We start from the raw sequence: 236,156 nt of genomic DNA, 5'->3' as shown, positions 1-236,156 counted from the left end.
ATCGGTTCCAGCAACCATCGCCAGCGTCTGATTTACATGGTGCAGGAATACCTAGGGGCAAGGTTAGACTTGGACACCTTTCCCACCGAAAATCCTCTGGCTTACTGGGTCTTGAGGATGGATCACTGGCCAGAGCTTGCACAGTATGCAATTGAGCTACTGGCCTGTCCTGCATCCAGCGTTCTTTCGGAACGCACCTTCAGTGCTGCTGGTGGCTTTGTTACCGATCACAGGGTGCGCCTGTCCACCGAATCAGTTGATCGACTGACCTTCATCAAGATGAATCAGTCTTGGATAACCCACAGCTACCAAGCACCTGAAGCTGATGTAACCGAATAATTTTTTTTGAAATATCACATCCCTTCAAGACTGCCTATGCTGATGCTGAGTGACTGTCCTGTTATGTTGATTGTCTATCCTCTTCCTCCTCCGCTGATATGTTGGAAGAACATTTCTGGTTCTGGGTGATGCCATCAGCCCAATTTTTCTGCCCCTGTTTAACAGGGGCGTTTAATTACAATTTTTGATGCAATGCTTTGCAGCAGGGCTAATTCCTGCAATAAAACTAGAGTATATGGGAGAGGTTGCAGTGTCGTGGCACCAGCACCAGTGCCTAAGGCCCAATTTTTCTGCCCCTGTTTAACAGGGGCGTTTAATTACAATTTTTGATGCAATGCTTTGCAGCAGGGCTAATTGCTGCAATAAAACTAGAGTATATGGGAGAGGTTGCAGTGTCGTGGCACCAGCACCAGTGCCTAAGGCCCAATTTTTCTGCCCCTGTTTAACAGGGGCGTTTAATTACAATTTTTGATGCAATGCTTTGCAGCAGGGCTAATTCCTGCAATAAAACTAGAGTATATGGGAGAGGTTGCAGTGTCGTGGCACCAGCACCAGTGCCTAAGGCCCAATTTTTCTGCCCCTGTTTAACAGGGGCGTTTAATTACAATTTTTGATGCAATGCTTTGCAGCAGGGCTAATTCCTGCAATAAAACTAGAGTATATGGGAGAGGTTGCAGTGTGGTGGCACCAGCACCAGTGCCTAAGGCCCAATTTTTCTGCCCCTGTTTAACAGGGGCGTTTAATTAAAATTTTTGATGCAATGCTTTGCAGCAGGGCTAATTCCTGCAATAAAACTAGAGTATATGGGAGAGGTTGCAGTGTCGTGGCACCAGCACCAGTGCCTAAGGCCCAATTTTTCTGCCCCTGTTTAACAGGGGTGTTTAATTACAATTTTTGATGCAATGCTTTGCAGCAGGGCTAATTGCTGCAATAAAACTAGAGTATATGGGAGAGGTTGCAGTGTCGTGGCACCAGCACCAGTGCCTAAGGCCCAATTTTTCTGCCCCTGTTTAACAGGGGCGTTTAATTACAATTTTTGATGCAATGCTTTGCAGCAGGGCTAATTCCTGCAATAAAACTAGAGTATATGGGAGAGGTTGCAGTGTGGTGGCACCAGCACCAGTGCCTAAGGCCCAATTTTTCTGCCCCTGTTTAACAGGGGCGTTTAATTACAATTTTTGATGCAATGCTTTGCAGCAGGGCTAATTCCTGCAATAAAACTAGAGTATATGGGAGAGGTTGCAGTGTGGTGGCACCAGCACCAGTGCCTAAGGCCCAATTTTTCTGCCCCTGTTTAACAGGGGCATTTAATTACAATTTTTGATGCAATGCTTTGCAGCAGGGCTAATTCCTGCAATAAAACTAGAGTATATGGGAGAGGTTGCAGTGTGGTGGCACCAGCACCAGTGCCTAAGGCCCAATTTTTCTGCCCCTGTTTAACAGGGGCGTTTAATTACAATTTTTGATGCAATGCTTTGCAGCAGGGCTAATTCCTGCAATAAAACTAGAGTATATGGGAGAGGTTGCAGTGTCGCGGCACCAGCACCAGTGCCTAAAGCACAATTTTTCTGCCCCTGTTTAACAGGGACATGTAATTACAATTCTTGATATAATATTTCACAGGAGGGCTCCTTCCTGTGCCCACCCAGAGTAACTGTGAGGACTTATAGTCTTGTGGCACCAGCACCACAAGCACCAAAGGTCAATTTTTCTACCACTGTTCAACAATGGCATGTAATTACAATTCTTGATATACCGTAATCGTTCACAGCAGGGCGCTCCAGCGCCCACCAAGAGTCACTTTGAGGGCTTACAATATTGTGGCAAAACCAACACCTTGTTCCGCCATTTCTGCAGAGCATATAGGGCAGGCCCCTACTTTCAAACATCCAACTTACAAACATCTCCTACTTGCAAACAGAAGGAGACAACAGCAAGTGAGATGAAAAAAGATGGACGACAAAACAAATTATACAGGGGTGATAACCCTTCCCTATGTTTTCCAAAAAGCTTAAAAATAGTTTTTTTGACTGGAGCTACACTTTAACCACTTGCTTACTGGGCACCAATTTTCAGCTTTTGGTGCTCTCACATTTTGAATGACAATTACTCAGTCATGCAACACTGTACCCAAATTAATTTTGTGTCCTTTTTTCCCACAAATAGAGCTTTCTTTTGGTGGTATTTGATCATCTCTGGGGTTTTTATTTTTTGCGCTAAAAAAGAAAAAAGACCGAAAATTTTGAAAAAAAACCCATATTTCTTTGTTTCTGTGATAAAATTTTGCAAATTATAAATTTTTTTTCATACATTTTGGCCACAATTTATACTGCTACATATCTTTGGTAAAAATAACCCAAATTAGTGGATATTATTTGGTCTTTGTGAAAGTTAGAGAGTCTACAAGCGGTGATGCGAATCGCACAAAATTGATCACACCTGATGTACTGGTGGCCTATCTAATTTCTTGCGACCCGAACAAGTCAGGAAAGTACAAATACCCCCCAAATGATCCCTTTTTTGAAAGTAGACATTCCAAGGTATTTACTAAGATGCATGGTGAGGTTTTTGATGTTGTCATCTTTTTCCCACAATTCTTTGCAAAATGAAGATTTTTATTTATTTATTTTTTTCTCACAAAATTTTCAATGTAATAGGTTATTTCTCTCACATGGCATGTGTATACCACATATGACACCCCAAAATGCGTTCTGCTACTCCTTCTGAGTATTACGATACCAAATGTGTGAGACTTTTACACACCCTGGCCACATACAGAGGCCCAATATTGAAATAGCACCATCAGGCGTTCTAGGAGCATAAATTACACATTTAATTTCTCAACCACCTATTACATTTTTGAAGGCCCTGGAGCACCAGGACAACGGAAATGCCCACAAAGTGACCCCATTTTGGAAAGCTAACACCCCAACGTATAATCTATGAGGCATAATGAGTCGTTTGAATGGTTCATTTTTTTTCCAGAAGTTTTGGGAAAATGTGGAAAAAAAATGAAACCGCCTTTTTTTTACGCAAAGTTGTCCATTTATAAGATATTTCCAACACATAGCATGTACATAGCAAAAATGACACCCCAAAATACGTTCTACTACTCCTCCTGAGTATAACGATACCAAATGTGTGAGACTTTTACACAGCCTGGCCACATACAGAGGCCCAATATTGAAATAGCACCATCAGGCGTTCTAGGAGCATAAATTACACATCTTATTTCTCAACCACCTATTACAGTTTTGAAGGCCCTGGAGCACCAGGACAATGGAAATGCCCACAAAGTGACCCCACGTGGCACTGACAACACGTGGCACTGACGACACGTGGCACTGACAGATGGCACTGGAGGCAGATGGCACTGGAGGCAGATGGGGCTGACAGATGGGGCTGACAGATGGGGCTGACAGATGTCGCTGACAGATGGCACTGGCACTGGCAGATGGTGCTGGCTATTTGCTCTGGCTAATTGCTCTGGCAAATGGGGCTGGCAGATGGCACTGCGGCTGGCAGATGGCACTGGCAGGTGGCACTGGCGCTGGCAGGTGGCACTGGCAGGTGGCACTGGCAGGTGGCACTGGCAGGTGGCACTGGGGCTGACGGCACTGGGGCTGACGGATGGCACTGGCGCTGGCAGGTGGCACTGGCGCTGGCAGGTGGCACTGGCAGGTGGCACTGGGGCTGGCGGCACTGGGGCTGACGGCACTGGGGCTGACGGATGGCACTGGCGCTGGCAGGTGGCACTGGTGCTGGCAGGTGGCACTGGCAGGTGGCACTGGGGCTGACGGCACTGGCGGCACTGGGGCTGACGGCACTGGGGCTGACAGATGGCACTGGCACTGGCAGGTGGCACTGGCGCTGGCAGGTGGCATTGGCACTGGCGGCACTGGCACTGGCGGCACTGGGGCTGACGGCAGGTACTGGCGCTGGCAGGTGGCACTGGCGCTGGCAGGTGGCACTGGCGGAACTGGCACTACTGGCAGATGGCACTGGGCTGACAGATGGCACTGGCACTGGGGCTGACAGATGGCACTGGCACTGGGGCTGACAGATGGCACTGGGGCTGACAGATGACACTGGGGCTGACAGTTGGCACTGGGGCTGACTTACAGATCCTCTCTCTCCTCACACGCTGTCTCTGTGTGAGGAGGGAGAGACACGGCAATGGGAGATGATCTCATATGTTTACATTTGAGATCATCTCCCATTGGCAGCTGCGATCGTGCTGTGAACGGCCGCTTTGATTGGCTGTTCACGGCGATCTGTGTTTGCCTGTCTCCGGGAGACACGGCGAATACAAAACTTCCGCGATGCGCGCCCCCGGCGGCGCGCATTGCGGAAGTAAACACAAGGCCGTCCAGGGACGGCCAGGCGAAGGAACCCGCCTGCTCTACGGCTGTCATTCGGCTATAGGGCGGGCGGGAGGTGGTTAAAAATGTACCAGTTGAAAATTACAAACAGATTCAACTTAACACAACAAACCTACACAGTCCCTGTCTTGTTTGCACCGCCTGTATACTGCTGTTCTGAATATATAGGGCCTGGGGGCCACACGCATTTCCTTTTTTTAATATGGGTACGGGGTTCCCCTTAATATGCGTACAAGACCCAAAGGGGCTGGTAATGGGCAGGGAGGGCTACCCATGCCATTTTTCTCAATGATTTTCAACCATATTGCAGGAACCAGATATAACATTAAAACCGCAAGCAGTTTTAAATGATGTTATTTCCGTTTAATGTCATTTTTGTGCAGGGACTGTTCTAAACACGAGAAACATGAGGCACTTCACAGGCATAATACAGACACACCCCACCCCCCAGGCATGATATTCAAAGGAATATTTCACTTTTTTTTTCACTTCAGTGCTCCCGCCAAAACGACCATTTTTAAAAACATTTTAGGCATTGACCCATGTCCCCTGGGGCAGGAGCCAGGTCCCCAAACCCTTTTTAGGGCAGCATCTTGCATATTAGCCGTTAAAATTAGCACTTTTAATTTCGAACATTCGAGTCCCATAGACTTCAATGGGGTTCTAAAGTTCGTACGAATTTGGGGTCCGTTCGAAAGTTCTGGTGCGAACCGAACCGGGGGGTGTTCGGCTCACCCCTACACAAGAAGTTCTTTCCCTTTGATCTAAGAAGAGTTAGTAACAATGTTTCAAGTTCTACACTTGGAAGATTGCTTGGGATGCTTTTTTTTTTACAGCTGAGTGAGCAGATAATCTCTCCACTTGTTTATATGAAAGAATCGCCTACTTTCAGCGGAAGGGGGGGTGAATCGAGATCGTGTTTTTTGAAAGATTAATCGTGCAGCTCTACATCAAAGGCAGCACACTCAAAACAGCGACCCCCTAAATTTTGCACCATAGCCCGGCTGTCCCCTCCCCCATGCTATGCCACTGCCCAGAGATAGTAGGTGCACACTGATTAAAAAAGCCTGGCCATGAGGCGGCTGATTAGAAGATTGCTGTCACATAAGAGGAAAAAAAGAACATAATTACCATTATCAAATTTCCCATTCACAGGGTGCTGGCCACTCAGCCTGAGACTGAGCATGGCAGCCAGAGCGCAGCGGCGACACAGCACGTTTTGGGTGGAGGAACTTGGCTGGCTTGCACAGAGCCCTGTCCTCAACCCAATAGAACACCTTTGGGATGAATTAGAGCAGAGACTGTGAGCCAGGCCTTCTCGTTCACATCTCACCTCACAAATGCGTTTCTGGAAGAGTGGTCAAACATTCCCATAGACACACGCCTAAACCTTGTGGACAGCCTTCCCAGAACAGTTGAAGCTGTTATAGCTGCAAAGGGTGGGCCAACTCAATATTGAACCCTACGGATGAAGACTGGGGAGCCATTAAAGTTCATGTGCGTGTAAAGACAGGCAATCCAATACTTCGGTAATAAAGTGTATATGCTGGCCATGCACTGATCTAATTTTGGCCAGTTACAGATGAACCAGAAGAAGAAATTCTCTTTGTAGGTGTCCCAAACAACACCCACCTGCCCAACGTGACAGATCAAAGGAGCTGGATGTAAAACTGTTGACCAAGTAGCACCTAGATTCATTCAGATGTAGCTGCTGTCTGGATACAAAACTAACACTGCAGATTCATCCATTCGTGCTGTATATCATGGATGAAGGAATTGTCCAGCCTGCAGGCTGAATGAAAAACAAAACCAAAAAAATCAATCAGTGTACAGCCAGCTTTACACTGTGCCAAGCTGCACCAATATAAGAATGCAATACAGATAATTCCTGGAGTTCATTAAAGGATAAGATCACCTTTGGGAAAATGTTACATGTTCCACCAGTAGCGGCTGGTGCTAAAAAAAATTGGGGGGGGGGGCGCAAACAAACTGAAAAAAAACCCATCAATTGCAGCCTCACTGTGACCATCAAATGCAGCCACTGTGCCCATTAAATGCAGCCCTTGTGCCCATCAAATGCAGCCACTGTTCCCCCCTCCCCCCGATCACCTGCTTGCCATCTGCCCGACACTTACCCTGTCTCGGCGGCGAGTGGTGTTCTCCATGCGTCTCCTCCTCCTGATAGGCATCCAATCACAGTGCCTGTCATTTCAGCCAATCTGGTGACAGGTAACAGATCCGAACACCTGATTGGCAGAGAGGGGGTTCAGTATTAGGAAAGTGAATATTCATTCACTGTTCTAACACACCTGGGTGAACCTTTTTTGATGCCTATGGCTCTAATCAGGTGCTTCAAAAACACACCCCCTATGCATGAATCTATCCATTGGTCCCCACCCACCCTGTGACCGCAATACGGGGAGAAGTTCCCCGTACTAGCTGAGAGTTTTTGAAATAAGCACACCTGTGTGGGGTTCCACCCACATGGCCGCGTCATTCATACACACAGTTCTGTGGGTTAATGAACTACAAGCCAAGACATCCTTTACGACTGTGGGCTGGAAGTCCTCAATAAACTAGCACGGCGCTATGGAGCGCCATGGTAGATAGTTGATTCTTCCTGTCAGTGTATCTGCTTGCCTGTACGGAATGTACAGGCACACAGATACACTAATGCCGCGTACACACGAGCGGACTGTATGGCATACTTAGTCCGTCATACAATCCGACGGACAGTCCGTCATACTTTCCACTGAACGGACTTGACCACACACGGATGCACAAACAGTCTGCCGAAAGCTTGCGCGATGACGTGTACAGCACGTACGACGGGACTAGAAATAGGAAGTCCAAGACACAGCAAAGCACCCTTCCGCCGTGTAAATCCTTTCTGGGCATGCGCCATTCTTAGTCCGTCCAACTAGCATACTGACGAGCGGATTGTCCGCTGAAACCAAAGTATGACAGACATAATTTCGAAAAATCCGAAATACTTAGTACGCCAGACTGCACGCTGAAAAAGTCCGCTGAAGCCCACACACGAGCGGATTGTCCGCTGAAATGTGTTTCGACGGACTAAGTACGCCATACAGTCCGCCCGTATGTACGCGGCATAACAGATCTGCAGGAGACCTGCATGGCACCAGCAATTTGCTGAGTGCCGGTGCAATGCTTTACAGGCTCCAAAAATGATATAAACACATTACATATACATATATACACTTTATATATATATATATATATATATATATATATATATATAAAATTTACCTGCAAAAAGTCAACCCAAAATTTGGGATTTTCTTTCACTTTCACCAATAAAAGTAAAAAGAACAAATAGAGAGGGTGAATCTCAAAGGCACAAACAGCAATACAAATCTGACAGGTGTTCAAGTCCCTCTCTACAAAAAAAAAAAACTAAAAATAAAGTTTTGTCTTTATTAAAGTGTTACCAAACCCACAAAAGTAAAATCAGTCTGTATATACAGTAAAGCATGCTTGTTCTACTCACTGTGGAACCTAAGGGGTTAACCCTCAGCTTTGTGTAAAAGTCTTTTTAATCCTTCCTTCTTTGATCCTCGCCTTATTCCATTGTCCCCAATCCATCTCCTGATAGAACAGAGCCTTGGGGCAAGCTGCACATGCTCAGTTTGTTGTGCATTGCTAGAGTTTTTTTTTTCTTGGGAGAGTGCATATGATCAGCACAGGGCCAATCAGCACTGTGCAGATAGAGGGTCAGGGGTCCTGGAGCTTCATTGGACAATCAGAGGAGAATGAAAAGTTCACCTACATGCTTAAGTTAGGTTCACACTATTGCAAATTGGATGTGGATTTCTCCGCATTCAATTCGCATGTCAGGAGATTGGGACTGGCTCTCAATAGAGCCGGTTCACACATCTCCAGAGCTGCTCTGGTGCGAATTGCACAGGAGTCCTGTGTGTCTTCTAGTCCGTTTCAGGTCTGAATTCAGCCAAAAATTTGGACTGAAATCAGACCTGAAATGGTGACGCATCGGACCTCTGCTGTGAGCCGCTCCGTACTGTGGTGTGAACCCAGCCTTAAAAGTAGAAGTTCACCCTAACGCTAACATTTGTAAATCTACAGGCATCCACGATCTAAGACTAACCTATCTAGTCCTGTAAAGAAGAAATTGCTATACATACCTTTTTTAAAGCCGCACCCATCCGGTCCCTTGTTGAGCAGTTAATTATGGCTTTGTTGTAGAGTGTGTACAGAGGAGGCAGCCGAAAACTGAAGCTCCATAGAAACTCTATAGGCGACGTCATTTCTCATTCAATTCCCAGTCATTGTCGGCTGTCTCTTCTGCAGAGCTTCCGCCGCTGTAGACTGGACCGGAGTGGCTTCAAAAAAGATATGTATAGCAAATTCTTCTTTACAGGGCTAGATAGGTTAGTGTTAGATCGCGGATGCCTACAGGTTTTAGAGATTTTCGTGTTAGGGTGAACTTCTAATTTAAGTTAACCACTTAACAACCAGCCCATAGCCAGGGGTGGACTGACAACTCATGGGGCCCCCGGGCAATAGGAGATTGTGGGGCCCCCAGGCAATCAGACATTATGGGGCCACACAGTATACACACACACAGTATACAATCACACAGTATACACATACATGTACACACAGTATACACATACATGTTTCTATTGGCTGAGAAGGTACTGGAGAGGTGGGGCAGCTATAATCTCTGGATTTTTAGACCAAAATGATGTCGGTAAGGGACATTTCAGAGACAAATGTAAAAAACAAAACAAAAAAACACAGTTTTTTTACATACTTTCCCTGGTTTTACAGAGGCTGGCAACCCTGATGGGGCCCCCTAGTGGCACGGGGCCCTCAGGCAGTGCCCGAGTGGCCCCAATGGTCAGTCCGCCCCTGCCCATAGCTGAATGACGGCTACAGGGCGATTCGATAACTCTGGGAGGGCGTACTATGACTTTCTCCCAGAATCACGCTCCCGCGCACCCCCTGGGGCGCACACATGGTAGCATCTGTGACCGTCGGCTGACAGCGGCTGTTTACCACGTGATCACGCTGTCAAATGACATCGCGATCACATGTAAACAAACTGGCATGATATCCGGTTCCTCTCTCCCTCTCTGTACAGTGTGAGCGGAAAGGGGAGAGATTGGATGCAGGAGTGCTGTGGGCTAGATGTATAGTGTCCACAGCACTGCTCAGTGACAAATCCAGCCATCCATCCCTCTGTATAAGACATCCACACTCAGCCATCCCGCCGTCCACACTCAGCCATCCCGCAATCCACGCTCAGCAATCCCGCAATCCACGCTCAGCCATCCCACCATCCACGCTCAGCCATCCCACCATCCACGCTCAGCCATCCCACCATCCACACTCAGCCATCCAGCCATTCGTACTCATCCATCCATGCTCATCCATCCCTCTGTCATAGTTATCCACCCATCCATGCTCAGCCATCCCATCCACCCCCAGCCATGCTCAGCGATACCCAGGCATGCTCGGCCTCCGTATGTGGCCAGGCTGTGGAAGTCTCCCACATGTGGTATTGCTGTACTCGGGAGGAGTAGGAGAATCTATTTTGGGGTGTCATTTTTGGTATGTACATGCTATGTGTTAGAAATATTGTATAAATGGACAACTTTGTGTTAAAAAAAAAAATGCGTTTTTATTTTCTTTCCACGTTTTCCAAATATTTGTAGAAAAAGAAATGACATGTTCAAAAGACACATTATGCCTCATAGATTATACGTTGGGGTGTTTACTTTCCAAAATGGGGTAATTTTTGGGGCGTTTCCATTGTCCTGGTGCTCCAGGGCCTTGTAATGTGTAAATGTAAGAGGTAATCAGCAAATTAGGTGTATAATTTATGCTCCAGAACACCTGATGGTGCTCCCTGCATGTTAGGGCTCTGTATGTGGTCAGGCTGTGTAAAAGTCTCACACATGTGGTATCGTCATACTTGGGAGGAATAGCAGAATGTGTTTTGTGGTATGTATATGCAGTGTGTGTGTGTGAGAAATAACCTGCAAATTTCCTGGCATGTTGGGGTCTCAAGAAATGAGATAGGCCATCAGTACTTCAGGTGTGATCAATTTTCAGAGACTGGCTTGTGGACTCTACAACAGTGATCATCAACCCTGTCCTCAGGGCCCACTAACAGGGCAGGTTTGCAAGATAACGGAAATACATCATAGGTGATATAATTTGCTGCTCAGTGATTGCAGCATTCTAGTCTGCATCTCCCCAAAATAATACATAAAACCTGGCCTGTTAGTGGGCCCTGAGGACAGGGTTGATAACCACTGCTCTATAGCTTTCACAAAGACCAAATAATATACACCAATTTTTGTTATTTTTTTTATCAAAGATATGTAGTATAAATGGCCAAAATTTATGAAGAAAAACTTACTCAATTGCAAAATTTTATTACGAAGAAAAATGCATTTTTTATTTTTTTACAGAATTTTCAGTCTTTTTTCTTTTATAGCGCAAGAAACAAAAAAACCCAGCAGTGATTAAATATCACCAAAAGAAAGAGATTTGTGGGGAAAAAAGGACAAAAATTTCATATGGGTACAGTGTTGCATGATTGAGTGACTGGCATTCAAAATGTGAGCACCAAAAGCTGAAAATTGGTCTGGTTAGGAAGGGGGTTTATGTGCCCAGTGGGTAAGTGGTTAATCAGACACAGATAGGGCCCTTTCACACGGGCTGTCCGATCAGGTCTGCCTGTCAGCTTTTCAGACGGACCCGATTGGGCCCTCCATTCACCTCCTATGGAGCGGCAGGTGTCAGCTGTGACACGCCTGTTGACATCTGCTGCTATCTGATGATTCAATAAAACCAGATTGATGGTGGTTCAATTTTCCATCCGTCTGGCGGATTGATTGGATAGAAAACTGACAGGCGGTCCGTTTTCACCCAATCTCCCCATAGAGGAGAGCGGGACTGGGTCTGTCTCCGCTCTGCTCAATAAGCGGAGATGGACATGTCATCCGATGGCTCAGTGGGGGATCAGCGCAGTGATCCCCGCTGAGCAAGCAGAGTCTGTCAAACTGAGGCGCCTGTGTGAAAGGGGCCATAGAAGTCAAGAGATTGCTCTAACTGCTGATGAGAAAAAAGGTATTTAGCAGTTTATATCATTATACAGGATTTCTATAGCGCCAACAGTTTGCTCTGCTCTCTACAACATGAGGGCAGACAGTACAGTACAGTACAGTAGGAATCAGAGGGCCCTGATCGTTAGAGCTTACTAAAATAATTGCATTTCTGTGCATTGTGGGAGGCCAGATATAGTGAATGCAGGGTCCTGGGTTTAGTAACATTTTAATTATTTGCTATAAAATCCCACCGTTAAAAATAAAATAAAATAATAATAAAATAATATTATATAGAAAATATACAAGATTAAAAATGTTTTAAAGTATTAAAAATATATAGAAAATATACATAGCATGATGATTTTTTTTTTTAAATATTAAAATATATAGAAAATAGACATATCATAATAACTATAGATATAATATAAAAAAAATACTCTTAAAAAGCAAACTTTACAGTGCAAAATAATGCAAAGCTCTTGGGGGGGGGGGGGGGGCAAAGGTTAAGCAGCAGCCCCATGCACAGCAAGCTTCACTCCTATATACAGCAGCAGCACAGAGAGCCTGAGTCAGCTCTGCAATGAAAAGACACACAGGCATCACATTTCACCAGCCCACTTGATTTGAACCTCAGCCAAGGTAGGTGAAAGACCTCATAAATATGCAAAGCAGGAAGTTTTCAGAGAGCAGATTCATGTAAATCCTCCATGACTGGCAGCTGATCAGATCTCCAGAACAATAGAAAAGTTACAGACTGACAAAGCTTGCTGTCACCGGTGCACCAATCAAGGCAGCAGACCCCTTTTTAGCAACTAGATTTTATTTTTTTACTTTTTCTCGTGGATGGGGGCCTATCACATTGTTAGTTCTGCCCCCCCCCACCCAGACAGAGAAGGGAGGGTTTAGTAGGCTGTCCCTTGCAACTCCCAGCAGCGGCCATTTTAACTGTGGGCAGCATGCTATAATGTTGCCAGTAAGTGAAAACTGATCCTTTTTTTTTTTTTTGTCTTCAACAATAGCTTTATTTTTAAATAGCCGAGCCCTGGGTTTTATGGCAGATAGGCGATCAGTGTGCTTCTCCCAGCAGCAACCAGTGACACCTTCAATCTCCTGGCTAATTCATCAGCTAATAATGCATTGTAATAACTTGCCTCTCCCCCCCCTCTTCCCCCATGACATCATTCCAGCCTTGATTGAATTGTGGAGGTGTGATTAAAGAGCTGCATGTCAACAGATCAAGCCTGCAGTGAACAAAGGTAGTATGCACATGAAGGGGTGGCACAGTTTGCTAAAGGAAAAAAAAAAAAGAAATCAGGTTTGTGTTTGTATGGTAGGAGTTTAAAATGGCACACAGCCTTTTTTTTTTCCAGGCTGCAGAAGGGGGGAGCTGGGGGATAGTGCAGTCTGAGGGACACTGCCCTCCCATCCAATCACAATCCGCCTATTTGCCATTGCAAAGTTGTTAACCCCAGAGTCTTGTGGCTGCCTCCGCTTCTAATCTTCTTTGGGCTTTTTTTTTTTATTCCTCCTCTCTTCTTTTTACAAAGCTTGGAAGATTTGGGTTGAAGAAAGCTCTGCTCTCATCAGAGAACCATGGAACTAAGTAGGACTCCTGATCTGCTCTGCCATCTCAAGATGTTTGGAAAGCCATCTGCTGCTTGGATATTGTTTGATAGACCCCGGCACAGCTCTCTGCCTTTATATTGTTTTAAGAATTCCTCCCTGGGGCTTGACACCCTCATCACCTCCTTGCCTAAGAGGTAAGTTCACCATCGACCCCCTCATTCTTAAGTTGCCCCCCCTGTCTGATCTTAGAAAAAAAGTGGGTGTCTTTCTCTTGAAAAATTTCAGATCTTCACTATTGCTACTTTTCTTTTCTTTAGAAACAACGTTGATTATTGATACATTTTTATTTATTTATTTATTTTGATAATTGTCTTTGTTGTTTTTAGTTTTTGGCAGGGAAGGTGTTTTCAGCACCGCTGCAGTGCGTTATACACTGTCCATGTGTTTTTATTTAATTGTATTTATTTACTAAATAGTGTCTCAGTAGTGTAATCCTTTATTCAAAGATCTCTTCCTGTATCGTGCTGTTTAAAATAGTTACAATTGATGTGTCATTTTTTTTTTGTAGCTTGTGACAGTAAAAAAAAAAAAAAAAAAAAAAATGCAAAGATATATTTAAAAAAAAAAATATTATTTTTTTTTTAAATTTTAATTTGCAAAGGATCAGTGAAATAAAATAGAAAGCAACAGATTAATGGATGTAGGTCGTGGTGTGATCTGAATCGTTTGTTTAATGCACAGTGGAGAGAAGGAGGAGACTTGTACAAGAGGGTTTTATTCTGATCTAAGTTATGGCTGGTACTAAATGGTGGTTCTTCACATTGGAGAAGATCAGCTCCCTCTATAGAGATTGCTGCCTGTCGTAGGCTACTGGTGGGATGAGCCATTGGCCATACATGGGCTTCTCAGTGGCTTGTATTTCAGAAGAAAACAATTGCAGATGCATTTTTGCATTTTTATGCTTCTTTTTTTGTGTGTGAAATATATATAAATTTTTTTTTTTTTTTTTTTTTTTTTTTTTTTTTGCACACGGTGGGAGTTTGTCTTTTATACATTGATCTGTGTTGGTGGCGCTGTGGTGCTCTTAACCAATTTTATATGTCAGTTACACTAAGAGAAAGGGGAGAGAGGTGGGGCAAGGTTTGATCTGATCTGTGTACATTCAATGCCAACGATCTGAAATTTGTCTCCCTGTACAGCCATGCAGGTGCTGATGGGGGGGGTCATAACAATTAGGAAGGTGGTTTTTATTGCTTAGCTCATTTTGTTTTATGTTTCTATTTTTAGAAATAGGAAGCTGAAAAGATCTCCATTAAAATCAGACAATGGCAATCAGAAAAAATATGTGATCTAGTTTCTAGGCTGCTGAGCAATGCATGGGGGATTAAATTGGAGGGGAGGGGTGCCATTATTGTTCTTTAGGAACATTGTATGAGTATTTTTAATTTTTATTTTAGCAATTTAAATGTGAATAAAGCAAAACTATTTGGAGCTATCTGAATATTTTGCTCTTTTAAATTGTCTGCACAGCCTGTGTTTTTTTACTATAAATAATAATATAGTATTTTATATACTTTTTTTTTTTTTTATATAAATGTAGTAATTTTAGAATATTATTAAGATGGAGTGTACTTTTTGAATTTTTTTTCTTTTTGATTCCAGAAACACAATACTTATTACTACTTCTTCTTCCTTTTTTTTTTTTTTTTATCAGCATTTATTACTTTTTATATACACATTTACTTAAATACTGTATCAGAGTTAATTACTATATATACTTTATTAGTATTACTTTATATAGTATATATGTTTTATTTACTTTATCAGCATTATTACCTTGATATATTACATAATTGTTATACAGGATTTATATAACGCCAACAGTTTGTGCAACGCTTTACAACATTAAGGTTACAATTCAATACAGGAGGAATCGGAGGGCCTTGCTCGTTATTATATATGTTACTTTATGTACAGTAGTATATATATTTTATTTATTTTATCAGCATTATTATCTTTTTATATATTATATACCTTCACTTTATTTGCTTTTTTTTTTTTTTTTTATTTATATATTTTATCAGCATAGCTACACTGTGTGTGTTTAAAAAAAATTGTATACTTAGTAATAACTTTACAGGGTTATTACTTTATCATCGTTTAGAGTTTTCTGCATTGTACATATTTTGAAAATCAACCAAACTAATATTTAAAATGCAGGCTTATGACGTAGAAGCTCCATGTTTTATAATAGGAAACTCTCCCCCCCAAGTTATATAGTATTAGCAAGTATTAAAGGAAAGTGAGTGTTTAAAAAGTTGCACTTTAGTCCATTTTGAGGGCGTGTATTTTGCTACAGTCAAAATGGCTGTTCTGTCAGAACATTCCTATGTGATCCTCAGATCTGTTTGAAGCATGTGAAATAATGGAAAGATGGGGGGGTCTAATTTTAAGGTGATTTAAATGGCATGATTTCTGAATTTTAGTTACTTAATAGAAACTTAACTACTGGCTCAGAATGTTTGGATATTTGTTTTATATAACTTTGTTTATGTAACTACAAGCATGACCCACTATAGGGGCATATTTTATAAAACAGGAAATGGCGGGTTCAGCAGGAACTGGCTGAGATTCGAACCATTATTGGGTGGGCTGAATGTACCAAGTTGATCGATCAATAAACTTGGGTCCCCGCCCACCAGCAGAAGACAAGTGCTTGGCAGGAGAGATTCCCCCTGTCAACACGATCAGGAAAATTTTATTTTCTTCCATGGTTGCTGGAAAGAAATTTGCACCACCTATGGCCTGCCTGACATTTACCAAACAATTACTGCAGGTGAATCTTCAAGGTGTGTTTTTTAAATGGCAGTGATTGGTTCACCAGTATATGTCTTGGGAAAATCACATTCAAGGTTTTATAAATCTGGTGTCCGTTTTATCGTGGCTGCTAATGAGTTTTGATGTCAAGTTTGCTTTCTAGGCGACCGCCATGAAAATGAAAACTTCTCCCTTGCCGTGGACCTGCACTGCAAAGGTTAACGGCTTGTTAAGAACTAGGGGATTTGGAAAAGTAATTTTTTACTTGCCTGATCCTCTGCTCCTGCAGGCTTTTCCGTGCTGCTAGATCAGTTCCTGCAGGCTTTTCCGCGCTGCTAGATCAGTTCCTGCAGGCTTTTCCGCGCTGCTAGATCAGTTCCTGCAGGCTTTTCTGCGCTGCTAGATCAGTTCCTGCAGGCTTTTCTGCGCTGCTAGATCAGTTCCTGCAGGCTTTTCCGCGCTGCTAGATCAGTTCCTGCAGGCTTTTCCGCGCTGCTAGATCAGTTCCTGCAGGCTTTTCCGCGCTGCTAGATCAGTTCCTGCAGGCTTTTCCGCGCTGCTAGATCAGTTCCTGCAGGCTTTTCCGCGCTGCTAGATCAGTTCCTGCAGGCTTTTCCGCGCTGCTAGATCAGTTCCTGCAGGCTTTTCCGCGCTGCTAGATCAGTTCCTGCAGGCTTTTCCGCGCTGCTAGATCAGTTCCTGCAGGCTTTTCCGCGCTGCTAGATCAGTTCCTGCAGGCTTTTCCACGCTGCTAGATCAGTTCCTGCAGGCTTTTCCGCGCTGCTAGATCAGTTCCTGCAGGCTTTTCCGCGCTGCTAGATCAGTTCCTGCAGGCTTTTCCGCGCTGCTAGATCAGTTCCTGCAGGCTTTTCCGCGCTGCTAGGTCTGTTCCTGCAGGCTTTTCCGCGCTGCTAGGTCTGTTCCTGCAGGCTTTTCCGCGCTGCTAGGTCTGTTCCTGCAGGCTTCTTCCCCATACGCTCCAGTGGTCTAAGGTTTTCTGTCATCAAAATTGTATGCAATGATTATAGCCCTGCTCTGAATGTGAGGATGGCGAGGGACAGTTCACCGCTTACACATGGGGGTGCACAGTCTTCCAGGGGTGCGGAGGATCAGTTAAGTAAAAGTGCTTTTACCATCCTCTACACAGAAACAAGCAGTAAGACCTCACAGTACGGGCCCAGCCATATTGCAAGGGAGGAGTTTTAGTATTACTGGCGTTGGGCTCAAAAATAGGACATGCAGTCAGTATCATGTAAAGTGAACCTGTTACAATCAGCTGTTAACATCAAAATTAAAAACAGGAATTTAACTTGTGTTTCTGCCATTTACAGAAAGAGCAACTAGATTCCACAAATGCTTACCAAGGTCAATCTGTTCCTTTGCGTTACATAGCGCCATGGCAAAAATCTGGAAATGTATTACAGCTTACCAATCGTTTAGATGTACTAACTGTATTGATTTTTACTTTTCTTGGGCTTGCAAATCGGTCCATGTGTCTTCAAAGTGGCACCAATGAACTTCCTTCACACTGTTCACAGGGCATTAGGTTTTAGTAATGCACTGACATGCCATTACACTGAAAAAAAAATCTTCATAAGGCAAAACAACGTGTTTAATTCAAACATAAAAACTATGCCTTTACCCCGACCAGTTTCGTCACAATAGGACTTCTTCCACGCCCAGAAGAAGTCCTATTGCAACAAAACTGGTCGGGGTAAAGGCATTGTTTTTATGTTTGGATTGAGCACGTTGTTTTGGCTTATGAAGTTTTTTATTTCAATGTAATGGCATGTCAGTGCATTACTTGATTAAAACCTAATTTTAAGGATTTGCACTATGTGGCGTTTTATCTCTTTGTTGATACATTCCACTGGATACTACGATCTGAGACCAGAGGAGTATCGTTTTCCATGCGACAGTTGGATGATCCTTCCTGCTCTTTGTATGCTAAGGAACAACCGTGGATGGAGCATATGAGATTTATGAGCCCCCTTTGACCACCCATAGTAGGTGGTCAACACTCTCTCTGGTAAGAGTACATCCTAACTAATGGTGGTGGTCTATTCACGTGGGGGAGGAGCTGAGTGAATTAGAACTTTTTTGCATTCCATTGGTGCAACTTTGAAGACACATGGACTGATTAGCATTTTTTTTTTTTTTATTGTCTTGTTTATGTGATTATATCTATTATATGTCTAGTTACCCACCAGCGCAGTTTTATCTTGTTTTTTTCATTATTTTAAATACCCCTATCAGTGGTAAATGGTCTGCCTCATCCCCATAACTGCAAGAGAGCTTTTCAATTGAAAAAAAAAAGGCTTACTGGCTGGATCACCAAATGATAATAGAAGGAAGAAAGCCTAAAAAGGAAATGAATGCAGCCATCACATTTAAGAATTTGTAAGCTCTAATATATGAAAAATTTACTTGTGGGTTTAATACTGCTTTTAGGTAGCACATACAGATCTTGTTCCACCCCAGACTTTGGGTGGACAATGAAAGGAGAAGCAGAAGACTGATAAGCTTATCTTTGTGACTCTGCTCTCTTTATATCAGCATGTCCCTTGCTAATACATTTGCATTTCAGCACAACCGATTGGCTCCCAGCACAACCGATTGGCTCCCAGTCTCCTTCCTTAAGCTGGCTACGCATTGTACAATTTTCCTTTTTAGATTTCCGAAAACCATGGAATATGAGGTCAAACCTTCAAGTTGTATGCAATCAGGCAGGCCCTTGCACTACATAGTTGAAGGTGAATCTAAAGAACAATAAAAATGTGCATAATGTGTAGCTAGCTTTACTCTACTAGAGCTGAGCACTGGTGTGCAAGTGGTTGATAGCAAGCCAAAGCAGTTCCAGCCGAAATAGGACTTAAGATAAAAATACCCATAGAATACTCATGCCTCGTGCAATGTAACAAAGGTATGCTTTAAATTATGCCCAGTTTTCTATTTGTGCAGCATCAATTTCTTACTTTGGAGATGGCCGTGCTGTGTAGGAACTTCACAATGTGGCCATCTGAAGCCACAGTGTCCTTCCTGGCTACCCAGCATGCACCTGCCAATCTTGTGCACGTGCAGTGCGATCTTGATCAGCTTGCCATGCCAAGCTGACCAAGATTTTCCATAGACGCCAATGTTAAATGTTACGGGAACAGTGTCATGCTAAGCTGACTAAGATTTCCCAGGAGCCAATGCAAAACCGGAAATGATGTGCAGTGGCTGAAAGAGGAAGTGAATTTAAATATAGGCATAAATCGGGTAAGTAAACAGAAATATATATATATATATATATATATATATATATAGTATTAAACCGCAGTTGAAGCGAAAAATAAAATTCCCCTGCAAGGCAATGTCATAATATTCTAGTATGCATCTCATACTAGCACATTATGAGGGACTTGCCTTTAAAACGAAGCCCTTCAGTGCCCCCGCTGTCACCACTGAGAGGGCTTCCATCTTCTCAGTACGCGCCCTCCGTCTACATGAATGGCAGGGGCACAATGACGTCACTCCCTGCTTATGCATGTGGGAACCACAGTTTTATGGCACAGGCTCTGAAGGTGCGGCACGGTATGCCGGACCTTCAGAGCGCATGCACTGGTGATGTTACTGGCAGCATCCAGGGTGAATATCTCCTCCTAAATAGTGCAAGTTTAGAAGATATTCACAGTACCTACTAGTAAGCCTTACCTGTAGGTATAAGTGGTAAAAAAAAAGTGTTTACTACCACTTTAATTGCCTCTACATTTGATTGTTATTGGTTTTAGTAATGACTTAAGAATTTGATTGTGTCTTTTTTTTTTTTTTTTTTCTATCAAAATAAACATTATACTTGCCTACTCTGTGCAGTGGCTTTGCACAGAGCAGACCAGATCCTCCTCTTCTTGGGTCCCTGGCTGGAGCTCCTGGCCCTCCCTGCTTCGTGCCCCCACAGCAAGCAGCTTGCTATGGGGGCACCCAAGCTGAGCTGTATCTCTGTGTATCCATTCAGATACAAAGCCATGGTTCGGCCCGCCCCCCTCTCGCCTGATTGGCTAATTGAGTTTGTCAGCAGTGGGAGCCAATGGTGCTGCTGCTGTGTCTCAGACAATCAGAAGGCAGAGTCCCAGACGGCTGAGGGGCTTTTGGCCATTGCTGAATAGAGCTGAAGCTCGTAAGTATTAGGGGGGCTGCTGCACACAGAAGGCTTTTTATCTTGGTTACATAGTAGGTGAGGTTGAAAAAAGACACAAGTCCATCATGCCCAAGCTATGTATGTGATTATATTGTATATTCCTTTATGCTGCGGTTGTTCAGGTGCTTATCTAATAGTTTTTTGAAACTATCGATGCTCCCTGCTGAGACCACCGCCTGTGGAAGGGAATTCCACATCCTTGCCACTCTTGCAGTAAAGAACACTCGTAGTTTAAGGTTAAACCTCCTCTTCTAAATTTAATGGTGGCCATGTGTCTTGTTAAACTCCCTTCCGCAAAAAGGTTTTATCTCTATTGTGGGGTCACCAGTACAGTATTTATAAATTGAAATCTTATCCCCTCTCAAGTGTCCCTTCTCCAGAGAGAATAAGTTCAGTGCTCGTAACCTTAACTCATAACTAATATCTTCCAGACCCTTTATTACCCTTCTTTGTACTCGCTCCATTTCCAGTACATCCTTCCTGAGGACTTGTGCCCAAAACTGGACAGCATACTTTAGGTGATGGCCGGACCAGAGTCTTGTAGAGCAGGAGAATTATCATTTTATCTCTGGAGTTGATCCCCTTTTTTTAATGCATGCCAATATTCTGTTTGCTTTTGTTAGCAGCAGCTTGGCATTGCACACCATTGCTGAGCCCATCAACTAGGGTCTTCCCCCAGTGTATAGATTGCATTCATATTTTTGCCACCCAAATGCATTATTTTACATTTTTCTATATTAAATTTCATTTGCCATGTAGTTGCCCACCCCATTAATTTGTTCAGATCTTTTTGCAAGGTTTCCACATCCTGCGGAGAAGTTATTGCCCTGCTTAACTTGGTATCGTCCACAAATACAGAGATTGAACTGTTTACCCCATCCTCCAGGTCGTTTCTGAACAAAATAAATAGGATCGGTCCCAGCACAGAACCCTGGGGGACCCCACTACCCACCCCTGGCCATTCTGCGTACTCCCTATTTATAACCACCCTCTGAACTCGCCCTTGTAGCCAGTTTTCAATTCGTGCACTCATGAATCCATGCTGATTACTGCTAATGATACTGTTCTTTTTACTAAAATCTTGTATATAGTCCCTTATCATCCCCTCCAAGAGCTTGCATACTTTTGATGTTGGGCTAACTAGTCTGTAATTCCCAGGGATGTATTTTGGGCCCTTTTATTAATATTGGTGCTACATTGGCTTTTCTCCAATCACCTGGTACCCTTCCAGTCAGTAGACTGTCAGTAAAGTAATTGCCAGACCATTGTTTCAAATTTTTACTGAGTTTCCCAAGTACCCTCGGATGCAAGCCACCTGGTCCCAGTGATTTATTAATGTTAAGTTTCCCAAATCTAATTTTAATTCTGTCCTCTGTTAACCACGGAGGTGCTTCCTGTGTTGTCATAAGGATAAACACTGCAGTTTTGGCTACTAAAGCCCCCTGATTCCCTCGAGAAGAATAAATTCAATACCTTCGCCATCTCCCCATCCTTTTGTAACCAGATGTCTTTCCTCATTCTTTATGGGGCCAATATGGCCTGTCCTCCCATTTATTTTTTTACGGTTTCCATACTTAAAGAATTTATTGGGATTTTTGTTTTTGCTCTCCTCAGCGTTCTTTCATGTTCTATCTTGGCTGCCCTAATTGCGCCCTTACCTGCTGATGATGATGATCCCTCAACCCTTTTATTATTATTATTTTTTTTTTTTTTTTTTATATATGCATTTTTACATTGGCCTTAAGCCATCCAGGACTTTTGTTTGCTCTTTTAAATTTATTACCCAATGGGATGCATTGGCTAATGCCCTTATTTAATATGCTCTTAAAGCAAACCCATCTCTCCTCCGTGTTCTTTGTTCCTAAGATTTTATCCCAATTCAAACCTTCTAACAAGGTTCATAGTTTAGGGAAGTTGGCTTTTTGAAATTCATTGTCTTTTATACTGAAGCAAATTGACCTGTGATCGCGGTTTCCTAAATTGCCCATAGTTCCACACCCGTGATCAGGTCTGTAAGGTTGGTAATCAGTAGATCCAGTAACGCTTCATTTCTATCTTGATGCATAGAATGATGGAAGATAAAAAAAACTTCTGCCTTTACAACCACTTTAAAGGTGGTGCAGGATCTGTGGGAGGAGTTCTGTCTTCCTCTATGATGCCAACTGCTGAGACAAGGAGGGGGCAAAGACAAGCCTCTGCCTGTCCTGCACAGGGAAGTGGAGGGTCTGGCAGAGGAGTTCTGTCCTCCTCTCTGCTGCTGAGACAAGGTAGGGGGTGGAGATGAAGGGGATGCAGAAGCTGCAAGAGAGGTGCGAGGACCACATGAAATGGCCTAGTAGGCCGGCTTTGGCCTGTGGGCCTTGCATTTGACCCATGTGCCATATATGGATCACAATTTGGCTGCATTAGCAGGGACTAGCCACATTGTGACTCCTGACTACTGTCGCTGTACAGAAATCAATCTACTGATTGACTTCTGTACAACTGCCTGCTGAAAAATGTCTGCTTCATCAGTGCTGCAGGCTATAGCGTGCAGTGCTCATTTGTGTATTCTGATGGCGGAGTATTCTCCCAGCAGTCAAAATACAAAAACAGTGGGAAGGATTCCTCCATCCACCTCAAATGTGTGATTGGGGGAATGGTGTCTGTTTTTTGCATTCAACCCGCTGGTTGAACAAAACCTGACTCGTCTATGGGCTGCCTTACACTGCTTGCATTTGAAGAAATACATTTTAGACTGGGTTCACACCTAATATGGATGAGGCTCACAGCAGGGGTTTGGTGTGTCCCTGTTCTCCATTTTCAGGGACAAATCAAGCCTGAATTTTTTTCCTGAATTCAGGCCTGAAACTAAGCCAAAGACACACGGGACCCCTGTGTAATTTGCTCCGCAGCTGCCTCAGATATGTGTGAACCGGCTCTATTGAGAGACAGGCACACTCTCCTGTCATATGAATGCGGGGAAACCTGCATCCAATTTGCACTAGTGTGAACCCAGCTTTCATCTGTATTGAATACAGAGCTACATTGATTTGTACAGTTGTGCTCATAGGTTTACATACCCTGCCAGAATTTGATTTCTTGGCCGTTTTTCTGAGAATATAAATGATTGATACAAAAACTTTTCTTTCACTCATAGTTTAGTGTTTGGCTGAAGCCATTTATTATCCATTAATTGTGTTTTTTATTTTTTATTTATCATAATGGCTACAGAAACTACCCAAATGGCCCTGATCAAGAGTTTACATACCCCAGTTCTTAATACTGTGTATTGCCCCCTTTAAGATCAAGGACAGCTTGAAGTCTTTTTTTGTGGATGAGGCTCTTTATCATCTCAGATGGTAAAGCTGCCCATTCCTCTTGGCAAAAAGCTTCCAGTGCCTATAAATTCTTAGGCTGTCTTGCATGATCTGCAGGTTTTGAGATCTCCCCAGAGTGGTTCAATGATATTGAGGTAAGGAAACTGAAAAGGCCACTCCAGAACTTTCACTTTATACTGCTGTAGCCAATGACCGGTCGACTTGGCTTTGTGTTTTGGATCATTGTCATATTGGAATGTCCAAGCACGTCCCATGCGCAGCTCCCTGGCTGATGAATGTAAATGTTCCTCCAGTATTTTTTTATAACATACTGCATTCATCTTGCCATCAAGTTTGACCAAATTTCCTGTGCCTTTTGTAGCTCACAAATCCCCAAAACATCAGTCATCCACCTCCGTACCTTTCATCATAGGCCTTATTGACTCCTCTCCAAATGTAGCATTTATGGTTGTGCCCAAAAAGCTCAATTTTGGTCTCATCACTCCAAATGACTTTGTGCCAGAAGGTTTGAGGCTTGTCTCTGTGCTGTTTGGCGTATTTGTAAGCGGGATACTTTGTGGCATTTGTGTAGTAATGACTTTCTTCTGGTGACTCGACCATGCAGGCCATCTTTCTTCAAGTGCCCCCTTATTGTGCATCTTGAAATGGCCACGCCAGTCCTGTATTTCACCTTAAGTTATTTTATTTTTTCTTTGCATCTCAAACTATTTTTTCCTGTCAGTTGTGGCTGAAATTTTAGTTGGTCTACCTAACCGTTGTTTGGTTTCAACAGAACCCCTCATTTTCTACTTCTTGATTAGAGTTTGAACACTGCTGATTGGCATTCTCAGTTCCTTGGATATCTTTTATATCCCTTTTTCCTGTTTTTATACTGTTCAACTACCTTTTCCCGCAGATCCTTTGACAATTCTTTTGCTTTCCCCTTGACTCAGAATCCAGAAACTTCAGTGCAGCACTGGAGGAAAGATGAAGGGTCTGTCAGGAATCCAGAAACGCATTGACCTTTTACACACTAATTACATGCAGACAGATCACAGGTGAGGATGGTTACCTTTTTTAATAACCATTCAACCCCCTTTTGTGCATGTTATCAGGTCAAAATCACCAGGGTATGTAAACTTTTGATCAGGGTCATATGGGTAGCTTCAGTTGCCATTACGATTTAAAAAGTAAACACAATTGATTGATCATAAATGGCTTCAGTCAAACACTAACCATGAGTGAAAAATGTTTGTGTTTATTATTCATATTCTCTGAAAAATGGCCAAGAAATCATAAATTCTGCCAGGGTATGTAAACTTATGAGCACAACTGTATATGTTGGAATCTGCCATTATATGACTTGCATGCTACATGCAAAAGACTTTGGTAATTGTAAATAAAAAGGTTGTATAAATGAAGCTTTGTTGTTCAGTAAAAGTTACTCCTGTTACGCAATATAGATGTAAAGGGAAGGGATTCTGACTAACTGTTAACCACTTGCCGCCCGCCATATAGCAAAATGACGGTGGCAAAGTGGTTTTAATATCCTGACCGGACGCGCGCATCGCGGCGATCGTTGTTGCGGCGTGTCAGTCTGACACCCCGCAACTATGATCTCTGACGGAGACTCTTTACCATGTGATCAGCCGTGTCCAATCACGGCTGATCACAATGTAAATAGGAAGAGCCGGTTATCGGCTTTTCCTCACTCGCGTCTGTCAGACGCGAGTAGAGGAGAGCCAATCGGCTGCTCTTCTGACAGGGGGGTCTGTGCTGATCGATTATCAGCACAGCCCCCCCAAGGATGCCCTCACTGGACCACCAGGGACGTCACCAGACTACCAGGGATGCCCAGCACCAGGTATACCCCCCCTAGACCACCAGGGATGCCAGTCAGTGCCCACAATGGGCACTGATTGGCATCCATTCCTACAATGTTCATCTGTGTCGCACATCAGTGCCACTTCATTAATGCCACATCATTGGTGCCCATCAGTGCCGCCTTATCAGTGAAGGAGAAAACTTACTTATTTACAAAGTTTTGTAACTGAAACAAAAAAAATGTTTTTCTTTTCAAAATTTTCGGCCTTTTTTTATTTGTTTAGCAGAAAAAAAAATCCCAGAGGTGATCAAATACCACCAAAAGAAAGCTCTATTTGTGTGGGGGAAAAAAAAATCATAAAAATTTTGTTTGAGTACGGTGTAGCATGCCCGTGCAATTGTCATTCAAAGTGCGACAGCGTTGAAAGCTCAAAATTCGTCTGGGCAGGAAGGTGTATAAGTGCCCGGTATTGAAGTGGTTAACAAAAATAATTGGAAATGGCAATGCTGTGCATGACCATGTCAGTCCTGGTGCAAGCGTGCTCACATAAGGTGGCAACACCACTGCTGTATTTCAGTGGTGTTGTTGCCTTACTAAAGAAGGTTCCATTGATTTGTATACAAACTGGTAGGGTGACCCCCCCCCCTCAAAAAATGCAGTAGAAAACAAAAGGCATATAGGCACAAGCTATGCAGGGAAAAGATTTGCTTTAAATATTTTCTGGGTTTACATACAATTTTTTTATTTTATTTTTATTTTTTAAACCTTGAACCTTTACAACCCTTTTTTTTAAGGTCTGGTTCACACCTATGCATTTTTTTATGTGTTTGAAGTTTTGGAGAAACACATTACAGTCCATTTAACATGATTACCTATGAGTCACGTTCACATCTGTGCATTTTATGGAAAGGGCCAGGGACATTTTCTGGTTTTTGGTTCCATAGACTTCGGTGTGTATTGAAACATGCAACCTGCATAGGTTTGAACCAGGCCTCAGTGCTCAGTTAAACAGGTTTGCATTAAGGGCTTGCTGCTCACACTGCATTAAAAAGGAGCCACTCAATACTCTTAAAATATTTTACTAGAGCAATACAGCTGCTGGTGGAACACTACCCAAAAACACATAGCATTGCTCTTTTGCACCTACATTGTGAACATAACGGAATGATTCCATCCAATGGATGAAAAAGGATTCTAAATGAACATATTTACACTAAAAAATAACTTTGTTAGACTGGAGCAAGCTGGCATGCTGACATTTATATAACTTCACTTCGCTGTAGTTGGCCATTAAAACATTTTGATCTTACCCATTATAGAAATGACATAATTTCCATTTTTCATAATTTAAAATGTATATTTCCGTGCTTGCTCATGTGATGCCAGTGGTGTCTTAACTTTCTCTCTCAAATGTTCTGCAGTGAAATTAGATCCAGAATGACAGCTGCGTTTTTACAAATTGCCTGAAGAGGGCAGAAGAAACAATAGCAAATATATAATGTAATACTTCAAAACTGGGCTTGATGATTATACATATATATATATATATATATATATATATATATATATATATATATATATATATACACACTTTTTTTTTGCCATCTAAAAGCCCAATTTTTCTATCGTTCATAAAATATTTTAACATTTAATAAAGTTTTCTTAAAATTGCTTGCAAAAACAGTCGACGTGTCTAATTTCTGTTACTGCACAAATAAAGCAGTGTATCTAAAGTAAGGTGACCAGATTTTTTTTTTTTTTTTTTTTTTTTAATGAAATCTGGGGACATTATTTTTTTTTATTTTTATTGGCAAATGGTAAACTATTTTATAAGCTTATTTTCCTCAAATGATATATGCAGTGTATGTTTTATGTAATTTATTGTATAATTATAGATGTAATTTCTCACATTTCATCCATGAGATAAATAAAAGATACTTCTTAGAATTTTTTGGGATATGACTACCAAATGATAGAGAAAAAATGTTTCAATGGATATCTATTATATACTCTATTTCCCACTCTCTGTACTGTATCTTCCATCTCTCTTGCTCTGTGTATATTGTATCTCTCTCCCTCTCTCTCCTATACCTTAACAATGTTCTGGCTTCCCGCCAGTCAGGTGTTGTGTTGTCTTTTTTGGTCAGTCGTGGTGTGGTCCCTGAAAGCTCTCCCACCCCCCCCCCCAGTGTCTGTTTGGGCACCACATGCTCCTTTATTCTATTCACAGAGTGGCCAGCACAGCTGAGTGTGTGTGATGATAACCTGTGTGCTGTTCGGGGGGGAGGGAGAGAGAATCGGGGCTGGATCAGCACTGACTGCAGGGGGAGAAAAGCAGTGACCACGGCCCGGAGTGGGACCCACAGGGAAAATGCCTGCAATCCAGGTGTCAGAAACCATGAAGTCAGGCTGAGACAGAAGTACAGTTAAATCACACTTGTTTAATAATAAAACTAAAAAGAACAAAAGTAGTCAAAACATAGCCAAAGTTCTGTAACCGGAATGGATAGTCAGCCAAGCCAGTAGTCAGGAATCAATGTAGTGGAACAGCAAGCAGGCTCTGGAGCCAGAAGGGGTGTCAGCAAAGCAAGTCTTGAACAGGATTGCAGGAGATAGTTTCTGTGATGTTGACCAAGGCAAAAGCAGAGATACTCTGGACTGGACAGCTTAAGTAGGCAGGACTGACGAGCGGGATATCGCCAGCTGAGTAACTGGAGAGATAGGACCCGGCTATTAGCCGACAGCTTTGAGGCCAGCTCAGAGAAGGAAGGGCAGAGCCCAGCCCTGACACCAGGGATCATATACTCAGACTGGGGACGTCTGGTCACTGTAGCCTAAAGCTAAGGGGAAATATTTCCAGAGTGGGGACACAGCAGAAACAAAAAATATGAGAGGTTCAAACACTTCACCACCCTGTGGCGCTTTGGTACTTGTGCCCCCTGGACCCCACCATTTATGTAGTGGCAGCATTTAGGCTTAATGTACACAGGACGTTTTAAATTCAACATGTACTGATAAGATCACACTGAGGAGAGTTCAGGGGCAGCTGAAAAAAAATGTTTACTAGCAGCAGTGTACATGAATCCTAAAAGATGTCTATGCTCTCTCTACTTTGGACATATCTAAAACAAAAGTTTTGCCATTTTATTATAATTTAATTTGTAACGGTGGTAATCTCCATTCAAATATACAGCATGTATTAGGTCTTTGACCATCATGTACAAAATCTATAATAGTAGTTTTGTAGCATTGCAAACACTGGACATTTATGTGATGCCCTTTGGTGACATCAGATGAGGACTCCTATACCTCTTAAGTTGGTAATCACCGATCCTACCCTTCTACATTCTATTTTTGTATAGTGTTGGACTTGCAGTAAATGGAGAGAAATAAGGGCTGCTATGCCTGTCTTCCCTCAGAAAATGCTACTTCCCTGGGTTTCATGCTGGCACTCATCCTCTGGCCTCCAATACTTTGATTAACCAACCTGGAACAAGTACTCGGATCAGAAAAATGTCAGAAATCAATATATGCATATTTGCTGTGGGTTAGTGTCTCAAATACTGAGGCAAGGGGGTCTGCTTGAAAGCCAGGCAACTAGAATTTGCAGAAAAACAAGTAGGTAATGGAAGCTCCAAGTTTCTTTTTGTTTAGTTTTTTTATCTATCCAAAGAGGTTGTGTGTGTGTGTGTGTGTGTGTGTGTGTGTGTGTGTGTGTGTGTGTGTGTGTGTGTGACTACAGACATTTTTATTTCTACGGTACTGAATGGCTAGAAACGGTTAGGTTTTTATTCTTCATCTCTCTTGCATGGGGGTGATGAATGGTTTACAGAAGAAAATGTATTTTTGCTTTCAATTCATCACACAGAAAGTGACAAGGACACTTCATTTCTGGCAGGATCAATATATTTTTCTTAATCAAAGTACAGGACAGAGGATAATCTGCCACTACCTTCAGGTGATTGGACACTAGCAAATGAAGAAAGCTGCAGGGACATCCCCTAGAGAACCCCTTCCAGCAATCCTCAGTTTTTTGCTAGTTTCCTTGGGTGATGAACATCTTTACGGGAAGATACCTCTTTTGTGTGAAGGCTTTTTCCTCTTCTATCAAGCTTCATGACTGCGTCACAGCAACTCTGGCTTCCTTCTACAGCTTTGAGATCATTTGACTCCTCAGCTGAGCCTTGGGAAACTATACTCTGCCTTGAGAAAATGCAAGACTGGCCTGTAATGTTTTAGGGACTGGATTCTGCATGAGTATTTACCTTGGCATGTGGAGCATTGAGTTGTTAGCTGCAAGGTGCTATACAGGTTAAAAGCTGTTTGCCAGCAGCAATGATCTTTATGGGGTTGTGCCCATCATGGAGGGTGAAGCCAGGATGGGGCTGGACCCTATACATCTGCCCAAAGTAAGAAGGCATCTGGCGCTGTAAGTTACAGGGCTCTGACCCAGTGTGCTGGTGCTCCAATAACGGTAGTGGAGCATGGGCTGTGACACTTGTGTAGGCAAGACGGCTTGAGAGGAATTCCGTCAGGAAAACCATCAGACCTTTTTCCGACCATAATTCGGATTGTGTGTACGTGGCATTAGGCATCCAGCTCTTGGTCTAAGTCTGGAACACACTTTCGTTGGAAGATGTGGACCTTCAAGCCCCCTTCTCAATAAAGAGGCACTCCCAACTGACAGAGTGGGGGGCCGTGTGTCAGCCGCCTTGTTCTAAAACCTCTGACGTTTGGGCCAGAATGCTGTTTACAGGGGCTACAAAATTGAGGTTTTGCCTCTGCCTTCTCCCTGCTTCATGCTCTCAAATTTTGCTTCCTTCACTGCAAAGATGGGTGAATCTTCTTGCTGCCCCTAAGGGGATTACTATCCGAGTCCCAAACAAGGTGCGCTTTCAAGGCTTCTACTGAAACCTGTTCCGTTTCCAAGGCAAATGGAGACATTCGGCCCATTCTGGATCTGAAAACTTGTTCTTGCGGGGGGGTTTTTTTGTGTGAATCTGACAGGTCAGTCATTGCTTCCCTCCTTCCAGGAGGGGGTGCATACTTGCACATTCCCATATTTTCCTCCTCACCAACACTATCAGCATGTTCTGTAGATGCTAAGCACAATTTATTTGTTGCCCTTCCCTTTGTCCTGTCCACAGCTCCCTGGGTCTTCATCAAGATATATTTGTTCCAGTCCTAGCTATGCTTTGTTTTCAGGGGACACGTATATTGGGATACCTGGATTACCCCCTGTTAAACAACCAGTCCTCCCTAACCCTGTCTGCCAATGTATATGCTGCAGGCTATTCAGAGATTCAGTTGAATCTTCAGCTCTTAGGGGTCTTTGCTGGAACAGACTAATTTATTTACAGCATCTGGGCCTGTCTTTGGACACACCTAACCTGGGACAAACTTCTGTCCCTCCACTCAAGTGCCTGAGTCCACCAGTCCAATTTTCTACACCACATTTAGTGCCTGCATGAGGTCTTGGGCCTGATGGTAATCTGCTTAGAGAGCGTGCCACATGCTCAGTTTCAATTGAGATCGTTGCAACTCCACATTCTAGCAATGTGGACAAATGAGCTTGGACCATCCCATGCATATGACCTACAAGGCCAGATTCTTCCTTTTACTTAGTGGAGTTTTAATCTGACACTGGAGGTGGAAAATCCTCACGAGAGAGGGGGCTGGGGAGGAGTGCTGGATGCACTTTTGCTGCAGGGGACTTGTTGTTTGGAGGAAGCTCATCTTCCCATCAATACCTGGAACTCGGGACAATTTGCTTTTGATATTAGCTGCAAGGCCGCTTGATCAGAATCCTATCAGAGAATGCCATGGTAGTGGCCTACATCAACTGTCAAGGAGGCATCAGAAGCTGACTGGATTATAACTTGGGCAGAGCTGCATGTTCCAGCTTTGTCCACATCAAAGGTGTGGGAAATTGGCAGGTGGACTTTCTTAGCCATTGACATCTGGATTGGGGTGGTGGTTGTTTGCACCTCCCAGAAATGTTCAAAACTCCTTGCCAAATCTGGGGGACCCCATCTGTGAATATTGCGGTGTTCAGATTCAACAATAACTGGAACAGATCCAGGAACTTTCGAGCTTTCCCAGGAGAGGCTCTGGTGACTCCATGGGATGAGCTCAATGTCATCTATCCTTTTCCTTCTCTAAAACTTCTCCTCCTTCTGCTTTGCAGAATTGAGATGAAGGCTCTTCCAGTGTCTCGCACTGCGCCAAACTGGGGGAGGGGGGTATATGGTTTTCGGGCATACTCGGACTCTTGCAGACTCTCCATAGGCCCTCTCGGACCCAGATCTTCTATCCAAAAGCCTGTCTACCATCATACTTCTCGGTCAGTGGTTTATTGGCATAGCTGTTGAAGCCCAGGTCTTGAGGAACCAGGGCCTATCGAATCCAGTCATCTGTACCCTTCTGAAGGCTAGGGAGTTAACTTCTCATAAAGCCTACCGTTGCACCTGGAGGCCATACTTTGTGGAGATTCTATCTCCAGTCTGGTCCCAACCAACATCTGATCTTTCTTGTCATGGAGGAGAAAATCTCCGCCATGGCCATTCTGTTTTAATGACTGTTCACCTCTCAATCCTTAGCTAAGGCCTTTTGTGGCCCTGCACACATTTCCCCACCTGTAGGTTTCCCTGTGGGGCTTGAAGGATAAGTTCACCTTTTCTGAAAAAAATTAAAAGGTGAACTAACTTCAAATATTCTTGCCAGATTTGCAAGGCCACCACCTGGTCTGTTCACATGTTGTGTGTTTTTTTTTTTTTATTATTTATTTATTTATTTATTTTTTATATTTTACTAAGTGAATGTTCAGTCTTCCTCTGATGCCAGCTTTGGGTGTGAGGTGCTGCATGCTGCGCTCAGTTCTTCTCGTCCTCGTCCTCTTCCTCCTCCCCTTTTTTGGGCCTTTTTCAAAGGATTGTTACATGCACCTGTTGGCTTTGTTAGCTGTGTTGCCCACCCCTCAGTTCCTGACTGCTTTTAGATGCCCCTGGTTTATGACTAAGAGCCTGTGTCCCATACTGTACAACTAAGAAAAACAGAATTTTTGACTTGCCTTTAAAATAATTTTTCACAGGTCCCTCCTTCCCATAATTTATATTTTTATTTTTGTCCAGTGTTCTCTCCTGAAGGTAGCTACTGTACAAAACAACCCATGCTTATGACTAAGTTCCTTATTTTAATGGTACATCAAAGTCCTATATTGGGTTTTTAACCTAAAGCGAAAACGAATACAACTACCACATCTAATCTACACTACACCAAACTGCCATAAATTTAAGACCACTGACAAGTTAAGTGAATAACATTGATTATCTCGTTACAATGACAGTTGAAAATCATTGGGACATATTGGGCAGCAGGTAAACATGTTGTTGTGGTTTTTTTTTTAAAGTTGATGTGTTAAAAGGGGGGGGGGGGGCAGTTGTGCAGGGTGCCCATGCTGACCCATGTCCACAGCCTAAAAGTGCTTATGGTGGGCTTGTGAGCATCAGAACTGGACCACAGAGAAGGTGGCCTAATCTGATGAATTGCATTTTCTTTTACATCATGTGGATGGCTGGGTGTGTGTCCATCACTTACCTAGAGAAGAGATGGCACCAGGCTGCAGTATGGGAAGAAGGCAAGCCAGTAGAGGCAGTGTGATGATCTGCTGGGAAACCTCGGTCCTTCAATTTGTTACTTAACATGTACCACCTACCTAAAATATTGTTGCTGACCAAGTACACACCTTCTTGGAAATTCCCTGATGCCAGTGATAATGCACCCTGCCACACTGTAAAAAAAAATGTTTCAAAAATGGTTTGAGGAACCCAACAATGAGTTCAGAGTGATGCCCTTGGCCTTCAAATTCTGCATATCACAATCCCATTGAGCATCGGTGAGATGTGCTGGAAAAAACAATGACAAATCTTTTTCTCTTTTTCTCTTTCTCTGTCCTCGTCTAACTGGCTGTGATTGACAGCTGCTGGAGCCAATGGGGATGGACAAAACCCCCACTCCATCCTGCCAAAATGACAGGGCATTACAAACACACCCCCTTGTTCAAAGCATGCCCATGCACAGTGCATGATCTCTTGCTTTGTAACAGCAAGTGACTTCATGGAGGGAAAGATTGCACACTGTGCATGCGTAGTCTTTGAAGGAGCCTGTGCCTTTCAGCTTTAAAAAATAGTGTGGGCTATAATGTGCTTGAGATTCAGCGTTGACCTGCAGACTCTCTTCTGTCCAGCAATGTCAGAGTCCCTCGGCCATCTGGGACTCTCCCTTCTGATTGGTTGAGACACAGCAGCAGCACCATTGACTCCCGTGCCTATCAATTGGTCAGCTAGCCAATCAGGAGGGAGAGGGGGCGGGTGTGTTTTTGTTTAAAAAAACAAAACAAAAAAACACGACTTTACAATCATTTTTAACTCTTTGATCGCCTATGGAAGCAGCCGGCCGCACGGTCGGATTGTTTGGGGCGAACAGACTGAAACAGTAGCCTGAGAAACACTGGCTGGAAGTGGGGGGCCCCTTCGGAAACCGTTCCAGTGGCTCATGAGCCACTGGAACTGGTTTCATGAGGAAGTTGACCGCCGGCTGCATAAAAATATACCGGGGGGTTATGGCTGATATATCTTCGGCCATAATCCCGGTAAACCACTTGCAAACCGCAATGTATGCAGTGCCTTGAAAAAATATTCATAACCCCTTTTAAATTTTTCTACATTTTGTCACGTTAAAAACGTAAATTTATTTTATTGGGATTTTATGTGATGGACCAACACAAAGTGGCACATAATTGTGAACTGGAAGGAAAATGATAAATGAGTTTCAAAATATTTTACAAATATGTGAAAAGTGTGGCGTGCGTTTGTATTCAGCCCCCGAGTCAATACTTTGTAGAACCACCTTTTCACTGCAATTACCCTAATTAATTTTGGGGATGTCTCTACCAGCTTTGCACATCTAAAGAGTGACATTTTTGCCCATTCTTTGCAAAATAGCTCAAGCTCTGCGTCTGTGAACAGCAATTTTCAAGTTTTCCACAGATTCTCAATTGGATTTAGATCTGGACTTTGGGCCATTCTAACACATGAATATGCTTTGATCTAAAGTTTTAAACCATTCCATTTTAGCTCTGGCTATATGTTTAGGGTCATTGTCCTGCTGGAAGGTGAACCTTCACCCCAGTCTCAAGTCTTTTGCAGACTCTAAAAGGTTTTCTTCTAAAATTGCCTTTGGCTCCATCCATCTTCCCATCAACTCTGACAACCTTCCCTGTCCCTGCTTAAAGCGGGAGTCCGCCGGGAATGCGCGTTTTTTTAAATTTTTTTAAAGCCAGCAGCTACAAATACTGCAGCTGCTGAACTTTAAAATAGTGACACTTACCTGTCCAGCGCGCCTGCGATGTCGGCACCCGAAGCCGATCTCTCGATCGTCTCTCGGGTGCTGCTGCCACCATCTTGGGTATGGTAATCAGGAAGTGGAGCCTTTCGGCTTCATTTCCCGGTTCCCTACTGCGCATGCGCGAGTCGCGCTGCGCAATGAGGATGGACCCGCTGCCTCTGGGATCTGTGTGTTTCCCAGCAGGCAGCGGGGGACTTTCGGAAAGGGGCGCAATCTATGCCCCTTTCCGCAGAGAGCTATCCAGGAAGTGGGTGCAGATACCTGTACTGTACAGGTACCTGCACCCCCCCTCCCCCCTGAAAGGTGCCAGTTGTGGCGCCGGAGGGGGGGAGGATTCCAATGAGCAGAAGGTCCACTTTAGGGTGGACCTCTGCTTTAAGAAAAGCATCCACACAACATGATGCTGCCACCACCATGTTTCACGGTTTTCCACCACACATGGCGTTTTTCTTTTAGGCCAAAAAGTTTAATTTTGGTCTCATCTGCCCAGAGAATCTTCTTCCATATGTTTGCTGTGTCCCCCACATGGCTTCTCGCAAACTGCAAACAGGACTTCTTATGGCTTTCTTTCAACAATGTCTTTCTTCTTGCCACTCTTCTATAAAGGTCAGATTTGTGGAGTGCACGACTAATAGTTGTCCTGTGGACAGATTCTCCCACCTGAGCTGTGGATCTCTGCAGCTCCTCCAGACTTACCATGGGCCTCTTGGCTGCTTCTCTGATTAATTCTCTCCTTGCCCGGCCTGTCAGTTTAGGTGGGCGGCCATGGCTTGGTAAGTTTGCAGTTGCGCCACACTCTTTCCATTTTCGGATGATAAATTGAACAGTGCTCTGTGAGATATTCAAAGCTTGGGATTTTTTTATAACCTAACCCTGCTTTAACCACTTAAGCCCTGGACTATTTGGCTGAACAAAGACCAGAGCCTTTTTTTGCGATTAAGCACTGAGTCGCTTTAACTGACAATTGCGCGGTCGTGCGACGTAGCTCCCGAACAAAATTTACGTCCTTTATTTTTCCCTCACAAATAGAGCTTTCTTTTGGTGGTATTTGATCACCTTTTGCAGTTTTTTTTATTTTTTTATTTTTTGTGCTGTAAACGAAAAAATAGCGACAATTTTGATTTTTTTTTTTTTTTTTTTTACTTTTTGCTATAATATCCCCAAAAAATATATAAACATTCTTTCTTTTTTCCTGAGTTTAGGCCGATTATGTATTCTTCTACATATTTTTGGTAAAAAAAAAAAATCGTAATAAGCGTTTATTGATATGGTTTGCACAAAAGTTATAAGGTTTACAAAATGGGGGATAGTTTTATGGCTTTTTTTTTTAGTAATGGCGGCAATCGGCGTTTGTTTTTTTGTGACTGCGACATTATGGTGGACAGATCACGATTTTGGGACCATTCACGTTTTATACGGTGATCAGTGCAATAAAAAATACATTGATTACTGTGTAAATGTGACTGGCAGTAAAGGGGTTAACCACTAGGTGGCGCTTTAGGGGTTAAGTGTGTCCTAGGGAGTGATTCTAACTGTGGGGGGGGGGGGGAGGAGGAGCTGTGTGACACAACACTGATCACCGCTCCCGGTTACAGGGTGTGGTGATCAGTGACGGTGTCACTAGGCAGAATGGGAAAAATGCTTGAGACGATCGATCACAAAGTTCCCGGCGGGTGCACGCCCACAACCCACCTCTTAAAGGGCAACGTATAGGTATGCAATTCTGCCTGTATGTGCCCTTCTGCCATAGTATATCTGCGTGAGGTGGTCGGGAAGCTGCACATGTCAGTTTACATGCTTTAGAAAACCGCAAGCATATGCAGTTCCCGTGATCCCACCCACCCCCTTCTTCTTTTTCTTTTTTTTTTTTTTTCCTCTCTCATCTCCGTTGATGACATATGTTTTTTTTTATTTTGATTTTTATTTTTTATTTTTTTAAATGCTCTTTGCCACATCCCATACAGAAAAAAAATAGAGCATGATCTACTTTTGTTGACTGCACTGGAACACATTGCAATGGTCGGAAATAGGGCCATTGGAATTTAATGGTAAACACTGTCCATGTGTTTTTGATGCAGAATAAATATGTAATGGACTAAATATGCATTCAGAGAGAGAATGGTGGCCTGCCTATGTAAACAAGGCAGATCACCATTCTGACAGAAGGCAAACCATGGATCCTGTGTCTCTGCAAAGCAAGGACATGGATCTATGACTTTCTCTAGTAAAAGCACCTCCCACCCTGTAGTAAAACACTGGCTAGGCAAACATTTAACCCCTTTGATTGCCCTAGAGGTTATCCCCTTCCCAGCCAGTGTCATTAGTTCAGTGACGGTGCATATTTTTAGTTTAACTTTTAGATAATTGTCAAGGTTCTGTGTGTGTCAATAGCACAGGTCTGCTGCTGTGTCTATAAGCCTATTCACCCTCTTTCGCTTTTCTGAGTGAGGCCCAAATCTCCCTATGGTTAGGCCCACCTATATGCAGGTATGTGTGTAAATTATATGCATACCTGCAAGCAAAATGCGGTGCTATTTAGCAGACTCGTGGGGGTGCAATTCAATCTTAATGGCTCCCACATGCATCTGAAAAGGCAGTGTGTTTTTGGGTGTATGAAATCACACAGTGCAAAAGCATCATGTGATTTCCCTGGGGCTGTGATTTCAAAAAGGTGCAGGCACCTATGTCCTGTGTTTGCCAAAGATACAGAAACCCCTTGAAATGAATGGGTCGCTGTGCCTGCGCAACCATGGCAGCTGCAAACACATACGCTTGTAGCGGCCATAACCCTCGTTGGGGCGGCCTTGACTTTTTTGGGCTTACCGGTTACCTCCGCTTGGCTTGTTCTTCCAGGTCTAGGGGTTCCTAGGGTTAGTACCCAACGACTTTGTACACTGACACCATAAAAGTCCTTTAACCACCTCAATACAGTGCACTTGCACCCCCTTCCTGACCAGACCAATTTTCAGCTTTCAGCGCTCACAGTTTGAATGACAATTACTCAGTCATGCAACACTGTACCGATATGAAACTTGCGTCCTTTTTTCCACACAAATAGAGCTTTCTTTTAGTGGAGTTAATCACTAGTGGGTTTTTTATTTTTTGTGCTATAAATAAAACATAAATTTTGTGAAAAAAATGCCTTTTTTCTTTGTCATAAATTTTTGCTAATTAGTAATTTTTCTTCATACATTTTGGCCAAAATTTATACTGCTACATATCTTTGGTAAAAATAACCCACATTAGTGTATATTATTTGGTCTTTGTGAAAGTTATAGAGTCTACAAACTATGGTGCCAATCGCTGAAAATTGATCACATCTGATCAGGCCTTCAGTACATCAGGTGTATCTCATTTCTTGAGACACTAACAAGTCAGGAAAGTACAAATACCCCCCAAATGACCCCCTTTTACAAAGTAGACATCCCAAGGTATTAAGTAAGTAGCATGGTGAGTTTTTTTTAATTTTGTCATTTTTTCCCACAGTTCTTTGCAAAATGAAGATTTTTTTTTTTTTTATTATTATTTATTTTACAAAATTGTCATTATCAGGTTATTTCTCACACACAGCATATGCATACACCAAATTACACCCCAAAATACATTCTGCTACTCTTCCCGAGTACGGCGATACCACATGTGTGAGACTTTTACACAGCCTGGCCACATACAGAGCACCAACATTGATGTAGTACCTTCAGACGTTCTACGAGCAAAAATGACGCATCTCATTTCTCAACCACCTATTACACTTTTGAAGGCACTGGAGTACCAGGACAATGGAATTGCCCATAAAATTACCCCATTTTGGAGAGCAAGCACCCCAACGTATAATCTGTGAGGCATAATGAGTCTTTTGAACGGTTCATTTTTTTTTTTCAGAAGTTTTAGGAATATGTGGAAAAAAATAAAACTCATTTTATTTTAAATTTTTTATTTTTTTTTTTATTTTTTTTTTTTTACACAAAGTTGTCAATTTTATAAGATATTTCTAACATAGCATGTATATAGCAATCATTACACCCCAAAACACATTCTGCTACTCCTCCCAAGTATGGCGATACCACATGTGTAGGACTTTTACACAGCCTGGTCACATAGAGAGGCCGAACATTGAAGTAGTACGTTCAGGCGTTCTAGGAGCATAAATGACGCATCTCATTTCATTCCTACCTATCACACTTTTGAAGGTCCTGGACCACCAGGACAGTGAAATTACCCACAAAATGACCCCATTTTGGAAAGCAAACACCCCAACGTATATTCTATGAGGCATGGGCTGCAAATAGGTACCCGGGTACTCTGACGGCCTGGGGACAGGTACCCGGGTACTCTGACGGCCTGGGGACAGGTACCCGGGTACTCTGACGGCCTGGGGACAGGTACCCGGGTACTCTGACGGCCTGGGGACAGGTACCCGGGTACTCTGACGGCCTGGGGACAGGTACCCGGGTACTCTGACGGCCTGGGGACAGGTACCCGGGTACCCTGATGGGCTGTGAGTGATAGGTACTATGATGGGTGGTGACAGGTCCTCTTTATTTGGGGGACAATCAGTGTGATTGGTGTTTACTGTAGACGGTAACGAGATGTTACCGCAATCTCCTCCTCACACACAATCGGTTTACATTTTAGTGATCGGCTGTGAAAGGATCACAGCCGATCATGTGGGTAAACAGCTGGCCAATGGCTGTTTACCAGCATCGGTGACGAGCAGTGTTCCCGGGGAACACGCCGCCACCAACGAGCAGCGTGCTCGTGATTGCGCGCATGCGCCGTGCACAGTGGGGGGGTGTGACCATCTGTGTCACGGCCGATCACGTGGTAAACAGCCATAACCAATGGCTGTGACACACCACCACCGAAGAAACAGGGATGCGCCCGCACGATTGCGCGCATTCCCGGTTTAAACAGGAGGCCGTCATATGATGGCCTCCCGCCACAATAGGTGCGTCGCCTGGCCGTCCTTTGACTGCCGGCGGTCAGAAAGTAGTTAAAAAGTTTTTTTTATTTGCAGGGGTAACATCCAACAAACAGTCTCATATGGGAACAGAGGGCAAGGGTAAAGAAACTCGGGCACCTTGAACTGCTAATCAATAGAAAGTCTCTAATACAACACAGAGAGTAGCCACTCGCAGCTGGGAACTTCAAAGCTGAACAAATCTCTAGCCAGAGATTATGGCAATCAGCACTTTAATCTGGAACTTGCAAAGTCTCTGACCTTGAATAAATTTGTAACCGAAAATGAACAGGTGCCTTTCCGCAGTACTGGAAAAGCGTGGATTCGTTCGTGTCCTCGACAACCCAGCAACCAGGCACTTCTTGGGATGCCAGCTTGTTGGCCCTCCTCTGAAGAGTCCTCCCCCAGTCGCTTACATGAGCTGCAGTGCCCGTCCAAGCCAAGAGCGCACCCGGGCGCCTTGAATCCTCCCTCGGTTACAGCGCCTCGGACCAGCCGGTTTCCGAGACTCGAGAACAGATGGATCCTTACCCCAGACCATGCGGGTCTAATCAAACTGACCATGTTGCGAAGCGGCATACGCTTCCGTGACCCCTTGTGGGGCTACCCCGGTCGACTTCAGGAACAGGCCGCTCTGGCCTCACGAACCCACCCCCCGAACACGTGACTTCCGCATCTTAAGTACCCTGCCCCAGACGCACCCACTGATTGGCTCTGGGGAATGCTGATACCCAAAGTGCCCAACCAGGCCTGGTTCTGGGCCTGTCATTTGCACCTAACTGTACACATGACCAGGCAGAGCCCTAACACAGCCCAGCCAGATTGATGCCAAAGTTAAACCTGCACAATCAACCCTCAGAACCCCTTTACTGTTCTGAGGAAAAACAAAATTTGTCAAAAGTGTCAATGCTACACGCTATATTGTGAAAAGTATTGGGACGCCTGCCTTTACGCGCACATGAACTTTAATGGCATCCTAGTCTTGGTTCGTAGGGTTCAATATTGAGTTGGCCCACCCTTTGCAACTATAACAGCTTCAACTCTTCTGGGAAGGCTGTCCACAAGGTTTAGGTGTGTGTCTATGGGAATGTTTGACCATTTTTCCAGAAGCGCATTTGTGAGGTCAGGCACTGATGTTGGATGAGAAGGCCTGGCTCTCAGTCTCTGCTCTAATTCACCTCAAAGGTGTTCTGTTGGGTTAAAGAGGGATTCCACCAAAAAAAAAAAAATATTAAAAGCCAGCAGCTATAAATACTACAGCTGCTGACTTTTAATAAATGGACACTCACCTGTCCCGGGTTCCAGCGATGCCGAGGCCGATCGATTGCTCGGCTCTCGGCTGCTGCCGCCACCATTCTAGGTGAGGGAATCAGGAAGTGAAGCGAATCTGCTTCACTTCCCGGTTCCCTACTGCGCATGCGCGAGCCGCGCCGCACAATAGGAAATCTCTGCGCTGTCACTGGGACCCGTGTGTGTCCCAGCAGACAGCGCGGCAGGGCAGTAAATGGCGTAGACTCCCACGGGAGTCTATGCCCGGAAGTGGGTGAAAATACCTGTCTTTGACAGGTATCTCCACCCCCCTCCCCCCTGAAAGGTGTCAATTGTGACACCGGAGGGGGGGAGGGATCCGATCAGCGGAGGTTCCACTTTAGGGTGGAATCCCGCTTTAAGGTCAAGACTCTGTGCAAGCCAGTCAAGTTTATCCACCCCAAAATGCACTCATCCATTTCTTTATGGACCTTGCTTTCTATACGGTTGTTTTTCAGGGGTTTTAGCTCCAGTGAAGGGAACTCCTTAAGGCGTCAGCAAACCAAGACACTTTGGACAATTTCATGCTCCCAACTTTGTGGGAAGAGTTTGAGGATGGCCCCTTCCTGTTGCAACATGACTGCACACCAGTGCACAAAGCAAAGTCCATAAAGACATGGATGAGAGCGTTTTGGGTGGAGGAGCTTGACTGGCCTGCAGAGAGTCTTGACTTCAACCCAATAGAATACCTTTGAGCGGAGACAGTGAGCCAGGCCTTCTCATCTAACATCAGTGCCAGACCTCACAAATGCGCTTCTGGAAGAATGGTCAAACATTCCCGTGGACAGCATTCCCAGAAGAGTTGAAGCTGTAATAGCTGCAAAGGGCGGGCCAACTTAATATTGAACCCTACGGACTAAGACTGGGATGTCATGAAAGGGGTTGTAAAGGTAAATATTTTTTTTTACCTTAATGCATTCTATGCATTAAGGTAAAAAAACATCTCACAGTGCTGGTGCCCCCAGTCCCCCCCCGGTTTTTACTTACCTGAACCCTCGAAAGTCCTGCGCTTGCCCCCGGCGTCCTCTTTGCCGCTCAGCCTGGCCGCTGATTGGCTGGAGTGGATGGATTGAAAGCAGCACAGCCGTTGGCTCGCGCTGCTGTCAATCACATCCAATGACATGGCGTGATGGGGGCGGGGCCGAACGATACAGTGAGCGGGTATAGCCGCATCCTGGGAGCACGCCCCCAAGTGCATCTCATCACGCGAGGGAGCTCGCATGAACATGAGAAGTACTTGCGAGAGGAAGCCAAGACAGCCGCCGAGGAACCCCAGAAGACCAGGTTCTGGGGCCACTCTGTGCAAAACAAGCTGCACAGTAGAGGTAAGTATAACCTGTTTGTTATTTAAAAAAAAAAATAATAATAATTTTTACAACCCATTTAAAGTTCATGTAAAGGCAGGCGTCCCAATACTTTTGGTAATATAGTGTATGTCAACCTAGCCCAATGGTATAAGCTCTCGTTCACATTGGAGTGAATTGTTACATGATTTGACAGGTCGCAGTCTATTGTCGGCAATGGGGCCATGTTCAAATCGGTGCGATGCCGACTTTGCGCTGCTGCATCAATTTGAAAGTCGTTCCTGCACCACTTTTGCAGAACACGTGTGCATGAAGCCACACGGATGTCTAGTAATGTGGCTTTGAAATTTGCAACTTCAAGGCTGCATTCAATGTGAACGATGTGTAAAAACTTGTCAAGGGTTCTAATACCTCCCTATTTCACTGACAACTGAAAAAAGTTGTCTTGGGATAACTTTTTATTAGAATTATGAGGCCTGGTCCACTCCAGTAGGAATGGGTGATGGGGTATACCCCACCTCAGGGGTGTATGGAGCAGCCTCCATGGCTGACCAGGGCCTGTGCTGTGTACAGTCAGGACTCATGAGGTACTGTGTGAATTTTTTTTTATATGGAAGCTACATCACTCCACCACCAGTGGGCAACCTGTGACAGCCCAGCTGTACTGGAACTCTAGTATGGCCTGTCAGGCCGCCATGTCCATTCATGAATCTTTATTTAGGGACAGGTCACATGACAAGCTGTTGTGAGGGGGAAGCCGTGTGTGTATATGTGTGTTGCACTTCAGGCGCTGTAGTGTAAAGCGCGCTCCCCTGTCCCCGGCGCGCCCCCGAGCGCTGCGGCTGGGCCCGGACCCCCCCTCCCGGTGGACGCGCAGGCGCGCGATGCACTCTGGGAATGGCTGCGCAGCTCGGGTTGGCTGGGGGAGCAGACAGCGGAGTTTTAATGTCCGCCATGTTGGCCATGGCGTATTGAAGAAGGAGGGAGAGAACGAGACACCGGAGCGCATAGAACGCCGCCAAAACACAGCCGGAAGCACGCCGCGGACACCCGGAGCCCCGGGAGAGGCGCCATTTTGATCACGGCGGCTGGGCGGGAAAGAGGCGGCGGCGGAGGAGCAGCACGGAGACCCCCATGAGAGCGCGGCCCGGGAGCCTTTCCCCGCTCGTCGGTCGCATGGCTCTGTGGTAGACGGAAAATGAGTAAATTGTCGTTCCGGGCGCGGGCGCTGGATGCGTCCAAACCGTTACCCGTCTTCCGCTGCGAGGACCTCCCGGACCTGCACGAGTATGCCTCCATCAACCGGGCCGTGCCCCAGATGCCGACCGGCATGGAGAAGGAAGAGGAGTCGGTAATCATTCATCGCTTTCTTTTCTTCCCTTTTCCCCATTTTCTTCCCTCTCGTCTCTGCGCAAGCTTGCACAAAATGGCCGCCATGTTCCCCTCACGGGAGGGGGGGTGGCGCAGATGGCGGAGCGCGTCCCCCCGGCGACCCCTCACCCCCATGAGCGGCTGGCGCGGGACCCCCGCTGTCGATAACCGCCTTCGGTTGGACGCACGGGGAGGCCGCCGCCGAGATATCGGACCGGGAATGCACAAAGGGGTCACGTGACGGGGCCGCGGTCCGCCATTTTGTTGTGTGTGTCTTTGGGCTGGGCCTGCGCTTGGTGGTAGGGGGAGGGTGCAGTGGCGGCGCGCGCCCGCCTGGTGGAGCCAGAGAACAGCGCTCACCTTGTGGGATTGTTTGTGTACACTTTTCACATCTGACAGCCAGGGCCTGGTGCAGCCTACTAGTGTGCAGGGATCTGACAGCCTTCTAATCGAGTGTGCAGGGATCTGACAGCCTTCTAATCGAGTGTGCAGGGATCTGACAGCCTTCTAATCGAGTGTGCAGGGATCTGACAGCCTTCTAATCGAGTGTGCAGGGATCTGACAGCCTTCTAATCGAGTGTGCAGGGATCTGACAGCCTTCTAATCGAGTGTGCAGGGATCTGACAGCCTTCTAATCGAGTGTGCAGGGATCTGACAGCCTTCTAATCGAGTGTGCAGGGATCTGACAGCCTTCTAATCGAGTGTGCAGGGATCTGACAGCCTTCTAATCGAGTGTGCAGGGATCTGACAGCCTTCTAATCGAGTGTGCAGGGATCTGACAGCCTTCTAATCGAGTGTGCAGGGATCTGACAGCCTTCTAATCGAGTGTGCAGGGATCTGACAGCCTTCTAATCGAGTGTGCAGGGATCTGACAGCCTTCTAATGGACTGTGCAGGGATCTGATAGCCAAGGGAGGCCGGGGCCTTGCATCGCCTGCTCACCTAGTGTGCAATGTGCAGGCATCTGACAGCTGGATGGGGGCCAGAGCCTGGTACAGCCTGCTTATATAGTGTGCAGGGATCTGACCAAGCGGTGGGGGTTGCTGGGGGCCTGGTACAGCCTGCTCATTCAGTGTGCAGGGTTCTTACAGCCAGGGCCTGGTACAGCCTGCCTATCCAGTGTGTAGGGATCTGACAGCTGTGGGAGGCCAGGGCCTTCTACAGCCTGCTTATACAGTGTTTAGAGATCTGACTGCTGGGGTCTGATGCAGCCTGCCTATCCAGTATGCTGGGGTCTGATGCAGCCTGCCTATCCAGTGTGCAGGGGTCTGATGCAGCCTGCCTATCCAGTGTGCAGGGGTCTGATGCAGCCTGCCTATCCAGTGTGCAGGGGTCTGATGCAGCCTGCCTATCCAGTGTGCAGGGGTCTGATGCAGCCTGCCTATCCAGTGTGCAGGGGTCTGATGCAGCCTGCCTATCCAGTGTGCAGGGGTCTGATGCAGCCTGCCTATCCAGTGTGCAGGGTTCTGACAGCCTGCTCACCCTGTGTGCAGGGTTCTGACAGCCTGCTCACCCTGTGTGCAGGGATCTGACGGGGTGCAGAGCCTGCTACAGCCTGCTTATACAGTGTGCAAGGATCTAACAGCCAGGGGATGCCGGGGCCTGGTACAGCCTGCTTATACAGTGTGCAGGGATCTGACAGCTGTGGGAGGCCAGGGCCTTGTACAGCCTGCTCACCCAGTGTGCAAGGTTCTGACCGCCTGCTTATCCAGGGTGCAGTGATCTGACAGCCGGGGGGGAGGGCGGGTGCCTGGGCCTGGTACAGCCTGCTTATACAGTGTGCAGGGATCTAACGCTGTGGGAGGCCAGGGCCTTGTACAGCCTGCTCAACCAGTGTGCAGGGATCTGACTGGGTGCAGAGCCTGCTATAGCCTGGTTATACAGTGTGCAGGGTTCTGACAGCCAGGGGATGCCGGGGCCTGGTACAGCCCACTTATGCAGCGATCTGACAGCCATGGGAGGCCAGAGCAGGGATCTGTTAGTTGGGGGGGGGGCAGGGGCAGAACCTTGTACAGCCTGCTTACCCAGTGTGCAGGGATCTGATAGTGGGGGGGGGGGGGGGGGGCAGGTGCAGAACCTTGTACAGCCTGCTAATACAGTGTGCAGGGATCTGATGGGCCCGTTTTTTACCTGTGTATTTCATCATGGAAAAACGCAGCTAACTGCAACAGTGCATAGTAAACAATCGTTTTCTGTGTGTCCTGTTCAGATCAGAAAGCAGTGTTACATTGCATTTCAGAGCAGAGAGATCTTATGTAACATGTTTGTGTAGAATACTCTACTCTGCAGGGTCCCCTATGTCATAACATGAAGTGTCACTTTCTGAACTTCATATAAAGGTCGGTAAAAAGGAGCTCTGTGCAATTATTCTTGTACCAAATTGTAAGGTAACTGTAATGTATGCCGTCATGTTGTAAAGCGCTGCGCAAACTGTTGGCGCTATATAAAACCTGTATAATAGGTTCATTACGCCGTCCTCTCTTGCAGATCTCTGCAGCCCAGCTCGCTGTGCGGATAGCCGCAGTTTGGGCTGCATGGCAGTGTGAACTGGCTTTTTTTCCCTGACTCCCTTTTAGTCTGTAAGACTGAACCCCACAGCTTCTTCTACCCTACACTCCTGTGGTTGTATATCCTCTGATGTCATAATTTACTATGCATTGCTCTACAATGGACAGTGAGGGACAGTCTACTGTACCCCTAGACCAAAATAACCTTGGCAGTGTAGGGGCAGATCAACTGCAAGAGAGAATGTTTGTTTTGTTTTTTCCTTTCTTTAAATTGCACTAAATGGAGGTTTAAAGCGGAGGTCCACCCTAAAATGGACCTCCGCTCATCGGAATCCCCCCCCCCCCTCCGGCGCCACAATTGGCACCTTTCAGGGGGGAGGGGGTGCAGTTACCTGGATAATCCAGGTAACTGCACCCACTTCCGGGATAGCTGTCTGCGGAAAGGGGCGTAAATTACACACAGTTCCCAGAGGCAGCGGGGACCGCCCGGATTGCGCCGCGCGGCTCGCGCATGCGCAGTAGGGAACCGGGAAATGAAGCCGAAAGGCTCCATTTCCTGATTCCCATACCCAAGATGGCGGCGGCAGGACCCGACAGACGACCTAGCGATCGGCTTCGGGTGCCGACATCGTGGGCGCGCTGGACAGGTAAGTGTCACTATTTTAAAAGTCAGCAGCTGCAGTATTTGTAGCTGCTGGCTTTTAAAAAAAAAAAAAAAACGCGGAGTCCCGGTGGACTCCCGCTTTAATTGCCTTCTCTCCAATGGTCCTGTTCTTCACCAACATATTCTGTATAATGGTCTTTAGCTGCTTTCATTGGCTGGTGGGGGATAATACCACTTCTCCACATGTGTTGGAGCCAGTCATCCTGGCACACAGATCTGGTTGGTGCTGTGCTCTGGATGCGCAGCTCAGTTTACATGCTGAGAGCAGGTATGTCTCTTCTGCAATAAATGCCTGCTCGCTCACAGTGAGTAACAGCTAACCTATAGCTCCTCTTTCAGTGGTATAAACACACAGACTCATTCTGACATGCTTCTACTTGAATGTTTTTGGACAGGAGAGAAATTTAAAGTTCAGGTTTCTGTGTCACTGGTGGGAGTTGAACCCAGGATCTCATTGTTGCCAAGAATGAGATGTGCCACATCATTGCACAGTGCTTTACACTGAGTAGAAACATTTGTACTTGTTCAGTACCTGGACCTCTTGTAGTACATAACATAAAGGGAGGGTGCTGATTGCAAAGCGGTCTAATCGGTCATTGTAAACGTGAACAATCTGGCAGAGAACTTGAGCTTAAAGTTCAATGTTGTGTTACATATTCCATTTATTAGGTCGTCTGTTCTGAAAGAATGGTAAGCAGTCACCTGGGGTCATAGGGTGGGAAACATTTGTTCCACTCACAAACTCATTCACTATGACATTGCCAATCATTCACAAACGAAATAAATGCTACTTGAGGGTGCTGCAGACGCTCAGTGGTTCACACTTCTGCACCATTTGCATTGAGTTTGCATGCCCACTTTGTGCTTGTGTGGGTATTCTCTGGGTATTCCAGTTTCCTCCCACATTCCAAATACATGCTTGCAGGTGGTTTGACTACAGTATGGATTGGCCTTGGTGGCCATAGTGCCTCCTGTGTTAGCCCTGCTATCCCTCGTTTTAGTGGTTCATGCAGGTCTGGTACGTATTTCAAACAAGGAGCTAACAAGAATCAAGTAAGGTTCCGGAGTGTCCCATAGATCACACCGTGGTTATAGAGAGATATAGAGGACCTGTCTGCTGATAATGCAATTTTCTTTTTTTTCCCGGATTGGGGGAGAAACTTGTACAGACAGGGAATGCATGTAGATTACAGGTTAATATGTCATATGGTGGGTGTAAAAGGGTGTTGAACCCAGGATCTCAGTGCTGCCAACAGCAAAAGCAGAATAAAAATCACCACTTTTGGGCCATTTGCGGTGCTTCAATGCTTGGAGAGAGGCTACTGTTTTGCACATCCATGTTGTCATTGTAGAGGTGCGCAGACCTCACAGTTGGATTTTGGGATTTCTATAATGTTGGATACCCCATTCATTCTATTGTCTGTCAATACAGAAGTATGACAAACTGACTTCTGGGTCCAGAGTGTGGAAGCGTTTAATGACAACAGTGAATATAACTATTCATGACTTTTTCTAAACCCCAAATCCCCACTGCTTCGTTCATATTATCAGTCTATTTCAGTCACATATAGATGGTGTAAGGCAGACCTGGGCAAATTGCAGCCCCAGTGTCCTTTTGCTGTCCCTAGCTGGCCCTCATTACCTTCACTGAGAAAGCTGACAGACTTGGAGAGGCACACTGACTGATGTCAATGTGGAGGGCTGAAAACTGTAAGGAGAGAGCCTAAGGAGCTGATTCTTACAGTGGAGAGGCTCAGTTCTGATGGGAGAGTGTTGCCTAGGGGATGTCCTGATGCTCTCTTCACACCTGCTACCTGGCGAGTTCTTCCTGTGTTCTGCAAACTCCAGGAGGCCTGCACCTGTTCTTCATGCCAAGTCAGGATCTGCAGAAATCCCCGCTTTACTGATCTTATTCTCTCGCCTTCCAGACACAGTGCTTTTCAGAGGATATTTGACAGGCAGTGAGGAGGTGTTCTATTTCCTCATCACTGCTTGATTTAAGCCTATAATGCCGCTACCATGATGCAATCGCACACATTGCATGTGGTTGCAGCACAGTCCTATTAAACACAATGGGCAAGTTTCAAGCAGTGATGCCTGTCAAACTCTACAGCCCAAGTTAAAAATGCAGGGGCCACAGCATGTGAACAGCCTAGGCGGGCTGTTATGTTACATACTGAGTGGCCGGCCAGGGGGCAGTAAAACTGCATCTTGGCTGCATGTTTTTACCACCCCTCAGCTTCCTATCTGAAAGAACCCAAATTCATGAACAGTTATATGATATCCATTATTCCTAGTGCCAGGTGTTTTGATTTATATATGGTTATATATTTACTGACCTCCCCATGTCCAAAATAAATTGTTTGAGCAGATTTAAAGTGTTTTTAACCCTAAAAAATTGACCCTCTCCATCACCAAAAAAACCCTGTCTGATCCTGTCCTCCCCTGTAAACTGACCACGGTTTATCATTGCTACTGAGCCTTGACACCGTGGTCAGTTTGTGTCTCCATCATTGGCAGCTCTGTTCTCTCCCTCCCATCCCTGCCTGTTGGCTCTGTGTGAGCTGTGTCCTCCCCGCCTTTCCCCTGCTGCTGCTGCCGCCATACTATGTAAAATAACAATGTCTTTTGTAGAATCCCCTCTGTTATATTGCTCTCTGCCTTTGTTTTATAAACCTGAAGAATCACCTTACTGAAGACCACGGCTGAGTGGTCACGTGACTGCCTGAGGCTCTCCTGATTGACATTAGAGGGAACCTCAGCCCCTCCCTCTGTAGCCCTTGGAGCAGGGCAGGAGAGCGCCAGGCCAGCAGCTGACTGCACAGCAGCCCTTCAGAATAAGGTATTGCGTTGCATCGTTTTTATAAAACCTAAAGGCAGTGAGCGATTATTATAACAGGTTATAACGGGATTCTACTAAGGACCCGTAATGGCTAAACAACCACTTTAAGTTCGGCCCTCCACTACAGTCCCAGTTTCTCATGTGGCCCCTTGGGCAAAATAATTGCCCACACCTGGTGTAAAGGATCAGTCGGCCACGTTCTAGCCAGCAACTGGGCCTGGTAGTTCTATTGAAGCCTATAGAGCACAAAACATTCTGTGTCACACCAAAGTAGCATCTGTACCTTCCCCTAAGTCGCATCACAGTTGTGTTTTCATTGATGTGAATAGGCATAGTTGAAATTAGTGTGGTTTTCATTGTCCTGTGATTATGTGCTGTTACCCAAGCTCCAGATTATTATGATTAGTTGTCAATCGATTAGTTGTTTCAGCCCTATTATTTACATTGTTAAATGTCATTTCCCTTTTCGTGTCATTTGTTTTCATTCATGCATATTTGATCTAAGGATAGCTGGTGTCAATTTCCAATCACATAAAGATGTTACTTGATTTATGTGATGTCTTAAAAGCAAGGTTCAACTTTTAAATAAAATTGATTATGCAGTCAAGGGACCCCAGTAGGTTTAAAAAAAAAAAAAAAAAAAAAAATTATATATATGTGGCTGTTTTTAAATGCCATAACTGTAGTCTGCGTGGCACCCCCACATCACAGCTGGAAACTAGTTATGAGCGATCATCCACATCCTGCCCAGAAGATAGGACACTGCATATGGTGCATGCTCACTTCCCAGCATCACAAAAGTAAACACTTTACATCATTCACCCATGCATTGCCCCCTTCCTCTCTCATCACTGTGCCAGAGCTTTAGGGTTGCTGCTTATGGCCCTCAGATTTGGCACTTAAATCCAACCTTCACCCTTTCCTTCAACTTTTCTCTGGGACTTCTACATGTTCATTTTTGGTTTCTTGTGTAGGTAAGAATGACATTTTACAGTGACCACAGCTTCCTGGGATGATGCCTGTCATAGATTCCTAGTGGCTGTACGGTACTCTACAGCGCATATGCTGCATCAGCAAGGGGTGCTGGCTTAGTTTTGGCAGCTACTCCCCTAATGATGCCTAGAAAAGCAAGCTGGTAGCTCTGGATGTCAGAGTAACGTGACAGCGAGGTACCTACTGTGCTGTGGTGAATTCCTGGAAAACATAACTGAGTTGCCAGGTGTGAGTTCTTTTTGTGTTTAACCTGGCTATGCAGAAGAGGGTAGGGGGAAAATTAACTTCCTGTTTTAACCGCTTGCTTACCACCCCACGTGCATCTTCTGTGGCAGGGTGACCGATGTGTGCTGGATCTTGTAACTGGATCAGTTGTGCTGTGATTTGTTACAGCACAAGCTGGTCCAGGCTAATGGTTGATCGCTGGGATTTGCTGATCAGCTCCGTCATTCACAGAAGAGAGCTCTGTACACTCCACAGGTGCAAAGCAGCAAACAAAAACTTTGCTGAGTAAAAGCACCATGTATTCTACATTATTAGGCTCATTGATAACCACTGGACCACCCTAGATGTTAACCTTTAGTACAGTGACCATGTACAGTATTAGCACTGATCACTGTATTCGTGCCACTATTAATGTTGGTGTCAGATTGCCTGCCACTATCACAGTCCACTGTAAGTTGCTGATCACCGCCATTACTAGTTATAAATAATAATTCCAGTGTATATACCATAGTAACTAAATTTCTTGCAAACCATATAATCTACACTTACTGGGATTCTGTTTTGTAAAAAAAAAAAAAAAGACGTAGCGAAATACATTTTGGCCATAATTCATGAAGACATTTTATTTATTTTTCTATTGCCTGTTTTCTAACAAAGTAAAAAAAAATTGGATTTTTATTTCAAAATTTATGTGTTGTTTTTTTTTTTTGTGTGTATAATAATAATTATAAAAAAGTGTGTGTGTATGTATGTATGTATGTATGTATATGTATATGTGTATATATATATATATATATATATATATATATATATATATATATATATATATATATATATATATATATATATATATATATATATATATATAAAAAACATTTTTTATGATTGAATACCACCAAAAAAAGCTCCATTTGTGTGAAAAGTATATAATATTATTATTACTATTATTATTATTATTCACGATTTATATAAGAAAATGGCCTGGACGTGATTGGGGGGGGGGGTTAAACCTGGGGGGGGGGAGCAAGTGGTTGTACAGTGTTTTTAACCTACTAAGAACCCCCTGGCTACATAGTCCATTATGTTCAAAAGGTTACCTGAATTATATGTAACAATACATTTCCTTTCTCTTATTTGCTCTCTTTTGCTCTGTTAAATAATTACAGTTTAAAAAGTATTATATTACATCTGTACAACAGGAGGAAAAAAAATAACTATTCAGCCAGAAACCATGTGAGCTGTGAACTTCCTGTACACTCTGCCTTTAGATTGTTATCAATATTGTTTCCTGCTGTCTTTGTGGACTACAAGGAGAGGGAGATGTTGTTATGTAATCCTTACACACTCCTTGTCTAAAGCAGGTCATACATTGTAAAATTTTCTTTTCAAAATCAGAACATTAATTTTTATTTTATTTTTTTCGTGATCAGTTAATGCCAACATTGATTTTTGAAATTCGACCAAGCCTTTGATTTTACCTCATGTTGCTGCAGAAAATAATTTTCGTGCCTGTAAATTTTCTTTTCTTGCACATGCGCATTTTTTTTTTTTCCTATTACATTTCTTGCATGATTCTCCCATCATTGATTATAAAATCGTATGTTTTTCAAAAAAATTTCCAACATGTCCGATTCCTCAAACTTGATTGCTGCACAAAAATCGGCTGTTGCTGCAGCCCACTAATGGTGCGAAATTCGTACAAAAATTCTTAGATACGATTTTCAAAAGAAAATTTAATTTGAAATTCGAACCGTGTATGGCCGACATTAGGGTGTCCAGTATAGTTGTCCCCCTGGTACACCACTTCTAAGGACCAGTAAGCTGTAATACTCTCAGATTTTTTTGTTTGTGGGTTTAGATAACGCTTTATGCATGTTACAGATTGAGACTGATGTCCTGGACCTAATGTTACTTTTTAATAAAGTCTGTATATTAAAGTGCTTACAGTTCCTGTATTTTACAATGTGCCATGTTATTTATTTATGTGTTACAGATTTAATGTTTGAATTTTAGGTTAAAATATTGGGACCTCCTTGTAAAAGTTTTTCTCTATTATGCCATGGACAGGTATTTTCTTCCTCGTGCTCTCTCACTCTCCTCTTGGGCATTTGATCAAGATGTAATCTTCTAGTCCCTATTTTCTTGGAGCATGAATTAACTATGTAGAATAGTCATTAATTGTTGGGAGGCTTAGATGACATTTTAATCTTGGGTGACTAAAATAAAATCCGCCGCCTTCCTTTTTATTTTATCTTTTTTTCTTTGTTGTTGTTTGTCCTTTTCTGCACTGAGAAGAATTTTAGTGTGACAGCTGAACAGTTCTAAATATCCAGGGTGGATTTGATTTGAATCGTCAATTTTAAATCATAAATTTTAAAGAGCAATTGTCATCTCTGACCTACAACATTGCCTCCTCTGACCCACAATTGACTCGCCTACAGTCCCCATTCACTTTAATGGGACAAGTGGTGATCTGGCAGTTTCTCAACAAAGTTAAGGGGGTGGATGCCCGCTAACGGGCACTGCCATGATGAATCGGAAATGACAGGCACTCTTTTTTTAAATGTAAGGACTTATTCTTGCTGGTAGTTAGAATCTCTAATATTTGCAAACTAATAAGCTGTCAGGTTAGTAAAACGGCAATATCAGAACCGATCCAATCATACAGTTTGTAGTGTACATAGATTTGCAAATCAATGGGATAAGACATATGCCTGAACTTTGTTTTATCTCATGGTTACTGTGAAAGTGTGTGACTGCATCAATGCAGCGTATGTTATCTCGGGTGCAGAGCTTGGATTCATTAAATGAGTTTACTAAAAATTTAAATATTGCAGAATATACAGCTTCATGCTACATAAGTAAGCTCCACTTCATGCTTAATTAACTAAATTATTAATGCATCTTAAATATAAAACTATCTTTTAGATGGATTTGTATGCCAAAAGCATTTTATTAAAATACATTTTGATAAAAATCTAAATTTGATTTTAACCACTTTCAGCCTGGACCATTTTGCAGCCCAATGACAGACCACTTTTTGCGATTCGGCACTGCGTCGCTTTAACTGACAATTGCCCGGTGGTGTGACGTGGCTCCCAAACAAAATTGACGTCCTTTTTTTCCCACAAATAGAGCTTTTTTTTGGTGGTATTTGATCACCTCGGGGGTTTTTATTTTTTGCGCTATAAACAAAAAAAAAAGCGTAAATTTTGAAAAAAACTCATTATTTTTTTACTTGTAATAAATATCCCCCCCCCAAAAAATAAATATATAGATATATATAAAAAAAAAAATTTCCTCCGTTTAGGCCGATCCGTATTCTTCTACATATTTTTGGTAAAAAAAAATTGCAATAAGCGATTGGTTTGCGCAAAATTTATAGCGTTTACAAAATAGGGAATAGTTTTATGGCATTTTTATAATTTTTTTTTTTTTTTTATAACTAGTAATAGCGGCGATAATCTTCATTTTTTTTCTTTTTTTTTTTTTTCTTGTGACTGTGACATTATGGCGGACACATTGGACATTTTTGACACGTTTTTGGGACCATTGTCATTTATATAGCAATCGGTGCTATACAAATGCACTGATTCCTGTGTAAATGACACAGGCAGTGAAGGGGTTAACCAGGGGGTGGCAGTGTAGGGGTTAAGTGTTCCTAGGGGTGTGTTACTAACTGTGGGGGACTGGGCTGTGTGCTAGTGAACACTGATCTCTGCTCCAATCACAGGAAGCAGAGATCAGTGTCACTTGTTGCTATGCAGAACGGGTAGATGCTGTTTACCAACGGCTTCTTCCCCGTGAGACGATCGCGGGTACTCCCGCGGCGATCAAGTCCACGGGACCCGCAACCGGACTCATGGGGGTCCCGACCGGCACGCACGCGATGGCATAGGGACAAATTCAGCTGGACGTACATGTACGCCAGTCTGCCTGCCCGTGCCATTCTGCCGATGTACATCGTTGTGTGCCGGTCAAACTGGTTAAATAAAACTTTTTTTTTTTTTTTTTTTTTTTTTAATCCAAAAAAAAAAAACTATAGCCACCCTGCTCACATGTATAGTTGGAGTCTGTATTGGTTTCCAAAGCAATAGCTGCTTTTGTAGTTTCAGAATATTTTTTTAATTTGTTTGTTGTTTTAGTTGGAAAGTGTTAGTGCATCCAGTTCTTTAAACGTAAGCTTAATAAAATGTATCCGCAGCTTTTCTAAACCATTTTTAAGGTGAGTAAAATTAGGCTGGTGAGTAGGATATCTTCATTTAGTAAGTGGGATTTCTTTTTATACAGACAGGCTTCAGAATTGGTGATATAATTGGAGAGTCTGGAATGGTCTCCTACATGTGTTGCATTCTTGCAGCTGTTCAAGTGTTTGTTTCACTTTCGCTACAGTAGCACGTGTATTTCATTGTGGACAGAATACCCTACATTTGTTTATCTTTCCAGGGCAAACAAGCAACTGCAGGTCATTATCAGCTGGTTTATCACTGAAAGGTTTTCTGTTATTTTTTTTTTTTTTTTTATCCTAACACATGCTTCCTAGCTTACATTAGATAACGCTCATAAATAGCTTGACCTACTGCAGAATGGTATCACTTAGTAAAACTAGACTGGCCAGAATAGTTAGCATTTTTAGGCAAAGTTGGACAGGGCAAGCTTTGAGGTATATCTAAAGCTATCTTTTTATTAATTTTGAATAGAGCATGGTTTAACCCCTTTGCTGCCAAAGCCTTTTTTTTTGCACATGTATGTTTAAAAAAAAATCAAAACTTTTTTTTTTAGCCTTGAAGATTGCTTAACCACTTTCAGACCGGACCATTTTGCTGGTAAATGACCAGAGGTCTTTTTACACTTTGGCACTGCGCTGCTTTAACTGGTAATTGCGCGGTCATGCAATGTTGTACCCAAACAAAATTTGCGTCCTTTTCTTCCCACAAATAGAGCTTTCTTTTGATGGTATTTGATTGCCTCTGCGATTTTTATTTTTTGCGATATAAACGTAAAAAGACCGCAAATTTTGAAAAAAAATGATATTTTCTACTTTTTGTTATTAGAAAAATCCAATAAACTCAATTTTAGTCATACATTTAGGCCAAAATGTATTCAGCCACATGTCTTTGGTAAAAAAAAAGTCAATAATTGTATATTTATTGGTTTGCGCAAAAGTTGTCACATCTACAAACTAAGGTACGTTTTCTGGAATTTACGCAGCTTTTAGTTTACGACTGCCTATCTCATTTCTTGAGGTGCTAAAATGGCAGGGCAGTACAAACCCCCCCAAATGACCCCATTTTGGAAAGTAGACCCCCTAAGGAAATTGATAAGAGGCATGTTGAGCCCATTGAATATTTTATTTTTTTGCCTCAAGCGATTGAATAATGACAAAAAAAAAATATTTTTTTTTTTTTACACAAAGTTGTCACTAAATGATATATTGCTCACACATACTATAGGCGTATGTGAAATGACACCCCAAAATAAATTCTGCTGCTTCTCCTGAGTACGGGGATACCACATATGTGGGACTTTTTGGGAGCCTAGCCGCGTACGGGGCCCCGAAAACCAAGCACCGCCTTCAGGCTTTCTAAGGGCGTAAATTTTTGAGTTCACTTCTCACTACCTATTACAGTTTTGAAGGCCATAAAATGCCAAGATGGCACAAAACCCCCACAAATGACCCCATTTTAGAAAGTAGACACCCCAAGCTATTTGCTGAGAGGCATGTTGAGTTCATGGAATATTTTATATTTTGCCACAAGTTGCGGGAAAATTACAAACTTTTTTTTTTTTTTTTTCACAAAGTTGTCACTAAATGATATATTGCTCACACATGCCATGGGCATATGTGAAATGACACCCCAAAATAAATTCTGCTGCTTCTCCTGAGTACGGGGATACCACATATGTGGGACTTTTTGGGAGCCTAGCCGCGTACGGGGCCCCGAAAACCAAGCACCGCCTTCAGGCTTTCTAAGGGCGTTACAGTTTTGAAGGCCATAAAATGCCAAGATGGCACAAACCCCCCCCCAAATGACCCCATTTTGGAAAGTAGACACCCCTAAATTTAGGGGTACACTAGTGAGACTAGGTAATAAATGGCGGGTGCCCTGAAACTATAAAAAAAATAACTAACCAACCAGCGTCACCTGTAACAGTTATATGGTGATCACTGGTGAAAGGGTTAACTAGGGGGCAATCAGGGGGCTTTATGCGGTAGTATATGGGGGTCCCTGGCGCTATAAAAAGCTGCGGCGAACCTAAATACCTACCTGCCTAACTAGCGTCACCTGTGACACTAATACAGCGATCAGAAAAACGATCGCTTATTAGGCTGGGTTCACACTGGAGCGATGCGGGAACGCCACGAATGCGCGGCGGGTTCCCGCATCGCATGCCTCCCGGCGGCAGTTCACACTGCCCTATGCGAACTGCTGGGAGTGTCAGTGAAATGTTACTGACACCCCCAGATCAGTTCGCATATCGCAGTGCGATCTGCAAACTCGGATCGCATGGTGTGAACACCCATGCGATCCGATTCTGCTGCGGGCCAAAAAAAGGGTCCCGTGCGAATTTGCGGCGGGTGTGGCGGGTGCGGCGAATGGCTGAACTCGAATCGCACAGAGATCGGATGTGATTTGCACTGCAGTGCGGTGCGAATCACATCCGTTCTCAAACCGCTGCAATGTGAACCCAGCCTTAGTGACACTGGCGACGGGGGGTGATCACGGGGTTAAACCTTTATTGGGGGGGTTAGGGGGGTACCTTAGAACTAAAGGGGGCTAACCCTAACTGCCCTAACAGTTATTAGTCACAAATGACACCTGCCGGGTGATCAGGGGGTTAAACCTTTATTAGGTAATAAATGGCGGGTGCCCTGAAACTATAAAAAAATAACTAACCAACCAGCGTCACCTGTAACAGTTATATGGTGATCACAGGTGAAAGGGTTAACTAGGGGGCAATCAGGGGGCTTTATGCGGTAGTATATGGGGGTCCCTGGCGCTATAAAAAGCTGCGGCGAACCTAAATACCTACCTGCCTAACTAGCGTCACCTGTGACACTAATACGGCGATCAGAAAAATGATCGCTTATTAGGCTGGGTTCACACTGGAGCGATGCGGAAACGCCGCGAATCCGCGGCGGGTTCCCGCATCGCATGCCTCCCGGCGGCAGTTCACACTGCCCTATGCGAACTGCTGGGAGTGTCAGTGAAATGTTACTGACACCCCCAGATCAGTTCGCATATCGCAGTGCGATCTGCAAACTCGGATCGCATGGTGTGAACACCCATGCGATCCGATTCTGCTGCGGGCCAAAAAAAGGGTCCCGTGCGAATTTGCGGCGGGTGTGGCGGGTGCGGCGAATGGCTGAACTCGAATCGCACAGAGATCGGATGTGATTTGCACTGCAGTGCGGTGCGAATCACATTCGTTCTCATAAACCGCTGCAATGTGAACCCAGCCTTAGTGACACTGGCGACGGGGGGTGATCACGGGGTTAAACCTTTATTGGGGGGGGATAGGGGGGCACATTAGAACTAAAGGGGGCTAACTCTAACTGCCCTAACAGTTATTACAGTCACAAATGACACCAATGCAAAAAAAAATAAAAAATGACATTGGTGTCACTGTGACTGGGGGGCAGGGGTAATTGGGGGGGTGATCGGGGGGTAAAGGGGGGGTGTGAGTGTGCCTGGCATGTTCTACTGTGTGTGTAGAGTGTTGGTGCAACTCACCGATCCGCTCTCCTCCGTGTCGGAACGAAAAATACCGACACGGAGGAGAGAATACATCACTTCCTCTCCTGTGTTTACATTACAGGAGAGGAAGTGATGTCACCGGGGATTTCCATTCGTCGAGAGCGATCGCGAGGGGGTGGCCATGAATGAATGGCCGCCCCCTCATCCCGGATCGCTCTCGAAGGAATGCCGACCGCCGCAGGCACCGGGGGGGCAGGGACTTATATATACGCCCATATGCCTGCCCGTGCCATTCTGCCGACGTATATCGTCGTGCGGCGGTCGGCAAGTGGTTAAACCCCCATATTCTTTGAAAGCAGGCTGCCTAGAGAATAAAATGTTAGTGACAATTTTTTATGTTGCATGATCTTGGCACAAATGCATTTTATGGCACACAAACGCAATAAATTACCCATTTATAATTTTTTTTTTTTTGTAAAAAATAAAGTTGCAATGAGTAAATACCCAGCGTGTCAAAATTGCGTGCACCCGTGAAATGGAGACTAACTTCAGTACCCTATATTTTCCACAGGTAATGCTTTAAAGGCCCCTGCAGGTCATCGGTTTAGCGTTACGCAGGAGGTCTGGTGCTAAAATTATTGCTCTTGCTCTAGAGTATGCAGTAACATGTACCATGTGTATCGCAATCGATGATTTTGTGCATAAGCATCCCTGACGCATGCATTTACATTCACGTGGAGAGGAGGGGGCCTAAAAGGACTTTTAGGCTGGTTTCACCCTATTGTGAGTTGGATTTTCCCACATCCAATTTGCATGTCATGAGATTGACTGGCTCTCTATGGAGTCCTGTACGTCTTCTGGTCCATTTCAGGTCCGAATTCAGCCAAAGGAGTCATGGTACAAGGGGTGTGTGGAAGCAATCAAGTGACATCGCAGCAGGCAGAATGCTTCCATCTGACAGGCAGGAGTCTGCTTGTCAGATATACACACAATTCTTCAGTCACCGGGAGTGTGTGTGTGTGTGTGTGTGTGTGTGTGTGTGTGTGTGTGTGTGTGTGTGTGTAACACTAATCCCCCACTCCCTGCTGTCAGGTTCCATATGACATATGGACCTGGCAGCAAAAGGGTTAAAGGAAGTGCCAGGGTGGGAAGGGCTTAAACAGTTTCAGGTTTTCACTTGAATGGAAATCTTAGACTGTTACCATGTGTTAGGTTGACTTTTGAGCGACTGGTGCCAGGGAGTTTGGGACCACTGCCACATAGGTAATGGGACTGGCGCGAGTGTGGAGAACATTTTTCTGACATACAAGATGCAGTGCCTTGAAAAAGTATTCGTACCCCATGCAATTTTCCAAATTTTGCCATGTTTATAACCAAAAACGTAAATGTATTTTATGTGGCAAATAACTGTGAAGTGGAAAGAAATTGATAAATGGTTCAACTTTTTTTTTTTTTTTTTTTTTTTTTTTTACAAATAGCTGAAAAGTGGTGTGCATTTGTATTCAGCCCCCCGGAGTCAATACTTTGTAGAATCCCCTTTCACTGCAATTACAGCTGCAAGTCATTTTGGGGAGGTCTCTACCAGCTTTGAACATCTAGAGTGAAATTTTTGCCCATTCTTCTTTGCGAAATAGCTCTGTCTTGCCACAGATTCTCAATTGGATTTAGGTCTGGACTTGTGGCCATTCTAACAAATAAATATGCTTTGATCTAAACCATTCCATTGTAGCTCTGGCTGTATATTAAGGAAAATTGGAAAATGTTGTCCTGCTAGGTGAACCTCCGCCCCAGTACCAAGTCTTTTGCAGACTTGGAAACCAGATTTTCTTCTAAGATTTCCCAGTATGACTCTATCGTCCCATCAATTCTGACCAGCTTCTCTGCACCCGCTGAAGAAAAGAATCTCCATAGCATGATGCTGCCACCATGTTTTACGGTGGGGATGGTGTTTTCAGGGTGATGTGAAGGTTAGTTTTCCGCCACATATAGCATTTTGCCTTTAGGCCAAAAAGTTAACTATCGGTATTGTCTGACCAGAGAACTTTTTTTCACATGTTTGCTGTGTCCCCCCATGACTACTGGCAAACTGAAAATGGGACTTCTGACTTTCTTTCAACAATGGCTTTCTTCTTGCCACTCTTCCATAAAGGTCAGATCTTGTGGAGTGCATGACTAATGGTTGCCCTGTGGACAGATTCTCCCACCTGAGCTGTGGATCTCTGTAAATATTATTATTATTATTATTATTATTATTATTATTTTTTTATATAACCTAACCTTGCTTTAAACTTCTTCACAACTTTATCACTTTATGCTTTTTTTTTCTCTAAGGTTCTCTTCTCAAGCTTCAGAATGGCAAAGATGTTTATTACAAATTTTGTGAGCAAGCAGACTGCAGAGTCTGCTGGGGAAAAAAAAATTTAAGGTAGCAGCTACAAATACAGTAGCTGCTGATTTTTCCTGGACATAGCGTAGTTTGCCGCATGATTTGCTGCACTCTTTTGCCGAAAGTGTGAGAAAATACCTGGATTTGACAGGTATCTGCCCCCCTGATGGGTGCCAAATGTAACGGGGGGGGGGGGGGGGGTGAAATCTGATCAGCAGAAGTTCAATTTCTGGCTAGAACTCTTCTTTTAACCCATTATTTCATCCACACCATTTTTCCGCTTAATACTGAAGAGCAAGTATTGTTTACTCCCACTGGGCACAGTCTCCCCCCCCCCCCCCCCCATAAATTGTGAAGGACAGTAAACTGGCCTTTTAAAAAGTTTGTAGACCCCTGACCTAATGCTGCATTCTCACCTGAGCATCAGCTCGTAAAATGCCCAACAAGCTAAATCCCATCCATTTAAATTGCCCCTGTTCACATCTGAGTGTTTTGTAGCCTGAAGCTCCAGAAAAGCACATGAGCTTCTTTTTGGCAGATTACAGGCGGTCTTCTGCTTTTTTACATTCGTGACCTTTTTGACCTGTGCAAAATTGCAGTACAAATGCACGACTCTGCCTGAAAATGCTCAGATGTGAATGCAGCCTTAAATCAAAACCAAATGATACAATGGGGGTTATTTACGAAAGGCAAATCTATTTTGCACTACAAGTGCACTTGCTCTAAATCTAAGGGGTAGATCTGAAACGGGGGGAAGCTCTGCTGATCTTATCATCCAATCATGTGCAAGCTAAAATGCTGTTTATTTCCCTTGCATGCCCCCCTCGGATCTACAGTGACTTTACTTCCAAGTGCACTTGTAGTGCAAAGTGGTTTTGCCTGTACTAAATAACCCCCAAGGTTTCTTTTTACCGAGCAGGCTTCTCCTCTTCTTTTTTTATTTTATTTTTTTAGAGAATGGCTCTGCACTTGTTACATGAATCGTGGAAATGCCGGATTAAGATTGTGAGGGGGGGTTGAATCGAGATCACTATTTTTTAACGATCAATCGTGCAGCTCTAGTTACTGTGCTGCAGTTCATAAATCTGTATATGCTGGATACTGTAGCCAGTGCTGTAGTTTATGTGCTGTTGGAAAACAATGCATTTTGATTGTCATTGTGCTGGGTCTGTATTGAACAACTCAATTCAATACAGCCCAACATGTGGTATGAATGAGCCTTAAAGAGGAGCTGCACCTTTAAAAAAAAAAATAAATTAAAAGCCAGCAGCTACAAATATTGTTGCTGTGGACATTTAATAAATGGACACTTACAGGGTCCAGCGATGTCGGCGGCAGATGACATGCAATCGCTCATCTCTCGGCTGCCCCCGCCGCCATCCTCTGTCAGGGAATCGGGAAGTGAAGCATTGCTGCTTCACTGCTCGGTTCCCTACTGCGCATGCGCAAGTTGCCGCTGCGCGTCTCCACGTGCCCGCTGTGTCCTGGGAACTGTGCGTTTATCAGAACACAACAGGGGGTGGCGGGGCATCTGCGGCTAACTTGTCCCGGAAGTGGGTGCAGATACCTGGATTATCCAGGTATCTGCACCCCCCCTCCCCCCTGAAAGGTGCCAATTGTGGCACCGGAGGGGGGAGGGGATCAGATGAGCGGACCTTCCACTTCAGGGTGGAGGTCCGCTTTAAATCAAAACGATCAATATTTTTGTGCCTTATCTTGCTTTTTATGCATTACTACTGAACGCCTCCTAAAATTCAGACCCAGGCAAGTCAATACACAGTTGAAATATGTGATCTTTTTTTACCTATATAAAGACTTTATCATTCTTTTCAGCCAGTCATTTAATTTGGACAGCACTGCCACAATGAATATCACCTCACTGCAAATAGAGCCTTGAGTTGTAACAACTGGGACAGAACTCGTGAGACCTCAATCCTGTATGCTTAAGCATCCCACCCCAGAAGCCATAAACCATAATGTTACAGCACTCTGCTGGAGTCATCTCTGACTTTTCTTAACTGTGTATTCACAGCGTTATGCTGACTGCAATAAGTAGTTATTTCCTAACTGGTTCAGAGCATTAACCCTCCCTTGCTAGCTCTGCTTTACATGGATTAAGTGTAAGCTACATTAAAGTGGAACTTTTGGGGCTTAACTAAAAAAAAAACAAAAAACATACGGGCAGAAATTTTAACCTTTACGGTTCAGGAGATATTTACTAAAAGACAGTGACATCTGTTAACGGCACATGCGCCGTAGACAGCGGCACGCAGGCGCACTATCGCCGTTAGCCGCATGCCGCTGCTAACGGCGATATGCTGTTAGTGGTGGCTCCCGTGCGCATGTGCGGGAGTGACGTCATCGCTGCTCCTGAGCAGTGATACCCGGAAGAAGATGGATGCTCTGGACTACAGGGGACAGCGGTGACACATAATGGGCTACTATGCAATGCATAGTAGCCCATTATGCTTTACTTTTGCAGGGAGACAGAGGAAGTAAACCCTAATGGGTTTAGGGTTTAAATGTCCAGGAAGCCTGCAATGGCAGCACCCCAGCCGAACTTCGGATTGGCTGTCGGGTGCAGCCGCTGCTGCCATTTCTGGTAAGGGAACCCGACAGTGAAGCTCTTCGGCTGCTGTGCATGTGTGAAGCGTGCTGCACTTTCTAATTGTCCTGGGGGGGGGGGGGGGGCGCAACTTTCGAGAGCAGTCGCCATCTTCAGAAGTGGGAATGGTATGTGTTAAAAACGGGTACCCGTTCCCCCACCCTCCCACTGAAAGGTGCCAAATGTGGCACCGGATTGGGGGGGGGGGGGACAGATAAGCAGAAGTTCTACTTTTGAGTGGAACTGCGCTTTAATGTATTTTGCAGAATAAAGATGCAAGTTGAAATTCTATTCTTTATGTTGCTGGTTCACCTCTATGTACTGCAGTTTAAAATGTATTTATGGTCAAAATTTTAAATCGGCATATATTCAGTTCCACGTTGTATTTTTATTATAGACTATTCATATTACCCTGACCAATTTTGTGGTTTGTAAGCTTTTACTTCCTTGAAATCTGTGTCCTTATGCCCTGTGAGTAGGCTCTGCTGTGTCACAGAATTCAGAGCCTGCCTTCTGAACTAGAGGTGCTGATAGGAGGATTTTCAAAAGGCAGAATCTGCACAGGAATCACTTCTTGCAGGCAGCAAGGTATGTAGGGATACGTAGTCCTTAGAAATCAAAAGTAAATGGCAGATGAGAAGCTAAAAAGCATGCAGGGAATCCAGGAAGTTGTGGAAAAGAGATGGTCAGCAGAAAAGCAGAAATCAAAACCATGAAAGGAGATTTTTCAAGTAAGATTATATTGGATTGTCAAAAACGTTTCTCTTACACTGCTGATGTTCTAAGCAAAGGTGTAAGCTGTGACCATATAATTCTTTTAATGGGAAAGAGCCAAATCACACTTGTATGTACCTTACCATGCAGGCCGTGACCAGCACAGAACAGTCCCATCTTGGTGTAAAAAAAAAAAAAAATCCTCTATACCTTTTTAGTTGGCTAACTTGCCTGTAATGGAAGATGTATCACATTGTGTATGAAGCTGGATCCTGTAGAAATCTTCATTGCAGAAATGCCCAGTCCTCTTCTCTCTCTAACCTAGCAATGCTGCAGGGTTTATTAACTTAAAGCTCCACATATTTAAAAGTCAGCAGCTACAAAAAGTGTAGCTGCTGACTTTTAATAATCAGTCCCTTGGTCCTACGATGCGAGTGCAGAAAGCCTCACTCCTCTATGCAGCGCTGGCATTCTAACTATGGGCGCCCGGCTGCGGCTTCACAGCCAGGCACACACTGTGCATGCGCAAGCCACGCTGCATGCTGTGATTGGCCGGGTAATCTTCTGGGACCTTTGACATGTCCCAGAAGATTGCAGGGAGAGGAGAACTTCCTTCCAGTGCTGCGGCACCGGCGGAGGAAGTGGGAGCTGGGTGCCTGTAAAAACTGGGTTATGTCAGGGAGTCACCAGCACTTAGAGCGGAAGTTCCATTTTTGGGCGGAACTCCGCTTTAAGCTCACCTTTTTTGAAGTTGCTGTGAAAAATTTCCTGACAATGACCCGCCTCCTCCTCTTCATGATAAATGATGATTTTTCAGTAGGGTTGCTCCTAGGGCTGCAACTAATGATTATTTTCATAATATATTTAGTTGGCCAATTATTGTTTTGATTGGATAATAACCTTTAAAAAGTGTGGTGTATAATTTAGTTATATAATTAGAAGTTAAAAAAAGCAATTTATTCTGATCTCTATGCAGTGGGAAATATAATTAACCAACTATATGGTTAGGGCGCAAAATATCTAATCCACTCTGAGAATAACAAACGTAAGAGATATACTATTAGAGGAGAGATATACTGTATAAACTATTAAAGGGTGAATCTGGTTAACGTCATCAGACTCAGATCAAATTTTCTTTTCTTTAAAAAAACAATGTCTTCCTTCAAAAAAAATAAAATTTTAAGAACGTTCTTTGATTTTCCAATCGTTAGTGGGGTCAAATTGATGTTAATTTTCAACCACAATGATGGGAAAATTTGGAAATAGAAAACTTCTTGGTGAAAGGAATTTTCAGGCAGTGTATGTGGTTTTCGTTCAGAAATTACATTAGTTTTAAAAACAAGTGCAAATTTCAAACATTCTTTCATTTTGCAAATGTACAAAGATATTTCGTCTGAATATTCTTGTCTAAAAATTGATCTGTGTGGCAAGCATAAGGCTTGGTACATACCTATGCAGTTTGCTTTCGCTGTGCGTTTTTGTTGTTGGGCAAATTAAAAAACACAAATTTCTACAAAAACACATTACATGCTTTTACTGCTGCTTCTCCATTGAAAAATATTGAATCAAAAAAGCACAGTTTTTTGCGTTCAAGTCCCTAGCCCTTTCTAAATACGCGCAGCTGAAAAAGGCATAAATGTGAACATGCCCCATAGGAAACCATGTAAATGAAATGTAGTGCGTTTCTGCAAAAAGCACCAGAAAACACACAGATGTGAACATAATGGGGTTAAAAAAAAACTAAAATTAGCCCTTTATTCGATTATGGAAATCGTAATCGATTCATTTCATAATCAATTAGTTGTTGATTTAATCCATTCGTTTACTTGGTTCAGCCCTAGTTGCATCCATACTGATACTATTATCGGTGCTGATACCAAGCATTTGCGTGACTACTTGTACTTGTGCAAATGCTCCGATGCTTGATCCAACACCTGGGCAGTCAGGGGTGATCGTTGCGGCAGTGGGGAGTTACAAGCACTGATCTCCCTGTATAGATTTCAATAAAGCAGCTGACAGCCACTTCTCTACCTCCTCTAGAAATTTCAGGATGCACTTAGCCAAAACCGAAATTGACGCTTTTTATAAATGTATTCCACTTTTTAATTAATATCATGAATTTAAATAAATATGAATTTGTTGGCCATTATTGGCACCTTTTTTGACACGATGTTAAAAATTCGACCTATTCGTGCATAGATGCCATAGTTGGATGTATCCATGTTTTTGGGACTGCACACACACCTTTGTTAACAATAGACTATTGGCCCCCGTTCACATTGGAGTGACTTATCGTGCGAGCATCCTATTTCTTTCCATTCCACTGTTCATATTAGTGTGACGCCGACTTTGCAGTGCTGCATAGATTTAAAAAAGTACTACATGCCATACTTTTGGCAATTTGGGTGCAACTTGAATCGACATCTGTGCATGAAGCCGCACAGATGTCTTCAAAGTCACACACCCAAAGTTGCACTACTGTGGCTTTGAAATTGTGCACTTTCACGTGAAGTTGCGTGATTCAAAGCCGCAGTCGATGTGAATGGGGGGGGGGGGCGCTTAAGACGTTTAGCACTCTTTTGTGATGTGCTTTTCTCAGAAAATAGTAGACTCCTGCTCAGGATTTTGTGTCATGTGACAACCTAGTAGTCTATAGGAAGCCTACTTTAGTGCATTATCTACATTTATGAGCAGGAAGTTTCCAGTTCCCAAAAAAGCAACGCCGACAACGCTTTATTGGGTTTGGTTTACTCTGCTTTTTATCATGCTAAAGTGGATGTAAACCCGAAAAAAAAAAAATTTTTTTTTTTTAATTGAGGCTTGCACCTTTTATACAGTATAGGATTTCATGTACTCTGAGCAGTCCTCTTATATTTTTTCAGTGAGATAAAAACATACAGACAGAAAAATATGAGTGTTTCTTCCCCTTGCTGTGAGTGACAGGTGGTTTACATCTCTCATGCACAAGCCTACATGTACTTCAGATCCCCTCCTCCTTTCTTCTCCATCTCTCCCCGGATTGCCTGCTCCACACCTCAGCATGATTGGGCATGCTGAAGTCATGTGGTGACTTTTCAGAATTTTGACTGGATGTTAATGATCATAACAGAAGTTCAGTGTAAAGAATGCACTGGACAAAATGCATGTTGATAAGGGGAGTGTAGAGGTGGGCGGGGAGTCTACTGACATCACGACTCCACCCACCAAGCTCCGGACAACAGACCCACCCACAGAATCTGCAGTTTTTCGAATCTCATAACAGACAGAGGGGAGACATTTAACAGGTAGGGATACATGCAGGAGGCATGAATATCCATAGATAACCACTATGGCAGTATTTTAGAAAGGAGCCCAGGCGCCTCCTTCAGTGCAGGAGGGGAGATCGCCTCTCTCCCCTCCCTCTTGTCAATCATCTGGGACACATGACAGGTCCCAGATGATTGCGCGCCTCACGCAGTGGGTGCCCAGCTGTGAAGCCACAGCCGGGTGCCCACAGTTAAAATGCTGGTGCTGCCGAGCAGAGAGGGAGATGAGCGGGGCTTCTTCATCCCCCCCCCCCGCATCACTGGACCCTGGGATAGGCAAGTGTCTGATTTATTAAAGGTCAGCAGCTGCAGTATTTTTTTTTTTTTTTTTTTTTTTTTTTTTTTTTTTTTTTGTGGAACACCAATTTAATTATGGTTTTCTTTACCAATTGACAGATTTTGCATGTAGATAAACATCTTGGTTTTTATTTAAAAAAATAAAATGCACCAAACACGTTGTTTCAGCCAGTGATGTGCTTGTAACGGTCACTTACCTTGCTTTCTACACTGCCTGAGGTTGCTATGTACCCTATTTATACTTGGGTGCAACTAAGTGAAAAATTTAAATTGGTTCTAGAAAAAGCAAAGTATTTTTGCATGACAATTTGTCAGGAATAATGAATTAACACTTGTGTGCAGCATCTGGTTGTGGTTAAAGCCATCTGTGCTGACATATTTTACTTGTTTTTGCTTTGTGTGCCTTCAGGCCTCACTATATTAACATCTCCTTATCCTGTCTGATACAGTGTCCCCATACAGTTCTTATAGCAATCTGGTACAAGCCGATAATACTGACACCCACTTCTGAGACACATGCGATGCTTTGAGCCAAGATAAACACCACAATGCAAATCTGTTTTCATGATATGTATGACTTTTAAATTGACCATGATTTTAGGATATTCATTATCCATCAGAACTACAGTGCATCCCGCAAGTATTCACTGCGCTTCACTTTTTCCACATTTTTATTATGTTAGTCTTATTCTAAAATGGATTATTCCCTTTTCCTCAAAATTGTACAAGCAATACCCCATAATGACAACAAGAAAGAAGTTTGTTTGAAATCTCTGCATATTTATTAAAAATAAAAAAACATCACATGTACATAAGTATTTGCTCAATACTTTTTTGTTGAAGCACCAATTGCAGCCTCAAGCCTGAGTATGGTGCTACAAGCTTGGCACACCTATTTTTGGGCAGTTTCTCCCATTCTCTTTTGCAGGAACCCTCAAGCTTTATCAGGTCGGATGGGGAGCGTCGGTGCACAGCCATTTCCAGATCTGTTCAATCGGGCTCAAGTCTGGGCTTTGGCTGTGCCACTCAAGGACAATCAGAGTGTTGTCCCGTAGCCACTCCTTTTGTTTATCTTGGCTGTGTGCTTTGGGTCGTTGTCCTGTTGGAAGATGAAGCTTCGCCCCAGCCTGAGGTTCAGAGCACTCTGGAGCAAGTTTCCATCATTGATGTCTCTGTACATTGCATTCATTTTCCCTCGATCCTGACTAGTCTCCCAGTTTTTACCACTGAAAACTTTCCAACAGAATGATGCTGCCACCACCAGGCTTCACTGTGGGGATGGTATTGGCCAGTTGATTGCGGTGCCTGGTTTCCTTCAGACATGACCCCTTTGCCTTTCAGGCCAAAGATTTCAAACTTTGTTTCATCAGACCAGAGAATTTTTTTGAGAGTCCTTCAGGTGCCTTTTACTAAGGAGTGGCTTTCTTCTGGCCACTCTCCCATACAGGCCTGATTGGTGGAGTGCTGGAAGGTTCTCCTGGAGCTCTGTGAGTGACCATCGAGTTTTGGACACCTCCCTGACTAAGGCCCTTCTCCCCCGATCGCTCAGTTTGCCTGGGCTGCCCGCTCCAGGAAGAGTTCTGGTGGTTCCAAACGTTTTCTAACTACAGATGATGGAGGACACTGTGCTCATAGGGACCTTTTGATGCTGCAGATGTTTTTCTGTACCCTTCCCCAGATCTTTGCCTCAATACAATCCTGTCTTGGAGGCCTACAGACAATTCCTTGGACTTGGTTTGGTTTTTACTCTGACATGCACTGTTAACTGTTGGACCTTGTATAGACAGGTGTGTGCCATCCCAAATCATGTTCAGTCAACTGAATTTACCACAGGTGGACTCCAATCAAGTTGTAGAAACCTCTAGGATGATCAGTGAAAACAGGATGAACCTTAGCTCAATTTTAACCACTTGACCAGTGGGCACTTAAACCCCCTTCCTAACCATACCAATTTTCAGCTTTTGGTGCTCTCACAATTTGAATGACAATTACTCATTCATGCAACACTGTACCAATATGAAATGTTTGTCCTTTTTCACACAAATAGCTTTCTTTTGGTGGTATTTAATCAGCGCTGTTTTTGTTTTTATTTTTTGTGCTATAAATCAATGACCGAAAATTCATTAAAAAAAATAAAAAATTCCTTGTTTCTGTTAAAATTTATTGCAGAGTATGGGCACTGAGCAGCGCTGTTGGGCACTACAGATCCAGTCCACAGGGCTGTTGCAAACAATCTCTCCCTTGCACTGTACAGAGAGGGGAGGGAGAAACTGGAGTCATCACATGACTTTGGTTTGTTTACAAGTGGTCACTCCATCGTTTGACGGAACGATCAAGTGGTAAACTGCCGCTACCAGCGGCCATTTACCATGATCAGTGATGTGCCAGGTCTTCTGGACCCGCGATCACTGAGTTTTCGGGGAGCATGTGAGAGAGCAAGATTCTGGGAGGACGTCCATGGACACCCTCCCAGAATAAGCCTACCGTGCTGTAGCTGTTTTTCGGCTATGGCCCAGTTGGCAAATGGTTAAATGTCATGACAAACCTGGGAAAACCTATATACGTGTTTTTTTTTTTTTTTTTTTTTTTTTTTTTTTAAGGAATTTGCAAAGATTTCAAACAAGAGCAGAGAAAAATATTCAGGACTTTACTCTTAGGATGTAGGGCAGATTCCCACATGGGGCAATAATGTAAAAATAATACATAGTGGGGTTGGTGACGCTACCTAGAAGGTGATGGAGGGTAAGATCAAAGTGTAAAGGTGGGTATGTGTATGGTGTGGCGGCCAATAAAATAAACTCCACTAATTATAAAAACCTCAAGAGCTTTATAAACATAAAAGCATCGTATAATGTGACATATAGTGTATTATATGATTATATGTGAAAAGCGGCAGTGTGCGAGATACACCTAGCCTCACAGATACGTGATAAGATTGGGGTTGGGAAAAAAACCTAATCAACCCAAAAACGTAACTGTGAAGTGGCAGCAAATAGTGTCAAAAAATAAAAATGTGTAGAGTTAAAATATTTCAAAACACCATGATAACTCAAAAAATTATGTATACTGTAACTAAAGTTCATATATCCACTTGAGCTGGGCACATATATCGCTGCAGTGTTTTGTAATCTCTCTTCATGTATGTCCTTTGTCCTGCTCCATTCTTCTGTTATCAGCCTGATAACCGAATGTGTGCGATTTCTAAACAGTATATAAAGCTGAAGACAGCAGCTATCCATGTAAAACTTGTTCAGGAAGATTTGTTTAATCTGTGTATCATCTGAGGCTGTTCACTTCACTGGGTATATGTGAGGGTTTACATTAGGGCTGCAACTAACGATTATTTTCATAATCGATTAGTTGGTCTACTTATTGTTTTGATCGGTTAATAACCTTAAAAGGTGTGGTATAATTTAGTTAATATGTAAAGTTTAAAAAAAAAAGACAATTTTATTCTTAAAGCGGGGTTCTACCCTAAAGTGTGACTTCTGCTCATCGGAACCCTCCCCCCCTCCGGTGTCACAGTTGCCACCTTTCAGGGGGGAGGGAGGTGCAGATACCTGTCTAAGACAGGTATTTGCACCCACTTCCGGGCATAGACTCCCACGGGAGTCTTTCCCTCTTCTTGTCCTGGCACGCTGTCTGCTGGGACACACACGGGTCCCAGAGACAGCAGGGACCATTTCTATTGCGCTGCGTTACAAGGAACCGGGAAGTGAAGCCACAATGCTTCACTTCCTGATTCCCTCACCTAGAATGGTGACTGCAGCAGCCGAGCGATCGATCGGCCTCGGCTGCCAACATCGCTGGATCCTGGGACAGGTGAGTGTCCATTTATTAAAAGTCAGCAGCTGCGGTATTTGTAGCTGCTGGATTTTAATAATTGTTTTTACAGTGAAATCTCTCTTTAAATATCTCTATGCATATGTAAATATAAACAACTACATGGTTAGGAAGCAACATTTCTAATCCACTCTGAGAATAAAAGGCAGAAGAGATATGTACAATATACATTTAGAAGGTGAATCTGGTAAATATCACTCAGAGCCAATTTATCTTTAACTTTTGCACAGACCAATCAATATATGTGCTTATTGCGAGGTGTTTTACATATTTTTGGTAAAAAAAATAAAATGGATATTGGCCTAAACTGATTGTTTCTTTTTTTTTTCTTTTGGATATTTATTAAAGGGAAAAAAAAAAGTTTAGACCGTTTTTTGCAGATTTTCAAACAGAACTGTAATATTCTATATGCTGGCCATACAAAAACAATGTCTTCCTTCAAAAGATAAATGTAATTTTAACAACGTTCGTTCGATTTTCTAATTGTTAGTGGGGTCAACTCGACATTCCTTTCAACCACAGTGACAATTAAATTTAGAAATAGAAAACTTCTTGGTCAAAGGAATTTTCAGACAGTGTATGTGGTTTTCGTTCCGAAATTACATTAATTTTAAAACGATGTTAAAAGCAAGTGAAAATTCTGAACAGTCTTTCATTCAGCGAATGTACAAAGATTTTTCGTAATATTCTCATCTGAAAATTTGATCTATGTGACCAGCATAAGGCTCTGTGCACACCTATGCAGTTTGCTTTTGATCTGTTACTACGGTGCTTTTTGCTGTGCTTTTTTTTTTGTTTAGGCCAATTTTGTTGCTGGGCAGATTAAAAAACACAAATTGCTACAAAAAAAAGCACTACATGCTTTTTCTACAGCTTCTTCATTGAAGTATTGAACCAAAAAAAGCTAAGTTTTGCATTTAAAAGAAAAAAGTCCCTGACCCTTTCCAAAATACGAAGAAGCTGAAAAAAGCATAGCTGTGAACGTGTCCCATAGGAAACAATGTTAAATGAACTGTTCTGCGTTTTTTGGTGCTTTTTGAAGAAACGCATAGGTGAGAGCCAGGCCTAAGGCGTTTAACAGCAGCATGCTTTTTTTTTTTAATCGCCTGTTATAGTGGGGTTTAAAAAAAACTAAAATTAGCCCTTTTATAGTACAAAAAGAGCATGGGAAAAACATGTTATACTTGCTCTGTGTAATGGTTTTGCACAGAGCAGCTCTGATTCTCCTCTTCTGGGTCCCCCAGTCTTCAGAGTGCCCCAATAGCAAGGTAAAGAAAACTTCTGCTTGTAGAACCACACACTTCCTGCCCAGTACTAAATGTCCCATGAAGCTTTGCTCCTCACACATTCACAAGTTCTCAGGAACTTGCTGACCTGTATATACGGATGGTGTAGTGAGCTGTATGTGTGCTGCACTGTAATTCTCGATATTTAATCAAATAATGCATTCTGTATGCAGACCAACTAATCTGCTGGCCAATTAATCGATTGGGAAAATAGCAATTGTTTTTCATAATAGATTAGTTGTCGATTAATCGAGTTGTTGTTTCGGCCTTAGTTTACATCCACTTTAAGGAAAAATCCCTGCAGTGTACACAGTAAACACGTATGTTTGTGTTTCTCAAGATGATTGTTGAACTTCCCAGTATGAGTGACTTCATGGGTCTGAATAATAGCCTTTATGTCTAGGGATGCACCGAAAAAAATGGCCGATAATTGAGCCGAAAATGAGGTGGGGCAGAGCACCGCCACCCAGCCTCTGGTGCCGCCCATCATGGGGATGTATAGCGCAGGAGAGCCGCCTCCGCCGGCTGGTTAAATAGAGCGCCAGGAACATCACAGCTTTAATTTCAATAGCTGGGTGTTTGCCGTCGCATACAGCCCCCCCCCCCCTGTCCGGGGAACTTTGATAGACAGATTGGACGGGTGATCTGTCTATCAAAGTGCCTGGACAAGGGGGAGGGGCTGTATGTGACGGGGAACACACAGCTATTGAAATTAAAGCTGTGATGTTCCCGGCGCTATATTCAACCAGACGGCAGAGGCGGCTCTCCTCTCTCTTCGCTGCACAGGGGGCATCACTGGCTGCACTTATCTCTTTTACCAGGTCCGCAGTCTCTGACCACCTCCTGTACCATGTTGACAGTCTCTGACCATCTCCTGTATAAACATTTTTTTCAAAATGGTCAGTTTTGGTTTTCGGCCTAGTGTATTATTCATTTTCAGTTTCAGCACCAAAAAACCCATTTGGTGCACCCCTATTTATGTCACTGGCTTATAAATTCTGATAACCTTGTGACAGTTGCATCTATCCCATCAGATAATTTGAACATTGCATGCTGGTAGGGCTGCAACTAACGATTAGTACTGTATATGCTATTAGGAGATCTTCCCTATAAAAAAAAAAAAATGTAATTTTAAGAACGTTTGTTCGATTTTTCTAATCAGTGGGGGTCAAATCGATGTTCGTTTTCAACCACAGTGACGGGAAAATTTAGAAATAGAAAACTCATTAGTAAAGGGAATTTTCAGACAGTGTATGTGGTTTTCGTTCAGAAATTGAATTCATTTTAAAAACAAGTGAAAATTTCAAAATATTCTTTCATTAAGTGAATGTACAAAGATTTTTCGTCTGAAAATTGATCCGTGTGGCCAGCATAAGGCTTGGTATGCAGTTTGCTTTTGATCTTTCTGCAGTGTTTTTTGCTGTGCGTTTTTGACTTTTGCGCATGTGATTTTGCTGTGATTTGAGTTTTTACATTTTTTTTTGGCCAATTTGTTGCTGGGCAGATAAAAAAACAAATTGCTGCAAAACCCATTACATGCTTTTCTGCAGCTTCTCCATTGAAGTACAGAACCAAAAAAAGCATTGTTTTGCGGTAAAAAAAAAAGTCCCTGACCGTTCCCAAATACACAGCAGCTGAAAAATGAATAGATGTGAATATGTCCCATAGGAAACCATGTAAATTAACTGTAGTGCGTTTCTGCAAAAAGCACCAAAAAACACATAGGTGTGTACCAGATCTAAAGACGTTTAGTAACATAATGGGGTTAAAAAAAAAACTAAAAGTAGCCCTTTATACTACAACAAAAAGCAGATAATCACTACTGTAAGGGGTTCATTATTTTATTTTTATTTTTTTAACTGTAGAACTGTGAAAGTGGTATTTACAGTAGCGATTATTTGCAATTTTTGTACTATAACGGGCTCATTATAGTTTTTAACCCCATTATGTTACTGGCCAATTAATCGATTATGAAAATAGTAATAGATTAATTTCATAATCGATTAGTTGTTTCAGCCCTACACACTGGCATTTTCTGTCATTAATAAAGCTAATCATTATCTGGTGTGTAGGTACCTACATAATGTCATGAAACCCAAGCGTTTTGCAGGTTCATACAGAACTCTGTGCATCATTTAGGCCCTATTCACATGTGCGCATTACATGAACTCATTTTTCTTGTGCTTTTTCCCATGAAGCTCACATGAATGGGGCAGCCCTATGCATGGCAAACATGCCAAAAGAAGCTTCTGATCCTCTTGTTGCACGTTTACTGGGAATAAATAATTAATGGCACAGCGTTTTTTTCTTATTTTCCAGGAACGTGCAGGTGTGAATGCAACCTTAGGCTACATTTAGACGTGCAGTGAAATATGAGTGCACATTAATGCACCTATTGTGTTCACACTTTTTTGTGTGTTTATTATGTGTGTTTACAGAATTTGTATCGTGTTCGAAAATGCTTTCCAAACGCCTCCTTATGTGTTGGTTTTCTATTGTGTGGATTCTTGTACTATCATCTGGGCTAGCTAGTAATGCTTTCTAAATGCATCTCAAATGCACTGTAAGGGGTATTATGCAAGGCGTTTTTATGGTGCGTTTTCATTGATATGAATGGAGGCATGGGGGAGCAGTATAGCCAGTGAAACCATTTTGGTGTGATGCAAACGCAGCCATGTGAACAACACTAGCCACTGCAATTTTGAGAGGCATTTGTGGGACTTCAAAAACATTGAAATGCCTGCTTTTGACACTAATGTAAACGTAGCCTTACTCAGATTACATTTTGCAACAGTCGTCACATTTTTATATAGTGTTGCTTATTTCTATATTTCTCCAGCCAAGTGCAGAATTCTCTAATTCCATTAGTTGCAGTGCGGAGTTCCCTCTTAGACCCCCTTCACATGTATGTTTAGCCACATACACCGTATTCTTTCTGCTGGAAGGACGGGTGCATGTGAATAACGGCATCTGCACAAAGTATTGACAGGCTGATGGCAGCCATCACTGTTTTGTATTTAAATTGTCTACAGTTTATCAGTGCAATTTTATTCAATATGCAAATATTTAAATATAACATTTCTTCTTTAGAAATTGCCTTTTTAATAATCCCAATTTAGAGGTTTAAACACAATCACTGTTTGTATATAGTCATACACACGGTTACCTGCAGATAGATTAGATTTTGCCTGGATTTCAGATTTAAACCTCCTGCCAGCCCTTTAACCCTTTCATGACTAAGCCTATTTTTGGCATTTGGGGTTTACAAGTTAAAATCCATATTTTTTGCTAGAAAATTACTTGGAACCCCCAAACATTATATATTTTTAACAGAGACTCTAGAGAATAAAACGGCGATTGTTTTGCAATATTTTACACACTTTATAATCGCACGCACTTGTGGATTGACGACAAAGTACGGTACCTAAAAAATCTCAATAGGCAACGCTTTATTTTATTTTACGGTTACCAGGTTAGCATTGCAGAGGAGGTCTAGTGCTAGAATTATTGCTCTCGCTCTGACGATCGCGGCGATGCCTCACATGTGTGATTTGAACACTGTTTACATGCGGCGTGACTTCCGTATGCGTTTTCTTTGCTTCGCGAGCTCGCGGGGACGGCGGGCACTTTAAAAAAAAATGTTTTATTTATTTTAAAATGACTAAATTGTTTTAAAAAAAATAAATAAAAATTTGATCACTTTTATTGCTGTCACAAGGAATGTAAACATCCCTTGTGACAGTAATAGGTGGTGACAGGTACTCTTTATGGAGGGACCGGGGGTCTAAAAGACCCCCCACCCCTCCTTTACACTTCAATGTATTCAGATCGCCGAAAACGGCGATTCTGAATACCGTATTTTAATTTTTTTTTTTTTTTTTTTGAAAATGTTTTTTATTGAGTTTTAGACAGACAAACGAACATTCAACAAAAAAAACAAAAACAGTGACATGCCACATTGTTATGGTTAGACCCACGCAGGGGTCGTCAAGTGATTCTAACAGAATAATCGACACCTGTAGCACATCCACAACAACAATCACTAACTTAGTGCTAGGTTGGCTCCCGCTCCATATAACAACTTAGGACCAATTTCTGTAGTCGGGCCGCAAGGGGCAACCGTATATATTTTTAAAACCGGCGCCATTGGCAGCCGAGTAAACGGGAAGTGACGTCATGACGTCGCTTCCGTGTTTACTATGAGGAGACTGGAACGAAGCCGATTACGGCTTCGTTCCAGTTCCTCCCCAGCGGCCGGAGGCATCGCACATGGAATCGGTGCTCCCGATCGAACGGGAGCACCGGTAACAGCGGTGGGAGGGGGGGACCTCCCCTCCCGCTCCTCCGGCATAACAGCCGAGTGGCTTTTAGCTGCATCGGTTGTTATGGCTGGAAAGCCAATCGCCTGCTGAAGAAAACGGTACCGGGATGATGCCCGCACCTGCAGGCATCATCCCGGTATACCCCCGGAAGCCGAGTACGCAGATCTGCGTACGCTCGGCGGGAAGGGGTTAATGAGTTCTGAATGCTGGAAGGCAGAGTTCCAGATAATCTGCTGCTGTGAATGGCTGTCACATGATCAGGTATCTCTCCCATCGACTGCCCCAATATGTAGTAGTGACTGCTTGGTCGGTGTTCTGTGAGCATGCTCATAGCATACAACAGTGGGGGACCATGGACACTTATGTGCAGCATGTGGGTATAACCGCTTGCTGCCGGCCTTCATATGACGGCTAGGCGCTGCGGCTCTCTTTTATGGGTGGGAACACTGCTCATCACGGACGCTGGTAAACAGCCATTGGCCGGCGGCTTGATTTTGGGAACTTTTTGGGTTTTCTCGAAATGTAGCTTGGCGTATTTGGGGTCATCGGTATTTGTAGGCACACAGATTGCATCCAGAAAATCTACTGCTGGTTGTCATGTTACTTTTTTAAGGAGTGTTACTACTTGGAAACAAGTTCTTTTCAAGTTAGGGCCGGTTCACACTGCGACGCGAGGCGAGGCGACACGGCTCGCCTCGCCTCGCTCCCGCAAGTCGCCCCCATTCAGTACTATGGAACCGTTCTGAGAGGAGCGACTCGAGTCGCTCCGACTCAGAAAAAAGGTTCCTGTACTACTTCGGGGCGACTTCGGGGGCGACTTGCATTGACTTCTATGCAGAAGTCCTCTGCAAGTCGCCGCTGACCCCCCCTGCAAGTCGCGGCGAGGAAGTCGGAGACGCCTCGCCGCGGCTCGCAGTGTGAACCGGCCCTAAAACTCCAGATGAAGGAATGCAGCTCTTAATCATTAAATCTTTTTGAATGCAAGCTAGAGCTGAACAATCATTTAAAAAATTGTGATCTCGATTCAACCCCCCCCCCCCCCCCCCCCCCTCATGATCTCTATGCAGAATGTAACAAGTGTAGAGAGATCTCTACTCACTCAGCTGTCAAAAGAAAAACTGAGGCAACCTGCCAACTTTTTCACAACATTGTGCTGGTAGACAAGTATAAACATTGTAACTTTTCTACCTTGGATCAAAGGGATGAACTTGATCTGTAAATGAGGTCTGTTTAACCACTTAAAGGCTAAACCTTTTTCTGACACTTCTTTCTTACAAAGTCAAAGATCAGTATTTTTTGCTAGAAAATTACTTGGAACCCCCAAATACATATAATGTTTATTTTTTAGCAGAGACTCTAGAGAATAAATGGCGGTTGTTGCAATATTTTATGTCGCACTGTATTTGCGCAGCGGTCTTTCAAACGCATTTTTGGGGGAAAATTAAAAAAAAGAGAATCGTGACCTTTATTCAAGCAACAAAATTGTGATTCTCATTTTATCCAGAATCATGCAACTCTAATGCAAGCAGAGTAAATGCCTGAGTTTGGCTTGGCATCAACCACTTGCAGCCCCTGTGCAGGAGAAGTCAGAATGGGAGACACATGACGCAGCCATTAGTGCTCATTGGCTGAGAGGAGACTGATAAGCGTATCTACTGCTCTCGCACTGTCTAGTCATAAGGGGCGAAAGTGGATTTAAGCCCAAGAACAAAAAACCTAATATATTGCATCTGATCAGTCCTGAGGTGTGGTGGCTGCATTAGGCTTTTTTTTTTTTCCAAGCTTTTTCCCCTGGTGATCCTGATTAGTACATGTTAAAAGTTGTTGTTTGTGTGAGCATTTACTGTACTGTACCCATTTGGATGCCACTGCAGACTTTGTTCTGAAAATACTAGTAGCTCTGCCTTCTCTGGCTCCATTACCTCTGTCATAGAATTGGAAACAAGAATGCTTGTACGGCTTGTCAGAAAACTGTCAAAATTCTTTGTTGTACTTGTTCTGGGTCAGTGATTCAGAATCTTGCCAAGCAGCATAAATGAGCCACCATCATATTCAGATATAAAGGTCAAATATAGCAGCTTACATTTCCCCGTGTCTTTTTTTTTTTTTTTTTTTTGAGTCTCTGTGTGCTTCCCATGTATGCTTATACTCCTTTTTTATATTTTCTTTTTTATATTTTCTTTTTGTGTTTTGGTAATTTTTTCTCAAATGCTGTTCCTGCTGCTTTTAATCCATATCCCATCATGGGAGAAAAAGTTTACCTTTTTATGTAAAGAAGCATCTGAAAGAAGAACTGTCTTTTGTATGGAACTAGTCAGAATATCTTTTTTTTTTTTTTTTTTTTTTTTTTTTATCCTGCTCATAAATTAAAGGATTACTTGGGCTACCATGAGTAGCAGGAGCAGTTTATTTAAACCAGGGGTGGGAAATCTTAGAGTGGTGAAGATCTACCAGAACAACATGGGAGAAATCAAATATCAGCAACTATTCTTGGGAGAAAACCTAGCAAGGCCATTAAAAAAAGTAAGGCAGGTTTGAAGAAAATGTGGGGTTAATGTGGCACACACTCCTGTACTTTTCCCATGTGGTGCATTTTGACAGCCCATTCATTTGCATGGGCTGCATTTGGGATGCTGTTACCAATACACTGGCACCTGCATGCAGATCACATAGGCAGTGCAGGAAACGCACATGAACTGCGTCGTTCCTGCACCGCATTCTGGTGTGAACCGACCCTTAGAAAAATATAAATATAATACAAATGTCAATGTAAAACTTGAACATGTCCGGGTCAGGAGTATACAGCATGGCGTTCACAGGTCAGGAATTCCTGTGTAGATCTTGATGTGTCTCCTGTGCCCAGCTGTCGGTGTCCCCCTTTTTATCTGCTCCTGCTGTAATGCAGCCTTTTTAAAAACTATTGTTTTGCCCTTCCCCAACGATCAGTCCCTTAGGACCCACCTGTTCTGACATGCTGCTTTTCATCCATTTACATCTATACTGAGTGCCTGTATGGCAGATAGTGTCCTGCCATCATATAGTGTCTGCCCCGTACTGCGCATGCGCAGTACGGAGCAGAAGAAGCTTCGGAAAATCTCAGAAGATGAACGGCGCCTGCGCCGTGAGTGGGGTGGTAGCCCCACCATCAAAGCGGACATAGGGTTGGGAAAATTAGAGGGCCCCTTGCGGGCGAGCTTCGCTCGCCACGCTTCGGGCTCTTTTATATTCCAACTCTATGACCACTTGGATGGTGGGGATAGAACCTGGACTCACGGTGCAGGCGCCGTTCATCTTCGGGTATTTTCGGAATCTGTGTCTGCTGTGTACTGTGCATGTGCAGTACACTGCGGACACTATCCAATGGGGGACAGTATATGATAGGACACCAGCTGCTTCTGTCCGTGTCTCTGCTCAGGGAGGAATTGTTTTGACACCAGGGTCGGCCCTGCAGACACGAGATCTACCCCATCACCCTCTCGCAATCGAGTTGCTGCCACCGATTTTTATACACCAATGAATAAATCTTAAAAGATAACTGCAGTTAGAGCCACCTCTGTGAGATTAAACAGCACAAATTATGAGGAATTTTTATTTATGAATAACTCCAAACAGCTTTTTTTTTTCTGTTTTGCAGGGATCTATTTGTAGGCGCAGATTTAGATTTTCATAGACCTCATATGTTTTCTTGATAGTGGAATTTTACAGCTCTCAAGTGCTGACTTATATTTTGTGATTAGTCTTGCAGTCACATTTTACACACTGCGCATTTGTGGCTCAGTGTGCATTCACACAAAAACAGATGTGTAGTCTGTTTTGCAATAATATTTTGCATGCCAGCTTCCAGCATTGTTTTGTGAACTTAAGTTTTTAGTTCCAGTGTAAATGACGGTGATTCACCACCAGTGAATGTTTGATGAAAGTCGCATTCACTTTTTAATCTGTCCCATAGTGTAACCTATTGTATATCATTAATTTTAAAAGATCGGTTAATGGGTGAAGACTGGGTTAACTAACAATACTGCTGTTTTTTTTTCTGTCATACATATCAGTTGTATAAATAGTTTACATTTTTGAATGCTCTTTCACTGTCCTTTTTATTATCTTGATAATTTAACACATACCTCAAAACAGTATTGTTGACTGTTGCAGAAATTGCATGCCGTAGAACAGAATGATCTCCTCGATATCAATAGAAATATTATATTTTTACTTCTAGGAACATCATCTCCAGCGAGCCATTTCAGCACTGCAGGTATATGGAGAGAAGCGGGATAACATGGTTATACCAGTCCCGGAGGCAGAAAGCAACATCTCTTATTATGAATCTGTGTACCCAGGGGAATTTAAGATGCCAAAGCAGCTCATTCACCTACAGCGTAAGTAAACTGTTTAAATGATGAAAATATGGTGAAAACTTTTGCTTTTATAAAGGGGAGCTGCCCATTAACCACTTCAGCCCCGGAGGATTTTACCCCCTTCCTGACCACTAACTGACAATTGCGCGGTCACGCGACGGTGTACCCAAGCAAAATTGACGTCCCTTTTTTCCCACAATTAGAGCTTTCTTTTGGTGGTATTGGATTGCCACTGCGGTTTGTATTTTTTGCGCTATGAACAAAGAGCAACAATATTGAAAAAAAAAATGCAATATTTTTTGCTTTCTGCTATAATAAATATCCCCCAAAAATATATAAAAAGAAAAAAAAATTCCTCAGTTTTGGCTGATATGTATTCTTCTACATATTTTTGGTAAAAAAAAATCCCAATAAGAGTATATTGATTGGTTTGCACAAAATTTATAGCGTCTACAAAATAGGGAATCGTTTATGGCATTTTTTATTTTTTTTGTTAGTAATGGCGGCGATCTGCGATTTTTATCGGGACTGCGACATTATGGCGGGCACATCAGATATTTTTGACTCTATTTTGGGACCATTGTCATTTATACATTGATCGATGCTGTAAAAATGCATTGATTACTGTGTAAATGACACTGGCAGTGAAGGGGTTACCCATAGGGGCAGTGAAGAGGTTAAATGTGTCTTAGGGAGTGATTCTAACTGTTAGGAGGCTGGACTTTAACACACAGTACAGTGGTCACTGCTCTCAATGACGAGGAGCAGTGATCTCTGTCCTTTCACTAGGCAGAACTGGGGAATGCTTTGTTTGTAGCTGGAAAATACAGGGTAGTTTTTAAAGTGATTCTAAAGCCTCAAGGTTTTTTTTTACCTTTTAATGCATTCAGGGTAAAAAACTTCTCTGCTGCAGAATCCCCTCAGACCCCAAGCACCCCCCTCCTTCCCTCCTTTTCTCCTATTTTACCTCAGTCTGCTCCGCTCCAGCGACGTGCATAAGTGCAGAGACTATTGCCGCTGTCTCCCTCCTTATTGGGCAGATTGATGGCAGCGGTAGCCATTGTCAATCTTCTCCAGTGACAAGGCAGTGGGGGATAGGGCCGAGTACTACTGTCTGTTATGGATGCAGCAGCAGGGCTCGGGGGCAAGCACTAAGGATGAGCTCAGGCGTGTTCACACACCCCGCGTGCAGGGCCCACCAGGAAGTCTGCACTGCACTAATCGCAGGCAGTGCAACATTGTCTCAATGCACGGCTGCAGAGATCGGGAAATATCTCTCTGCCTGTGATTAGGGCAGTGCCAACTTCCTGGCGGGCTCTACAAGTGGGGTGTGCGAACACGCCGGAGCTCATCCTTCGCACGCACAAGTGCCCCCATGAGTAGTGACTTCTGTGGGGGCACTGGACAGATAGGAGGAGACAGGAGCGCTGACGGGGGAGCGAAGTAAAGGAGATTCAGGGCTGCTCTGCAAATCTGTTGCACAGATCAGGTAACTATAGAGATGTGGTGTGTGTTTTTTTTTTTTTTTTTTTTTTTTTTTTTTTTTTTGTTATTTATTTAGGCCCCTTTTCACACATGCAGACCATTCGTTTTGTTAGTTCAGTCACATTTTTTTTTTTTTCCTAAGAAAAAAAAAAAACATGTTACAGTACAGAACGCCCTCATGCCCTGATTTCCCCCTCGGCAGTTATCGGGAGTCACAGGCAGCCAGCTGACAAAGTCCTGGTTTTGCCCCCCAAGATTTTCTGATTGCAGATGCGCAATGCCTTATAAAAAAAATAAAAATAAATGCAATTTTTTTTAACCTGTAAAATGATGTACATTTTTTTTTTTTTTTTTTATAAAAGGTGAACTTCTCTTTTCAGGTATTTGGTACATATTTGTGCCTAAATAATAGAACATTAAAATGCCAATTGTTTTGGTTTGCTGTTATCCCTAGTGTATTATAGTGTGTTTGTTTTATCTGGCACAAATCTGTTTTATTTGATAATTTTAGCTTTTAGTTTGGATGCGGAGCAACCAGATTATGACTTGGACTCTGATGATGAGATCTTTGTGAACAAACTTAGAAAAAAGTTGGACATATCTCTTCTCCAGTTTGAAGAAATGATTGACCGGTTAGAGAAAGGAAGCGGTCAGCAGGTACATTTAATGTTTTTATTTTTTATTTTTATTCTGGTCTGCTCACTCACTATGTATGCTAAGCAGTTTCAAAGCAAATGTCAAAGCTTACACCTGAATTGACACCCACCCCCCTCCTGCAGCTAGCTCCTAATAGAGCCTTATGGATTTCTAGGTGGATCAAGGCAGTCAAATAGTGATTAAAACCAATGCTGGGCTTTCTTTGAAAATCCCAGCATGTTCTGCAATCTAAATGATATAGAAACGCCCTATTTACATTAGGTGATATGTCACAGGAATCGGGAACAGAAAAAGTATAAAACTTAGAAAATTACCAAAACTGAACTAAGGTGCAGTTGCACTTTTAGAAAAAACGTTCTAATGTTGAGTTTTTTTTTTTTTTGTTTGTTTGTTTGTTTTTTTTTTTCCTCCAGCCTGTTAATCTCCAAGAAGCCAAGCTGTTGCTAAAGGAAGATGACGAGTTGATAACTGAAGTGTATGACTATTGGATTAAGAAAAGGAAAAATTGTCGTGGCTCCTCCGTAATACCAGCAGTAAAACAGGAGAAGCGGGATGGCTCAAGCACCAGTGATCCTTATGTAGCTTTCAGAAGGCGTACAGAGAAGATGCAAACACGGAAAGTGAGTTAACGTGATATTGCTAATGGCTGCTGTCCTAATGGTATGGTTTAGTGTAGTGGTGTAGACTCTCCTTCAAATATACAGTAAGTCTACACCTGCTGGAGCATCGGGTTTTCATTTGAAGTTGGAACTATTCTTTTTCCGTTTTTGAACTGTAAGTGACTATAAATAGCAGGAATATTACATGCAGGAATGTTACAGGCATTACTACAGAGTCCTCCAGTAAGGTGTGTGGGAAAGTCCCCCTACAATTGGCTTAGTCCCTACAGTGGATGATGCTACGAGTGCTACTCTGATGCCAAGCTGTCCAACAGCAGGGGTGCTATAGAAAAAAAAATAGAGCAGCAATTTTAAAAAAAAATTCAATATTTTTTACTTTTTGCTAAAAAAAATATATTAAAATTTTTTTTCCCTCAGATTAGGCTGATACGTATTCTTCATATTTTTGGTAAAAAAAATCGCAATTAGCGATTATCGATTGGTTTGCGCAAAAGTTATAGCATTTACAAAATAGGGGATAGTTTTATAGCATTTTTATTATTAATTTTTTTTTTTTTACTAGTAATGGTGGCGATCAGCGAATTTTATGGTGACTGCAACATTATGGCGGACACATCGGACATTTTTGGGACCATTGTCATTTATACAGCAATCAGTGCTATTTAAATGTGCTGATTCCTGTGTAAATGACACTGGCAGTGAAGGAGTTAACCACTAGGGGCAGTGTAGGTGTTATGTATGACGTGATGGTTTTTTTTTATTGTAGGGGACATGGCCTGGCTTGTGACGTCACTGATTGTCCTTCCCTATAAAAGGGAAGAGACGATTGGTGACGGCCACATAGGGACATAGGGAAGCACGGGGAGAGGTTTGTTTACACAGACCTCTCCTCGTTCTTCAGCTCTGTGACCCGATCGCAGGACACCAGCGGCGATTGGGATCCGCTGGTCCCAAGGTCACGGAGCACAGGACTAGGTCGGGAGTGCGCCGGCACGCTCCCGACCCACGGCTGGGCACTTAAAGAATCACGTACCGGTACGTGATTGTGCCCAGCCGTGCCATTCTGCCGACTTATATCGGCACGAGGCGGTATTTAAGTGGTTAAGTTGTATTAAAGAAACATGAAGCCAAGCTATAACAAGGATCATTTGGTACAAGGAGTTGAGTTAATTTAAGCGAATAGCTGTGACAGCCGGATTATAGTCTAGCTCCGGGATATGCAATTAGTGGACCTCCAGCTGTTGCAGAACTACCAGTCCCATGAGGCATTGCAAGACTTTGACAGACACAAGCATGACACCCAGAGGCATGATGGGACTTGCAGTTTTGCAACAACTGAAGGTCCGCTAATTGCATATCCCTGGTCTAGCCTCTCTTTAAACATACACAGGAACATTTAACTTTACAATCAAATAAGCTGTATGATGCTGTTGGAGATTCTATCCTTTAGTTACAGATAAATCTAGAGTTAGAATAATTTTTTTTTTTTTTACAGAAACACTGTCTTGCCTTTTTAATGTTTCAACTTTTATTGTTTTACAGAACCGAAAGAATGATGAGGCTTCTTATGAAAAGATGCTGAAGTTGCGCCGGGATCTTAGCCGAGCAGTTACTATTTTAGAAATGATTAAGAGACGAGAAAAAAGCAAGAGAGAATTATTACATCTAACACTGGAAATTATGGAAAAGAGGTATACCTAATTTTATACATTTTGTGTTGAATATTGTATTGTTGCTTACATAAATAGGACTGTATGTAAAGTAGACTAGTATTATTGCCAGTTAATGGCCATAAATAGGAAAAGGGAGGTACAAAACTTAATGGAAAAACCTGTGTGCACCCTATAGCAGTCTGTGATTGCTGTGTATTTCCCCTGTAGGTCTTGTGTAACTATAGCACACGAATTGACAGTTTTGTCCTTTGCCCTTAAAACAACCGCCCAGCACTATTAGCAACGCTCATTGTGCCCCTGGAGGCAACGCCTTAAAGCAGAGTTCCACCCAAAAATGGAACTTCCGCTTTAAGTGAAGGTGACCCCCTGACATGCCACATTTGGCATGTAATTTTTTGGGTTGGGTGAAAATACCCTCTTTTTTAGGGGCATCTAGCTCCCACTTCCTTCCGGGGCTCTGCAGAGTCGGAAGGAAGTTCACCTCTTCCCCCCTCCCTCCGTGCAATCTTCTGGGTCACGTCACAGCCCAGAAGATTTCCCGGCCAATCACAGCTTGCGCATGTGCACCCACAATCGCAATGCCTGTGCCGAGGAGGGGGGAGAGGAGCTGGGCTACGTTGGCCCGCATCCCAGGACCGTTAGACAGGTGAGTGTCTGTCTGATTATTAAAAGTCAGCAGCTACACTTTGTAGCTGCTGACTGTTATATGGGTGGAACTCTGCTTTAAGGGCAAATGTGGTATAATGCATGATGTTACACACATTTCAGGTTCCTTCAAATGTTTTTCTTCAGTGGTAAATGCCAGATGTGGCACCTTTTTGTTATATTTTTTTTATTTTTATTTTTTTTTTAATCTGTCTCTTCCATGTTTAGTAAACTAGCTCTGGTCAATGATGTAGTCCTAAAAGTGATCTAAACTAAGATTATTTCATAGCCATTTTAGCCTAGATGCTCAGGCTACTCAATTAAGAGTGTTTCTTTTGCTATTGTAGGTATAATCTGGGTGACTACAGCGGAGAGGTATTGTCAGAGGTAATGGCACAGCGTCAGCCGTTGAAACCCACCTATACCATTCCCATCATACCAATTTCTAGCAGCCCCTTCAAACATCAGGACACTATAGAGATTAAAGTTAACAAGGTATGGTGGATTGATTGGCTCTATTCTGTTACTGTGAATTGTGTGTGTGTGTGTGTGTGTGTGTGTGTGTGTGTGTGTGTATATGGGGAGAAAAACTTTAATGGTTCTCGGGGGCGTATTTGTTAAAGAGTTACTAAAGGTTCTTTTTATTTAAAAAAAACCCATCATGCTTACCTCCGCTGTGCAGTTGGTTAAGCCCAGTGTGGACCTGATCTTCCTCTTCTAGGGTCCCTCAGTGGTGCTGGTAGCTCCTCTTCTCGAGTGCCCCATCGGAGAAGCGTTCTTCTGAGTCCTGCTTCTGCGTCTATTGACACCCCAGGTGCCCACATCATTGCATTTGATTGACAGCAGTGGGAGCCAATGGCTGTGCTGCTATCAATCTATCCAATTAGGTCACGAGACACCAGCTACAGCTGGTGTACTCATTTGTCCCCAGGGAGAAAAAGACTAGGTTCAGGTAAGTAAAACGGGCCACTGGGGGGGGGGGGGCTGCAGCATCAGTGAAGGTTTTTCACCTTCATGCATAGAATGCACGAAGGTGAAAAACCATGAGGGTTTGCGAACCCTTTAAGCTACAAATAATGAAGCTTGTTCGCCATTAGATGCATTTTAATACAAACTCTTTGCTAATGGGAAGATGGGGATTTTATCTTCAGTACCAGATTACTAAAGCAGTGGCCCTGCATCCTCTCCCTGCTGTCACAATTTATAAAAGTGTGACTTTGCGGTCCTCCACCCACACAGCCACATCATTCATTCTCAGAGTTCTTCATAATCAACTGACACCTTGATGAGGAGCAGGGATGCTTAAAACTGTGTGTGTGTGTGTGTGTGTGTGTGTGTGTGTGTGTATGTGTATATATATATATATATATATTATACACAGTGCCTTTAAAAAGTATTCATACCCCTTGAAATTTTCCACATTTTGCAACCAAAAATGTAAATGTATTTTATTGGGATTTTATGTGATAGACCAACACAAAGTGGAACATAATTGTGAAGTGATAGGAAAATAAATGGTTTTCATTTTTTTTTTTTTTTTACAAATATTTATAAAGGGTAGTGTGCATTAACTGCATTTGTATTCAGACCCCTTTACTCTGATACCCCTAACTAAAATTTAGTGCAACCAATTGCCTTCAGAGGTCACCTAATTATAGTAATATAATATAATATATATTATTTTTTTTATTTTTTTCTCAAAAGTGAGTAAGCCCCTCACATTTTTGTAAATATTTTAGATCTTTTCATGTGACTACACTGAAGAATTGACACTTTGCTACAATGTAAAGTAGTGAGTGTACAGCTTGTATAACAGTGTAAATATTTGTATGTCCCCTCAAAATAACTCAAAACACAGCCATTATTGTCTTAACTGCTGGCAACAAAAGTGAGTACACCCCTAAGTAAAAAATGTCCAAATTGGACCCAATTAGCCATTTTCCCTCCTGAGGTCATGTGACTCGTTAGTGTTACAAGGTCTCAGGTGTGAATCGGGAGCAGTTGTGTTAAATTTGGTGTTATCGCTCTCATACTGGTCGCTAGAAGTTAAACATGGCACTTCATGGCAAAGAACGCTCTGAGGATCTGAAAAAAATAATTGTTTCTGTACATAAAGATAGCCTAGGCTGTAACAAGTTTGCCAAGACCCTGAAACTGAGCTGCAGTACGTTGTCCAAGACCATACAGCGGTTTAACAGGACAGGTTTCACTCAGAACAGGTCTTGCCATGGTCGACCAAAGAAGTTGAGTGCACATGCTCAGCGTCATATCCAGAGGTTGTCTTTGGGAATAAGACACATGAGTGCTGCCAGTATTGCTGCAGAGGTTGAAGGGGTGGGGGGGGGGTCAGCCTGTCAGTGCTCAGACCACACGCTGCATACTGCATCAAATTGGTCTGCATGGTTGTTGTCCCAGAAGGAAGCATCTTCTAAAAATTATGCACAAGAAAGCTCACAAACAGTTTGCTGAAGACAAGCAGACTAAGGACATGGTTTACGAGAACCATGTCCTGTGGTCTGATGAGACCAAGATAAACTTATTTGGTTCAGATGGTGACAAGCTTGTGTGGCTGCAACAAGGTGAGGAGTACAAAGGCAAGTATGTCTTGCCTACAGTCAAGCATGGTGGTGGGAGTGTCATGGTCTGGGGCTGCATGAGTGCTGCCGGCACTGGAGAGCTACAGTTCATTGAGGGAACCATGAATGTCAACATGTACTGTAACATACTAAAGCAGAGCATGTTCCCCTCCAAGACGACCATTGCCTTGCTAAAAAAGCTGAGGGTAAAGGTAATGGACTGGCCAAGTGTCTCCAGACCTAAACCCTATTGAGCATCTGTGGGACATCCTCAAATGGAAGGTTTAGGAGCGCAAGGTCTCCAACATCCACTAGCTCCATGATGTCGTCATGGAGGAGTGGAAGAGGACTCCAGTGGCAACCTGTAAAGCTCTGGTGAACTAACTCTTGTTGCCAGCGGTTTAGACATTAATGGCTGTGTGTTGTTATTGTGAGGGGACAGCAACTTTACACTGTTATACAAGCTGTACTTTTAATTGTAGCAAAGTGTAATTTCTTCAGTGTTGTTGCATGAAAAGATATAATAAAATATTTACAAAAATGTGAGGGGTGTAGAGCTGCATGATTCTGGCCAAAATGAGACTCTCGAACAGATGAGGTCTTACTGAAGATTTGTATAAGGGTAAAATTGTATCTTTCTTTCTGGAGTCCATACCTCTTAATACAAGAAAAGACTTTGCTCGCTTTAGAAACCGCATCTTGACATTGCATGCTGCTATTGAGCTTTTGATCTACCAAAACCCCCAGATTCTTCTCCACTATGTATCCCCCCCAATTGTACTCATCCCCCCCAGTATGTATGATGCATGCATACTCTTAGCCCTTAGTGCATAACTTTACATTTATCAACATTAAACCTCCATTTGCTACTTAGTTGCCCAATTAGACAGAGCACTGAGATTGGCTTGTAAATTGGAGACATCCTGTAAGGATATTATTCCACTGCATAGCTTAGTGTCAGCTGCAAAGACAGAAATGGTACTTTTAATCCCAGAACCTATATCATTTATAAAGATATTAAAAAGTAAGGTTCCCAACACTGAACCTTGGGGTACACTACTGATGCCCTTAGACCATTCAGAGTAAGAATCATTAACCACTACTCTCTGAATTCGTTTTTTTAGCCAGTTTTACAAACGGATCTTTCCAAGCCTGTAGACTTTACCTTACACAGTCATGTGTGGGGAACTGTGTCAAACGCTTTTGCAAAATCTAAGTATACCACGTCCACAGCCACACCTCTGTCCAAGGTTTTATTTACCTCCTTATAAAAAGTATAGTATTTTTTAGAAATGAATTTTTTTCACTGGTTCAAATTAGAATTTATCAAATGTTCAATTTATGAATGTTTTCCAGCAAGAAAAGTCTGATGTTGTACGACTGAAGCGAAAATATGAGAAGAAGCCCAAAGTCTTACCCTCCTCCCCTGCTGCTCAACAAACAAGCCCTGCTGCACTGCCGGTGTTTAATGCTAAAGATCTGAATCAGTATGACTTTCCTAGCTCTGACGATGAGCCCCTGTCACAGGTATGCAGATTTTTCCATGCTAAATCTTTGTAAATTACCAGGTTTTTACCTAACTTGCATGTGATTTTTTTTTTTTTGGTAAGATAAAAGTAGTACATGAGGTTTGTGATATCGTTTTTAGTTTCTTTGTTCATTGACCACCATAGTGGAGCTACATTTCATGACCATCATTTTATACATGTACTCCACATACTAGGGCAGACATTGCTCATTACGTCTAGGTCCCTATCGCAGCAGCTGTTGCAAAGTTTTACACAACCAACCTGCCTGGGACAATTGTAATATCTAGTAATCCTATCTCCTGCCATTAGAAACAAAAGCTGCAGATTTTTTTTGGCTAAGCGTAAAGCTGGTCACTTACATGGGTCTGATTTTACATTTTCTTTTGATTCAGTGACAGAGCAGTTTTAAATCAGCTTTGAATTCAATGACAATGTAGTCTTGAGGTACTACCTAAACTATCAAATCCATTTATTTGCAGTCAGATGGGCCCTCACACTACAGGATTGTTGGTAAACCTATACTATATATTTTTATGTTGTAAAGCGCTACGCAAACTGTTGGTGCTACATAAATACTGTAATATTGAAACCCTGACCATTAACATTTTATACTTCCTTTTGGTCTTTTAAATATACAATTGTAGTAGCATTTTGTCATCTGAGTGTTTTTCAAAGAGTCCTTCTAATCGTTTGCTTGGACTGCAGAATTGTAGAGATTGGAAACATCTGACCAGCTTTATGCTGCTACTGACAGATTTTATTCTACAATTTAGTTTTGGGCTTTGCTCTATTACGGTTGCATATTTTAAAGAACTTATCCTAACATTTGCCATTTTTGTAACTTCTCATTTTCATTGAGCTCAAGAATGAGAATTTAGGATTTTACTTGTAGCTCCACCTACAGATAAGGGGATGAAGAGTAGCAAGCTGGTGGTAGCATAGTTATGGATTATAAAGACTCGACGCATAACCTAGCAGCAAATTCTGTCCTGCTTCACTTGTCCGAGTGACTGAAACACTCCTGAGCAAGAACATGGCTTTTAGACAGACTTAATTTACACACATATATTCTTTCTCTAGTTTTCTAGCTTGGGCAGTATGTTTTGATTAAATGCTTCAGACTGGATACCTATTGGATTTTATTTCTTTTTGCACTAACTCTGCCAGAAGATGTTAGTCACTTTGCATACCAACAAATTCCTAACACCTTTCATTATGATATGCAAAATAGAAGTCTGTTGTACTATTGAATTAAAATTTAGAATATCAATTTTATAAAAAAAAAGAAAGTCCGGCATTCCCTCTGGAGTTAAGAATCCATAACTTTTTACATTTCATCACTTCAGGAAATATATATATTCTCAACTTCAGTTTATACGCAAATGCCCTATGACCACCGATACGTATAAACACAAGCACTCACACACAAATAGCGTGTGTATATATTGGAGGCTGTGGGATCTCTAATCAAGCAGCTGCTTGTATTTGTTCTTCCCAAAAATACATTTAATTAATCACAAAATATGACCAACATACATATAAATGCTTCAAAATAGTCACTATGTCAAGACATTGAATGTTATATTGATCAAGCAGCGCTATTCTGATCGATCAATTATTTCGATCATTAATACTATTAGTGGATCTCTGTTGCCATCAATCAATGAAATATAATCAATAAATAAATGCAATAAATCAATTAATAGATCAATAAATCAATCACAATCAATCCATATATCTGTGCATCCATGTAAATCAGTCCATCTCTCATATAGACGCCCCAGAATAAGTCCTTTGTGCTGGAAAGTACTTAACCACCACCTGTCTTTCTACACCACCTTCACACGTGCACTCCACTCAAAGGAGGTTTGTGATGAGTGAAGACCCCCTTTTGGTTATATTCTTACCAGAATGCACTGATATAGTCAGCGTTTTGCAAGCACATCAGTCTAATCCATATTGGTTTTCATTATTCCTTCTTCTTCCTACAAAACATTTCATTTCACTAACTTCAATTCTCCCAGATAGGGATTATGTAGAAAAAAAAAAAAGACCTCATATAGTGTAATTCTATAAAAAAAAACATTAAGCTTTATTCAAACAAAAACGGCAAACTATCCACTCACAAACACAAAATCTTCAATAGGCATCAATCAAAGTTACAGAAGGGTTATATATATATTTATATTATTATATTGGAGCTAAGTACTTGAAAAAGCTAGATATATAGAGACATGAGAGATATATAATTACATTTTTTCTTTTCTTTGCTAGGTTATGTCAGGTTCATCAGAAGCCGAGGAAGAAAATGATCCAGATGGTCCCTTTGCTTTCCGTAGGAAAGCTGGCTGTCAGTACTATGCTGTAAGTTTTGTTGCCTTTGACACATTACTGGCTTTAATTTTATAATATGAAATGATTAATTGGGTTTTAAATTTTTTTTTTTTGTTTTTTTTTTTTTGTTTTTTTTCTTCCCTCAAGCCTCATTTGGACCAAACTGGCAATTGGCCATGGTGTAGTCCAGAGCAAGGAGGATTGGGAGACATTCGCTATAGATACTGCCTCACTACCCTCACTGTTCCCCGCAAGTGTATTGGGTTTGCACGAAGACGGGTTGGGCGTGGTGGAAGGTAAGTTTTGTGAGTTAATAAGTCACAAATGCAAAATAGCACTGTATACTGTGCTTTTTGTCTGTATTCTATTGTGCTCAGCATTGTAAACCTTTAATGTAACACTGCTGTGTACCTGTAATCTATAAACGGAAACCAATTTGTCTTCATAGTTAAAGTGGTTGAAAAGGTTCACTTTCTTTTTTTTTTAAATACACATGACAAAAATGTTATACTTGCCTGCGCTGTGCAAAACCCTTGCACCCTTGCCCGATCCTCCTCCTGGGGTGCCCTGGTGGTGCGCCTGGCTCCTCCCCCTTCATCGGGTGCACCTACAGAAAGCCGCTTTCCCTGGGGGCATGCTCCTGAGTCCTGCTGCTGCGTCCATTAACAGACAGCAGGACTCTGCCCTGCTCCCGTGTAACTGGATTTGATTGACAGCAACTGGACCCACTGGCTTTTCTTTCAATCTATCCAATGAGATGAGAGCCAGCGGCTGGAGACGCTGGGCTCGTTTGCGGCGCTGAAACTAATCGGCTCAGGTAAGAAAAGGGCATCTGGTGGGGGTGCTGTACCAAAGGTGCTTTTTCACCTTAATGCATAGAATGCTTTAAGGTGAAAAACTTTGAGACTTTACGATCCCTTTAATTATATAGTTGTGTTTTTATGATCGTTGTACTGGTAAAACCTTATTAACCACTTCAGCCCTGGAAGAATTTAGCCCCTTCTCGACCATGCCATTTTTTGCAATACAGCACTGCGTCGCTTTAACTGACAATTGCGTAGTCGTGTGATGTTGTGCCCAAACAAAATGCATGTCCTTTTCTTCACAAATAGAGCTTTCTTTTGGTGGCATTTGATCACTTCTGCGATTTTATTTTTTATTTTTATTTTTCTTTAAAGCATCTTCTACATTAAGGTAAAAAAAACCTTCCTTTTGTAAGGATACCCCCAGCTCCCTCTTATACTTTGCCCAATTTCGATGCAGCACTGTGCTCGAGAGTTATGTCTCTCTCCTCACTGGACAGAGAGGCAGCAGCGAGAGCCGTTGGCCCCTGATGCTGTCAATTTTTGTAGTGAAGGGCCACGGTGTCTGTGTCTATGGATCAAGCCCGCACAAGTGGCCCCATAGCAAGCAGTTTGCTATGGGGGCACTTGAGAGAGAGAGAGAGAGAGGAGGAGCCAGGAATACCAGCAGGGGATATCAGAAGAGGAGGATAATGGTTGCTTTGTACAAAACCATTGCACAAAGCTGGTAAGTATGACATGTTTACTATAGAACAAATAATGTAACCTATAGAATCACGAATTGTGTTACTGGGAGGTGTTAGATTTATTTTACATTTTTTTTTATTTTTTTATTTTTTTATTTTTTTTTATGTATCTCTTAATGTGTGAAAAATAATTATTGTCAGAGTAGATTTACCTTTCATAGTTCAGGTTATTTATGGTAGAATTTAACGGAAGAATCCTAAGGGGCATATTTATAAAGCGGTGAAAATGACCTACACTATACATTCATTATAGGTGAATCAATCATTCTACTTTTTTTAAATCGCGTGCAATGAAGAGATACACCTCCAGTATTTATCACTGCTTTATAAATATTCCTTCGAGTTTGTTTTGGAACCATTGTAGTGAGTCTTTTTTTAATCTTTTACTGTGGATCATAAGTAAATGAAAAATGTCATATTTCATTATAAGCATAAGATTTCTAACATGCGCCCTTCTGATGTGCCTCTGCAGGGTGCTCCTCGACAGAGCGCATTCGAACTACGACAGTGAATTTCGTCAGCTGGATGTTGACATGCTTTCCTCCCCTGAACACACTTCAATCAATTTATTTGCCAATACCTCAGAAACGAATACCTCGGATAAATGTTTCTCTAAAGACCTCAGCCAGATATTAGTCAATATAAAATCATGTAGGTGGCGCCATTTTAGGCCACGGACAACATCCCTACATGACAGTGACAATGTTGACTTTTCCTGTAGAACGTTTCACAAAGGTATCACCCGAACAGGCACAGCACAACCTGGGACCCAGACTTGCAGTACCTCGACATCAAGTAAAAGTAGCAGTGGTTCAGCACACTTTGGTATGTGGCCTCCTATTCACTCTACTCAGTCATTTCCATGGAAAAATGCATGTCACTGCGGAGAAATGTTTGCCACCTTACAAATCTCTTCTACAGAATGGATCTACTTTTCAGTTTTTGTGTCACGGCTTTGCGGTAACATACAGTTGTTGGTTCTGTTGGAACATCTGTTACAGCTTTCATTTGTTGCATGTTTCATTTATACGTTTAAAAACAAAGAATGCATCTGCCATTCAGAGAAATATGTAGTCACTGGTCATCCTTTCAGAGTCTATATTTAGGAGATATGAATGCTGCAAAGACCTGTGGGAGAAGGCAAAGTGGTAAATGGAGGTGTTATTGATTTTCTATAATTTATATTTCTGTTGTGTTTTCCTCATCAAAAATTAACAGCACGTGTATGGCAGAGGGTACAAGAACCATTGTGGGTTTTTTGTTTTTCCATTAATAACATGCCTAGTATCAAAAGATGGGTTTTTAGAGCAATGAACAATAAAAGGCATAAAGAATATGAACAATAAAAGTTGTTTTTCAGTGGTTCTCAACTCCTGTCCTCAGGACCCACTAACAAGCCAGATTTTAAGTATTACCTTGGGGAGATGCAGACTAGCATACCACATTCACTGAGCAGCAAATGATATCACCTGTGATGTATTTCAGTTATCTTGCAAACCTGGCCTGTTGGTCCTGAGGACAGGAGTTGAGAACCACTGTTGTATTTAGAAGCCTGTGGTAAGCTTAATAATAATAAAAAAAAAAGTCATGTTTATCACCAGGTCTCACTTCTGCAGGGGGTCTTCAACTATATTACATTTATAGTAAGTACAGATTCAGTAATGATAGGTGTAGAAATGTTGTGCGTTTGTGTGCACCTGACACTGATTTGGTCAACTCAGAATAAATAGTTGGAAGGGATACATATCTGACATATGTTAGATGTGTGCACTGATACCTACATTGTGCTTGATATAGAAGCAAAGAGACATGGCTCTTTGACTTTTTTTAAGGTACCTAGTTATATGGTAGACAATCTGCTTCTAAATTCAGCTTGTTCAATTAAGTTTTGACAATAAAACCTGGAAGCTGATTGGTTTCTATGCAGAACTGTGACAGATTTTGCACTCTCCAGCTTTAGTAAATCCTCCCCATGTGTCAGCATTGTAAACCTGGAATGATCACAAAATTAAAAATATTGGAAAAGCATGAAAAAAAAAAAACTAGTGCAGCCGTCACAGCAAAGCACTGGTAAGTCACAACATATACAATTTTCTCTTGTGTTATAGATGTGTTTTAGGGATATATTTCCTCTTGTCCATTTTGCTGCCTGAAAATGCTTTTTAAAGTGGAACTTTAGTTAGAAAATGAAGTCCTGCTAGATCACTTCATGCTGGCCCCTTTTATAAGCACAGCTATGTAAAACATTAAAAATAAGTTTCTATGCTGTTTTAAATGCAGTAATGGCCTGTCTCACTCTGCTCGTCGCATGCTCAGCTGCTGTTTATTCTCGGCACTGTACCTAAAATCAGAGCCACTAGAGGCCAGTCGGCTGAAAGCTTTAAGATTTACTGCTACTGAAGGGGGAAGTAAGCAACGACAGACTGTGCAGAGGGAACACAGACTAAGGAGAGCATATATAACAGCACAGTGCTTGTGCTGTGTAATTTGGCCCCCTGTAGCATTTTAAATACCTGGTTAATCCTGCCTGGTGCTGCATCATCCGCAGCTCTCCTCTGTCCTTTCTCCCCTCCCTCCCTGCCTGTCAGCTCATACCAGTGCCGCTCTGCTCCCCTTCCCTTCCTGCTGCTATAAAACTGTGTGATTGTTTATACCATACCCTCTGTTAGATAACAGCGTGCCCCACTGTATATGATTAATAAAATAAATTATTATTTACCTTATTTTTAGAACGCCTCCCGACACTCGCATGACTGCTCGCCTCTCCTCCCAGCTGACGTCAGTGGAAGTTCTCAGCCACTCCCGCTGTAGCTGTCAGACTGGGAGAGGGGAGAGAGACAAACAGTCACGTCAGCGCCAGGAGGCACTCTGAAATAAGGTAGAATCATCATATTTTTTAAAAAGCATATACAGTGGGACACGTTATTTAACAAGGTATAGTAATGAACATCACATAGTGGCTTTTCAACTGCTTTAATTGAAATAAGCAACATCTCTTTTTTTTAAAATGGGAGGGGAGAAGATCTTCTAATAAGAAAGTGACTGCTGTGGGCTTCAATAAAATGGCAGCTTCCAGCAAGAAGATACAGATGCAATCTTGGAGGCAATTTACAGCACTTCTAATTCTAGTAGAATTATAATTCACCTGGAATGTATCTCTTTTTTTTAACCACTTAAAGAGGAAGTAAACCCTGATGAGTTTACTTCCTCTTTGATTCCCTGCAAAGGCAAAGCATAATGGACTACTATGCATCGCATAGTAGCCCATTATGTGTCACTTACCTGACTCAGGAGCCAGCGAAGTCGCCGCTGTCCCCTGTAGTCCGCCGCATCCATCTTGTTGGGTTTTCGCAGCTCCGCCGCTGTCATTCGGCGAAGCCGCGATGACGTCACTCCCGCGCATGCGCACAGGAGCCGACACGCGTGGCAGCTCCGTCGCTGAGAATGCCGCGCTCAGTGCGCCTGCGCGCCGCTGTCTACGGCGCCGTAAGACAGCGGTGCCCGTTTTCGGGCAAATATCTCCTAAACCATATAGGTTTAGGAGATATTGCTTGGACCTACAGGTAAGCCTTAATCTAGGCTTGCCTGTAGGTCAAAGTGGTTTGTAAGGGTTTACAACCACTTTAAGGACCAGGCCTCTTTTTCAGATTTGGTGTTTACATGTTTAAAACAGTTTTTTTTTTTTGCTAGAAAATTACTTGGAACCCCCAAACATTTTATATTGTTTTTTTTTCTAACACCCTAGAGAATAAAATGGCGGTCATTGAAATACTTTTTTACACACCGTATTTGCGCAGCGGTCTTACAAGCGCACTTTTTTTGGAAAAAATTCACTTTTTTTAATACAAAAACAAGGCAACAGTAAAATTAGCCCAATTTTTTTTTTATATTGTGAAAGATAATGGTACGCCGAGTAAATTGATACCCAACATGTCACGCTTCAAAATTGCGCCCACTCGTGGAATGACGTCAAAACTTTTAGCCTCAAAAATCTCCATAAGCGACGTTTAAAAAAGTCTAAAGGTTGCATTTTTTGCGTTAGAGGGCTAGGGCTAGAATTATTGCTCTCGCTCTACCGATCAAGGCTATACCTCACATGTGTGGTTTGACCACCGTTTTCATATGCGGGCGCTACTCACGTATACGCTGGCTTCTGTGTGCAAGCTCGTCGTGACGGGGTGTTTTTAAAAACCTTTATTTTTAAAAAAATAATTTCTTATTTATTTTAATTGATTTTATTTATTTTTACACTATTTAAAAAAAAAAAAATGAATCACTTTTATTCCTATCACAAGGAATGTAAACATCCCTTGTAATAGAAAAAAGCATGACAGGTTCTCTTAAATATGAGATCTGGGGTCAAAAAGTCCTCAGATCTCATATTTGGACTAAAATGCAACAAAAAGAAAAAATGACATTTAAAAAAAATATACCTTTTAAGAGGTATGGGCGGAAGTGAAGTTTTGACATCGCTTCCGCCCTCCTATGGTATAGAGACGAGTGGGGGCCATCTTGGCTTCGTTCTCGTCTCCATACCCAGCTAGCGAAAGGACCCGATCGCCTCCGCTGCTACCGACGGTTCCGGTAAGCGGCGGGAGGGGGGGTGGCACCTCTCCCGTCGCCGATAGTGGTGATCTCGCGGCGAATCTGCTGCGGAGACCACTGTTATCGTACAGACGACCGGTGCCTGAAGAGATGGATATCTCTCGGTTGTGGCAGCAGCTGCTGCCGTTACCGAGATATCCCTCTTCAAAAATAGGACGTACATCGTCGTGCGGCGGTCGTTAAGTGGTTAAAGAACACTAAGTGTGATCACTTTTATGTCTAAACTTCCACTTTGAATAGAAATCGGATCCTTACCCATGTGGCTGGTTCACATTTACGCACTTGAATTTGGTATTTTTTTAAAAGGGGAAGCTCTGAAAACCATCCACTCGTGTGTGCTTTACTAACTTGCTTGCATAGATGTGAATGGAGGCAGGATGGCGTTGGGACCAAGCTCAGGGAAAGGGTTTTGCCTATACAACTGTAATTTAAACTACTGAGCAAAAATATTATATAATTCAGTTGATCAGTCCTTGTATGTGGTTTATTTTCACCATCTAAATCTACCAGTAAACTCCTCTTGTCCTAGGGTTACATCGGTCCCCCACTGTATTTATGGATATGCAGTGCTGTCACTCTCCTCGTCTCCTTCTCTCCATTACAAGATGAGCTTTTTTATAGTACACCGAAGATAGCTGGGAAGGCAGAGAACATTGTTTGATATTTTAGTGTTTTATCCCGGACAAACGCCCTGGATTTTCTAGCATGAATAAAAGGTATTTTCTTGTTCATTGAGGTACAGAAGAAGTCATTCGCTTTCAGGTTATACTGCCATCTGCTGAAGAATTGGACATTGGGAAAACCCAACCAACCTCTAGGCCAGCTCAAGATAATCCCTTCTATTATTATGTCTAAAGCCTCGTACACACGGTACGATTTTTGCCCAACCGAACGCCTGATCTTTGTCAAAAGGGCGTGTGCCAGGATCTTGTCTTGCATACTAATGGTACACAGTTGTCGCGCCACAAACACGAACGTAGTGACATACTACGATGAATTTCAACTCTTAAGTGCCACCCTTTGGGCCCCTTCTGCTAATTTTTGTGTTTGGTGAGCATTGATTCCAAGCATGTGTGTTTGTACTTTCGACTTTTGTGTGACAGATTTGTGTACTGACCATCAGAAAATCTGACTTCAAGCCGTTGTCCGCCAAAAATTTACAAGCCTGCCATCCAACTTTTGTTGGCCGAAAATTGTACGATTGTCAAAAGGAGTGTACGAACGGTAAGATTTTAGGACAACAGTCCTAAAGGGGTTGTATAGGTTTTTTTTTTTTTTTTTTTAAATGACAAACATGTCATACTTGCCTCCACGGTGCAGTTCGTTTGCACAGAGTGGCCCTGATCCTCGTCTTTTCTGGTTCTTGGGCGGCTGTCTCGGCTCCTCCCTGCAAGAGCCAACCCCCCTCAGGTCTTGCCTGCAAATTATCTTTGGGCACAGGGTTCAATGCAAGGTGCTTTCCAGACCTTGTTCAGGTTTAGCAGGAAAGTGCTTTAAAGGCACAGTACTGTTGTCGTGCCCCATTTCTAAAGACTCTGAGAGTAGACCTATTGGGCGTTGCCTCATGTACTTGGTAATCGGGTGCTTTTTAAATTTCCTGGTTTCCACTGCAGAAGGCGTTAATGCTGAAGAATTGAGCACTGATGTGATTCGCTGTGTGGGGAGAGTTGTGTGTGCGCTCTGTCCCCTGTATCTTATTTTCTAATTTGTATTCTTTAAAAAAATTGAATTCAATCAACCGCTAGCTAACAAGTTAATTTGGCGATTTTATGTGATGTTCCAGAATTTGTGGTATATATATGTTCATTTTTAAACATAGTTTTTCATCATTATGACTACGGTATGTTTTTATGTTGTAGCCCTGATATAGGGGGATTGGGGTTGCCCCTGAAATGCTTTGGCTGTTTTTTTTATTACTTTTTTTTTCCCCCAACAAATAAAATGATTTTGAACTCATCTGGTTTTGGTGTGATGCCCCTCTCTGTATTTTTATGGTTGAAGCTACTATCAGGTACCCATTGAGGGAAGCCTAGCTGTGTGGGAGCTGCCCCACCAGAGCTTTTGGACTTTTAAACTTGTACTTGTAATCAGATGAAGGCATACTTATCCAGAACCTCTTTGAGTATGGTGTTCTGAAGCCTATCATGGATCCAGCAGAGTCCCATCTTAACAAGTTGATCAGCATTCCGGTGGAAATAGCACTTCTCCTCTAAGGGCTTCTTTTCATCCCATCTTAGTTGTAACCCTGACTGGGCAAAGTCCATTAAAAGGGATCTTACCACTACTTTGATCCCATGGTCATGGAACATTTGGAGCAAATGGCTGTGCCTTTTACGCTAACTGGGACAGGCTGCTGGAAGTTTCCCATCTCATGTCCTGCATTGGGTCAGTACATATGTAAAGGAAATTTTGGCTAAAGCCTTATACTGCTGAATCTGCATCTAAAAAGCAGATGATCTTCCACACCTTTCAAGGAATGATACCTCTGCGTTTCTACCCTGCATACCATGTTTACTATTGGTGAGAAGAGCACCCATTTTCCCCAATGGAAGAAGCTAAAGCCACAAACCAGGATGGTTCATCCCTCACTTGCAGTGAAGAAAAGTCCTTTTTTCTACACCACTTATGCAACATCCACCTCTCTGGAGCTCAAAGATTGCCAAACCTTCTGACAAAACTTTCCTCTGCTTGAAGTGGTTTCCCAGGGCTAGGGTTTCACTCCCAACTCCCCCCTCAGTTTCTCACTTACAAACTTTGTAATCACCACACATATAAGTCGATCTCCATCTAACTCTCTCAGGCATTCTGGATCAAGGTGTTGTTGCGCCCTTAAAACACTAAATCTTTTTTTTTTTTTTTTTTTTTTTTTTTTTTTTTTATTATTCAAGCTCAGAAATTCACATGTAATCAACCAGCTCCATCATCCTGGCTTCTGTGGACATCAAGGATATGTACCTGCATGTCCCCTGCTTTCCAGTTCCCCAACATTTCCTACACTTTGCTTTGGGCCCCCTATGCTTACAGTTTGAGGTACAGCAATTACGGCCTGTCCTGTACACTTTGGATGTTCGCCAATGTTCAGGTCCCAGTAACTAGTCTTGCTGTGATTCCCCCCATTGTGTGATCCCTTTTGTGGGAACAGTATGTTCAAGCTCTGTTAAATGTGCTCTTGACTGTTCAGACCTTACAACAGTTCAGATGAGTCTTTAAACCTCAAAAAATCTGGGCTGGAATCAACATAGGCATTCCATAGATAATGCGTTTTTTTTTTTTTTTTCGCTCAGTTTCCCCTTCTTACAACTACGGATGGGTCATATATGTCCGACTTTGTGTTCTCCCAGATGAGAGCAGAGAGGCGTCCCTACTGGGAGAACAGTGATTATTACTAGGGGTTGAAGCCGCTGGCAATATTCTCATGCTAGAAATCAGACATGCTAGTTCTATCCAAGTCGATTGATGGATCAACTTTGGTACAATCGGCCTACTAGTACATAGATCAGATCTCATCTGGTCCCTGCTGAACCGGCCAAGATTCGAACCAGCTATGGCCAACTTTGTTTCAGCCTTAGCTGTACCTTGAGTAATCCCAAACACTCCAAAGTATTCAATCTCTCCAATCCCAGATCTGTTTCCTTGCTTCCCAGAAACTGGGATACTGAAAATAGATGGGGGTTATCCTGTGCTGGCTTAGTTTTTCATTTGCTAGTATTCAATCCTCCAGCAGTATAACTTGAAAGTGAATAACTTCCTGTGTCCCTCAATGGACTCCACAAAAAGGTTTTAATGGAGTACAAAAATACTGTTTTCAGTTCTTGCAGAAAATGTAATTGGCCTTGAGGCCCGGTTCACACCGCTGCGGGGGGAGATCCGGATGTGATTCGCACAGCAAATCACATCCGATCTCCGTAGCGATGCGAGTTCAGCCATACAGATAGTATGGCTGAATTCGCAGCGCTCCCGCAGCAAACTCGCACGGGACCCTTTTTTGGGTCCGCAACAGAATCGGATCGCATGGGGGTTCACACCATGCGATCCGATTCCTGTGCGAGTCGGCAGATCGCACTGCGATATGCCGACGGATCTGGGGGTGTCATTAACATAACATTGACACTCCCAGCCGTCCGCATAGGGCAGTGTGAACTGCCGGCGGGAGGTGTGCGATGCGGGTAAACGCCGCGGATTCGCGGCGTTCCCGCATCGCTATAGTGTGAACCCAGCCTGAAACTAATATTTCCACCAGATCTAAGAACTGATAAGCTGCAGTATACACTTACATTTTTTGTTCTTGGGTTTAGACATACCTTAAGCTGTTTGTTCAATTTTTTTTTTTTTTTTTTTTTTTTACATGCAGTTTTCCTCTAAAGATAACCTATGCTTATGAAATTTTTTTTTTTACAGGCGTCCAGTTTTTGTTCTCCAGGTTTGTGACATGTTTACTATTAAAATTAAAGTGTACGTGTGTGTGTGTGTGTGTATATATATATATACTGTTCGGGGGGTGAGGAAGCTGTTTAAAGCCACTACAGTATGTTTTGGAATAGTGGGGTAGGACATTTATGGGCTGCCCCTTGCTTGGCAAAGTCTCTGTGTGACCCCTGGGTTGCCAACTGCAACAGTTTGCAACAGTTTGCAAGTTTTCTTTACTGAAAATGGGAGCTGTGAGTCAGAATGCCATAGTTTTGTGATGGTTTGAGAGCTAAAAATAGAATGTATTAATGTAGTTCTGCCATTTTGCAGCTGCATTGGCTCATTTGCAATTTTTTTGAATGGTCTGTTTTATCAACTATGGTTGCGTGTATTTTAGTGTGATATCTTTGAAATTGGTATTTCTGTAGTGTTTTATTTAATTTTGCATACAGTTTGTCTAGGAAATCTCAATACATTTATTTGATTCGGGTATCCATAGAAAGTATTTTGATAGTTGATGCTTTGTAATGTGTACTGTAAATTATATTTAAAGTACAACTATATTGACTGCCTCATTCACTGCCATGAGAAAGCCATACTCCAAGTGACTTCTTAAGGCAGTCATTTCCTACAGGAAAGCCAAATTAATGACTCTGCCGTGCGTATGTGAAGTATAAAGCGGCCATCTTTGAAGGAAATGCTGTGTGGCTCTGAGCATGACTGCACAACAAAGAGTAAAAAAAATAAAATGAAGTTCTTTAACCACTTCAGGACCGCCGTATTGCCATTGTACGTCAGCACAATGGCACAGGCAGGCAGAATCACGTACATCTACGTGATTGCCTTCCAGCGGGTGGGGGGTCCCATCGGACCCCCTCCCGCTGGTTACGGCGGTCCGATTCGGTCCAGCAGCGATCCGTGATGAGGGGATGGCCGTTCGTTTTCGGCCACCCCCTCTGGATCGCTCCTGGCCAATGAGAAGCTTCCTCCCCTGTGTATTGTTTACACAGGAAGGAGGAAGTGATGTCATTCTCCTCGGGGCGGTCTTTTTGACCGGACTACGAGGAGAAGAGTAAAAGTAAGTCTGCACGAACACTACACTGACATGTAGGTACACACAGGCACACAAACCCCCCCCGATCCCCCCCCCGATCGCCCCCCGATCCCCCCCCCCGCCCCCCTCCCCCCCCAGTCACAGTGTCACTGATTGCATTGATCATTTCTTTACTGATCAATGCATTCAGTGTCAGTTGTGACAGTAAAAACTGTCAGGACAGTTAGTGTTAGGTCCAGGGTAGCCCCCTATCACCCCCCAATAAAGATTTAACCCCCTGATTGCCCCTAGAGTTAACCCTTTCACCCCCTTTTGCCAGTGTCACTAAGCGATCATTTTTCTGATCGCTGCATGTGTCGCTAGTGTCGCTAGGTAGCTAGTTATTTTTTTAGGTTCACCGCCAGGTTTTTATATCGCTAGGTACCCCGATATACTACCCAATAATGTTTTTAACCCCCTGATTGCCGCTAGTTAACCCTTTCACCCCCTTTTGCCAGTGTCACTAAGCGATCGTTTTTCTGATCGCTGCATTAGTGTCGCTACAGTCGCTAGGTAGCTAGTTATTTTTTTAGGTTCACCGCCAGGTTTTTATAGCGCTAGGTACCCCGATATACTACCCAATAATGTTTTTAACCCCCTGATTGCCGCTAGTTAACCCTTTCACCCCCTTTTGCCAGTGTCACTAAGCGATAATTTTTCTGATCGCTGCATGTGTCGCTAGGTAGCTAGTTATTTCTTTAGGTTCACCGCCAGGTTTTTATATCGCTAGGTACCCCGATATACTACCCAATAATGTTTTTAACCCCCTGATTGCCGCTAGTTAACCCTTTCACCCCCTTTTGCCAGTGTCACTAAGCGATCGTTTTTCTGATCGCTGCATTAGTGTCGCTACAGTCGCTAGGTAGCTAGTTATTTTTTTAGGTTCACCGCCAGGTTTTTATAGCGCTAGGTACCCCGATATACTACCCAATAATGGTTTTAACCCCCTGATTTCCGCTAGTTAACCCTTTCACCCCCTTTTGCCAGTGTCACTAAGCGATAATTTTTCTGAACGCTGCATCAGTGTCGCTAGTGTCGCTAGGTAGCTAGTTAACTAGGCTCCCAAAAAGTCCCCCACATGTGGTATCCCCGTACTCGGGAGAAGCAGCAGAATTTATTTTGGGGTGTAATTTGACTTCTGCCCATAGCATGTGTGAGCAATATATCATTTAGTGACAACTTTGTGCAAAAAAAAAAAAGTTTGTAATATTCCCGCAACTTTTGGCAAAATATAAAATATTCCATGGACTCAACATGCCTCTCAGTAAATAGCTTGGGGTGTCTACTTTCCAAAATGGGGTCATTTGGGGGGGTTTTGTGCTATTTTGGCATTTTATGGCCTTCGAAACTGTGATAGTGAGGAGTTAAATCAAAAATTTGCACCCTTAGAAATCCTGAAGGTGGTGATTGGTTTTCGGGGTGCCGTGCGCGACTAGACTCCCAAAAAGTCCCACACATGTGGTATCCCCGTACTCGGGAGAAGCAGCAGAATGTATTTTGGGGTGTCATTTCACATATAACCATGGCATGTGTGAGCAATATATCATTTAGTGACAACTTTTTGTAAAAAAAATTTTTTTTATTTTTTTTTTTGTCATTATTCAATCCCTTAGGACAAAAAAAATAAATATTCAATGGGCTCAACATACCCATCAGCAATTTCCTTGGGGTGTCTACTTTCCAAAATGGGGTCATTTGGGGGGGATTTGTACTGCCCTGCCATTTTAGCACCTCAAGAAATGAGATCGGCAGTCATAAATTAAAAGCTGTGTAAATTCCAGAAAATGTACTCTAGTTTGTAGACGCTATAACTTTTGCGCAAACCAAAAAATATTCGCTTATTGACATTTTTTTTACTAAAGACATGTGGCTGAATAAATTTTGCCCTCAATGTATGACTAAAATTTAGTTTATTCGATTTTTCTTATAACAAAAAGAAGAAAATATCTTTTTTTTTCAAAATTTTCGCTCTTTTTTCATTTATATCGCAAAAAAAAAAAATCGCAGAGGCAATCAAATACCATCAAAAGAAAGCTCTATTTGTGGGAAGAAAAGGACGCAAATTTCGTTTGGGTGCAATATTGCATGACCGCGCAATTACCAGTTAAAGCAGCGCAGTGCGAAATTGCAAAAAGACCTCTGGTCCTTAAGGTGTTTATTGGTCCGGAACTGAAGTGGTTAAAGTGGAAATTTTTCTTCCCTAAGCATAATTGTAACTTCATATTTGGCATCGTTACACGTTTCATCTGCAGTCCCTTACGAATTGTACAACCCAAGATGTATGATGGATCTGTTGCTGATTTATAAATGTAGACTTTTGGGGGGAAAAAAAAAAGTCAGCAACTAATTCTTTCCATCTCCAAGCACTCCCATTGACTTGTATCTGCTGCCCTGCAAAAAGAAGTGACCCATGATTGTCACAGAAAGGTGGCTGTTGGGCTGTGATTGACAGCCTGGCTTCACCTCTGTGTGAGAGGTGAGATGGCAGCACCAAAACGGGAAATAACTAGGTCCTGGGAAAACACTGAAGCACTGTTTTCTGTAGGTGAGTTTTATAAGACCAATGGTTTGAATTTGGCATTAGTTTCTATAAATTTAGTAAAAGGATAATTTAAAAACTTAACTTATGGATTTCTGCCAAGAATTGCCATTGTTGTACAATATCGTGTCCAGGGCTTTTTTTCCTCAGAGAATAGGTGCAGGAACTCGCCCTCTCTGACCAACTCTCTGTCCCAGCCACACTCAAACTCCGCCCCCAGCCACACCTACAGTGTGGAGCCAAAAAATTGTAACACACACAAACTTTACCTCTCTGCACATATTCCCCTTCCCCCACACACTTTCACAGTGCAGTGCACTCCTCTCTGAATGAACTCGGTCTCTGCAAAGTTTTCCTTCATTTTCATTCACAGTGATGGTTCCCTCACCTCTTCAGCCGTCACCGCTCTCTGTGGTATGTACAGGCTTTTTTTTCCCAGCACACTACAGTGGATTGGAGAGCTTCCCCTACTGTAGCACAGAGCTGAGGAGGTGTTTCTGGGCTCCTCGGCTCCGTGCTACAAAGTCTGAGTAGCAGCGGCAAGCAGTCAGGGATGGAAACTTCTTCTCGAATCACTGCAGCAGCTGAAGGTTGGGATCTGAAGTACTCACCAGTGATCGAGGGCAGCAGCCCTGAGTACCCAGCGCTAGCACAAAGAAGCCAGTAGAGGAAGTGCCATGTGCTGAAATCTTCCTCTACTGGCTTCAGTATTAAATGACAGGTTGGAGAGTAGAGGGCTTCCAAAAGCCCTGATCGTGGCTATACCCTCTCCCCCCACCCACATTTGTAGAATGAGCGATTAAATATTATAAATCTATTTTGTAGACCTGTTTTAAACATGAATCTTAAAGTAAAATTCCAGGTTTAATTTGACTTTATTTTGTTTGGACTAAGCTGGCCCAAACAAAAAAAATTGCCTGTACTGCTGTCAAAACGCCTATGCAGTGCAATAGAGCATACACAGCAGTCACATCATTCTTAAAAATGGAAATACCATTTTTAAGAATGATGTGGCTGCTGTGTATGCTCTATTGTACTGCATAGGGGTTTTGACAGCAGTAAAGGCAATTTTTTTGCTGCCTTGATTAAAGTTTCTGCCATAGAGGCTTAAAGCCTTGTAATTCTGCCAAAATACAGCACCACTTACTGTATGTAGATAATGCTGCTACGGTCCATTGCAGCACACACAGCAGTCACATCATTCTGTAAAAAAATGGTTTGTTTGCTCCAACTTGACCCAAGCAACTATGAAAAGTGAAATTGCACATAGAATTTTACCTTTATTACCACATGACTAACTTTCATTTGAAAGCTGTGATATTATGAGCAAGCAATGGCTACTTTCTTTATTTTTTTTATATGGTATCGTATGTCTGCTAGATTTGTTTTTTGCCAGTCTGTGGATACCAGCAGATTTCCACAGACATTCCAGATGTTGAAAATATAAATGTGTATAGATGGTACTGTGCAAACAATTTTTTAGGCAGGTGTGAAAAAAATGTTGTTGTCATTTATGAATGCTTTCAGAAATGGAAGCGTTGGTAGCTACTTTTTATCAATTAACAAATTAAGTAAGCCAACAGAAGATCAAATCTATTTGGTGTGACCACCTTTTGCCTTCAAAACCGTATCAATTATTGTAGGGACACTTGCTCACAGTTTTGAAGGAACTCGGCAGGTAGGTTGTTCCAAACATCTTGAAGAACTAACCACAGATCTTCTGTGGATGTAGGCTGTCTCACATCTTTCTGTCTCTTCATGTAATACCAGCCAGACTGTACGTTGAGATCAGGGCTCTGTGGGGGCCAGACACCAACTTCCAGGACTCCTTGTTCTTTATACTGAAGATAGTTCTTAATGGCATTGGCTGTATGTTTGGGGTCGTTGTCCTGCTGCAGTAAAAGTTTGGGGCCAATCGTACGCCTCCCTGGTGGTATGGCATGATGGTTAATTATCTGCCTGTATTAGCATTGAGGAAACCATTGATCCTGACCAAAACTTCAACTCCATTTGCAAAAATGCAGCTGCAAACTTGCAAGGGTCCTTCACCATGCGTCACCGTTTCCTGCAGGTACTCATTACTGTACCCCTCTCCAGCCCTTTACCAACAAACTGCCTCCTGAAACAGCCAAATACTTAACATTTTGACTCCTCAATCCAAAGCACCTGCTGCCATTTTTCTGCACCCCAGTTCCTATGTATTTTTTGGATAGTTTTCGCTTATCCTTGTTTCCACATCGGAGGGTAAGGCTTTTTGGACGCAATTCTTCCATAAAGACCACTTCTGGTCAGACTTCTCCAGACAGTAGATGCGGGGGGGGGGGGGGGTTACCTGGCTCCTACTGGTTTCCACCAGTTCTGTGCTGATGGCACTGCTGGACATCTTCCAATGTTGAAAGGAAATAAGCATGATGTGTCTTTCAACTGCTGAGTTACATTTCCTTGACTGACTACTGTATCCAGTCCTCAATGTTGCCTGTTTCTTTTTGCTTCTCTGCACATTTTGAAATCTTTGCCTGGCAGAGAACTTGCTGATGCAGTATAATTACTGTGTGCCTTGCCATGGTGTATGACCTGTGACATTAAAGTGTCATTATTATATTTTTTTTTTTAACCTCACCTTAGTAACAGCATTTGGCAGTTCCTCGCCTGGTTTTAAGCCACCTACACAGATTTCTGTTTCAGTTAATGACTGTGTGACTGTGTTTCAACCTACATCTGAAATTGAAGATCATTAGCCCAAACTTGGTGTAGTAGGTTAATCAGACACCTGACTAATCTTACAAAATCCCTGACTATGTGTAAGAGTACAAGTGTAATAACCGATTCTGGTTTGAAGCCAAAGGATAGTCCCATCAAATATTGAATTGATTTACTCACTTTGTGTGTGATAAATATTTTTATTTATTTTAAAAGAGAGATTCCACAAGTCAGTTTGTGTCCTTGTCTAATCTGACTGCAGTTACATTTACATGTTGAAAAGTTTCAAAAGCTGAAACCTTTGTACACATTTGCAAATCCGTGGTTTTGACACCAATAACTAAGTGCGGGTAGATCTAGTGTAATAACTTTTTGCATCGTACAAGATAAGTTATTTTGCACAAGTACACGCTTTTCTTTCTGGTTCCTCCGGAGATTGCTTAGAGGTTCCTTGAACAATGTGTGATTTACCTCATATTTGACAGTGTCTGCTTCATTCCAGGGCCAATACCTCTTGGCAGAGCCAGTTGCATGACACTGATCATCTCGGCTGTCTGTAAGGGTGACAGTCTCACCACCACTGGTTATGGTTGTAAGGGCATTTTTCGCACTCCCAAATTTCTTTTGAGCAGGGGTTCCTTGAGATCTCATATTTATTTATTTTAAGGGTTCCTCTGGGATAAAAAGGTTGAGAAGGGCTGTACTAGAGCAATAAAGAAGAACCATCTAACATGGTACCTATAGACAGACAGCAAAACCTAGAGGTTGAAACTCTGTGCTGTCATTAGGAAAGCCTAGTAAATACTGTACACTTCATCACTTTTGATACCTTTTTTTATAAATGTGTTTTGGCCTGATCAGGGTCATTTAACCAATGAAGTCCCTTTTAAGATTTGAGTTTAGTTACCAGCGCTGAGTCTTGTCACTAAAACCAGTGTATTGGCAAATGTGATATAGTTGAAGTATGACTGTTTCTGTGGAAAGAATGCACTGAAACTCTTTGATTTAAAGCAAACACAAAGTGATCATCTATTTTGAACAAAATAGTCAGTATTTAGTAGAACGTTGCTTAGAGAGGCCCAGGCAGAGAAGTAAGGGCCACGTGGATACAGTGGCAGAGTTTATCTGTTTAATGCTGCTGAGGGGCTTTTCATCCTGCAGAGTTTTTTTTACCAAAACAGAGATGTTGAACGATTTCTGTATATGGTGGTACAGGTTGATTTTCCTGTAATGGTCTGGAGAAAAGTCTCCTCCTGTCCTGTGGCCACAGGTGTTTTTTTGTTTTGAATATAGTGTATTACGTGGCTGGTCTATGTCACCATCTGTTGATATAACCCCTAAACCAGAATACATTCCTTTTTTGATTGTGTCGTTAGCATGGAAGCTCTGTGGGCATAGATGGTAATGACATACACACAAGTGGGAATAGTTTGCAGGTGGGATAATACACTGGAAAGTAAGGAAAATCTAGATGGTAGGGTTAGCGTTCTGTACATTTTGCTTAAGGCTTAATGTACATGGGATGTTTTAAAACCTCTCCTGAACAATTTAACTTGACAGATAGTAAACAACGTTTAAAAAGTCAGTTTTGCAGTGTTTACGTGCCACGTTTGTTTTTTTAGGAGCTTTTTCTTTTTTTTTCTTTTTTTTTATAGTCAAGAATTAAAAATGCCTGTAAACTAAATGTGAGTTACCACGTTTACAAGCTGTTACAGGCGTTTCAAATGCCTCTGAACATCTGTCCTGAGAATATAAATATATATACTCAATCATTTTATTCTTTCCAAAATGTGGTTTTAAACTCAACTGCCTATAAATGACCCTGAGTACATGTACTGATAAGAGAACATAGAGGAGAGTTCAGGGGCAGCTGGGAAAAAAAAATGCCCAACTGCTTCTAAGGCCCTTTTCATACAGGGGTGATTTTCAGGCGATGCAGCGCTAAAATAGCGCCTGAAAAAACGGTCCCTTTCGCTCCAGTGTGAAAACCGGAGAGGTTTCACACTGGACCGGTGCGCTAGCAGGACGGTGAAAAAAGTCCTGCTAGCAGCATCTTTGGAGCGGTGAAGGAGTGGCGCTTTGCCGGCGGTTTTAACCCTTTTTCTGCTGCTAGCAGGGGTTAAAACCGCCCCGCTAGCGGCCGCATACCACTGCTAAATCGACAGTAAAGTGGTGCCACTTTACCGCTGACGCCGCTCCCATCCCAGTGTGAAAGGGGCCCAAATGTCAGTTTACCAGCAGCAGTGTACATGAAGACTTAGTGTGACTCTGGTCTCCGTATTTTATCTTTTCTTTCTTATTTTGATCATTTGGAACTTGTAAAGATTACTGTTCTAATTGAAATTGAGATGTATTGTATGTATGTGTGTGCATTCTTAGACCGGCATGATTTCTTACTATGCAGAGTGATTTTACCAGGGCATGTCCTGTTATCAATATGCCTTTCCTGCTTAGGATGCAAACTGGCAGACATTGAATGTGTGTTTGACAGTTTTTTCTGATTAGTTGACCCAAATACAAAGCTTGCTTGTTGTAATTGTCCCATTTATATTGGTGAGCTGGGTGTTCACACTACTACTAGAACAGTAACTGTTTTCCATTGCTGTTTATGTATTTTCAAAGCATCGGCTTCACTTAAATGTCTGGGCAAAGCACATGTTCACTTTAAATACTGTACTTCAGAAGGGATAGAGGATACAGGTGTGTCTGCATATTTAAACGCATACCTTTTTACTTATTTGCATCTTTATTTTTAAGGGGTAGGTAGATTAAACATACCAGTGCTGCATTTCCTGACTTGTTCTGCATGCATTGTTTTTTGAGTCATCCTTGCTTCTGCCATGTAACTGACCAGCCAATGGAGAATCTGTATATGAGCTAGCTCTGTGTCTGGTTTGTCAGTGCATATAAAGCATTGACTTGCCAAAGCAACAAACCCGTCAAAATCCGTTTCCACCCTAAAACATCTCTCAAGTTTAGACTGAGACAGATTTTTAATTGGGTGGCTTCACACTGCCCCAGTGTGGTTCTTCTGTGCTTTGGGCAAAGAGCAGGTGAGCTGTGCTTTCCCAAAGACTTCTATGATGTCCCATGGGTTTGATGCAAATTCAGAAAGCGCACCAAAGATGCAGCATGCATGAATTTTGGTGTACTTCATAGAAGTCTTTGGGAAGGGCACAGCTAGCCTGCACGAATACCACAGGTTAGTTGCCTTCTAGCAAAAGTGTGTGTATGTTACAATTATGTGCATTTTAATATCTGAGGGGGGTGGAAAGGGCAAGAACCTAATTTCCACAGGAAACTGCAATTCCCTCCCTTGGAATTTTCTTTTATTGCAGTTGCCCGCTGATAATTTTATCCACTGCTTTGGAACTGGTTAGTAAGGATGAGCTATGTCTCACTGCCTGTGATTAGCGCAACGCCGGCTTCCTGGCAGGCTCTGCACGTGGGCCGTGCGAACACGCCAGAGCTCATCCTTACTGGTTAGTATATGGCACGTGGGTCATATGGATGCTTAACTCAGAGCCTAATCACACAAGTATTTTTGTGACAGAATTCAGTAATCTCATAGTAAAAAATAGAAATGGCCATATGGTAAAGACTATCTGTTTTCTGTATGCCACATTTACTCTCAAAACTGCAAGGGCCTGTCTACACGGGTTTATGTTCACTTCAAACTTGCTTTTCTTCCCATACAAGGCTATGGGATTGTATGGCTGAATTTGCATCGCAATCGGACCAAAATCGCAGAGGACTTCTTTCTTTCTTTTTCTTTCTTTCTTTCTTTCTTTTTTTTTTTTCTTTCTTTTTTTTTTTTCTTTCTTTTTCTTTCTTTCTTTCTTTTTCTTTCTTTTTCTTTCTTTCTTTCTTTTTCTTTCTTTTTCTTTCTTTCTTTCTTTCTTTCTTTCTTTCTTTCTTTCTTTCTTTCTTTCTTTCTTTCTTTCTTTCTTTCTTTCTTTCTTTCTTTCTTTCTTTCTTTCTTTCTTTCTTTCTTTCTTTCTTTCTTTCTTTCTTTCTTTCCCACACCAGAATTGGATCACATTGACAGCTTTGTACTCCCAGCAGTTCACATAGGGCAGTGTGAACGGCCTGCAAATGGGGTGCGGAACCCGCACTGGAATCACAGGGTTTCGCGTATCGCACCAGTGTGAACTAAGCCTTACACAGAAAATGAAATGATCTTTAGTAGAACAGGAAATGCTAGAATCCCAATCACCTCCTGTCTTGTGAAATCATTGTCAGGACAGAAAGTAAAAGTAAATATTGCTAACAGATTTCTGGCTAGCTGTGAAAACGGACAGAAGTTCTAATCTTAGATCACTCTATTTAAAACTAGTTGTTTTTGGCAAGGTTATTGTAATGTTTGTATTTATATACTTTCCTGTAGTCTGAAAATATGAATTTTCATTGTATTTTTCCTTAACCTTTTCTGATGTAGTACTGTTGTTTTCAGCATTTACAGCCGAACAATACCAGCAACACCAACAACAACTGGCACTAATGCAGAAACAACAGCTTGCTCAAATACATCAACAGCAGGCCAATAACAATTCTTCTGCCAACACTTCACAGGTAATACAGTTTTATTGTATATTTCTATTGTCCAGTTCTCATCACTAAAATGAACATAGACCACAATATGAAGGTTATGTTGGAAAAATGTGATGTATACCTACATTTTCATTGTGTATTTTGTAATTGGCTTAGAGAACTTTTTTTTTTTTCCCAGAATTGTAGATATATTGCCACATACAGTACATAAATATCACAGACCTATTTTTATGTTTAGACTTGCATAGGATTATTTTCCTGCTCTTTTTTTATTTTATATTGAAATTTACAGCTTGAAGTTTTGCCACCTAATTTATGATGTACACAGAAGTGGGACATGCTCTGATACTTTGATTAAATGGACTGCATGTAGTGTTTTTGGTACGTGATCCTCTTTTTCAAACAGCTGTGTTTTCTATTTGCTAGTATGGCCCTTGCCAAAAACTTAGGTTAGCTTTAAGCCCCATACACACTATCAGATCTTTTCCTTCAGATTTACCAAAACCATATAATATGAGGTCAAACCTTAGGAGTTTCAATTTGTATGCAATCAGGCAGGCAGGCAGGCCCTTGCACTACATGGTTTTGGGAAAATCTGATAGGGTGTATGGGGCTTAAGGGCTCATTTACAATTTTGTGTGTAAAGGTGCATTGTGATAAGGCAGCCTATTAAAAAACAGTAGGCTGCCAACTCGTTAAAACCTGCTAAAATCATACGAAACACAAAATCTGTAATGCATGTGTGTTGCCTTAGTGGTTTTGGGGCATTGTTCAGAATGAACATGTAATGCACGTTGTACATTACCACAATGCAAAAATATAACTATAGTATATATAATATAATTCTTTGCAGTTTATGCCTTTTTTTATAATGGATGTCTGTAATAGTGGCTGTCTATGAAGGGTTGAAATGAGCAAAGCAGGAATACCCTCCACTGTCGGCTGTAGTGAACTACATTTAGCTATTTTGATTTAAACAAAAAAGTTTTTGTATTTCTGTGAAATGTTATGTATTAGATCTGTTTTGTTTTTTATTTCAGTTTTTTTTTAAATAAAAAGAGTGTCAGTCTGACACACTTCAACTCCAATCTAGGTAAAGCATCTCTTTAGCACGTGATCAGCGGTGTCCAATCACAGATCACGATGTAAACAGGAAGATCTGTTTATCGGCTTTTCCTCACTCCCGTCTGACAGAGCCGATGGGCTGCTCCCCTGACTGGGGGTCTGCGCTGATTATCAGCGCAGCCCCCCACCCAGGACCGCCAGGGATGGCCACCACTGATGACCACCAGGTATGGTATCCCTGGTGGCCATGGGTGACAATGTGTGCCCACCAGCAATACCTGTCAGTGCCTCCTAATCAGTGATGCCAATCGGTGTCCATCAGTACCCATTTGTGCTGCCTGATTGCCCATCTGTGCTGCATATCAGTGCCAACTCATTGGGTGCCACCTCATCAGTGCCTGGAAGTGCAGCCTCATCAATGAAGGAGAAAACCTACTTATTTACAAAATTTTACGTTGTAAAGAAAAAAAGACCAACCTTTTTTGAAAAATGTGTGTGTGTGTGTGTATATATGTATGTGTGTGGGTATGTATGTGTGTATATATAATATGTGTGTGTGTGTGTGTGTGTTTATATATTATAGTATATCATTTTTTTTATTTATAAAACATATCCAATAAAAAAAGTTAAAAAATCCAATTTCTTCATAAATTTATGCCAGTATGTATTCTGCTACTTATTTTTCATATAAATAAATCCCAATAAGTGTTTGATTAGTTTTCACACAAGTTATAGACCTACAAAAAATGGGTTCTATACCGGAATTTATTTTATTTTATTATTATTATTATTACTAGTAATGGCAGTGATTGTTGGCTTATAGCGGAACTGTGATATTAGGGTGGATGATGGGGCATTAACTGACGCTTTGTGGGCACCAGTGACACTAATTCAGTGATCAGTACTAAAAATTTGCACTGTCACTGTAATAATGACGCTGGCTGGGAAGGGGTTAAACATGTAGGACAATCAAAGGGTTAAATGTGTGCCCTTACCAGTGTTTCTGTGTACTGGGTGCACTGTTTTTATATGCAGAGATCAGTCTTGTGCCTCTCAATGATTAGCGGGTGTCGGTGGACATCCATTAGCCAGCCCCCAGCTGATCAGCTTCTGTTGTGATCAATCACAGCAAAAGCGGCACACCGGCACCCCCTACGAGGAAGTGCAGGATATATACGTGATTCTGCATAGCACTGCTGCACTGTAGCAGAAAATCTGATATAGGGCGGTCAGCAAGTGAATAATGTCAGGATATCATCGTTGTTAAATTTGAGGTTCTTCTGCATGGTTTAAACAGGGACAGAAAGGATTCAAAATACAAACTCTGCTTTTAGGCATAACATAGTATAGAAGGGAAAAGGTCTATGTTTTAAATAAAAAGTTGGCTTCTTTTAGGCAAACCTTTGTCATTGCCCGCAGTCTACTCTTCTGCTTATATCAGGAAACCCCTAATTAAGAAATACTGGTTGACTGGCTGTTATGCCGACACCTTTTTACTTAAATACTGTTGAACCAGTGGTCCTAGAATAAATGTACAGATAGTGATTTCTTACACTTCTGTACAGCACACTCTTTTCCCGGTCAGTGACTCAGAAAGTATTGAAGTTGGTGAGTTATAACATCCATACAACTAGCATTTTCACATGGAGATCAGCTATGACAATGCTTGTATTTCTCACATTACAGGTTTTCGGTAAACCTTCGACATTCTGACCCCATTTGTGAGAAAAGTAGTTTTATCTCACTGAGATATTATTATTATTATTATTATTATTACTATTTTTTTAATTATGGGTCAGCTTTGAAAACACTGACTTTGAAGCTTGGATATTTGTATCCAACTTTTCATTGTAACTGTTAAAGCTGAACTCTGGGAATGGGACAAATCTAAGGTTGCAGTGGCACTGCACTGCAAGGGTTAAATGCTTGTGTTTGGTCTAGGGGTGCAGTTAAGGGTTTATAGTCCATGCATGTGATTTAGAGACTACTCCGTCTGCCTAGAGCTTGAGAACAGTGCTGAATATAGGATAAAGGTAAATAACATACCTTATCCCTGTACCCAACAAACATTTTACCCTTGCAGTGTGTGGAGAGGGTGAGACGACACCACTATAAGGCTAGAATTTGTCTCATTCCCAGAGTTCAACTTTAAGCTATCATTTCAATTGTGGAGTTTAGTTTTGACACTGAACTATTTTAATGTGTTTTTTTTATTATTCATTTTTTTTTTTTTTTTTTTTTTTAGGGTTTTGTTTCAAAGACCTTGGACTCTGCTAGTGCACAGTTTGCTGTTACAGCTTTGGTAACGTCTGAGCAGCTGATGGCCTTCAAAATGAAGGAAGATGTTGTCCTTGGAATTGGAGTGAATGGCATCCTTCAAGCCTCAGGTACTGTCTGATAGTTTTAGGTTCTAGAGTTTTACCTGTCTTTTTATCGTTGATCTTATGTTGACGTTCATGGTTTTTTATTTATTTATTTTTTTATTTTTTTGGGCGATAGGAGTCTACAAGGGCTTACACCTCAGTAATACGCCTGCAGCACTCGTACACACAAGTCAGTCATCATCCTCTTCATCTTCAACTGGTTCAGCATTGCTACAGCCTTCCAGTATAACACAGACTGCTACTTCCCACAGCACTCTGAGTCACCAAGTAACTGCTGCCAATTCTGCAACAACTCAGGTCCTGATTGGGAATAACATCCGATTAACTGTACCATCCTCCGTTGCCACTGTAAACTCTTTAAACACCCTTAATGCACGCCATTTACCTAGGACTTTAAGTGCTGTTGCCCCATCTGCCTTAAAGCTGGCTGCAGCAGCAGCAGCAAACTGTCAGGTACCCAAGATTCCAGCAGCAACTTCTGTGGATGGAGTACCGAGGTAAGAATTATTGTACAACAGTAGTCCATGTTCGTTTTTTAGATTTATGTGAAATGTGGTGGTGGGAAGTCCTTGGGAAGCTTCAGCACTGCATATATGCATGAATTGTATGACAGTTTGTCTCTGTGGACCTAACCTACTGTATTGGGAGTGTTAAGGAGCTATTTAAAATGTTCCAGACACATGGCACCATTTTGGTGTAGCCCCAGAAATGTTATACATTTTACAAAGGATGCAGAAATTTCATATACATACATACATACATTGCTATAATATTGCTTTGCCTAGATGTGATCTTCGATAAACTTGCGCATACTCTCATGAAGAGCGGCACAATTAATCGTTAAAACCGCATTCTCGATTCAACCCCCCTCACAATCTTAATCCAGCATTTACATGATTCTATGTAACAAGTGCAGAGCTGTTCTCTGGTCGGAGCTATCAAAAAAAAAAAAAGCCGCAAATGTTTATCAACATTCCTTAGCACTGGGAGATAAAGAGAAACATTGTAACATTTCCTTCTTTTAGATCAAAGGGAAGAACTTCTGTCTGCAAATGAGGTCAGTTTAACCACTAAGCCTTTTTCTGACACTTGTTGCTTACAAGTTAAAATCAGTGTTTTCTGCTAGAAATTGACTTGGGACCACCAAACGCATATATATTATATAATATATATATAATTTTTAGCAGAGACCCTAGAGAATAAAATGGCGATTGTTACAATACTGTATTTGCGCCAGCAGTCTTTTAAATGCAACAAAAAATAAAAAAATACACTTCAATTAAATATACACTATAACTATATATTATATATAGTTTAGTTGTGTGTACATATAATATACTGTGTGTGTGTGTGTGTGTGTGTGTGTATGTGTGTGTGTGTGTGTATGTGTGTGTGTGTATGTATGTATGTGTGTGTATATATATACACACTGTATATGTTTTATGGTAAGGAGTAAAAAAGGATTTATCTGAATTGTATAGTACAGAAAAAGTATTCCTAGACCCTGGGTTATGAGCTTGTATTCTCAGGTGATTGGACACTGTAAAGCTTTTGAGGACATTTTGGGCATCTCTCCTATAACCCTAACCCACTCCTTTGTACCCTCCATTTTGTGCTGGTGTCCAAAGGTGATGGAACTCTTCTACCTCACAAAGAAACCACTATTGTCTTAACTGGTTATTTTTTTATTTTTCTTTATTATTTATAATCTTCAGATTCTTCAACTCATCACTGTCTTCTAACACCACAGTTGAAAGCATTGTATCTGGATCGGCATAACCTCAGTAAACCTTGGGAGCCAGACCCCATGCTTTTGGGACTGCCTGTAATGTTGCTCTGGGCACTAAATTCTGCATAGGTGCTCACCTTGACACTTAGTGCAGTGTTTGTAGCTGGCCTATAAGTCCAGGGCGGTGGTCCATCCCTATGGAATCTAGTCCCTGAAGACCCCATTGGGGGTATTCCCATTGGAACAGATGAAGCCTGTATTTTATATGCAGTCCAGCATCATGGACAGGTAAGAGAGGATCACCCGGTATGCTTCTGTTACTGTTAAAGACCAGGGCTATCTTTGAATTGTATTCACTACTTTGTCAAAGTTTCAAGTTTTGAAGCCAAAACTCAACCACTCCTAGCTGAGCCATTGTTTTTTGAAGGTGAATGACCTAGGTGTTACATTTACACACCAGGTCACATATTTTACCTTTACTTCTGCCTAGAGCTCTTGAAGTATTCAGCTGCTTCTCTCCTGCCTTTTTGCAACAAGGTTTGGTTACAGGGCAGTCTACACCCAGGATGTTGTGTTCATCTTCTAAACACTCTTTGCCTGTATTCTACACCCTGCTCCATGAGTACCCCACAGAGGAATATCCCCACAAATAGCTATGATGGTGCTAGGCAAAAAGGAGCCATTGCAAAACTGCAAGCATCTCGCTCTGCAGAATGCTTGCACAACACTCAGTGACAAGGCACCCATTGCATTAAAGCAACATCCAACTCTAACACAGGTCTCAGTGCCTGATTCTACCTCTATTTCAGGCATGCAACAAGCAGCCTACCAGACAAAACCAGAATTTTCTGCATCTATTTCTCAATTCCTCTGATAAAAAACAGCTATAACATAGCCATCTTAGCCCAAGGCTTAAAAAAAGCCACACCTTTTCTTTAATTTCTGTATCTGAATTTGATCCCTATATGTCTGCCTTAGATGAGGCAGACTCAGAAGGGAATGAAGAGGACATTATTGGAGGAAATTGAAGAAGAATTTTCTTCCCTGGGTTACCTAATATATTTAAGAAGGAGCTTCATGCAACATGCTTGCAATGCCAGCAAACCTTTCTTCTTTCCTTCTTTCAAAGATTCTGCATATAGAAAGTTTGAGATGCTCTTACGTTGTCAGGCCCAGACATATGTCTCTACAGTTCCAGTATGAAAAACTGCAGCTAACTGGACTAGGGTCCTAAACAACCAATGGGACTAAAATTAATAAAAGATTTGAGTAGCTAAAACAGCCACTTGATCACTTCTGTAGTCGGAATGGATCTGAACAAAGATGCCTCGGTATATCCCATTTATAATGTGCCTCAATCCAGAGCACTGTAATTTCTGTATTCTGCCCTGTTCCTCTGCTATCTGCATGAGTCACTTCTGACAAGCTTTCCTGACATCAAGAGAAAACATGGTGGCAGGAGGAGAGCTCCAGCACAGTTGGTGATTGACAGCCTCAGCTAGGGGTGTTAGACGTATGTACAGGTACAGTAAGATTTGTTTAATCTCGGTGTATCACCTGAGGCCAGTCACTTCACTGGGTATATGTAAGGGTTTACAACCACTTTAACAGAGCAGTTATTGCAATTACTGTCTGTGCTGTTTTGTGTAGGTTTGCTGTAACGTGTCATGAGACAAATTTCCAGAATGTCCCTAATCTCCATTCATATGCACAGTCTTGTGGCTGAAAGCCTGGACAGCTGAAACAGCCTGTAAAAAGATGTATGTGTTGGGGAGGCAGCCTGCTTCTAAATCCACCATCATTAGATGGTTAAGAAATCTGGTCGTTCAAGTTTGCACTCTCAAGGACCAATCTCTTGTGCTTTTATGCACCTCTTCCACCAGGTTAGTGGGTGTTTTTTGGGCCTTTTTGGCCGCAGGCATCTATAGCCCAGCATTTGTTAGGCAGCCAGGTGGATCTCCAGTTTTGTTTGGATAGAAGGTTCTTACAAAAGCACTCTGACGTTGGATCATTGTTGTTGGACCTATTGGCGCAGTTCTCCTTGCCTAGATGTTGTCCACCTATCTTTTCTGAATACTTTGCCTGTGTCCTATAATGTATGAACTTGGACTGCAGGACAGAATAGACCATCCTCCATTCCAGCCCTTGGATACTCTGCATTGCTAGCTCCAAATCCAAGGACTCACGGAGTGGGGTATGGTTAAAGGGGAGTCACCCAGTGGGCATGGCCTCCAAAGCTTGCCAGTATCCAGTCACCTAAAGGCACGTGCCTAATAACCCAGGTTTTATGACTGCTTTGCCTGTGTCCTGTACTGTTCTCCAAGATACTGAATTTTTACAGGCAAGTCAAAATTCCTCTTTGTTTAGTTAGGTCAATTTGATACCTTGCATGTGACATTGTATTTAGTTATTTATCTGCTTTACTAAACAAGTCTGGTGCTGATGCTTTTTACACAATTTGCCAGCCCAACTGATGCTGATATGAATCCGCCTAAAGATTTGACTAGAGAGTGAGCCTGAAGGCAAACAATTTCTTTGTTGAATAAACCTATAATGCTCTGTAAATTAAGTGTCCTAGAGGTGTATCCTTTATTAAATGTTTATTTTATGAAAACATTTCATATAAATGGTAAAATTAAAGTTTTACTAGATTAAAAAAAAAATCTTAAATTTAAATGTATACTTCCCTGAAATTGGCTGCACGCCGTTTAGATGTACTTTTTAGGTTTTGATTTGATCAGTAAAGTTAAATGAAAACTATGCAGTGTTTGATTGCTTTGCAATTTACAAGACTAATGCATACAAAACATGCCCACTATTATGCAACTTCCAGATTATACAATAGTGGTATTTTATTGTACAGTCAGAATGCAAAGATTAGTGTTGCCAACTAGCCAGAGACACCGATCATTTGGGAAAAACCGCATGCTTAATCAGTTCACTTCTATACAACCAAGTCTGCTTATACATGGTTTAAACCTCAGCCAGTTCAGCAGGGAGCAGGCAGATATTGATCTATGTATGGTAATCTTAAATCTCAAGTTAAGAAAATGGAAATTGTGAGAAATATGTCCATGTATTATGCTCAGGTTTAACCTAATAAAATTTTTGATATTTTGTTATATATGCAATGGTGAATATTAATGATAATAATTACCATTTTTAGCAGGTCTAGTAATTCAGGGTTTTATATAACTGGACTGATGCTGTGCTAAAGATGTAACTAAATACTTTTTTGTAGTTTTGAATAGAGTGGAGAGGGATTAGAACACCTGTCAGTTTTATTGCTGCCTGTGCCCCAATTGGCAAGATTCATCTTTATTTGTCTCCTCGTAAGTGAAAGTAAAACAAAATCTGAAATTTTGGGTTGTGATACCAGGGTAGTAATAGAGGGAATATATTCCAAAGGGGACACTAGTTCTGGTGACACCCTGGAATTCCCTAGCTTTGGACGGATTTCCTCTGACTTCCTGTTTTGGCTATTGGACAGGAAGTGCAGTGATATCTCCCCTATGAGACACAAATGTCAAAAAAAGACTGTTTAAAATCCTGCCATACTCTATCCAAAGTGGTGGAAAAAAAAGTTTTGCCATTTAGTTCTGCTCTGAGCTGCATGTGAACAGCTGAATTACTCAGAAAGGGCATGTCGTCTTTTCTTTTGCTTCCTCTCTAATAGACTGTAGCTTTTCAGTTGGAAGAGTAATTAACAAATGCCAAGCTGGGGTTCTTATGACATGATTCAACGTGTACTGCACACTAAAGCATGGAAGCCCTCTGTGTTTATCCTTACAGCTTTACAGTACACCATTTTTGTACAATCTGGGATATAGGGACAGGCAGAATCATTTTACCTAACTTTTACAGACTTGTCCTTGAACTAAAGAAATGCTAAAACTGTCCAAGAAGCCTCTGGCTTGGGGGACTGAAAGAAATACACACCCTGTCCCTAGATGTTTTTTACAGCTGTCAGAAAAATGCAAACCACTTGATCATGTCCTGCATAGAGAAGAGTTGCCACTAGATACAGAACACTGAAATACTGTGCCTGGGATCTTCGTTCCCTAGGTCTTTTTTTTTTTTTTTTTTTTTTTTTTTTCTGCACAGTTTTTGTTGTCTATTTGCATTATTAATTGATTTTTTAATTTTTTTTTTTTACATAGGGAAAACCATGACACAGAAAAGCCAGCATTGAACAGTATAACGGACAACACAGTAGCAATGGAAGTGACGTAGTTTTCACAGGAACAGGACTGCAGCCTTGGGAACTTGTTTAGGTGCTATGCATCAGTAGCATTATGAATGCAAGGGATGATGGGAACCAGCACACACACTGCGTTTCCATGGCAGCTGTGGGGACTCAACAGCAATGCACATCTCTCATGCTTTGATTTCTTTTCTTTTTTTTTCGTACTGTTAATAGGAAAAGAATAAAACATCTGTAAATTATGAATACAGCAATTATCTGTACAGTACTGCATATTTGTAATACCCTTGTATATATGTTACTTGAATACAGAACTGTTCATTTGTGATGCTTTGCACTGGGGGGGATAAAAAGAAAAAAAAAAACGGGAAACAAAAACTGCAACAAAATAAGAGTGTGAGATTGTATAGAGATGAGAAGTGTCATCACATCATGTGCATGGTGCGGAACCTGCTGTTTTATCTATTTATTGTGCCGTGTTTACAGTTTTTTGTACACTGTACCTTCATTGGTTCCTGTGCTGTAGTAAATGTGTTAGGTAGCTGTGGACTCCTTGGTATTTTGTAAATGGTATAACATAACTTGGTTCCCCACCGGGTCCCTGAGTTCTCTGTGTATCATGTGAAGAAATGGTGACATACATACAGATTCTTAAGAAAAAAAAGGCATCATTTATTAAATGGGGAATGTACTCAATAGGGATCTTCCTTTTTTTGTAATCTCAGAAGTTACAAGATAATAATGAAGTCTCAAATCTTCCCATCCCCCATTCACCTGTACGTCACGTGGGTGGTTTCTGGTACTTCAGGCACTAAAAGGTTTTGTTGCTGCTTTACAAACAAGCCCCCTCCTCCTGCCCCATCTCCTCCTACACCAAAAAAGTGTTAAATCAAGTATGCAAATGGAGTCCATTCAACTGGAGTTTTTTTTATGTTGTCTGCCCTTTTTTTAAGAAAAAAAGAAAAAAAAACACTTTAAAAAATTGTATTTTTTTATTGTGTAATTGTTAAAAGACTTCATTCTTTACTTGTTCTTAAGAAAAAAAGGATATAAGGGAGAAGAATGCAGTAATTGCTGTACGTGTATCATCATTCCAGTTTCTAAAATAGCCAGCTTTTTTCCTTTATTTTTGTTTGTTCCCCGATTTTCTCTCCAGAAGGCTGCAGGGCCAGAACCACAACTATCGGGTGCCTTCCTTCGGAAATATGAGCTCTCTTCTGTGAAGAGCATGGTACTTTACAGACTACTAATGCTTTGTCAGTAGCGAAGTCTGAATGCCCAGTTCCAATGGCATACATTGATCCATGAGGTTTTTTTAAATCCTGGAAAACATTGTGGAAAAAAATTATTCTCACTAAATAAAAACCAGGGCATTACATGTTGACAAAACAGAAAAAAATGTGTGGTGATGTTTCTTTTTTTCTGTATTAATTTCTGCTCTAAGTTCATTGTCAATTTCAATTCAATGTTCTGCACTTGTTTCTTAAATGGAAGGACAGAAAAGCTCCCACTAAATTAAGGAAAATATTAAAACACTTAAAAAAGAATCTATATGTTGTCTCTAACTTTTTATTTTATTTTTTTCTTTAAATCTGTACAGTGGTGGTCGTTTTTTTAGGCATGTTGGATGCCTTCATCCCCCCAGTAGGCATTGTGGCTACATCTGTTGGTCACTACTTAAAATGTGTATTCAAAATGGAGGCCTATGCATCTGACACACAGGAGATTTGTCAGATGTGACAATCCTGCTTAAGGTTTTAACTTAAGGAGAGCAAAGATTGGAGGAATGGGCTCACTAGCAGTAGCTCATAGCTGTAGCCTTGGGGTAGGGATGCAAAGTTGATTTTTAATTAAGATTTAAAAATATCTTTTCGTTTATAGTTCTTTGAACAATTATGAAGTTTGTTATTTAATGGTAAAGTATTGTATATTTTTCAGTAGGCACATCCTTTTTCCCATAGCTATTTTTTTTATAATGAGGCATCTATGGGGTAGTTTAGTTAGAGGCTGAAATCTCCTAAAATCAGGATACTAGAAGGTGAAAGTTTGGAGTAGATTTTCTAGGGAAAAGGAAATTGTTTGACATTAAGGCTGGGTTCACACTGGTACTACATGGCTGTACGACTGGCATCCTACTTTGCCCTGCGACATTGGTCCTACTTTGGTCCTTCTTCCATCCAACTTGAACAGGATAAGATTTTGCTCCGACTTTGAGATGGTCTGACTTATCCTTTTGACCAATTAAAACAATCCCAGTGTGACATAAATTCCTTTTTACTGCTGCTGTAATCATGATGTCGGATGTCACAAGTCTGATGGTTAGGACAAGGCTCCAAACTTGATCCGATTTCAGTGATATTCAATGGGCTAAATTAGGACCAAAGTCGAACCAAAGTAGTGCAGGAACCTTTTTCAAAGTCGTACCGAATTATGTTGGACCAGTTAAGGGAATCATTGATTTACACGTGTCCTGCGCCATGTGCTCCCAAAGTCGGTGCGTATGTCATACCAGTGTGAACCCAGCCTTAGACAACAGATGTTGGCTGCAGTAAGGGGTTGTTCAGGTTCCCTTTCAGGAAGAGGAAGCGACCGTCTGGATCTACCAGTTAGTTTCCTCTTTTGACGAGGAACATGGTGGACTTGGAGAAGAGTATAGGTACTCCTTTTGTTTTTGCTCTGGGAGCTTGAGCATAAGCCTGATATCATTCCTCAATTTGGGAATATGGTCTTGATGAATGTGAGTTTTTTGGATTAGGGCAATTTTGGGTTTGGTGTCTTTTGTAATTCCCTTAGTAAGGAGGACCTTGTCTCTGGCATTATTCACAAGTCTTCTCCATGCTAATAGTGTAAGGAGGGCCTGAGAGCTTCCTGCAGCCATCTGGTGGGGTGTGCAGTCAGGTTAGGTAGGAATGATGTTGGTGGCAACATTTGTAGTAAGCAGCGCTAGGGTAACTCCCCAGACAGGACAGTATCAGGAGCAGTGGGTGCACTTTTGACTATAATTCATGTCATCACAGTAAAATAGGGATAGGAAGCTGTATGTTAGGTCTAAAAAGTATAGAGGTGGTGGAATCCCTGAAAGGTAGGGCAGCTTTTTTAACTAACAGTATGGAGAAGTATTGGTGATAATATATTAATAGCATTTTTATGCAGGTTGGTAGTTGGCTAATATAATAGATGCTTAGTCAAATTCAAAACCAAGGAATAAAGCTAAAAAAAAAAACTGACATTTATGTAATCTACCTGTTCCGCCCAAGGAGGCGTGCCACTCTGACATCAAGTAAATAAACAAAGAGTAAAAGGACCACATATGCAGATGCGACTATAAAGGAAAGACAGGGATTATTATTATGGTAATTATATGTCTGTAGCAGCATTGGGGTGTCGATGCCTCCTTGGAAGGTAAAGCAGTGCAGTCACAGACCGTTCATTTTAAGGTGTAAAACAAGACTGTCAGTGGTACTATTACTGTACATCTGCCCCACCTCAGGAGGCAAGCTTCTTCAGGCCAGCAAAAGAGTAAGGCATCTGGTATCGAGTATGGTGGATGTACAGTAAAATCACTTTTAGTTGTGATGTGATATTAAATCCAAAAGCAAACATATTGCAGCTTATTAATTCTTAGATGTGATGGCTGACTTGATCTGGTCAGACTGTTTTTCAACAGAACCAGCTCTCCTGCAAATCTTGTAGTTAGACTTGCTCTAACTGGAGTTTGCCTTGAATTTGTTAGTGTATCTGTATCTACTAGTACATCTAAGCCCTTGTACACATAGTCGGACATTCCGATGGACAATGTCCGATAGGACCGCGTTGTCGTATAAATCGACAGTGTGTGGGCTCCATCGGACTGTTATCCGATGGACCAAGTTTTCCATCTGGGCTATAAAATTTTCCGACAACATGATCTGATTGGACTTTGTCAGATCGAAATTCTCTACACATGATTGGACAAAGTGCCACGCATGCTCAGATCAAATTCCTAGACCAAAGCTATTGGCTACTAGCCTGAACGTAGTCCCGTCCTAACGAAATAACGTCATCACGTTAAGTACGATCAGATTTTCTGACAACTTTGTCCGACTGGGTGACAGTTTTGGACAAAATCAGACGGATTTGGTTGTCGGATTGTCTGACCGCGTGTACAAGGGCTAACACTCCCCTCCGCTCAGACTGACAATACTGCTGTCCAAGGGTGCCCCTGTGTTCCTTCATCCAGAAAGGAGGAGCCCTAATACGGGTGCATAACTGGCCAGATCACTAGGTGAAACGAGACAGGAAAATAAAGGCCTTAAAGTGATTCCAAAGGTTTTTATAAATAACAAACATGTTTTAATGACCTGCTCTGTGTAATAGTTTTGCAAGTTAGTAGGTAAGGGTGCATGGGCAAATAGGTCTGTGTGGCAGTAAAGTAATCTAACTGGGATAAACTATAACAAAGTACTTACAATATCTGGCCTTGATAAATGTTGTGAATTACACTACTCTGTTGGTGTCTACTTGATCCTTCAGTTAAGTAGCCAGGGGACTATAGGCTGTGTGTCTGTACCTTGGAGCAGGCTGGTGAAAAGGCATGTTCAGATTTGCAGCAAGAGGTTCAATGCCAAGGAGGTTTGGAACAAGTGGTGGATTTTGTTTGGCCAATCCAGTGGGATCTGGAACAAGTTGTACCAATCTGTGAGCTCAAAGGTTGACAGGCAAAGCTCTGTGCATAAGTGGTGGTGGTTATCTTGGGTTTTGAAGTGCACCATGCAGCCCATAGCAGTGGTACAATGAAAACCGCACTGGCTGCCTCTGGCCCTGACATGTTCAGTAGTGCAAGGTGATAAGGGAAAGGACCTTAACCACTTAAGGACCAGAAGATTTTCCCCCTTAATCACTCGGCCATTTTTTTTTTTTTTTTTTTGCAATACGGCATTGCGTCACTTTAACTGACACTGTACCCAAATAATTTTCTTTTTTTTCCCACAAAAACACAGCTTTCTTTTGATGGTGTTTGATCACCTCTGTTTTTTTTATTTTTTGCGCTATAAACAAAAAAAGACCGACCATTTTGAAAAAAAAAATATGCTTTACTTTTTGCTATAATATCCCCAATTTTTGTAAAAAAACAAGTTTCATCAGTTTAGGCCAATATGTATTCTATATATTTTTGGTAAAACATAAAATCGCACTAAGCATATATTGATTAGTTTGCACAAAAGTTATATATCTACAAAATAGCGGATAGATTTATGGCTTTTTTTTTTTATATACTAGTAATGGCAGTGATCAGCGATTTTTAGCAGGACTGCAACATTGTGGCGGACAGATTGGACACTTTTGGGACTGCCTGACATTTTTATTCATCGATCAGTACTATAAAAATGCACTGATTACTGTATAAATGACACTGGCAGGGAAGGGGTTAATGCTAGGGGGCGCTCAAGGTGTAAATGTGTTCCCTGGGAGGTGTTTGTAATTGGGGGTGAGTGTACTGACTGGAGAAACAGATGATCACAAGTGTTCCTGATCACTAGGAACAGACGATCACTCTCTACTCCGTCAGAACGGGGATCTCTTTGCTTACATTGACAGATCCCTGTTCTGGCTCTCTGGAGTGATCGCGGGTGGCAGGCGGACATCACGGCTGCCGGCCACACACATCGGCTCCCCCACCGTGCATTGGGTGCCTGCTATAGCTCTTAAAAGAGCCAACGTACACCTACGGCGATTTGCAGGAACGAGCCGACCTGCCACAGTATAAAGGTGGCAGCTGGTTGGCAAGCTGTTAAAAAAAAAAAAAAAAAAAAAAAAAAGTTTTGTTCCTGATCTGTAGCTTTGCAGATTTCCTCTTCAAGCTAAAAATTGACAAGGCAGCACACACCATCCCAAGTCGGATTTGTATCCTGTCCCCTAGACTGGAAAGTTCTGTGTGGACATTTGAGTTTGATCAAAGATTCATGTGGTCTGTTTAGGAGACTTGAATATACTGTAGAGAGGATGGTATGTTCCCACTAATCTGATTCAACAGTTTTTGGGACCCCTTTGGAATGAAGATTGTCTGTGTCCCCTATTGTCTAGGTCCTCTAAATGGCAAAGTGTGTGTTGCACATATTGTATGCCTGTGGCATAGTGGGTTGGCTTTCTCCACCTCTCATGGTAATAAAAACAGAACTCGTGGTAATGGCATTGGACATCTTCAGATCTGAAATTGCAGCAGGTAGAGTTAATATTTATTACATGTACTTCTATAGCGCTGTCAATTTACGCAGCACTTTACATATATATTGTACGTTCACATCAGTCCCTGCCCTCAAGGAGCTTACAATCTAAGGTCCCTAACGCTCATTCATACCTACACGTACTAGGGCCAATTTACCCATCAGCATGCCTTTGGAGTGTGGGAGGATACCCATGTAGACACAGGGAGCACGTGCAAACTCCAGGCAGGCAGTGCCGTGGTTAGGCTTCAAACCGACGACCCTAGTGCTGCTAGGCAGAAGCACTAACCACTGTCATGTCAGTTGCAGCAGATTGGACACAGCTGGTTAACAAAAGTGAGGAGGTGGTGTTCTTCATGTGTGGTGAAATGCGGTGCAACCTGATCAAAGCCACTTCCAGGCAAACATTTACAAGGGTGTTGAGACCAGTGAGGTACCCTGGTGGTCTGTGTACTGAGACTGGAATAGTTCAGGAGTATTTAAAAGGGCAAGTTCACGTTTACAGAAAAATTTGCTTAAAAATCCCTGGAGCTTACTCTAAAGCATTCTAATTGGTCAGCACCATCACATGGGGGTAGTGCGGACGAATCAGAAGATGCATAGCCCTTCCTTAGCAGGGAGCGAGAAGAGAGAATCTGAGAGGATTTCTAAGTCCCGGAGCTGTAAGGGGGGCTATATCAGCACTCAGAAAGGGCGATTACCGCTAGAGCTGGTGCTACCACTAGGGAAACTAAGCAGCCGCCTAGGGTACCCTGCTGCCTAGGATGCCTGGCCACTGGTTTTCCTTCTCTGCGGCAAGCAAATAAGACTCCGCTCCGTTCGCACATAGTGTCAGAGGCGCAGCGGTAGCTGTGTCTGGACTCCCAAATCAATGGAAGCAAGCAAACATTTGTTAATGGGCACTGGTAGGCTGCATTTGATGGGCCCTTCATTAAAAATGTGGGGTTTACATGGGCAGGGAAAAGGGGGTGGAGCTGTGGGGGAGGCAAAATTAGGTTTTGCCTAGGGTGTCAAAAATACTTGCACCAGCCCTGATTACCGCCATTTGGGTCAGGGCGACTGAGGGATTTTTCTGTAAAGGTGAAGCTCTGGGATTGTCTGGAGAACTTGGAAAAGAAGTCTTGCCTACCTGCTCAATCTCGCTGCTAGACTGGTCCCCACAGCCTCTTCTCCCTTTTTTCTTCTGGTGGTCAAATGTCCTCTGAGGTCATTAAGACCAATGCAAAACCCATAACCCTGCCCTAGATGCAAGGACACTAAGGAATAGTCCACTGCCAGAGCATGGGTAAGCACTATCTGCCAGGCACACAGGAATCAAGTAAAAGTGCTTTTCCTATCTTCTAGGCATAAACAAGCATTTAACCTTTGCAGTGTTGGTGCAAATTCCACTATAAGGGATTTTTTCCCCCCTGAAATTAGGCTTTAAAATTAGAATTGTATCATCTCAGTGTGGATGTCACTACAACAGTATCACTTGAGAGATGTTCTGCTCTGGCAGGACTGCAAATATGAAATCGTTGGAGGGTGAAGCTCTTACGTTATGTGGCTAAACAGTTGTGGACTCCTGACCATCACACTTACCTATACAGCCAAGTTAGGATGTTTCCAGTGGGGGTCTCTATTAATGCTGAAGAGATTTTAGGGCTCATGCACATGGCTGTATTTTCGGTGTATGACAGTACAGCATATTTTTTGCTCTTTGATTTGCCTTACGAAATATACCGTACACAGCTATATATGCATAAATGCTGGGTACATGTCGTATTTTTCAAAATGTAAAATTTATGTTGGGGCTCTTGCACACAGTTGCTAAAAATGCCACATTTTAGGCACTTAGGGTTTTCTTTTGTTCTAATCTGTATTCAGCCCATTGCCCATACACAGGCACGTTGAAATCCTTAAACTAGTGCTGTGTTTAGATCCATAACAAAATATGAATTACTGGTCAGGATTTTACATGCATTTGCAGAAATCACACCTCTCCCCTTGAATAGTAGATAATATTTGAATACAGTAAAACCTTGGTTTGAGAGTGTTTTGCAAGAGAAGCAAAATGTTTAAATAAATTTTGACTTGATATACAAGGGATGTCTTGATATACAAGTAGCGTCATGTCACAACTGAGTATGAAATTGAACAGAGGCGCCTCTAAGTATAGCAATATGTTTAAGTATGCAGGCATTCAGGGTAAAGCTATCCACATTGTCATCCCTTCCACGTTGCAGTCTGAGCGCTGCAAGCCTCGCTTTCAAAATCGCTCTACTGTAGGGTAGTCTTCCTAGTTACAATTGCAGACTGACAGCAGTGAGAGCCAGCAGTGCGGGGGCATGATCTTTGTGGACAGCTTTATCCCAGGTGCTTGCATACTTAGATGTGCCTCTTTTAATCATCAACCATGTAAGTTCCTAAATGGTGTACCTTCATTAAATGTAATCATATTGCTACACTTAGGCTGCTTTCACACTGGGGCGGGAGCGGCGTCAGCGGTAAAGCGCCGCTATTTTTAGCGGCGCTTTACCGTCGTTTTAGCGGCGGTCTGCGGGCGCTAGCGGGGTGGTTTTAACCCCCGCTAGCGGCCGAAAAAGGGTTAAACCCGCCCGCAAAGCGCCGCAAAGCGCCGCTGCAGCGGCGCTGCAGCGGCGCTTTGCCGGCGGTATTGCCGCGGTGTCCCATTGATTTCAATGGGTAGGAGCGGTGAATAAACCGCTCCTTCACCGCTCCAAAGATGCGGCTAGCAGGACTTTTTTCACCGTCCTGCCAGCGCATCACTCCAGTGTGAAAGCCCTCCGGCTTTCACACTGGAGGGAAAGGGGCCGTTTTTTTTCAGGCGCTATTTTTAGCGCTGTAACGCCTGAATACCGCCCCAGTGTGAAAGCAGCCTTAGAGGCGCCTTTCTTCTCTTTTATATTCTGTAGCTCCTGGATTTTGCTACTAATCCCCTTGTGGAGGCTTCCATTTGTGGATGAACATTTTATGGTTACACAACCTATCACATTGCTATAATCTTTTTATATGGACTATAAACTGAAGGACTTATGAATAAATGTTTGTGGAATGAATTATCTGAGTTTCTATTATTTCTTATGGGGAAATTTGCTTTGATATGCAAGTGCTTTGGATTATAAGCATGTTTCTGTAACGAATTATGCTCGAAATCCAAGGTTTTACTGTAGTTGGTATTCTGGGAGCTAAAATTGTTTTTACACTTATATGCATGTGTATAAGAGCGCACACTTTATGGACTGTATGCCAGGAAGATTGGGTGTCCGTGCATAAATACCGTGCACAAGGACGCTTATGCATTTGCAAGTGTAATGCAAATTCTGACATTTACATGCATATAGTTGCGCAAAACATATTTTGTAATGCGGGCAAAAATATGCTGCAGCTGTGGCTCCCAAATACCGCAACTACAGCTGTATTTTAATCTGTACGCCCATACGTAAAAAAATACAACAGTGTGTAAGAGCCCTTAGACAATAGTGCACTTTCAGTCTTGTGGTGACAATTTGGGGAAGGTCCTTTTCCATTCTAGCATTAGGGCTCTTTCCCCCCCTGCTCCTTTATTGTGAATGTAGCCTTGGGGCTCATTCACAGTGACTTAGGCCGGGGTGTATTGCTATTGCTGCTGTGAGTGGCTGTGTGTTGCCGCCAGCCCTGTTCACTATAATGATAGGTCGCTGGTCTCAATTTGTGCATCCAGCAATGATCACCGCAGGAAATTCTTGGCTGTGCAGTGAGCCGCGAATGGCTGTGGCCCCCTGCGACCTATCATTACAGCGAATGAGGCCAGTGGCTGCTCACAGTAGCAGCAGGAATCAGAAGATTCCTGCAGCTGAAATCTGCCCCCGCTTAAACAGGCAGTGTGAATGTTGCCATACTTTGTCTTGGTCCTCAAAGCCAGATACATAAAGCCATGTTCTGAGAAGTTTAGCATGGAGGAAACTGAATGGCCTGCACAGAGCCCCGACCTCAACCCGCTGAACACCTTTGCAATGAACTTCAACCCTGACTGCAAACCACTTCACTTCCAAGCTCAATACCAACTCCATGATAATGCCCATGATTTTGAAATGGGCTGTACAACAAGCTCCTATAGGTGTGATGATCAGATGTTCGCACATTTTTGTCCATCTAGTGTATTTTACACTTCTCTTACTATTATTTATTGTAAGTGCAAATGTCTCAGCTTTCCCAGGTCGAAGCAGTAGATCGTTTAGGTTTTTTTTCTTCTGTTACAAAGGATTTTATTGCTATTCAATTCAACACATAAATACAACATTTACATGGTATGTTGATTAAATACAAATCAGAGAGATATGCATATTCAAGGTTCGGTACCTCACAACAGTTAAAGTCATAGAGTTACTAGCCGAGACAACTTCAGGTTACCTGCCACAGTGTGGAAAATAATAATACGAAGGCATCCGGTCATACGAATGCAGCTAGGCAAAAGCCCTCATATGTTGCACTGTTAAGGTTTTATCTCCAAAGTTGTCCAACAGGGCTGCTGGATACAGTATGTTATGTACCACCACTAGAGGGAGACTTTTTCAAATCTGATGCAAAATCCTGCAATAAGCAGTAGGCATACAAAAACTCACATGAAACATCACTTTCCCTACTGTTTTACAAATGAGTGTTGCACCCATTGACTCCAAGTGGCATGCGAGGAACCTCCAGTGACAGGGTTAGGTAGCATTTGTTACTTGGCTGAAAACGAGGTATATGTAACAATTAGGCACCGGTCACTTTGATGCCTTTATAATGGTTTTATTCCACAAAGAGTAACTCACAGGGAGAGAGGAGTAGGGAATTCAAACACTAAAACTGTGTTGCAAGTCTATCCTTACAGTTCAGAAAAGGCAAAAACGGTATTTAAACTGAAACCACCCTGTACCATTTATAGCAGCAGCAGCCTTGGTGATCCTTCAGATGGGTCTCTAGTACGGATGAGCCGAACCCCCCCCCCCCTCCCGATTCAGTTCGCACCAGAACTTTCGAACGGACCAAAAATTTGTGCGAACTTTAGAACCCCATTGAAGTCTATAGAGCTCGAACATTCAAAATAAAAAGTGCTAATTTTAATGGCTAATATGCAAGATATTGTCCTAAAAAGGGTATGGGGACCTGGCTCCTGCCCCAGGGGACGTGGGTCAATGCCTAAAATGTTTTTAAAAACTTTTTTTTGGGAGCACTGATTTTAATGACGATTAAAGTGAACAAAAAAAGTTAAATATTACTTTAAATATCTGCCTGGGGGGTGTCTATAGTATGCCTCTGAAGTGCCACGTGTTTCCCGTGTTTAGAACAGTCCCTGCACAAAATGACATTTAACGGAAAAAAAGTAATTTAAAACTGCTTGCGGTTTTAACCACTTTCAGACCGGACCAATTTGCTGGTCAAAGACCAGACCACTTTTTGCGATTCGGCACTGCGTCGCTTTAACTGACAATTGCGCGGTCATGCGACGTGGCTCCCAAACAAAATTAACGTCCTTTTTTTCCCACAAATAGAGCTTTTTTTTGGTGGTATTTGATCACCCCTGCGGTTTTTATTTTTTGCGCTATAAACAAAAATAGAGCGATAATTTTGAAAAAAACGCATAATTTTTTACTTTTTGTAATAATAAATATCCCCCAAAAATATATAAAAAAAACATTTTTTTCCCTCAGTTTAGGCCGATACGTATTCTTCTACATATTTTTGGTAAAAAAAATCGCAATAAACGATTATTGATTGGTTTGCGCAAAAGTTATAGCGTTTACAAAATAGGGATAGTTTTATAGCATTTTTATTAATAATTTTTTATTATTTTTTTTTTTTACTAGTAATGGCGGCGATCTGCGATTTTTATTGTGACTGCGACATTGTGGGGGACCCATCGGACATTTTTGACACATTTTTGGGACCATTGTCATTTATACAGTAATCACTGCTATATAAATGCAGTGATTCCTGTGTAAATGACACTGGCAGTGAAAGGGTTAACCAGTGGGTGGCAGTGTAGGGGTTAAGTGTTCCTAGGGGTGTGTTACTAACTGTGGGGGGGTTGGGCTTTCATTTAGTGTACACTGATCTCTGCTCCAATCACATGGAGCAGAGATCAGCGTCACTAGTTGCTAGGCAGAATGGAAAAATGTTGTTTATACAGCATTTCCTCCATTCGGCCGCTCCGTGAGACAATCGCGGGGATGCCCGCGGCGATCGAGTCCGCGGGTCCCGCGACCGGACTCACGGGGGTCCCGACCAGCGCGGGAGCGCGCCGCCGGCGGCGCGCTCCCGATGGCACGGCGGCAACGAATATTGGACGTACATGTACGCCAATATGCCTGCCCGTGCCATTCTGTCGACGTACATCGTCGTGCGCTGGTCGGGAAGTGGTTAATGTAATATCTGGTTCCAGCAATACGGATGAAAATCATTGAGAAAAATGGCATAGGTAGCCTCCCCTGCCCATTACCAGCCCCTTTGGGTCTTGTACAGATTTTAAGGGGAACCCCGTACCCATATTAAAAAAAGGAAAGGCGTGGGGCCCCTAGGCCCTATATACTCAGAACAGGAGTATACAGGCAGTGCAAACAAGACAGGGACTGTGTAGGTTTGTTGTGTTAAGTAGAATCTGTTTGTAATTTTGAACTGGTACATTTTTAAAGTGTAGCTCCAGTCAAAAAAAATCTTTTTTTAAGCTTTTAGGAAAACATAGGGAAGGGTTATCACCCCTGTACAATTTGTTTTGCTGTCCATCTTTTTTCCTCTCACTTCCTGTTGTCTCCTTCCATTTGCAACTAGGATACGTTTGTAAGTTGGATGTTTGAAAGTAAGGGCCTGCCCTATATGCTCTGCAGAAATGGGGGCCTAAGGTGTTGGTGTTGCCACAACACTGTAAGCCCTCAAAGTGACTCTTGCTGGAGCGCCCTGCTGTGAACGATTATATCAAGAATTGTAATTACATGCCATTGTTGAACAGTGGTAGAAAAATTGGGCCTTTGGTGGTTGTGGTGGTGGAGCTGGTGCCACAACACTATAAGTCCTCACAGTTACTCTCGGTGGGCACAGGAACGGGCCCTGCTGTAAAATAATATATCCAGAATTGTAATTGCATGCCCCTGTTAAACAGGGGCTGAAAAATTGGGCCTTAGGCACTGCTTGCTGGTGCCACAACAATGCAACCTCTCCCAGATACTCTAGTTGGAGTGCAGGAAGGAACCCTGCTGCAAATCATTGCATCAAAAATTGTATTGCATGCCCCTGTTAAACAGGGACTGAAAAATTGTGCCTATACACTGCAACCTCTACCATATAATCTAGTTGGATTGCAGGAATGAGCCCTGCTGCAAAGAATTGCATCAAAAATTGTAATTACATGCCCCTGTTAAACAGGGGCTGAAAAATTGGGCCTTAGGCGCTGGTGCCACGACACTGCAACCTCTCCCATATACTCTAGTTGGAGTGCAGAAATGAGCCCTGCTGCAAAGCATTGCTTCAAAAATTGTAATTACATGCCCCTGTTAAACGGGGCTGAAAAATTGGGCTGGTGGCATCACCCAGAACCAAAAATGTTCTTCCAAGATATCAGCGGAGGAGGTAGAGGATAGACAGTCAACATAAAAGGACAGTCACTCAGCATCAACATAGGCAGTCTTGAAGGGATGTAATATTTCAAAAAAATTATTCAGTTGCATCAGCTTCAGGTGCTTGGTAGCTGGTGGTGATCCAAGACTGATTCATCTTTATGAAGGTCAGTCGATTAACCAAGTTGGTGGGCAGGCGCACCCTGTGATCGGTTACAAAGCCACCAGCAGCACGGAAGGTGCGTTCCGAAAGAACGCTGGATGCAGGACAGGCCAGTAGCTCAATTGCATACTGTGCAAGCTCTGGCCAGTGATCCATCCTCAAGACCCAGTAAGCCAGAGGATTTTCGGTGGGAAAGGTGTCCAAGTCTGACCTTGCCCCTAGGCATTCCTGCACCATGTAAATCAGATGCTGTCGATGGTTGCTGGAACTGATCATACCTTGGGGCTGCGGACTAAAAAATTGAACGCATCGGTCAGACGGCCAACTTCTCCACCACTCCTGACCGAAGCCTCAGCAACACGTTGTCCAGGACCAGGACTTTGTAACCTCTGAGTCTCTGGGAACGCATTGCACATTGCACAGACCTTTCTGCAAGGCCTCCCAGAGATGTCTCATCCTCTGCTCCCTCTGCAACGGCAAGATAAGATCGGCAACCTTACCCTTGTACCGCGAATCAAGGAGAGTGGCCACCCAGTAATGGTCCCTCTCCTTGATCTGAAGAATACGAGGATCCTTCTGCAGGCTTTATAGGATCAAGGAGGCCATGCAGCATAGGTTAGCTGAGGCATTCGGTCTGAAGTCCTCTGGGTCACTAAGGACAACATGATCCGCAGCCACCTCCTCCCAGCCACGTAGAAGTCCACGGGTTTCTTGGGACTGTAAATCATCCTTACAAGACTGCTGATGCTGAGTGCCAGGCTCCACCTCCATGCTGACACAATCATCCTCCTCCTCATCCTCTTCCTGGGTGATGGATGGGACAGCAGGAACACTGTCTGGATAAAGGGGGCCTTGAGAGGTCCTCCTCTTCCTGCCTCTGTTCTGCCTCAAATGCCCTGTCCATTATTCCACGCAGCGTATGCCCCAACAGGTGGACACACTACTCACCATCCTCGTGGCCTCCTCAAATGGTGACAGGACAGTGCATGCATCCCTGATCATGCCCCACTGGCATGGTGAGAAAAAACCGAGCTCCCCTGACCCTGTCCTGGTGCCATAGTTGCACAGGTACTCATTGATGGCCCTCTGCTGCGAGAGGTGTGTCACAACCAGTAGTAGGATTTTGGAGGCGTGGTGGGTGAACAACCTCCAACACTACTGCACCTTGTCCTGCATCCTTCCCAGCTGCCAGAAGAGTGACCCAATGGACCATGAAAGACAGGTAACGTCCCTGTCCATGCCTGCTGGACCATGAGTCAGTGGTAATATGCACCTTACCACTGACTGCCCTGTCCAGCGAGGCAAGGACATTGCTTTCCACATGCCGGTAGAGAGCCGGAATCGCCTTCCGTGAGAAAAAGTGGCGTTTGGGGACCTGCCACTGAGGAATCGCACATTGCACAAACTCACGGAAGGGGGCCGAGTCTACCAAGTGAAAAGTCAGCAGTTGAAGTGCTAGCAATTTAGCCAAGCTAGCATTCAACTGCTGGGCATGTGGATGGCTGGGTGGGAGTGAACTTCTTTCTACGGTCCAGCAGCTGGAGCAGGGAAATTTGCCTGCTACAATCGGACGTGGGTGTACTGCTAGCAGAGTGCCCGCAAGCACTTGGCTGTGACACACCTAATTCTACACCTTCATTCCGCTCAGTGCAGGTTTCAGAGAGGACTGAAGGTCTAGTGGGGTTGGAGATCCCAGCTGATGAGGAGCAAGGAGAGGTCCGCTTTGTTCTTTGGTGTGGGTCTTTGAGGTACGCTTGCCAACGAGCTGCATGGCAGGTCAACATATATCTGGTCAAGCATGTGGTGCCCAAGCGGCTGATGTTTTGGCCACGCGAGATACACTTGAGACATATGTTGCAAATAGCAGAGGTGCTATCTGATGCACTCGTCTCAAAAAAGGCCCACACCAAAGAACTTTTAGTATAACGCGCAGAGGCAGCGCCCTGCACAGGCGGAGCTCTGTGGTGTGATTCAGTCGGTGTGCTGCCCCTAAGCTGGCCCCCGGAGGGCATCCTGACTCATTGGAGATGTGCCTCCTCCTCCTCCTCTCTCCTACCAGGCACCCACGTGGAGTCAGGGACCTCATCATCCCCTCCCTCTTCATCACTGGAGCAAACCTAGCAGTATGCTGCAGCTTGTGGAGCATGACTGCCAGATTGCTGTCCTTCTTGAGCACCCCCTCTCTCTGCGCTCACGCTACTGCCTTCCTTTAGCTGAGTATCATCATCAGAGCCTACAAAACACTGGGCATCCTCCTGGAGCATGTACCCAACACTGTGCTCAAATAGTTTGGGGGACTCCTCAGGGACATGGTGGGTCTAGGGAAGGAGTGACTGATGATGACATTGAGACGAGGGAAGAGGATGCGTTGGCAGCTGCTTTGCTAGTACCCTGAGCCTGGGTGAGAGAGGATGAGGAGGATGAAGAGGGCTTGGTCATCCACTCTACCAAGTCTTCGGCATGATGCAGCTCAACACGTCCAGCTGCTGAAAATAAGGACAAGCGTGTCCCATGGCCACATGCTGATGACGATGCATCGTGTCCACAACCAGCACTGTTGTCTCTAGACACAGAGCCTGCTTTCCCTCTTTTATTGGCTCGTGCCTGTCTGCCTCTCCTTGTTGGCTTTCCAGACATGGTAATGGCCTGCAGAGAGATGGGAAAACCAGCAATTGGGTAGTGTAATTTGTGCTGGAGGCACACAACACCCACTAACTCCTGCAGATGGCTTTATTAGAGAACAGCAATAAAGGTATATACAGGTGTATTCTGCGCTGGAGGCACACAACACCCACTAAGGCCGCGTACACACGCGCGGACTGTTCGCCCAACTTTGTCCGTCCAACAGTTTCGGCAAACAGTCCGCTCAAACTTAGCATGGACGGACATGGCCACACACGACGGACGAACAGTTTGCTGAAACCGTGCGCGATGACGTGAACGGCACGTACGACGGGACGAAAAATACGACGTCCTATACACTGCATTATAGCTTTCGGCGTGAAAATCCTTTCTGAGCATGCGCGCAACTTTGTTTGACGAGCAAGCCTACACACGAGCGGACTGTTCGCTGAAACAAGGTTTCAGCGGACAGTTTTTCGGAAATTCCGAAAAACCTTGTCCGTCAAACTGTCCGCTGAAACTGTCCGCTGAAAGCCCACACACGAGCGGACTGTCCGCCCAAACACTGTTCAGCGGACAAAGTTGGGCGAACAGTCCGCCCGTGTGTACGCGGCCTTACTCCTGCAGATGGCTGTATGAGAGAACACCAGCAATAAAGGGTAGATACAAGTGTATATTGTGCTGTGCTGGAGGCACACAACACCCACTAATTCCTGCAGATGCCTTTATTATAGAACACCAGCAATTAAAGTGGTTGTAAACCCTTACAACACACTTTGACCTACAGGTAAGCCTAGATTAAGGCTTACCTGTAGGTCCAAGAAATATCTCCTAAACTTACACGGTTTAGGAGATATTTTCTGAAAGACAGGCACTGCTATCTACGGCTCATGCGCCGTAGACAGCGACGCGCAGGCGCGCCGAGCGCGCCGCGGTCACCGGGATATGCCGCGAGTGGCGGCTCCCGCGTGCATGCGCGGGAGTGACGTCATCGCGGCTTCGCCGAATGACAGCGGCAGAGCGGCGAGACCCACGAGAAGATGAATGCGCCGGACTACAGGGGACAGCGGTGACTTCGCTGGCTCCTGTGTAAGGTAAGTGACACATAATGGACTACTATGCAATGCATAGTAGTCCATTATGCTTTACCTTTGCAGGGAATAAAAGAGGAAGTAAACTCATCAGGGTTGACTTCCTCTTTAAAGGGTAGATACAGGTGTATACTGTGCTGTGCTGGAGGCACACAACACCCACTAACTACTGCAGATGCCTTTATTATAGAACACCAGCAATAAAGGGTAGATACAGGTGTATACTGTGCTGTGCTGGAGGCACACAACACCCACTAATTCCTGCAGATGGCTCTATTAGAGAACAGCAATAAAGGTAGATACAGGTGTATACTGCGCTGGAGGCACACAACACCCACTAACTCCTGAAGATGGCTCTATTAGAGAACAGCAATAAAGGTAGATACAGGTGTATACTGCACTGGAAGCACACAACACCCACTGACTCCTGCAGGTGGCTTTATTAGAGAACAGCAATAAAGGTAGATACAGGTGTATACTGCACTGGAAGCACACAACACCCACTGACTCCTGCAGATGGCTTTATTAGAGAACAGCAATAAAGGTAGATACAGGTGTATACTGCGCTGGAAGCACACAACACCCACTAACTCCTGAAGATGGCTCTATTAGAGAACAGCAATAAAGGTAGATACAGGTGTATTCTGTGCTGGAAGCACACAACACCCACTAACTCCTGCAGATGACTCTATTAGAGAACAGCAATAATGGGTAGATACAGGTGTATACTGCGCTGAAGGCACACAACACCCACTAACTCCTGCAGACGCCGGAACACTACACAAGGCCGCCGCGCTGGCGGCCTTATATAGTGTGGGGCGTGTAATAAACAGCCTGAGCTATAATTGGACACACGCATCCTGCCTGTGGCCAATTATGGCTCTCCTCGTTGCCGGCGCTGTGATTGGCCAAGCATGTGTGGTCACAGTGCATGCTTGGCCAATCATGAGACAGCAATGCACTGCGATGGTGCAGTGCATTGTTGGCCGTGAATGCCACACGAATTTGGCGTGAACGGCCCACAGAGTTCTGGCTTCGCCGAAAGGGCGAACAGCCGGTGTTCGAGTCGAAAAAGGCGTTCGACTCGAACACCAAGCTCATTCCTAGTCTCTAGCCCTCTTGAATGTTCCTTGTTCCCAGGATCTCCAAAGGCTGAGTCACTTCTAACCCTTTCCCTCTTAACCTCCTCCCTCCATTGATCGTCAGTGACAGTGCTGTTAGCTACCTGCCTCTATTGATTGTTTAACAGATGTAGTGTGGCAGGAGGGGATCTCACTGTATGGGTACAGCTGCCCATAGTGGGCTGTAAATCTGACTTGTATACTTATTCTGTGTTAGTGATTCATAAAGTACTGAGCCTAGAATATCAGCATGACAGCTAACATTTTCACAGGGGGGCAGGTACTAGCAGTTTACATATCCCAAATATAAATGGTTAACAATATTTATGGAAATAACATTTCTCTTACATTCACTGACTGACACAGCTCCTTTATTCTTGACCATTGGGTTGTTACGTCACCTTCAGGAAAGGACTAGGCATAACACGTTAACATGTACAAAAAACAGAACTTCCTAGTTCCGCCCAAGGGGCGGTCCCTTCAGTAAAAACCCTCCAGCCTGCTTCCTGCAGCCTCAGTTTTTTTTCTGCCTAGTAAAGGAGATGGACCTTGGAACCCTGCGGGCCATCGGTCCGGGGATTTTTTTGCGTAAGTTTGTCTTTTGCGCACAATTAAGATCCTGTGATCTTCTATCAACAGCTGGCTGGGTGACATGCTGGATACCCTTATCCTTGTAGTTTCCCCAGCCTGGTCAGCGAGCGCATGCAGACCATAGCTATGAGCTGGGTCGGCCACGACATGCCCCTCAGGCTCCAGGGGCGGCCGGTGCTCTGGGGCACACACATGACCGGGCTACTAGAGTCTGCGTCACAGTGTGCCATGGCCAGCAGCCACCCCATACTGATTGGAGAGTGGGTCTGTGATGGAATGTCCCCAGCTCATCCGGAATGGTAAGTACAGCTCTCCCTGCATCAGTGGGGCTAAGCAGATGGGCATTCTCTGGGAGGTCAATTTGGGGGTCCCTCTCCTCCCTCTCTTCTCTCCCTGTCCCCCCCCCCGTGGGGGATGCTGCATGGGCTGCTGAGTGGTGTGTGTGCCATATAGATAGGGGTCCCCTGGGGGGCTCTCACCTTGGGTGGGGGGCTGCCCTGGGTGGATGTGCCCCTGGTGTCTGTTGTCTCCCCGCTGGAGGTCTGCACATGCTGATCGCCATAGTGCTGTTCTGCCGCCATTTTCTCTGTCTTTTTTCACTGTCACTCTCTGTGTACAGTTGTTTGGTGGCCATGTTTGGTGTGACTCAGGGAGAAGCATGGTCAAGAACCATTTTACTGTAGTTCAGTAGCCATTTTACCTGTGATTATGTCCTTTATACTGGACGCTCGGCGGCCATTTTGTTGTACCCCAGCTCGGTTTTTTTGCCCTGCGCTGGTTCCAGAGGCTCAGAACAGCGCAGTTTCTGGGAGCTGACACAGGACACAGGCACGACTAGCTGAACGGCGCAGAACTCGGTCAGGGTGGTGAGTCCTGCGATGGGGGCCCCTCAGCCTGCAGCAGCTAGGAGGGTGGGACTATACACCTGTCCTAAGTCCCCAACAGGTGGCAGACAGGGTGGGTCAGCATGGCTTCAGAAACTGATGTTTCTTCCCCCTAACTCCCTACAATTGCAATTGGCTCATCTGCAAACAGTGCAGCGCCTTTGGACGCCTTGTCGGTGGTCCTGAAAACGTTTATTGCCAGGGTGGAGGCGGTGTGCGGGCGACAGGTGGTAGAAAGTGGACCCTGCCCCCCCCCCCCCCCCCGTCGTCCTCCGGGGAGAGCTTGGATGCAGACTCGGGCCCTGCTGAGACTGGTGGCCCCTGCTCTGTTGTTTCAGATGAAGCTGACTAGGACCGATTGGACAGTGAGGGTGAGTCTGGGTCCGTGCAAGAAAAGCGCTAGTTGGAGCACTTATCACAGCTGTGCGTGATACCCTGAAGATCAGGATACAGCAGGTCCTTCTGCTGCAGTAGTGGCCCCTTTTGGGTCCCGTAAGCCAGCCCGTACACCTAAGGTGTTTCCATATCTGACTTATTTAAATAAGTTCATATACAGGAATGGGGGCGACCGCGATGAACCCTTTCGGTCCCAAAAAGCATGGTGGTGCGTTACCCACATCAGTCAGGAGTGTTTCGGAACTGGTGGCTTTGTCTTGCAAGTCACCCTATATGGTTCAACTGCAGGTTCTGAGGAAGCATGGTATCTCTTCAACTGGAATTATTGTGTAAAATGTTTCCCATGTGACAACTTTGTTTGAAATTATTTCTCATGATCTCTTGAAAGCACATTAAGCAGGGCCTGCAGAGAGCATGCAACATCTGGCTGGTCATTCTTCTTTTTCTGCCTTCCACCTCTCTGTATATAATTCTTCCAGGAGTCTGCACTGGGATGAGGATAAGCTCTGTAGAAGTGGCCACAGATGGGTCAAAATTCAGCTGGTTCAGCAGGAACCAACAGAATGGAAAACAATCCGTGTGTGGCTGTCGCTGTTCAAGCGCTGAATCATTAGATCGACTTTTGACAAATGAACAAGTTAGAAAACTTTTGATAATTGGCTACACGTACTGATCAGCATATTCTGAGAGCATCAAGTGCCGCTGTCAGAATACAATGTTCCTACATTTGTGTGGATGGAGGAATCTGTTCATTTTTTTTTTTCATCTATGGACGGCTTAAGACATTTATCTCTGAATAATTAAGGATGTGCATAATTAGAATGGGCTGCATGGAGGGGCAGACCGGGGAGCAGGAATTGATGTTGGCTTATTCAATAGGAAAAATAAAAAGTGATCAGAAAAGGGATTTTAACCTTTTCGGATTAACTTTCAAACTACAGCTGGCTATCTCAGGGAAATCCACAAACATCTGACTAAAAATGTGGGATTTCATGTGTATGAGTATCCAGAGAGATTTAGTATTCATACATGCATTGGACATTGATATATATTCCTACACTGCATATAGGAAGCCTGAATTTGAGTTCTGGCTTCCCAGTAAACTAATTTAGTACCATATAAATGTTTATTATAGCTACATTTTGGAGACAAAAAGTATATGCCCTCATTTACCAAAGTGGGGGCAGGTTGCCTACATTTTTCTAGCTAGACAGTGGATGACCCAAGCTGGGAAGGGGTTAATGCTGCACTTTTTCTGTTCCCGGGCTTTTTGGACCCAGGCTATCCACACAGTATTATTTAAAGAAAGGGGGAAGCGCACAGAGGCCTTCTCAGAAGAATGATGTGATTGTTGCAGAGAAGGACAGCTGTGTCTTGCAGTCTGTTGGAGGCACTGGGAGTCTGGAGATCTACCAGCTTCTGCAGAGCACCAAACATAGATCTTATAGAGGTATGCCTGGGCAGCCTGCTAGAGATAATTAGGGACATTCTAATATTATTATCCATATTGGACTGTACTATTTAGATAACTCAAGTAAAAGTTGCATCAGCTGTTCTAGGCCTTGTATGAAGTTCTTTAAAGAAGTGCGTGATGATTCCAGGTGTATGAAAGAACTAGGGTCAATAAAGCACATGTGAGGTATGAAGCAAAAGCCACTACAAAAGGTCAAAGCAAGGAGGAGGAGTAATGTGGTTGCTATAGGTAACCAAGGACTAGTGCAAGGTACATTGCAGCTGGTCAATCAGCATGGTACCTGGCATAGGTTAGCTATAGCATCAAAGGTTAGAAAAAAACACAGATCAGACAGAGGAACTGCGGCCAAAACTATTGTATAGCATGAAAAAAGTATTCTCTGTCAACTTATTGTCTGTAGCCCGTTTGAGATTTTGCCACCCCAGGCCTCTTATCCAATGTCAGGGGGACTGAAAAAAAAAGGAAAATTCTAAATTTTACAGGTGTACTGATGAGAAGGTGAGGGAAAATCTCACCAATGAGGAGACCTGTCAAAGGTGGGACCGCCTCTTCGGCCATCTCTCTAGAACAGGAAGTGAAGGTGTCCTAATCCTAGGTTTCCTAATGGGGACTCAGACACGACTCAAAACCTTATAGAGTAACACTTCCCAGCTCTATGCAAAATAATAAATTGAGCAAAAGGTTAATTTTGTAGGGAAACATAAACCCCTCACAGAGCTGTTCAACATTTCAGGTTCCTCCAGTTAATTAGATCTGGAAGTTTTACTAAGTTAGACAAAGCGTTTTCCATTGCTTCTCATTACAGGGTGTATGTTACTTAACTAAAACTTTCCATGGAATTATTCACATACTTGTACTTAATGATGATTACATCATGCAGTTCTCAATTTTTTTTTAAGAATCCAGTAATGACATAGTAATGGTCACTTGGGAAAAGCTTGGAATGTAACTAAGTAACGTGTCAAGATTTTTTTTCTGTGCAAAATAATAGACGTCTATGAGCTGAAAGTATACAGCTTTACACTTTACTCTACTGAACTGGTTTACTTGTATTCATGGATGGAAATAATTGGACTCATGAGCTATGGCATGTTATTGCCATCATCCCGAAAATGATACATATAATTGGATAACACCTCAAATTTATTGGGATTTTTAAGGCAATATAGAAAAAAGAAAGTATATACTAAAATGTATATGAAAAAATATATAAATTTTATTACAACTATCAAAAGTTATTACAAAACCACATTGATCCATAAAATAACAGTATTGTGCTAACATATGTGTATGGCATAGAATGTTACTACATGCGTAGACTCTATCCAGCAAAACAGGCAGCTCTTTTCCTACGTGTTTCGAAAAATGTGTATTAATAATTTCTTCTTCAGGGAAGCCACTGTCTGTAAGCACACAACAAGCAATGAATATTACAAAAATTACATATGTACAAATGACATGATACATTGAAACCCAATACTTGAATACTTACATGTTATTTTTGTACCAAAAGTAGGCACTATCTCCTCTTTAGGCAACCGTTCCAGAAACGGAAAGACAAGCCAAGAGAGGAGTGGATTGAGCCACAAACGTGGAGATGGTAAGGATAGTATGGATCTGTTGCAAGGTCACCGCATTCAAAGCCCTGGAGTCCAAATGAACTCAACAAAGGATGGGAATAAAAAATTCCTTTGCACAAATGTCCAATGGCCCATCAAATAGGAAAATAGGAAGATGTTATGTTGTATAAACCTCAATCTTGTCTAAAAGACCTACAACAAAAAGAACCAAGAAACATTTTAGTCTACTCCCTAGCCCTACATCCACCATAAGACAGGGATTCCCAAAGTGTAGCTTACCGCCATAACGAGGTTCAATCGTTTCCTAGTTTTGTACGAATGTCACTGAATCTGGAGCATCCAAAGGACATAGGAGAGATTCCCACCTACTTAGAGCTTCTGGCGTCTGCCTTAAATAGCCCTTATTGAGTGGATTGGCGCCAAAAGCTTCCTCCAATCAACACAGAGGCTCCTCCCATCTCTCTAGCCGTTTCATTCTGATTGGAGGTTCTCCGAAGAGCTCCTCCTCTTTTCAACAGTAACTTTTTTTCATTGGAGATCACCCAGGTGATTGCTCCAGGTATCTAGATTCTTATTGGTCAAAATAGCGGCGTTTTTGCCGCCATTTACATCACTTCCGGTATGACCACTTCCGTCGGAACCGGAAGTGACGTCACTTCCGCCCGGAACCGGAAATGACGTCATTTCCCGGAACCGAAAGTGACACTCTTTTGTACTTCCTGGAGAGAACATCTTACTGGTCAATGACTGTAAGCAATGACTGCAAGTAATTATAAGAATGCATGGGAGGAAATGAACGCTACACAATGAATCGTTAAATCTATTGCGATCCATTTAAAAGGGCTCATCCCAATAGACTCAAATTAATGGGCATGTGGAAATTAATCCACAAAATTGACCGTAACTTCACAGATACACCAATTAAGTTTGTCACCTGCAATGTGTCACTAAGGCTAAAACTAAAACCACCGACACAGGAATAAACTGGATAAACCTCCAGATGCCACACATAGTGGCTATCGGGAAAGAAAACCAATGCCCAAATTGGTGGCAAAGAAAAGGGGAGCAAAGAAAGGGGTAAGAATAACCCCAACCACAGCGCCCTCCCAACAAAACCACCCCGATGGGCTTACCTGTGCCGGGAACGCGGTGACCACAGATCCCACCAAACCTATTATAAATCACTTAAAAACATGTTTAAAGACATCAAGTATTGTTCACATAAAGAAAATTGTGTATAAAGATACAAATATATTGATTTTTATTTTTGTTTATTGATAAGAGAGAAAAAAAAAAATCCTTAACGATCGGAAATGCTACTGTAGAATTTCGGCGTACTGTGTAGACAAATATAATCAAAAATTCTATGACCTGGTTGATGGAGCCTATAGAGATGGTGCCATTACTGTAGAGATGTGGGACTTTATACGTACTAAATACCCAAGAATACCTACCATGTATGCACTTCCAAAAATACATAAAAATATTCAGAATCCCCCGGGAAGACCGATCATCTCTGGTAATGGCTGTATCTCGGAGGCTGCAAGCCAGGTCATAGATGATCATCTGAGACCACACGTTTTGGAATTAGCATCATACACTAAAGATACTATCCACTTATTGCAAATCCTAGAGGATTTGATAATCCCGGATACAGCAATATTGGTAACCATAGACGTTGAATCTCTCTACAATAGCATTCCTCACGATTTAGGAATTAGTGACACATTGCAAGTGACAAACTTAATTGGTGTATCTGTGAAGTTACGGTCACTTTTGTGGATTAATTTCCACATGCCCATTAATTTGAGTCTATTGGGATGAGCCCTTTTAAATGGATCGCAATAGATTTTACGATTCATTGTGTAGCGTTCATTTCCTCCCATGCATTCTTATAATTACTTGCAGTCATTGCTTACAGTCATTGACCAGTAAGATGTTCTCTCCAGGAAGTACAAAAGAGTGCCACTTCCGGTTCCAGAAAATGACGTCATTTCCGGTTCCGGGCGGAAGTGACGTCACTTCCGGTCCCGGCGGAAGTGGTCATACCGGAAGTGATGTAAATGGCGGCAGAAACGCCGCTATTTTGACCAATAAGAATCTAGATACCTGGAGCAATCACCTGGGTGATCTCCAATGAAAAAAAGTTACTGTTGAAAAGAGGAGGAGCTCTTCGGAGAACCTCCAATCAGAATGAAACGGCTAGAGAGATGGGAGGAGCCTCTGTGTTGATTGGAGGAAGCTTTTGGCGCCAATCCACTCAATAAGGGCTATTTAAGGCAGACGCCAGAAGCTCTAAGTAGGTGGGAATCTCTCCTATGTCCTTTGGATGCTCCAGATTCGGTGACATTCGTACAAAACTAGGAAACGATTGAACCTCGTTATGGCGGTAAGCTACACTTTGGGAATCCCTGTCTTATGGTGGATGTAGGGCTAGGGAGTAGACTAAAATGTTTCTTGATTCTTTTTTTTGTAGGTCTTTTAGACAAGATTGAGGTTTATACAACATAACATCTTCCTATTTTCCTATTTGATGGGCCATTGGACATTTGTGCAAAGGAATTTTTTATTCCCATCCTTTGTTGAGTTCATTTGGACTCCAGGGCTTTGAATGCGGTGACCTTGCAACAGATCCATACTATCCTTACCATCTCCACGTTTGTGGCTCAATCCACTCCTCTCTTGGCTTGTCTTTCCGTTTCTGGAACGGTTGCCTAAAGAGGAGATAGTGCCTACTTTTGGTACAAAAATAACATGTAAGTATTCAAGTATTGGGTTTCAATGTATCATGTCATTTGTACATATGTAATTTTTGTAATATTCATTGCTTGTTGTGTGCTTACAGACAGTGGCTTCCCTGAAGAAGAAATTATTAATACACATTTTTCGAAACGCGTAGGAAAAGAGCTGCCTGTTTTGCTGGATAGAGTCTACGCATGTAGTAACATTCTATGCCATACACATATGTTAGCACAATACTGTTATTTTATGGATCAATGTGGTTTTGTAATAACTTTTGATAGTTGTAATAAAATTTATATATTTTTTCATATACATTTTAGTATATACTTTCTTTTTTCTATATTGCCTTAAAAATCCCAATAAATTTGAGGTGTTATCCAATTATATGTACTTGTATTCATGGATTGCCATGCATTTTGCTACAATTCTTGAAGTAGTCAAAACACTGGACATGAGAAAATATATTCAAAAGGATCTCACTAATGTGCTGCATTACAATGCCTTTTGGTGTATTGTGGTTTCCCATTTAAGCCAGTTGAATGAACCTTAATATACGTTGTATAACAAAAACCTGGCTGCTCACATTAAAGCGGAGGTCCACCCTAAAATGGACCTTCCGCTCATCGGAATCCCCCCCCCCTCCGGCGCCACAATCGGCACCTTTCAGGGGGGAGGGGGGTGCAGTTACCTGGATAATCCAGGTAACTGCACCCACTTCCGGGCTAGCTCTCTGCGGAACGGGGCGTACGTTACGCCCCCGTTCCGCAAGCGCCCGCCCCCTTCAGCAAGTGCCCCGCTGCCTGCTGGGAAACACACAGCTCCCAGAGGCAGCGGGGACCGTCCGAATTGCGCCGCGCGGCTCGCGCATGCGCAGTAGGGAACCGGGAAATGAAGCCGAAAGGCTCCATTTCCTGATTCCCATACCCAAGATGGCGGCGGGACCCGGCAGCCGAGCGAGCGATCGGCTTCGGGTGCCGACATCGCGGGCGCGCTGGACAGGTAAGTGTCACTATTTAAAAGTCAGCAGCTGCAGTATTTGTAGCTGCTGGCTTTTAAAAAAAAAAAAAAAAAAACGCGGAGTCCCGGTGGACTCCCGCTTTAAGGTCTGCTTTTTCAAGGTCATCTGGTGAGATGGAGCGCTTTTATCTTGCACAGTGTAATATGGTTGTGAGTTCTCTCTATAGTGAATACATATTCAAGCATTTGTGAGTGTAATTCCTGATTTTTCTTTATTCATTTCATATACAGGATAAAAAGTGCAGAATTACAGTCCAGTACAGTAGAAACAGTAATGGTTCTTGTGATATGCACACTAGTTTTGTATGGCTGTATGTATTGTTCCCTTCATCAGTGATGAATCAGCCCAGATTTGGACTACTGTATATAAAATTCCACAGGGAATATGGTAAAAAAATGATTTTTTTATCCAAAACTGCCAATGTCTTAATAGCAGCTAGCCTTACCATAGCCAAGCTTTGGAAATTCAATACTGCTCCCAATCTCTCTGATGTCAGACTAAATACATAGACTCCTTATGAACTGATGTTATCTCATAAGAATTTCAGCACCATCAAATGTAAAAAGACCTGGCAAGTCTGGTTGATACATCCCAGAGCATGAAAATATCTAAAAGGTTGCAAGAAAAATCAATAAATTAGCTTCCATTCCTTACATTCTGGTTTTTCTTCCCCCTTATATGATAGGGAACGATTCCTATTGACAGTATGGTCCCATTGGGGTCAATAGGGCTTTATTGTATCTAATGCCGCGTACACACGTATCAGACTATCCGGCGGACTTAGTCTGGCGGACAAACCGCCGGACTGTCCGCCGGACTTTCCGAACGAGCTAACTGCCCACACACGGCACTTTTGCAGCGGACTAGGTCTGTACCGCCGGACTATCCACCGTACTTTTGAAATGAACGGACTCGCCCACACACAGGGAGGAAAGTCCGTTCATTTTGAGCGCGGCCCCGGGTAGCCGGGACCAGCGAAGGAAGCGTCGCTGGCCCCGTCACCTGGTATGGACTTAAAGGGGAATACGCAAAAAAAAAGGCGTGGGGGTCCCCCCTTAGGTCCATATCAGACCCTTATCCAAGCACGCTACCCAGCCGGCCAGGAAGGGGGGTGGGGACGAGCACCTTGTCCACATGTTGATGAGGACAAGGGCCTCTTCCTGACAACCCTGGCCGTTGGTTGTCGGGCCTACTGGCAGGGGGCTTCTCGGAATTTTGAGGATGCTGGAACTGTGACATCATAATGGGCGGGGACATCATCCGGCAATGTCCCTTTATAAGTCGCCGCATGCCGCGTCCCTGTCATTGTGACCAGAGACAGCGACTAGGTAACAGCTCAAGAAGAGAAGAGAAGAACAGAAGGCCAGAAGACAGCGGCGGCAGAAGACCGGGCTACCGCTTGTAAAAGAGCTAGAAGAAGGCGCAGTGGCCTGGCAAGAAGAACAGAAGAGGGGGACAAGACCCCCAAAGTCTGAAGAAGAGGGCGGCGGCGAAGAAGAAAGCCGGGCTCCTCCGCTAGTAAAAGAGCTAGCAGAAGATAGCGGAGGAGTCCGGCGAGAAGACCTCCAAAGATGGAAGAAGACCCCCGGAGCTGTGCAATAAACTATTTTAACCTTTGTTGAAAGGTGAATGGGTAGGGGTACATTGTACCCAATACTCATTCACATAGGGTGGGGGGCCGGGATCTGGGGGCCCCCTTATCAAAGGGGGCTCAGGGATTCCGATAAGCCCCCCACCCGCAGACTCCGACAACAAACGGCCAGGGTTGTCGGGAAGAGGCCCTTGTCCTCATCAACATAGGGACAAGGTGCTTTGGGGTGGGGGAGCCACACAGCCCCCCTTCTCCAAGACACCCCCCATGTTGAGGGCATGCAGCCTGGTACGGCTCAGGAGGGGGGGGGCGCTCGCTCGTCCCCACCCCCTTTCCTGGCCGGCCGGGTAGCGTGCTCGGATAAGGGTCTGATATGGACCTGGGGGGACCCCCACGCCGTTTTTATTCGGCGTAGGGATTCCCCTTTAAGTCCATACCAGGTGACGGGGCCAGCGACGCCTCCTTCGCTGGTCCCGGCTACCTGGAACCGCGCTCAAAATGAGCGGATTTTTCTCCGGGTGGGAAAAGTCTGTTCATTTCAAAAGTACGGCGGACTAGCACACACATGGCCGTGTTGTCTGCCGGACTAGCACACACGCGGCCGTATTGTCTGCCGAAATGCGAGCCTGGCAGACAGATTGATGTGCAAAACTACTTTCTTAGTTCGCCAGACTTTTTGGTAAAAAAAGTCCGCCGGAGCCCACACACGGGCGGCTAGATTGTTTGATCGTGTGTACAGGGCTTAATACTGAGTACAGATGTCAATATCATCCTATGCATTAATCTGACTGTTAACCTTAATGCTTAAACATTCTATTCATACGTTTCTTTTCCTATAACTGTATAGGTATCAAAAGTACTTGTTATATATTTGATACTTTAACCACTTGCCTACTGGGCACTTTTACTCAGTCATGCAACACTATACCCAAATGAATTTTTTGTCCTTTTTTTTCCCACAAATAGAGCCTTCTTTTGGTGGTATTTGATCACCTCTGGGTTTGTTTGTTTTTTGCGCTATAAATGAAAAAAGACCAAAAATTTTGAAAAAAACAAATTTTTCTTTGTTTCTGTGATAAAATTTTGCAAATTATAAATTTTTCTTCATAAATTTTGGCCACAATTTATACTGCTACATATTTTTGGTAAAAATATACGAAATTAGTGGATATTATTTGGTCTTTGTGAAAGTTAGAGAGTCTACAAGCTGTGGTGCAAATCACACAAAATTTATCACATCTGATGTACTGGTGGCCAATCTCATTTCTTGCGACCCGAACAAGCCAGAAAAGTACAAATACTCCCCAAATGACCCCTTTTTGAAAGTAGACATTCCAAGGTATTTATTAAGAGGAATGGTGAGCTTTTTGATGTTGTCATTTTTTCCCACAATTCTTTGCAAAATGAAGATTTTTTATTTTATTTAAATTTTTTCCACAAAATTGTCATTGTAATAGGTCATTTCTCTCACGTGGCATGTGCATACCACAAACAATGCCCCAAAATAAATTCTGCTACTCCTCCTAAGTATTACGATACCACATGTGTGGGACTTTTCCACAGCCTGGCCACATAGAGAGGCCCAACATGCAGGGAGCACCATCACGTGTTCTAAGAGCATAAATTACACATCTAACTTGTTGACTACCTATTATGCCCCGTACACACGAGCGGACTTTTCGACATCCAAACTCCGACGGACTGAGTCCGGCGGACTATCCGATCGTGTGTGGGCTGCAACGGACTTTAGCGAAGCTAAAGTCTGACGGACTTTAGAAATGAAGCATGCTTTAAATTTTCCCGACGGAACTCCGCCGGACCCGGTCCCCTTTGAAAAATCCGCTCGTGTGTGTGCTACTCCGACGGACTAAAACCGACGCTAGGGCAGCTATTGGCTACTGTCTAGGAACTTCCTACGTCGAATCCAGTCGTACGTCATCACGTTCGACTCCGTCGGAGTTTGGTGTGATGGTGTGTGGTCAAGTCCGTTCGGTCGAAAAGTCCGCCAGAACTCCGTCGGAACTCCGGCGGAACTCCTTTGGAGGTCTGTCAGACTTAATCCCTCTCGTGTGTACGGGGCATTACACTTTTGAAGGCCCTGGAGCACCAGGACAATGACACAAGACACCGACGTGGCACTGATGACAGATGGCACTGATACGTGGCACTAATACGTGGCACTGATGACAGATGCCACTAATACGTGGCACTGATGACACATGACACTGAAGATGGCACTAATATGTGGCACTGATGACAGATGGCACTTATACATGGCACTGATGGCACGTGGCACTGATGACACATGGCACTAATACGTGGCACTGATGGCATGTGACACTGATGACAGATGGCCCTGATACCTGGCATTGATGACACGTGACACTGATAACAGATGGCATGTGACACTGACAGGTGGCACTGATGACAGATGGCACTAATATGTGGCACTGATGACACGTGACACTGATACGGCACTGATGACAGATGGCACTATGTGGCACTGATGACACGTGGCACTGATGTGGCACTGATGACAGATGGCACTATGTGGCACTGATGACACATGGCACTGAGGTGGCACTGATGACAGATGGCACTTATACGTGGCACTGGGGACAGATGGCACTGAGGACAGGTGGCACTGGGGACAGGTGACACTGATGACAGGTGGCAGTGGGGGCAGATGGCACTGACAGGTGGCAGTGGGGGCAGATGGCACAGACAGGTGGCAGTGGGGGCAGATGGCAGTGGGGGCAGATGGCAGTGGGGACAGATGGGCACTTTATTTTTGTTTTATTTATTTATTTTTTATTTATTTTTTACACTAACCGCTGCATCTCTGCAGCGGTTCATCTCTCCCTCCTCACAAGCTGTCTGTGTGAGGAGGGAGAGCGGCGCTGAGAGATGATCTCATATGTTTACATATGAGATCATCTCTCATTGGGCACGCCAATCGCGCTGTAACCGGCCACTGTGATTGGCCGTTTACAGCGATCTGTGACTGGCTGTGTCTGGGGGACACGGGCAGCACAGAACTTCCCCGATGCATGACCGTCGCGGCGCGCAGATGGGAAGTTAAAGGGAGGACATCCAGGGACGGCCTCCCGGCAGATAGCGTCCGCGCTGTAGCCAACTTTTGGCTATAGCGCGGGCGTGAAGTGGTTAATAAAACATTAAAAGTTGAAAAAATATAGTAATCATCAACAAAACTAACAAAATAAATTACCCTCCAATTAGCACACTTCAAAGGCAATAGATATGGATGTTAAACATTAATGAAAGTACACCTGTTAATAAAAAATTAAAAAATTAAAAAATTAAAATGAACTGTCTATATGCAGATAGTTCAGACAGCCAATTCATATCTGCAAAGCTTTAAAGTAGTTGTAACTCCCTACATATACCCATTGAAGTGATTAATCTCAGGCAATGCACAAATCTTCCTACATAACATGTGCCTGTTTATCTGCAGCCTTCTCTTCCTTATATCCATTCAAAGTGCAGAATTTATACAGCTTTCAGAACACTCTGCAGAGCTCAGCGAGAGCTGATCAAAGGGAAGGAACACCCCCTCCCCTTTTACACAGCATACAGAAACAGAGCTGAACCACAGGCTGTGTGCTGGAGCTCTCTCCCATGTCACTTTTTTCTCTAGGTAACAGGAAAACTTGACAGTAGTGACTCATCCAGATAGCAGAGGAACTAGTCATCAGACAAGGGCTGTGGACTGAGACAAGTACACACTATAGAGGGATATGCTTTGCTCATATTTCATGTCTGAGGTTTAAAACCCACTTAAAGGTTTTGTGACAGTGCTGACAGCTGTCCCACCTCTTCTGCCTGCCCACACTTCCTATTCTGCCTAACCACACTTCCTATTGGCCAGTAAGGCTTCTCACCACAGTGATGCAATGGACACTTAGGAAGTGTTGAAGTTTGCAGGTTAGAATATCCAAGAAAGCTGCCCCTAGAATATAATAAAGCAAAACCTTTATTACATTCAGTGGAAAAAAAGTTCCACTGAATGCACATTACAACAAAATCATAGTTTTGAACAGAGCAGTATAACATGGAACTATTCTTTTAATAGAACTTAAATAATTATACTCTTCATTATAAACTTAGCAGAACACGATTTAATCTCACTTAGAAGTGAGTTCAAAGGATCAATGCTTGTTCTTACAGTTTATAATACCGCCCTATTATATTTACTCTTCAAAAGAGGGTGTGTAGAGTGTAGCATTATGCTGTGTACAGAATGAGCTCATCTCGTTTTGTTAGGCAGAAAGACACGCCAGTCACATTTCTAGGTGGAAATATACTGCTAGAATGATTTGTGTATAGCAAGCAAGTCATGTTTTTTGGGCAGCATGCTGTCCGCTGACCTCAGCAAGTTAAAGAATTTAAAAGGAATGTATAGTGGTTTACATTTATTTTTCTTTCAATTATATAATATGGTCAAAATAAAACAAAAAAAAAAGTCTCTGTTTTTTTTAGTCATGTAAATATGAAATACTGCATATGAATATGTTGCATTCTTATTTTTAGCCAGCAGGTGGAGTTCTAGGCTACTTTTCATATGTTGTTTACCTGTCTATCCTGAAAAAAATCTTTTTGTATACAATGATCAGTAAAGTAAGAAGTGTGTGTTGCCCATCCATGTGCACCTTCCTGCAGAGGCTAGTTATAGATTTAGGTGGTTGCCATTTATCTATACTCTTGGTTGGATTTGAAGCAGGGATGCACTGGATACCTTAACCACTTAAGGACCGCCGTATTGCCATTATACGTCATCGCAATGGCACAGGCAGGCACAAGCACCTAGATGTACGTGCCTGCCTTCCAGCGGGTGGGGGGTCCGATCGGACTCCCTCCCGCTGGATACGGCGGTCCGTTTCCCTCCAGGAGCGATCCGTGATGAGGGGATGGCCGTTGGTTTCTGGCCACCCCCTCTCGATCGCTCCTGGCCAATGACGAACTTCCTCCCACTGTGTATTGTTTACACAGGAAGGAGGAAGTGATGTCAATCTCCTCGGGGCGGTCTTTTTGACCGGACTACGAGGAGAAGACTAAAAGTAAGTGCACCAAAACACTACACTGACACATAGGTACACATAGGTACACAAACCCCCCCCCCCCCCGATCACAGTGTCACTGATTGCATTGATCATTTCTTTACTGATCAATGCATTCAGTGTCAGTTGTAAAAGTAAAAACTGTCAGGGCAGTTAGTGTTAGGTCCAGGGTAGCCCCCTATCACCCCCCAATAAAGATTTAACCCCCTGATTGCCCCTAGAGTTAACCCTTTCACCCCCTTTTGCCAGTGTCACTAAGCGATAATTTTTCTGATCGCTGCATCAGTGTCGCTACTGTCGCTAGGTAGCTAGTTATTTTTTTAGGTTCACCGCCAGGTTTTTATATATCGCTAGGTACCCCGATATACTACCCAATAATGGTTTTAACTCCCTGATTGCTCCTAGTTAACCCTTTCACCCCCTTTTGCCACTGTCACTAGGCGATCATTTTTCTGATCGCTGCATCAGTGTCGCTACTGTCGCTAGGTAGCTAGTTATTTTTTTAGGTTCACCGCCAGGTTTTTATAGCGCTAGGTACCCCGATATACTACCCAATAATGGTTTTAACATCCTGATTGCCCCTAGTTAACCCTTTCACCCCCTTTTGCCACTGTCACTAAGCGATAATTTTTCTGATCGCTGCATCAGTGTCGCTACTGTCGCTAGGTAGCTAGTTATTTTTTTAGGTTCACCGCCAGGTTTTTATATCGCTAGGTACCCCGATATACTACCCAATAATGGTTTTAACATCCTGATTGCCCCTAGTTAACCCTTTCACCCCCTTTTGCCAGTGTCACTAAGCGATAATTTTTCTGATCGCTGCATCAGTGTCGCTACTGTCGCTAGGTAGCTAGTTATTTTTTTAGGTTCACCGCCAGGTTTTTATAGCGCTAGGTACCCCGATATACTACCCAATAATGGTTTTAACATCCTGATTGCCCCTAGTTAACCCTTTCACCCCCTTTTGCCAGTGTCACTAAGCGATCATTTTTCTGATCGCTGCATCAGTGTCGCTAGGTAGCTAGTTATTTTTTTAGGTTCACCGCCAGGTTTTTATATCGCTAGGTACCCCGATATACTACCCAATAATGGTTTTAACATCCTGATTGCCCCTAGTTAACCCTTTCACCCCCTTTTGCCAGTGTCACTAAGCGATAATTTTTCTGATCGCTGCATCAGTGTCGCTACTGTCGCTAGGTAGCTAGTTATTTTTTTAGGTTCACCGCCAGGTTTTTATAGCGCTAGGTACCCCGATATACTACCCAATAATGGTTTTAACCCCCTGATTGCCCCTAGTTAACCCTAACTAAAATAAATTCGTTTAGGCATTATTATCATTTTCCTTCCACTTCACAATTATGTGCCATTTTGTGTTGGTCTATCACATAAAATCCCAATAAAATACATTTATGTTTTTGGTTGTGTAGCAAGGTCTCAGGCTTTGTCCAGTCTGATGAGGACCTCCAAGGCCAAAGATAGCTGACATTCTTCCATATGTAGTGGGTAGTGAGGCATAGTGGGTGCAAAGATGGTGAAAGTCATTGGGTGCCAGACACTTCTTTGATGTAAAAGAGGTTTTATTTCTTTTGGAAGTCCTTTTTGTATTTTTAGAGGCAAAGAAGGTTAGGGCCAGGGCACCCTTAACCACTTCCCGACTGCCTCACGCCGATATACATCGGCAGAAGAGCACATACAGGCAGAATCACGTACCTGTACGTTTGTCCTGTAAGAAGTGGCGGCGTCGCGCTCGCGGGAAGCTCCGTGAGTACGGTTGCGGGTCCCACGGACTAGATCGCCACAGGGATGCCTGCGATCACCTCATGCAGAGGAAGAACGGGAAGATGCTAAAGTAAACAAGCATCTCCCTGTTCTGTCTAGCAACAGTGACACTGATCTCTGCTCCCTGTGATTGGAGCAGAGATCAGTGATCTTTAAAACACAGCCACGCCAAAGTTAGTAACACACCCCTAGGACACACTTAACCCCTACACTGCCACCTAGTGGTTAACTCCTTCACTGCCGGTAACATTTACACAGGAATCAGTGCATTTGTACAGCACTGATTGCTGTTTAAATGACAATGGTCCCAAAAATGTCTGATGTGTCCGCCATAATGTCGCAGTCACAATAAAAAAAACTATCCCCTGTTTTGTAAACGCTATAACTTTTGTGTAAACCAATCAATACTCGCTTATTGCGATTTGTGTTACCAAAAATATGTAGAAGGGGGGGGGGGTCCCTAATGATCAGTGGTATCCCCGGTAAAGACATAATGCTCCTTATAGCTTAATTTGTATATTATGCTTGAATAAAGAAATAAAATTAAAAAAAGAAAATGAAAAGTGAAGATAAAAAATGGAGATAAAAAATCTCAAAGTGTAAAGTCCCCTAATTGGGGTTGAATTTTGGTGCAATATTACCAAATGTGATGGGAGAAGACAAAAAAAAAAACTGTAATACTATCAATATAAGTGCATAGAAATATATACCACTTTGAAATCACACAACAAATGGTATATATTTATATGCACTTATATTGATTGTATTACAGTTTTTTTTTGTCTTCTCCCATCACATTTGGTAATGTTACACCAAAATTCAACCCCAATTAGGGGACTTTACACTTTGAGATTTTTTATCTCCATTTTTTATCTTCACTTTTCATTTTCTATTTTTGATTTTATTTCTTGATTCAAGCATAATATACAAATTAAGCTATAAGGAACATTATATCATTCAAAGTTTGTGATTGTTTATGCCTTATAGGTATAGCGCCAAGTCTACTTTTTCTTTTTTCACCAGTTTATTCCACCCTGTGGGAGGTAATACTAGGTAGAGGCAGCTCATACCCACGGTATCTTGGCCTTATCCATAGCCCACTTAATCACACAAAACCTTTTTGTTATAGATGCATAATTAAACTGTCAGATAAGGAAACCTCACAGGTTATGAGGGACTTCCTTGCAGTTCAGTCAGAGATGCTGACTACGATCAAATCCCTGAAGACAGTTATTGCATCTAAAGAATAGCCTAGTACTAGTAGCAGAGAAGCTCTGTCCTCTAGGGAGGGTACTTCATCTCTAGGAGGTACGTCTGACAGAAGTCAGATAACTTTGCAGAGGCCTCCCTCTTCTATCACTTCAGGAGTAGATGAGTTTGAGGACCCAGAGGAGTCAGAGGAAAGCTCTTTAGAAGAAGGGGAAAACTCTGACTCTGAACTCCAGGACAGTGACAGTCCTAGACTTAGACATCTCTTTCCTGTAAAGGGCATGGGACAGTTACTCAAGGCAATCTATACCTCAGAGGACATCCCGAAGCCTCCAATACAGGTATTGGCCCGGGATAAGATGTATAAGGGGTTAGGAAATCCTCAGTCCAGGGTTTTCCCAGTGCATCAAACCCTTAAAGAAGTGATTCTGAAGCAGTGGATGGAACCGGAGAGGAAGGTCCTTAAACGTAAAACCTGGAAGAGAAGGTTTCCATTTGGGGAAGAAGAAGAGACGTTTTTCAGACCCCCAAGTTAGATACGGCCCTTTCCCAGGTCTCTAAGAAATCTGATTTGTCCTTTGTTGATTCGGGTAGTATTAAAAACCAAAAGGATAGAAAGGCCGAGACGCTTCTGCGTAGAGCATGGGATGCCAGTGCGGCAGTCATGGCTCCTGCTTTGGCATCTACTTGCGTAGCTAGAAATGTCAACGCATGGCTAGGCAAGCTCTAGGGCCATATCTCTAGAGGAAATAATTCCAAGGAAGTTATGGATTCTCTATAAGTAATAAACAGGGCTGTAGCATATTTAGCCAATGTGACAGTGGAAGTGGTTAGGACCACGGCTAAGTCGGCGGCACTCCTGAACTCCGCAAGGGGGGCGATCTGGGTCAAATCGTGGCAAGGGGACCATATGTCCAAGTCACAACTCTGCGGGTTACCTTTTGAAGGCGCCCAGCTTTTTGGTCCCAGACTGGATCAGGTCCTGTCACGATCGTCAGAAAAAGGGAAGAAGTTCCCGGGTTAAAGCCAAAAGAGAGAAGGGCAGAACGTTTTTTCGTGCCCCTACTAACCAGGGCCAATTTAGGACCAAAAAGGACCTCAAACAAAAGGTGGGGGAAGGGAAAGAGCAGGCAGAAGAGTGGCCTGCTCTTTCCTGGACCGAAGGACACCAACAAGCAGGGGGATAGAACACTGGTAATACCGGCACTCCCTTTCGGGTTATCGGCAAGCCCAAGAGTGTTCACAAAGGTCTTGGCAGAGGTTCTTGCGTATCTGCATTTAGAGGGGGTATCTCTGATACCCTACCTGGACGACCTCCTGATCTATGGACAGTCTCCAGAGCAAGTGAGAGCGGATTTAGACAGGGTAATCTGCACCTTAGAGAGTTTGGGCTGGATAGTGAACAGGGAAAATTCATCCCTAGTGCCATCCCAAATAAAGACTTTCCTAGGATACTCCGTGGATGCATGGGTTCAGAAGCTTTTTCTCCCAGAAGGCAGTAGCAGTGGTTTACTCTCTAATGGAACCCAGGAACTGTTTTCACAGGCAGGTCATGAGGGTCCTAAGTCTGATGACTTCCTGTATTCCGACAGTTCCCTGGGCTCAGCTACATTCCAGGGAGCTGCAGTTCTTCCTTCTTTCATCCTGGGACAAAAGGAAGGAGTCACTGGAGGGGAGGATAGCCATTTCAACAAGGGCCTCCCTAAATTGGTGGTTGGGTCAAGACAGACTCACAGCAGGTCATCCCTGGAACCAGTGGAGCCCCGTAAAGATTACCACAGATGCATGCTCCTGGGGTTGGGGGGCCCACTTGGGGGACCTCCAAGTGCAAGGATCCTGGACCCCGATCCAAGCAAGGGCCTCCTCCAATTACAGGGGGCTTCTTGCGGTGGCTCAGGTTCTAAAGGCCTATGGAAGCAGAATTCAGGGACTAGACAAGGTCCAGAAGACTACTAATTTTGGCCTTGGAAATTCTGAGTTGGGCCGAAAGGGTCCTTCAATCCATATCGGCAGTCCACATAAAGGGGACCGCCAATGGGGTGGCAGATTTCTTGAGCCGTCAACCCATCCATCAGGGGGAATGGGAACTAAACCAGATAGTATTCCTCCAGATAAGTCACAGATTTGGGCTTCCCGAAATAGACCTTTTCGCCCACAGAGGGAACAGGAAGGTGGAGCGTTTTTTCTCCCTCACCAGAGAGGGAGGATCAGAGGGAACAGATGCTCTAGCACAGACTTGGGATTGTCACCTAGCATATGCCTTCTCTCCACTAGCTTTGATTCCCCGGGTGCTACAAAGACTAGCCTACTCAAAGTGCAAGCTGATTCTGATAGCACTTGGTGGCCCAAGAGGACTTGGTTTGCTACTCTGAGAAACTGGTCGGTTGCTCCTCCTTTTCCTCTCCAAATCAGGCAGGATCTCCTTCTGCAGGGGCCAGTCGTTCATCCCGCTCAGGGGTTCTACAATTTGACGGCGTGGCTCTTGAGAGGGAGATTCTCAGAGGCAAAGGATGCTCCGACAAGGTGATTGAGACCCTCCTGAGTAGTCGGAAACCAGTCACTAGGAAAATGTATTCAAAGGTTTGGAATACTTTTTCTCACTGGTGTCGGGATAGAGACGAATCTAGACCCACTATACCAGTTTTCATGAACCTTAAAATACTGAAGTATTTCTCCTTTGATTCTATTACACAGTGGGGGGGTCTTCTGCACTGTCTTAAGGCTAACCCCCTCCAGACGTCTCTGTGGCCTGGAAGGAATGCATTGTTCTGTGTTTGACCATTTGTTTATGTACTTTAATTACCTCTTGGGGCTTCTCTGTGTCATTACACCTATCAGTCCTCCTATTCAAGCTATCGGACCAATCCCTGCTGACCCTGAAGCCAGACAAATGTAATATCGGGATGTCTGAGGTGCAATATCTAGGACATAGAGTGGGATGTGGGAAGCAGAGGCCAGAACCTGCAAAAATCGAGGCCGTCCTCAACTGGCCAGTTCCCTGAACCAAAACCCAGGTACTTGCATTTTTAGGGACAGCAGGGTACTACAGGAAGTTTGTACCCCACTATAGTGACATAGCCAAACCCCTAACGGACCTGACCAAAAAGACTCTCCCTAGACCGGTCCTATGGTCCCCGGAGTGCGAGACAGCTTTTCATCAGTTAAAAACCGCCCTAACGCAAGCTTCCATACTGGCTGCACCCGATCCTAACAAACGCTTTGTCATTCATACAGACGCCTCCAAGTTCGGATGCATAGGGGCACCTCCCCTTGTAATTAGCCAGGGCTGTATGAATATTCATGTTCCCATCTGCATGGTTTCCACCTATTAACCAACACTTTCCATAGTTGCTAGGACACCGTGAAACTTCAAGACAGCATTAGCAGCTCCAGAGCAGATTGAGCAGACCACGCTAGCTGATCACTGCTCTCTGTTAAGAAGACAGCAATTCAATCTACTTAGCTGTATCACTCTTAAGCAGAGAAATCAAAAACGAATATACACTTATCCTAGCACCTACATAGGAGTGTGCTACGAGGAACATGAATTATTTGCAGTGCTTTATTGTTTGAGAGCTTCAACTTACCAAAAGGCCTGTGATGAAAGAAATGAATGGGTGATTGAGTTCTTATGCAAAGTGGTACATACCATTGCACTTAAACTGCTATGCTAAAAGTCACACAAAGAGGAGGATTACTTTTCTTTTTTTTTCAAAGCTTTGTTTCAAGGTTTAGATTGTCTATGAAGGAAGTATGTGCCTCTTATTATATTTCATTTTCAGCATCACTGTAATTGTTGAAGTATCAAGGTCTTTGCCGGTATTTCATCATTGAATTTTCTCCATTCGCTGCACATCCCACGCCTTTTATCTTCAGAGCAGATGCCTAATATACAATGCTGACAGTGCTGGACTTGGAAAATAAAGTAGCCCTGCCATGTACACATCATAGCTCCCAACTGTCCCTGATTTTGAGGGACAGTGCCTCATTCGGGAACAAAGTCCCTCTGTCCCTCTTCCTTTATCTGTCCCTCATTTTGGTCTGATCTATATAGTTGTATAAAAATGCACTATTTATCAAAAAGTGTTTTACAGTGATAAACATTTCATCCAATTTCTAAATTGCTACATTTGTAAATTCCAAAAGCCAGTATAAAGAAATAGTAGTGAAAGAAAAAACTTGCAGGTTAAACAAATCATTTTTTTTTTGTACAATTCTCCTTTAAGGGGTGGGCATGGCAGGGTGGGTGTCATAAGCCTACATACTTTTGCTAAGAGGGGTCCCTCATTCCATCTCAGAAAGTTTGAAGGTATGACATATATGTGTATATACTGTATGTATATGCAGCTGTTCAACAGTATATGACTGCAACCATTTGGGCAGTCCTTGGAATGAACTTACTAATACTAGGAACCACCTAGAAAATATATGTCTGTGTTACGGGATACAAAATACACAGGTCTTTTTAAAGATTACAGTATTATATCATCTACAGTCTCCTTTCACAAATACAATAGCTGACCTGAGGCTACCTGGAGGCCCATCTGAAGCCCTCAGGTAGCCTCAGGCGGGCTACCTGAAGCTAATAGGTACTCCTAGTGGCAGACAGGTGTGGAGAGGCTTTGTGGACCGTGTTCAAACTGAGTCATGAGTGAAATGCAACCTTTTGATCATAATATTAACTCTTAGCCCTTGTACACACGGTCGGAGATTTCGACAACCAAATCCGTCGGGGTAATTCAGACGGATTAATTCTGGAAGAGGTCCGGAAGTGATGTTGCATACACACGGTCGGACTAAGTTGTTGGAAAATCCGATTGTACATAATGTGATGACGTTATTTCGTTACGACGGGACTACGTTCAGGCTAGTAGCCAATAGCTTTGGTCTAGGAATTTGATCTGAGCATGCGTGGCTCTTTGTCCCTCGGAGTAGGCTACACATGATCGGAGTATGTCCAATAGGAGCATTTTGTCGGAAAATTTTACCGGCAAGTTGGAAAACTTGGTCCGTCGGATATTCCAACGGAAGCAGTCCGATGCAGACCACACCCAGTCGGAATATCCGACAAAACAGTCCGATAGGACACATTCCGTCGGAATCTCCGACCGCGTGTACAAGGGCTTAGAAAGCTCCACATAATTTTATTTGCTGCCAGCAAAACCCATTAAATGGTTTGAAGCCTATAAGAAGCTCATAACAGCTCTCATCAGCTCACATATGCTCTTACTTATAGTGGTCTTTCTGGCATATGTCAGATGTCTCTTCAGGCCTCCTATCAATTATTTATTTGACTTACTCACTTGTCCTGTGATTACTGAAGCCTCCCAACCACATATTCATTAAGAATTGCTCCATTGTAGAAATCTATGCTTTTTGCTTGTTACCATAACTGTTGGAACCTATAATATGCCTGTTATACGCTCAGCTTATCACAATTCCCTTCCTGCTTACCCTGAGAGCTCTTAAATCTGGTGCACATTAGAAGCATACTAATAGGAGGATAGTGGGTATGTTGTGCCCCAGGTACAGCCAGTAGAAGGATGCATTGCAGTGTTTGCAAACACTGGTATAGTAATGCCTACTGCATAGTTCAGGCATGGGTGCAGTGGTAAGTAACCACTGACATCTATGATATTTTTAGCTTTCCGCATTCATCTCATAGACCACCAATGTAAGGTGCACTCTTCCTTCCACTGGCTACCAATGTAAAGGCATTTTTCCTCTCATTGGCCACCTATTTAATGGGACTTTTTCTGTTTGTTGAACACCATTGTTAAGAGCATTCTTCTGCTCTCGGACCAACAATATAAATGGGCATTCTTCCACCCACTGACCACCAATGTAAGAGGCATTTTTCTTCCCATTGACCACCACTGTAAGGAGAATTCTTCTTTCCACTGAACACGTATGTAAAGAGAATTCGTCTTCCAACTAACCACCTATATAAGGGGTATTTTTCTCCCACTGACCAACAGTGCAGGAGGGCATTCTTCCACTTACTGAACACCGATGTCAGGGACATTCTTCTTCCCACAAATCCATCCATGAAAGGTGCGTTCTTCCACCCGTTGACAATTTAATGGGCATTCTTTTTCTCATTGACCACCAATTTACGGGACATTCCTCCTCCCATTGGTCATTATGGTAAAAGGCATTCTTTTTCCCGCTGATCACCAGTGTAAGTGGCATATTTCCTCCCACTGCCCATTAATGTAACTAGCAAACTTACCAGCTGCACTTGCTTATAGCCAGGGAGGTCAATGAAAATAAAAATTGAGCCGATTTTCTAATCCACATATTCAAGGTAGATGCAAAACAGTTTTGCACTTTGCAACAGACCATTTTCAATGAGCTTTGGCCCAGAGAAGACAGCGATGTTTCTGGATAATGTTCAGATATGGCCTCTCCTTTGCATAATGCATTTTTGGGTGGCACGGTGAACTGTGTTCACAGACAGTAATTTTTGGAAGTATTCCCAAGCCCATGCAGTGATGTCCATCCCAGAATCATCACTGTTTTTTTAATGCAGTGCTGTCTAAGGGCCCAAAAAGAACACGGGGATCCAATATTGTGCTTCGGGTTTCCCTCCAGAGTTTGGAGTGGTTGAGTAACATCAGCTGACAGCGGACTTTAGCTTTGGCCCTACTTCTCCTTGAAATAGTACATTTTCTCTGTTTAATCATTTTATAGGTTTTATATTTTCTATTGTGAATAAAATACGGGTTTATGAGATTTGCAAATAATTGCATTCTGTTTTTAAGTCTATTTTACACAGTGTCGCAACTTTTTTAGAATTGGGGTTCTTGTAAGATCATTAAATGTGTTTTACATAAAATTAGAATTAGAATAAATACATTCTGAAGCTTTTCTTGATATGAGACTCCTGGATTCTCTTCCCCACAGCAGAATTCAGACTGCAAGAGGGAGGGGCGAGTCAGAACTGGGATAATCTGTTTGTACTGCACTATATTCTGCAAGCAACTCCAGGACCTGGCTATGCTGTCTGGTATGGGTGGCAACCACGAGGCTATCAGAGCAGACTTGCACACCTGATGATAGCCAGTAAAATCCCTAAATATTTTTTCAGCTGTATATATAGCTGTTTGTCTGGAGTTTAACTTTCAATAAACCTACTTGAAATGCTAACTTGTCATTATTCTCCAGGCACTGTGCTGTTGATGACTGTATATTAAAGAAATGAATGTAGAATATTATACGCAAATCCTATATGAAAGCATTCAGAGCAAACCATGATGGGTTTTTGTAACCAAAGGTCAGTGAAGACAACATAGAACATAATGTGCTCAGAGACCAGCACTTCCTGTGAATTATAATATAATCTGTAACTTTGCATATTGCTGCAGGTACCCGCCAATTATCTTAGGCCAATATCTGTGCATTCGCTGTAGTAATATCACTTTCTAAAAGGAAACTTTGCACAACAGGATTTGAAGAAAAAATATAATATTTTCAGATTCATTTTTTATTCTTTGCTTTTTTTTAACTTTAAAGTGGCACTAAACCCTTTTTTTTATAGAAGATGTTGCCCACACATACCTATAATATGTAGTTCTCTTCTTCTTCTTCTACTTCTTCGTCCCTTTTCTCCTGTAGTCAGGGGGCCGCTGTCTCCTGACTCCCCACACAGCGCCAACAAGCCATACCACTGTGAAAAAATGTAGCTGGATAGCCACACTCCAAAGTATTCAACTTTATTGCAAAAATATGATTTAGATCATAGCATTCAGGCTAATGTACAGACTAACTGCACAGCCGCTACCACTGCTTCCTCCTCCCAGCAGTTTGACTGATGACAACAAGAGCCTATGGCTCCGCTGCCCCCGATGTAAATTTTTAAAAACTGACAGCAGGTATGTTTTATGGCAAAAGAAACTATGGGGGTAATTTACTAAAACTGGAGAGTGCAAAATCTGGTGCAATTCTGCATGGAAACCAATTAGTTTTACGGTTTTTTTCAAAGCTTAACTGCACATGTGCAGCTCAGTGTACAGTCTCTGCATGCTGGGATTAAGTGCCAGAGCCAAATACACCCTGTGTGCATACACAGGAGTTATGCCATCCATAGTGGGCTAAAAGAAAAGAGAGGAGATGCAATAAAAAAAAAAATAAGAAGAGGAAAGATCCAGAAGTAGGCCGAGAGAAGATGGCAGAGGGTTCAATGGAGTGACGAAGGGGGAGGGGGAGTAAGACTACCATTATGTGCCAACCATGGCAAGAGCTCCTGTGGGCCACCAACCTGTTTAGTTCAATCTAATGTTTTTGAATTGATATTTTTATGTCACATACATGGAAGAATCTCCATTTATTCCTTTAGAAAGGTCTTCTAATACTTGCCTCAATAGTGGTTGGTCTTTCCCTAAGATTAGATACAGTAATGTACAACTCCAATTCCAACAAAGTTGGATGCTGTGTAACATCTAAATAAAATAGAATACAATGATTTGAAAATCTCATAAACTCATATTTTATTCACAATAGAAAATAGAAAACATATTAAATGTTTAAATCTGACCCAAAAGTAAAAATTTAGGTGCTGCTCGAGTCAGAGGTGCAGTCCAAAGTCAATCTAAGTGAGTGAGGCTCAGGATGGGAATTCCAAGATTCAATGTGCCTTCAGATGGCACTGCATTAAAAATAGATATAATTCTGGGATGCACATCACTGCATGCACTCAGAAATACTTCCAAAAAATACCTGTAAACACAATTCACCACACCATCTGAAATTGAAAGTTAAAGCTATGTCATGCAAAGAAAAAGTCAAAGCTTATTTAAAATGGTCTGTTGTAGTGGAAACCTGTTCTGTAGCCAGACAAATCAAAATTTTACATTATTTTTAGCAATCATGGGCACTACGTCCTCCAGACTAAAGAGGAGAGAGATCTTCTGGCTTGTTATCAGTATTCAGTTCAAAAGCCTAGCATATGCTTACATCCAGATGATTAGTGATGGACGAACTTCCGATGGGACGTTTCGCAAACCGTGAACGCGGCCAAAAGTTTACGAACCGCAAAGTTTGCGGCGGGCCCCATTGACTTTAATGGCAGGCGAAACATAAAAACCTACAGGTCATATTTTCAGCCACAAAATACTTACTAGATGTGCACACATAGTCCCACCACATAGATTCTGACATACCAAAAGTATTAAGTGAATCTGGGATCGACAACGACAAGCATTTTTTTATCTGTGAAATGTTGACAATTCAGGAGCGTATGAAGGCCATGGAGGAGAGGAAAGGTCAGGGCAGGCTATGAAGATGGTGCAGGAGATGATCACCCGAACCGTGATAGAGAGCACTGACACCAGCACAGTGATAGAGAGCACTGACACCAGCACCGAGATAGAGAGCACTGACACCACATCAGGATCGTGATAGAGAGCACTGAGACCACACCAGCACCGTGATAGAGAGCACTGACACCAGCACCATGATAGAGAGCACTGACACCACACCAGCACCGTGATAGAGAGCACTGACACCAGCACAGAGTTAGAGAGCACTGACACCACACCAGCACCGTGACAGAGAGCACTGACACCAGCACCATGACAGAGAGCACTGACACCAGCACCAAGATAGAGAGCACTGACACCACACCAGAACCGTGATAGAGAGCACTGACACCAGCACCATGATAGAGAGCACTGACACCACACCAGCACCGTGATAGAGAGCACTGACACCAGCACCATGACAGAGAGCACTGACACAAGCACAGTGATAGAGAGCACTTACACCAGCACCAAGATAGAGAGCACTGACACCACACCAGCACCGTGATAGAGAGCACTGACACCAGCACAGAGTTAGAGAGCACTGACACCACACCAGCACCGTGACAGAGAGCACTGACACCAGCACCATGACAGAGAGCACTGACACCAGCACCAAGATAGAGAGCACTGACACCACACCAGAACCGTGATAGAGAGCACTGACACCAGCACTGAATTAGAGAGCACTGACACCACACCAGCACCGTGATAGAGAGCATTGAGACCACACCAGCACTGAGATAGAGAGCACTGACACCAGCACCGAGTTAGAGAGCACTGACACCACACCAGCACCATGATAGAGAGCACTGAGACCACACCAGCACTGAGATAAAGAGCACTGACACCACACCAGCATCATGACAGAGAGCACTGACACCAGTACCGAGATAGAGAGCACTGACACCACACCAGCACCGTGATAGAGAGCACTGACACCAGCACCGAGTTAGAGAGCACTGACACCACACCAGCACTGTGATAGAGAGCACTGACACCACACCAGCACCAAGATAGAGAGCACTGACACCACATCAGCACCATGATAGAGAGCACTGACACCAGCACCGTGATAGAAAGCACTGACACCAGCACCGTGATAGAGAGCACTGACACCAGCATCGTGATAGAGAGCACTGACACCAGCACCATGATAGAAAGCACTGACACCAGCACAGTGATAGAGAGCACTTACACCAGCACCGAGATAGAGAGCACTGAGACCACACCAGCACCGAGATCGAGAGCACTGACACCACATCAGGACAGTGATAGAGAGCACTGACACCAGCACCGAGATAGAGAGCACTGACACCACATCAGGACCGTGATAGAGAGCACTGAGACCACACCAGCACCGTGATAGAGAGCACTGACACCAGCACAGAGTTAGAGAGCACTGACACCACACCAGCACCGTGATAGAGAGCACTGACACCAGCACAGAGTTAGAGAGCACTGACACCACACCAGCACCGTGATAGAGAGCACTGACACCAGCACCATGACAGAGAGCACTGACACCAGCACAGTGATAGAGAGCACTGACACCAGCACCAAGATAGAGAGCACTGACACCACACCAGAACCGTGATAGAGAGCACTGACACCAGCACTGAATTAGAGAGCACTGACACCACACCAGCACCGTGATAGAGAGCATTGAGACCACACCAGCACTGAGATAGAGAGCACTGACACCAGCACCGAGTTAGAGAGCACTGACACCACACCAGCACCATGATAAAGAGCACTGACACCACACCAGCATCGTGACAGAGAGCACTGACACCAGTACCGAGATAGAGAGCACTGACACCACACCAGCATCGTGATAGAGAGCACTGACACCAGCACCGAGTTAGAGAGCACTGACACCACACCAGCACTGTGATAGAGAGCACTGACACCACACCAGCACCAAGATAGAGAGCACTGACACCACATCAGCACCATGATAGAGAGCACTGACACCAGCACCGTGATAGAAAGCACTGACACCAGCACCGTGATAGAGAGCACTGACACCAGCATCGTGATAGAGAGCACTGACACCAGCACCATGATAGAAAGCACTGACACCAGCACAGTGATAGAGAGCACTTACACCAGCACCGAGATAGAGAGCACTGAGACCACACCAGCACCGAGATCGAGAGCACTGACACCACATCAGGACAGTGATAGAGAGCACTGACACCAGCACCGAGATAGAGAGCACTGACACCACATCAGGACCGTGATAGAGAGCACTGAGACCACACCAGCACCGTGATAGAGAGCACTGACACCAGCACCATGATAGAGAGCACTGACACCACACCAGCACCGTGATAGAGAGCACTGACACCAGCACCATGACAGAGAGCACTGACACAAGCACAGTGATAGAGAGCACTTACACCAGCACCAAGATAGAGAGCACTGACACCACACCAGAACCGTGATAGAGAGCACTGACACCAGCACTGAATTAGAGAGCACTGACACCACACCAGCACCGTGATAGAGAGCATTGAGACCACACCAGCACTGAGATAGAGAGCACTGACACCAGCACCGAGTTAGAGAGCACTGACACCACACCAGCACCATGATAGAGAGCACTGAGACCACACCAGCACTGAGATAAAGAGCACTGACACCACACCAGCATCGTGACAGAGAGCACTGACACCAGTACCGAGATAGAGAGCACTGACACCACACCAGCACCGTGATAGAGAGCACTGACACCAGCACCGAGTTAGAGAGCACTGACACCACACCAGCACTGTGATAGAGAGCACTGACACCACACCAGCACCAAGATAGAGAGCACTGACACCACATCAGCACCATGATAGAGAGCACTGACACCAGCACCGTGATAGAAAGCACTGACACCAGCACCGTGATAGAGAGCACTGACACCAGCACCGTGATAGAGAGCACTGACACCAGCACCATGATAGAAAGCACTGACACCAGCACAGTGATAGAGAGCACTTACACCAGCACCGAGATAGAGAGCACTGAGACCACACCAGCACAGACATCGAGAGCACTGACACCTGTCGTTGGGTCGGCTGAAAGAATGAGCTCATATCAGAAGTCACCAACACATCTTCAAACCGCCCTTTTCTTGCAGGCGCTGTTGGTTTGGTACCCGCAACTCTTTCTCTGGGAGTGGGAATTCCTCTTCTGCCAGCGCACGGAAAAGCAAAATGCAGCAGTTGTCGAAGCAAGGTCTGTAAGTGCTCCATTCTGACAGCCCTCTCTGACGGTGGTAACATTTCCGCCATTTTGTGTTTGTACCGGGGGTCTAAGTATGTTGCCACCCAACCTGGTCCTTGACCCTTATGCTTTTTATACGGGGGTCCCTGTTAAGACACTGGAGCATGAAGGCCCCCATTTGCACTAAACTGGAAGCGGTGTGGTGGCCTGGCTCCTGCTCATCATCCAGGATAATGTCGTCCTCCCTGTTCTTCTCTCCCCATCCACGCACAACAACAGGGATCCCAGAAAGGTTTAAAGCATGCTCTTCTTGCTCCTCCTCATCCGCCCCGGCACCATCCTCCTCTGACTCCTCTTCAGACTCCTGTTGTTGACTTGTCTCAGATAGAGTAGCCCCCCCTGGGAATTCATCCAGCATTGCCACTTCCTCATCTTCCTGCTCTTTTACGGCTTGATCAATGACACGATGCAATGCACGCTCCATAAAGAAGGCATAAGGTGTCACTGATGGCGCCATGGCTGCGACTGACCAGTTTGGTGATCTCATCAAATGGCCGCAGAAGTCTGCATGCGTCGCGCATGAGCAGCCACTGGCGCGGTGAAAAAAAAACCAAGCTCCCCAGAACCTGTTCTGCCGCAGAGTTCGTACAGGTAGTCGTTAACTGCACGTTTCTGCTGGAGCAGCCTATCAAGCATATAGAAGGTTGAGTTCCATCGCGTCGGGCAATCGCAAATAAGACGTCTGACTGGCAGATTGTGTCGCCACTGAATGTCAGCAAGGCGAGCCATGGCCGTGTAAGATCTTCTGAAATGGGCCAAGATTTTCCTTGCCTGTCGCAAGATGTCCTGGACCCCAGGGTATTGTACAATGAATCGCTGCACGACCAAGTTTAAGACATGTGCCATGCATGGCACATGCGTAATTTTGCCCTGTTTCAATGCGCTAAGCAGATTGACACCGTTGTCACACACCACTTTACCAACTGTCAAATTGAGCGGTGTTAGCCACTGATCTGCCTGTGAACGCAAAGCTGAAAGGAGTGCAGGGCCAGTGTGGCTCTTGGCTTCCAGGCACAACAGATGCAGCACAGCATGGCAACGTCTCACCTGGCATGTCGAATAGGTTCTGGGGAGCTTGGGCTGCGCAGCGGAAGAGACGCTAGCAGCATAAAAGGAGGAGTCATCCGAGGAGGAGAGGGAGGAGGATGGAGTAGGAGGAGGAGAAGAAGAGCCAGGCCTGCATGCAATCCGTGGCGGTAAAACCAAATCTACATGGGTGCCACGCGTTACATGCTTGACGCCCGTCAGAAGGTTCACCCAGTGGGCAGTAAAAGTGATATACCTTCCCTGCCCGTGTTTGCTAGACCACGTGTCTGTGGCCAGATGTATCTTGGCACCGACACTGTGTGCCAGAGATACATTCACTTGCCACTGAACATGGCCATTTAGCTCTAGGATGCCCTTCTGTGAGAAATACTTCCTTCCTGGGACCTTCCATTGTGGTGTTCCAATGGCCACAAATTTTCGAAAGGCCTCCGAGTCCACCAGTTTATATGGCAGTAGTTGGCGGACATTCCCCCTACCTTATAAATAGACCTGAGGGTCTAACAAGAGGGTTATCCAGTGTCATCATTTTTTTACGCTCGAACATTTGGCCAACAGAAGCCTGCCTTTTTCCATAAAAACGTGAGGATGGCATGATGGAAGGTGAAGTGGAGGACAATTGTGAGGAGAGAGGAGAAGGAGAAGTAGAAGACGAGGCTGGACGGTGAGAGCCTGGAGTGTGGCTTTGTGGGTTCCATTGCTCCCACTGGGCTCGGTGATGGCAGCTCATGTGCCTTCTTAAGGCGGTTGTCCCTAGGTGAGTGTGGGGCTTACCGCGACTTATGCGTTGACTGCAAAGATTGCTGACGGCAACACTATTGTCAGCAGCGGACACGTTAAAAAAAGCCCACACTGCGAAGCCATGTGCCGGCGTCCTGGAAGCGCCAGATGTGACCGTACATGGTTGATGCCTCGCTCCTGATACATTAGCAGTCTGCTTTGTCCCTCCTGTGCAATCTAAGTTCCGCCTGCTTCTCCTCCCTATCTGCTGGTCCATATCTCCCTCTGAACTCCCCTTCTCTTCCTCTCTTGTGGGCACCCACCTGACATCACTAGACACGTCATCATCAACATCACCTTCCCCACCGCTATAATTAGAGATCTCGGAGTAGGCAGCAACAGCAGGGACCAACCTCCTCCTTGGGCTGATCTGGGTACTGTCGTCAGACTGCTGAGTGGCGGTTGTTGCTACCTCCTCTTCCTGATCCAATGCCAAGATTGGCTGCGCATCGGCAATGTCTTGTGATGGATCGGAAAATAATTCCTGTGACTCAAGCGGAAGGTATATGGTGGTGTTGGTGGTAGTGTCTTTGGGGGTGCACACAGCAGAGAGTGAAGAGGGTGCAGATCGAGAGGATGAGGAGGGTGCAGAAGAGTAAGGCTGAGTGAGCCACTCAACCAAGTCTGGTGAGTCCTTTGACGTAATCGCACGCGCCTTCTGCAATTTGCCACTTTGGCTCAAGTCTGTTGCTCCTGCCCTACCCCTACCACCCCTGCGGAAGAGCCTGCCTCTTCCTCTGCCTGTCATTTTTTAAATGACCCTGTGACAAAAGTCTCTCGAGAAGTGCAGTATGTATGTGGAAGAAGGTATATAACACCCCACCTCAATCTGTCGTTTTTGGGGGCCACTGGTCTATCACACCAGTTATAATACTTTTTTTTTATTACGTTTGTCAATCTTTGTAGTATCGCTGCAGAACCACTCAGCAGTCACAATGCTGCACAGTGGAAATGCACTATACTATGCTTTCTATATGTGCAAGTATTTTATACGTGTATTACACAACTATATACTGCACACCAAATAGTACACCTATACCAGTCCTTAAAAGGACCTTTGTGGACCTAATAGTAATAGCTAGTGATTAAACTGACTGTCCCTGCTCCACACAGCGTCCTGTCCCTACACTGACAAAAGACAGCTGCAGAATCAGTCAGCAGTGCACTCAGCAATCAACAGCCCAGCAGTGCACTAGAACCCTATATACTGTACACCTATACCAGTCCTTAAAAGGACCTTTGTGGACCTAGTAGCTAGTGATTTGCAGACTGTCCCTCAGTCCCTACACTGATAAAAGACAGCTGCAGAATCGGGCAGCAGTCAAGTATAATATTCTTTCTATATTTGAAAGAAAGTAGATTATACGTGTACAACCCTATATACTGTAAACCTATACCAGTCCTTAAAAGGACCTTTGTGGACCTAGTAGCTAGTGATTTGCAGACTGTCCCTCAGTCCCTACACTGACAAAAGACAGCTGCGGAATCCGGCAGCAGTGCACTCAGCAGTCACCAGCACCCTATATACTGTACACCTATACCAGTCCTTAAAATGACCTTTGTGGACCTAATAGTAATAGCTAGTGATTAAACTGACTGTCCCTGCTCCACAGAGTGTCCTTTCCCTACACTGACAAAAGACAGCTGCAGAATCAGTCAGCAGTGCACTCAGCAATCACCAGCACAGCAGTGCACCAGAATCCTATATACTGTACACCTATACCTGTCCTTAAAAGGACTTTTGTGGACCTAATAGCTAGTGATTTGTGTCACTACAGTCTCTTCCTGCTCCACACAGCGTCCTGTCCCTACACTGACATAAGACAGAATTTAAAATGGCCGCCAGATCAGGTCTATTTATAAGGTAGGGGGAATGTCCAATTGTCCATGTGCTGAAATGTCTCAATTGGCTGTCCTGTACCCCATGATGGATGTGTCATCATGGGTCAAAGTTCTTTCACAATGTAAATGCATATGTCCACCGGGGCGAACAGCGCCAGAAGTCCGCCGGTTTGGCAAATCGCGAACAAGCAAAATTTGCCGCTAACCAACCACCGGGCGAACCGCAAGGCGATCTCTACAGATGATGTCTTTTTCAGGGAAGACCTTGCATGTATCAGCAGCACAATGCTAAACTGCATACTGTATTTATGACAACAGCATGGCTTCATAGTAGAAAAGTCCAGGTGCATGGCTTATACATGCAAGGCCTTCCCTGAAAAATACAACCTGGATATATCTTTCAGCACTGATGGTGCCTTTCCAGATGTGCAAGCTGCCCATTCCATTCACACCAATGTACCCCCATACCATCAGAGATGCTGGCTTTTGAACTGAATGCTGATAACAAACCAGAAGATTTCTCTCCTCTTTAGTCCAGAGGACACAGAGCCCATGATTGCTAAAAAGAATGTCAAATTTCGATTCGTCTGGCCACAGAACAGTTTTTCTGACCTGCCTCCAGTAAAGACTTTTCACCAAATATTTGGCGCATCTTGAAATGAAAAAAAAAAGACAAAGAAGACCCAGGACTATTGAGCACTTAGAATCCTATATCAGGCAAGAATGGGACAACATTCCTCTCCCAAAACTCCAGCAACTGGTCTTCTCAGTTCACAAACATTTACAGAGTGTTGGCAAGAGAAGAGGTGATGGTAAACGTGGCCCAGTCCCAATTTGTTTGAGACGTGGTGCTGCCATCATTTTCAAAATTAACTATTTCTTTTCTTAAAATTTTACATTTTCTCAGTTTAAACATTTGATATGTTCTCTATTTTCTATTGTGAATACAATTTGGGTTTTTGAGATGAGATTGCATTCTGTTTTTATGTAGATTTTACATGGTGTCCCAACTTTTTTTGGATTGGATGTAAACCCTAAATTAATAACATTTAGTATGCTAAATCAAGGTGTATCATAAACAATTAGCAGTTTTAAAAATAAAGCAAAATGAAAGAATAAAGTAATTATTTGCACTTTTTTTTTTGCATCTCAGTGAGCTGATTTTCTTCAACCTCGTTGCAGTCAGTCCTCATCTACTGTACATACGCTCAGCAATGACTGCATGACATTTCACCAGCATAATGTGTGTTGAAATATTAATTCTCAGTTTTCCTGAATAACACTGCAAGAGCACAATTGGGAGGCAGCTTTTATTTAACGTTAAATCTTTAGTTTGGACTAAGCTGATCCAAACAATTGACTTCATGCTAACACATGCTCCCCCTGTCAGCATTTTTATACATTGCATGTAGGAACAGCTATATACAGTATAAAGCGTTTTGTTCCGGCAGTGATATGGGGAGTTCCCATCGTGTTACCAAAACAAAATCTAGCTGGGCCAATCGCTTTTCAGCCATTCAAAGGCAGCTTTTTATTGCTATGAATGAACACAAGGCTTCCTCTGTTTGGCAGAGGTTGAGATTGTTACGCTATCCGGATGTGTTAGTGAAGGAAATAGTTTGTTTGGATCAGCTTCATTCAGTTTAATCCAAACTAAGGTTATATGAGATCTGGAGTTGGGCTTTAAATTCCTTCAGGCCTCGTTCTCACCTGAGCGATTTTCTGTTTGAAGCTTGTAGCTCTAAAATGCTCAACAAGCCAAATCCCATTAATTTCAATGGCCCCTGTTTACATATCGAGTGTTAAGTCGCCTGAAACAAAACTCCCGAAGCACAAAAAAGTACATGAGCTTCTTTTTGGCAGATTACAAGTGTTTTGGCCCCATAGACTTCAATAGAAATGCCTGACTTGAGCGTTTTACAAGCGTTTTGTTGCTCGTTTTCTGCTCAAACAGAAGCTCCCCACCCCTAATTTCATCTCCCGCTCCTGCCCCTAGTGCTTTCTATTGGCTAAACAAAAATGCCTGAAGCTGTAAAACACTTGTAACCAGGGCCATATTTAAAATTGATTGGACCCTGGGCAAACATCTTCTTGGGCCCCCCCCTTCATACAAATATGCTCTTCACCTGCCTGCACACCATGGATTGGAGTGGTGAGGGGAGCCATCAATAGACAGAAAACTCCTAGGGATCCTAGAACTCCCGGGATGAGTGACAGTGCTGGGGGGGGGGAGGGTTTGATCAGTGTCAGGGCTGGCTTAGCCCTTCCATCTCTGGGCTGACTGCTCAGCTGTTGGCTAATTGCCAGCTCTCATCTATATCCATCCACAGTTACCAGCTGTTCCTTATCCAGCTTGTCTGACCTGCCTACTTAAAGCTGTCCACAAGAAACCATCTCCTGCAGTTCTGCTTAAAGACTGGATTGCTAACATGCCTTCTGGCTCCTTATCGTGCTTGCTGTTGCTCCACATGGATCCCTGACTTCTGGCCTGGCTGATTACCCGATCTGGTTATTGAACTCTGAACTGGCTGACTACTCGATCCAGTTACTGGACTCTGGCTATGCTTTGAATATGCCTACTCTATTTACCTTTTTTATTAATAAACAAGTGTGATTTAATTGTACTTCTGTCTCGGTCTGATTCATGGTTTCTGACAGTAGGCGAAGGCCATGAATTCAGAAGATACAGTCAATCCACTTGTTGGTAATATTTTTTCCAGATTGGATGAGCAAGATCACCGCATGGATCAGTTTGCCTTGGCATTACAAATGATCCTGAGTCACACGGCTCACCTGGAATCCCCCACTGTGGCTGCTCTGGTACAACCTGAGTCACAGGCCGTCCCTGCTGCTGCGCCAGTCTCTGTGCAGGCACCCGCCTTGAGTACTACCTCTATAAGAGGTATGTCTGGTTCTGCTTTGCTTCCCCAGCGATGTTGTGATCCAGTTCAATGCAAAGGGTTTCTCAATCAGGTTGAGATATACTTCGAGATGCTGCCCCAGGCGTCTCCCACGGACAGAAGCAAAGTAGGTTTTGTGATATCTTTGCTTTCTGAGAGAGCCTTGGTCTGGGCTAACCCTCTATGGGAGACGCAAAAACCGGTTGTCTTGAGTTACCCTGTGTTTGTGGCCTCCTTTAAAAGGGTATTTGACGTTCCCGCACGCTCTGCTTCTGCTGCCAAGTGCCTCATGTCCATCAAACAGAGTACGAGAACTGTTGCCAACTACGCCATTGAATTCCGTACTCTGGCAGCAGAGGTTGCTTGGAACAATGAGGCCCTCGTGGCTGCTTTTTCTCATGGTCTCTCGGATTCCATCAAGGATGAGATAGCAGCCCAAGATATACCCACTGAGCTGGAGAGCTTGATCTTGTTTTCCATCCTCATTGACTCCAGACTCAGAGAAAGACTTTCTCTTAAGGAGCACTTGCGGAAGCCTCCTGTACGTTTGCCTCCGAGCTTTGTAGTCCTACCCATGCCTCCCTCACTTCCCATACCTCCTGGTACTGAGTCGGTCAGTGAAGATGAACCCATGCACCTAGGCTTCACGCGTCTCTCTGCAGATGAGAGAGCCTTTAGGTGGAGGGAGGGATTGTGCCTTTATGGTGGCCAGGCAGGTCACTATTTGAAGTCTTGTCCTACCCGTCCAGGGAATGCCCGAACCTTGAGGTCCTGTCATGGACAGACCTTAGGTGGCGTTGTTTTGTCCCCAGTTATCCAGAAGGATAAGCCCCTGGTTTCAGTCACCCTTTCTTGGGCTGAGTCGTCCATCGAGATACAGGCTCTAATCGACTCTGGGGCTGTAGGCCTGTTCATTGATGCTGCATTTGTTTCGCATCACTCGATTCCACTGCGTGACACTCCACTTGCCATTGAAGCTCTTGACGGGAGACCTTTACAGCCTGCCCATGTGACTCATGAGACGGTTCCGTTGTCCATGGCTGTAGGGGCTCTTCACCATGAGATAATCCAATTCCAAGTTATTTCCTCACACAGGTTTCCACTGGTTATTGGTTATCCTTGGTTACAGAGGCACAACCCCTCTTTTGATTGGCTCCGTGCTGAGGTTCTCAATGCAGGGAGACATGCTTCCTGAAGGTATCCAAGGTCCTGTGCACCTCTTCACTCCCCTCCCTGCCGGAGGAGTACCGCGATTTTAACGATGTCTTTGATAAAGTTCAAGTCGGTAGTTTGCCTCCACACCGGTATTATGATTGCACAATTGACCTTCAACCTGGTGCCATACCTCCTCGTGGCCGAGTTTACCCTTTCTCGGTCCGGAGGATAAGGCCATGGAGGAGTATGTTGCTGACGCACTTTCAAAATCCTCATCTCCTGCAGGTGCTGGTTTCTTATTTGTGAAGAAGAAGAACTTGTATAGATTATAGGGGTCTCAATCGTGTCACGATTAAGAATGCCTACCCGATTCCATTGATTACAGAGTTATTTGACCGCCTCAAGGGAGCAACGGTTTTCACAAAGCTTGACTTGAGAGGGGCATATAATCTTGTGCGCATTAAGGAGGGCGACGAGTGGAAAACTGCGTTTAATACCAGAACAGGCCATTATGAATACCTGATAATGCCTTTTGGCCTTTGTAATGCTCCGGCAGTTTTCCAGGAATTTATTAACAATGTCCTCCAAGATTTGTTGCAGTTATGTGTGGTGGTTTATCTCGATGATATCCTCATATTTTCCAAGTCCCTGGAGAGTCACCACACAGATGTCTGTCGTGTGGTTCAGAATCTAAGAGAGAACAATCCCTATTGTAAACTGGAGAAGTGCGAGTTCCATCATGAACAGGTTACATTCCTGGGCTATGTCATTTCCACTGCTGGTTTTTCGATGGACCCAGAGAAACGTTCGGCAGTCCTACAGTGGCCTCGACCCGTGGGTTTACATCCTCTGCAGCGTTTTCTGTGTTTTGCCAACTACTATTGGAATTTTATTTGTAACTTCTCGTCTCTGGTCAAGCCCCTGATTGATATGACCAGAAAGGATGGTAACCCACAGAGTTGGTCTCCGGAGTCCATTAAGGCCTTTGAGACTCTCAAGGCTGCCTTTGTTTCTGCTCCTATGTTGCACATCCTGATCCTATGTTACCATTTATCCTAGAAGTTGATGCTTCTGAGACTGGAGTTGGCGCCTTTCTGTCTCAGTGTCCTAACTCTGAGAGTGCTATGCATCCGTGTGGCTACTTTTCCAAGAAATTGGCACCTTCTGAGTGCAATTATAAGATTGGTGACAGAGAGCTGTTGGCGATCCTTTTAGCCCTGAAAGAATGGTGACATCTCCTTGGAGGTACCACTGTGCCTGTTCTTATTCTTACTGACCATAAGAATCTTACATTCTTGTCTGAGGCTAAGCGACTCTCTCCCAGAAGGGCGCAATGGGCTCTTTTTTTTTTGTTGAGCTTTAATTACATTGTCTCATTCTTACCCGGTACTAAGAATGTAAGGGCTGATGCCTTGTGACGACAATTTTCTTCCACTTCCAAGTCAGAGTCAGTTCCATTTCCTATGATTCCTCCTGATCGTATCTTGGCTATGGTTCGCACCAGTCTTACTTCTGCTTTGGATGACAAAATTCTTGCTGCTCAGGTCCATGCTCCTCCTGAGAAACCTTGTGACCGCTGCTTTGTTCCAGAGAGCCTCCGTACTGCTGTGCTCCAGACTTACCATTCTCTCAAGGCAGCTGGTCATCCTGGGAAGAATCAACTCATTTGGGCCATTTCCCAAAAATTCTGGTGCCTAGTCTACGGGCTGATGTTACTGCCTTCGTAGCTGCCTGTCCTGTGTGTGCTAAGAGTAAGACTCCACGACACCTTCCAGTGAGCCTCCTACAACCCATATCCAACGGAGAGAGGCCCTGGACTCACCTGTCAATGGATTTGTTTGTAGAGTTGCCCAACTCCCAAGGCAACACTGTTATCCTTATGGTGGTTGACTGGTTCTCAAAGATGTGTCATTGTATTCCACTTAAGAAGTTGCCTACCTCTAAGGAACTGGCTTCCATTTTTGCTCGGGAGATCTTTCGCTTACATGGGCTACCCAAGGTGATTGTCTCGGACAGGGGCAGCCAGTTTGTCTCCCGTTTCTGGTGAGCCTTTTGTGCACAGTTGGGAATCCAGCTTGCGTGCTCTTCTGTGTATCACCCGCAGTCTAATGGGGCACAAGAGCGAGCCAATCAGTCCTTGGAGCAATTCCTACATTGCTATATTTCTGACCACCATAACAACTGGTCAGACCTGTTACCATGGGCAGAGTTTGCTCACAACAGCGCCTTGAATTCTGCCTCCCGATTGTCTCTATTTATGGCGAATTATGGTTTCCAACCTTCCATGTTGCCTGACTCATTTGTTCAGCAGAGTATTCCTGCGTTAGAGGAGCATCTCCGTGGTCTTCGTTCCACTTGGGTACAAGTCCAGGAGGCTTTGCGTCATGCTAATGATAGGTACACTCCATGCTGACCGCAGGTGCCTGCCTGCGCCTTCCTACCAGGTTGGGGACAGGGTCTGGCTGTCATCTCGCAACCTCTGGCTTCGTGTTCCCTCACTGAAGTTTGCACCTCGGTTTATTGGGCCTTTCCGTATCCTTCGCAGGATTAACCCAGTGGCTTACGCGTTGGACCTTCGTCCTAGTATGCGCATCTCAAATGTGTTTCATGTCTCCTTATTGAAACCGTTGGTCTGTAACCGATTTACCACCTCGGTGCCACGTCCTCACCCTATTCAGGTTGAGAACCATGAGGAGTATGAGGTACAATCCATTGTTGACTCCCGTAGGTTCCGTGGGCGCATACAGTACCTGGTGCATTGGAAGGAGTACGGTCTGGAGGAACGCTCCTGGGTTTCATCCTTGGACGTACATGCCCTTGTCCTCCTCCGTAAGTTTCATAGATGTTTTCCCCTCAAGTCCAGTGGCCCTCCGAGGGAGAGGGGTCATTGAGGAAAGGGTACTGTCAGGGCTGGCTTAGCCCTTCCTTCTCTGGGCTGGCTGCTCAGCTGTCGGCTATTTGCCAGCTCTCATCTCTCTCCACAGTTACCAGCTGTTCCTTATCCAGCTCGTCTGACCTACCTACTTAAAGCTGTCAAGCTCACTTCTTATCTGCCTTCGCCTTGGTCACATCACAAGAAACCATCTCCTGCGGTTCTGCTTAAAGACTGGATTGCTGACATCCCTTCTGGCTCCTATTCCTGCTTGCTCTTGCTCCACTTGGATCCCTGACTTCTGGCCTGGCTGATTACCCGATCTGGTTATTAAACTCTGGACTGGCTGACTACTCGATCCGGTTACTAAACTCTGGCTATGCTTTGAATACCCTTTTACCTTTTTATTTTTATTAATAAACTAGTGTGATTTAATTGTACTTCTGTCTCGGTCTGATTCATGGTTTCTGACAATCAGTGACAATGCTGATTTTTTTACCGACTACTATAAAGAGGAGTTTCAACACTGGCTACCAATGTATAGGGGTTTACACTGACCACTAATGTGACCGATGCATTCACAGTAACCACCAATGTAAGGGGGGGGGGGGGGGAGGACCTTCACACTGGCTACTAGTTTGAATAAAAGGATTGTACACCAAGCCCCAATGTAATGAGAAGATTTACAATGACCACCAATGTAAAGGGGATTTACACTGACCACTAATGTAAGGGAGACCTTCACACTGGCCACTAGTGTGAATGAAAGGATTCTACACCAAGCCCCAACGTAATGAGAAGATTTACACTAATCACCAATGTAACTGAGACATTTAGCCTGCGTTCACATGTGTCTGTGTCGGAAGCGCATGCAAAATTGCTTTCCTGATACCACAGAAATGTGCTGCCCTTTAGCAGATACACAGCAGTGCAATTAATTGTTGATGACACCCTCCTGCATCTGCTGACATGTGCTGTGCAACCGTGTGATTTTGAAAAAGCGTTAGGGACTTTCTTCCGCATTTCTAGTGCAAACACCAGCCCATTGAAATAATTGGTCTGCCCTACACGCGACCTACATCTTTATTCACCCTGTCAGTATACTTTTGCATCCTAAAACCCCTGCTAACCTCTGCACCCCAATCCCCTCCTTGCTCACCTGTGCACCCAAACTGTAATTCTTTCTCTTCCTACCTCTGCACAATCCACACTACCCTCACCCCCCCCCCCCCCCCCAATTTGCTTACCTTTGCAGAACACGCTGATGTTAGACTGAATGACCACACTTGCAGGCAGGACTTTCAAGCTTGCCCCTTTATCTCCCAAGTGGGCAGCATTCCGTATATGGCTATGACCTCAGGGGGGCATGATATACATATGAATATGAATGTTGCCTCTATTTATATATGAATGCCGCTGATCCACGGCTATTTACATATGAATGTAGTCACTATTTACATATCAATGCTGGTTATTTACACGGGTCTACAGGTCAGTCATCTGTACACAACAATAGGGCAGAGCTGGGCAGCATTAGCAGCAGCATTTCACACTGAGATATCAGGACACAGCACGGGACTAAAACTTCAAGGGACGAGGGAATTTGCCCCTTTATCTCCCAAGTGGGCAGCATTCCGTATATGGCTATGACCTCAGGGGGGCATGATATACGTATGAATATGAATGTTGCCTCTATTTATATATGAATGCCGCTGATCCACGGCTATTTACATATGAATGTAGTCACTATTTACATATCAATGCTGGTTATTTACACGGGTCTACAGGTCAGTCATCTGTACACAACAATAGGGCAGAGATGGGCAGCATTAGCAGCAGCATTTCACACTGAGATATCAGGACACAGCACAGGACTAAAACTTCAAGGGACGAGGGAATTTAAACCTGGATAGTTTTCAAGTATGAGGTAGCTGCTTTGGGTCCTACAACAATGACAGGGCCCAGGGCAACTGCCCCTTTTGCCCTGCCTTAAGACGGCCCTACTTGCATCACACTTTTAAAATGCTTTAAAAATGCTTGTAAAAAGCTGCAAAAATGCTTTAAAAGAATGCCTGAAAAACGTCAGTAATTCGCTACACCCAAGTGTGAATGGAGCAGTAGCAGCTGGTGCTAAACTTTTTTAGCAAACAACCCCCCCACCCCAAGGTCCGCCCTGCACTGAGCCTCTCCACAGTGGCAATCAAACCCCCCTGCCCACCGCACTCACCCCTCCATGGCTTCCTTGGCTTCTGCTCCTGGCGAACCTGATCCACCTCCTATCCTGATTGGCCAGGAGGAGAAGCTGGAAGACAATAGCGAATATTAGTTTGCTATTGTCACAAGTAAGTGGGCTCACTGCGCCCCGACCCCACCTTTTTTAAAGCCAATTAGAGCCTCCGGCTCTAATCATGTGGCTTTCAAAAAAAGAAAATCTCATACAAACGTATACGTTTGGTGCCCTGCACCCCTAATGGACTGGCCGCTCCTGGAATGGAGCCTCATGGTCAGAGGACACACCAGCATTTTTACTGAGAACTCTGGAAGTCTTGGAGATAGTGGAAATCTTAGGAATCCTGACCTGGCAAGAATCCTGTGCATCCTGAAAGACCCAGCAAGGATCCTGCAAGTATTTTAAGTGACACCTCTCCGAAAACCATTGGACACTCACTCCCAGCATTAAAGGACTGAAAACACTGGACACTCACTACCAGCATTACAGGACTGCAAGCAATGGACACTCACTACCGACATTAGAGTAATTGTAAAGTAAAAAAAAAAATATATTAAAATTGGTCCACACCACCTCTGGGAAATAGTAGTGGAAAACACTGGACAGGTGGATGTGGACAAGGCTGAATGTGTCCCTCCTAAATACAGAGAAGGTGTACATTGTCATGTCATGGGGACCTGATAGTTAACTGGAGAACGGTTGCAGTGCAAGTGTGCATGGTGTATATTCATCTCTAAGAGTAGTGACCCTGACCCAAGTATTCCCCCAGGGCATTGATGAAGAGGGCACAAAGTAAAGGTACCCCATGTGTAGTGAAGTGACCCTGTACAAGGTGCCTGGCGTAGTTTAGAAGTACCCACCCTGGGTAGGCCTCCTATGTGATCCACACTTAGTGCCCAACGAGGAGGGGAACACGGAAGAAGTACCACACGCCTGCTCTTATGACTATTTTCTGGCAAATATGAGCTTTTAGCTTTTAAAGGTAAATTACATCTGTAGTTAAGCTTTAAGAACCAGCCTTTAAAGCTGTACTTTGACTCTATGACTTGGCTGAGCTTGCATCACCTGCCGGGGGCACCCTAGAACATGAACCTTCATTGCAGGAACACCAGGTATTATTTCAGTAAAAACTTCTGATATACAGATATAAATGATTTCTGAAAATACATTAACATGTTAAAGCCTACAGGATATGAGATTTGAGAGAATGGGATTGCATATACTTTTAATATGAATAGTGTAAATAACACTTTCAGTATGATTACTTTTTTTTATAAGTACATAAAACAATCTAGCTGTGCGTTTTACAGTGGTAATGAAAAAATTCAAAACAGACAGCTCACAAATGTTCCCATTGTAGTTGCTGTTATTGTCTTTACTCAGAAGCTGTCATCATGGCCCTTAGTTGTTGTACTTATTCTGAAGTATAGAGATTCCTTGTCTGTTAGAGCTTTCTAGATACTTCTCAGGGAGTGGTAAAGCTGAACAACTGCAATACCCATCATTTCAATGAGTGATGAAGGATTAAAACGCAGTTTGTCTAAGCGTCAAGGAACAAGGAACAAAAATTACAACTAGACTACAGCCCTGATCAAAAGAAATGCTGTAAGAAAGAGGATATCTCATTTGAAATACACATTTATCATCAAAATGATATGTAGCCTTGAAAAGTTAATACCAAGTCTTTAATACCATTCCAGATAGCACTGATGCAGTCTCGAATGTCTGCATTGTGTATGTTGTGCATTTATTGTGTATATTGTGAAGTTTAAAATAATCAGTCCTGTCGAATATGCTTAGAAGTGGTTCTGGGTTTTGGTAGTGCCTGCTGTTTATCACAAATACGATTCATAAAGACCTTTCACTCTTATTTCCATTTCTGTCTCTTACTCTCGCACTTTCCTATCCCCTCTCTCTTTCGTAGGGTATGCACTTTTGATGGTAAAAGCAGTACCTTGTTTCATGGCATGATCAGGATGAGAAGTGTACCGATGCTGTAAAGTTTGTCCTCTCAGGGTGCCTCTTTCTAGAAGCAAAAGGTACAAAGCGTTTCCAAATGTATCAACTATGGACAAGGGTCCTAAATCACTATGCAAGGAAGAGGAGCTCATCTGCCAGACCAAATCCAATCTCCATATTGCCACTTCGATTAGTAAAGTGCTCTAATTTACAGTAACTAATTAGAAGTAATCATTCTCATGCTCTAAACCCATGGCAAAAGAACTTCAATGCGAGCGGTACAATAATGATTATCTGCAGGCAACAGTAAAGCATTGTGGAGGTTTTTTGCAACTTTGGGGCTGCATTTCTGCAAATTGAGTTGGAGATTTGGTCAGGATCAATGATGTCCTCAATGCTGTGAAATACAAGCAGATATTTATCCATCATGCCATACCATCAGGGATGTGTGTGATTGACCCCAAATGTATTCTGCAGCAGAGCAACGACCCCTCACATGCAGCCAATGTCATTAAAGTGGAGGTCCACCCACTTTTCGATCTCTACGTCATTCGCTTCAGACCTTGATATACACATTGCAATGGGCACCCCCCCCCCCCCCGTCTTTACCTTGTTTATAAGGGTTTCTTCAGCACTTCCAGTCTCTCCCATCCGCAGCTATGTGCGCAATATCTGGCTGTGCACTGGCTCCTGGGAGATGTTTCTCATAATTCCCAGGAGTCAATGGACATCGCCCCATCTCATCATCGCGAGATCCCTCAAGTCCCTCAAGGCTCTCCTTTGTCACCCGTTCTCTTTAACATTTACATCCGCCCACTGCTCCAAATCATCAGATGCTCATACCTCTGCTTCCACTCTTACGCTGACGACACACAACTTTATTTAAGGATCAATGGGAAAAAAGATCACCAACAACAACTTGAAAACTGCCTCAAATCAATAGAGGACTGGATGACCACCAACTCCCTCCAACTGAACAAATCAAAACAGAGCTGCTTATGTTACATCCAAATCCTAAACCCGCAACCAAAACCTCCTGGTCTCCAATAACTGTCGTTGGGCAGGCTATCCCCCCAAAAACCAAAGCCAAGAGTCTCGGGGTTATTTTAGACACACAAATGTCAATGGATGCGCAAATAGGAGCAGTAGTCAGGGGATCTCACCATCTGCTGCGCATGCTTCGCAGACTCGTCCCTTTTATCCCAAAGAATGACAAGGCAGTGGTAGTTGGAACAATCATCAATTTGTGATTGGACTACGCAAACTCGCTTTACATAGGATTACCTCAATATCAACTTGCGCGATTACAACTTATCCAAAACAAGGCGGCAAGGCTGATAACAGGAAAAAAACCATGGGAATCCATCTCTCCTTCCCTGAAGAGCTTACGTTGGCTAACGGTAAAAAATCGGATCACGTTCAAAACCCTTTGCCTCACCCACAACTGCGTGCATAGGGAAGCTCCGCAATATCTTATGGAGAAAATAAATCATTACACACCAAACCGCAGTCTTCGATCAGCTAACAAAAACCTCCTCCTCGTGCCCAAAGCCCGGTATAAATCCAAGGGGGATCGGAGATTCGCTGTCCAAGGGTCCCGGCTATGGAATGCTCTACCAATCGACATCCATCTGGAAGAAAATCACCTGGCTTTTAGGAAAAAACTGAAGACCTTCCTCTTTTAGCTGATGATCAAAGCTCACCACAGCGCCTAGAGGCGATTCAGTTCGCATTGTGCGCTATATAAGTATTTCATTCATTCATTCATTCATTACAAAACCAGAAATGATGCTATTAAAGGCTTTATCAATTGCCATTTAAATAAAGGGCAAACAGTAGATTGTTGCCATTGTTACATGCAGCATCTGTACAGGAGGGATCGCCGTGTGTATAGACGTCTACAGCATCATTATTTCAGCTCTCAATATTTTTCTAAATGATCATTGACACCTCTGTGTGTGTATATAATATACAGTATATATATATATATATATATATATATATGTATATTGCTATTCAATAAAAAGAGGTGTCATCAACAATTAGTTACAAATATTAATAGTTATATAAAAGATGGTTGGGGGCATACGGTAAAGAAAATCTCACCTCAGCACAGCGCTGCTCTCTCCTTGAGCTAATGCCGCGTACACACGGGCGGACTGTATGGCGTACTTAGTCCGTCGAAACACATTTCAGCGGACAGTCCGCTCGTGTGTGGGCTTCAGCGGACTTTTTCAGCGTGCAGTCTGGCGTACTAAGAATTTCGGATTTTTCGAAATTCTGTCCGTCGTACTTTGGTTTCAGCGGACAATCCGCTCGTCAGTATGCTAGTTCGACGGACTAAGAATGGCACATGCTCAGAAAGGATTTACACGGCGGAAGGGTGCTTTGCTGTGTATTGGACTTCCTATTTCTAGTCCCGTCGTACGTGCTGTACACGTCATCGCGCAAGCTTTCGACGGACTGTTTGTGCATCCGTGTGTGGTCAAGTCCGTTCAGTCAAAAGTACGACGGACTGTCCGTCGGATTGTATGACGAACTAAGTACGCCATACAGTCCGCCCGTGTGTACGCGGCATAAGGCTTCCAGGCTTGGGTGTATGTCTACTGCTTATCTTGGTTGCCTTCACAACTTTCGATGATGCCGCCTGTTGTGATGGCAACCAGAGAAGTTTCCTGTGCTGTGTGGTGTACATAATGCGCATGCGACAGATCGGGCGGCGCATGCTGGTTATTCAGCAGCACCATATCCCAGATGACTATCCTTGTGGGCTTCGCCTGCCCACAAGCAAGATGGGACCATGCAACCATGAGAAATATAAGGTTAGTTTTACAATAAAATAATAACTATAGCAGCGCAATTAAGAAGATTCGTGAGTGCAGCATTATAATAATATGATGATAATCGATGGATTAAAAAAAAAAAAAATAAGCTATTTGTCTTTGGAACTTCGCTTTAAGAACTATCTTCAGCCTAAAGAAGAATGAGTCCTGGAAGTGATGGTTTGGCTCCCACGGAGCCCAGATATCAACCTTATTGAGAAGAATCGTCTAAGGCAGTCTATATCCACATATGATCTGTGGTTAGCTCTTCAAGATGTTTGGAACAATTTACCTGTTGAGTTCGTTCAAAAACTGTATGCAAGTGTACCTGAAGGAATTGATGTTGTTCTGAAGACAAAGGGTGGTCACACCAAATATCGATTTAATTTAGATTTCTGCTCTGTTCATTTACCTTCTATTTTGTTAATTGACAAAAATAAACTATTAACACTTCTATTTCTGAAAGCATTCTTCATTTACAGCATTTTTTCACACCTGCCTAAAACTATTGCACAGTAGTGTATATGTAGCGCTACTCCCATAGGAGCTGCAGACATACTGTCCAGATATTCCCTACCAGCTTTGCCCTGCAGCCAGGCACACAGGCTCATCCACACATTTCTCCAATGACCAGTCTAGGGGTGTTGTTTTTGTTATTTTTATTTTTGGGGAACTTGGATAGGGTTAAGGGAATTATGTGGGATACTCCAAAAACAGGAACTATTTACAAGTTGAGGATTAAGTATTCTTTCTTGAAAAGTGGTAATAAAGTCCATGTTTGCAGAGGCCCAAGGACAGCTGGTTTCCTCATTCCAACTCCCAAGTGACAGCTTATTCTGGTGATACTAGATCAAATCTTCAGCAGACAGCCCCCCTCAGTCAGCTCTTTCTCTAGCTTCAGGGTCTCCACATCTAGACCCTCAAGTCACCCACCTACGGCCTCATAACAGCAGACATGTGGCAACAATGCCCCAGATGGCAGCAAGCCCCTCCAGGCTGGACCAATCCTCTCCAGGAAAATACCCTGAACCCAGTGTGCTCACAGAATATATGCAGTCTCCCAGCATGCCATCAGAGCCTGCCTCCCTAGGATTGGCCGGGGCTGTATTACTAGTCATGCTGCCATCTGCATTAATCCACACCTATGACACAGAAACTTCTTAAACTCTCTGGAAACAAAGGGAGCTATCAGACTGGCAGCATCTGAGTATACTAAGCAGACCTAACTAATCAAAGGCAACTAAATTTACCTATCAAAAACATAGCTTCACAAACAACAGTGAACCAACACAAAATCTTTCTATCCACCTAAAGTATCTAGGAGGGTGCTACATCTATAAAAGTACGGTACATCTTAAGTAAATGTAAGCAGTCTTCTGCCAGTCACAGGAGAAAAGAAGGAATACCCCCTCTCCCTGGGCCAATGAGCAAAGGATCTTATCCCCGCGACCACTGTCACTTTTGAAAATAACACGGTCATGCAGGATTCCACCCACACGTCATTCATTCACATGATCTAGGAGGGTGTTACTTTTATAGAAGTACATCTCTCTTTGTGAGCGGTCTTCCACCAGTCACAGAAGAAAGGAGGTATACTCTTTGCTCCTGTCCCATCTGATCAAATATATTATTGGCAATCATTAGACATGTGCAATTAGTTTCGGTCACAATACAAATTCGGACACATTTTTGGTTATTTGGAGATTCGGATACATGAAATAGTAACGAATTTAGTTGAAATCCATTAAAATTAATTTAGTTTATTTGTTTTCTAAAGAATTCCAACTTTTCAGAACAATTATAATTCAGATTGGTCGAAAAACGTCAACCAATTCAAACTCTGTGTGGAGAAACAGCTGGTTGTTAAGCAGCGAGCCATCCTTAACAACCATGAGTCATCATCTGTCAGCGGGCTTCTTCATTGACAGATAAATGCAAAGAAAACATTGCCGGCAATTTCCTAGCAATAGAAAAAAATTAAAGAAAAATGGCGTGGGGTCCCCACCAGTCCATACCAAATGCCACCATTGTTTAAAAAAACTGCGCCCCCCTAAAAATTCATACCAGACCCTTATCCGGGCATGCAGCCTAACAGGTCAGGAAAGGGGGGGGTCGAGCGAGTGCCCTCCCCCCCTCCTGAACCATACCAGGCCACATGCCTTCAACATGGGGGGTTGGGGCCTTGGGGTGGGGGGGCTCTGCCCCCACCCCAAAGCACCTTGTCCCCATGTTTATGGGAACAAGGGCCTCTTCCAGACAACCCTGGGCTGGAACTCATTTGACATGAAGGAAAAGGAAAGAGGAGAAGAAAATCAGAAGGCTTTTTGACATTTTAAGTCTTCCAAAATGTTCTTTCCTTTGCATGGCTCTGCACTAGGGGGAACTGAGTTTGAGAAAATTCCTTTACTGCTGAGTCTATACTTCTCTGAGCTCAGGATTCAGAGTAAGCTGTGCAGAGCCTACACATTAAATAAAGAGAACTCCCCATGACAAAAGGAAAGCACATGTGGCTGCCCACAAAAAGTAAGCAGAGCTGGATTTACCATATAGATGAATCACGCATTAGAATCTTCCTTCTAAACCTATAGATTTGGAATGTCTGATGTGCTCATTCATACTATGTTTATATATGACCTGTAAGCAAAAAAAAGTTTCTAGTGTAAGAAGGCCTTCAAGCTGCTGTACAGATGGCGTGCTGCACAGGGAAAGTATCGTGTTCTTGCGTGTCATATTTCCTCATCCTCTCTCCTTTGTATGTGTTCAGATGTAAAGCTACAAAATCCAACTAGCTGGTCCCTATCTGTGGTAGCCCACTGCAAACTGGGCATTCTGACTGTATATCTACTAGGCTGCTTGGGGGTCATCTCACATAGCACTGAGACTGTAGTGTTACATATAATATTTTTTTATAGGCTCATTAATGGCATTTCCACATATTGCATAGTAGTATGCAGTTTTAACCTCTATGCTGGATCCAGGGATATAAACTGATTGCCATATTTTAACTCATTTACCATTTGAGATATAATTGGCTAGAATTTTCCCAGGGGTTTTCTCCAATTTAATCTGGATCCACCAAGTAGTGATTCCTAAATACGACTTGATAGAATGAGTCTAAATAACTTAATCTAATTTGTCACTTCCCTATGACTGAAATGGGAATCATAGTGCTTTAATGTTTAACTGCTGGTTTGCTAAATAAAGATGTTAGGATCTAAAGTTATATATCCTTAAGTCCTTCAAGACAAAACAATTTTGGTAGCCTTCACTGATATAATTTTCACTTTGTACCTGAGGCCTAATCTCATGGCTATGCCCGGACAATTGCCCTTCTAATGCCGTGTACACACGACCGGACTGTCCGGCAGAAAAGGTCAGACGGAATCATTCTGTTGGATATTCCGATCGTGTGTGGGATATTCTGATCGTTTTTTTCTTCAGAAAATTCAGATGGACCTAGAAATAGAACATGCTTTAAATCTTTCAGACGGAATATATTTCTATCGGGAAAACTGTTCGCCTGTATGCTGGTTCGACGGACCAAATACGATGCAGGGCAGTTATTGGCTACTGGCTATTGAAATTCCTTTTCTAGTCCTGTCGTACGTCATCACATTCAAAGCGAACGGACTGTGGTCCGTTCGTGCGCGAGCAAGTCCGTTCGGTCGGAACTCCGTCGGGAAGACCGTCGGACCTTTTCTGATGGAAAGTCCAGTCATGTGTACACGGCATAACAGTGAGACTGACAAATGGCAAATAAGGGCACTTTCAGTCACCTAATTTCCAAGAGCCTATTTAGGTTGTGCCCCATTTACAATCCAAATAAACTCACTACTAAAACACACATCAGTTCTTTGGGTTCAGACTTAAGCCTAGTACACATGGGTCAACATTTGGCCTGTGTGTACTGGAGTTGGTCCGACTGAAGCCATCTGAGAGCGCTGACTGGAGTGTTCTGGCAGCAGTGTGTGTGTGTGTGTGTGGGGGGGGGGGGGGGGCTTGGTGGTTGACTTGGTGGTAATAAAAACCCACTCCACGTATTACATTAAATGAATCCCCAAGCATTTTGTGGGACTGACCAGTATTGACCAGTTTCTGGTCTTACTGTACATAATTACATCGTTAGTCTGGCTGAAAAAGACACAAGTCCATCTAGATCAACCATGTTGAGTGGCATGGTCTGGATCAGGAGGGGGGTAGCTCACTTTTCCCTCCCCTTTTCTAGCCTGCCAGGCTTCATGCTTGGATAAGTGTCTGGTATGGATCTTGGGGGGGACCCCACACAAGTATTTTTTTACATTTTGGAGTGGGGTTTACCCTTAAAGGGGTTGTAAAGGTAAATGTTTTTTCACCTTAATGCATTCTATGCATTAAGGTGAAAAAACATCTGACAGTGCCTGCGCCCCCAACCCCCCTGTTTTACTTACCTGACCCCTCGAATGTCCCGCGCTCGTCCCCCGACATCCTTTCCACCGTTCAGCCTGGCCGCTGATTGGCTGGAGTGGATGGATGGATGGAAAGCAGCGCAGCCATTGGCTATAGCCGCCGGTTGTATCATGGGAGCGTGCACGCAGATGCTTCTCACCATGCGAGGGAGCTCGCATGAACGTGAGAAGCATCTGCGGGAGGAAGCAGAGACAGCCGCCGAGGGACCCCAGAAGAGCAGGTGCGGGGCCACTCTGTGCAAAAGGAGCTGCACAGTGGAGGTAAGTATAACATGTTTGTTATTTTAAATAAATAAAAAAATTCCCTTTACAATCCCTTTAAAATCCATACCAGACCTGAAATCCCTGTATGGATTGGGGGATCCCAATGATGTTTATTATTATTTTATTTTTTTAATGCTATTTGTTTTGTTTATATTCTGCTGTCAGCGAGGAATCATGCTGACAGCAGATAAGTCATAGTTGTCAAGGACGCCAGAGGCCACCCACTTCTTAACTGCCAGCTATTCTGATTTCTGAATATACAAAAGAAATGCAGAAGATATACAAAATTAATTCCAAAATTCTGAAAACAAATTGGTCCAATATTGTGTCAATGGACCAATTTGTTTTTGGAATTAGTTTTGTATTTTTGGCATTATTTATTCAGAATAGCATTACAATTTTTTTTTTTTTTAAAACAGCGTGGGGTAGACAAGTGCACTGCTAAAAAATTTGTTTGTTTTCGTTTCATTCGTTTTTTGTTTTTTTACGGAAATTTGTAAATTAGAAAATTCTGAATTTGTAAATTCATAAATCGAAAATTCGTAAATGTGAAAATTTGGAATTTAGAAAATTCGTAAATTCAAAAATTCAAAATTCGGAAATTCAACAATTTGGAAATTTGAAAATTTGGAAATGAAAAAATATGAAAATTCACAAATTAGAAAGGAAAATCCGAAAATTAGAAAGAACGAAAATCCAAAAACTTGAAATAATAACTAAATAACTAACTATTAAATTATAGGTATTGGAATTTCCTTTAAAATTTGGCTGTTAGTGAACGTAACAAATACAAATTTATCTGAAGTTATGAATTATCAGAAATAAAGAATGCCACATCTAAACAAATGGAACAGAACAAAATAATGATAACTAATAATACATTTTTATTATTATTATTATTGTTATTTATTATTATTCATTTGTTACATTCTATTAGCTTATATACAGCATTCGTTATTATGGATAATTCGAAACTTCAGATAAATTTGTATTTGTTACGTTCACTAATAGACAAATCTAAAAGGAAATTCCGATACCTATAATTTAATAGTTAGTAATAGTTAAGTTATTATTACCGTATTTATCGGCGTATAATACACACCCCAAGTTTAGGAGGGAATTTTAAGGAAAAAAGCTTTTAGGAGGGAAGTTTAAATGCTCATCAATGCAGCCTTATCAGTGTCCATCTGCAGCCTTGTCAGTGTCATTTTCAGCCTTGTCCATCATTGCACCCTTGTCAGTGTCATATGCAGCTTTGTCATGCAACCTGTCTATTATTGCAGCCTTGTCCATAATTGCAGCCTTGTCCATCATTGCAGCCTTGTCCATCATTGCATCCTTGTCATGCAGCCTTGTCCATCGTTGACCCATTGTCAGTGTCATTTTCAGCCTTGTCAGTTTTATTTTCTGGTTTTATTTTTAAAAATGGCGCCACCGAGATGTTCTGTGTATCTCGGCGGTGCTCGGTAGTTCTCGGCCGCCTTCGGCCCTTCTCACCGGCTTTCGGTTGCCTTTGGCCCTTCTCGTTGGCTTTTGCCTGCCTTCGGCCCTTCTCGTCGGCTGCTGAAAGCCGCCGAGAAGGGCCAAAGGCGGCCGAAAGCCACCAAAAGCCGCCCAGAGGCTCCAAAATAGTGGAGGAATGGCAAATAACACGCACCCGCGATTTTCCCCTGATTTTAAGGGGGAAAAAGGTACGTGTTATACGCCGATAAATACGGTAGTTGTGTAAAAGGCAATCAGCACAAACAATTGGTAAAAATAAAAGGAAAATGCAAGCTGAACACTACAGGCTAATCACATCACCTTAATGAGTATACAGAATAGAAAAATGAGTGCAGCGCAATATAAACAAAGAAAAGTCCATCCATAAATATATATACAGGCTAATCACATCACCTTAATGAGTATACAGAATAGAAAAATGAGTGCAGCGCAATATAAACAAAGAAAAGTCCATCCATAAATATAGAGGAACTACAAGTCCCAGCGTGGAAGGAGAGACCCCTCATGAGAAGATGGAAATTCCAATCCACTGGTAATAGCAGATGACAAGCCCTCCACTGGCAATCAAATGCTCTTACCAGAAAAGGTGGACCCCTGCATTAACAGAAGGTCAAACACCCTTGTATCCACAATGGGATGATGGTATTCGCCAGCACAGCAGTCGAACCAGAACGTCCAGGGCAAGTGAGAAAAAACAAGGGGACACGTTCTAAGTGCTCTTCATTAAATCATTTAATAATAGTAGTAAAAACCCAAAAGTGGCATAACATGATGGAGCCAAGATTGCGCTTTATATAAAAACGATAAGCCAGAATACAGATAAAACACAAGATCCAGATATGACATCCACAAGATAGCTCTGATTTTCATTCTTTTGAATTTTTGGATTTTCGAATTCTCTGATTTTCAGATTTTCAGATTTTCAACTCATTCACCAAAAAAGTGTATAAAGTAAATAAAAACAACAGTTTTTTCACAAGTCCTTATTTAAGTAGAGCCAATGTCAATCACGATGCCTGCCGCTACCACTGACCCAGAAAAAAAAGTTCTGCACCCGACGAGAGCTCCTGCCATCTGACAGCTCTTAAATAACTAAGGGACAGGGGCCGCCCCTAGTGATGCCACCGAAACAGCATGCCCCAGTCAATGACATCACAGGGGGTGGGTTCACCGGATGACATCATCAGTCAGCCCCACGCCTTAGTTATTTAAGAGGACGGGAGCCTTCGTCAGGAGCAGAGCTTTTTTATTTATTTTTTTATCGGGTCAGCAGTAGCATTGGGCATCCTGATTCATGTTGGATTTACTTCAGGGGACATCAATTTTTTTTTTTTTTTTTAATAAAGGACTAGTCAAAAATGGTTACTTTGTTTTTAATACTTTTTACAATTTTATGGTAAATGAGTAGGGGTACTGTGTCTAGTTAGTATGCTAGACAAAATGCTGCACACATGCTTTTGACAAAAATCAGACGCTTGGTTGTACAACAATCAAACTGTGAAAATAAGCTGTTTGTTTTTGCTATTTTCCTCCCTCTCTTAGGGGGCATTATATATTAATGGATACTTTATCTACTTTTCCAGTATAACTTTGCATCTTATGCCTGATGAGTGACTGTAAGCCATGAAATGCATAGTTTCCAATAAAGGGTGCCAAGACAAGCTTGCCCAGATTATGAATTTTAATGACATTATTATGTATTTGTTTAGTTGTTTATACATTTGATGTAAGAAGATTTATGGATTCATCTTGCTAATCATGCCTTTGTGAAGTTATGTGTTATTGTTTACCTTTGTATTTATTGTATCAATCACGTCCATTGAGTTTTTTTCTATTAATTACTCTATTATTATATTTGATGTATTAATGCTTTATGACTATATTATATATATGATTATTTATTTATTAATTATTCATATAATACTTTATGTGTCCCCCAATCATGGACCATTTTATATGATTGAGATATCAAAGTAAATCCTAGTCATACACACACTTTATTCATTATATTTATTTATTTTTTATTTTTTCCAAAATAAATTTTATTGAAGAAAAGTTCAACATAGCAAGATTACAGAATCATCATACAGTCGTTTTGATATCAGATAATAAGTGAACAATAAACAATGGTTGTTATGAGGTAATAAAGAAAACCCAAGGAAAAACATACAGTATCTGCTAAACATCTAGTCAACACCTAGGTTCTCATGTGCACACAGTATAGGATCCAGATGGTGGGCAGATGTCAGGCATGGTAAAATGCGTGATATCGAGTCAACCTTATAATAGTTACTACTCGGTACCATAGCTCATTGATCTGTCTTGTGGTTCAGTTATTCAGGGGAGAATCTGAGAGTTAGGACAACAGTGCGGGTGTCTGCATGATGATTTGGTCTGTAAGAGTGTGCATTTGCCGCTTGGGTGATCCAACTTGGGCACCCAAGCCGCAACCAGTAACAATACTAGGTTTGGTATGATTGGGAGAGACAGGGGAATGCAGGGACAGGGTGGAAGGCAGGGGGAGGTGTCGGGGGTGGGAGGCGGGGCTAGGTAGTGCGGGCCAAAGGAGATTGAGGGGTCAGTGGTTGTCTCCTCGGTCTTTGCTAAATGGTGGATGGTTTAAGTACTTCATTGCTCTATGGTGGTGGGGATTAGGTAAGTAAGGCACCCAGTAACAGGAAAGTCCCACCTTTGAGGGGTAGTATTGACATGTGGGCTCCCGAACTCGTCCCTTGGGACGAGGTGGGAGGCCGAAGTCACCCAACAAGAGAGCCCTGAGAGGGAGGGTGTAGGGCAGTGATGGCTAACCTTGACACCCCAGATGTTTTGGAACTACATTTCCCATGATGCTCTGGCACTCTGCAGTGTAGTGAAGCATCATGGGAAATGTAGTTCCAAAACATCTGGGGTGCCAAGGTTTGCCATCACTGGTGTAGGGTATTGTACTCAGTTGATTTTTATCATACTAGAACAGGACGTGTGCATGGGTTAGTTCATCAATGTTCGATATCTATCGGTTGTTCTAAAGTGCATCCAGCAGGCCCATGTCTTAGAAAATTTGGCTGGGGAATCTCGAGCAATGAAAATAAGTTCTTCCATGTCAGCTATTTTGTTAACTTGTTTAAACCATTCTGGAATGGTTGGTACTTGAGGAGAGCCCCAGTGTCTAGGGATACATAATTTGGCAGCATTGAGTAGAGGTAGGATCAGGGTCTTACGGTACTGGTGAGCTGATATATCTGAGTGATGGAAAAGACATTGTGCTGGGGTGTGGTCTAAAGTGTATGTAGATATCGATTCTGTGAGCTCCCGTACTTGGGACCAGAAGGGTTGGATTGCCGGGCATGACCACATAATGTGTAGCAAAGTGCCCGGACCGTCATCACATCTCCAACATTTGTTTGGATAGGAGGAGTTTTATTTGTTTAGAATTGCTGGGGTTTTGTACCAACGTGTTATCGTTTTGTAGTTGTTTTCCTGAATGGAGACATTCAGGGAACCTTTATGAGCAATCGTGAATATACGTTCCCATTGGTCTTCTGATAGGTCTAATTGTGTTTCTTTCTCCCATGACTTGGGTGCTTTCCCTTCTTTAGGAGAGATATCTTCAAATAGCATGGTGTATATTTTGGAGATCAAATGTTGTTGGGGGCTGGATTGGGAGCATAGACGTTCAAATGGGGTCAATGGTCATGTGATGGAGGAGTCGCGGTTGATCCCTTGTAGGAAGTGGCGGATTTGAAAGTAGGTCCATAGTGGGAGGGGATTTTCGGTATGGGCGGGTACTAGTGCAAGGCGATCTAAGAGAGAACCATTTTGGAAAAATTGGTGTGCAAGAACTTCTGGATGTTGCCAGTGCTGTGATAGGAACTGTGCAGACATACCAGGAGGGAAGGCCGGGTTAAGTCTTATAGGAGTTAAGGGTCCTGGGGCAGAGGAGATGCGCAGGTTTTTACAAGTTTCCTTTAAGGAGCAGAGCGTTGGGTCAATGAGAGGATGTTCCTTTAGTGTGGGGGGGATGTGTTCGCGCGACAGCCAAGGTGCTGATCGTAGTGGAGAGGGGGACAGTGAGTTCTCTAATCTGACCCAATCTTTACTACGGTCGTGTAAAATCCAGTCAACTATTCTAGCGAGATGGCAGGCCCAATAATATTTTTTGAGGTCTGGAAGTCCTATGCCCCCTTTTGGTTTCGGTCATGTAAGGATGTAATATGCGATTCTTGGAGGTTTGTGTTTCCACAGAAATCTCGTAGAAAGCCTTTTGAACGATAGAAAGAAGGATGAGGGGAGTTTTATGGGGACAGTTTGAAGGATATATAAGATACGGGGTAGAATATTCATTTTTAGGATAGCTGCACGGCCAAACCAGGAGAATTGTGGTTTGTTCCATCATTTGAGATCCTCAGCTATAGTCTTGAGAATGGGTAGTTAGTTTTTGGCGAAAAGATCTGAAAGGTTTGTTGTTAGGTAGATTCCTAGATATTTAATCGCATCATGTCGCCATTGGAAGGGGAAGTTAATTTCACAATGCGTGACCGTCTCCTGTAGAATGGTCACATTAAGGGCGTGGGATTTGGAGAGGTTGATTTTGAAGTTCGAAAGGTGCTGGAAAAGATTAAAATCTTTTAGTAAGTTTGGGATTGAGATATGGGGCTCGCTAAGGGAGAGTAAAATGACGTCAGCAAACGCTGTTAACTTATAAGTGTGATTTGCTATGGGTATTCCTTTGACATTCTCATTATTTCTGAGGCAGTTCAAGAGTGGTTCCAGGGTTAGCACAAAAAGGATAGGGGAGAGTGGGCATCCTTGTCTAGTCCCATTGGTTATGAAGAAGGCGTCCGACAGATGGTCATTAACCCGAACCCTAGCCGATGGTGTTGTGTATAGGGACATTATTGAGTTAAACATTCGGTCTTGGATACCTATGCGTTTCAAAACTGCTCCCATGTAGTCCCAGGCCAATCTGTCGAACGCCTTCTCCGCGTCCAATGACAGGAAGAACCCTTTGTGCTTGTTGGTGGTCATCCAGTGATGTAAATTGATGGCTTTAATAGTATTGTCCCTTGCTTCTCGCCCCGGAATGAAAACTACTTGGTCTTTGCCTATAAGGGATGGTAGGAGGGAAAGCAAGCGATTGGCAAGGATTTTAGCATACATTTTTAAGTCTACATTTAGTAGAGAAATTGGCCTATAGTTAGTCACTAGTGTTGTGTCTTTACCTTCTTTTGGTATGACAGTAATGTATGCCTCGAGAAGTCTGTGGAAAGGGAGAGTGGAGGAAGCGAGAGAGTTAAAGGCCTTGAGGAAAGGGTCAGTTAGTACCTTTGTGAAGGTTTTAAAATAGGCGGCCGTGAACCCGTCTGGGCCAGGACTTTTTCCTGTTTTTAGCTGGTTAATGGCTGTTTTTAGTTTGTCTTCCGAAATGGGGTTTTCTAGTTGGCGTGCATCTTCCTCATCTATGGGTTTCGGACAATGGTCTTTTAAAAAGTTTTTGATAAGGGAGTGTCGAGTGTGACCTGTATTGACGACCTCCGACAGCTGAAGATTATAAAGATTGGAATAATATGTCTCAAATTGGGAAGCTATTTCTGGAGCTGTGACTCTGGGCCTACCTTGGGAGTCGTTGATCGTATGATTATTGGTCTGAGTTTTGCTGGCTTGTATGGCTTTGGCTAGGTATTTACCGCTTTTTTTCCCAAATTCATAGAATAATTTATGTTGCAGCACAAACTTACGTTTTGTTTTGTGGGATAGCTCCTCCCGTAGGAGTTCCCTGGCTTGTATAAGATCCTGGTATGTCTGTTGGGCGTGGGTTTGTTTATGCGCCAGTTCTAGGGTTTTAATTTTTTGGATCAAGTCTGCGATCTTGGCTTGATGGGCCTTTTTCCGTGAGGTTTTTAAAGCTATAAATTTGCCTCTCAGGGTGCATTTGTGAGCCTCCCATTGTGTTAGCGGAGCGGTTTCTCCATTATCGTTGTCTAGGAAAAAGTTGTGTATGGTTTTCCTAACGTCCTCGATATCCTCTTCTGAGGTCAGAAGGGCGGGAATCTAAGCACCAGATCTTTGAAAAGGTATTCTGGTCTGGAAAGGTCAATGTCATAGTGATTGGGTGATGGTCAGAAAGCAACATTGGTTCAATAGTTGCATGGGATAGGAAAGGTAAATCTGTTTGAGAAAGGAAGAGATAGTCGATTCTGGAGTATTTATTATGAGGGGCAGAGAAGAAAGTATAGTCCTTTTCGTTGGGATGTAGAGTACGCCATGTGTCATGTAGGAGTAGGTCTTGAAGTTGCCTTTTGATGCGGCTTAGGTTTTTGTAGGGCAGCGAAGTGGTCCCTGAGGAGGTATCTATGAGAGGGCAAAGGGCAACATTAAAGTCCCCTCCAAGTATGGTCATTCCAGACGCAAAGCCTATCAGTAGTTGGGATATCTGTCCAAAGAAGCTGGTCTGTGCAGAGTTGGGGCTGTAGATGTTGGCCAGGGTTACAGGGCAGCCTTGAATCTTACCTTTTAAAAATAAGTATCTGCCTTCCTTGCTATTAGCGAGTCGATATGTTCCCAGTTCAGGTTTTTGGAGATCAAAATTGAGACTCCTTTTGTTTTTGCTTGCGAGTTGGTGGAATGGTATGAAGTTGGAAACATATGGTTTGTGAACTTGGGGATCTTGTCCGTACGGAAATGTGTTTCCTGTAGGAAGATTATGTTGGCTTTTAGTTTTTGCATCAGAGAGAGAACCTGGCTACGTTTCTCTGGGATGTTGAGCCCTTTTGCATTCAGGGACGAAACTTTCAGTGTGGTGCGTCTAGTGATAGGTCTTGTATGTGACATGTCGCGTGAGGAGTAAAGCTTTGCATAAGCAGGGGGAGCTGAGGTAGCCGTCTGCACTTTCACTTAACTGTGGTTGTGGGTGGGTTGTGGGAGTGTGGATAGCCCGAGGGGCTAGGTTGCGGACTTGTTGTTAGGGTGGCAGAGACCGAGGAAACAAGCGGGAGGTTGGGAAGGGGACCTGTGGGGGGCAAGCACGGGGGGGTAAGGAGGTGAGGGCAGATGGGGACAGGAGAAGGGAAGGAAAAAAGGGGGGGGGGGAATAAATAAATAAATAAAAAGGGAAGGGGGGGAGGGAGGGGATGGGTTGGTGAGTGAGTACTGTCGAGAGTAGGGGAAGGGGAAGGAAGTTATCCGGAAATAAGGAAGGGTGTCTTGACTCTCCTTATGAAATTTCACTTGGTCCGGTAGGGGTCAACGGGAAGCTTGGGTTCCCGTTGTGTGGAGAAGCGGAAGGCGTCGGTATGCAATGAACGGATGGGAAGGTAAAGTCCTCTGGCCTTCAGAGGTATGTGTTAGGTGTGTGAGCCCTTAGGATGTGAGACTATGTGTGAAAGCTATGGTTTGACAATGGGGAGTTTGGTGGCAGAGTGGTAGAAATTTATACAACATAAAATAGCATGTGTTCAACTGGGTGCTAGGAAGTATCCAAGTGGGACATCCTCCAAATTGTGAGGGTGGGCGTCAGACATGGAGGGATAACTTGGGTTAGTTCCAGCATGGGAACAGGAGTACCTTTTCTATCAGGGTACCTACGTTACTTCGTTTAGGCCCTTAGCAACCGAAACTTCTACCTGAATGTAGTATCCAAACTTGGCAAGATGATATCTCTGACGTGTGTGGCCGAGTCTCCATTGATTAAGTATGTGTATCCGAGAGACGGTCATGAGCATATCCCGTGTTAGCTCACCTGGCTACATGCTTGCTTGAAAATCGGGAAGGTATGAAGCAAATGGTAGGCAGGGTGTAGAGGTCAGCCACACACAGCAGAGATCCACCAAGATTTTTATGTGAAGTTCCTAGAGACAAACCAGGAAAACAGTAAACAATTATAACAATTAGATAAAATTAACTATGCAAAGGTTGGTCATATATGCCAAAGTGTTAAAATGTGTCAATCACTAACATAACTCGATAACCATAAACAGTGTGTGATAACACCACCTCTCAGGATTCCCGGCATGGCTTGAGAATTTGTCTCAGCCGTAGGCCGCCGCTGGTCCCATTAAGGGCCCTTGTGTTTAATGGGGGGGGCAACCTCACACAGAAGAAGCTACCATGGGGGCAGGGTATCTTCATGGAGTAGCCAAGTTAGCGTTATACTTGCCCTGGTTACACCATCTATTGTTGGCTGCTTGCTGCAATTTAAGAGGAGGTTGGGGGTTAAAAGGTTTTTACAGAGATACCCTTTCAGTAGGAGGGGGGAGTTGCTTGTGAAAGTATAGTGTAGGGGGGGAATTGAAGCCGAATAGTTTCGTAATTCGTGTGAAGTCACCTTCCCGGAAAGGGGTTTCAATCACTCAGTGTCTAATGCTCATGACAAGTTTTATGGTAGACACCTGTGGAGTGATACAAGAGGGTTTAGGGGATCAAACAGAGTTCTTAGAGATTGGTTACCTCGTGGCGGACCTGCTAATGCCAGCATGACAAAGTTCATCTCAGTGATATGTAAATTGTCATGTAGAGATTGTCACTCGTTGCTTCCATGTTGAGTGCTTAGGTATCTTAGCGGGTGCCTTTGTCTCGGGTGAATGCTGTATGTTGATAAGAGGAGAGGATTGGCACCTGGAAGTGAGCAAGTCAAACGGTTTGCGTGTAAAGTAGTAGTTGAGTTCAGCACGATGGGGCAACATTGGACTGGTCACTTGGGACATGAGTCAGATCATCTCAAAATGCCGAGATTTTCTTGTAGGTAGCTTCATGGAGATATTCCTGAGAAACGAGTTAACTGGTGGGCTATTCACAAAATGTCAGATTGGAGGGTCCTGGGTAAGATAAGAGAGAGTAGCAGATTGAACTCTACTCTGATCCTCCATGGCGGGGTCTTCTGTGCGCAGGGGATGCTGTGGGGCTATTTGCAGTATTCCTGGGTCCTGCGGATGTGTTGGTTCTGGGCGAGTTGGATCTGCGTCTGCGGATGTGGAACTCGTCCCGGACTGGTATGGCATCTGTTGAGGCTGACCTCCTGAGATGAGGAGATCGGAGGGTTCTGTACCAGTCAGGTAGTTCGATGTGGGGTATGTGCAATATCTCGCAGAATGCAGTGAGATCCTCTGGTACCCTCAGGTTGGCCGTGCGTCCTTGCGCAGAGGCCGAGAGGCAGAAGGGGAACCTCCAGCGGTATTGGATCCCATTTGTACGCAGTAGGTCAAGGAGGGGGCGTAGGTCCCTTCTGTTTTGAAGAGTGACCAGCGATAAATCTTGAAAGATTTTTATATCTGTGCCTTGGTATAATAGGTTGCGACGATCCCAGGACCTACACAAGATTTCCTCTTTGAGCTTAAAATTGACTAGGCAGCACACTACATCTCTGGGAGGGTCAGTGTCTCTTCCCCTGGGTCTGAGAGCCCTATGAAGACATTCAAATTCAATGGGGGATTTGGGGGGTCTGCCTAAAAGATCATTGAACACAGCTATAGTGGCCTGGGCAATTTGAGTGTGGTCGATCGTTTCTGGCATGCCTCTTACTAGTAGATTGTGTCGTCGGCCGCGATTGTCCAGGTCCTCCATGTATCTGTGTAGGTCTCTGATCTGTGTATTGTTCGTTTGGGAGGAAGCTTGGAGCTGGTGAATGGCACTTTCATTCCTCCTTGTTGTTTCTTCCATGTCATCCATGCGTGCAGCCATGGACTGGATGTCCCTCCTGAGGTCCGTGATGGCTGATGCTAATGAGGCTTTTATGTCCTCTGCCACTGATCTTAGGTCCCTCATGTTTAGGGGCTGTTCAGGAGCCTCATTTGGTGGAGGGGAGATCGCCTGGTGTCTCCCTGAGGGGCTGTGGCTGGAGGATCGTGCTGAGGAGGAGTAGGCCTGAGATGAAGCCGGGGCCTCGCGTGGCTGCATCCGGAACAGTTCTGGAATGCTGCGGCTCGTTTGTGAGTCGGGTCCCCTCGGGGATCGGGACCGGGACGAGGATGGGTTCCCCTTGTGTTTCCCCATGTCAGCGGGGGCGGATGGCTCGTTTTAGGTGCCGATTTTACCCTCTGAAGGCCGGAGCACCGGGATCAGGCGTCCATTGCGGTCCGGCTCCAAACCACGCCCCCTATATTTATTATTATCTGCAATGACATGCCTCATGTAAAGTCCCATTTCTTTTTCACTTTCCTTTACAAACACATTTGGGGATGGAGGTATGCCATTGTTTATTTACAGGCTGTGACGGGCCACATTCGTTCCTAATATTACATTTTTGTTTTTTGGGATATAACACCACTTGAAATACAGATGTCTGGCTTTTCACATTACATTCTAGGGTCGTTCCTATTTTGTTCAAGCTATGACGGTGGGCAGTCCCGAATACACTCACTGACCTTTCTCTGTAGCATTCTTCTGTGAGACTAGGTTGATGTGATGAAGCACACCCAGGGAGCATGGGAGACCACCTTTCAAGTTTGTTGGGGACAGATAGTACAGTCAGTATTGCAGAAAAATATGTTTAGTTTTTTAAAATCTGCTGGGCATTTAAAAATTAAAAAAATAATGCTGGAGTTCTGCTTTAATGCTTCCATATTTTTGCCCTGTAATTCTGGTCTACATTTGAGCCCTGTTTCACATTGCAGCAATTTGGCATGCAATTTGACATGTTAAATCGCATGCCAAATCGGCAGCTATTGCTGGCAATGGCACTGTATGAATTGGTGCAACGCCGCATTTGTGTCGCCACACTGAAGTAATTTCTGTACTACTTTTAGTGACTTTGTGGTGTGATTTCAATAGACATCTGTGCAGAAACCCACACAGATGTGTCTGAAATCGCCCCCGAAGTTGGGACTAACATGCGGGAATGAATTAGTGCGAGTTCAGCTGCACAATTTAATTCCCGCTCTCACTGTGAACCTAGGCCAGTGATGGCGAACCTTGGCACCCCAGATGTTTTGGACCTACATTTCCCATGATGCTCCACTACACTGCAGAGTACATGAGCATCATGGGAAATGTAGTTCCAAAACATCTGGGGTGCCAAGGTTCACCATCACTTACCTAGGCTAATTGTAAGCTTTGAAAAAAGACGTATGGCTGTACATCCGAAGGTTCCAAAGTCCTTTTATTAAAAATCATCAGGATACATCAAGGAAACCAGATATTTAGTCACATATACGTGTTTCACATATTCAACCTGTGCTTAATCGTAATGATTAAGCACAGGTTGGATGTGTGAAACGTGTTTACGTGACTAAATATCTGGTCTCCCTGGTGTATCCTGGTGATTTTTAATATAGGGACTTTGTTTGGGACTTTCAGATGTGCAGCCATTCTTCATTTTTCAAGTATTCCACTGAGCTGGGCCAGGGCTAGCACTCCTATTTGGTTCCATTTGGTTCATCATACACACCTGGAGCAGTGGATTCCTTCTTCCTAAGGCCCCTTTCACACTAACGTCCCGTTCAGGCCCGCCTGTCAGTTTTTCAGGCGGACCTGAACGGGTGCTCCATAGAGCTCTATGGAGCGTCGGATGTCAGCGGTGACATGTCCGCTGACATCCGACCCGCTCCGATCCGAAAAAGTGTGACGGAGGAAAAAGCTATTTTTCCATCCGTCTGCGGATCGGATCGGATGACGACGGGCACTGCGGTCCGTCGTCATCCGATCTCCCATAGGGGAGAGCGGCGCTGTGACAGGTCCGTCCCTGCACAGTGTGCAGAGACGGAGCTGTCATCTCCCTGCTCAGCGGGGATCGGCGGAGTGATCCCCGCTGAGCAAACGGACATCCACGGGGCGGATCAGAACTGATCCGCCCCGTGTGAAAGGACCCTAAATGTAAACTTTGTTTCCATGTTTTCTGTGACTTTATTCTGGTGTTGTTTCAAAGGTCACTGTCTGGTCATGAATGTCTGCTGGACTTCTACCTAATTAAAGTGTTTCCACAGTTTATCACATTTCCACAAAGCTTCAAGAAAATGTTTTATGGTGTGTCCTGGCCTTTTTATCTGCAAACAGTCTTGAAGAGTCTGGAGCTATTTGTTCAGCTGTCATAATGATAAATTTCTGATATTACGTCCCTCGGTTACCATAGTTATTCATGTGCTTTTATTACAATTAATCACAACAAATTAGAAATATGCAGTGTTTTTAAAAATATATATTTTTAATATTTATTATATTCAGTGCATTCATTCATTTATTTATTTATTATGTTCAGGACATGAAAACACGCATTTTTTTTTTTTTACCTTTCCTTTTCTCTTTTTTAGAACACATTTTAAATCATCTGCGTGCTCATGTGCACCTGTGACAGACAGAGGCACCATATGGGCTATTTAAACAGACCCAGTGCTTAGGTTCCGTGCTGCTCTGTCTTCATGCTCGGAATCAAGGAACGACTGGGAAGAGTTAGGTCTTGCAAAGTAAACTACCGCTTGTAATTTAGAAAAAAAGCCAAGATCCCCCCTAAAAAAAGAAATGACATAAAAATGCTCCTAAAAAATCTGAAAAAATAAAATTATTTTTACTTACCAGAAATGGCTGTTGCTAGGAAGATCGCCCTAATCTGCCACTTCCTACTCCATGGTGGTCTTCATTTTTCTCCTCCTTGCGTTGTCTTCTGGGGAATGGGGCATGCTGTGTTCTGGGAACTGTGTGTGTCCCAGAACACAGTCGGCCATTCACAAAGCGGCACGTGATTTGCGCATGTGCAGTAAGAAATGGCCAGTGAAGCCGCAAGGCTCCACTGCCTGTCTCCCTTAGTTCGAATGCTGGCGCCGGGACCCGATCTGATGGACGGGTCAGCCTTGGGCGGCCAACATCGCGGGCACCCCAAACAGGTAGATGTGCTTATTAAAAGTCAGCAATTGATGAAATGTCAAAATGCAGCGCACATTAAAATCTTCTTTAATGGGATAATAATGAAGCTGGTTTGCTGGTGATACTGATGTAGTTATGCCAAGCGTATTTTGTATGATCTGAAAATTGGTAATCAACGCTCACCAAACCTCTACTACCACGAAATTAGCAGAAGGGGCCCAAAGGGGGGCGCTTGAGAAATTAACTTCCTCTCTATACTCTCATAGTACGTCACTACGTTCGTGTTTGTCGAATGACAATTTGCAGATAGTTACTATGCTAGACAAAATCCTGCACATTCGCGTTTAACAAAAATCAGAGGCTCGGTTGTACAACAATCAAACCGTGTGTACGAGGCCTTAATGATCGAAAATAGCTCTTACGATTGTGCCATTAATTGTTTTGATTTTCAAAAAAAAACAAAAAAAGCAGCATGTTGGATCAGGCCCCTTTTCGATTGTGGCCCAAAAGTTGCAGCTGGCACACTAATGATGCGAAAAACAAACGATTCGATGATGAACGCAAATTTTGTTTATTTTTTGACTCTTCTATGGCTTGCTGTACACTACCCTCTCCTTCAAATAACAGAATAAATCTTGTGAGCTGCCACACATACCGTATTTATCGGCATATAACACGCACTTTTTTCCCCTTAAAATCAGGGGACAATCGCGGGTGTGTGTTATACGCCGATCCTCCGCGATTTTTGGGCCTCTGGGCGGCTTTCAGACGCCTTCGGCCCTTCTCTTGGCTTTTGGCCATTCTCAGTGGCTTTCGGCCACCTTCGGCCGTTCTTGGCGGCTTTCGGCCCTTCTCGGCGGCCGAAAACCGCAGAGAAAGGCCGAGAGCGGCCGAAAGGCACTGAGCGCAGCCGAAAGCCGCCGAGAACAGCCGAAGGCGGCTGAGAACTACCGGGCGCTGTCGAGATACACAGGACATCTCGATGGCGCCATTTTTAAAAATAAAATCTGAAATGAACACTGACAAGGGGACAATGATGCACAAGGCTGCAATGATAGACAGGCTGCAATGATGGGTAAGGCTGCAATGATGGGCAGGGTGCATGACAAGGCTGCAATGATGGACAGGCTGAATGACAAGGCTGCAATGATGGACAGGCTGCATGACAAGGCTGCAATGATGGGCAGGCTGCATGACAAGGCTGCAATGATGGGCAGGCTGCATGACAAGGCTGCAATGATAGACAGGCTGCATGACAAGGCTGCAAATGACACTGATAAGGCTGCATTGATGGGCATTTAAATGTAAGTTTTTTTTCCTTAAATTTCCCTCCTAAAAGTTTTTTCCCTTAAAATTCCCTCCTAAACTTGGGATGCGTGTTATACGCCGGCGCGTGTTATACGCTAATAAATACGGTAAATGGTTTAAAATAAAATAAACTAGATTAGAAAACAGCTGCCAGCACTCCCTCCACTTCCTTATAGTGAAATAACACAGAATATACAGACATACCCCACTTTTAAAGCGGAGGTCCACCCTAAAGTGGACCTTGCGCTCATTGGAACCCCCCCCTCCGGCGCCACAATTGGCACCTTTCAGGAGGGAGGGGGGTGCAGGTACCTGTACAGTACAGGTATCTGCACCCACTTCCGGCGTAGATTCTGCAGAAGGTACGCCCCTTTCCGAAGGTCCTCCGCTGCCTGCTGGGAAACACAAGGATCCCAGAGACAGCGGGGACCATCCTTATTGCGCAGCGCGACTCACGCATGCGCAGTAGGGAACTGGGAAATGAAGCCGAAAGGCTCCACTTCCTGATTCCCATAGCCAAGATGGCGACGGAAGCCCCTGAGAGACGATCGAGAGATCGGCTTCGGGTGCCAACATCGCGGGCGTGCTGGGCGGGTAAGTGTCATTATTTTAAAAGTCAGCAGCTGCAGTATTTGTAGCTGCTGGCTTTTAAAAAAAAAAAAACTACGGACTCCCGCTTTAAGTACAAAATGGGGTTTATTTACTAAAGCTGAAAAGTGCAAAATCAGGCTCACTTCTGCATAGAAACCAATGAACTTCTAATCCCAGCTTGTTCAATTAAGCTTTGGTAATAAAACCTGGAAGCTCATTGGTTTATATGCAGAAGTGAGCCTGATTTTGCACTTTCTAGCTTTAGTAAATAAACCCCATTGTGTACTTAAAAGTGGTGTATGCCTGTATATACATACCGTGCAGCGCTACTAATACAGTGCAAATCTATCTATAACACAAATATAAATGTAAATATAAATTGAATATGTATACATGTAATCAAGTATCCAGAATCAATTGATAAATGTCTCCATGCAATATCCGTGCAAAAAAAAGGCTCCGTGCAAAAAGGTTTTTCTCTTTGTGCAAAACAGTTCCTCTGTACAAAATATACTGTGCAAAACCGTAAAATATTGTGCCATAAAATATAAATCTTTAATTATTGATCTTCCTTTAATTCCACCATGCTTAACCTCCCTGGTGGTATGATTAGTTCTGATTTTAGGTGCTGAAAGCGGTACAATTATTTTGCATGGAAATTTGGCATTTTATATTGTAGGCCTGCAATTCTTAGGAATAACTCTCTTAAATCTGTTCAAACCAGAGTCTAGCAGACATCCTGGGTATGATAAAATTTATAATATAATAAATAATGATAATAAATAATAATAAAAATGATTCAATAATGTAATCAAATCCAAAAACACAGAAATTTGCTCATTTGCAGAATTGCCGCTGTCATTAGATTTAGTGTTTGATGACTGATCTCCCCACAAATCGCTATCGCTCAATTCTGTAAGTGATTCTAATTTATTATCGCTGTTTTCTAGTTGGTCTAAAATCACTTTTGACATAAAGGGACAGTTTTTTGTTGCTATGGACAATCTCCAAATTCCAGGCAGAAAAAAACAGTATTTATAATATAAAAGTGCATGCAGGGCACTGGACAGACCACTAGGGACAAAGAGGGTGTGTATTTTTTTTTTATACAGTACTGTAATCTGAAAGATTACAGTTCTCTATGTGTATTGTGTGGTTTTACTTTTTTGAATTTGGCGCCGATCTCCACTCCCGTGCGTCGTAACGTCGCAGGGAACGGAGCTCGGCGGCACTCGGCACTGTGTGAATCGAGCGGAGGACAGCTCGCTCACACAGCATGGAGGACATCGCTGGATCCAGGGGACAAGGTAAGTAACCTCTCCCTGTATCCTCCCTGTATCCAGCGATGCGATCCCGAGTCTGGCTCGGGGTTACCGCTCGTGGTACTGAAATCCTAGCCCGAGTCAGACTCGGGATCACCGATAGGGAGGTTAATCCTTTTCTCTCAATATTGTGCCACCTCCACCATTTAAGATGTTCCCTCACCTTAATACAGCAGATAATAAGCCTTAAAGCGTAATTCCACTTTTGTTGAGAAGAAAAAACATTCCCCTCTGGGTAATCTATGTACATTGCAAGAATTATAACAAACTTTGTTGCAAATTCCTACCTTTTATTGTTCTGAAGAAATCCATGTGTGTTTGTCTGTGCCTCTGTTCTGAGTGGGTCTAATGGGAGTGGTTTCATAATTAACTGTCAGGTGTGCAGCTGCAGGGCTCTAATGAGGAAAGCTGAGGAAAGCTGCTGTCCCTGCATCCCTTTAGACTTGTTCCTATTGAAAGTATCTCTCCAAAAATTACATTTTTGTTGGAGGGGATGACGGAAATCTGACTGGATTCATAGGCAGACTTCTGGGGAAATTGGTGAGCCAATAACACCATCAGGAAATTATGTTTCTGGGGGGTAGTCAGCAGTGATGTAAGTAACTTAACGCAGTTACTGTAGAGGGTAAAGAGTAATCTAACTGATTACTCTTCCCCTCATGGTAACGCCGTTCCCATTACTTGGGCAGCGTTACCGCAATTACATCCTGTCTGGACCGCCCCATCCCGCCCCGCCTATCCAGAGAGAGAGAATTTAAGGAGGCGGGGCGGACACTGAAAAATGAAGTCAGCTGACCAGTTTCATTTTAAACATGACTACAGGTAGACACGACTAGCGAAGGAAGTAAATGTTGCCGCCTCCATCGGCCTCCATCGGCGAGATTGACAGCCGACATTGAAAAAACGGCTTGGGGGTCCCACCAAAGTCCATAGCAGACCCTTATCCGAGCATGCAGCCCGGCCGCTCAGGAAAGGGGGTGGGGACGAGCAAGCGCCCCCCCCCTCCTGAACCGTAGCAGGCCACGTGCCCTCAACAGGAAGAAGAAGAGAAGAAGAAAAAGAAGAAGGTGGGGGCGACAGCAACAAGACCCGGCCAACGCTAGTAAAAGAGCTGTAAGAAGATTGCGGAGGCCCGGCAGAAGAAGCAAAGAGCGGAACAAGACCCCCGAAGTCGGAAGACACCGAAGTCGGAAGAAGACCCCCAGACGGTGGCGGCGACGAAGGAGAAAGCCGGGCTCCTCCACTAGTAAAAGAGCTAGCGGTAAAAGAGCAGAAGATAGCGGAGGAACCCGGGCGAGAAGACCCCTGAAGTCAGAAGAAGACCCCCGGAGCTGTCTAATAAAGTAATTAAAAAAAACACAGGTTTTTAAAGTAACACTTTTTTTCCCCAGGTGAATGAGTAGGGGTACATCGAATGGGTAGGGGTTCCCCTTTAAATCCATACCAGGCGACGGGGCTCACGAGGTGTCCATCTCGCCGATGGAGGTGGCGACATTCACTTCCTTCGCTAGTCCCGTCTATAGAATATTAAAAAAAAAGTCACAGTTACTTTGCTGAATAACTAATTACTTTTAGAAAGTAGTAGCCGAGTTACGAACGCAATTACTTTTTGGGAGAAGTAATTTGTAACTTTACTAATTACTTTTTTAACCCCTTGCCGCCGAGCGTACGCAGATTTGGGTACTCGGCTTTCAGGGGTTATACCGGGATGATGCCCGCAGCTGCAGGCATCATCCCTGTTTTTTAGAGCCGGCGATCGGCTTTCCAGATATAACAACCGATGTGGCTAAAAGCTGCTCGCCCCCTTCCCGGCACTCTTACCAGGGCTCCCGTTCCATTGGGAGCCCCGATCAACAAACCGCTGCTTCTGGCGGCTAGGGACATACTGGAATGAAGCCGTAAGCGGCTTCATTCGAGTCTCCTAATTGTAAACACAGGAGCGACATCATGACATCACTTCCCGTTTACTCGGCTGCCAATGGCGCCGGTTTTAAATAAATATACAGTATTCAGAATTGCCGAAAACGGCAATCCGAATACTTTGAAGTGCAAAGGAGGGATTGGAGGTCTTTTAGACCCCCGATCCCTCCATGAAGAGTACCTGTCACCACCTATTACTGTCACAAGGGATGTTTACATTCCTTGTGACAGCAATAAAAGTGATTACAATTTTTTTTTTTATTTAAAAACAATTTATTAATTTTAAAATAAATAAAATAAATAAGAATTTTTTTTTTTTTAAAGCACCCCCGTCGAGCTCACGCAGGAAAGAAAATGCATACGGAAGTCGCATCCGCATATGTAAACGGTGTTCAAATCACACATGTGAGGTATCACCATCATCGTCAGAGCGAGAGCAATAATTCCAGCACTAGACCTCTTCTGTAACTCTAATCTGGTAACCGGAAAAAAATGTAAAGCCTCGCCTATGGAGATTTTTAGGTACTGTAGTTTGTCGTCATTCCACGAGTGCGTGCAATTATAAAGCGTGACATGTTTGGTATCTATTTACTCGGCATAACATCATCTTTCACATTATACAAATAAATTGGGCAAACTTTACTGTTTAGTTTTTTAAAAAATTCATGAAAGTGTCCCTTTTCCCAAAAAGTTGCGTTTAAAACACCGCTGCACAAATACCGTGTGACATAAAATATTGCAACAATCTCAATTTTATTCTCTAGATTCTCTGCTAAAAATATATATATAATGTTTGGGGGTTCTAAGTAATTTTCTAGAAAAAAATACAGATTTTAACACCAAATGTCAAAAATAGACTTAATCATGAAAGGGTTAAAGTAAGATGACCAACACTGGTCCCCACCCCCCACCCCTGGGCTGCATGCTTGGATAAGGGTCTGTTATGGACTTTTGGGGGACCCCCACGCTGTTTTTTCGGCGTAGGGGTTCCTCTTTAAATCCACACCAGGCGACAGGTGTCAATCTCACCAATGGAGGCGGCGACATTCACTTCCTTCGCTAGTCCCGTCTATAGAATATTAAAAGAAAGTCTCAGTTACTTTGCTGAGTAACTAATTACTTTTCCAATGTAGTAACCAAGTTACTAACGCAATTACTTTTTGGGAGAAGTAATTTGTAACTTAACTAATTACTTTTTTAAGGTAAGATGACCAACACTGGTGGTCAGTACACACTCTGTGTACAGAACAACTCCAGGTAGCCATATTGCAATGCATTCTCAGAAAATTACAATGGCTGCAGATTGAAAAGGAAAGGTAATTTTTAATAACACTTAACTACAACATGATTTGTGTCGCAATTATATGCGCTATATTATTTTTTCCTTATTTGCTTTATTTTTTCCCCACGAAAGTGGAGTTACCCTTTAAAGTCTGTTTCTTAGTCTTATATATCAATCCTGGCTGGGTCACTATTCAGCATGCCCCATACTCCTCAAACTGCATATAACGACCTCCAGCTGGATGGCTCAATATGATCATGCAAAAGAACAAGATTATGCAATAGTGCTTTATCGTTTAAAAAAACTTTAATTAATAATAATGTGCCAAATGAACACTCACATAAACATCATAAGTCATCAAGATCACGATTTGATCATATCTCCCTGAGGAAGTCACGAGGTGTGACGAAACATGTAGAAGGGACCTGAGAGGCTGATGCAAACAGGATCATGAGAGGTGTGGGATAGTCTACGAGCAATGGACATTTTTGTCTTAAGTGGGGTACACACTATAAGAAAATTGGGCGAACGCTCGTCCAATTTTTCTCAATGTTTCACAGCAAATCGAAACCGATGAATGAAAATTTGTACGAAAATTCTGGTACAACAAAGTTTTTTTTTGTTGTTGTTGTTTATTATTTCTGATCATGCGCAGTCTTTCTTTTCTGACCTTTCTTGTATGTACAGTGCCTTGCGAAAGTATTCGGCCCCCTTGAACTTTTCAACCTTTTGCCACATTTCAGGCTTCAAACATAAAGATATAACATTTTTATTTTTTGTGAAGAATCACCAACAAGTGGGACACAATTGTGAAGTGTTACGAAATCTATTGGATTTTTGAAACTTTTTTAACTAATAAAAAAAAAGAATAGTGGTGCGTGCAAAATTATTCGGCCCCCTTGCGTTAATACTTTGTAGAGCCACCTTTTGCTGCGATTACAGCTGAAAGTCGCTTGGGGTATGTCTCTATCAGTTTTTCACATTGAGAGACTGAAATTCTTGCCCATTCTTCCTTGCAAAACAGCTCGAGCTCAGTGAGGTTGGATGGAGAGCGTTTGTGAACAGCAGTGAGGTTGGATGGAGAGCGTTTGTGAACCATTCCTTTGTAGATTTTGCTGTATGTTTGGGATGATTGTCTTGTTGGAAGATAAATCTCCGTCCCAGTTTCAGGTCTTTTGCAGACTCCAACAGGTTTTCATCCAGAATGGTCCTGTATTTGGCTGCATCCATCTTCCCCTCAATTTTATCAAATAACTTTTTATTGTTTCCAACAATGCATTACACATCATGCTGTATTACATCACATCAGCTCCACAAGAAAGAAAATGAGCAATCATTAGGGGCCTCCCGCCCGTTGACCCACAGGGAGCCCTCTGGAACAGGTACAGACCAGGCCAAAAAGACTCCTCCGCGATCAAACGGGCCAACACTGGATATAGATATATAGCGCCATCCTTCATATTGTCCAGCGAGATAGCCCAATAGCTAGGTACTGATATCTACAAATGTTACTAACTGCTCACTCCAGTCATTGTTATCAAAGCATCTTTCTAAAGGAACCATAGGGCACATGGAAACAAGAACAAAGGAGATTGGAGAATCAAGAAGAGAAAGAAAAGGAAAGAGATATTAAGCGAAAAAGAAAAGAGAGGGGAGAGCAAAAGCGAGAGAATAGAAGATAAAAGGGATAAGAGAAAGGAGAGAGAACTTTAAGAAATAGAAGAGGGACGAGGGGTGGGAGGGAGGGTGGGGGAAGGAAGAGGGGGGTAAGCACCGTGTGTGGTCTCCGCACCACATCACAGCCGGTCCTCCCGAAGAATCCATGGGCTCCAAACCACATCGTGAGCCTCAATCCGGTCCTGTATCCTGGCGGTCATCCTCTCCATCAATTCCACGTCCCTAATTCTAGTATGGAGCGCGCCGAGGGTGGGGGGCTGTACTTTTTTCCAATGTAGGGCAATTAGACACCTCGCCGGTGTCAAGATATGTCTTGACAGTTTCTTTCGGGACTTCGTCAATTTAGGAAAGGGGATGCCCAACAAGAAGGTCCTGGGGTCCAGTGCCACCTGCTGATCTAGGATAGTAGTCAAGAGGCGCTGGACCTCTTCCCAGAAGGGAACTACGAGGGGGCATTGCCAGAAAATGTGGAACAGTGTACCCCTGTGGGCCAAGCATCTCCAGCATCTGTCGGAGGAGGTGGGGTAGATGGCGTGTAGAACGTCCGGGGTCATGTACCAGAAAAATAAAATTTTATACGCATTCTCCCTGTAGAGCGTGCACATGGAGCTTTTCGAGGCCTGGGACCATATCATCTGCCACTGCTCCTCCGTAATCTCCCCACCCAACGCCTCCTCCCACTTGAGCATGTAGGTATGCTTGCCTTTCAAAGCTTTAGGGGGAGCGTTGATTATTTTATAAATGGCTGATATCAATCCCCTTTGGGCTATGCCCGCTAGGATTACAGTCTCAAAAGCGGAGGGCGGGGAGAAGCGCAGGTCAGAGGATATGGTCTGGGCATAGTGTCGTATCTGTAAATAACTGTAAAAACTCTGTCGTGGGAGGTCAAATTTAGATTGAAGGTCGGCATATGGCAGCAGTCTCCGCGATCTAGGGTCCACCAGGGTTCCCAGATGGAAAAGATTCCGGGATGACCACGGATGGGACATCAGGTATGTCAGGCTATCTGGCACCTTAGGATGATATAAAAGGGACGTCAGGAGCGACTTATCCGAGGATAAATCATAGACCTTAGAGAGTTTACGCCATAGGCCCTGCAGGTGAGACATAGTTCCCAGTAATTGGGCCCGAGGGATCAATGCTGCCGCGCTCCAGAGCATACTATTAGGGTGAGCTGGGGCCAGCCAAAGTTTCTCGATTTCCGTCCATCTATTATACGACCGCTGGGTGAACCAGGAGGTCACTGCTCGGAGCTGGGCTGCCTGATAATACTTAATGAGGTCCGGAAACGCCAGACCCCCGTCTGAGCGGGAGGCAGTCATAACAGAGCGAGGTATTCTATGGCGTTTGTAGTTCCACGTGAAATTGAGCAGGTCCGCTTGCAATTTTTTCAGATGGTGATAAGGTATGGGGATAGGAAGGGTCTGGAAAAGGTAAAGGAGTTTCGGAAGGATCGTCATTTTTACCGATGCTATCCTACCAAAGAGGGAAATCTGGTGCTTCCGCCACCGGGAAAGTAGCTGCCTGATAGTGCCTTCCCCTCAATTTTAACCATCTTCCCTGTCCCTGCTGAAGAAAAGCAGGCCCAAACCATGATGCTGCCACCACCATGTTTGACAGTGGGGATGGTGTGTTGAGGGTGATGAGCTGTGTTGCTTTTACGCCAAACATATCGTTTTGCATTGTGGGCAAAAAGTTTGATTTTGGTTTCATCTGACCAGAGCACCTTCTTCCACATGTTTGGTGTGTCTCCCAGGTGGCTTGTGGCAAACTTTAGACGAGACTTTTTATGGATATCTTTGAGAAATGGCTTTCTTCTTGCCACTCTTCCATAAAGGCCAGATTTGTGCAGTGTACGACTGATTGTTGTCCTATGGACAGACTCTCCCACCTCAGCTGTAGTTCATCCAGAGTGATCATGGGCCTCTTGGCTGCATCTCTGATCAGTCTTCTCCTTGTCTGAGCTGAAGTTTAGAGGGACGGCCAGGTCTTGGTAGATTTGCAGTAGTCTGATACTCCTTCCATTTCAAAATGATCGCTTGCACAGTGCTCCTTGGGATGTTTAAAGTTTGGGAAATCTTTTTGTATCCAAATCCGGCTTTAAACTTCTCCACAACAGTATTACGGACCTGCCTGGTGTGTTCCTTGGTCTTCATGATGCTCTCTGCGCTTTCAACAGAACCCTAAGACTATCACAGAGCAGGTGCATTTATACAGAGACTAGATTACACACAGGTGGATTCTATTTATCACCATCAGTCATTTAGGACAACATTGGAACATTCAGAGATTCTCGCTGAACTTCTGGAGTGAGTTTGCTGCACTGAAAATAAAGGGGCCGAATAATTTTGCACGCACCACTTTTCAGTTTTTTATTTGCTAAAAAAGTTTAAAATATCCAATAGATTTCGTTTCACTTCACAATTCTGTCCCACTTGTTGGTGATTCTTCACAAAAAATTAAAATTTTATATCTTTATGTTTGAAGCCTGAAATGTGGCAAAAGGTTGAAAAGTTCAAGGGGGCCGGATACTTTCGCAAGGCACTGTAAATTGTATGAAAACGGTACACATTAAATTAAAATCATTCGTTCTGTTCCCGTACGAGAAAAATTCTTTGGACGAAAATGTTCACCTGATTTTCTTATAGCCTTTAGTGTTGGTACTTCAGGACTGACGGTAAGTGATTATCCTAGCCACTGTTATACATTAACATGCTTATGACTTATGATGTTCATGTGAGTGTTCATTTGGCACATGTTTATTAATTAAAGGTTTTTTTAAAAAACGATAAAGCATCCCTTGTTTTTTTGCATGATCATATTGAGCCATCTACGTGGAGATCATTATTTGCAGATTAAGGAGTGTGGGGCATGCTGAATACTGACCCTGCCAGGATCGGTATGTAAGACTAAGGAAAAGTCTTTAAGGCTTATTATCTGCTGTATTAAGGTGAGGGAAAAAGCTTGAAGCCAAACAAGGAACCACATTAAAGTCTATGGGACCCGAAGTGGAAAAATCGAAAGTGCCCATTTCGAAGGCTTATGTGCAAGTTATTGGGCATACAAAGTGTATAGAAGTTTTTTAAAAAGATAATTTTTAAATGAGAAGTGATGTAATGATGCTTAAATTAAAGTGAAACAATAAAAATGAAAAATGTTTTTGAATATAGTGCGGGGGGGTACCTTAATCTACCTGTAAAGGGGCGCATCTGTACCATGTATAGAACCTGCTGTAGCAAAGATTTATAACTGGGGAGACTGGGTCTGTATGATGAGGCCACCGTTTAGTGCACTTGGAACAAGATTAGAGGTTTTTTGTATAACTTCTGGTGTTTATTTCACAGTAACAGGTGTGGAAAAATTGGGCTTTGGGTGTTGGTGGTGCCTTCGCACCGTAACCATATAGAGGTACTCTTGATGAAAGCAAGAATTGGCCTTGCTGTAAATATTTTTAATTATATGCACCTGTCAAACAGGTGTGGAAAAATTGGTCCATGGGTGTTAATTGGGGCCATGAAACCTATACCAAAACATTTCTTCCAGATAAAATCAACACCCACAAAACTAGGCAGCCTAGACAGTCTTGCAGATATTCCACATCCCAAAAACACTTAATTGGTGACATTGGGGGCTTGATAGCTGCTGCTAATCCAGGAATGATTCATTTTGATAAATGTCAGCCGGTCAACAGAGTCTGTGGACAGGCACACTCTTTTTTCTGTCACAAAACCTCCGGAAGCACTGAATGCCAATTCAGAAAGCACACTGGATGCAGAGCAGCTCAGCAGTTCAACTGCATATTTGGCAAGTTCTGGCCAGTGATCTATTCCCATGACCCAGTAACCCAGTGGATTATCGACTGGAAAGCTCTCCATGTCTGTTTTCATCCCTAAATAATTTCCTATCATATGATGCAGACACTGCTGATGCAATGTGGAAGCTGGCAGTCCTGGGCACAGAGGGCTAAAAATCTTTTGAAATGCATCACTGAGGTGGCCCCCTTCTCCACTGCACCTACAGAAGCCTCAACGTTAGCTTTTCCATGAGACTGTAACCTACCAGAGTCTGGAAAGCCATTACATAAACTTCTATTTAAGATGTCCTCAAGATATTTCATTCTCTGCTCGCTCTGTGGGGACAGGATGAGTTCTGAAACTTTCCTTTACCATTACCTTGTAATGGTGGTCAAGGAGGGCTGCCAGCCAATAATGATCCTTCTCCTTGATGCCACAAATTCTTGGGTCTTTTCACAGGCTTTGAAGAATAAGGGAGGCCATGCAAGTTTGCAGAGGCATGAGAAGCAGAGTCCTTGTAGTCACTGAGGAATAATGGTATCTGGAACTGCCTCCTCCCAGCCATGTACTACTCTTCCTCTGCTTCAATGCCTCCAAAACTGACAGAATCCTCCTCCCTCTCCTTTTGTGTGTTCTGTTGCGTTGCAAGAATGGTGTCTGCGTAAAGTGGGCCTTGTCAGTGAAGCCTGCTGAGAGGTCATGAGATATAGCAGGAGTAGACCTGAAAGGTGGGGAGTGAGCAGGAGAAGAATTGCATCCCTTTTGTGTGGCTTTCGGGTGCTCTTGACAATGGGCTGAGTGGTGGGAGGTTAAATGCCTTGTCAAGCATGTGGTACCCAAATGGTTGGTATTTTGCCATGCTAGATCTGCTTGAGGCAAAGTTTGCAAATTGCAACTGTGTGATCAGCTGCACATGTGCAAAAAAAGGCCCAGACAGCTGAGCTGTGAGAAGTGGGTTGGGGGATAGCAGCTCCACAATCTCATGGAAAAGCATGGCTGCTCTCTACTCTTCCATGATGGCTGCCTCTGGAGGACATCCTGCCTCGTTGGGGTTGTACCTCACCCTCACGTTCCTCCTTTGCTCTGTCCAGCACCTAAATTGCATTAGTGACCTCATCATCATCTCCTCCATCCTCAACATCACTGGAGTCAACTTGGCAATACGCTGCAGCTGGGGGAACATGACTGACAATTTGTTGTTTATCAGTGTTCTCCCCTCTCTGTAGGCTCATGTTCCTACCTTCCTCAACCTCAGTCAGAACCAACATCAGAACTAAGTAATGGCTCTGCATTGTCAAGGAGCAAGTGGCTGACGCTGTGTTCAAATAACTTAGCTGACTCCTCCATGCAAGATGATGGGGTTATGGCAGGAGTAGCTGTGGTCAAGGAGGCAGAATAAGCCACTCTGGCAGCTGCGATGGACTACACACTGGTCTCTGCTTGGGTGATATTGTAGTAAAACTGCACTGATGCACTACAATATACTGCAGTGAAACTGCACTGACGCACTTCTATATACTACAGTAAAACTGCACTGATGCACTGCAATATACTACAGTAAAACTGCACTTATGCACGTCAATATACTGCAGTAAAACTGCACTGATGACTACAATAAACTACAGTAAAACTTCACTGACACATTTCAATATATTGCAGTAAAGCTGCACTGATACCCTACAATACATGGCAGTAAAACTGCACTGACACACTTCAATATCGGGGGCGCCTCGCCATCCCCTATATGCAATGGATAGATTCATGCATAGCATGAATCTATCCATAGCTGCCGCATTGATTTGCTGCAGGGGGGTTTGGTTGTTTGCAGCCCCCCAAACAAAAGACCACCAGCCGCCACTGTTCAATATACTGCAGTAAAACTGCACTGATAACTTCAATATACTGCAAGTAAAACTGCACTGACACACTACAAATATACTGCAGTAAAGCTGCACTGATGCACTACAATATACTGCAGTAAAACTGCGCTGATTTCAAGATACTGCGGTAAAACTACATTGATGACTACAATATACTGCAGTAAAACTTCACTGATGCACTTCAAAATACTGCAGTAAAACTGCACTGAAGCCCTACAATATACTGCAGTAAAACTGAACTGACGCACTTCAATGTAGTGCTGGAAAAACTGCACTGACGCACTACATTATAGTGCAGTAAAACTGCACAACCGCACTATACTGACACACTTCAATATACTGCAGTAAAATTGAACTACACTGACATACACACTACACTGACATACTGCAATATACTGCAGTAAAACTGCACGGACACACTACAGTGACGCTGCACTATCACTATTTGCACACTATACTGACACTCTACACTCACAATAGAATCACAATAGCACACTATAGCACATTAACTCCCTAGTAGCAATGAACAGAGCCCAGTTCTATCTCTTGCCACTCCTCTGGGAAGGAACCTTTTATAGTGTGGGTGGGTCTATGAGCCATATTGTGCTCTGATTGGGCAAAGCCTTCATTACTTCAGCCAATCAGGGCTTAGAATGCACTGTGCGGCATGTAGTGCATTGTGAGGCATTCGACGGGCCCCCTAAACAGTCAAATGCCCTGCCAATTCGGGTGTTCCCTGAACGGGTGAACAGCCAATGTTGGGGCCGAACTCATGCTCAGCCCAAACTGTTCGCCCAACACTATAGCTGTTTTTCCTGCCAAAGGATTTGTATTTCTTTTCATCCAGTCCTGAAGTTTTACAAAGCTCTTCCACACAGCACCGTCCTATTTGGCAGGGAAGGAGACCTGATTTTTCTCTGTGGCAGTATTTTCTTTGGGTCTCCTCCCTACTCCCAGACTGCGATTGCACAATAAGTAGACTGATGAGATCATCTCTCTGTCATTCTGTTCACTCCTGCTATCAGTATACTTTGTGCTTTGCAGTAGAACTGTTTGGCTCCTCTTGCAGCGGTATTTGCATTGATCGTTTTTTTGGGTTTTGTTTTTTTCAAATACTTTAAAGGATCTAATAATTAATTCCGAGCCAAAGTAATCTGTGTCTTTCATATCTGCTCAGAGTTCAGCTTTATCCAGCTGAAACTGTATTAAAGTGGTTGGAAAGGTAAAAGGTTTTTTATTTAATGCATTTTATGCATTAAGATAAAAAACCTTCTGTGTGCAGCAGCCCTCCTAATTCTTACCTGAGCCCCATCTCGATCCAGCAGTGTGCACGAGAGACTCGACTGTCCGGGACTCTCCCTCCTGATTAGCTGGGACACACAGCAGGTGTCAATGGATCCCGCTGCTGTCAATCAAGGTCAGTGAGCCAACAAGGTGAGAAAAGGGGTGGGGGAGCTGTGGCTCTCTGTTTTAATGGACAAACAGAGCAGCAGCTCGGCTCAGGTGCTCCCCATTGCAAGCTGCTTGCTGTGGGGGCACTTGGCAAAAGGGAGGGGCCAGGAACGCTAGCAAGGGACCCGGGAAGAGGAGGATCTGGGTTGCTCTGTATAAAACCACTGCACAGATTAGCTAAGTATGAGATGTTTGTTATTTTAAAACATTAAAAAAACAAGACTTTAGTAACACTTTAACTTTAAGCACTTAAAGTGATTGTAAAGGCTGGCCCCAAAGATGCACTGAGGTGGCTTGAGAGGCACTTATCAGGTTCTTTACAGGTGATAAAATGCCTGCAAAGGGCCCAGCATGAAAGGGCTCTAACTATCGCATTTGCTTGTGTCCTCAACCAAACTGTCAAACCATCAAATGGCTGGTGTCATATTTGATCACATGTGCAGCACCATTGCAGTTACAGATCACACAGAAGCAGCTTCCATGACTGTAAAGGATAGAAAGGTTTAATTCTGCTTTAAGGCTGTCAGTAGATCGGCCTCTACAAATTCAGCAGTACCTAAAAATGGAGCAACTCAGCATGTTCAGAGCAGGGTTAGTCAGTGTATTGTATAGTCACTTATTTTAAATATTTTACACAGCTATATCTGAAAAAAGGGCCAGCCTGAAGAGATCTAACAGGATGAAATTTTCTGATTTAGGTTCCTTTTTAAAGTTGTTCTCTTTTTTTCCTTTATTTTCACCTGGTGATTCAGCCAGCAAATCAGTTATTTTTCAAACTTCTTAAAGTGTAGCTTTAATCTGAAAATTAAGTCTTGCTAGATCCCTTCAGGCTGGTCCGTTTTGCAGGTATAGCTACTGTATGTAAAACATTAAACATAAGTGTGTATACTGTTTAAAATCCAATAATACACCCAGCTCTGCACATGCTCAGTTGCTCTCCATTTTTAGGCACTGCCAAGTTTGTGGAGGCTGATCTGCTGATGGCCTAAGCCCTTGTACACACGGTCGGAGATTCCGACAACCAAATCCGTCGGATTTTGTCCGACGGATCTTGTCCGAAACTGTTGCATACACACGGTCGGACAAAGTTGTTGCAAAATCCGATCTTTCAGAACGTGATTTCGTTAGATGGGACTACGTTCAGGCTAGTAGCCAGTAGCTTTGATGTAGGAATTTGTTCTGAGCATGCGTGGCACTTTGTCCGATCGGAATTCTCTACACATGATCGGAGTATGTCCGATCGGAGCATTTTGTCGGAAAACATTTCCGGCAAGTTGGAAAATTTGGTCCGACGGATATTCCGACGAAAACAGTCCGATGCATACCACACACATATCCGACAAAACGCTCTGATCGGACACATTCCGTCGGAATCTCCGATCGTGTGTACAAGGGCTTAAAGTTATTGTAAAGTCCAGTTTCTTTTCCTATAAAAATAACAAACATGTTATATTTACCTGCTCCGTTGCAGTGGATTTGCACAGAGTGGCCCGGATTCTCCTCTTCTTGGGTCCCTCTTTGGTACTCCTGGCCCTTCCCTCCTGTTGAGTGCCGCCACAGCAAGCAGCTTGCTATGGGGGCACCGGGGCCGAGTCACTGCTCCATGTTCATTCAGACACGGAGCCCCAACCAGCCCCGCCCCTCTCACCCCTGATTGGCTAGCTGACAGTCAATGGAGTCGCTGCTGTGTCTCAGCCAATCAGGAGCTAGAATCTCCGACCGCTGAGACACTCGTAAACATCGCAGGACAGAGATGGACCTCAGGTAAGTCTTAGGGATGCTGAGGGGAGCTGAGGGAGGCTGCTGCACACAGAAGGCTTTTTAACTTAATGCATAGAATGCAATAAGATAAAAAAAAGTTTGCCTTTACAACCTCATTAAAGTGGAATTAAACCCAGAGACTAGTGATGGATGAACTTCTGACGGGACGTTTCGTGAACGCAAACCGCGAACGCGGCCAAAAGTTCATGAACCGCAAAATTTGCGGCGGACCCCATTGACTTTAATGGCAGGCGAACCTTAAAAACCTCCAGGTCATATTTTCAGCCACAAAATACTTACTAGCTGTGCACACATAGTCCCACAACATGGACACTGACATAACAAAAGTATTAAGTGAATCTGGGATCGACAACGACAAGCATTCTTTTTTTATCTGTGAAATTTTGACAATTCAGGACTCAGGAGCGCATGAAGGCCATGGAGGAGAGGCAAGGTCAGGGCAGGCTATGAAGGGGGTGCAGGAGATGAAAGGGGGTGCAGGAGATGATCAGTGCCACAGTCAGGGCAGCGCAGTCCTGTGCCAGTGTTCCAGTGTGCCAACCTGTGCTTGAGCCCCTCCCTCTGCCCGGCCTTTACCTCCACCTATGCAGGGCTCCACTGCGGTAGTCCGGAGGTGCCAGTCTTGTACTGATCCTCAGCCATGGTGCTGGCACTGCCTACTGATTGGCTTCTCCTCTGGTATCTCCCTCGCTGACACCAGCATTGAGATAGAACACCGACACCAGCACCGCGATAGAGACTGAGCACTGACACCAGCACAGAGATAGAGAGCACTGACACCAGCACCGAGATAGAGAGCACTCACACCAGCACCGAGATAGAGAGCACTCACACCAGCACCGAGATAGAGAGCACTCACACCAGCACCGTGAGAGCACTCACACCAGCACTGTGATAGAGAGCACTGACGCCAGCACCGTGATAGAGAGCACTGACACCAGCACCGTGATAGAGAGCACTGACACCAGCACCGTGATAGAGAGCACTGACACCAGCACTGTGATAGAGAGCACTGACACCAGCACCGTGATAGAGAGCGCTGACACCAGCACCGAGATAGAGAGCACTGACACCACACCAGCACCATGATAGAGAGAACTGACACCAGCACCGTGATATATAATATGCTTTCTATATTTGAAAGAAAGTATATTATACGTGTACAACCCTATATACTGTACACCTATACCAGTCCTTAAAAGAACCTTTTTGGACCTAGTAGCTAGTGATTTGCAGACTGTCCCTGCTCCAAACACCAAACTGTCCCTCCCTACACTGATAAAGGACAGCTGCAGAATTGGTCAGCAAGTCACTCAGCAGCACAGCAGTCAGCAGTCAGCAGTGTACCATAATATAGTTGAAAGAAAGTATATTCTAAGTGTATTACAACCCTATATACTGTACACCTATACCAGTCCTTAAAAGGACTTTTGTGGACCTAAGAGTAATAGCTAGTGATTAAACTGACTGTCCCTGCTCCACACAGTGTCCTGTCCCTACACTGACAAAAGACAGAATGTAAAATGGCCGCCAGATCAGGTCTATTTATAAGGTAGGGGGTATGTCCAATTGTCCATGTGCTGAAATGTCTCAATTGGCTGTCCTGTACTCCATGATGGATGTGTCATCATGGGTCAAAGTTCTTCACAATGTAAACGCATATGTCCGCCGTGCGAACAGCGCCAGAAATCCGCCAGTTTGGAGAATAGGAACGAGCAAAATTCGCCGCTACCCGACCGCCGGGCGAACCGCAAGGCCATCTCTACCAGAGACATCTTTTATTCTTCACGTGTTCTGCAAGGGCACAAGAAACAATTGTTCGCCATGTGTCCTGTTTACACTACAACTCTGGAATCTGCAACATGTATACAGTTTTCTGCATGGGAAAAAAACTGACGTGACATCAACATTGGTGTGAATAGGGCACATAACCACCGCACATGAAAACTGATGTCAACTCATGTGAAACTTGTATGGTTTTCCCATCAGTTTTCATGCACGTATGGTGTGAACGAACCCTTACAGCCAAGGAAGCTGCTTCTGTTTGATCTGCAACTGACATAATGCTGCACATGTGATCATTTATAACACTAGCCATTTGATGGTTTGACGGTTTGGTTGAAGACACAAGAAAATGTGATAGTTAGCAATCCCAGCATTCCAGGAATGTAACAGTTTTTTTTTTAAACTGTTGTGTTTAGTTCCGCTTTATCACTTACTGCTGTTCAGGGGCTCTGGGCTTTAGCAAAATGGCTGCCTCTGGCAAGAAAAAAACAGGAGCTGGAGGCAATTTACAGCACACACTAATTTTGGTAGCATAATTATTATTATGGAAAGTGTGTTCCTTGCTAAAGAACATTATTTTTTATCAAGTTGTTATGGGTAAATTTCTGTTTAAACACACCAATCTATTGAGCAAAAGTGGCAGTTAGAAGGTTGAGACAAACTCTGTAACTCTGATGGGGTGCTTAACTTCTATTCATTTATCAGTTAAATCTTTACAATTTCAGTACATTATATAAATGCCACACTGAATTGCGAAAATTGACAGCAAATGCAATTGTTCTAATTTTTTAATGTTTATTTTTCCAATAAAAACTATGGAAGTTTGAATTTTTGTATCCACATTTACTAAAAAATGAAAGCCCTTTCTGTCCCCCCAAAAATATATACAATTAGGGTAGACTACAAAACCTAAACAATATACAGTAATATGTGGCAATATCACCAAAACAATAAAAATGCCCTGGGACCCAAGGGGATTTAGGGAGAAAAGGGCCTGGGGACTCAATTGATTAAATTCACTGTCACATATATATATATATATAATAAATATACAAGGAATACAAATTTGTTTTACTAATAAATTAGGTTTGTTTGATTTTTACAGAAATTATTATTTCTTCCTAAAAACTGTACTGGAATTATATATTTTTTCCCATTTATGAATGAAAAAAGGTGATTAGAAGTTCTGTTACAAATCTGCATTTAGACATTTATGATGGTAGGTCTTTATGATCTAGGATCTTGTATCTCACAGTATAATGCAGCATAATTGTCCACTGGATTTTGTTGAGCTATTTAGAGCTTTCAAAACTAGTCTGCCTGACATCTGTTTTAGCCACCGGAATTTGAGACACTGATTCATAGATTCCATAGTGATCCAAACACATACTTCTATTCACATAAGCAGCTGGGTGAACAAATGCTGCTTGATTATCTGCTCGATGTTCTAAATATTCACAATCGACTGCTAGGCCTCATAAACTTCTGCTCTCAAAAGCCAAAAAACAGAAAGTGAGAAAATTATAATGACTATATGGAAAGCGTATTTTCCTATTTGAGTGTTAAAGGGTATTTAAAGTGTTTTTTGTATGTAGTATGTGTTTATACTTTTTTAGGTAAATTTTAAAATATTCTATATAAATATTTTACATTTAAGCTTGTGCAGACACACTAGCGTGACCCTGGTGACAACCAGAGAATCCCTCACTTTGGAGGGATTTCTTCTCACTTCCTGTTTTGGCTATGGGACAGGAAGTGACTGGAAATAGGCAAGAAAAATATGACATGGGTTATAACCTTATTTTACCCTAAACAAAATGAAAAGCGTTTGTTTCTACTTTAACCACCTGCTGACCGGTGTACGTATACAGTATATACGTCCCGGCATCAGGTTATAAGAAATTCATGGCTGTAGCTGCAGCCACGAGCTTTGTGTAATTGTTTTTCAGTTGGCGATTGTCTGTTGAATAAAAGTGATCTGGGCAGCTCTACAACCACCTGATTACTTTTACACTGTTACAGCCAGGGAAGCAGCTAATCAAGCATGATCTCTGCTTGATTAGCTGCATTGGAGGTCAGGGGAGACATTGGGGGTCTATAAGACCCTTGATGTCTCCATAAAGAGTACCTGTGCCCAAGCTATCACACAGGTGCTTTTTAGCCCCCTTGTGATAGCAATAAAGGTATTACATGCCTCAGGAACAATCCAAGAAATCCACACAAGGCAAAACACGAACACCTTGTTTACCTGTCCACACCATTCACTCACCTTCAGATTGATTTTACAAACATGCCCAAACTAGGCATGAGACAAGAATATATACTTTTATAGTAGAATGACTCCCTCTAAAACCATGGGATACTCCCCTTTCAAGGTCTTGGTGGGCAGACCCTTCCCCACCCCATGGGCCAGGCAGACACTAATGTTAGAAAGAGGAGGTCTTGATCTTATACTTACATGTTAAGAAATTGATTGAGACTTTTGATAGAGTTGAAAAACATGCCGCTCGCATCTCTCCTTTTTCTTTACAGGAACCTACTCGCCCTTTCCAGGTGGGAGAAATCGTAGTGATCCAGCAACTGAATCGTACCAAGAAGCAAGAGTACCCATTTGGACCCCCGACTACAGTGATCGCGGTTACCCCAACAGCCATTCTGGTAGAAGGATGACAGGCTTAGATACATGCCAGTCATGTGAAGAAGGTGAACCAAACACCTAAGAAGCAAGATAAAACACAGAGAGGTGAAAAAGGTTATACAAATCCTCGAACGGTGAGTGAGGCAGGTGGTCAAGACTCTGAAAAAGATGACCTCGCTTATTTCACCACAGACTTCTGGGAAGGCCTTGGGCCTTCTGTTCTTGGTGCCTTTGATGGTATTCTTACCAACATGGATCATAACTCACTGTATTTATCATCCTGAAGAATTAGGGGCCCTTAGGCCGCGTACACACGCGGGGACTGTTCGCCCAACTTTGTCCGCTGAACAGTGTTTCGGCAAACAGTCCGCTCGTGTGTGGGCTTTCAGCGGACAGTTTCAGCGAACAGTCCGCTGAACAAGGTTTTTCAGAAATTCCGAACAGTCCCCTCGTGTGTAGGCTTGTTCGTCAAACTAAGTTCCGCGCATGCTCAGAAAGGATTTACACGCCGAAAGTTATAATGCAGTGTATAGGACGTCGTATTTTTCGTCCCGTCGTACGTGCCGTTCACGTCATCGCGCATGGTTTCAGCAAACTGTTCGTCCGTCGTGTGTGGCCATGTCCGTCCATGCTAATTTTGAGCGGACTGTTTGCCGAAACTGTTTGACGGACAAAGTTGGGCGAACAGTCCCCGCGTGTGTACGCGGCCTTAGAGGCATATGTGGCCTACCCAATAACACCACTAATAATACACTTATTAGACATAGAAGGGATGTGTATTCGGATTATGAGGGAACTAAAACTGATAGTTTCACAGACAAAAATTTGTTACTTAAATTTAAATATAGCTATGCCCAGAAATCAGGATATGAAAACTGTTGGTTATCTGGTAAACTACATCCTGGCTGTACCCTTGAATATCACCCCTTCCTGAATGGAACACCTCCCATTACCCTCACTAAAGTACCAATAACATTAAGAAACAACACCATCACCTTTCCAGACATGGGCAAAAGTCACTTCCCTGATTGGTGTTTTAGGTTGGGAAATTCATCACAAGGCGGAGAGTTATGTAGCCATACTAAAATAACTTCTCCATGGCCCCAGACTTCTCCACACCTTTTACCACCCCGGACTGTAATTTAAATGACACCCTTATGAGCAATACTAAAGCTGACACTGAGATCGGAAAGGGGCTTTCACTCCTAGCTCTTGCTGGTCTCTCTATTGATACACAACAAATCCTCAGTACTCAGCCGCTAGCCTTGGGAAACAGTACATACATCTGTTGGGGGAAAACATGTCATCCATGGATTCCTATGGACCCTCAGGATGGTGTTACCTGGCATCACTGATCCCAATAATGGGTATATTGGGGGACAATAAGGGAGTGCACCTGCTGAAGGCTAGCATACACCCCAGGTACCCTCTAAAGCACCGCCACCAGAGAGATTTGTTTTTAGAGAAAGACATGGCCTGGGCACGGTTCCCCTCGGGGACAGGGTGGGGAATTTATTTGATGAAAAGGTTGAAAACTACTCTAAAATATTACACATGATATTAGACAAGAATTCTGATGACATTTCAAAACTAAACCTAGAGACAAGGTCTATCAGAAAACAGTTAGAACTCCATGATCTAGCAATAGAAAGTATGAGTGCTGTACTCACTGGGCTGTGTGAAATAACGGAGGACTACAAATGTTGCACTTGGATACATAACCCCAGTGTAGAGGTACCCGATTATTAGGAAATCATTGCACAACACAGAAAAGAGGTAGACCAACTACAAATCAAAGCAAGGGATCTAGCTAAGACATGGAGCCCTTTTAACAACATAGGAGGGTTTGGCTTTAGTGGGATATTCTCATGTTTGAAAGACATTGCTATGGTCATTATAATGATCTTGCTTTTTATTGAGGAACGCCGTGGGAAGAGGACAGAGAGGGACGCCGTGGCATGAAGACAGAGGGACAACATGGGAAGAGGTTAGAGGAACGCCGTGGGAAAAGGACAGAGGGAAGCCGTGGGAAGAGGACAGAGGGATGCCATGGAAAGAGGACAGAGGGATGTCGTGGAAAGAGCACAGAGGGGAACGCTGTGGGAAGAGGACAGAGAGGGACGCCATGGGAGGAGGACAGAGAGGGATGCTGTGGGAGGAGGAAAGAGAGGTACGCCGTGGGAGGAGGACAGAGAGGCACGCCGTGGGAGGAGGACAGAGAGGCACGCCGTGGGAGGAGGACAGAGAGGCATGCCGTGGGAGGAGGACAGAGAGGGACGCTATGGGTGGAAGACAGAGAGGGACGCCGTGGAAGGAGGACAGAGAGGGACACCGGGGGAAGATGACAGAGACGCCGTGGGAGGAGGAGAGAGAGGGATTCTGCGGGAGGAGGACAGAGAGGGACGTTGTGGGGGTCAATAAGGCCTAGAGGATAGTAGGCACTTCCTAATGGCTCAGTCCCTAGGAACAGATGGATAATGGATAATGGCCAACTGGCCCTCTTACCAGACCCAGCGAAACCGCAACAGTGATCCCTCTGGCTGGACGTTCGCTCACTCTAGGTTGCCCAGGCTGACTCTAGTCAGTAGTGTCTGTACCCTGGCATTGGCTCTGTCTTTCATCCCCTTTGGTGATGCGGGTACAGTGTGGCTCCCTCTCTGGTAGTGCGGGTACAGCGTGGCACCTTCTCTGGTGGTGCGGGTACAACATGGCTCCCTCTCTGGTGGTGCAGATACAGCATGGCTCTCTCTGGTGGTGCGGTTACAGCGTGGCTCTCTCTCTCTGGTGGAGCGGGTACAACGTGGCTCTGTTTGGTGGTGCGGATACAGGGTGGCTCTCTCTCTGGTGGTGTGGGTACAGGGGTACAGCATGGCTCATTCTCTGGTGGTGCAGGTACAGAGTGGCTCCTTCCCTGGTGGTACAGCTACAGCGTGGCTCCCTCTCCGGTGGTGTGGGTACAGCATGGCTCTTTCTCTGTTGGTGCTGGTACAGCGTGGCTCTCTCTGGTGGTGTGGTTACAGCATGGCTCTCTCTATGGTGGTGTGGGTACAGCATGGCTCTCTCTCTGGTGGTGCAGGTACAGGGGTACAGCGTAGCTCTCTCTCTCTGGCTTCCCCCTACACAGTCCTCTCTTTTACTCTTCTCTTGTAGCACTCTGCTTTTTGCTGGGTTCCAGGTTCTGCCCCTCCCCAGAGTGCATGCATTCTGGGGGAATGTAGCCTGCTGTCTGTGGACACACTGGGGCCGCCAGTCTTCAGGGACTACATTTCCCATGATTTCCCACCCCCAGTGTCTTCTGATTGGACCTCTGCTGTGGCCAATTGGGAGAGGAGAAACAGACCGGGCAGGAAGCCCAGCAGTGTCGCGGGAAACTCGATTAGAGACGCTCTCTCTTTTCTTGTTCAGCTGACAGAAGAAAGGCAAGGGGGGAAAGCAGGGAAGATACACAGACACTGTATAGCTCTCCTCTCCCTGTCACAGTGCCGATGCGGAGCTGGCAAACAAAGCAGGGGAAAACTGCTCCTGGTGTCACCCGGGTACGGTCTGCCCCCCCATCCGCGCACCCCCATAGCGATGCCACTAGATTTAGATGTACTCACCTGATGGTGGCCCTGCGTGTGGTAGCTGGGAGGAGGTTGTTTGGGATTCACCCTCCCCTCGCAAAGTGCCACCCTAGGCCTGGGTCTTGTCGGCCTAGGCCAAAATACAGCACTGCTTCTATCTGTGGTGGAAGGAAAGAAGATTGCATAATCTACAGCCAGCCTAAATCTGGGTACATAAGATCAGAATATCGTACAAAAAATATTGCTTTCGAAGTGATTGTACAATAATCTGATTGTTAGTGCGCAGCTTTTGTCAGAAATTTTCCAAAGGGAAAAACATGAAAATTTTGTACGATACAAGTTCTAAAATGTAGAAAAAGTTCCAGCAAAATAGAATATTCCAAAGCTTTTCCACCACCACCAAGGGAATAGAAATTATCTGTGTAATGATCACTCTGTAAGTGGGAGCTCTTACCAGACGATGTGGACCTCCTATGCACCTCCTATGATAGTGAGGTCATAAGCGCTTGCAGATATAGCCCTGTATGGGGTCAGATGGTTAGCCTCGTCCCTGGAGCTCACTGGCAGGCACCAACAATATCCAACTAGTACCCAACTCTCATCCGGAAATCTCAATGGATCA

At 43.6% G+C, this 236,156-nt stretch overlaps 1 protein-coding gene across 4 annotated transcripts; it reads left to right on the top strand.

The window, feature by feature from the left end:
• The first annotated feature begins 12,877 nt into the window (after nucleotides 1–12,877).
• On the top strand, nucleotides 12,878–125,791 carry EPC1 (enhancer of polycomb 1). 4 transcript variants are annotated; one of them, XM_077491082.1, is made up of 15 exons: nucleotides 12,878–13,077; nucleotides 13,369–13,581; nucleotides 81,761–81,920; nucleotides 83,896–84,041; nucleotides 84,455–84,661; nucleotides 86,204–86,352; nucleotides 87,327–87,474; nucleotides 90,912–91,082; nucleotides 93,359–93,448; nucleotides 93,566–93,714; nucleotides 95,440–95,792; nucleotides 114,765–114,883; nucleotides 118,173–118,314; nucleotides 118,427–118,808; nucleotides 124,201–125,791. In XM_077491082.1, exons 3-15 carry the CDS (start codon nucleotides 81,821–81,823, stop codon nucleotides 124,271–124,273), a joined length of 2,229 nt encoding a protein of 742 aa, XP_077347208.1. In that variant the 5' UTR covers nucleotides 12,878–13,077; nucleotides 13,369–13,581; nucleotides 81,761–81,820; the 3' UTR covers nucleotides 124,274–125,791. The 4 variants fall into 4 exon arrangements, 3 of the variants coding, with proteins under 3 accessions (XP_077347208.1, XP_077347206.1, XP_077347205.1); XM_077491080.1 differs by lacking the exons at nucleotides 12,878–13,077; nucleotides 13,369–13,581 and adding exons at nucleotides 43,338–43,836; nucleotides 119,337–119,368; XM_077491079.1 differs by lacking the exons at nucleotides 12,878–13,077; nucleotides 13,369–13,581 and adding an exon at nucleotides 43,340–43,836.
• Nucleotides 125,792–236,156: the final 110,365 nt, after the last annotated feature.

The sequence above is a fragment of the Lithobates pipiens genome, unplaced genomic scaffold (genome assembly GCF_037356315.1).
Source record: "Lithobates pipiens isolate NorthernLeopardFrog02 unplaced genomic scaffold, aLitPip1_a1.2 Scaffold_19, whole genome shotgun sequence".
In the NCBI taxonomy this organism is placed as follows: Eukaryota; Metazoa; Chordata; class Amphibia; order Anura; family Ranidae; genus Lithobates; species Lithobates pipiens.
The sequence above is the reverse complement of the archived record's forward strand: the minus strand, read 5'-3'. Positions and strand labels throughout refer to the sequence as shown.

What these genes read in the sequence shown, in the direction of transcription:
- EPC1 (XM_077491079.1), top strand. Translation starts at nt 43,684, where the DNA reads ATGAGTAAATTGTCGTTCCGGGCGCGGGCGCTGGATGCGTCCAAACCG. An exon ending in TAGAGATTAAAGTTAACAAG is followed by an intron (nt 87,475 to 90,911) that starts GTATGGTGGATT and finishes AATGTTTTCCAG; the next exon opens with CAAGAAAAGTCTGATGTTGT. An exon ending in CAGTGGTTCAGCACACTTTG is followed by an intron (nt 95,793 to 114,764) that starts GTATGTGGCCTC and finishes TGTTGTTTTCAG; the next exon opens with CATTTACAGCCGAACAATAC.